The sequence below is a fragment of the Saccopteryx bilineata genome, chromosome 3, assembly GCF_036850765.1.
Source record: "Saccopteryx bilineata isolate mSacBil1 chromosome 3, mSacBil1_pri_phased_curated, whole genome shotgun sequence".
Classification (NCBI taxonomy): Eukaryota; Metazoa; Chordata; class Mammalia; order Chiroptera; family Emballonuridae; genus Saccopteryx; species Saccopteryx bilineata.
The window spans coordinates 304,654,398-304,914,907 of record NC_089492.1 but is presented as its reverse complement, the minus strand read 5'-3'; the positions used below and the strand labels follow the sequence as shown (position 1 = coordinate 304,914,907).

The 260,510-nt window shown below is 43.3% G+C and overlaps 4 protein-coding genes and 2 non-coding genes across 18 annotated transcripts; 5 read left to right on the top strand and 1 right to left on the bottom strand.

Moving 5' to 3' along the window:
- Positions 1 to 17,683: 17,683 nt before the first annotated feature.
- Positions 17,684 to 134,380, top strand: LOC136332033 (zinc finger protein 43-like). 4 transcript variants are annotated; one of them, XM_066271266.1, is made up of 6 exons: positions 117,591 to 117,615; positions 117,943 to 118,080; positions 118,437 to 118,518; positions 123,713 to 123,839; positions 131,536 to 131,606; positions 132,489 to 134,380. In XM_066271266.1, exons 3-6 carry the CDS (start codon positions 118,504 to 118,506, stop codon positions 133,863 to 133,865), a joined length of 1,590 nt encoding a protein of 529 aa, XP_066127363.1. In that variant the 5' UTR covers positions 117,591 to 117,615; positions 117,943 to 118,080; positions 118,437 to 118,503; the 3' UTR covers positions 133,866 to 134,380. The 4 variants fall into 4 exon arrangements, with proteins under 4 accessions (XP_066127360.1, XP_066127363.1, XP_066127361.1 ...); XM_066271263.1 differs by lacking the exons at positions 117,591 to 117,615; positions 117,943 to 118,080 and adding an exon at positions 17,684 to 17,773; XM_066271264.1 differs by lacking the exon at positions 117,591 to 117,615 and having other exon boundaries at positions 117,868 to 118,080.
- LOC136332032 (zinc finger protein 100-like) lies at positions 17,780 to 40,434 on the top strand. Its single transcript, XM_066271262.1, is given in 6 exon segments — positions 17,780 to 17,948; positions 24,961 to 25,041; positions 29,203 to 29,329; positions 37,955 to 38,025; positions 38,904 to 40,229; positions 40,232 to 40,434. Coding segments are annotated over 6 exon segments (1,725 nt in total). The 5' UTR covers positions 17,780 to 17,864; the 3' UTR covers positions 40,268 to 40,434.
- On the bottom strand, positions 84,294 to 84,369 carry TRNAA-UGC (transfer RNA alanine (anticodon UGC)). Its single transcript has one exon. It is a non-coding gene; the product is annotated as a tRNA-Ala (tRNA).
- A 27,451-nt stretch (positions 134,381 to 161,831) lies between the features above and the next one.
- LOC136332527 (U2 spliceosomal RNA) lies at positions 161,832 to 162,019 on the top strand. Its single transcript, XR_010730762.1, has one exon. It is a non-coding gene; the product is annotated as a U2 spliceosomal RNA (small nuclear RNA).
- A 26,617-nt stretch (positions 162,020 to 188,636) lies between these two features.
- Positions 188,637 to 208,336, top strand: LOC136332035 (zinc finger protein 85-like). 10 transcript variants are annotated; one of them, XM_066271274.1, is made up of 6 exons: positions 188,637 to 188,744; positions 191,667 to 191,772; positions 192,860 to 192,934; positions 202,968 to 203,041; positions 205,959 to 206,151; positions 206,338 to 208,336. In XM_066271274.1, exons 3-6 carry the CDS (start codon positions 192,883 to 192,885, stop codon positions 207,654 to 207,656), a joined length of 1,638 nt encoding a protein of 545 aa, XP_066127371.1. In that variant the 5' UTR covers positions 188,637 to 188,744; positions 191,667 to 191,772; positions 192,860 to 192,882; the 3' UTR covers positions 207,657 to 208,336. The 10 variants fall into 10 exon arrangements, with proteins under 10 accessions (XP_066127371.1, XP_066127369.1, XP_066127366.1 ...); XM_066271272.1 differs by having other exon boundaries at positions 192,856 to 192,934; positions 206,350 to 208,336; XM_066271269.1 differs by having other exon boundaries at positions 192,856 to 192,934.
- Positions 192,878 to 237,241, top strand: LOC136332024 (zinc finger protein 91-like). The gene is given in 9 exon segments (XM_066271243.1): positions 192,878 to 192,934; positions 202,968 to 203,041; positions 210,995 to 211,327; positions 217,314 to 217,464; positions 222,098 to 222,224; positions 222,574 to 222,669; positions 232,701 to 232,774; positions 233,396 to 233,522; positions 233,525 to 237,241. Coding segments are annotated over 6 exon segments (3,096 nt in total). The 5' UTR covers positions 192,878 to 192,934; positions 202,968 to 203,041; positions 210,995 to 211,327; positions 217,314 to 217,449; the 3' UTR covers positions 236,182 to 237,241.
- Positions 237,242 to 260,510: the final 23,269 nt, after the last annotated feature.

Genomic DNA, 260,510 nt, shown 5'->3' with positions numbered 1-260,510 from the left:
TACATGCAGGACCTCTCTGGCCAACTTCTTGATTTAGTTCTGCCTTTTCAGTGTTATTGCGCATGCCTGGCCTCAATGGGCCCAACCCTGCATCACTTTCTTGCAAGGACACCCTGCCCATACCTATATACTGGTTTTTTTTCTGCTTTCGAGATGTCCCAGTGCGCATGCCCAGCCTAACCAGGCCCCGCCTCCAGGACGTTCCCTCTTTCCTCAGAGCGCCATTTTCTGTGGACCAGAACTGGCAGCAAAGGTCATACTATGAAGCGTGAGTTCCCAATTTTCTAGGTTAAACCTTCATTTCACAGCCCCCTTTCTTCATACACACTCTGGATGTCGTCGTGAAACCTATAGTTCCCTCCGACGGTCCTGTTCTCCCTGGAAATTCAGGCATCCCCATGAGAGTCCGGAGCTTTCCTTGGAGTTTAAAATGGCTCCCAGACTGCTCCCTGCGATCAGCTTTTCTCTTTGTTACATAACTGCGTTTTTCCCGTTGTTTTTACTTTTAAAACCAAACGTGAGCTCTCACAAAAGTGTGGTTGGAATCCATAGAGTGACAGTGATGTTGCATGTTGTTTTGGCAGAGGCCACTTGGAGTGTTCCTGATGCTTTGGTGAAGCATATGTGAGCTTGAGTTACCCTGAGTTCTCCGTACGGAGCACTTTGAATTTCATTATAGTTTTATCATGCATTTAATTATTATTAATCATTTTTAAAAGATTTTTATTTATTTATATTTAGAGAGAGAGAGAGAGAAGGCAAGGTAGAGGAGGCACCATCAACTCTCATATGTGCCTTAAACAGTCAAGCCCAGGGTTTCAAACCAGATACCTCAGTGTTCTAGGTCACTTTATCCACGGTGGCACCAGAGGTCAGGTATCATTCTTACTAATCTTTACAGTTTATTTCGTTGTGCCTAACTAACTCTTTATCAACTAATCATATATTATTGACTCTTTATGTATGTTTCTTTTGCTTAATGTGAATGCGATGTGGTTTCTTTTTTCTTTCTTTTGTGTGTGTGTGTGTGTGTGTGTGTGTGCGTGCATGTGTGTAATGAATGTCAGGTAAAAATATTCTATAACGCTTATACAGTTAATAGTTTTGCAGTTGAAAGCCACAGAAGATCTTTCACATATGCTTCACAAAGGAAGATGTAGTGATATTTTGGCCTGACCAGGCTGTGCTGCAGTGGATGGATCATTGACCTGGGTCTGAGGACTCAGGTTTGAAACTCTGAGATTCCTGGCTTGAATGCAGGGTCAGGGTCACCGTCTTGAGTGTGGGATCATAGACATGACCACAATGTCCCTGGCTTGAGCCCAAAATCGCTGCCTTGAGCAAGGGGTCACTGGCTCAGCTGGAACCCCCTGGTCCAGACATATATGAGAATGCTATCAATGAACAAATCAAGTCCTTTAGCTATGAGTTCATTCTTCTCATCTCTCTTCCTTCCTGTCTTTTTGTCTATTTTTTGTCTCTCTATTTTAAAAAAGGTGTTTTTGTTTTACCATCCTTTAGAAATCTTAGAAGAGCCAAGGTTGTATTTTTCCCATACATGCCATGGTTGGAGTGCATGACAGGTGTTCCTGCTGATAACTGAACTTGTATTGTTTGCAGTCCAGATTGTTAGGACACAACTGCCATGGACATTCTTGGACTTGTCTTCTGTTTTAGCAATGCACTTTTTATGTGTGTGTGGGTGGGGTGGGGTGGGGGGTGTTGCATGGAAAAAAATACATAGTTTAGACATTTACCTCAGCATGAAAGTGCTATATCTTATTGTGTTTATAAGTTCAATCTATATAGATATCAAAATTTTTTCCATAGTAGTTTTACCTCTAAGGTATTTTTCCTGCTGAGGAAGAAGGAAGGGCGTAGCCACAAAGTGTAAAACAACAAAAGCTTTATTTAGTATAGCGCATCTTGGATGAGGTTTAGTGGCCTGGGGGACAAAGGCCAGAGAAGTCGCATGGATGAAACCACGTGGGGGAGATGTAAAGAATCCTTTAGGTTGGTTGAGGTAATATCACATGGCGAAATTTCACTGGCTGACAGACGGTCACTCTTTTCCAAAGGACTCCTGGGAAGTTTCTTTTGGCGCACATGGGGGTGGGCCGTTCCAGCCAAAGTTTCCGGGTCTGGTTCCTCACATGACCTTCCCCCATTGCCCACCAACCTTACATTACCCTTTACATTTTCTCCAGCTACATGTTATTAGTTTATAGTGTGGTTTATGCGCCCTGTTTATAATCTTTGCAAAACTTACCACATTGAGAAATTTTCTCATATATTTTTATTAATTTATATTTATTTTTTTTAATTTACTGATTTTGGAGAGAGAACACAGGAGAGAGAGAGAGAGGAAAGAAACATCATTCTGTTCCTGTATGTGCTCAAGCCTAGACAGTGACATTCTGCTCAAGACAGTGATCTTGGGCTCAAATCAGGGACCAGGGGCTTTAAGTTATCGACATTTAAGCTCAAGCAAGCAACCATAGGATTATTTTGATGATCTTATGCACAGGTTGGTCTCCCCACTGAACCTTGAAAGGGCACGCTCACACCAGTGACCTGAGAATTTTGAACCTGGATCCTCAGCATCCCAGGTTGAAGGTCTCTCCCTTGCGCTCCACCCTATTCAGGTATCTGAGTGATTTATTGGTTTTTCTTCATTAGGGTTTTATAATGATCTACAACAGGGGTCTCAAACTCGCGGCCCGCGGGCTGCATGCGGCCAGCTGAACAATTTTATGCGGCCCGCAGACTAATCCACGGGCTTACTTAATTTTATCCAAAATATTTTGAACTTCGTGGATTAGTCTGCGGCCACACAAAATTGTTCGGCGGGCCGCGAGTTTGAGACCCCTAATCTACAAAATATCGCCTCAGTTAATATGTAAAGTATTGAAATATATGTGTAATTTCTCCTTCACATTATAGAATCTTCTAATCAGATGAATGCATAGATGACATTGAACAATTGCACACTACAGACTGGGGCAAAACTGGGTTTACGGTTGTTAATACATGTAAAACAGAGTTTATTCTTCTATGACTCTTTATGATTGCTGAGACCAGCTTGCAAAGGGTGCACTCGAAAGAAAGGTGCTGCAGGACTTTAGAAGAACACAAGACACAGCATGGAGAAAAGATGGGTACAGGGGACTCCCAGCCTCTAGGACTGAAGCACACATCTTTGCAGCCTTGTTATATTTATTCGTTTCTTTACTCATCAAGGAAATTACAGGACCCGGGGTTAAAGTAGCAGAGCATGGATTCAGTCAGAGAGGACGATCAACTAAGGCATACATTCAGGTTTACAGTAAATGGTATAGGGATCAGTGCTTCCTTTAAACCAGGAGTCCCCAAACTATGGCCCGCGGGCCGCATGCGGCCCCCTGAGGCCATTTATCTGGCCTCTGTCATACTTCCTGAAGGGGCACCTCTTTCATTGGTGGTCAGTAAGAGGAGCATAGTTCCCATTGAAATACTGGTCAGTTTGTTGATTTAAATTTACTTGTTCTTTATTTTAAATATTGTATATGTTCCCATATTGGTTTTTTTACTTTAAAATAAGATATGTGCAGTGTGCATAGGATTTGTTCATAGTTTTTTTTTATAGTCCGGCCCTCCAACGATCTGTGGACAGTGAACTGGCCCCCTGTGTAAAAAGTATGGGGACCCCTGCTTTAAACAATCTTAAAATTATCGACTTAGAAATTATATGTTCTGGATATTAGTCTTTTATCAATAAAAAATTTTAAATAAATGTGTTGACATTCCATTTATTTCTGTATTTATTCATGAATCCCAGTGGTCCTCTTAAGTGTCCCACCATAATTTTTTGGAAAGCGTACCTTTCTACATTGAAGCATTTTACTTTTCTCCAACAGTGAAGTGTATATGATTTGTGCAGGTTTTATTGTGCAATCTCTATTTTGTTCTATTTATCAGCACATTTATGCTTTCACAAGTACGATCAATTCTAATACTATATATAAGTGTTGAAATCTTTTCATGTGGGCCCTGTACACTGGTTGTTTTTCATCAAAATTGTTCTATTTTTAGTGTAAAACCCTTCCAAATATTACCTTTACCAGGAGATCAGCTGTAAAACATTTTGATATTTTCTACTCCTAATTAATTGTCATAAAGACTTCAATATTGAGGTGTCTGTTCCAAAATGCAATACCACTCTTTAATTGGGCAAACTTTGAACAACCCAAAAGATTAATGTACAAAATACCTCATCAGTACTCCTGAAATTAATTGAGGACATCATTGAGAAATATGTGACAGACATATGGTAACAGAATAGAGAAAAATCATAGAAAACTGGTATCTAAATATAATATTGTAGGTTAAATAGTGCAACAGAAAATGGATGGTAGTGTAAAAACTTCTGAAATCAGAGTAGAACCTGTGATTTGGTTGCATATTATACCAATGTCCATTTCCCAATTTGACAAATGTACCGTAGTAATATAAAAAGTTCATGTGATGGGAAGCTAAATGAAGGTACAATATATGTGAAGTTTTCGTAGTAGTCCTTAATGACTTTCATATAAATAAAAAATTTTCCCAAGACAAAGTTTATTATGAATAGGTTTAACCTATGCAAATTATATCTGAATAAAATTGAAAAAGGAACCAGTTATGATCTAATTTTATTTTACCTTCTCATAAACATTTTCATATTACAATATGTTTACAGATAGCTGTATGTAATTAATACTAAATGGGTATAATAAAATTATGGGTGAATAGGTAGGAAGTTAACTAGAGTCACATAAAAGGTATGCATTAACAGAAGGTATGCATTAAAGTGGAGGAACACTTGGCGGTGCTCTCTGCAGTGTTCTGGTGCCTTTCCCCACCCCCTTATTCCTCTCAAGGTGTTTCTCTCTCTCTCTCTCTCTCTCTCTCTCTCTCTCTCTCTGTGTGTGTTTCTAAGCCTTAAGGTCCATGTTTTTTGCCTCTGTAACTTGTGTTCTGAAGTTCATTTCTTTGATGGTTCACTTTTACCTCCATTTTGCTCTAAATAAAATTTTTCTAGGTCCTGGACAGTTTACTCAGGCAGTTAATAGCATTGTTAAGAGAGTGAGTGCATCTGGCCCAGAGGAAATGTACCAGTCACTGAATTTTCTCCTCAATCCACAGGTCCTGACACCCTGGAGCAATAGAATCATGAGGATCAGGAAGACGTAGAATTGGATGTCAGCATCTCTGGCAACACTCCCAACTGAGGACAGTTTTCTGAGCTGAAATTTAGAGCTGACCCACAACATGCCAACACACCCTCTCCGTTGCCAGGTTTTTTCCAACAATAAAAGAAAATGATCCTGACTCAGGTGACTTTGGGTTTTTTCTTCTCATTTTCTTAATTGATTGTAATTTGCATTTACATACATTCTAATTTCACCCTGAGTGCATTCTCCCCTCCCCTACAATCCCCTCAACATCTCTCTTGTCCCCCTTTCAATAGCACCCTCCCCACTTCCCTTCAGGTTTATCCCATCCTATCATCCTTTCTTCTCTTGAGAGAGAGGGAGGGCACAAGATAGACAGGAAAGAAGAGATATGAGAAGCATCCACTTGTAGTTGAGACACTTTAGTTGTTCATTTATCCCTTCTCATAATTACCTTGTCCATAAGGTACATCTTAATCCAAGTTAATTACCTTCTGCTCAAGTCAGCAATCTTAAACTCAAGACAGGAACCTTGGGCTTTAAGCCAGCAACTCTTAGGCTGTAATCATTAGCCATGGGATCATTTCAGTGATCCTACTCACAGGTCGGTGACCTCAGACCAGAGCTGGTGAGCGAGGGTGCTGAAACCAGAGACCTGAAAGTTTTGAACCTGGATCCTCAGGTCTCAGGTTGATGTGCTCTCGACTCTGTCACTGCTTGAGTAGCCATTTGTGTTTATACTTTTTTTCTTTATTATGGATTTTTAGAAGAAGCCCTGGCTGGTTCGCTCAGTGGTAGAGCGTCGGCCTAGCTTGCGGAGGACCTGGGTTCGACTCCTGGCCAGGGCACACAGGAGAAGCGCCCATTTGCTTCTCCACCCCTCCGCCGCGCTTTCCTCTCTGTCTCTCTCTTCCCCTCCCACAGCCAAGACTCCATTGGAGCAAAGATGGCCCGAGCGCTGGGGATGGCTCTGTGGCCTCTGCCTCAGGTTCTAGAGTGGCTCTGGTCGCAACATGGTGACGCCCAGGATGGGCAGAGCATCACCCCCTGGTGGGCAGAGCGTCGCCCCTGGTGGGCGTGCCGGGTGGATCCCGGTCAGGCGCATGCGGGAGTCTATCTGACTGTCTCTCCCTGTTTCCAGCTTCAGAAAAATGAAAAAAAAAAAGAAAAGAAGTGTATGAAAAACTACCTCAGTTAATCTTAGACATAATGAAATATATCACTAGAATTTCTCCTTCACATTACACAGTCTTGTGATCAGATGAATTCATAGATGACTGAATGCACAATTGCAGACTACAGACTTGGGCAAAAATAGGTTTGCAGTTGCTATTATGTGTATAACAGAGTTTATTCTTGTATGATTTTTATGATTGTATTTTTGATACGCACAAATGTAAACCTACTTGTACTCCAACTTTTAATTTACTAGACATGTGATTATTCAGTTGTATACTAAAATGAAATTTCTTTCACTCTATAGATGCATCATATAAAGTAAAAACGGGAGAAAACCTAGCACTTATTTTACCTCATCAAAAGCACATTACAGGTAGAGATTCCAAGATGGCAGTGGAGTAGGCAGATGCACAGACTCCCAGCTCACACCACTAGACTGGATTACAAATTAATTTAGGGACAATCAGCATGAAAAATCAACTCTGGACTACAAGAACAGCTCTCAAAAACCAAGGAGCAAAGAAGAAGCCACTACAAGCCTGGTACGGAATGCCGAGGAGCAGTGGGTCTCTCCTGCTTACAGGAATGGAGGGGGGGGGGTGAGGGTGAGAGAACAGAAGGGCTCTTACTCCAAGGAAATGAGCAGAAAATATCACTCACAGCCACTTGCCTGGGGACCTGGGAACGAAGTGTGTTAAAAGGGCTGGTTTGTCTTCCAAAAGGAAAGGGGAGAGACAGACTGTGAGGGGCAGAGGAATGCATGGGATGACCTGAGAAGCTGACTCATCTAGTGCTGGAGGCAGCCATAGCTGGGGGAGGGGTTGGTCCTTCCACACAATACAAGACTAAAGTACTTCCAGTTGACCCATTTCCAGACATCTCTCCAGCTCCAATCAGTACAACAAGACACAGCTGAAAATAAGAAGTGGGGAGGAGAGGTAGTAACTCAGGTCTTCATGGAGATCTGAGATACAACTTCCACTACTGAAGCTGAAAAAATACCCTGACCACAGAGAGAGTAACTGGCAGATCAGGCTTTCAGAGTCTCAGGTTACACCCACTGTATTCCTGGATACAGTTTCAAATAAGCCCCCTGCTGAGATCAGTAAACAAGACTACCATGTGTTAAGGAAACAGAGAAGAAAACAAACAAATCAAGACTTCAAAGTGGCTCTACTAGAAAAGCCAAATCTGAAAGTGGATTACAAACAACAGCTGATGCCAATCCAAGAAGACCTAGAAATAACACAACTGAAAACTGGAGGCAGACAACACCAAGCCTAGATTCAACTAGCTCTACAAACAATACATCCAAACACACAGACATAATGAGAAAACAGAGAAGTGCAATCCAAATGAAACCACAGGAGAAACCAAACTTCTGGATGCAGTTTAAAATAATGATTGTAAGGATGCTTAGGAATCCTAGAACAAAAATGGATGGTCATTACAAACACCTAAATGAAGAAATAGCAAATATAATAAAAGGTCATTGAAATATTAAAAAAGAATCAGTCAGAGATGACAAATACAATATCAGAAATGAAGACCACAGTGGAAGGATTTAAAAACAGGATGGATGAAGCTGAGGATCGAATCAGCGAGTTGGAGGACAAGTTGAACAAAGGCATGGAAGCAGAGCAGAAAAAAAAGACTCAAAAAGTCTGAGGAAATTCTTAGAGAGCTCTATGAAAACATGAAGAGAAATAACATCCACGTCATAGGGGTTCCTGAAGAAGAAGAGAAAGAACAAGGGATAGAGACTTTGTTCAATCATATCATAGCTGAAAACTTCTGAAAATAATGCAGGAAAAACTCTCACAAGTTCAATAAGCACAGAGAACTCCATTAAAGAGAAAGCCAAAGAAACCTACACCAAGACACATCATAATTAAAATACTAAAGCTAAGCGATAAAGAGAAAATATTAAAAGCTGCTAGAGAAAAAAAGGGTATCACCTACAAAGGAGCCCCCATTCGGATGACTTCCAACTTCTCAACAGAAACACTAGAAGCCAGAAGAAAATGGCAAAAAATATTCAAAGTAATGCAGAACAAGAGCCTACAACCAAGACTACTTTATCCAGCTAGGCTATCATTTAAAATGGAAGGAGAAATAAAAAGCTTCCAAGACAGAAAAACACACAAAAACCTCAAGGAATTTATTAAAACCAAACCAATGCTGCAGGAAATGTTAAGGGGCCTGTTGTAAAGAGATCAAAGTGGGAAAAGAATATAGTAAAAGAGGAGTACAGCTTTAAAAATTAAAATGGAAATAAACAACTACATATCAATAATAACCTTAAATGTAAATGGATTAAATGATCCAATCAAAAGACATAGGGTAGCTGCATGGATAAGAAAACAGGACCTGTACATACGCTGTCTACAAGAGACACACCTTAAAAGATCCACATAGATTGAAGGTAAAAGAATGGAAAAAAAATATTTCATGCAAATGGAAAATCAAAAAAAGCTGGGGAAGCAATACTTATATCAGGCAAAATGGACTTTAAAACAAATCTATAGTAAGAGATAAAGAATGTTAAAGGGAGCAATCCAACAGGAAGATATAACCATTATAAATATCTACGCACCTAATATAGGAGCACATAATATATAAAGCAGACTTTGTTGGATATAACGGGCAAGATCAACAGCAATACTATAATAGTAGGAGATTGCAATACCCCACTAACATCACTAGATAGATCCTCAAGAAAGAAAATTAACAAAAAAACAGCAGACTTAAAGGGCACACTAGATCAACTGGATTTAATAGATATCTTCAGAATCTTTCACCCTAAAGCAGCAGAATATATATTCTTTTCAAGTGCTCATGGTACATTCTCTAGGATAGACCACATGTTAGGGCACAAAAATGGTATCACCAAATTTAAGAAGATTGAAATAATATGGAGCACTTTCTCTAATCACAATGACATGAAACTAGAAATCAACCACAACAGAAAAACTTAAAAATTCTCAAACACATGGAAACTAAATAGCAGATTGTTAAATAACAAATGGGTTAACAATGAGATCAAAGAAGAAATTTTTAAATTCCTAGAAACAAACGATAACGAGCATACATCAACTCAAAATTTATGGGACACAGCAAAAGCAGTACTGAGAAGGAAGTTCATAGCACTACAGGCATACTTTAAAAAGCTAGAAAAAGCTCAAATAAACAACTTAACCCTGCATCTAAAAGAACAAGAAAAAGAACAGGAAGTAAAGCCCAGGTATAGTAGAAGGAAGGAAATAATAAAGATCAGAGCAGAAATAAATGACATAGGGCTACAGAGGATCAATGAAATCAGGAGCTGGTTCTTTGAAAAGGTAAACAAGATCAATGAACCTTTAACTAGACTCACCAAGAAAAAAAGAGAGAAGACTCAAATAAATAAATTAGAAATGAGAGTGGAGAAATAACAACTGACACACTAGAAATACAAAATATTGTAAGAAAATACTATGAAGAACTTTATGCCAAAAAAAACAACTATACAACCTACATGAAATGGACAACTTCCTTGAAACATACAATCTTTCAAACATCAATCTGGAAGAATCAGAAAACCTAAACAGACCGATTACAACAAAAGAAATGGAAACAGTTATCAAAAAACTCCAACAAAAAAAGTTCTGGGCCTGATGGCTTCACAAGTGAATTCTACAGAATATTCAAAGAATTAGATCCTATCCTTCTCAAGCTATTTCAAAAAATTCAAGAGGAAGGAAGACTTTCAAGCTCCTTTTATGAGGCGAGCATAATTCTGATTCCAAAACCAGGCAAAGACAACACAAAGGAAGAAAATTATAGACCACTATCCCTGATGAATATAGATGCTAAAATCCTCAACAAAATATTAGTAAACCAGATCCAGCAATACATGAAGAAAATCATACATCATGATCAAGTGGAATTTATTCTGGGGAGGCAAGGCTGGTACAATATTTGCAAATCAATCAATTGATTCATCACATAAACAAAAAGAAGGAGAAAAACCACATGATAATTTCAATAGATGCAGAAAAAGTATTTGATAAAATCCAGCACCCATTAAAATAAAAACTCTCAGCAAAGTGGGAATACAGGGAACATACCTCAACATGATAAAGGCCATCTATGACTAACCCACAGCCAACATCATACTCAATGGGCAAAAATTAAAAGCAGTCCCTTTAGGTCAGGAACAAGGCAGGGGTGCCCACATTCACCACTCTTATTCAACATAGTCCTGGAAGTCCTAGCCACAGCAATCAGACAACAAGAATAAATAAATTGGAAAGAAGTAAAACTATCATTATTTGCTGATTATATGATATTGTATATAGAAAAATCCTAAAGTCTCAGTCAAAAAACTACTGGACCTGATAAATGAATTCAGCAAGGTGGCAGGATATAAAATCAATACACAAATTAGAGGCATTTTTATACATCAACAATGAACTGTCAGAAAAAAAAATTAAGGAAACAATCCCCTTCACTATTGCAACCAAAAAAATAAAGTACCTAGGAGTAAATTTAACCAAGGAGATTAAAGACTTGTACTTGGATAATTATAAAACATTGATAAAAGAAACCAAGAAAGATACAAACAAGTGGAAGCATATACCGTGCTCACGGTTAGGAAGAATACACATCATTAAAATGTCTATATTACCCAGAGCAATTTATAAATTCATTGCAATACCAATCAAGATACCAATGACATACTTCAAAGATATAGAACACATATTCCAAAAATTTATATGGAACCAAAAAAGAACACGAATAGCCTCAGCAATCTTGAAAAAGAAGAATAAAGTGGGAGGTATCACACTTCCTGATATCAAGTTATACTACAAGGCCATTGTACTCAGAACAGCCTGGTACTGGCATAAGAACAGGCATATAGATCAATGGAATAGAACAGAGAACCCAGAAATACACCCACAGCTTTATGGACAACTGATATTTGACAAAGGAGGTAAGAGCATACAATGGAGTAAAGACAGTCTCTTTAATAAATGGTTTTGGGAAAATTGGACAGCTACCTGCAAAAAAATGAAACTAGACCACCAACTTAACACTATTTACAAAAATAAACTCGAAGTGGATAAAAGACTTAAATGTAAGCCGTGAAACCATAAGCATCTTAGAAGAAGACATAGGCAGTAAGCTCTACAACATCTCTTGCAGCGATATATTTGCCAATTTATCTCCACAGGAAGTGTAATAAAAGACAGGATAAACAAATGGGACTATATCAAACTAAAAAGCTTTTGCACAGCTAAAGACAATAAGAACAGAATAAAAAGACAAACTACAGAAATGTAAGAACATATTTGACAATACATCTGATAAGGGGTTAATAAGCAAAACTTATAAATAACTTGTAAAACTCAACACCAGGAAGACAAACAATCCAATCCAAAAATGGGAAAAAGAAATGAATAGACACTTCTCCAAAGAGGACATACAGATGGCCAATAGGCATATGAAAAATGCTCAACATCACTAATCATTAGAGAAATGCAAATTAAAACCACGATGAAATATCACCTCACACCAGTCAGAATGGCGCTCATCAACAAAACAACACAGAATAAGTGCTGGCGAGGATGTGGAGAAAAGGGAACCCTCCTGCACTGCTGGTGGGAATGCAGACTGGTGCAGCTACTGTGGAAAACAGTATGGAGATTCCTCAAGAAATTAAAAATTGAACTGCCTTATGACCCAGCTATCCCACTTTTAGGAATATACCCTAAGAACACCACAGCACTGTTCCAAAAGTAGAAATGCACCCCCGTGTTTACGGCAGCCTTGTTCACAATAGCAAAGATCTGGAAACAGCCCAAGTGTCCATTAGTGGACGAGTGGACTAAAAAGGTTTGGTACATATGTACTACGGAATACTACTCAGCCATAAGAAATGATGACATTGGATCATTTACAATAACATGGATGGACCTTGATAATACTATACTGAGTGAAATAAGTAAATCAGAAAAAACTAAGAACTATATGATTCCATACATAGATGGGACATAGAAATGAGACTCAGAGACATGGACAAGAATGTGATGGTAACTAGACTGGGGGAGGGGTAGAGGACGGGCACAAAGAAAACCAGATAAAAGGTGACAGCAGAAGACAATTTGACTTTGAGTGAGGAGTATGCAACATAATCAAATGTTAAAATAAGCTGGAGATGTTTTCTCTGAACATATGTACCCTGATTTATCAATGTCACCCCATTAAAATAAAAAAAAAAAAGAAAGCACACTACACCATTAAACATCACAGTGTTGTTTCAGGAATGCCTGACATTTCACGATGTGACTGTGGACCTCACCTGGGAGGAGTGGCAGCTCCAGGACCCAGATCAGAAGGACCTGTTACGGGACGTGATGTTGGAGATCTACAGCCACCTAGTGTCAGTGGGTGAGGACAGCTCCCCTGTGTCATTTAGAAGGTGCCCTGTCAGTGGCTTTTTCCCCCTCAGTTGCTTAACTCTCCTGAATAACTACAATTCTCTGAAAAGGAAGAACGTCAGATCCTTCCATTACCTCAGACAAGAAGATATCACATTCTGCTTCCTGAGACAAAAGGCTTTGCTTTATAGATGTGAAGCATGTTCATTTCTCAAAATGTAACATTCTTACTCTTGACAGACAGCAGCCCAGTTCAGTACGTCTCACTCTTCCGTCTTTTCCCTCTGAGCAGGGCATCAACCCAGCAAACCAGATGCGCTTTCCAAGTTGGAGCGAGGGGAAGAACTGTGGACAGTAGGGGATGAACTCCACCATCTACTCTAGGTGACAACTAGCTGGGTATTTGGGGGGCAGAATGGTAGGAAGTCATATTCTAGTCAGAGAACACGTCAGACCTGCAACATTGGATAAAGAAACCATCCACCCCTTTATGTATGAGAACCCTTTTTATTTCTAGAAATTTAAAGGGAAAATACAGTGTGTTTGTAAAGTCATGGTTCACTTTGAACTGGTCACAGGAAAGCAACAAAAGACGATAGAAATGTGAAATCTGCACCAAATAAAAGAAAAACCCTCCCAGTTTCTGTACGATGATGTGGCAGCATGTGCGCATGCGCAGATGATGACGTAGCATCACGTATACAGCGGAGTAGCCCACGGCCATGCCAGTCTAGATGTGGATGGTACAGAGGAAAGTTCAGTATGTTCTGTGGCTCGCTAAATTCGAATCTGTGATCAAAGTACAACGTGAATATTGGCGCGTTTATAACAAAGCGCCACCACATAGGAATAACATTACTCAGTGGGATAAGCAGTTGAAGGAAACCAGCATTTGGTGGAGAAACCCCGTTCTGGTAGGCCATCAGTCAGTGACGAGTCTGTAGAGGCTATACGGGATAGCTACCCTAAGGAGCCCTAAATAGTCTGTGTGAGCCCACATCGAACTGCACTGAATAGGTATGAAACTGGGAGAGTTTTCCTTTTATTTGGTGCAGACTTCACATTTCTGTCATCTTTTGTTGCTTTCCTGTGACCGGTCAAAAGTGCACCATGACATTACGGACACACTGTACATCCCTTTTTATCTCATTGAGTAATGACACCTGTTGATTTAATCTACATCATAGTTTTGTTTGTGTGCTTTATTTTTTTTTAGCATTTTCTGAACAATTGCACACTATGGACTGGGGCAAAACTAGGTTTACCGTTGTTAATACATGTAAAACAGAGTTTATTCTTGTATGACTCTTTATGATTGCTGAGACCAGCTTGGCAAAGGGTGTGCTTGAAAGGAAGGTGCTGCAGGACTTTAGAAGAACACAAGACACAGCATGGAGAAAAGATGGGTACAGGGGACTCCCAGCCTCTAGGACTGAGGCACAGATCTCTGCAGCCTCATCATATTTATTTGTTTCTTTACTTACCATGAGTTAAATTAGCAGAGCATGGATTCAGGCACAAAGGACGATCAGCTAATACTTTCAGGTATGCAGGAAATGTTATAGGGATCAGTGCTTCCTTTAAACAATCTAAAAATTATTGGCTTTTAAGAATTCTACATTCTGGATACTATTCTCAATAAAAAATTTTGAATAAATGTGTTGACATTCCATTTATTTCTTTATTTATTCACACATGACAGTGGTCCGCTAAGTATCCCACCATCATATTTTGGAAAGCGTACCTTTCTAAATTGAAGCCTTTTACCTTCCTCAAACAGTTAAATGTATATGATATGTGAAGGCTTTTTTGTGGGATCTCTGTTCTGTTCTATTGGTCTGCACGTTTATGCTTTCACAAGTACTATCAATTCTGATACTACATATAAGTGTAGAAATCTTTTGATGTGGGTCTTGTACACTGGTTGTTTTTCACCAAAATTGTTCTTGCTATTTTCAGTGTAAAACCCTTCCAAATATTACCTTTACTAGGAGATCAGCTATAAGACATTTTGATATTTTCTACCCCTAGTTAATTGTGTGATAAAGACTTGAATTCTGAGATGTCTGTTCCAAAATGCATTACCACTGTTTAATTAGGCAAACTTTGTACAACCCAAAAGATAGATTAATGTACAAAATACCTCATCAGTACTCTTGGAATTAATTGAGGACATCATTGAGAAAAATGTGACAAAGAAATGATCCCAGAACCGCCTGACCTGTGGTGGCGCAGGGGGTAAAAGCATCGATCTGGAATGCCAAGGTTGTCGGTTCAAAACCCCAAGCTTGCACAATCAAGGCACATCTGGGAGTTGATGCTTTCTGCTCCTCCCCTCGTCTCTCTCTGTGTCTCCTCTCTCTAAAATGAATAAAATCTAAAAAAACTCCATAATATCCCAGAAATAAAAAAAAATCACAGAATAGAGAAAAATCACAGAAAAATGGTATCTAAATATAATATTGTACGTTAAATCGTGCAACAGAAAATGGATGGTAGTGTAAAAACTTCTAAAATCAGAGTAGAACCTGTGATTTGGCTGCATATTATACCAATGTTCATTTCTCAATTTGACAAATGTACCGTGGTGATATAAAAGGTTCATGTGATGGGAAGCTAAATGAAGGTACAATATATGTGAAGTTTTTGTAGTAGTCCTTAATGACTTTCATATAAATAAAAAATTTTCCCAAGACAGTTTATTATGAATAGGTTTAACCTATGCAAATTATATCTGAATAAAATTGAAAAAGGACCAGTTATGATCTAATTTTATTTTACCTTCTCATAAACATTTTCATATTAAAATATGTTATGGATAGCTGTATGTAATTAGTACTAAATGGGTATAATAAAATTATGGGTGAACTGGTTAGAAGTTAACTAGAGTCACATAAAGGTATGCGTTAACAGAAGGTGTGCATTAAAGTGGACGGACACTTGGCGGCACTCTCTGCAGCGTGCTGGTCCTTTCCCCACTCCTTATTCCTCTCAAGGTGTCTCTCTCTCCCTGTGTTCCTAAATTCCAAGGTCCCTTTCTTTGCCTTTGTAACTTGTTTCCTGAAGTCCATTGTTTTGTTGGCTGTTGGGCAGATAAAATGTATTATGCTCACTTTGTTAAAGATTACGCTGCCCACTAGGAGGCCGTTGCCCAGGTGATATTAATGTGTGTTGGGGGCAGACAGGATCCTTGTAGCCTGGGGCTTGGTTTTGGGATTAAGCCTTTCCTACCCTTTTTGATGTGGGGTGGTACAATCCAATCATGCCTCAGAGAAGTGACTCTACTAGAGACTTCCCTATTTTGTATATTGGATTAGAGGTTGTGAAGCTACAACATAAAATGGGGGCAGAACAGAGTTTGGGCTCTTGGTTCCTGAGATTAGCATGAGAGAACAGAGAGAGTAGAGCCAGCAGTGGAAGGAGGCCACGTGGAGGAGGCCAGGAAAAGCAGCCAAGATGGCGGAGTGCTGAATGAGATGCCAGTTTTTGCAGAGTTTGTATCTGGGATAAGGAAGGAGATGGGGAACTGAGGAGAATAAAACTGGTGAGCTAGAAACCTTTGATTCTAGGAAACTCTGATAAGTCAGTGGCTTTGTGAGCAATGAATGTGAGTGGGCCTTGGAGCCCAGTGTGTGTTTTTACTTGCCTGCCGGGTGCAAGCTAGGATTAAAGATGATAGCCCATCAGTTTTTGGCTCCGTTGTATCTTTACCGACTGTCCGAATCCAATGTGAACCTGCATGGGCCGGGCGGCTGTGATGCTGGCCCTGGCTGTGGCTTCTGGCTTTACAATGGCTCACTTCTACCTCCGTTTTGCTCTAAATAAAATTTTTCTAGGCACTGGCCAGTTTGCTCAGGCAGTTAATAGCATTGTTAAGAGGGTGAGTGCATCTGGGCCCAGAGGAAATGTACCAGTCACTGAATTTTCTCCTCAATCCACAGGTCCTGACTCCCCGGTGCTATAGAATCACGAGGAGCAGAAAGTTTGTCTCCCATATGCTTTTATGTGTTTCATATATTTACATCTTATACTTAAAACTGATCTATTCTAACTTAATTTTTCTTTATGGCTAGAATTAAGATTCTTAATTTACTTCCCTGCCACTAGGTATACAATTATCCCAGCATCTTCTGATGAAAGACTTATCCCGTTGGCTTATGTTTGGACCTTGGTGAAAAAGTTATTGATGCTAATATATTTCAATTCTCAATATTGGTCGTGTGTTTCTCATTGCTGCAGAGCAATGGAGCCTCATTTTAGTGGCCTTTCCCCAAGGCCCATTCCCAATGACAACTTTAGATCTTCGAGGCCGCTCTTTCTCTCTGGTGGGTGATGGCCAGCCTCACTCAGAAACCATTTCTCTAAATCTTTTTTTGGTCTTAAAAGTTTTAAGAAAGTTTTCGCTAGTGGTTTGCGGTTTGTGTTCCTTTACGTGATGTATGACCTCTTCCCTGTACAGTATCACTCTCTGTTGTTATACCCACACCTGAACTCTTGGTCATTTGAAAATTTTTTTAAATCTCCCTATTTTAAAATACAAACTTTATAAAAATTGCTGTGAAAATATGGTATTTCTGGTGAACCTCCCAATACAATTTGGCTCACTTCTTATTTTGGTCTGGAAGCTCCAGTTTCTGAAAATATACTGGCTTTCTGCAAAAGTCATATTTCAAAGAAATCAGACAATTTGAGGACCCACCCACCTTTCAGCCACCGCAGGCTCCAGGCTCCAATGTTACTGCTTTTCATATAGAATACAGGTTCAAGTTTCCCAACATGACACTCCCAAGCGTCACCACGGTGCGAGCGGTCACTGACGTTTCACCTTTCAGGGCAGTGCGGGAATCGCCTGTTTCTTTGAATGCTTCAGAGCCTCGTCGGCTGCCGTAGCCGGACTTTGTATCTGGGTAATACTTTCATGCGCCAAATCGTTTCGCGGAAGTGGAGAGTTTACATTCCTTTTGGGCTGCAGAAAGTCAGGTGTGTGTGCTCCTGTCCTTTCAAATTTTCCGAAATGTTTTGTGTCGTGGGAGGTTTGTCTCTCACATCGCAGATTAGCTGACAAAACAGAATGGAAGTGGTGCAGTGTGGACCCTGGAAGGATGGCGGTGGGAGGAGCCGTGTGGAAAGCTCCCTGGTATTTCGGAGGAAGCAGGTGACTGCCTGTGCTCTGGGTGCTGTTGGGCAAATAAGCTTTAACAAATGTTCTTAAAGTTTGCTTTCTTACATTTTGCATTGGCCTGGGTAGTAGTCTGTGTCAGTCTGCGCAGTTTGCCAGGAAGCGGCACATTGTAAATTGCGGATTGCCTTCCCGTAGGCGGGGTCACTGTATGGCTAATGTTTGCTGGAGAAGGGTTTTTCCCGCCTAGCAAACCTGGGTTTATGTTTATGATCCCATGCTCAAGGCAGTGACCTCAAGGTTTGGAACCTGGGTTCTCAGCATCCCAGGCTGATGCTCTATCCACTGCGCGACCGCCTGATCAGGCATTTTTTTTCAAGATTTTATTTATTTGTTTTAGAGGCAGGGGAGAGGAGTGGGAAGAATGAACTTGTAATTGCTCTTTATATTGCCTTGACTGGGCAAGCCTGGTCATAGCGTGCCCTATTCATAGTGTCACCACAGGTCAGGAATAATGTATAAGAAATTTACTGATGCATCTGTGAACAGATGGGCTGAGTCCAAAATGGCGTCAGCCTTGTGTGCCTGAAGATTTAACTTTTATAAGGTTAGTGAGCAAAGCTAGCAAGATTAATTGTGGTCGGGAATTTTGGGATTGGGAAAGGGTATCACTTAATGAGGAAATTGCCCCAGCCGGGATGTGGGTGGGGTAGTTAGGGGAAGTGGGATATCAATTTCTCTCAGGTGGAGAGTTAAGGAACTGCCATGGCCCCAAATCACTTGATACTGGCTAGTAAAGGAGTTTTGGTAAGGGGCCCTAGACCGCAATCTAACAGGTATACTTTTTGAAGGAAAAGGGAGAATCTAGGTTCTAGAAGCTCAGTTTTTTCTGAATTGTTAGAAAGATTTGTTTAAGATGCAGAACTTTTGTGCAAGAGGAAGAAACAAAGAGAAAGGACTGAGGAAGTAAAGAGAGGTAAAAAAAAAAGGGGGGGGGCTGCCCTAAGACCTCAAATAAGCAGGAAGAAGTTAGAGAAGATTGAGATGAGCGTCTTTGTACACCCCAAGAGAAAAAGAGAAAAAATAGGCCGCAATGTTAAGACACATCTGTCCTTCTACTACTACATTTCTGTCCATTCCTGTGGGACAAAATGTGCTTCTGCCTCTTACTCTTCAATAACTCATGCTGCTGGGTTGTTGTTTTTTTAAGTCACTGACCAAGGCCATAGACCTGGATGTGTTAATCTGTGCATACTAGATGCACCAACTCCCATGTCAGCAGATGCCTGGGGCTGTAGCCCCTAGTGCCTGGAGCTAATACTCCCTTCAGCTCAGTGCTGTTGAAGCTACTCTATCCATGACTACTCAGTTGCCTGGTCAGCCTTATAAAGCCATCCTTACCCTCTTCTCTGCAGAGGTTCCTGTACCATCAAGTCTCTATCTTTGCATGAATCTGCTGCTCATCAGCATTTTATTTTGTTCCTGTGGCTTATTTGTCGATTGTACTATTATTGTACTCCTATAATTAAAGTAACTTTAGGCTTCTTAACTGATAAAGCATATCTTTCCATTTTTTAAATTTAAACTGTATATAGCTATCAGATTTAGATATTGATTGGGATTTCATTGGGTTATATATACATTTGGGAGACAAGGTATTTGAAAATATGCGGACTTCTTAGACTCATGTTCACAGTCAACCTTTTTTTTTTTTTTTTTTTTTTTTTTTTTACAGAGGTAGAGATAGACAGGGACAGACAGACAGGAACGGAGAGAGATAGATGAGAAGCATCAATCATCAGTTTCTCGTTGCGCGTTGCGACTTCTTAGTTGTTCATTGATTGCTTTCTCACATGTGCCTTGACCGCGGGCCTTCAGCAGACCCAGTAACCCCCTGCTGGAGCCAGGGACCTTGGGTCTAAGCTGGTGAGCTCTTTGCTCAAGCCAGATGAGCCCGCGCTCAAGCTGGCGACCTCGGGGTCTCGAACCTGGGTCCTTCCACATCCCAGTCCGACGCTCTATCCACTGCGCCACCACCTGGTCAGGCCACATATTTCATGTACATATTTGTACATATTTGTATGTTAAAATTTCTGTCAACTGTTTTAAAAATAAAAATAGTCTTTAAATTTTAAAAAATTTGACCAGGCGGTTATATCTGGACTGTGAGGAAACAAACGTTTTGCCACACAATAGCCAAATTAAGGAGTCTTTAATTAATGCCAGCGACAACCAGTAGATTCACATCCTAAAGAACTCGCAGCCCCAAACGTACTTAAGGGTTTGCTTTTATAGGCCTAAAGCAGAGACGGGAGGAGGTGAGCACCTAGCCAAAGCAGTTTTACAGAAGCGAAACAGGCTTTTGGTTATTGTTGGAACAGTCTAGGACAGAGGTTGGGAACCTTTTTGGCTGAGAGAGCCATGAATGCCACATATTTTAAAATGTAATGCCGTGAGAGCCATACAACGACCCATGTACATTACGCATTATCCAATAAAAATTTGGTGTTGTCCCGGAGGACAGCTGTGATTGGCTCCAGCCACCCGCAACCATGAACATGAGCAGTAGGAAATGAATGGATTGTAATACATGAGAATGTTTTATATTTTTAACATTTTTTTTTTATTAAAGATTTGTCTGAGAGCCAGATACAGCATCAAAAAAGCCACATCTGGCTCGCAAGCCATAGGTTCCTGACCCCTGGTCTAGGGAGAGAGTGCTCAAGGAAGCATTTTACAAAAAGCAAAAGAATGTGCTTGATTGTCTTGGTCTTTTCCAGAGGTTGTTAAGGCAGCATCCTGAGGGCTTTCCGGAATCTCGACACTAGTGAACATTTATGGCCTGTTTAGAACTCTTTTCATTTACTCATCTGCAAATCTTGTAAAACTCATTCTGTGGTCAGGGCTATGGTATTTCCTCATTTCAGCAATGATGCAGTGAATAGAGTTTGGATTGAGACACAAAGAACCCAGGTTCTAAACCCTGAAGGAGCTGACTTCCGTGCAAGTTCATCTGATTTGAGTGTGACTTCACCAGCTTCAGTGCAGGGTTGCTGACTTGAGCCCAAGGTTTCTGGTTTGAACAACGGGTCACTTGCTCTGCTGTAGCCTTCCTGGTCAAGACATACATCACAAAGGGATAAAAAAATAAGTAAGGATCCTCAATGAAGAATTGATGCTTCTTACCTCTTTATCTTCCTCTCTGTTTGACTCTCTCTCTGCCTGTGTTTCTGTCACACACAAAATTTTTTAAAATTTATTTATTGATTTTAGACAAAGAGGATGGGAGCAAGAGACAGAAAGAAACATAGATTTTTTGTTCCAATTATTAACGCATTCATTAGATTATTTTATGTGCCTTTACTGGGGATGAAATCTGCATCATTGACATTTCTGTATGACACTCGAACAATCTACGTTGAGTTACCCGGCCAAGGCTCAACATTTCTTGCTCGATATGAAATATTTCCGTTGGTTTTCAAAATCCTCGGTTATAAATTCTGTTTTGTTTCTCAATGGCCTTTTTGTCTTCTGTTACAGGGGGAGGTATGTTGGAATCTTGTGCTATTTGTCTGGATTTATTTCTTCTTGTTTTGTGGTACATTTTGTCTATATATTTCAAGGCTGTGTTGTTAGGTGCATAGGAATGTCAAGGTTTTAATAATTTCTTTTTGTTTCGGGATTTTATAGATTGGTTTTAAAGAGAGAAAAGAGAGATATGGTGGTGGTGGAAAAGAGAGGGAAGCATCAGCTTATAATAATTGTGCCTTGACCAGGGAAGTCCAGGGTTTCAAACCAGTAACTTCAGCATTGCACCCCATGGGCCAGGCAGGAATTTCAGGCTTTTACAAGGTGGTGAATTGAAACTAATTGTAGTGAGCATTGCTTTTCTTTCTTGGGAATGACTTTTAAGTGTTCTAGTTTGTTCTGTGTAAGAGTATGGTTACAGGAGATTATTTTAGGTGAGTCTTTTCTTTCTTTCTTTCTTTCTTTCTTTCTTTCTTTCTTTCTTTCTTTCTTTCTTTCTTTCTTTTTTTAGAGAGACAGAGAGAAATGCAGGGACAAATAGGGACAGACCAACTACAAGGGAGAGAGATGAGAAACATCAACTTGTAATTTCAGCACCTTAGTTCATTGATTGCTTTCTCGTGCATGCTTTAAGGATGGGGTGCTTTAATCAAGCCACTGAACCCTTGATCTGGTCAGTGACCTTGAGTCCAGCCAGTGACCACAAAATGATGTCTGCGATCCAAAGTTGAAGCTGGTGAGCTGGTGCTTAAGCTCAGTGGGACAATTATCAAGGCTGATGAGCCCACACACAGGCAGGCGACCCTGAATTTTGAACCTTGGTCCTCAGCATCACAGGAAATGCTCTGTTCACTGCGCCACCTCCTGGACAGCCAGTTGTATATTTTCTAATCTTTTATTTCAAGCATTCCAGATCGTTATGTGACTTACATGTCACCTATAACAGGTTGTTATTTGATTTTAAATTTTATTTGAATGTGACAGTTTTGTGGAGTTTGTATTTGATATAACTAACAGGAATGCTTATTTTGTTTATACTTAATATAATTTTTCATGTGTTTTAAAACAGTAATCTAAGTTCATTTTAGTTGCTTATATTGTTTTTTTTTTCAGTTTTGTTTTTTATTTTATTTTTATTTCTTTTTGGTCTTGTTTTAAATAATTTTGTAAGTTGTACTGATTGATTTTTTTTTAGAGAGAGAGATAAACATAGATTAATTTGTTGTTTCACTTATTTATGCATTCATTGGTTGCTTTTCACATGTGCCCTGAGCGGTGATCAAACTTGGAAACTTTGTATATGGGGAAGACTCTCTTCACCAACTGAGCTACTGAACCAGGTCTCAGATGAGTTGTTTGTTTGTTTTTGTTTTCTTTTAATTTTTTTAAAATTTATTCATTTTAGATAGGGGGTAGAGAGAGGGGAGGAAGGGAAAGGGGGAGGAGCAGGAAGCATCAACTCCCATATGTGCTTTGACCCGGCAAGCCCAGTGTTTCGAGCCAGCAACCTCAGCGTTCCAGGTGAACGCTTTTACCCACTGCTCCACCACAGGTCAGGCTCAGATGAGTTGTTAAAATTATATTTTCCACATCTGTAAGCATAGAAATTAAGACAGTTGTTAGTTTTTATCCTGACAGTAGAGATTACATATAGCATGGAACTTTATTAAATCTTTGTGATCAATAGTATCTTTACACTCTTCTACAACAATATAGGGATCTCAAGGCATTTCAACTTCATTGACTACGTTCCAATTTTTTACATATTTGTGGACTTTTTTTTTTTATATGTGTTTCAAACCTTAGATGTTATAATTATTGCTTATGAGACAGTGCTACCTTGGTGGGGTGACACTTTTGATTGGAGTGTCCATCTAATATGTCAAGGTTGCAGGTTTGATTCTTGCTCAGGGCACAGTTGGAGTCAACTAATGAGTGCGTATGTGGGTTGAACAACAAATACATGGTCCTCTTTCTCTTCCTCATGCTCTCTCTCTCTTTTTCTCTCTTTCTCACTCTTTCTCTCTTCTCAAATTAATGATTTGATGCCAGACCAATGCTCTACAAATAAACAAACCAACCAGGGCTTTAGGGCTATAATTTTTCTATAACATTTACATAATAATTCTACAACTTACTGACATTTACTAAGTTTACAGTTGTGACATCATCAAGATTCAGTTTTAAAATAAATTTATGACCTCATACATAAAGGAATTGGATAATGGTATTATTATTGTTATGTTTTGCAAATCATTTGTATAATTTAAGTACAATTCTTCATTAGATAAATAATGTGATAATATTTTCTCACAGTCTCTGTCTCTAGCCTTCACTTTCTTAAGTGTAGATGCATCTCTCACTTCCTTTCTGTCTGTCCCTGTCTTTCTGTTTGTCTCCCTTTCACTAAAATAAAAAAAAGGAAATGAATTTAGTTACATGGCTGGATATACTTCTTTCTTGCTATATAAGTGAAAATGTGCTTACTTAATGCATTTTCTATTTAAATAAGTAATTCCTGAATATAACTTTAGTTATCTTTCTTACTTTGCAGTTTGCACTTTTACTTATCTCAAGCAGTGACTGCACTCTCCAATACACAATAGGAAAGTGGGTTTGTCATGGACATCTGTGTCCTTCCTGATGCCTCCTCATGTTATTCACCTGCCACAGTGTCTGCAGTTAACAGTTTCTAGGAGGGTAGGATCATAAAATGATTCATCTAGGATTACTAATTTAATTTCATAACAATATTTATTATATTTTTTAATGTTTAGAGAGAGAAAGGGGAGAGAGAGACAGAACCATGGACTCGTTTCTGTATGTACTGTGCCTGTGATCGAACAAACAATCTTTGTGAACCAGAAGACAGTCTAACCAACCCAGCTATCCCGATCAGTGCTATAGTATTGTTTAAGAGAAAAATCTCTGTTTAATGTGGTTTATTTCTCTCATTAATTCCTTTTTTTGTATGTGACAGAGACAGAAAGAAAGATAAAAATTATTTTAATTTACTGATTTTTAGTGAGAGACAAAGGGAGAATGAGAGACAGGCAGAAACGTTGGTCTGTTCCTGCACGAGTCCCGACCCGAGATTGAACCAGCAACCTCTGAGCTTCAGGAGGACTCTAAACAACCAAGACATCTGGCCAGGGCACATCAGGTGATTCTAACCTACATCCATCCTTGAGCAGCAAGGCTCTGGGGCCTGAGATCTGGGGTGAGGGTGAGGGGACTCTGCTGTGCGTGGGTTTGGTCTGGACGAGGCCTGCGACCTGCAGGGCAGGATCTGCTTAGTGGATGTCCCCACTGCTGAGGTGTGTGTGACCAGGTGGGCAGCGTGATCTGAGGACGGGTGTGAAAAACCACTTCTGTGTCTCTGAGAACAGTTTGCTGCTCCAGAAATCCTCCTGTCTGTGGGTAGCCGTCACCATCTTTGCCATACAGAGAGGGCATTCCTGTGTGTGGCTGTGGCACAGGAGGGGGTATGATGGTAAACAGCATATCTTCTACTTTCCAGACTGACTTCCGGAAACCCTGTTGCCTGAGGAAGAAGCCCGGAAGAGGAGGGAAGGAGGCTTCAGCTATGCCTCTTTCTCAGGTAAGATCATATTCTCTGTTCGTTGTTACATCTGTTTGTTCATTTTTTAAAAATTTTATTTATTAATTTTAGAGAAAAGAGAGAGACGGAAAAAGGGTGGATGAGTGGAAAGCATCAACTTGTGTTAGTTGCTCCATATGTGCCCTCACTGGGAATGCCTGGGGTTTCAAACCAGCAACCTCAGCGTTTCCATTTCCAGTCAGTGCCGATCCACTCAGTCACCAGAGGTCAGGCTTGTGTCTGTCCTTTTTGAAATGCCCTTTGACTCGCTATTTCTTTCTGACTCTGAATTGTGCTGCCTGATGTTTGTGTACACTGACCTGGGCCGTCCCTCGGTCCCACTCAGGTCTACTTAGAGTCCATCTCTGTGACCCAATGACAGGGGACTTGTAAAGAGACCCCCTGGGCATCATCCTGGGTAAGGCTTCAGCCCTTGGGTTGGAGCTAGGATTCGAGCACTGAAGTGTGGCTGAGGAGGGAGATCGTCCAGGCACCATGTTGGACGTCCTGTCACTCTGTGAATTAGGGGAAAAGAAAAAGCACATAGAGGTCATGGACTGATGTGCACAAGTCAGTTCTGGAAGAGGGGCCAATTAGGGGAAATCCTTCTGCTTTTGTAATACATTTGAAGCTACATGAGTGAGTTACTGAGTTGAACATCGAAATGATTTGGAATTGAGCAGATAGTTCACAGACAGACATTTGTGGTAGAAGGTGTTTCATTACATCATCCATTTGTGTAATCATCCCACTATCTGACAATTTGAGATTCTTTTTGTTTTTACCACATCCAGTTCTCGAAGGCTGCATTTTTCACCCTGCACACTGTATCCTCTGACACACTGACGCTGCTGTTCGGTGCAGGTAATAAGGTTCCAGCTGCATTCTTTTGAATGGAAATATCCACCTCCCCTCTCTACCCTACACACCCATTTGTTATAGAGACTGGCCTCTCTCCATGAAGTAGTTTTTCTTGTCAAAAATCATTTGGTATGACAGAGCTTTATTATATGCATTTCCATCTAAAAAAATCCAAAACGTCCACTTCTCCTTTATTAAGGGCATTTCCCTCCCCTGGATCCTTTAGCTTGATTTCACACTAAATCTGCCCTGGGTTTTGTTTTTTTTTTCCGTTTGTGCTGAAATTCCCTTTGGAATTTTGGTATAGATTTCATCCAGTCTGTAGAATGCTTGAGTAACATGCACGTTTCAACAATAGTAACTCATTTACAACCCATTATTAAGGGATGTCTTGTTTTTTATTTTTTCAGAGAGGGGCTGATAGAGACAGACAGACAGGAAGGGAGAGAAATGGGGAACATCAGTTCTTTGTTGTGGCACCTTAGTTGTTAATTGATTGCCTTCTCATGTGTGCCTTGGTGGGGGTACAGGGGCGCGATAGCAGAGTGAGGGACCCCTTCCTCAAGCCACTGACCTTCGGCTTCAAGCCATTGGCCATGGAGTCATGTCTATAATCCCTTGCTCAAGCCTGCAACCCTGCACTCAAGGTGGCAACCTCTGGGTTTTGATCCTGCATCCCAGTCTGATGCTCTGTCCCCCATGGCACTGCCTGATCAGGCTTAAGGGATGGCTTTCTGATGATTTGAATCTTTGATTTATTTTTGCAATGGTTTGTTTCCAGTGGGTATGTCATTCAGCTTGTTGACTGTTTTAAATTCCTGAGTATTTTATCCTTTTCAAAGCTGTGATAAATAGGACCGTTTTCCTTAGTATTTTAGATTGCTCATTGCAACTTTTGTATACTAGTTGTGTACAGCCTGCCTTGGCTGTTAGTTTTTGTCTTATACCCTGTATTGTCTCACAGAATGTAGCTGGTCCATCAGTCCATGTATCTGTATTTGTGAATTTTAACAATTCCAACTCTTTGAGTCTGTTTTATTATATTTCTTTCTCCATTTCCCTCCTCTGCTGACCTCTGTTTAAGTAGCCATGCTGGTCAGCCCTCTTTCTCCACTATAATTCAGTGTTTTCTAATAACCACAATAGAAGTACAGTTGATAACATTTTTCTTATTCCACTGGTGGTGAGATACACGTAAGAAAAACTGATAATAAATTATATTATCCAAAAAATATTTTTAGGGACAGCCTCTCTGCATCAGTTTATTAGTTTATTTTTATGTATGTGCATGAATGCATGCCTATGCATTTGCATGATTTTTATAAAAAAACATTACCATTTCATAACTTTTATATTTTTTGTAGTTTAAATGGTATTTTAAATATATTCCACAGTTGTGGGGTTTTTTTTACACAGTCATAATAATGTTTGGAGTGAATGTAAGGGCTTCACCACGTGATGGCACAGGGGATCGAGTGTCGGCTTTGAACACAGAGGACCGTGGTTTGAATCCCCAAGGCTGTGGATTGAGCACAGGCTCATTGGTTTGAGCCCAAGGATGCTGGCTTGAGTAAGGGGCACTTCCTCAGTTAGAGGCCTCTCCAATCATGGTACATTTGTACATGTGAGAAAAGAATCAATGAACGACAAAGGTGCTGCATTGAGGAATTGGTACTTCTCATCTATGTTTCTTCTTATCTGCATGTCCCTGTCTGTGTGTCTCTCAAAAGGACAAAAAAGAAAAATCAAGTGCATGGAAGAATAGTAATGTGTGTGTGAGCACAATGTGACAACCATTTATGCAATAAAATATAGATAGACTTGACCTCGTGTCAACCTGTTTCAGAGAACAGTTTGTCATTGTGATTTTAGGCTGTTTCCTAATTATTTCAATTATTTTAAAAATAATTTCAGCTGCCCTGTGGTGGTGGTGTACATAAAGCATTGAGCTGAATGCTGAGGTATCTGGTTTGAAACCCAGGGTTGCCCAGTGAAGGCCCATCTGAGAAGCTACTGCTCCTAGTTGATGCTTCTTGCTACTGGTTCTTCCCCTCCTCTATCTTAAAAAAAAAGTTAAAAAAGAAGAAAAAGAAAATATTTCCATTGATTTGAAGGAGGGAGTTAACGAGAAAGAGTGAAGGATCAATTCAGTATTTCATTTAGTTGTTGTGTTTAGTAACGTACTCACAGATTTTATCTCGTGGGTGCCCAAACCAGGGATCATACCTGAAAACTTGGTGCACAGGGACGATGCCCTATCCAATGAGTCACTCTTCCAGGGCATAATTTTTTTTTATTTTTTTTTATTTTTTGGGGAGGGGTGATGGAGACATAGAGAGGGACAGATAGAAGTAGACAGACAGGAAGGGAGACAGATGAGAAGCGTCAGTTGTTTGTTGCGGTCCCTTAGGTCTTCAGTGATTGCTTTCTCATATGTGCCTTGATGGGGCTACAGCAGACCGAGTTGCCCCTTGTTCAAACCAGGGACCTTGGCCTCAAACCAGCGACCATGGGGTCATGTCTATGGTCCCACACTCAAGCTAGTGACCTTACACTAAAGATCGTGAGTCCATGTTCAAGGTGACAACCTCAGGGTTTCTAACCTGGGACTTCTGAGTCCCAGTGCGATGCTGTGTCCACTGCATCACCAGCAGGTCAGGCCTGTCTGATTCTTTACCTTCAAGTCTAAAACACCACCTAAATTGAGGTTTTTGTTGCTTAGAACATCCGATTTTGATCTGAGGTGACTTTCTTAGAATACCTGTGACAGTTTCTCCTCGAAGATGGCGACAGAGCAGTCTCTAGTGAGCTACTGTATGGATAGTAAGTTAACATGTGGAAGCATCTGGACTAATGCTGGCGTATTGGACACGTACAAAGACTTCATCTCTGTTGTTGTCCTCATCACATTCAAGAGTCTGAAAGGTTTTATAGACCCTGTGGACTTTATTGTCTCTTAAAGACACCGCGCATAGTCTAGTTCATAGAGACAGTGAACATTACTCAATGTATAGAACATAGTTACAAACAGTCCTCTATACACAACCTGGGTTTGAATTTTAATTGTACATTTCATGTGTTCTCTTCCAACATGAGAAACCTTTCTTGATTTTCTGGCTGTCATAAACTATTATGAGAAAGTAATGTAAACCACCAAGTCCAAAACATCACTTGCTCAAATCTAGATGTGTATGTTTCAGATACTCATTTTAACCAAATCAATTTTTATATCTCCCTTCTCATTCTGTGTGAGGCTACTAACTGTCACCATTTCTCCTTGGTGAAATGTTTTTATTTCAGCGATGGTTGACCTTCAGGGATGTGGCCATAGAATTTTCCCAGGAGGAGTGGGAATACCTGAGCCCAGCTCAGAGGGCCTTGTACGTGCACGTGATGTGGGAGAACTACAGGAACCTGCTCTCACTGGGTGAGGATGACTTTGCTCCAGAAGTCACTGTCTGCCCTGTGTGTCTTTTTCTTGTGTGTGTGTGTTGGGAGTCCTCCTTGGGTGACTGAGATTGAAGCTCTGTGTACTCAGACAGGAAAGACTTCATAATGTGGCTTTAGGGCTTTCAACCTCCCTTCTCTTTGGATGTACTTCCCACTTCATAGTATTCAGGGGTTGTTCCAGAGCTTTAAGTGTTTATAATGCTCTATGGCAAACCTAAACTGAGTTTTTTTTGTTTTTTTTTTTTAAACTATTTTTTATTTATTTATTCATTTTAGAGAGGAGAGGGAGAGACAGAGGAGAGACAGAGAGAGAGAAGGGGGGAGGAGCTGGAAGCATCAACTTCCATATGTGCCTTGACCAGGCAAGCCCAGGGTTTCAAACTGGCGACCTCAGCATTTCCAGGTTGACGCTTTATCCACTGCGCCACCACAGGTCAGGCAAAACTGAGTTTTTGTTCTTTGTACTTGTACTATTGATTCAGTAGTTCTTGGAAGAGAGCTTGGCACCTGCATATTGACACTGGTCCCTATGCACAGAAGGTGACAAGCAGTGGGTTGATTAGTGAAAGGCTTCTCTCAATTTTGCTGTAATATTCTTTTTCCTTAATTGAATGAAGATCAGATATTCTGGAAAACTGAACATTTTCATGTTGATTTCTATATATATGCGGGAATTTTTGTTTCTGATGTGAATATTCATCTCCATGTTGGAGCCAGGTAAACAGGCTGGGACTCTGCTGAGAAAGAGGTGAAAATACTAAAAACAATAAAAAAATGAAGAAATTATTGCTGCACCTCATCTCTCCCTTTTCATGGGATGTACCCACCATGTGTGCCTGCTGCTCAGGGAGAAATGTTTTTCCCCTCCAGTCCCCGGGGCTGCTGAGAGCGAGTGCTGTGACCCCATACTGTCCCTGCCTCTGGGGCTCTGGGATTGTCAGTGGTGGCAGCTGCGTGTCTAGTTTGGTTTTCTGCTTGGTAATGTTGGCGGCTGGAGCGCAGCTGCCGTTCCTGTGTACCGTCTCTCGGGTCAGCTGCAGTTCATGCTGGCCACGCAGGAAGAATGTTGCTTCTACTTTCTGCCCTTTCTGGGTGCAGAGAGTGTGCCCTGGTAACCTGACTTCTCCCCTGCTACCGGTTCACTGGTGTCTTTCTGGCTGTGTGTGTGTCTCCCGTCTCTTTCATGCTCTTCCCTTGTTCTTTCAGGTAAGGGCACCTTTCGATGTGTCAGTGTGAGAGTTCCTCAGGTGATCTGTTGACCTCGTGCATGAGATCTTCTATCTGGGCTGCAAATTATGCTTAATTATTCTGTCTTTCTATACTATACCTTTTTAAAATTTATTTATTTATTTTTGAGAGAGAGAGAGACAGAGAGGAAGGGATAGAAAAGAAAAGCATCAGTTCTTTGTTGTGGCACCTTAGTTGTACATTGATTTCTTTCTCATATGTGCCTTGACCGGGAGCTACAGCAGAGTGAGTGACCCCTTGCTCAAGCCAGCGACCTTGCGCTCAAGACAGCAATGTTGGGCTCCGAGTCAGCAACCTTTGGGTTCAAGCTGATGAGTTCATGTATAAGCCAGAGACCTCCAAATTTCAAAGCTGGGTTTTCTGTGTCCAATCTGATGGTCTATGGACTGCACCACTACCAGGTCAGGCACTCTCATAAAACCTTAAAAAATTCAGTTGTCACCCTGGCCGGTTGGCTCAGTGGTAGAGCATTAGCCTGGCATGTAGAAGTCCCGGGTTCGATTCCCGGCCAGGGCACACAGGAGAAGCGCCCATCTGCTTCTCCACCCCTCCCCCTCTCCTTCATCTCTGTCTCTCTCTTCCTCTTCCGCAGCTGAGGCTCCATTGGAGCAAAGATGGCCCGGGCGCTGGGGATGGCTCCTTGGCCTCTGCCCCAGCCTCTGGAGTGGCTCTGGTTGCGACAGAGCGACGCCCTGGAGGGGCAGAGCATCACCCCCTGGTGGGCAGAGCGTTGCCCCCTGGTGGGCGTGCCGGGTGGATCCCGGTCGGGCTCATGCTAGAGTCTGTCTGACTGTCTCTCCCCGTTTCCAGCTTCAGAAAAATACAAAAAAAAAAAAAAAAATTGAGTTGTGGATGTTTTGACTTATGCGGTTTATATCATATATTTTCTACCTGGGCAAACTGATATGATTGTGTATAGCAGAAGTATGCTTGGTATTATTTTTCTGTGACATAATTGTGTTTTTATTTTTAATATTATGATCTTTTTTTTTTTTTTTTTAATTTTTTTATTTTATTTATTCATTTTAGAGAGGAGAGAGAGAGGGGGAGAGAGAGACAGACAGAGAGAGAGAGAGAGAGAGAGAGAGGAGAGAGAGACAGGGGGGAGGAGCAGGAAGCATCAACTTCCATATGTGCCTTGACCAGGCAAGCCCAGGGTTTCGAACCAGCGACCTCAGCATTTCCAGGTCGACGCTTTATCCACTGCGCCACCACAGGTCAGGCAATATTATGATCTTACAACTCTGTTAGGATAGGTAAGTGACATGCTAGAGTGTGTTTTGACTTACACCAAAATTTGGGTTATGTCACTGTTGTAGGAATTAAACTGTCATAATCTGAGGACCCCCTGTAATCTGATTTTGAATTCAGTCTGTTAATTTATTTATTTTTTACACAGTCAGAGAGGGAGATCGATAGGGACAGAGAGACAGGAACGGAGAGAGATGAGAAGCATCAATCATCAGTTTTTTGTTTCGACACCTTAGTTGTTCATTGATTGCTTTCTCATGTGTTTTTTTTTTTTTTTTTTTTTTTTTTCTTTTTTTTTTTTACAGAGACAGAGAGAGTCAGATATGGACAGACAGACAGGAACGGAGAGATGAGAAGCATCAATCATTAGTTTTTTGTTGCGACACCTTAGTTGTTCATTGATTGCTTTCTCATGTGTGCCTTGACCGTGGGCCTTCAGCAGAACGAGTAACACCTTGCTTGAGCCAGCGACCTGCGTCTAAGCTGGTGAGTTCTGCTCAAACCAGATGAGCCTGCGCTCAAGCTGGGGACTTTGGGGTCTCGAACCTGGGTCCTCCGCATCCCAGTCCGACGCTCTATCCACTGCGCCACCGCCTGGTCAGGCTGCTTTCTCATATGTTGCCTTGACTGTGGGGCTACAGCAGACGGTGTAACCCCTTGCTCAACTAGCGACCTTGGGTCCAAGCTAGCGAGCTTTTTGTTTTTGTTTTTGTTTTTGTTTTGTTTTGTTTTTTTTGCTCAAAGCAGATGAGCCTGCGCTCAAGTTGATGACTTTCGGGTCTCAAACCTGGGTCCTCCACATCTCAATCCGATGCTCTATCCACTGCTCTACTGCCTGGTCAGGCAGTCTATTAATGTTTTACTCATAACTTTTGCATCATAATTCATCACAGATTTTGGTTTGTGATTTTATTCTCAGTACTTTTGTTTGGGTTTGATATTGTATTAAGATAGTTTCTTAGAAAGTAATTTTACTCATTTTTAGTTTTTATTTATATATATTTTTATACAGAGAGACAGGAAGGGAGAGAGATTATAAGCATTGATTTGTAGTTGTTGCAATTTATTCACTGATTGCTTCTTGTGTGCCTTCAGTGGGGGCTTCGTCCGAGCCAGGGACCCCTGCTGAAGCCAGCAACCATGGAGTCATGTCTCTGATCTCATGCTGAAGCCAGCTACCCTGTACTCAAGCCAGATGAGCCCATGCTAAAGACAGTGACTTGGGTTTCTGAACCGTGTTCTTGGTCTACACACTATCCAGTGTGCCATCACCTGCTCAGCAGAAGTATTTTTATAATTCTTTTACTCTTTAATGTTTGGACATGTTCATGAAGATTAGTGTTATTTTTTTTTTTTTTTTTTAAAATGTATTAATTTTAGTGAGACAGTAAGGGAGGGAGAGAGAGACAGGAACATAGATCTGTTTGTGTACGTATCCTGACGGGTTGAACTGACAACCTTTGCGCTTCGGGTTCTTGCTCTGAGCAGCCGAGCTATCCGGCCCGGGCCTGTTAGTTTTCTTTAACTGTTGCTAGAATTACCAAGTTCATCAGTCCATGTGCTGCACAGCTTTCCTCTGCAGGGAGCGTTTGTTTTTTTTAAACTTATTATTACTCTTTTAACTATGTCCTGGTTTACTAGTGGATCTCCTTTGATTTTTCTTCTGCATTAATTTTTTAAGCTAAATTTTAAGAAGTGTGGCCTTATGGAACTTGACTCCCCATGTTTTGGTGTCCAGTGGTTTTGCAGGTAATTGTTCATAATAGTCTCTTACATTTTCTTTTTTGGCATTATTTATAAAATGTATGCTTCTTGTTTTGACTTCATTGTCTTACCTTTTAGTTTCAGTTAATTTCTTTATGGTTTCTCACTGTTTTAATTTTATACTATGTCATATCTATCTATCTATCTATCTATCTGTCATGTATTTATTTATTTATTTTGAGAAATCAGGAGGTTGAGAGACTCAGTGCATTTGCCGCAACAGGGATCCAGCTGGAAACCACTGTCTGAGGCCAATGCTCAAATCAATCAGGCTATTTTTAGCTGCTGAGGCTGAAGTTTGAGCCACTGGAGCCTTTGGCTGAGAAAGGAAAAAAGAGAAGGGGGAGCGGAAAGGGAAGAGAAGCAAGTGATCGCATCCTGATTGAAACGTGGGATTTCTGCATGCTGGGCCACCGATACCTGGTGAGCCTTCTGATATCTCGTGGGCATTAGTGGAAGAACCACCCATTATCCCAGGGTGTATGAACGTGCTTTGTGCAGGAGAACACAGACACCAGTCAGCTGTGCCAGAAGTTTCTCAGACCTAAGAGACCATTGCTGGGCTTGTGTGTGCTCTGTGTTACTTGTGTGTAATTCCCCAGTTTAAAATGTTTTCTGTAACTTGAGAGTATGGTACCTTCCTTTAGCTCATGTCAACCTTCAATACTGTTGTCTCCTTGTTGTAAGAACACTCTCCAATCCCCCACTGCCTTTTTTATTTTAATCAAGCACCACAGTGCATTCATTGTGTACTGTCAGTACCTGAGCGCTCTGTGTCACACAAAGGAGTAACCAGTTTAGGGGCAGCTGGAAACTGTCAGATCATTGGACACACAGTGCACTCATCTGTTTCTACCCAGAGAATGATTTTTTTAAAAACAATATTTCCATGGTGTGTCAGGGAGAATGGGCAGTTATTGGGGGCAAACATCAGCATCTTATCTTCTGTGATGTGACTTACCTGCCCTGCTCTCCTGAAGCTGTTGTGGTCTAATTGGTTTCTGGAGTCCTCAGAAAAGGCAGCTGTGCTAGTACTGGTTGCTAGTTCCCTTCTCCATGGAAGAGCAGCGTTTTGATGCTTCCTATTGTGCCATGTCGCTGAAGACCTGTAAACGGTACAGTGGTACTTTGAGATACGAGTTTCATTCATTCTGTAACCGAGCTTGTAAGTCAGTCAACTCGTTTATCAAACAAATTTCTCCCATTTAAAATAAGTGAAATAGATTTAATCCATTCCAGCCCTGTGAAACATCCCCAAACCATCCTAAATTATGAAAAAAGACGTTTTTAATTAAGAAACACACATGTATACTTTACCAATGCATAACAAATTATATAAAATAAGAGAAAATAATGTTATTTAGTACTGTATTCTTACCTTGGAGACAAGACGAGTGCGGCTAACTGGTGAATGGTGGAGGAGGGAGAGAGGGAGGAAGGGATGCAGACACTGTAGACATGTAAACTAAAACTGCACTTTCTTAACACTAAGTGTAAACTAAAACTGCATTTTCTTTAGTTAAAATGAAACCACAAAAACTTAATTTTAAAATAATGCACTTTCTCAACTTTAAACTTAACCTAAGTGGTAGAGCGTTGGCCTGGAGTGCAGAAGTCCCGGGTTCGATTCCTGGTCAGGGCACACAGGAGAAGCACCCATCTGCTTCTCCACCCCTCCCTCTCCTTCCTCTCTGTCTCTCTCTTCCCCTCCCGCAGCTGAGGCTCCATTGCAGCAAAGATGGCCCAGGCGCTGGGGATGGCTCCTTGGCCTCTGCCCCAGGCGCTGGAGTGGCTCTGGTCGCGGCAGAGCGATGCCTCAAAGGGGCAGAGCATCACCCCCTGGAGGGTGTGCCCGGTGGATCCCGGTCGGGCACATGCGGGAGTCTGTCTGACTGTCTCTCCCCGTTTCCAGCTTCAGAAAAATACAAAAAAAAAAAAAAAAAAAAATCTATCCAAAGAGGTTTGCTTTTGCCTGCCTTTTAAAATGTTACGGAAATGTGACAAACAAGTGTCATTAAAAAGTGCTGAAGCACCACCAGTTGAAACTTTTTCTGGTTGTTTCTTTTCAATGAAACTCATTGCCACCATGTCTTTAATTTCTCTTGTAGAAAAAACTTCCTCCGACTCTTCCTCCGACTCTACCTCCTCCTCACTACTGATCTCTTGGAGAAGTTCCGTATGTTGCATCATCTGTAGCTCCTTCAACTCCTCAGTTGAGAGTTTCTCCTCATGTTCCTCAATGAGCTTGTTTATGTCACCCTCATCCATCCCCAGACCCATTGACTTTTTGAGGGACAGTCTTCTTCAACGCTTTACCTTGGTCTCAGCCTCTGGTTTGAATCCTTCGAAATCCCTGTCTGCAACATCAGGCCATAACTTTTCCCATGCTGAGTTCAAGGTTCTTATAACCTCTTGCCATGCTAAGTCAATAATGCGTGAACATATCACGATGTTGTAGTGATCTTTCCAAAACTCTCCAAGGGTTAGAACTGTATTCTCAGTCACCTCAAAGCAGCGGCAGAACAGTACTTTGTGTAAAGCCTTTTTTTTTTTTTTTTTTTGTATTTTTCTGAAGCTGGAAACGGGGAGAGACAGTCAGACAGACTCCCGCATGCGCCCGACCAGGATCCACCTGGCATGCCCACCAGGGGGCAATGCTCTGCCCCTCTGGGGCGTCGCTCTGCCGCGGCCAGAGCCACTCTAGCGCCTGGGGCAGAGGCCAAGGAGCCATCCCCAGCGCCCGGGCCACCTTTGTTCCAATGGAGCCTTGACTGTGGGAGGGGAAGAGAGAGACAGAGAGGAAGGAGGGGGTGGGGGTGGAGAAGCAAATGGGCGCTTCTCCTATGTGCCCTGGCCGGGAATCAAACCCGGGTCCTCCGCACGCCAGGCCGACGCTCTACCGCTGAGCCAACCAGCCAGGGTATGTGTAAAGCTTTTTAAACTTGGAAATGACCTGCTGATTCATAGGTTGCAAGATTGAAGTCATGTTGGGTGGGAGGTAGAGGACTTTCACAAATTTGAACTCATCGAGAATGTCATCTTCAAGACCAGGTGGGTGGGCTGGAGCATTATCAAGGATTAATAATGATTTCATCGGGAGTTTATTTTCTTGAATATATTTCTTCACTGCAGGACCAAAGACGAGGTTTACCCATTCAATAAAAAACTGCCGCGTAATCCATGCCCTAGCATTGGCGCGCCACATAACCCTGCAGTTTTTCTTTAAGAATCTTGTGAGTCTTAAAGGCTCGAGAATTTTCAGAATGATACACTAGCAGTGGCTTTATTTTACAGTCACCGCTAGCATTTGCACACAATTCAAGGGTCAGACGTTCCTTCATATATTTAGAGCCTGGCAGCTTCTTCTCCTCTGTGGTGAAGAAATTCCTCCGGGGCATTTTTTTCCCCAAAAAAATCCTGTTTCGTCACAGTTGAACACTTGTTGGGGGATGTAGCCTTCCTTTGCGATAAGCACAGCAAAACTTGCTGTGTACTCCTCAGCTGCCTTAACGTCAGCACTCGCAGCTTCACCGTGCCTCACTACCAAGTGGATGCCAGATCTCTTCTTGAAATTTTCAAACTAGCCGTGACTTGCCTTAAATGTATCTTCTGCTGCCTCTTTTAAGGTTGAAGGTTCTTCATGTTGCTATAAATAATACATGCCTTTTCTCATATTACACTTCCTTCACTGTATCTCCTGCCAGCTCTTTCTCTTTCATCCACACCAGCAGAAGCTTCTCCATTTCTTCATGGATATTTACCCTTAACTGGGACAAAATTGTAGTTCCTTTCTCTGGATTTGGGCTTTTGATGGTGTCCTTTTGTTTAATGATGGTACAAATTGTAGATGTATTGCAGTCGTACAGACTTGCCAGTTCAATCACTCGTACACCACGCTCATGTTTTTCTGTTATTTCTTGCTTCTATCAACATCATTCTCTTCTTCTCACCACTGTCCTTTACACTCACTTTCTTCGGCCCCATAATAGCACACGAAAAAAGATAGTAAAAAATGCAAAAATGATGCAAGAACAAGTACAGGTCACGAGATTCGACTTGTTTCTGTGGGTAACCTGTGAGAAAGAAGGAGATGCTGGAGTAGTGCTGCTGATACTGGACCCGTGCGCCAACCAGCGGCAGCTTCTTGAATCATGACTTGTATGTCAGAATTTTGCTCAGATCTCGAACAAAATACATAACGAGTCGCAGCTCGTATCTTTAAAAAAAAAAAGTATGTTGGTCTGTTCGTATCTCAAGGTACCACTGTACTCAGTTTCTACATTAGAGTTCAAAGTATAGTTATGTAACTATAGCTTTTGATACCTTATTTATCTTACAGCTATTTTTTCAGAAGAAACCCAAGACTTGTTGCCAAAGCCAACCAAAGAATTATTCCAGAAAATGCTATTGGTAAGATATGGAAAGGGTGATATTTAGCACGTATTCCTCATGAAAGTGGAAATGTTATTAGGAGTATGAATGACAGAAAGGGTGTTAGGATGGACCTAACCCTAAAAGAGATCGAAGGTACCTTTGGTAAACCATTACTAATTTATTTGCATTTGCAGAATGATGTTTTGTTGTTTTATGGGGGTTTTCAGTTATGTGTCCTTTGTTTGTTTATATTATTAAACATGGAGCCAGTAAAGAAGAAAGGACTCAGGTTGGAATAAGCCACAGGTATCCTAGGCAGAACTGCTTTGGCTCAGTGAGAAGTCATAGGAAAGAGAGCCTTAGAAACAGACCCAAGGACTGAGCCCAGGACTAGCTGCTGCTGCCCATTGCTCCCTGGTTCCAAATCCTGTGGGGTCCCTTAGAGTTTAGAGCCTGCACAATGGAGATGGAACAAGAGGAGTAGAGCAGAGTGTGTTTGAATGGAAAGACCCAAATGAAATTTTAATACATTTCCTGAAACTATTTATAAACATGGGAGAAGATATTTGTAAAATTCATCACATTCTTAAGCCTGTGGTACAAATAATTTTTACCACAAAAAATGTATTAAACACTCAAACTCTTGAAAAAAAATTAGAGATTTTAAAATGAAGATAGAATTTCAAAGGCTGATCACATTAAGCATCCATTAAACAAGTGTTCATGGTTTTTCCACTCAGAAATCTTTCGGAGTCTATAGTTTTCATAAGTTTGGTTGGTTTTTTGTACAGTCATTAATTATATAATGTTCGTCATTCAGTAGGTGTGACATAGTAGTTTATTGAAACATCTTTACATGTTTACTGATTCTAGAGGCCTCACTAATGACCTGTCTATTTACATTGATTTACCAGAGTACGTTTAATGGAGAGAGAAGTGACCGATTCAATGACTGTTGGGAAAACTTTAGTCAAGGTTCAAATCCTAATAAACATCTGAGAACTGAATTTCTGAAGAACCATTCTAAATGCGGGAAGGACTTTGATCAAAGTTTAAAACTTACTCTGCACCAGAATATTCATATTGCTGAGGAGAAAAATAATGGTAGTGAGGTGGACAATTGCTTAAACCAACTGTTAAATCTCAGTGAACAGGAGACTACTCATACTGAGGAAGAAGCTCACAAATGTAGTAATGAGAGTGAAAGAGTTTCTATTCAGATTTTTAAAAACAAGAAATTTTATGCAAGAAAGACATCTTACAATTGTGAGAAATGTGGTAAAGCCTTTATTTCTCTTGCATATCTCTCTCAACATAAGATGGTTCATGCTGAGGATAAGGCTTACAAATGTAAACAGTGTGGTAAAGCCTTTAATTCAAGTTCAAACCTTACTGCACATGAGCGAATCCATACTGGAGAGAAGCCTTACAAATGTGAAGTATGTGGCAAAGGTTTTACTAGGCATTCGGGAGTTATTAGTCATCAGAGAATTCATACTGGAGAGAAGCCTTACAAATGTGAAATATGTGGCAAAGGTTTTACTTGGCATTCAGGTGTTATGAATCATGAGAGAGTTCATAGTGGAGAGAGGCCTTATAAGTGTCAAATATGTGGGAAGGATTTCAATCACCATTCACTTCTTACTCAACATGAGAAAATTCATACTGGAGAGAAGCCTTACAAATGCGAAATATGTGGCAAATGTTTTGGTCGGCTTTCACATATTACTAGACATAAGAAAACTCATACTGGAGTGAAGCCTTACAAATGTGAAATATGTGGCAAAGGTTTTGCTCGGCGATCATATATTACTGCACATAATAAAATCCATACTGGAGAGATGCCTTACAAATGTGAAGTATGTGGCAAAGCTTTTAATTGGCGTTCAAGTCTTACTCAACATGAAATAATTCATACTGGAGAGAAGCCTTACAAATGTGAAATATGTGGCAAAGTTTTTAATTGGCATTCAAGTCTTACTCAACATGAAATAATTCATACTGGAGAGAAGCGTTACAAATGTGAAATATGTGGCAAAGCTTTTAATTGGCGTTCAAGACTTACTCAACATGAAATAATTCATACTGGAGAGAAGCCTTACAAATGTGAAGTATGTGGCAAAGCTTTTAATTGGCGTTCAAGTCTTACTCAACATGAAATAATTCATACTGGAGAGAAGCCTTACAAATGTGAAATACGTGGCAAAGTTTTTAATTGGCATTCAAGTCTTACTCAACATGAAATAATTCATACTGGAGAGAAGCGTTACAAATGTGACATGTGACAAAGCTTTTAATTGGCGTTCAAGACTTACTCAACATGAAATAATTCACTCTGGCGAGAAGCCTTACAAATGTGAAATATTTGGCAAAGGTTTTGCTATTCATTCAAGTGCTATTCAACAGAAGAGAATTCACACCAGGGTGAAGACTGAACAATCATAACACTGCTCAAAAAAATTAGGGGACTTTTTGTTACTTCATATTTTGAAATATCCCCTAGTTTTTGTGAGCAGTATATAACGAATTCCATATTCAGAATTTTATTGACACATGAGAATTCATGATAGAAATCTTAAAAATAAAAACTGTGGAAACTCTTACAGCTGGATCATCAGCCTCACTCAGTATACGAGAATGCATATTGGGGAGAAATTTTCCATTCATACACTGTTCAAAATACACACTTCAGCAACACTACTCATGCTGGCAACTGAACTTACAGAAGTCAAAATAAAAGGGAAAGGAATTGAATCTGAGATGCCACTGAATATCAGTCAAAAATCATTTTTAGCCTGACCTGTGGTGGCGCATTGGACAAAGCATGCACCTGGAACGCTGAGAATGCTGGTTCAAAACCCTGCACTTGTCTGATCAAGTCATATGGGAGTTGATGCTTCCTGCTCCTCCCCTCTTTCTCTCTCTTTTTCTCACATACTCTCTCTTCTCTCTAAAATGAATAAAACACAATTTTCCAATATTTCATTAAATCATAATATTTATTATACAGAGTATAATCTAAGGTTTACACCCTTAGTTAACTTTTAAGTGTGTTACAAAATGGATGTCTCAACACTTACTTAAAATCGCTCCTTTGTTACCCTGACAGTATTTGAAATATTTTTTTAATACATTTTAATAATTTGGGTCTACAAAGCAGTGGCGCAGTGGATAGAACATCAGATTGGGATGTGGAGGACCCAGGTTCAAGACTTTGAGGTCGCCAGCTTGAGTGCGGGCTCATTGGGTTTGAGCAAGGCTCACCAGCTTGAGCCCAAGGTTGCTGGCTTGGGCAAGGGGTCACTCGGTCTGCTGTAGCCCCCCAGTCAAGGCACATATGAGGAATCAATCAATGAACTAAGGAACCACAGCAAAGAATTCATGTTTCTTATCTCTCTCCCTTTCTGTCCCTATCTGTTTCTCTCTCTGACACTCTCTCTACCACAAGAGGAGAAAGTAAATAAATTTTAAAAAATTAAAAATTAGGGCCTTTCTAAATACAAATATTCTATCCAGGAGTCTTACATTTATTGTTTAAATTTTAGAGGAGACGGGACAGAGACACAGACTCCCACTTGCGCGCCCCAACCAGAATACTCCCAGCAAGCCCCCTACAAGGCGATGCTCTGCCCATCTACATCTGTTGCTGTTGCTTTCAGAGCGAAGCCATTTTTTTGTAGTCATTGAATAGTCACAATGAGGTGAAGGACTTGGTAGGAAAGACAGTCAATATTGTAAAAACTGAGGTATTGTGTGAAAACACGGGCCCGTTCCCCAAATTTACTCCCTCTCCCACCTTCTGGGAATATAATGAAGGTCACAATGAGTGTGCTCTGGGATTTTGAAATTTTTACCAGTTCCTAGGTTGAGAGGGAGCCAAAAGGAAACTCTTCCAATGTGAGCCCAGTTGTAAGCAGTTAGTGTTTTGATCTAACACGACTTGTGCTCCAGCATGTTTTGATAAACTAATTTTTTTTTCTGGCCAGCCCTCACATTATGTATGTATCCCGTAAGTAGTTTTCTGAACCTGCCTCCACCTCAGGTCTTTGCATAACAATTTGAGGTAGGCAGCAGAATTCCAGAGACACTGCAGCGTCTACAGGCTGGTTGGGACGTGGTACAAATATAGTTGGAGGAAATTCCAGGTTGGAAAATGCCCGTATAATATGCTGTGGCAACCCTGATTGATAGTTGGGGAGTCACTGTGTGAGTATGGGAACACCCACAGGACTACTTTCTGTCCTGCAATCTCTGGTGCAGAAGCCCTTGCTCACAAATGAAAATGAACTTGGATCAGTTCCAGCGGTGGTCCTATGGCCGGTCCTCCAGGCTGTGTGTATCTAAGAAGGCAGAGCTAGAGGGCCAAAGTAGCTGTAGTCAACGTCCAAGGTTAACCTGGGCAGCAACTTGTGGCCAGTGCATGCAGACCCAAATGAAATTATGAAAAGGTTATGAAGAGACAGCTCTGAACAAGTATTAACTTATTGATATGCCACGTGAGCGCTAACCATCCTTGGGAACTGGAACCCTCGGGAGCAGGTGCACTAGCTGAGAGCTTTGTCCTCATATTATGAAGACACAGGAGGGGGAAGATGTATTGAAGGAAATTTATTTCAAGTAGGATAAAGAACATTTTTTTAAGTAATCTTTAATTACTATTAACTGTTATTTCTTTTTTTTTTTTTTTTTTGTTTTTTTTTTTTTACAGAGGCAGAAATAGACAGGGACAGACAGGAACAGAGAGAGATGAGAAGCATCAATCATCAGTTTCTCGTTGTGCGTTGCGACTTCTTAGTTGTTCATTGATTGCTTTCTCACATGTGCCTTGACCGTGGGCCTTCAGCAGACCGAGTAACCCCTTGCTGGAGCCAGCGACCTTGGGTCCAAGCTGGCGAGCTCTTTGCTCAAGCCAAATGAGCCCGCGCGGGACCTCGGAGTCTCGAACCTGGGTACTTCCGCATCCCAGTCCGACGCTCTATCCACTGCGCCACCGCTTGGTCAGGCTTAACTGTTATTTCTTAATAGCGATACTTATTGTACCAAATTATTACATGCTTTAATCCTCCACATCTCATATCCCTTGTCGTGTGTCTGAAACATTCTGGAACTTGGCACTATTGATTCTTGGTGTATGGGAATAGAAAATGAAACACCGCTTGGTTTTGGTATGAAACTGTTCTCCTGTCCAAGAGTTGTGTATTTCACATTAGTTCTTGGTTCTTACACAGACTCTCGCAGTTCTGGTTTAATCAAGCTGCTTTCCTTTGTTCTAATAGCAGAAACGTTTCAGGATCCAACTTTCTTCCCGCATCCATGCTGGCACCTCAATCCTAGCTCCTGCACAGGTGGATTTCAGTAACTGCAGTATTTGGCAAAAATAACTTTTTACAAACCTTTTCTGTCTCAGTCCAGCTGCGACAAGTCTATTCCGGTGTTTCAAGTGTGAAAAGGTATGAAATTAAGTGGACAGAGACTTAAAGATATATACATACAGATGGCTTTGGGAGGATGGCACGGCAAACTCTACTGTTCCTGAGCTGTAAGATGGCTGCTTTCAGAGAAGCATCCGTCTTTATTCATGGATAAACGTGGTTCATTAGCAATTCAATTAAGTTTCAAAGACAACCCCCACCATACCATACAAATGTAACTTTACACCAATAAGAAACTAGCTTCCAGCTACTTCCGGAAAACATGAGTGGGACCATCGAGAATCAAGCATAACCCTTTGTTAACTAGGCAGGTAAGTTGGGGGGGGGGGTCTGCACCCCTGTCCTCAAGATATATCCAAATTGCAAAATACCCTGTTCATATTCCAGTCCCCAACAGATCCCCCTTTTATCTTTTTTAAAACTTTAGTTCGTGTGCTGTGATTCATACTCATCTGAATTCCCATGTTCCGATTTGGAGGCAGACTGGAAAAATATAAACAACAAAATTAAAATAGCCATGCTAAGAGATACTATAACAAGTGTCCTAATACAATGAAGTGATTAAAGCCTATTAGATTATCAATTAAGCCTGACCAGGTGGTGGCGCAGTGGATGGAGCGTCGGACTGGGATGCAGAAGGACCCAGGTTCGAGACCCCGAGGTGGCCAGCTTGAGCGCGGGCTCATATGGCTTGAGCAAAGAGCTCACCAGCTTGGACCCAAGGTCGCTGGCTCCAGCAGGGGGTTACTCGGTCTGCTGAAGGCCCGCGGTCAAGGCACATGTGAGAAAGCAATCAATGAACAACTAAGAAGTCGCAACGCGCAACGAGAAACTGATGATTGATGCTTCTCATCTCTCTCCGTTCCTGTCTGTCTGTCCCTGTCTATCTCTGCCTCTGTAAAAATAAATAAATAAATAAATAAAAAATTAGATTATCAATTAAAATCTTAACGAATACAACAGGATCTAAAATTCTTACAGTCTCAAATGTCCTTAGCATGTTAATGTAATTTTACCTTGTCCATGTTGACACCATCACCACTTCATATTATTTGTAAATGTAACCCAACCCCACTTCAGTCTGAGAACTGTCCCAAGGAGCAGGAGTCACACATATTCAGGGAAAGTCCACAAGGCACTGGAGTAGTGGTCACATTTTCACACGTTGCAGCTAGAGTCCAAGTCCCAATGACCACTGCTTCTAGCTGGCAATGCTTCAGGTAAGACTGGAAGAGCCATCTGCAGCATGTATGGAGACAGAGCTTTTTTCTTTAAACTGGAGAGATGAACTCAGGGTGCCTTTCCCTGGAGCTTTGCAGCCTTGGGGTGGGGGAGAGAACCTTGGGATACACTATGCTGGGTGGCAGAGGTAAATTCTTATCAGAAGTTGATAAAAAGGAGAAAGAGGGCTCTAAATTAGAAGTAGGTCCCAGCCTAATATAGGCATCAGGCATTGAGGCAGGAGGAATAAGGGAGACACTATATATTAAAGCAGCAGAAAAGACTATCAACACCCACAACAGGTCTTCGAGGGATGAAAAAACCCTCAATATTCAGGCAAGGCATAGTAAGTGACCCTCTTGTATATAAGAAATGAGATCAGCCTACCTGGAACTTGGAAGAAATCACCTAGGTTTGCCCACAGTGACCTGAGATGGGTCCATGGACACCTTTAGCCTTCAGTTGGGCAAGTCCCAGCAGTTGGGCATGGTTAGGTCACAGGTAGCTGGAGCAGGGCTGGAAGAGATTGAACCCTCCCTTAGAGGAGTGAGGGGGCAGCCTACTTGCCAGTGTTCCTTTTTTCACACAGCAAAGGCATGTCCCTGGTGGGGGCAGAGAAGCCTAGCAGGTTTTACCTCAATGACCTTCCTTTCCATTCTTGAAGCAGGGCCCTGATGGGGTCCATTGAGGCCCCTTTGGGGTGTTGGAGCCTTTAAGGGTGTATGCCAAAAGCTGTTATTTTGCCTTATCTCTTCTGGGCTCTGTTTGCCTTTTTGTTCTTGGTTATTATAGACCTTAAAAGCCATGCTCAGAAGATCTCGATGAGGGTTTTGTGGGTCCTCATCTGCCTATAGAAACTTTTTCTGTATATTTGGAGCTATTTTGAAAAGACAAAACAGCATTATTAGCTGGATCAAATAAAAGAGGGTAGAAGTTGCAATAGAAAGAGGTTTGGTGTCTTGTAGGATTCCAGAGTCTCAGCTACTATACATCCACATTCAAAAGAAATTTTTTAAAGTAAAAAGCATGATATAGAAAATTTGTAAGATTTCCAGGATATGACTCCCCCCCCCCTTTTTTAATATTATTTACAATTGACCTTTAAGCATTTGTTGGGCACTCTTTATAATACCTTGACTTCAAAGATTGTAAGAAATACTTGTCTTTATGTTAACTTCTAACAATATATAATAACTATTTTCAAGCAATATTCTCATACTTTCCAAAACATTTCTACCGCATTAATTAACAGGCAATTTAAAGAGTATTTGTTAAGGCTGGAAAATACCAGTGTGACTTTCATTATTTTCTTATAGTAAAAAAAATCTACACTTTTATTATGCAAATCTATGCTGCTTTAAGCCTTGCAGCAGCTGCAGCTTTAGCCTAGAGCAGTCTGGCTAAATTAGCAAGTCTTTAGGATCTACATTCCATTTTATTTAAATTTAAATGAGCATGCTTTACTTATTTTAATTAAAATTAAAAATTTGTAGGAATGAAATTTTATTTTTTCAATATGAGAGCCAGCATTTCCAAATTTTTGCATACAAGAACTTAATTCATGCCTTAAAAACAATTACATTTAGACATTAAACAAATACTTCAAAAACAAGAATCACACAAATCAGTGAAACCCGGGATTTTAGAGATTAGAACGTGGCCTGCTTGATCTTGCTCAGGACTATTTTAATAGGAACATAATAAGGATAAAAACCAAACAGAATTCTCTCTCAAGAAATGTGCAAGCGGTCATGTGAAATTCTGTTTAGCTATACCCAAATAGGCGTTCCCTTTGCCCTCTTTCCAGGTATAGAATAGGAAAGAAATAAAGTGATACTTAAGAGGATTTTAGCTAAAACATTAAAGAGCTAAAACAAAGAAAGTGAGACAATAATAGAATGTTGGAAACCATGGGAGTCCAAAAAGACCAGAGTAACAGGCCTAGTGAAAGGAAGAAAGGAACCCTGCCAGGCACTTCTCCAAGGAGAAGGGCACCCATACAAACTAGGGGGCAAATTTTATTGGGTAAGAGAGAGTCGAGCAAGTGGGTGTTGAATCAATAGTCCTCGTATGTCCAGAATGCTCCTCCTTGGGCGGTTGACAAGCTTTTTGGAATTCCTCTGTCTCACGGGAGATAATCCACTGAGTAAGGGTGAGGTCTGACAGATAAGCAGAACATCAAAAGAGCAGTTTGGAATTCACATATCTATCATTTCTCAACTCTGTGGTATGATAAAAAATGAAAAGGGGGGAGAAGGAAAGTGTATGGGGTTCAGGAAGGCTTTTCTTGGACCGGCCATCTTCTGGAGCTACTTCCTGCTCATGACTATTGGGGTCCTCCATGAACCCCCCCCCTTTGGGGTTATTGGAGTAGGGGTTGTAAAAGCATTTAATTGTAAGTAATCCTGGAGATTTCGCTCATTTGAGCCTACAGAAACTTAAAGAAAAAGGCAAGAATTAAAATTAGGCACAGAATTATGATTGGTCCTATCATTGGTGCTAGCATTGAGAACAGGGTTGTTTTTTTTTACAATTTTCTGATTGGCAAAGGTCTGCATGCAGTTCTGTAAGAAACTAGTGAACAAATGTAAGAGGCAGGGTTCAAAAGTCAGAAAAATATGCCGTGGCCGGATAGCTGAATGGGAGAGCGGCGCCCTGGCGTTGCGTAAGTACCGGGTTTGATTTCTGGCCAGGGCACACAGGAGAGGCGCCCATCTGCTTCTCCACCCCTCTCCTTCACCTTCCTCTCTGTTTCTCTCTTCCCCTCCCGCAGCCGAGGCTCCATTGGAGCAAAAGATGGCCCAAGCGCTGGGGATGGCTCCTTGGCCTCTGCCCCAGGTGCTAGAGTGGCTCTGGTGGCGACAGAGCAACGAACGCCTCAGATGGGCAGAGCATCGCCCCCTGGTTGGCATGCTGGGTGGATCCCGGTCAGGCGCATGCGGGAGTCTGTCTGACTGCCTCCTGGTTTCCAGCTTCAGGAAAAAAAAAAAAAAGGTAGAAAAATAAATAGAGTGAGTGGACCAATGAAAGGCAATAGTCAAGACACCCAGTTTGTGTGAAGCCACTGATTCCATGTTTATGAATTCGCTGGACTTCAGAGAGACAGAGAGAGAGACTAGGTATAAGACAGGGCAGTGGCCAATCCCCCTGTCCCTAGACCCACATTTATACAAATTCTTAAAGCAACAAGAAGAGAAATTACCTGTATAACTCGTTTGGTCCTTAGATTGATGGGTAGTGTACTAGGAACTGAAAGAGGCTCGTGGGGTGGAATTAGGTTGATATTTGGAGTGAGATAGATTAGGGTCCAGTTTTCTGTGCAATTATTAGGGAGACACATGTAGGTGTTGGTCCCACATGTGTAGAAGGCAGGCTAGATTGGGTGAGGCAGGCTGAGAGGTGAGTAGAGAATAAAAGGACGAAGGGTTGGTTTCGTTTCTCTGTTTCTGAGCTCCAAATGGTCAGGGTGGAGGAAAGAGTCACCCTTAGCAGCAATGGGAGTGTGGATCTGTCCACGTGAAAGTCAGTCCTTGGGTGCTGTAATGCTGGAAGCGCCTCTTGGACAGTCTGAACAGTTTGCTGAGTAACCTGTAAATCCTGCAAGTACTTAAGGAAAGGGTGGTTACGTTTCTACAATTTGCAGCTAGAGTTTAAATTCTAGTGACCACTAAGTCTAGCTGGAATTAGCAGCAGGTCCAAGCCTACAATAGGCATGGGGCATTGAGATATAAGGAATAAAGGAGATACTACACATTAAATAAAGTCACAAAATTATACTGTCAATACCCACAGTAGAGATCTTTTAGGGAAAAATAAAATTCAAATATTTAGGCAAGGCATAGTAGATGGCCCTTGTGTTTACAAGAAATGAGATTAGCCTGACCTGTGGTGGTGCAGTGGATAAAGCGCCAACCTGGAAATGCTGAGATCACCGGTTTGAAACCCTGGGCTTGCCTGGTCAAGGCACATAGGGGAGTTGATGCTTCCAGCTCCTCTCCCCTTCTCTCTGTCTCTCTTCTCTCTCTCTCTCTCTCTCTCTCTTTCTCCTCTCTAAAAATGAATAAATAAAATAAAAATTAAAAAATAAAAATAAGAAATGAGATTAGCTTATCTGCTATTTGGAAGAAATACCTTAGGCTCTTGACGATGTCCTTGGGCCTTCAGTAGCAATTCCCAGCATGCTGGGCAAGGTCAGTTCACAGGTAGCTGGAACAGGGCTAGAAGAGACTGAACCCTCCCTCCATGGAGCAAGGGGGCATCTTACCTTCTCATGTCCCTCTTTCCACAGCAAAGACATGTCCCTTGATGGGGTCGGGAAGCCTGGCAGGCTTCAGTTCAATGACCTTTCTTTCCACTTTGGAGCAGGGCCCTGATGCAATTCTATGAAGCCCTTTAGGGCGCTGGAGCCTTTAAGAGCATATGCCAAAAGCTGGTATTTCCCTACTTCTTTTGGGCCTTATTTGCCTTTTCTGTTACTTCCTTGGCCATTATAGACCTTAAAAGCCATGCTCAGAAGATCTCACTGAGGGACTTGATGAATAGAGCAAAATTGGGAATTCAGTGTTTAAAGAAGCCTATTAGACTGAGGAGAGAAAGGAATTGATTTGTGCTGGTAGGTGGTTGAAGACTGTGGAGGGTCTGAGTTAGATCTAGGTTGAGACTTCAGGTGGTGGGGGTTAAGGTGATGCATAGATAGACTACGGACTGAGAATGAAGTTGAGCCTTAGCAGAGAAGACACAATATCCCTTTACAGTGAGGAAGTTAAGAATAGTGGTGGTGTGTCTCCTTGAGGCAGGCAGGGAGGGGTTGCAGAGGAGTAGGTTATCTACATATTGTAAAAGAGTATTAGTGTTGAGATTGCATGCTGCTAAATCCTGAGTTAATGCCTGCCCAAACAGGTGTGGGCTGATTTTGATCCCCTGTTGTAAAATAAATTGCTGGGCTGCATTAGTGTCCAGGTCAGTAAATAAAGGTAAATGCAAACAAAGTAAGAGTCAGGGTGTAGAGGAATGGTAAAGAAGGCATTCCTGAGGTCTAGGATTGTGAAGTGAGTGGTGTTTGAGGGAATGTGTTCCAGTAACTTGTAGAGATTATAGACTACTGGATGGACGGGAATTATTGCTTCATTGATTAGGCATAAGTCTTGTTCAATTATTAAGCCCCTGAAGATTTTCAAACTGGAAGGACGGGGATATTGCAGGGAGACTCCGTGGGGATGAGTAAGCCTTGATTTAAGAGGTGGGTGATTATTGGTTTAAGGTCTTAGAAACAGACACAGTTACACATTAAACAAAGACTTCAGATACACATTATGAATTAACATTTAAATGAGCACACTTTGCTTGTTCAATTCAAATTATACTAGAGATATTTTCTGACAAACAGACAACAGATTACTCACACAGCTCAATAGAAGAAGCCAGTGGGGTATGGGGAGGGGTCAAAGAAGAAAAAGAGACAGCTGCCAGTCTGTAAGGAGGGAGGAGGGATTTAAGAACACAGTGGAGAAGGGAGGGGCCCCTGGCCAGCAGGGTAGGAGAGAGACTGGCATTTGCATGTGAATGAAAAAGAGGATTCAGAGAAGAGAAGTGTCAAGCCAGTACACACTGCCACCATCACAGCAGCCTGGCTCATGCAGGTTTGCACTGGATTTGAACAGATGGTAATGAAACAATAGAGCCGCAAACTGTTGGGCCATTAGCTTTAATCCTAGCTTGCACCAGTGGGCAAGTAAAAACACACACTGGGCTCCAAAATGCACTCATGCAGTGCTCACAAAGCTACTGACTTATCTCCGTTTTCCTAGACTCAAAGGTTTCTAGCTCACCAGACTTATTCATCTCTATTCCCCATCACCTCTCTGCACAAACTGGCTTCTCCTTCAACACTCCACCATCTTGGCTGCCTTTCCTGGCCTCTTCCATGTGGCCTCTCTCTGCTCTTTTTGCTCTCTCCTCTACTGCTAATCTCAGGAACTGAGAGAGAGCAAGCTCCGGTCTGCCCCACTTTATACTGTAGAAATTCAAACATTTTATCCAATATGCAAAATAGGGAAGTCTCTGATACAAAGTTTAGCCCACATCAAAAAGGGTGGGAAAGGCTTAGTCATAAAACAAAGCCCCAGGTTACAAGGATCCTGCCTGCCCACATTCTGCCCCCCAACACACATCAATATCATCTTAACGATGGGTCTCCCCGTGGGCAGCACCATTTTTAACAAAGTGAGCATAATATATTTTATCTGTTCAACAAGAGGGGAGGGGGCTTTCAGGAGGGGAGAGACGAGTGGGAAAGATTTGTAGAGGGACCAGAGAGGGGTACCGAGAGAGGGGTGTCCCGGGGGTCAGGCAGGAGTTAGAGAGAGCTGGGAGTCAGCGGAGAAGGAAAGATTATGAGCAAAGGTTTTAGGTGAGGTTTCTTTGGCCAAAAACGACCTGCGTGTAGAACAGAAGGCACAGAAATTAAGGCCAGGAGTGAAAGTAAAAGGAAGCCTGCACGTAAGGGATTTCTGATGCCCTCCTCCTCTGGTGGCAAAAGTTTTCAAGATCTCTTAGGTTATTGTAATGGTAGTAGAAAGCAACCTGGCTAGGAGCCTAGACTTTTGAGGAAGTCTGTAGAAGCTAGCCACTCGGAGTAGAAACCTCCCAAACTGAACCTCAGAGAGTAGAGTGAGTCCTGAAGAATTAGAGGAGTCCTGAAGGAGTAGAGGAGTCCCAAAGGAGTAGAGGAGTCCTGTAGAGCCAGAAGCCACGGCCAGGGCCACTATCACAGCAGCTGCCTGGGCCATGCAGGTTCACATTGGATTCGGACAGTCGGTAAAGAAACAATGGAGCCAAAAACTGATAGGCCATTTTCTTTCATTCTAGCTTGCACCGGGTGGGCAAGTAAAAACACACACTGGGCTCAAAACCCACTCACATTCAGTGCTCACAAAACTACTGACTTATCCAAGTTTCCTAGAATCAAAGGTTTCTAGCTCACCAGCCTTATTCTCCTCAGTTCTCCATCTTCTTCCTTCTCTCTACACAAACTGGCATCTCACTCAGCACTCTGCCATCTTGGCTGCTTCTCCTGGCCACATGGCCTCCTTCCACTGCTCTCTGCTCTGCTCCCTCTGCTCTCTCATGCTAATCATCCCAGGAACCAAGAGAGCAAGCTCTCGTTCTGCCCCCATTTTATAGTGTAGAAATCCAAACCTTTAATCCAATATACAAAATAGGGAAGTCTCTAATACAAAGTCACTTATCTGGGGCATGATGGGATTGTACCAACCCACATCAAAAATGGGTGGGAAAGGCTTAATCCTAAAACCAAGCCCCAGGCTACAAGGATTCTCAACACACATTAATATCACCTGGGCACGGCCTCACATGGGCAGCGCCATTTTAACAAAGTGAGCATAATACATTTTATCTGCCCAACAAGTCCCAAAGGAGTAGTCTTGAAGAAGTAGAGAAGTAGTCTCTGAGGCCTGAGATTGGGAGGAGCCCATGTTACGAGAGGAGTCTGGTTGGACGGTTTAGACAGAGAAGAGCCCACAGTAGAGGAGACTGGTGAGAGAAGGGGGCATCCCCACCTTCATTCACAGTTCCGAGAGGAGACAATCTTCATAAAAACTGAGTCTAAGACAGGAGGTCATCACCCCAAGGCTGAGATCCCGGGATGTAGGAGAGGGGCTGTAAAGCCAGGAGGCAAGGCCAGGGCCACTATCACAGCAGCCGCCTGGCCCATGCAGGTTCGCATTGGATTCGGACAGTCGGCAAAGAAACAGCGGAGCCAAAAACTGGTGGGCCATAGTCTTTAATTCTAGCTTTGCACCCGGCGGGCAAGTAAAAATACACACTGGGCTCCAAAACCCACTCACATTCAGTGCTCACAAAGCCACTGACTTATCCGAGTTTCTTAGAATCAAAGGTTTCTAGCTCACCAGCCTTATTCACCTCTGTTCCCCGTCTCCTTCCTTATCCCAAATACAAACTCTACACAAACTGGCATCTCACTCAGCACTCCGCCATCTTGGCTGCTTTTCCTGGCCTCCTCCACGTGGCCTCCTTCTGCTTCTGGCTCTACTTTCTCTGCTCTCTCATGCTAACCTCAGGAACCAAGAGCCAAGCTCTCGTTCCGCCCCCCTTTTATAGTGTAGAAATCCAAACCCTTAATCCAATATACAAAATAGGGAAGTCTCTAATACAAAGTCACTTCTCTGAGGCATGATTGGATTGTACTGCCCTACATCAAAAAGGGTAGGAAAGGCTTAATCCCAAAACCAAGCCCCACGCTACAAGGATTCCGCCTGCCTTTAGCCCACCCCAACACACATTAATATCACCTGGGCAACGGCCTCTTTAACAAAGTGAGCATAATACATTTTATCTGCCCAACAGGGGCCTAGCTAGGCACACCTAGACTTTCGTGGAAGTCCATAAAGAGTACAGGCAGACCACTTGTAGATATAAGATCTGAGGTCAAATCCATCCTACCAGGAAAGGGTGTTATTGGAGGGAAATTTGGAGACCAACTGGGGAAGGGGAGGGAGAGACTCCTTACCTTTCTTGGGTCCAGCAGGGGTTAGGACAGGGTTAGACTGCCGGCCAAACAACCTACAATTACACGTCCAAACAGAATCAGGGAGTAAGCCCGGAACGAGCTGCCGCTGCCCATTGCTTCCCTGGTTGTAAGTTTGGATGGCAAATAGGGATTGTCCAGGCAGTTAGTAACCATTGACCTGGGTTTCGGCACCAAATGTTGGAATCCATGGTAGTTCGAAAAGACCAGAGTAACAGGCTTTTTTTTTTTTTTTTTTTTTAAGAATTTTATTTATTTATTTATTTTTGTGGCAGAGACAAAGCCAGAGAGAGGGACAGACAGACAGGAAGAGAGAGATGAGAAGCATCAATTCTTTGTTGCGGCTCCTTAGTTGTTCATTGATTGATTTCTCATATGTGCCTTGACTGGGGGACTACAGCAAACCGAGTGACTCCTTGCTCAATCCAGCAAAGTTGGACTCAAGATGGTGAGCCTTGCTCAAACCAGATGAGCCTGTGCTCAATCTGGCGACTGCGAGGTCTTGAACCTTTGTTCCTCCATATCCCAGTCCAATGCTCTATTCACTGTACCACCGCCTGGTCAGGCAACAGGCTTTATTGAAAGGAAGAAAGGAACCCTGCCAGGCACTTCTCCCGGAGAGAAGAGCGCTGGTTACAGATTAGGGATAATTTTTATAGTGTTTTGGAGAGCCTGAGGGGGTACTGAGTCAGAAGTCTTGGTATGTCTGGAATGCTCCTCCTTGGGGGGCTTGCCAGGTTCTTGGAATTCCTCTGCCTCAGGGGCAATAGTCCAGTAAAGGTGAGGTCTGACAAATAAGCAGAACATTGAGAGGGCAGTTTGTAATTCACTTATCTATCAGGTAGGAAGCCCCCTTCTTATCTAGACCACAGGGGTCTTACCCTGACATGATTCCAGTCCCTCGGCACATGTGAGAAATGAATCAATGCACAACAGATTTGCCAAAATGAAGAATTGATGCTTCTCATCACTCTCCCTTTTTGTCTTCTTATAAAGTACTGCACCCCAGATTCAGAAAGGCACTGTACCTCATTTCATCGAGTTCACGTAGAGATACAAAGTCCAGATAAGGTTTGAAGAGTTTTATTAAAGGAGGAAATTTATTAAATATGCTGGCCGATATAGCTTACACTGGGCAGCAGTCCCAAATCATGTGTGTCTATAATAGTCTAGGGGCAGGTTATATACCCTGAATTATACATGGGCGGGGGGAAAGTGACATCATGGCATAAGCTTATAATCTTTGTCTTTACCTACACAAGTTTGGGAAAAGGATGAAGTTAGCAAGTTTATAACATCTGTTTATAGGATTCATAATAGACGCTTCTACACATTAAAATTTGCAAGGCAACACAATGGTAAAAATGTTACTTTACATATTAAAAGACATTTCTATATTTTCTAGTGTTCAGTTGCTATTCCTTTGTCTAGACTCTAGAGATACATACATTAACTATATGCTTTCAGGATAGGAGGCCAAATGCCTGTAAATGATCCATTAACATAAAAAAGGTTTAATTTAATCTTCCTGTACCTGGATAGCTATTTACCTATTTCCTTATAGGTGTAGGGGAAGGTCAGAAAATCCAAATCTCCTCCCCCTCTGCATTTATAATACAATGCTATCAGCCATCTTGGTTTTATGCTAATCACACAAGTACAAAGATCATTTACAAAATCTCTGCACCCCTAGCCCAAATTAATAAAATGTTCTTTAAGCTTTCTAAAATATTAATATTAATTTTATAGCTTTTGGTACCTTACAACAGTCTGTCCATCTCTCTCTCTGTTTCTGCATCTGATGGGGAATTTTCACTGGATTCCAATCAAAGAGCATATGGGAATCTCTCTTCAGCTCTTCTCCTTTCACTAAAAAAACCAAAAGCAAAGAAAAAAAACCTCTTCTGAATGACAATTTCTAGTAAACACTAAAATATTTATGAAATGAACATACATTGAATAGTGAAGGAACCCTCTATGTCAGACAACTAAGCACATTCTACTTTTTTTTTTGTTGTTATTTTTCTGAAGCTGGAAACGGGGAGAGACAGTCAGACAGACTCCCGCATGCGCCCGACTGGGATCTACCCGGCACGCCCACCAGGGGCTATGCTCTGCCCACCAGGGGGCGATGCTCTGCCCCTCCGGGCAGTCGCTCTGCCGTGACCTGAGCCACTCTAGCGCCTGGGGCAGAGGCCAAGGAGCCATCCCCAGCGCCCGGGCCATCTTTGCTCCAATGGAGCCTCGGCTGCGGGAGAGGAAGAGAGAGACAGAGAGGAAGGAGGGAGTGGGGGTGGTGTTGGGCAGATAAAATGTATTATGCTCACTTTGTTAAAGATGGCGCCGCTGCCCATGTGGAGGCTGTCGCCCAGATGATATTAATGTGTGTTGAGAATCCTTGTAGCCTGGGGCTTGGTTTGGGGATTAAGCCTTTCCCACCCATTTTGATGTGGGGTGGTACAATCCAATCATGCCTCAGAGAAGTGACTTTGTATTAGAGACTTCCCTATTTTGTATATTGGATTAAGGGTTTGGATAGCTACAGTATAAAATAGGGGCAGAACGGGAGCTTGCTCTCTTGGTTCCTGGGATGATTAGCATGAGAGAGCAGAGGGAGCAGAGCAGAGAGCAGCGGAAGGAGGCCATGTGGCCAGGAGAAGCAGCCAAGATGGCGGAGTGCTGAGTGAGATGCCAGTTTGTGTAGTTTGTGTAGAGAGAAGGAAGGAGATGGGGAACTGAGGAGAATAAGGCTGGTGAGCTAGAAACCTTTGATTCTAGGAAACTTGGATAAGTCAGTAGCTTTGTGAGCACTGAATGTGAGTGGGTTTTGGAGCCCAGTGTGTATTTTTACTTGCCCGCCGGGTGCAAGCTAGAATGAAAGAAAATGGCCTATCAGTTTTTGGCTCCATTGTTTCTTTACCGACTGTCCGAATCCAGTGCGAACCTGCATGGGCCAGGCGGCTGCTGTGATGGTGGCCCTGGCCTTGTATACTGGCTTTACAGGTGGAGAAGCAAATGGGCGCTTCTCCTATGTGCCCTGGCCAGGAATCGAACCCGGGTCCCCTGCACGCCAGGCCGGCGCTTTACCGCTGAGCCAACCAGCCAGGGCACATTCTACATTTTAAAAATGAAATAAACTCTATTCCTTTTAAAACTGGACTTGAATATTTTGAGGTCACAATCACACTGACTTATTAACTTGAAATGCACTGATGACAGCAGGCAAAGAGGTTCCCTCTACCAGTCATTTTTTGCAGAAGTCTTGGGTTTGTGCACATTCATAATTCAAATTTACTACATAAGTGTCTCTCTTGTCCTAGACTGTGTACATCACAGAGTCATCCATATGTTTTTGCTGTGAACTAGTGCAGCTAGTAATTCCAGGGCCTGAGTGGACCGGCATCGAATTAAGAAAATAAGCTGGCCCTGGCCGGTTGGCTCAGCGGTAGAGCGTCGGCCTAGCGTGCGGAGGACCCGGGTTTGATTCCCGGCCAGGGCACATAGGAGAAGCGCCCATTTGCTTCTCCACCCCTCCGCCGCGCTTTCCTCTCTGTCTCTCTCTTCCCCTCCCACAGCCAAGGCTCCATTGGAGCAAAGATGGCCCGGGCGCTGGGCATGGCTCTGTGGCCTCTGCCTCAGGCGCTAGAGTGGCTCTGTTCCCAATATGGCGACGCCCAGGATGGGCAGAGCATCGCCCCCTGGGGGGCAGAGCACCGCCCCTGGTGGGCGTGCCGGGTGGATCCCGGTCTGGCGCATGCGGGAGTCTGTCTGACTGTCTCTCCCTGTTTCCAGCTTCAGAAAAATGAAAAAAAAAAAAAAAAAAAAAGAAAATAAGCTGAAAGAGCTTCAATGGAGCCTCTGCTGCGGGAGGGGAAGAGAGAGATAGAGAGAAAGTAGAGAGGGAAGGGTGGAGAAGCAGATGGGTGCTTCTTCTGTGTGCCCTGACCAGGAGTCGAACCCAGAACTTCGACACACCGGGCTGACACTCTACCGCTGAGCCTACTGGCCAGGGCGATCGGATTTGTTTTTCTAGGAATTTATTTTTTTGTAGATTGTCCAATATTTAGACATAGAAATGCTCATTCTATTTAGTAATCATGCTTGTGATTTTTGTAGATTCAGTTATAAACAGTTGTAATATGTCATTTTTTAATGATTTTGTCTTTTCTCTTTAGTTCTTAGCAATCTACTTAAAGGTTTGTCTACTTTGTTGAACTTTTCAAGGAAATGACTCTTAGTTCTGTGCAATGTGTGTGTATGTTTTCATGCTCTATATTGCTAATCTGTAACCTTTTTTTATTACTTGCATTGGCTTTCTCTTGTTTTTCTGAGATCTTTTTTTTTTTGCTTTTATTGTTTTTGATTATTTTTTAAAATTACGTTAGCCAAGATGTCTATCTGCACTCTTTTGTGTTTTTACTTTTTCCTAGCTGTATTATGTTTCTATTAATATAACATAGTGTAAATTTAGAGTACTCTGTGTTGATTCAATGCATGTCATATTGCTAAATCATTACTACAATGTGTTAATTCACATAGGTATTATTTCACATAATTAAAGTTTTTATTATAATGACAACGTTTAAGGTCAGTTGTTTTAACAACTTTGAAATATATATATATTATTCAAAATTGTTCATTATAGTAACCATAGTCTACATTAGCTCCCCATAATTTAGTTGTGTTCTATCTGGAAGATTATATGTACTTTCTGACTGTCATCTCCTCATCTTTGCCACCCACTGCCCAAGACATCCACTGTTTCTACTGTCCTTTTTTATCAAGTAGGTTTCTTTTTAGGTTGACATATGAGTTTTATAAATGTGATCATACACTGTATCTCTGACTTATTTCACTTAGTGTAATACACTCACAGTTTATATATATTGGTACACAAGGAAGAGTTTTCTTGTATTGTTAAATAATAAATCTCTTTTTGTTTATATGTTACATAATATTTAACCATTGATCTATTGTTGGACATTTTGGTTATTATTGATTTTTTTGGTCTTTTTCTGAAGTGAGAATCGGGGAGGCAGAAACAGATTCTCGCACGCATCCTACTAGGATCCACCCAGTGTACCATCGGAGGTGTTACTCCATTGTGACTAGAGCCATTCTAGCGCCTGAGGTGGAGGTCATGGAGCCATCCTCAGTGCCTGGGCCACCTTTGCTCCAGTGGAGCCTTGGCTGCTGGAGGGGAAGAGAGAGACAGAGAAAAAGTAGAGGAAGAAGGGTGGAGAAGCAGATGGGTGCTTTTCCTGTGTGCCCTGGCCAGGAATCAAACCCAGGACTTATACACGCTAAGTCAATGCTCTACCACTGAGCCAACTGGCCATTGCAGGTTGTTTTTTATGATTTAGTATTTGACATAGTGTAACTTTCTATCATATGATGACTGGCTATTTACTGCTGGTTTTTGTTATATCCCAGTGAGAGAGGCCACAGCAGACCCAAAGTAAATTTTATAAGTTTTATTGCAAACCTGCGCAGGGACTGCAGGCAACCCACACAAGGGAACACTGCATCCCCCCAAACCTGCACAGGGACTGCAGGTAACCCACACAGGGGAACACTGCAGCCCCCCAAACCTGCGCAGGGACTGCAGGCAACCCATGCCTCCGAAGAGACTGGAGCACTGCCGCCCCCCAAACCTGCACAGGGACTGCAGGCAACCCACGCCTCCGAAGAGACTGGAGCACTGCAGCCCCCCAAACCTGCACAGGGACTGCAGGCAACCCACGCCTCCGAAGAGACTGGAGCACTGCAGCCCCCCAAACCTGCGCAGGGACTGCAGGCAACCCACGCCTCCGAAGAGACTGGAGCACTGCAGCCACGAGCTTCTAACATGGCTCCTTTTTATAGGGTGGCTATCTAGGATGAGCAAGCATCATACAGAAGCTGATGTGGCTGTTAGTCATTGGCTAGGGAGGTCGTGCACAGTTACGGGGGGGGGTATTACTCAGTGGAGAATTTCAAACATAAACTTCTGATAAGGGTCTCTGACTCAATGCAGGATGTTGCTGAACTCTTTGTTCTCGGCGTCACAGGGACCTTGTACACTCTTGGCAGCCCCGAGCATATCAGTACTCCTTGAATCTAACATTCCCCCATCTCTTTTAGGCATAATCAAATCCTTGATTCTTCATCAGTGGGGAGAATGGTATAAGGCTGGGGCTCATGAGAATTTTCTACTTTAGCTGTAGCTATAAGCTAATTAGGTCAGGGGTCCTCCCTAGTATGTGCTGGAACACTGATAGTGTGCCCTTAGTACTACAAACTTTACGGACTAATTTCTTTCTGCCTTGCATTTTTCTTCTCTGTACTAACTTCTTACAACTTGCACAAACCTTCTGCAACTTACACAAACCTTCTGCAACTTACACAAACTTTCAACTTTTATGCACTTTCTTATCCAGGAATAACTGGCCTTCATAACAACTTGCTTTTCCTTTTCTTTTCAAAAGTACCTCTACACCTTATACCTTCTATTATCAAAACCATACAATTCCTTTCTAATTTATCAGAATTCTTAAGTCCTAAAAACCTTAACCTTCAGCAAGGACTAAGTTAGTACTAAGTAATCCTCTTTTAAAGATTGCTTTTTGGAGGTGTCCTTTTCATAAGTAGCCTATTGGACACATGACCAATATTCACAGATTATTTTATAGTGGTAGCTATGAGCACATACATAACTTTCATTTACCTTGTAGCTTCTCTCTCAGCCAAGGGACCTACACCCCTTTCTGTATGACTCATAGCAGTACATGTATCAAACCTTAAGATGACTTACTTGGGTTTCCTTTACCTTAGTTTCCCTCCCTCCCCAAAGTCTCCATGCGTGGACCAGTTAACTTCTGGTTTGTGGCTGAAGCAGGGCATGCTGTCCTTCTCAGGGTCAGCTTACAAGGGTTGGTGGGGTCAGTCTTTGCTGTCCACAAAGGTGTTTCTGCTGGGACTGCAAGCTTCAGCCTGCTGCGTTGGACCCAGGCGGGTATGCCTTCTACCTTGGCAGTAGTGGGAGTGGTCAGGATCATGATGTCTGGACCCGTCTACGTGGGAGTTAGTCCTTGGGTGATGTACTGCTAGAATTGCCTCTTGGACAGTCTTTGAACAGTTTTCTGAGTAACCTATAATACCTGTAAGTACCTAGGGAAAGGGTATTACATTTCTACACTTTGCAGTTAGAGTTTAAGTCCTAGTGACTACTGCTTCTAGCTGGAATTAGCAGCAGGTCCCAGCCTATAATAGGCATGGGGCATTGAGATAAGAGAAATAAAGGAGACACTAAACATTAAATAAAGCAATAAAATCAGACTGTCAATACCCACAGTAGAGATCTTTGAGGGATAAATAAAACTTAAATATTCAAGCAAGGCATAGTAGATGGCCCTTGTGTTATTAGCTTATCTGCTACTTGGAAGAAATACTTTATGCTCCTGAACGATGTCCTTAGGCCTTCAGTGGCAATTCCCAGCACGCTGGGCAAGGTCAGGTCACAGGTAGCTGGAGCAGGGCTAGAGGAGACTGAACCCTCCCTCCATGGAGCAAGGGGGCAGCTTACCTTCTCATGCCCCTCTTTCCACAGCACAGGTGTGTCAACCGGTGGGACCGGGAAGCCTGGCAGGCTTCAGTCCAATGACCTTTCTTTCCACTCTGGAGCAGGGCCTTGATGAAAGCTATGAAGCGCCTTAGGGCGCTGGAGCCAAAAGTTGGTATTTCCTGACTTCTTTTGGGCCTTATTTTGCCTTTTCTGTTATTTCCTTGGTCATTATAGACCTTAAAAGCCATGCTCAGAAGATCTCACTGAGGGGCTTGACTAAGAGAGCAAAATTGGGAATACAACAACAGATCCTTGGTACAAAAAGGAAGTCTTTGTACTTGACAGACTATACAATTCTATTATGGCTAAAGCAGTGGGCTTAGAAGGGGCCGTATTCCCTAAATCTTCTCCTCGGGTCTGGCTCCAGATAGGAGGCAGGGATTCCCCAGAGCCAAAGCAGAGGAGGGCAGAGGGCTGTAGCAAGGTGATGATAACCTCTAGCTTACTGAACTGTTATCTTTTGCCTGACTAAGCAGTGGCTCAGCCCTTGAGCCGGTGCCCAAGGGGGAGGGGCAAGTGCCTGAAACTGTGAGGGGAGCCTGCCGCTTCTTCTGCAGCCAGCTGCAGTCTGGCTGCCTTTTCTTTCTCTACCTCTGCTGCTGTACTGGCTGCATACTGACCGTGCCACCTGCCTGAAGGTGGGTGCTGGTGATAGTACGCTAAACTCTCTATGTTTTCTATAGCTCTAGCAATCCTTGGTTTGGCCAGTCTGCTCTTAACTTGGCCATTCTAGTAGCAGACAAACAAACCAAATATGCACACAAAACAAACAAAACTTCTAAACCAAAACCAAAGGGAGAAGGCAGCGTCCTGCGTTCCCCGACTGATCAGGTGGGGAGAAATCAGGTGGTGTCCCGCCTGCTCCTCTACACCCTTTTCTAACCAGAGCTCTGTTTCCAAATATTCAAAGAGGAAGCTTCCTTACCAAACAGTCTCAAGACTCCAAATGTTTCGAATCAGCCAAATTCAGTTTCCAAACGGCAAGTGCCGGAGACTGGCCAGCTACCAACATCTGCTGCAGCCCACTCCATGAGGAGGGGTCTTACACGGCCAATCTCGCTGGGGCCTCCATCTGTTACATCCCAGTGAGAGAGGCCACAGCAGACCCAAAGTAAATTTTATAAGTTTTATTGCAAACCTGCGCAGGGACTGCAGGCAACCCACGCAAGGGAAACACTGCAGCCCCCCAAACCTGCGCAGGGACTGCAGGTAACCCACACAGGGGAACACTGCAGCCCCCCAAACCTGCGCAGGGACTGCAGGCAACCCATGCCTCCGAAGAGACTGGAGCACTGCCGCCCCCCAAACCTGCACAGGGACTGCAGGCAACCCACGCCTCCGAAGAGACTGGAGCACTGCAGCCCCCCAAACCTGCGCAGGGACTGCAGGCAACCCACGTCTCCGAAGAGACTGGAGCACTGCAGCCACGAGCTTCTAACATGGCTCCTTTTTATAGGGTGGCTATCTAGGATGAGCAAGCATCATACAGAAGCTGATGTGGCTGTTAGTCATTGGCTAGGGAGGTCGTGCACAGTTACGGGGGGGGGGGTATTACTCAATGGAGAATTTCAAACATAAACTTCTGATAAGGGTCTCTGACTCAATGCAGGATGTTGCTGAACTCTTTGTTCTCGGCGTCACAGGGACCTTGTACACTCTTGGCAGCCCCGAGCATATCAGTACTCCTTGAATCTAACAGTTTTATCATGGGTTCCTACAATATTTCCTTTTCTTATTTTTTTTTAAGTGAGAGGTGGAGAGACACAGAGACCGACTCCCACATGTGCCCTGACAGGGATCCACTGGCCACTCCTGTCTGGGTTCTATGCTCTGCCCATCTGGAGCCATGCTCTCAACTGAGCTATTTTTAGAGCCTGAGGCAGAAGCTGGACAGAGCCATCATCAGCTCCCAGGGCTGATATGGTCCAACCAATCCATCCATGGCTGGGGAAGGGGAGTAATGGGGGAGGGGGTGCGGGGGAGAAGCAGCCTGTCGCCTCTCCTGTGTTCCTTGACTAGGAATTAATCCCAGGACTTGCACATGCTGGGTCAACACTCGACCAGTGAATCACCTGACCAGGGTCACAATATTATTTTCATTAACTTATAGTTTATTATATAGATGGTATTTCATCATGTCTTGTATGGTAAAATGAACTTGCACCACTTGATGATGTTCTAAAATGTTTGTATTTTGTGGGCACAGATCGTTTCATAACATATTTAGAACAGAGTTTTCTTTTAAAGAATATTTTACTGATTTTTTCATGTATTCAATGCTGTATTTCTTGTATAGTTTTAAAGTGACCATTATTTAGATTATTCCCCAGAGAATCTTGTTTTGGATTATCTGCCATAACAAGATATGGTCTGTTCAGCATTTACTTATGTCTATTATGTATATAAAGGTATATATATAATAAAGGGTGCAGCAAAGGCAGGTTTACATTCATTTGGATGGAAAATAATTCATTAATTAGTAAATAATAATACAAGAATAATCTTTGTTTTATGTACTGACAACTGTAAACCTACTTTCCCCCCACACTGTACATGTTTTCTTTTCAGTTTTGAGATTATTGTGGTTACTGCTCATGTATGGTCAAGGGGAGGGGGAGATATCCTTTCCTTGAAGGCTAACATAAGTTTTCACTACATGAAATGGAATTCTAGGGTGTTTTAAACCAGTCTCTCAAAGCCCTGGCCAGTGGCTCAGCGGATAGAGCATTGGCCTGGCATATGGACGACATGGGTACACTTTTCTTTCAGGGTACACAAGAGGAGTAACCAACTGCTTTTCCGCTCTTCCCCCTTCTCTCCCTCTTCCTCTCCCACAGCCAGTGACTCAATTGGTTCAAGTGTAGCCCCAGGCACTGAGGATGGCTCCACTGGAGTGTGTTAGCCTTAGGTGCTAAAAATAGCTCAGTGTTTGAGCATCTTCCTGTGATGGGCTTTCTGGATAGATTCCAGTGGGGCCACTAGGCTCTCAAGCCCTATAACCAATCAGTAGCTCAGTTGATTGTAGAGCTTTGTCCTGAAGCATAGAGGTTGCCAATTCAATCACCAGTCAGTGCACATATAAGAACAGATTGGCCTGACCTGTGGTGGCGCAGTGGATAAAGCATCGACCTGGAAATGCTGAGGTCGTCGGTTTGAAATTCTAGGCTTGCCTGGTCAAGGCACGTATGGGAGTTGATGCTTCCCGCTCCTCCCCCCTGTCTCTGTCTCTCTCTCCCTCTCTCTCCTCTCTAAAATGAATAAATAAAATAAAAATTAAAAAGAGGAACACATTGATGTTCTTTCTCTCTAAAACCAATAAATAAAAACATTTAAATAAATTTAGGTTTGGTTCTTGAAAATTTATTTGAACTGAATGTGACCAGTATTTCATTAGTAAATAATCCTCTTTTATTAGTATTTCTAGGAATTAGTGGCTCATTCTTAGGGAAGAGTCAAAACCATGCTCAGTACATTTTGACTTTGCTGTAGTGTTTCTTTTCAACATGAAACACTTATTTAGAAACTAATTAATAGGATATCTATGGTCCTTCATTGTATAAATACCTGTTTTTCAAATGTGATCAGAATATTAAAACCAACAAAACCAGTAATACTAGAGAAATCTAAACCATGATGTTTGGGAGACATGAGAGCCATGTAATCAAAGGTTTCTACTTTTAGGGAATCCAGGAAAATATGCCTGACTTTGCATGTGAGCAGACAGGTGATAAAAGAAATGACAAAAGAATGCCTGCAACTCATAAAACCCACCTTACTGATAGAAGAGAAAAATGGGGTTGAAGGCATGAAGGTCACAGGTTTATTAGAAACAGCCTTGGACTGAGGTGTCATTCCCATATGGATGTTGTAAAAAGATTTCAGATTGAAAGAAAATTTTATAAATGTAACCGAGTGAAGAAATCTGTCATCAATACTTTCTCAGTTTCACAACCTCAAAAAGTTTTTGCTATTGTCCAAGCCAACATTTTTCTTTTCTTATGACAGAGACAAAGAGACAGATAGGGACAGACAGACAGGAAAGGAGAGAGATAAGAAGCATCAATTTTTTTTTTTTTTTCTGAAGCTGGAAACAGGGAGAGACAGTCAGACAGACTCCTGCATGCACCCAGCGGGGATCCACCCGGCACGCCCACCAGGGGCGATGCTCTGCCCACCAGGGGGCGATGCTCTGCCCTTCCAGGGCGTCGCCCCGCCCTGACCAGAGCCACTCCAGCACCCAGGGCAGAGGCCAAGGAGCCATCCCCAGCGCCCGGGCCATCCCCGCTCAAACGGAGCCTTGGCTGCGGGAGGGGAAGTGAGAGACAGAGAGGAAGGAGGGGGGGGTGGAGAAGCAAATGGGCACCTCCCCTATGTGCCCTGGCCTGGAATCGAACCCGGGTCCCCCGCACGCCAGGCAGACGCTCCACCGCTGAGCCAACCAGCCAGGGCCAGCATCAATTCTTTGTTGCGGCACCTTAGTTCATTGACTGCTCTCTTATATGTACCTTGACTGGGAGCTCGATCGGAGGGAGTGAACCCTTCCTCACTTCTTTAGCAAGACAGGGAGAGGGAGACAGGAATGTCAAGCTGCTCCTGTATGTATCCTGATTGGAGAACCAAACTGGCAACCTTTGTGCTCCAGGGCAGTGTTCCAACCCAGCAAGCTAGCTGGCCAGGGCTTAATTTTTATTGATTTTTAGAAAGAGGGAGAGAGTACGGGAGGAGAATGGGAAGCATGTATTGGTCTACTTAGTCGTGCACATTTTGGTTGCTTCCTGTGAGTTCTCTGACTGGGATCAAACCTTCAACCTTGTTTTGGAACGTTGCTCCTAACCAACTGAGCTAACTGGCCACGCCCTAATTTTTTTTTTTTTTTTTTACTTTTTAAATTATTTTTATTTATTCATTTTAGAGGGGAGAGAGAGAGAGAGAGAGAAGGGTGGGGAGGAGCAGAAAGCATCAACTCTCATATGTGCCTTGACCAGGTAAGCCCAGGGTTTTGAACCAGCGACCTCAGCATTCCAGGTCGATGCTTGATCCACTGCGCCACCACAGGTCAGGCCTAAAATTTTTAAGTAAACATTTGCTTTTTGAACTTTTAAATTCATTTTATTTATTTATTTATTTATTTATTTATTTATTATTTTTGATGGGAGAGGGATGAATCAATTCTTTGTTGCAGCTCCTTAGGTGTTCAGTGATTGCTTCCTTATATGTACTTGACCGGGGGGGTGGGTGGGCTACAGCAGATTGAGTGACCATTTGCTCAAGCCAGTTACCTTTGGGCTCAAGCCAGTGACCACGGGGTCATGTCAATAATCCCATGCTCAAGCGAGTGGCCCCTCACTCAAGTTGGTGAGCCTGTGCTCAAGCTGGATGAGCTCGCACTTAAGCCGGCGACCTTGGGGTTTGGAACCTGGGTCCTCTGTGTCCCAGTTTGATGCCCTATCCAATGTAACATTACCTAGTCAGGCTGTCGTTTTTATTTCTTAAATTCAAATTGACCTCTCTGTTCATCAGTAACCAATAGTGTTCTAAGGGAATTTGTGTTATGACCTCCGACAGGTACAAACTTAAGAGTAGTAAAGTGACTGAGCTCTGGCCATGGAGTGTACCACAGATATATGTGCGAAGTGTTCTCTCCACCTGTGCATAGAAGCACTAATTGTGAGCTGCTGGATGTGTTAATTAACTTAATTGTGCTAATATTTCACAGATATTTGCATGTCAAAGGATCACAGTGGACTCCTTCAGTTTACATAATTCTTATCTGTCTGTTATGCCTCAGAAAAACCCGATTGGATAGAACAGGCTGCAGATGTGCTTGGCTTCCCTCCTCTGGGTGCTTGAACTCTGTGGCCATTCAGGTTCACATTGAATTCGGGCTGACCTTAAGGAAATGTGGAGTCAGAAAATCGTGAGCCATTTCATTTACTGGAGCAAGAAAGAAGCAATCAGCGATTTGCAATCTCTTATCCTGATGGCAAGTATCCACAGCCTTACATAGAATACACACACAGGTGGTGCCCTCTGCTAATGCACCAGTCAGGCAAAATAGAAGCATGAAGGACTAAACGCACTTGTTTACCCAATGCTCTCCCTCACATTGGATTGCTCAGGCATTTTGTAGATGTATCTTTTCTGCCTACCTCTTTTCCACCTGCCCCCCTTGAGAAGGTCTCATCCTAATATTTTGGGTGGGTGAGTCCAGCCTCACTAATATTTAAAGAGCTTTGGGTGATTCAAAAAATGTTTTGTTTTGTTTTTTAACTTATTGATTTTTAGTGAGAGAGGAAGGGAAAAAGACAGGCAGGCAGGAAAATTGCTCTGTTCCTGCATGTGTCCTGACCTGGGCTTGAACCAGCAACCTCTGAGCTTCAGGAGGACACTCTAAACAACCAAGACATGGCATGTCAGGTGATTCTAACCTGCATCCATCCTTGAGCAGCAAGGCTCTGGGGCCTGAGATTTGGGGTGAGGGTGAGAGGACTCAGCTGTGCGTGGGTTTGGTCTGGACGAGGCCTGTGACCTGCAGGGCAGCATCTACTTAGTGGAAGTCCCCACTGCTGAGGTGTGTGTGACCAGGTGGGCAGCGTGATCTGAGGACAGGAGTAAAAAACCACTTGTGTGTCTCTGAGAACAGTTTGCTATCCCAGAATCCCTCCTGTCTGTGGGTAGCAGTCACCATCTTTGCCATACAGAGAGGGCATTCCTGTGTGTGGCTGTGGCACAGGAAGTGGGTATAATGGTAAACAGCATATCTTCTACTTTCCAGACTGACTTCCGGAAACCCTTGTTGCCTGAGGAGGAAGCCCGGAAGAGGAGGGAAGGAGGCTTCAGCAATGGGTCTCAGGTAAAATCGTGTTCTCAGTTCATTATTATGTCTTTCTGTTTTATTGTTTATTTGTTTGTCTTTAAGATTTTATTTATTGATTTTAGAGAGAGAAGAGAGACAGAATGGGGGTGGATGAGTGGAAAGCATCAACCTGTGATAGTTGCTTTGTATGTGCCTTGACTGGGAATGCCTGGGGTTTCAAACCTGCAACCTCAGCATTTAAATTCAGTGCCGATCCACTGTGCCACCAGAGGTCAGAGTTGTGCCTGACCTTTTTCAAATGACCTTTAACGTGTTGTTCTTCTCTGACTCTGAGTTGTACTGCTGATGTTTGTTTACACTCAGCCTGGCCTTTCCCTCAATCCCACATGATAGATACGTGAATTACAACTGCCCTTTTGCTATTCTGCTTGGCTGCCTGATCCCACCCTTAATTACCGGACAATAGCCCCTTGGACAAAGGAATTCCAGGAAGCTGGTAAATCACTGCAAAGAGGAGTATTCCAGAAAGCCAAACATACCAGCACACCCTTGCTCGAGGCTATCCCCAGCCCTATAAAGTTTTACCTCAGTTTGTTTTTCCGGCCCTTATTTTGGAGAACTGCCCCGGCAGGTCTTTCTCGTCTAATAAAGCCTGCACATCCGGAGTTCGAGTGCCGTCTCATTCTTACATCTGGTGCTGAAACCCGGGACGGGGCACTGGCTGCCTGGACAATCCCCTTGCCAGCTGAACTTACAACCAGGGAAGCTGTGGACAGCAGCAGCTCGTCCGGGCTAACTCCCTGATTCTGTTCGGCTGTTTGAGCGCAGTTGAGTGACTGACAGTCCAACCCTGTCCTGAACCCTGCCCGACCAGGATGGTAAGGAGTTTCTCCCTCCCCTTCCCTGGTTGGTCTCCAAATTTCTCTCCAAAAACACCTGTAAGGCCAGGGGCCATGGCTGGCACTATCAAAGCAGCCGCCTGGCCCATGCAGGTTCCCATTGGATTCGGGCAGATGGTAAAGAAACGGAGGAGTCAGAGGATGGTGGGCCATCTTATTTATTGGTGTCTCAACAAGACAGGCAAACCACAAAAGAAGACAAGGGAAAAGCAGAAAACCAGCTCTTCCCATGAAGGGCAAGGGATCAGGGAAGCCCCTGCAATCGTGATAGCAGGAACTGTGTGAGCAAGCTCCTGGTCTGTCCCACTTTATAGTGTAGAAAACCAAAATCCCTTAATCCAATATACAAACAAGGAAGTCTCTGATACAAAGTCACTTATCCAAGGCATAATTGGATTCCTCATGAGAGTGCACCACCCAGATCATACAATCAGTCAAGGATGTGGGGAAAAGCTTAGTACTAAAACCAAACCTTAGGCTACAACGACCTGACCTGCTTATAGCCTGTCCCCCACACCCAATATAAGTCACAAGTGAGCAAACATATATATCATGTTTACAAAGTTATTTGACCAACATTCCACCCCTTTTGCTCGCTTTACAATCTAAACCACAGGCATCTTCCATGATGGTCACTGTGCAAGGAGTGGGATACATTGCATAAACAGAAATAGTACCAACTACAGCAATAGGATTAACAGATCAAAAACTATGGGCGAAATGAGAGAGCTGTCAGTGGCACCAAGAGAGGCAAATCCTTTCCCTCTGGCAGAATACAGGCCAGAGTTTTGTCTGCAGACAGCACCATAGCTGGCACCAGAGGCCGCCCTGAGCGGGCATACCAAACCTTATTGGCCAATACACCAGCATCTGCTGGTTCTATGTGTAGTAAAATAGGAGAACTCATTATTGGCCATAAAGAAATTACAAAGGTGCCCTTCAAAATGCTGTCCCCTTGAGCACTCAAGGGATAATACACTTCTACCTTAGGTGGCCAGGTGCTGGTTGCCCAAGGAGTTAACTGGAGGTCCACCTCTAGCCCCCAGCCCCATGGTGCCAACAAGGCCACCCATCTCAGATGGGGGGCCTGTACAGTCCAGGGCCAAGTCCATTGAAGCCGTTGTCCTTTAAGAAGGGCTGTTAGAGCAGGCAAGAGCACGTTGCCCTGTTGTCCGAAACCTGGCTTGAGTAAAATGTCCTTGGTTCGTATCTGCAACTGAATGGGGGCAGCTGTCCAATGCAGGAGGGCCTCTACTGGAGCTGGGCTCCCCCGTCGAGGTCGCTCATTCAAAATCCGGGGTACTGTCCATAAGCGGTGTTTCCATCCAGTAAGAGAGCCGGTGCCCCCCTCCTGTCGCAGTCCCTGCTTTAAGAGTCCATTATACCGCTCAATGATACCAGCAGCCTGGGGGTGGTAGGGAACATGGTACTTCCAGTCCACCCTCAGCTTTTGAGCCCATTGCCTCACCATTGAACCAGTGAAGTGGGTACCATTGTCACTTTCAAGGACCAGCGGTCGCCCGTATGCAGCACTCAGGTGGTCCAGAGCCTGTATGACTGCCCTCTGGTCAGGGTTACAAGCAGGGTAAGCAGCAAGCAGCCCGGTGGCAGTATCTACACAAGTGACTGCATACTGGTACCCTTCTGACTTTGGTAAGGGTCCAATGATGTCTATCTGCCATCGTGTCAGTGGATCATGACCCCTCTGAATCTGTCCAGGTGACACCAGTGGTCTCCGAGGGTGCTCCTTGGAACATACTGCACACTGCTCACAGGCTGCAAGTACCTCTGCATAGGACACAGGCAAGTTCCAAGCCTTAACCGTAGCCCACATAGTTTTCTGTCCTGCATGGAGCAGGCGCCGGTGGAGCCACTGCACCACATCACCTGCAGGGGCAGTCTCCAACCATCGCACCCTTGCCAACATATCTGCCTCATCATTCCCAGGATGGGCTAGAGGGGCACGCCCTGTGACATGATATACTGTCACCTGCTTCTGGTGTCCTATTTCCCATAAGTCCTGCCACATAGCCTGACCCCATAGTGGATGGTGCATTACCATCCACTGGTTAATGTGCCAAGTAGCAATCCAAAGGGTCAGTCCATGATAGATGGCCCAGCTGTCAGTACAGATTACCAGAGGTGAAGGTTCATTATGGGCAACTAGCCAAACAGCTCTTAATTCTGCCCATTGGCTGCTTTGGCCTATACCCGTGTCCATCCAAATAGTCTCAGTGGCCAGATGGAAGGCTATAGCTGTCCATTTGGCAGGTTGGCCCCTGCTGGAACCATCAGTATACCAGGCATCCTCGGGAATGGGCACCCGCCCCTCCTGGTAGGGACTGACTTCAGGTTCTGCCTCCTGAGCCCCAGTTGCACCTGACTCTAAGGTCACATAGGTGACTGGACCCAAGACTTCCTGTAGTTCTGCCCTCAATGGGCTGGTGCTAAGAGCACAGCGTTGCTGCAAGTAGGCACCCCACTTGGCCAGGGTGGACATTTGGGCCATACCACTGCGTGGTTTAGTTGCCCAATCTCTCACCCATCCAGCAATAGGATATGTTGTCTTGACTGTAACTGGTGTTGTGGTTGTAATACTCTCAGTTGCCAGGAGGGCAGCATACACAGCTGCCAGCTGCTTCTCCACTAATGAGTAACGAACTTCAGCACCTTTCCACAATTGGGACCAAAACCCAATAGGTTGCCGTAGGTGCTCTGTCCGCTGCCACAAGCCCCATCCAAACCCCTCTGAGGTTACATGAACATCCAGCTCACAGGGCCTGGCAGGATCAAACACATTCAAGGCCTGTGCCACCTTGACAGCTCTCTTAGCAGCTGCAAATGAACCTTGTGCCTGCTCAGTCCAATCCCAACTAACCCCCTTTCGAATAAGGTTGTACAGGGGGCGTAGTAACTGAGCCAAATGGGGCATAAATGCCCCAACAAACCTAAGAATTCCTGTAACTGTTTTACCGTAGTGGGCACAGGGTATGCTTGAATCTTATCTATAACTGCGTCAGGGATAACTTTTGTCTTACCCGACCAGACAACTCCCAAGAATTTAACAGATAACCCAGGTCCTTGTAATTTGTTCTCGTTGACTGCCCAGCCACATGCTTTCAAATGGGATAGCAGGGTAGGGACTGCTTTCTCCAATTCTGGAAGAGAATCACTAGTTAGCATAATATCATCAATATAATGGTACATGTGACTACCTCTGGCTGTTTCCATTTAGCCAGGTCAGCAGCCACCAGCCCATGACACAAGGTGGGGCTATGCAAATAGCCCTGGGGTAACACTGTGAAGGTCCATTGTCTCCCTTCCCAACTGAAGGCAAATTGGTCTTGACTCTCTGCAGCTTTATCAATAGAGAAAAAAGCATTGGCCAAGTCTGCCACAAAGTGGTATGTACCCAACTCATGGCTTAGCCGATCCATCATGTTAGCTATTGAGGGAACAGCAGCGTGCAAAGGGGGAACAACTTTATTAAGTTTCCTGTAATCTACTGTCATTCTCCAGGTTCCATCTGCTTTGCGCACAGGCCATACCGGGGAGTTGTAAGGACAGTGTGCTGGCCAGATGATCCCTACCTTTTCTAATTCGAGGATTGTCCCTGTGACTTCTTCATAACCACCTGGCAGGTGGTACTGCTTGGTGTTAGTCACACGCCGAGGGATGGGTAATAGCAAAGGGGAATGTGATGCGTGTCCCCGCAATACGGCCTTCATGACCCTGATCCACAGCTGAAACTCCCCAGCTGTAGTTTCCAACCACAGTCCTTGCAAGACATCTACCCCCAAAATATATTCAGGAATAGGAGATACATACACCTTATATGACTTAGGAGGCAGTCTTCCTATCCCCAATGGAATAGTTATTGGCTTCACTTGAACAGTTTGTCCCCCGTAACCGTCAATGGCCACTGGGGTCCAAGCAAACCGCTCTGGGTTCCCATAGAGGAGGGAACATTCTGCACCTGTATCCACCAAGGCCAACACCCATTGTACATTGGAAGGGGACCAGTGGATAGCCAGTTCCACGTGTGGCCTCTGGTCCTCGCCCACCCCCATTAGACGGGTCCCTCGGCCCTTTTCCTATTCAAACTGGTACAATGGGTCTTGGGAGTTCTCTCCCTCGGCCGTCTCTATCATATAATCTTGTAACCGAGCTGTGCGCGCACCAAACATTTTATTGGTAGCTGCTGGGGCCTTTCGTCTCAGTGGCTGGAACTTCTGTTCTGGTTTAAGCTGCCACCAAAGCTCCAAAAGAATTTTATTAGACTGGCCATCCAATTTCCCCTTATCTGCTCCAGCCGCAATCAAATCTACCCACATCTGCGTTCGGGTAACCTTTACAGGCCTGTTTCCCTTGCTAGTTGAGGGGGCAACATAGGCAGCAGCCTTCACTGCTTTATGATCCCGAGTGGCCTCCAGCTCTCCCAAATCTGCTACCATCTGTGTGACTGCATTGATGGGCTGCCCCACATAGGGGCCCAGTATAGCCACAAGTGACCCAAAAAGGGCTGACGGGGCACTAGCAAGGACAAATTCCCTCATTTTTGCCGTAAACACTTCCTCGTCTGGCCCACAGGACCCAGGATTGAAAACAGCATTCTTCATACCTAGTTCCCGAAGGACCTTTACTAACTCACTGTAGCACTGCCACCGACTCATTACCCCCGGCAATTCTCCAGCATTCTGCCAGCCCATACGAATGACAGCCATCACCCATTCTAATAGGGTATGGTCTCCTGGATTGCCATGGCAGTTCTGAAGACACTGTCTCAAGGAAGAGTGTGTGGTAATGGCGGCCAATTTCTCCATCTCTGTTCCGGAGAGCATGATGCCATCCACCCCTATATCCCATAATCGTAGTAACCAGGCTACCAGGGATTCAGTAGGTTTCTGTCTAAATTGTGCCCCCAACTCCATCAGCTCTGCCTGGGTACAGGACCAGACCACAGAGTGTTCCATTACGTGGGTAGAAGGCTGTGGCTGCCCCTGAGAGACACTTTGCTGCTGGGTTTTTACCTTTTTGGCGACCACTGGTCGGGCTCTCAGTGTGCGTATGGCAGCTTCATCCTGAGCCTTCTCATCCTCAGAAGAGGAGTCGCAAGCGCCTGCTCCCGCTGACTCAAAGCCAGTCCACCGGCACGGATGCTGCTGCTCCTTTGGTGACTGTTTAGGCTCCTGTGGCTGCTGGCTTTTGGCTGGAAGCTGAGACTCGAGCTCTTGAATCCGCAGTTGTTTCTCCAACAACTGCCGGTGAAAATGTTCAGCTTCCAGGGTAAACTGCAACTCGCGAACCCATAATTCCTTCTCCAGTGCTCGCTCCAATTCAGCCTTTTCTGCCGTTCTATTTGCAATTCACACTGAAGCTTTTGACCTCAGGCAGCTTCTCGCACAGAACTCCTGGTTTCCTCTTGAGTAAAAAACACGTAGCCCATGGCCCCTAAAAGGACAGCCATGGGGAACCAGAGCAGCAACCAGTACTCTATGCCACCCATCAAGGGTGGCGGCCCCATACCAATCTCTGAATCCTGCCACAAACTACACCAGTTGTAAGGCCAGGAGCCATGGCTGTCACTATCAAAGCAGCCGCCTGGCCCATGCAGGTTCCCATTGGATTCGGGCAGATGGTAAAGAAACGGAGGAGTCAGAGGATGGTGGGCCATCTTATTTATTGGTGTCTCAACAAGACAGGCAAACCACAAAAGAAGACAAGGGAAAAGCAGAAAACCAGCTCTTCCCATGAAGGGCAAGGGATCAGGGAAGCCCCTGCAATCGTGATAGCAGGAACTGTGTGAGCAAGCTCCTGGTCTGTCCCACTTTATAGTGTAGAAAACCAAAATCCCTTAATCCAATATACAAACAAGGAAGTCTCTGATACAAAGTCACTTATCCAAGGCATAATTGGATTCCTCATGAGAGTGCACCACCCAGATCATACAATCAGTCAAGGATGTGGGGAAAAGCTTAGTCCTAAAACCAAAACCTAGGATACAACGATCTGGCCTGCTTATAGCCTGTCCCCCACACCCAATATAAGTCATAAGCGAGCAAACATATATATCATATTTACAAACTTATTTGACCAAAACACCCCTTCCTGGTCAAACAGTTTTGACTTCGGACCCCATATCTACGGGTGGTCTGCCTCTACTCCTTTATGGACTTCTACGAAAGTCTAGGCACGCCTAGCCAGGCCCCTCTCCTACATCCCAGGATCTCAGCCTTGGGTTGACGACCTCTTATCTGAGACTTTCCTAGGGAGATTTTCTCCTCTCAAAACTGTGACTGAAGGTGGGGATGCTCCCTTCTCTCACCAGTCTCCTCTACTGTGGGCTCCTCTCAGTCCAAAGCATCCAACCAGACTCCTGTCAGAACATGGGCTCCTCCCAATCTCAGGCCTCAGAGACTACTCCTCTACTCCTTCAGGACTCCTCTACTCCTTTGGGACTACTCCTTCAGGACTCCTCTACTCCTTCGGGATGCTCGCTCTGCTTTCTGGGGTTCACAGTTTGGGAGGTTTCTACTCAGAGCGACCTGCTTCCACAGACTTCCTCAAAAGTCTAGGCGCCTAACTAGGTTGCTTTCTACTACTATTACAATATCCTAAGAGATTGTGACAATTTCTGCCACCGGACGGGGAAGGCATCAGAAATTCCCTACTTGCAAGCTTTCTTCTCCCTTCGCTCCTGTCTTTAATTTCTGTGCCACTTGTTCTACACGCAGGCTATTTTTGGCCAAAGAAACCTCACCTAAACCCTCCACCCCTAATGTTTCCTTCTTTGCAGATTCCCAACTCTCTCCCCATCCTACCTGACCCTTGGGGTACCCCTCTCTGGTCCCTCTGCAAATCTCTCATGCTCCAGAAAGCCCCTTCTCTTCTCTTCACCAGTTACAGACAGGCGGCTCTGTCTTTTTCTTCTTTGATCCATCCCCCAACCCCACCGGCCTTCCACTACCCCAAGTCCTCTCCCGTCTCCTCAGAGCTCTAAATCTTTTTGACTCCTCTGACCACGTGGTGCCACCACCAATCCTCCTCTTCCTCCTGCCGATTCTGACCCTTCTTTCCATCTAAACTGTTCACACTGTCCATCCATCCTTTCTCTCATCCTTAATTGTGTCTGTTTTTAAGGCCTTAAACCAATAATTACCTGCCTTTTAAACCATGCTTACTCATCCTGATGGACTCTCCCTGCAATACTCCATCCTTCCTGTTCAAAAACCTTCAGGGGCTTATCCCTTCATACAAGACTTACACCTAATCAATGAGGCAGGAGTTCCCCTGAATCCAGTAGCCCTAATCTCTATAAGTTACTGTCACACATTTCTTCAAACAACACTCCCTTCACAATCCTAAACCTCAAAAATGCCTTCTTTACCATTCCTCTATACCCTGACTCTTATTTTCTGTTTGCATTCACCCAGACTGATCCAGACACTAATGCAGCCCAGCAATTTACCTGGACTGACTTACCCCAGGGGATCAAAAACAGCCCATATGTGTTTGGGTAGGCACTAGCTCAGGATTTAGCAGCATGCAATCTTAAAACTAGTAGTCTCATAATATGTAGATGACGTACTCCTCTGCAGCCCCTCCCAGCCTGCCTCAAGGAGACACACCACCACCCTTCTTACCTTCCTTGCCATGAAGGGATATCTCAGTCTTCTCTACAGAGGCTCAACTTCACTCCTAGTCCATAGCCAATCTAGGCATTTCCTTAACCCTCACCACCTGAGGTTTCACCCTAGATCAAACTTAGACCTTCCGCAGTCTCCAACCACCTACCACTGCAGATCAAATCCTTTCTCTCCTCGGTCTAATAGGCTTCTTTAAACCCTGGATTCCCAATTTTGTTCTATTCATCAAGCCCCTCAGTGAGATCTTCTGAGCATGGCTTTTAAGGTCTATAATGGCCAAGGAAGTAACAAAAAAGGCAAATAAGGCCCAAAAGAAGTTAGGAAATACCAGTTTTTGGCATACGCTCTTAAAGGCTCCAGCACCCTAAAGGCCTTCATAGGATTCTATCAGGGCCCTGCTCCAGAGTGGAAAGAAAGTCATTGAAGTGAAGCCTGCCATGCTTCCTGGCCCCATTAAGGGACACATCATTGTTGTGAAAAAAGGGACAGAAGAAGGTAAGCTGCCCCCTTTCTCCATGGAGGGTGGGCTCAGTCTCTTTTAGCCCTGCTCCAGCTACCTGTGACCTGACCTTGCCCAGCATGCTGGGAATTGCCACTGAAGGCCCAAGGACATCCTTCACGAGCCTAAGGTATTTCTTCCAAGTAGCAGATAAGCTGATCTCATTTCTTGTAAACACAAGGGCCATCTACTATGCCTTGCCTGAATATTTGACTATTTATTCCTCAAAGATCTCTACTATGGGTATCTGATTTTGTTGCTTTATTTAATGAATAGCATCTCTTTTATTCCTCTTGCCTCAATGCCCCTTGCCTATTGTAGGCTGGGACCTGCTGCTAATTCCAGATAGAAGCAGTGGTCACTAGGAATTAAACTCTAACTACAAAGTATAGAAATGTAATCACCCTTACCCTAAGTACTTACAGGATTTTCAGGTTACTCAGCAAACTGTTCAAAGACTGTCCAAGAGGTGCTTCCAGCATTACATTACCCAAGGACTGACTTTCACGTGGATAGGTCCACACACTGTGATCCTGACAACTCCCACTGCTGCTAAGAGCGACTCTTTCCTCCACCCTGACCATCTGGAGCTCAGAAACTGAGAAACAAAGCCAACCCCTTGTCCTTCTATTCTCTATTCACCTCTCAGCCTGCCTCACCCAATCAGGGGCTTTCTACTCGTGTATGACCAACACCTATATGTGTCTCTCTACTAATTAGACAGAAACCTGTACCCTAGTCTAACTCACCCCAAATATCAACCTAATCCCACCCCATGAGCCTCTTCCAGTTCCTAGTACACTACCCGTCAATCTAAAGACCAAACGAGCTGTACAGGTAATCCCTCTTCTTGTCGCTTTAGGAATCTCTACAAAAGTGGGTCTGGGGCAGGGGGACTGGCCACTTCCTTGTCTTGTTCCTACTCTCTCTCTCTCTCTCTCTCTCTCTCTAGCCCAGCGAATTCATAAACATGGAATCAGTGGCTTCACACAAACTGGGTGTCTTGACTATTGCCTTTCATTGGTCCACTCACTCTCCTATTTATTTTTCTAACTTTTGGATCCTGCCTCCTATGTTTGTTCACAAGTTTCTTACAGAACCGCGTGCAGACCTTTGCCAATCAGAAAATTGAAAAAGTCTACCTAACCCTACACAGCAATCCTAAAACCTGCCTCGCAAAACAAAACAAAAAAATGTGGAACCCTATAAATACACCCCTACTCCAACTGCTGCAGGGAGAGGTTCACAAAGAAGGCCCTCAATAAGGATAACAGCAGGAAGTAGCTCCAGAAGATGGCTGATACGAGACAAACCTCCTTCCTGAACCTCATACCCGTTTTTCCCCTCACCTCTTTTTTTTTAATCATACCACAGAGTTGGGAAATGATAGATTCATGAATTCACCAGAACTTCCAACTGCCCTTTTGCTGTTTCACTTGTCTATATGACCCCACCCTTGCTTGCTTACTATCGCCCCTGAAGCAGAACAGTTCTAGGGAAGCTGGTCGACCGCCCCAAGGAGAAACTTTCCAGGAAGCTGAAATCATAGAACTGCAGAAGGGAGCATACCAGAAATGCTGACTCAACACACACTTGCTCAAAGCTCTCCTCACCTAATAAATTTTTGCCTCAGAGTCTGTTTCGGTGCTCTTCTTTCCAGAGAAGTGCCCGGCAGGGTTCCTTTCTTCCTTTCAATAAAGCCTGTTACTCTGGTCTTTTTGGACTCCCATGGATTCCAACATTATTAAAGCACAGTCATATTACCAAAGCCCAAGAATTCTCCCAAGTGCAGAAAACACTCCACCCTGCACTACAACTTCACAAAACAAAGGATATAAAGGAAACTGCCTCCAGTCTCTGAGAGACGTGGGTGGTAGGACAAGTAGAAACAATCCAGCATCACAGCTAATATGGATGTGTGTAAAACGTAGTGTTTAGCAACATCACTAAACAAGTGAGGTGGGGTTCTGGGATGAGGTAAATACTCAGCTCCATAGTCAATATGGAGGTGTGTGTGTGGGAGGGGGAACTTAGCCTTTTGCTAAGCCTCAAACTGCAATGGCTTTGCCATCTTGCAGTCTCCCACATGTTTTCCTAAACAATCCTCATTGAACATCCTTGCTTATCATAACCTACACCCCGTCTCTAATCTGCAGCTGAGTAGACACCCATTCACTGGATGATTACCACAGAAGAGCCTCTTTCCAAGTTCCGTGTCATGTTCTCATGCAGAAATGTGACAAGGATATCTATTGTTTCATGCAAACAAAGCAAAGAGTAACACTAATTCTCATCAGGTCTATCCTTAGTAATTTTTATTATTATTTCTTTTAGAGAGACTGGAAGGCAGAGAGCTAAGAAGCATCAACTTGTAGTTGAGACACTTCAGTTATTCATTGCTTTCTTCTCTTATGTGCCGTGACTGGGGGCCTCCAGGTGAGTCGGTGAACCCTTGCTGAAACCAGCATCCTTGTGCTTTAAGCCAGTGGACTTTTTGCTCAAGTCAGCAACCATTGGGTAATGTCTATGACCCTACATTCAAGCCAGTGTTCCCAAGCTCAAGCTGACAACCTCAAAGTATCTACCTGGGTCATCAACATCCCACAATGACACACTACCCACCGCACTACCAACTGGTCAGGATACTACTAGTAATTTTTAAAATGAAATATGAAAGTTAATATCTTTTATTTGCTGTAGAGATTCAGAAGATGGTGCTAGATGGAGTTTGGATCAACTGGATTGTAGCCTCCATGGTATAAAAGTTTTTTATTTTTTTTAATTTTCTGGATTTTACAGAGAAGAGAGGGAGAGGGACTTGGAGCGAGGAGTGTTGACACATCATTGCTTCACTTTTAGTTGTTCAATGATTGATTGCTTTTCATACATACCTTGACTGAGCAAGTACAGGGTCTCAAACCAGTGACCTCAGTATACTAGGTTGACACTCTATCCATTGCTCCACCTCCGACCTGGCCAGAATTTTCTAAAAGGTTATTTCTAATAAAAAGCACCCTCTGGTTTCCTCAGAATTAATACCAGTTTCTTAAGTCTTTTAGTGTTGCTCTTTAATATTCTAAGGAGGTATAATAGAATGAATAAGTGTCCCTTGACATCTAATAACATTGAAAAAGAACATGAAGTATACAATTATTGTTATGAAAATAATAAAATATTTGCATTGACTTGGAATGACAATAACTGTCAAAGTTTTGTCAAATTATTTAGGACTACAACCTTAAGAAAAAGAGAAGAGGCCCTGGCCGCTTGGCTCAGCGGTAGAGCGTCGGCCTGGTGTGCGGGGTACCCGGGTTTGGTTCCCGGCCAGGGCACATAGGAGAAGCGCCCATCTGCTTCTCCACCCCCACCCCCCTCCTTCCTCTCTGTCTCTCTCTTCCCCTCCCACAGCCAAGGCTCCATTGGAGCAAAGATGGCCCGGGCGCTGGGGATGGCTCCTTGGCCTCTGCCCCAGGCGCTAGAGTGGCTCTGGTCGCGGCACAGTGATGCCCCGGAGGGGCAGAGCATCGCCCCCTGGTGGGCAGAGCGTCGCCCCTGGTGGGCGTGCCAGGTGGATCCCGGTCGGGCGCATGTGGGAGTCTGTCTGACTGTCTCTCCCCGTTTCCAGCTTCAGAAAAGTACAAAAAAAGGAAGAAAAAAAAAAAAAGAAGAAGAAATTATAAGAAAGAAAAGAAAGAATGTTGAGTGGATAGACCAAACATTGTAGGGCAATATAGCAAATATATGGGTGGGGTTGACAAGCTGGACTGGAATGCTGAAAGTATCACATTAAATTTAGATGTAAGAAGTGGTATTTTTCACTTTTTACAAATGCCATTGATGTTGCTCTTGTTAACACCAGTGCTCTTTATACTGCTTCACATGAAAACATCTCATTATTAGACTTCAGACACAATATTGCAGAAACACATATGATAAAAGAATCCTTATCCAATCCTAAAGTCGCCGGAAGACCCAGTTCAAGCATAACAAGGAAAAGCCATGTAGCTGAAGGTGTTAGATTTGATCCCATTGGACGTGAATTGGAAAGGACCTGTTAAGAGAACAAAGGAAATGTGCTCTACGTGGTAAAAATGTGCACAAGCAGTGTAGGAAATGTAATATAGGACCACATGTCAATGCTTTTCTGTTTGGCATAGAACATGAGTTTTCCTGCACTTGTAAAACTTTCCTTTTTCTCCAAAAGTTTGTAACTGGAAATTCCATGAGCCCCAAATGGGAATCAATAAAAAATGTAAAAAATAATTTTTTTAATGCACCAGTTAAGTAACTTAAATTCCATTATCTAATTCCATTGTCTAACCAAATACACCAGAAGTATGAAAAATAAAAATTTGGCAGTTTTTATAAAGCAAAAGCTGCCAAATACACAAACACCTCCAATATCCTCTGCTGGATCCTGAACATAATGCTAAATATTAGGGTTTCTGAGTATGTGAATGACAGATGGAACACCGAAGACATCTCAAACACTATTACCTTTGGATATGTTCCATTAAGGTTTACTCTAATGATATATACAATCCATATGAAGTATTCAATCTGCCCATGATGTGTTTTGTGTTCGGGACTCTGACTTGGGCCCGGGGAACCATGGTTTCTATTCTGTACAGGCATAAGCAGGAGGTCCCACACCTTCATGTGACCAGTGTGTCCGCCAGACCATCCCCTGAGATCAGAGCTATCCAGAACATCCTCGTTCTGGTGACCATTATTCTTTTTTAGTATCATGTCTAAGGACTCTTTTTTTGTTGTTGTTGTTTAGTTTATTCATTTTACAGAGAGGAGACAGAGAAAGAGAGAGAGAAGAGGCAGAGGAGCAGAAAGCATCAACTCCCATATGTGCCTTGACCAGGCAAGCCCAGGGTTTCGAACCAGTGACCTCAGCATTCCAGGTCGACAGTTTACCCACTGCGCCACTGCAGGCCAGGCCATTATTCTTTTTTATACCTCCTCCTCCATTACCTACATTTATATTTTTATTTTTGGTAAGACCATTTGGTGGCTGGTGAACACTTCTGCCTATAATGCATGTTTCTCAACTGCCAGCATCTTTGAGCTCTTGAGTCGTAACCACCATGTAGTCAGTTTTTCCTTTGTGTGCACTGGGAGTGGTAAGCAGTTCCTGCATCTCATCAAAAGAATATGAATTATCTGCTTTTCACTCAGTTCTTTATTTACACATCCTGGAAGGAATTGTTAGTATAATTATACTCAGTCTCATTGCACATAGAGGCTTCAATAACGCAGAGATTCTGCTGCTACACTAAATAGTAAATAATGTTTGTTTTACTACATAATAGTAATTATTATGTAAGTAGTCAAGTGATTATGTTTTAATAATGGTTGCAGTGAAGATATTCAGAGTCCTGTGAACAATAAACACTCCTGAAATAATGTGGAGATACTGGAAATGTCCTTGAGTATGTAGTCTTTCATGCGAGATAGCAACATTTTCGATATTTACTGACCATCCAATAGAGAGGGTAGTGCCTTGAAAGGAATCCATATGGGATGTTCCTCCAAGAAGCTCATGGCAGAGCTTTCTGTGTGCCTGTATTTTAATGCAAGTGGCCTTAGTTGGAGCTGGAGGAAATATGAGGATTGAGTTATTATGGACAATGACTGCCAAGTGTGAATATGGTATCCTACATCCTCAGAGAATAACTTCAAAATAAAAAAATATGTGTAAGAAATATGAACAAATTTTAAAACAGTGTACATTAAATATTGCAGTAGTGGAACAAAAAAATGGTTATTGAAAAATACCTGCCTACGTAACATAGTTCCACATTCTAAATCTACATAAAGGTGTCTGAAGCTTTATGAAGAAAATGATATACTAAGTGTATGACAGGATATTTGCATAAAAGGAGATTGACATACACCCTTAGTGTAAAGGAGCATAAAAGTACCACTCTGCCAAAAGTAAGGAGTGATTCAATTAAATCCACTCATGTCTCAACAGATTCTCAGAATATTTAATTACCATACAAAAATTAACAGCACTGCTTTCCCGTGGCACAGATTATGGTTTGTTTTTGTTTTTGTATTTTTTCTAGAAATTTGTGGTTTGGATTTTGATTTTTTTGTTAATTCATTCATTATTTTAGTAGAATGTTGTTTACTTCTGTGTCTGTGTCTCTGCCAGATTTCGTTTTCTAAATTTTATCTAGTTTCATACCATTGTGATTAGAAAAAATGCTTTACATTATTTTGGCCTATTTTTTTTTCTTCTTTTTGGACCGTGACAGAGAGAGGGACTGATAGTGATAACAGACAGGAAGGGAGAGAGATAAGAAGCATCAATTCTTCATTGCAGCACCTTAGTTGTTCATTGATTGCTTTCTCATATGTGCCTTGACTAGGGCACTCCAGCAGAGGGAGTGACCCCTTGCTAAAGCTAGTGACCTTGGGCTTCACGCCAGAGACCTTTGGGCTCAAGCCAGCAATCATGGGGTCAAGCTGGATGACTCCGTGATAAAGTTGGCAGCCATGCAGTTTCGAACCTGGATCCTTGGCATCCTAGTCCAATGCTCTATTCACTGCACCACCACCTGGTCAGGCAAGACTCATTAGTTTTCATAGGTAATCTGTGAATATACTTGGAAGTCTCTACTTTGATAAGAAATTCTCAATTAGGCCCTGGCCAGTGGCTCAGTGGTAGAGTGTCAACCTGGCATGTGGATATCCTGGGTTTGATTCTTGGCCAGGGTACACAGGAGACACCACCACCTGCTTCCCCTCCCTGCACTCTTTTCTCTCTCTCTCTCTGTCATTCTCTCTCTCTCTCCCTCTCTTTGTTTTTTTTCCTTCTCCTTTTTCAACTGCCATGGCTTGATTGGTTTAGGCGCATAGGCCCTGAGCACTAAGAATGGCTCCCTGCAGCCTCTTTCTCAGGTGCTAAAAATAGCTCACTTACAATGATGGCCCCAGATGGGCAGAGCATCAAGTCCAGACGGGTTTCCAGGTAAATTCTGGTAGGTAGAGGTCCATGCAGGAGTCTGTCTCTCTGTCTCCCCTCTCACTTGAAAAAGATACCCCCCCCAAAAAAAATCCTTGATAACCTGCACCTGAGCTCCTTGCATTTCTGGGCCTTCACCTCACTCCAGGGGGTTCAGATTTGAATTGGTGGAGTGTGGCTTTGGTCTTACATTTGAAAAGACTACATTGTGGAAACTGCCTTACAGAGTTATACAAAGGCAAAGAGAGTGATATCATCCCTTTTCTTATAAATGTTTATTATATGTATTTTATTGTCTTTTTTTTTTTTTTTTTTTCTCGGAAGCTGGAAATGGGGAGAGACAGTCAGACAGACTCCCGCATGGCCAGACCAGGATCCACATGGCACGCCCACCAGGGGGCGAAGCTCTGCCCACCAGGGGGCGATGCTCTGCCCACCAGGGGGCGATGCTCTGCCCCTCCGGGGCGTCGCTGTGTTGCGACCAGAGCCACTCTAGCGCCTGGGGCAGAGGCCAAGGAGCCATCCCCAGCGCCCGGGTCATCTTTGCTCCAATGAAACCTCAGCTGCGGGAGGGGAAGAGAGAGACAGAGAGGAAGGAGAGGGGGAGGGGTGGTGAAGCAGATGGACGCTTCTCCTGTGTGCCCTGGCCGGAAATCAAACCCGGGACTTCTGCACGCAAGGCAGACGCTCTACCACTGAGCCAACCGGCCAGGGCCTTATTGTCTTTCTTTATGGCTAAAAATCTCAAATATTGCCCTGGCCGGTTGGCTCAGTGGTAGAGCATCGGCCTTGCGTGCAGGAGTCCTGGGTTCGATTTCCGGCCAGGGCACACAGGAGAAGCGCCCATCTGCTTCTCCACCCCTCCCCCTCTCCTTCCTCTCAGTCTTTCTCTTTCCCTCCCGCAGCCAAGGCTCCACTGGAGCAAAGTTGGCCCGAGCAAGCGCTGAGTATGGCTCCATGACCTCTGCCTCAGGCGCTAGAATGGCTCTGGTTGCAACAGAGCGACGCCCCAGATGGGCAGAGCATCGCCCCCTGGTGGGCATGCCGGGTGGATCCCGGTAGGGCGCATGCGGGAGGCTGTCTGACTGCCTCCCCGTTTTCAACTTCAGAAAAATACAAAAAAAAAATCTCAAATATTCCTTAATACACATGGAAATCCTAGGGATTGTTTCTTGACTTATTTGTGGATTTATGAAAATATTTCTATGAGAGCAGCAACATGAAAATTACAATTAGTTCTTAATTGAGATTACTCTGATGGTAACATGGAAAGCATATATATTTAAAAAATATGAACAAAGGGTTTAGTGTTTCTTTTTTATTTGTAATATGGTATAAAAATTTTGTGTTGGCCCTAGCCAGTTGGCTCAATGGTAGTGCATTGGGCTAGAGTGAATGTCCTGAGTTTGATTGTCGGTCAGGGCACACAGGGTAGGGGATCCTCTCTGGCTCCATTCCTCCTCCTTTTGTCTCTTTTTCCCTTTCACTCCTGCAGCCATGGCTTGATTGGCTGGAGCAAATTGGCCCCCAGAGTTGAGAATGACCCCATTGCCCCCTCCTCAGGTGCTAAAAATAGACTCCAGTTCTAATGGAGAAAAGGCCCCTGATGTGGAGAGCATCGGCCTCCTAATGGACTTGCCATGTGGATCCCAGTCAGGGCGCATGTGGCAGTCTGTCTTTCTGCCTCCCCTCCTCTCACTAAAATAAAAAGGATGTTTTCTATTAAAGTACATTCAAAAGTCTGTTATTCCTCAAACAAAAGTTATATGGTTATGTTGTCCTTTCTACTTACTCATTTTATATACAAAGTCATCAGTTATTGGTTCTTTTAAAAAGTTTCATATAGAGCATTCTGAATAAATATAGAAATAAATAAATAAATAAAACAGCCAGCCTGACCTGTGGTGGTGCCATGGACAGAGCATCGACCTGGAACGCTGATGCTGCCAGTTTGAGAGTGTGTTTGGAGATTCTAGGAGGGGAGCGCAGTTACTCGTGCACCCTTGACCTGAGAACGGTCCTTTCCTCTGTCGGGGAAGGTTGTCCTCTTCAACCAAGCTGCAGCTTCAGGAGAGACGCACGTGGACCGGTGAGGGAAGAAAGGGATACATACCTAGGCAGCCAGATCAGCCGAGTCAACCCTGGCAATCAATGGGGTGACAGATGTCACAGCCAGATCGCCCTCACACCCTAATGTTGCCAGTTTGAAACCCCAGGCTTGTCTGATTAGGCACATATGGAAATTAATGCTTCCTGCTCCTCCCCCCTTTCTGTCTCTGTCTCTCTCTCTCTCTAAAATGAATAATATCTTTTAAGTAAAAGAAAAAAAAAAGAAATTTTATTTATTTCTGCATAGTGTGCATTTATAATTATTAGGTCATAACCTGAGGCCAGCAGCCATGATGAGATTGACCCCATTCCTAGCTCCTGTCAGGCCTCATCACCTGGAATTCACCACAGGCCTTGACCGCGGGTGCCTTGTTCTTCCATTCAGAGTCCCCTTCCTCGCTGGGTTGTAAGCAGTGTACAGGTAACTACGTCCTTTCAGTCATTCCAAGTACTAACACAACTGGGTCAGGCGTATCAGAAGCACTTAATACAAATATGATTTTGACTCAAAATTGTACTTTCTGGAATGTATCTAAAAAGACAAACGACTGTAATACACACATATACACAAGTATATTCAGAAAATATTTTAGAGACTTTTTTTTTTAAGGTAAGTATAGATTCATGTGCAGTTATAAGAAATAATACAGCCTGACCTGTGGTGGCACAGTGGATAGAGTATGAATCTGAATGCTGAAGTCACCAGTTCAAAACCCTGTGCTTACCTGGTCAAGGCACATATGGCATTTGATGCTGCCTGTTCATTCCCCTTTCTCTCTCTCTCTCCTCTTTAAAATAAACAAATAAATTATTTTTAAAAAAGTAATACAAAAGGAATCCTTTGTACCTTTACCCAGTTTACCCCGATGGTTCCACAAGCAAAATTATAGTGCAGTATCACAAACAGGACATTGAGATAGTATCTGTCAATTTAATTCAGATTCTAGAGAATTATATTTAAAAATGAAAAACTAGAAATACAAATATTTCACAGAAGTAGGTAAATTAAATAAATTATGGTCTGCTATAACGCATATATTTATTCATGATGGTATTGATTTGTATAAACTGAGGAAGAAATTTAGGATGAATTACCAAGCCAAGAAGGTAGGTTTTTTGTTGTTGTTTTGTTTGTTTGTTTTGTATTTTTCTGACATTGGAAGCGGGGAGCTAGTCAGTCAGACTCCCCCATGCACCTGGCCAGTATCCACCCAGCATGCCAACCAGGGGGCGATGCTCTGCCCATCTGGGGCCTTGCTCTGTTGTGACCAGAGCCATTCTAGCGCCTGAGGCAGAGGCCATGGAGCCATCCTCAGCGCCCGGGCCAACTTTGCTCCAGTGGAGCCTTGGCTGCGGGAGGGGAAGAGAGAGACAGAGAGGAAGGAGAGGGGAAGGGGTGGAGAAGCAGGTGGCCGCTTCTCCTGTGTGCCCTGGCTGGGAATCAAACCTGGGACTCCTGCACACCAGGCTGACACTCTACCACTGAAGAAGGTAGGTTTTAAAAGGTATGTATAATGTGGGAGCAGAGACTTGGTGAAATTAAGAACCCAGGCTCTGCCTGACCTGTGGAGGCGCAGTTGATAAAGTGTTGACTTGGAACACTGAGGAAGCTGGTTCAAAGTCCTGAGCTTGCCAGGTCAAGAACATATAACAAGCAATCAATGAATAACTGAAATGAAGCCACCATTAGTTAATAATTCTCGTTCCCATCTCTTCTCCCTGTAAAATTAATAAAGAAAATATTAAACAAACAAACAAACAAAAAGGAACACAGGCTCTGTGGTCTGACTTCCTGGATATGATTTTTAGCTCTGACAGATACTAACCTTAAAAGTGTCTGTTCCCTACAGGTAAGATTGGAATAAAATTAGCACCTACCAGGTATGACTATCTCAATTCTTAAGAAAAGAATCTACATAAAACACAGAAACATGTTATTACTGAAGATCAATAGGATCACTTTTTTGTGTGTGACAGAGAAAGAAATGGCTAGGGACAGACAGGCAGGAAGAGAGATGAGAAGCATCAATTCCTAGTTGCAGCTCTTTTGTTGCTCATTGATTGCTTTCTCATATGTGCCTTGACTGGGGGGCCACAGCAAAGCAGAGTGACCCCTTACTCAAGCCTGCGACCTTGGGCTTCAAGCCAGTGACCTTGGGGTTTCGAACCTGGATCCTCTTTCAGTCCAGCACTCTATCGGCTGTGCCATCACCTGGTCAGGTATGCCACTCCACGTTTTTATGAAAATAAAACACACTGGTCCTTTTTCTTTAAAAAAAAATATTATTTATTGATTTTTAGAGAGAGGAGAAAGGGGGGAGAGAAGCGGGAAACCTCATCTGGTAGATGATTCTTGTACCTTGACCAGGCAATCCCAGGATTTCACACTGGTGACCTCAGCATTCCAGGTTGATGCTTTATTGACTCCGCCACCACAGGCCAGCCTGTGTCCCTTTTATTCTTTTTTTTTTTAGAGACAGAGAGAGAGAGTTCGAGAGAGGGATAGACAGGGAGAGACAGACAGGAACTGAGAGATGAGAAGCATCAATCATTAGTTTCTTGTTGCACGTTGCAACACCTTACTTGTTCATTGATTGCTTTCTCATATGTGCCTTGACTGCAGGCCTTCAGCAGACCAAATAACCCCTTGCTCGAGCCAGCGACCTTGAGATCAAGCTGGTGAGCTTTTGCTCAAATCAGATGAGCCTGCACTCATGCTGGCAACCTCGGGGTCTTTTTTTTTTTTTTTTTTTAGTTTTTTGTTTTTTTGTGTTTTTCTGAAGTTGGAAACGCGGAGGCAGTCAGACAGACTCCCGCATGTGCCCGACCGGGATCCACCTGGCACACCCACCAGGGGGCAATGCTCTGCCCATCTGGGGCGTTGCTCTGTCGCAACCAGAGTCATTCTAGCGCCTGAGGCAGAGGCCATGGAGCCATCCTCAGTGCCCGGGCCAACCTTGCTCCAATGGAGCCTTGGCTGCAGGAGGGGAAGAGAGAGACAGAGAGGAAGGAGAGGGGGAGGGTTGGAGAAGCAGATGGGTGCTTCTCCTGTGTGCCCTGGCCAGGAATTGAACCCGGGACTCCTGCATGCCAGGCCGATGCTCTACCACTGAGCCAACTGGCCAGGGCCTGACCTCAGGTTCTTGAACCTGGGTCTTCCGCATCCCAGTCCAATGCTCTATCCACTGTGCCACAGGCCCTTTTATTCTTATGCAAAAATATATGATTCTCAAATGTACTGTCAATATAATCAATGGTAACTGAAAAATTTCAGAGCCTTTTACAAATGAAATTCTTTGGCACTCTCTCCTGGAAGCACACCTCTGTCTCCCCCGCCCCCCCCCCCCCTGTGTCTACCTTCCAACTAAACTGCTCTTTTGGCTCTGTAACTTGTTTCCTAAAGACAATCTCTTCTACCTCTGTGTCTTTCTAGGTAAACATTCTCTTATATTTTGGAAAAAAATATCTTTTTAAAAAATTTTAAGTATTTTTTAATTTTATATTTTATTTTGTGTATGTTCCTGAACTGAAAACCAGGGAGGCAGAGAGGCAGACTCCTCTATGCTCCTGACAAGGATCAAAACGACATGCCCACCAGGGGGCGATGCTCGGCCCCTCTGGGGCATTCCTCCATTGCAACCTAAGCCATTCTATTGCCTGAAGTGGAGGCCATGGACATATCTTCAGCGCCCGGGCCAGTTTTGTTTCAATGGACCCTTGGCTGCGGGAAAGGAAGAGAGAGACAGAGGGAAAGAAGAGGAGGAAAGATGGAGAAGACCATGGATGCTTGTCCTGTATGCCCTGGCCGGCAATTGAACTCGGGTCTTCTACACGCTAGGCCAGTGCACTACTACTGAGCCAACCGACCAGGGCTAATTTATTTATTTATTTTTTTGTTATGTTTTTGAAGGGAGAAGCATGAAGGCAAAGAGACTCCCTATGTCTTCGATGGGGATCCATCTGGAATGCCCATGAGGGTCAATTTTCTGCCTGTCTGGAGCCATTCTACTGCCTGAGCAGGAGGCCATGGAGCCACCAAAGGCTCCTAGGTCAACTTTGCTCCAATGGAGCTAGGTCTGCGGGAGGGGAAGAGACAGAGAGAAAGAAGAGGAGGAAGAATGGAAGAGTTAAAAGGCTCTTCTCCTGTGTGCCCTGGGCAAGAATTGAAGATTTATTTATTTTTGGTGTCAGACACAGAGAGAGACAGAAGAGGGGACAGATAGGGACAGACAGATGGGAAGGGAGAGAGATAAGAAGCATCATTCTTTGTTGCACACTTTAGGTGTTCAATGATTGCTTTCTCATGTGCCTTGACCAGAGCTTCCAGCAGAACAAGTGATCTTTACTTAAGCCAGTGAGCTTGGCTTCAAGACAGTGATCTCTGGTGACTGAGGCCAGCAGGTTCACATTGGTACTAATGCAGTGGAGACAGTAGTGGAGGTGCAGAGCCGTAAAGCATTGGGCTATGATCTTACATTCTTGCAGTGGTGGACAAGCACACTGGCAAGGGAAAACAGGTTCTCACAACAGCAGGCAAACAAACAGCAAAGCAACTGCTCACAGTGGCAGGCATACAATTTGCAATCTCCAAACACTACCCTGAGTCCAACTACTTGTACTCTTATATATACATAGGCTATGCTCATGGGGCTCTGCCATGTGCTCACACACTAATCATGCAAAGTGCAAGCGAGCAAGCCTAGCACAGCTGTTTTCCCAAGGGTCTAGAATAGAAGAAGGTACAGGCAAGAGCCTAGGCCAGGCTGCCTTGGCTCTCTAGAAAACTTACAAGAAAGAAATGACCCTGCACTGGAACAGTAGCAAAAAGGGGACCTTGGAGACAGGTTTAGGCAATTACCCTGGGATGCGCTGCCGCTGCCCATTGCTCTTCTGGCTGCAAGTCTCTTGGGAACACTTAGAGTTTAGGAGATGCAAGCCTGTTGGGGAAAAGGAGTGTGCTAGCAGGAGAAAGAGAGTGCTCTCAGCCTTTTGTTTTGAGGGTTTGTAAAGACTGAGTTAGGAGAAGATCTCAATAGAATATTCATTAACTTTTCCAGGTGGGTTCTTTATGGTTTGTAGTCTCTACTGATTAGTCAGCACCAGAGTGTTATTAGTCAATGCAGCTGGTCCTGGTATAGCCCACCTGGTTTTGTTGCTTTATTTGGGCTGGAGCTCTAATTCAGCTGAGGCCTAGATGTTATATCTAGGGAGGGGACCTTTGGTATATGGCTGTAAATTGCTTGGCCAGTTCAGTTATCAGTCTCAGTTTCCCAATTCTACTTGCAAAGGAATTTTCCTAGCTTCTTTGTAACCTGCCTCATCACTATGCTGTAAGCAGATTTATCACAAAAGTATTTGAAGTTAATTGATTTCAAGTGTGGAATGGAACAATTAATATTTAAAAATTTTTAAAATTCATTTTAGAGTGCAAGAAAGGGAGAGAATTCACTGGCAGTTTCTTCTTTATGTCCCATGCAGGGATGGAACCCACAACCTTGGCATATCAGATGACGCCCTAACAACCTGAAGAACCAGGGCCCACATTCTAATGCTTAATCCAGGGGTAGTCAACTTTTTTATACCTACTGCCCACTTTTGTATCTCTGTTAGTAGTAAAATTTTCTAACTGCCCACCGGTTTCACAGTAATGGTGATTCATAAAGTAGGGAAGTAACTTTACTTTATAAAATTTATAAAGCAGAGTTTCAGCAAGTTAAAGCATATAATAGTAATTACTTACCAAGTACTTTATGTCGAATTTTCATGATTTGGCAGAATAAATCTTTATAAAACAACTTACTATAGTTAAATCTACCTTTTTATTTATACTTTGGTTGCTTCGTTACCGCCCACCATAAAAGATGGAATGCCCACTAGTTGGTGGTAGGGACCAGGTTGACTACCATTGGCTTAATCAGTGCACATACAACTGTGAAAGACATAGGGATATTCCTAACCCTAGAAAACAACCTTTGGCTGTACTGTAAAGCTCAGGTACACGCAGGACCTCTCCGCCACCTTCTTGATTTAGTTCTGCCTTTTCAGTGTTATTGCGCATGCCTGGCCTCAACGGGCCAAACCCTGCATCACTTTCTTGCAAGGACACCCCGCCCATACACTGTCTTTTTTTTCTGCTTTCGAGATGTCCCAGTGCGCATGCCCAGTCTAACCAGGCCCCGCCTCCAGGATGTTCCCTCTTTTCTCTGAGCGCCATTTTCTGTGGACCAGAACTGGCAGCAAAGGTCATAGTATGAAGCGTGAGTCCCCAATTTTCTACGTTAAACCTTCATTTCACAGCCCCCTTTCTTCATACACACTCTGGATGTCGTCGTGAAACCAATAGTTCCCTCAGACGGTGCTGTTCTCCGTGGAAATTCAGGCGTCCCCATGGAAGTCCAGAGCTTTCCTTGGAGTTTAAAATGGCTCCCAGGCTGCTCCCTGCGATCAGCTCTTCTCTTTGTTACATAACTGCGTTTTTTCCGTCATTTTTCCTTTTAAAACCAAAAGTGAGCTCTCCGTTCGTCAGTAGCCAATAGTGTTCTAAAGTAGTTTGCATTATGTCCTCCTAGGGGTGCCGAGGAAGAAGGAAGGGGCATAGCTACGAAGTGTGGATAAGCAAAAGCTTTATTGAGTACAGAGCGCTCCCCTGGCCTGTGGTCCCCGAGCCAGGGAACATCATACAGGAACTTTGGCTAGAACCACCCACAACCATGTGCACCAAAACAAACTTCCCAGGAGCCCTTGGATAAAGAGTGACTTTACATCAGCCAGTGAGATTTGGCCACATCATATTAGCTTGACCACCCTAGATGAGACCTTTTAAATATCCCACACATGGTTTCATCTGTGTAACTTCCCTGGCCCATGTCCCCCAGACCAGGGAACATTGTCCAGGAAGCACTGTGTACTCAATAAAGCTTTTGCTCATCCACACTTCATGGCTACGCCCCTTCCTTCTTCCTTGGTGGGGAAAAATACTTTACATTTGGTGCCAAAACTCAAGAGGAGTCAGAAGTCCACAAGGACTGCTCCTCTCTCCTTTCCCTCTGAGAAAGAACTAGGACCTCTGATTTTTCCCCACTACAGCACATGGTGTGGTAAGTCCCCTGCTTCCAGCCTCCCCTCAGTTCTTTCCGCCGAGACTCTGTCTGAAACCACAGCTGCATCAGGGACCTCTTTTCCGTTCCGTTCCTAGTGCGTGTGTGCCCGTGGAGACGTCCCGGTCACATCCACTTTACTTAACCGACCAGTAGCCAGAAATTAAGGTGTGGGACACCCATTCTCAACTCTGACCACTCCGAGAACTGAGGGTGGCCATAGAAGCACAGGAATCTAAACCTAATCCAAAAGCACTCCTGGAGTTGCCTTATCCAAAATCTCTCCCTCCCTAAAAAAGAAGAAACTGTTCTTCTCTGCTGTGGCCAGGCCACAGAACACACTGGATAATTGGACCAGGAAGCCTCCTGAAAAGACTTTCAGTTTTAACACCCTCACCAATTTATTGCCAAAAAAGCTGGGAACTGGTTGGAGATCCCCTACATTCAGGACTTCTAGTTATTTGCACTCCTGTCCTAATCTCTGTGCCACCTGTTCTACATCCAGGCCTTTTTTTTGGCCAGAGAAACCTCACCTAAAATCTCCACTCCTGATCTTTCCTTCTCTGCCAAACCCCAACTCTCTCTACCTCCTGCCTGACCCCCAGGGGCACCCCTCTCTTTGGACCCCACTTTGGTACTTCTGTGGACCTCTTTGGCTCAGGTCTTTTCCCTCCAAGAGCCCCCTCCCCACCCTACACAGGATCCTGTTTCTCATTCACCTGCAAATACCAGTCTCTCTTTCTCCTCCCCTGCCAGCCAGGGGACCCTCCCTTCTCCACTGTGTTCTTAAGCCCCTCCTCCATTAGGCCATTCTCAGCCTGTCATTAGCCCTTACACCGGTTTTCAGGACCCCATGGCCAACCCCAATTTTCTTGCAGGAAGTTCTGGCCCTGTCCTGCCTCTGGCTCCAGTGTTTCTAGCTGGATCTGGGTGCTGGGCTCCCTAGGAGACCCCCTTCTTTTATTCTCAACCCCCAAGCCCCTACTTGAGACCTGTGAACATGCCATTTAAAGTTTTCAATGGTCCCAAATAGTAGAAACAGGCTGAGGCTACTCACCAGGACCGCATGCAGCAGAAAGCGACACTCCAAACCCAGGCTCTTGTGGCAGTCCTGAGGCCAGCAGAGCAACAGGGGCAAGGCACAGGAGATGCCCGACCCAAATCTAGGCTGCAAAGAGGATTCCCCACCAGGAGCTTGCTTTAAATATGGCAAGCAGGGTCACTTGTCCGGCAGGGCCCCTACCCATGGCTGCCCACTGAGCCCTGCCCTGACTGCAAGCACCCCGGTCATTGGTGGAGCTATTGCATCCTGGGCAGCAAGCTTTTCCTCAGCGCCTCTATATGGAGGACAAGCCACCCAAATAAAAGGCCAAGCCAGCCAGCCAGGCCCATTGCTCAAACTCCTAGGACATGGCCTGTACTCAAAGACCCCCATCATCCTCACCCATGCTGAACCCAGGGTAATGCTGCAGAAACGGGTAAGTCCATTTCACTTCTTGTGGATACAGGGGCTACCTTCTCTGGTTTGCCATCACACTCTGGACCTTTAGTTCCCTCACAGTCCTTGGTTATGGGAATGGATGGGACTCCTTCCTTTTTTCTTCACACACCACTCCTGACATGCAGTTTTGCCTCAAGTTTCCCCCATGCAGGACCGCTGGCAGTCAGAACCACTGGGCCTTACCCATCTCTGGCTCACCAAAAGGCTGGACCCTGCCTGACCAGATGGTGGTGCAGTGGATAGAACATCAAACTGGGATGTGGAGGACCCAGGTTCGAGACCCCGAGGTTGCCAGCTCGAGTGTGGGCTCATCTGGTTTGAGCAAGGCTCACCACCTTGAGCCCCAGGTCACTGGCTCGAGCAGGGAGTTACTTGGTCTGCTGTAGCCACCTGTTCAGACACATATGAGAAAGCTATCAATGAACAACTAAGGAACCACAATGAAGAATTGATATTTCTCATCTCTCTCCCTTCCTGCCTGTCTCTTCCTATCTATCCCTCTCTCTGACTCTCTGTCTCTGCAAAAAAAAAAAAAAAAGGCTGGACCCTGCAAATTCTCCTATTGCTCCTCTTTTTTTTTTTTTTTTTTTAAATCCTTACAGGATGGCATCGGGAAATTTCTCAAATCACGGTCAAACAGATGTTTCTCCTGACTCCCCTCAAAACCACCACCTGCCAATATCCCCTTCTCCATGATGCCCCTAACCAGGATGAATAGCAGTGCCCGTATTTAACACAAAAAGTCAGAATCTAAGGTCAGTTGATAATGAGGGAAAGGTCACATGAGAAACCAGACCCGGGAACTTTGGCTAGAACCGCCCACAACCATGCGCTCCAAATGAAACTTCCCAGCAGTCCTTGGAAAAAGAGTGACTGTCCATCAGTGAGATTTTGCCATGTCATATTAGCTTGACCACCCTAGATGAGACCTTTTAAATATCCCACACGCGGTTTCATTCCCTGGTCTGTGTCCCCTGGACCAGGTAACATTGTCTGGGAAGCGCTCTGTACTTGATAAAACTTTTGCTTATTCACACTTCGTGGCTACGCCCCTTCCTTCTTCCTTGGCAGGGAAAAACACCTTACAGGTACAAACTTTTACTCGTAAGGTTCTGGCCGTGAGATGTACCGCAGATCCACGTGCCGAGTGTTCTCCCTACATGTACATAGAAGAACTGATTGTGAGCTGTGGGATGTGTTAATTAACTTGATTGTGCTAATATTTCAGCCTATGTGTATTTCAGTGGGTCACATAAATTCCTTTGGTGTACATAATTTTCATTTGTCAATAATGGCTCAGTAAAGCCCCAACGGATAACTCAGTCGGTCAGTATGCTTGGCTTGCCTCCTCTGAGTGGTTAAATTCTGCTTCACATTGGATTGCTCAGGTATTTTGCAAATACATTTTTTTGTACCTCCCTCTTTTCCACCCCACCCCCCTTGAGAAGGTCTCATTGTGATACAGTATTTGTGGTAAGTGAAGCAGCAGCCTGCAAGAATGAACACTTCAGTGAGAATTATAAGGGAGGTTAGGACAGAGGTGGCTGGTCCACCTGAACCTGTCCCAACTCCCGAAGTTATTTTGAGGGTTACCAAGAGAGGGGTGAGCTGCACTGCCTTTCTGTGCTGGAGTTGCTGAATCCCTGGAATGGGTAGAGACTGGTTGTTGAGGGCTACATCACCATTGGGAGAGAGGTATGTTAAAGCACAGGCTCCTGCCCAGGTAGTAGGAAGGCCAAGGTAGCATCCTCATCGCAGAGGAGCAACATTCCCTGTTGTGTCAGGCAGAGAGTGAGATGAATTGAGAAGAGGTGAGAAAGAGGATAGGGATGTGTGCTCCTTTCTTGGGGTTCTGCTGTCCAGATTGATAATGTAGACGCTATTCCTGCTCCAATAAGGGGAGAGAGATGGGTAGTTGCTTGTTGGGTGCAGTGAAAATGAGGGCAAACACTGGAGGGGGAAGTGATTTAAGGGAAAAGGAACAGGGAGATAAGAGGAATTTTTAAAAAGGGGCTTGTAATGTAGGAAAGGAGGGAAACCGAACTGGATGGAGTAAGCAGCTGTTTTCTTAGGAGGGACCTGGTGTCTATTTGCTGAGACAAAAGTGTGGTTGGAGTTCATAGAGTGACAGTGATGTTGCATGTTGTGTTGGCAGAGGCCACCTGGAGTGTTCCTGATGCTTTGGTGAAGCATAAGTGAACTTCACATATGCTGAGCTCTCCATACGGAGCACTTTGAATTTCATTATACTTTTATCATACATTTAATTATTATTAATCATTTTTAAAAGATTTTTATTTATTTATATTTAGAGAGAGAGAGAGAGAAGGCAAGGTAGAGGAGGCACCATCAACTCTCATATGTGCCTTAAACAGTCAAGCCCAAGGTTTCAAACCAGATACCTCAGTGTTCTAGGTCACTTTATCCACGGTGGCACCAGCGGTCAGGCATCATTCTTACTAATCTTTACAGTTTATTTCGTTGTGCCTAACTAACTCTTTATCAACTAATCATATATCATTGACTCTTTATGTATGTTTCTTTTGCTTAATGTGAATGCGATGCGGTTTCTTTTTTCTTCTTTCTTTTGTGTGTGTGTGTGTGTCTGTGTGTAATGAATGTCAGGTAAAAGTATTCTATAATGCTTATACAGTTAATAGTTTTGCAGTTGTAAGCCACAGAAGACCTTTCACATGTGCTTCACAAAGGAAGATGTATTTTGGCCTGACCAGGCTGTGCTGCAGTGGATGGATCATTGACCTGGGGCTGAGGACTCAGGTTTGAAACTCTGAGATTCCTGGCTTGAATGTAGGGTCACGGTTACCGTCTTGAGTGTAGGATCATAGACATGACCACAATGTCCCTGGCTTGAGCCCAAAATCGCTGCCTTGAGCAAGGGGTCACTGGCTCAGCTGGAACCCCCTGGTCCAGACATATATGAGAATGCTACCAATGAACAAATCAAGTCCTTTAGCTATGAGTTCATTCTTCTCATCTCTCTTCCTTCCTGTCTTTTTGTCTATTTTTTGTCTCTCTATTTTAAAAAAGGTGTTTTTGTTTTACTATCCTTTAGAAATCTTAGAAGAGCCAAGGTTGTATTTTTCCCATACATGCCATGGTTGGAGTGCATGGCAGGTGTTCCTGCTGATAACTGAACTTGTATTGTTTGCAGTCCAGATTGTTAGGATACAACCACCATGGACAGTCTTGGACTTGTCTTCTGTTTTAGCAATGCACTTTTTATGCGTGTGTGTGTGGGGGGGGGGGGGCGTTGCATGGAAAAAAAAATACATAGTTTAGACATTTACCTCAGCATGAAAGTGCTGTATCTTATTGTGTTTATAAGTTCAGTCTATATAGATATCAAAATTTTTTCCATAGTAGTTTTACCTGTAAAGTATTTTTCCTGCTGAGGAATAAGGAAGGGCATAGCCACAAAGTGTAAAACATCAAAAGCTTTATTGGGTATAGCGCATCTTGGATGTGGTTTAGTGGCCTGGGGGACAGAGGCCAGAGAAGTCGCATGGATGAAACCACGTGGGGGAGATGTAAAGAATCCTTTAGGTTGGTTGAGATAATATCACATGGCGAAATTTCACTGGCTGACAGACGGTCACTCTTTTCCAAAGGACTCCTGGGAAGTTTCTTTTGGCGCACAAGGGGGTGGGCGGTTCCAGCCAAAGTTCCTGGGTCTGGTTCCTCACATGAGCTTCCCCCATTGCCCACCAACCTTACATTACCCTTTACATTTTCTCCAGCTACATGTTATTAGTTTATAGTGTGGTTTATGTACCCTGTTTATAATCTTTGCAAAACTTACCACATTGAGAAATTTTCTCATATATTTTTATTAATTTATATTTATTTTTTTAAATTTACTGATTTTGGAGAGAAAACACAGGAGAGAGAGAGAGAGAAAGAAACATCATTCTGTTCCTGTGTGTGCTCAAGCCTAGACAGTGACATTCTGCTCAAGACGGTGATCTTGGGCTCAAATCAGGGACCAGGGGCTTTAAGTTATCAACATTTAAGCTCAAGCAAGCAACCATAGGATTATTTTGATGATCTTATGCACAGGTTGGTCTCCCCACTAAACCTGGAAAGTGCACGCTCACACCAGCGACCTGAGAATTTTGAACCTGGATCCTCAGCATCCCAGGTTGAAGGTCTCTCTGCTGCGCTCCACCCTATTCAGGTATCTGAGTAATTTATCGGTTTTTGTTCATTATGGTTTTATAATGGTCTACAAAATACCGCCTCAGTTAATATGTAAAGTATTGAAATATATAAGTGTAATTTCTCCTTCACATTATAGAATCTTCTAATCAGATGAATGCATAGATGACATTGAACAATTGCACACTACGGACTGGGGCAAAACTAGGTTTACGGTTGTTAATACATGTAAAACAGAGTTTATTCTTGTATGACTATGATTGCTGAGACCAGCTTGGCAAAGGGTGTGCTTGAAAGGAAGGTGCTGCAGGACTTTAGAAGAACACAAGACACAGCATGGAGAAAAGATGGGTACAGGGGACTCCCAGCCTCTAGGACTGAAGCACTGATCTCTGTAGCCTCATCGTATTTATTTGTTTCTTTACTCATCAAGGAAATTACAGGACCCGGAGTTAAAGTAGCAGAGCATGGATTAAGGCAGAGAGGATGATCAACTAAGATGTACTTTCAGGTATACAGTAAATGGTATAGGGATCAGTGCTTCCTTTAAACCAGGAGTCCCCAAACTACGGCCCCCGGGCCGCATGCGGCCCCCTGAGGCCATTTATCTGGCCCCTGTCATACTTCCAGAAGGGGCACCTCTTTCATTGGTGGTGAGAGGAGCATAGTTCCCATTGAAATACTGGTCAGTTTGTTGATTTAAATTTACTTGTTCTTTATTTTAAATATTGTATTTGTTCCCGTATTGGTTTTTTTACTTTAAAATAAGATATGTGCAGTGTGCATAGGATTTGTTCAGTTTTTTTTTTATAGTCCGGCCCTCCAACAATCTGAGGGACAGTGAACTGGCCCTCGGTGTAAAAAGTATGGGGACCCCTGCTTTAAACAATCTTAAAATTATCGACTTAGAAATTCCATGTTCTGGATATTAGTCTTTTATCAATAAAAAATTTAAAATAAATGTGTTGAAATTCCATTTATTTCTGCATTTATTCACGCATCCCAGTGGTCCTCTTAAGTGTCCCACCATAATTTTTTGGAAAGCGTACCTTTCTAAATTGAAGCATTTTACTTTTCCCCAACAGTGAATTGTATATGATTTGTGCAGGTTTTATTGTGCAATCTCTATTTTGTTCTATTTATCAGCACATTTATGCTTTCACAAGTACGATCAATTCTGATACTATATATAAGTGTTGAAATCTTTTCATGTGGGCCCTGTACACTGGTTGTTTTTCATCAAAATTGTTCTATTTTTAGTGTAAAACCCTTCCAAATACTACCTTTACCAGGAGATCAGCTGTAAAACATTTTGATATTTTCTACTCCTAATTAATTGTGTCATAAAGACTTCAATATTGAGGTGTCTGTTCCAAAATGCAATGCCACTCTTTAATTGGGCAAACTTTGAACAACCCAAAAGATTAATGTACAAAATACCTCATCAGTTCTCCTGAAATTAATTGAGGACATCATTGAGAAACATGTGACAGACATATGGTCACAGAATAGAGAAAAATCACAGAAAACTGGTATCTAAATATAATATTGTAGGTTAAATCGTGCAACAGAAAATGGATGGTAGTGTAAAAACTTCTGAAATCAGAGTAGAACCTGTGATTTGGTTGCATATTATACCAATGTTCATTTCTCAATTTGACAAATGTACCGTAGTAATATAAAAAGTTCATGTGATGGGAAGCTAAATGAAGGTACAATATATGTGAAGTTTTCATAGTAGTCCTTAATGACTTTCATATAAATAAAAAATTTTCCCAAGACAAAGTTTTTATGAATAGGTTTAACCTATGCAAATTATATCTGAATAAAATTGAAAAAGGAACCAGTTATGATCTAATTTTATTTTACCTTCTCATAAACATTTTCATATTACAATATGTTTATGGATAGCTGTATGTAATTAATACTAAATGGGTATAATAAAATTATGGATGAATAGGTAGGAAGTTAACTAGAGTCTCATAAAAGGTATGCATTAAGAGAAGGTATGCATTAAAGTGGAGGAACACTTGGCGGTGCTCTCTGCAGTGTTCTGGTGCCTTTCCCCACCCCCTTACTCCTCTCAAGGTGTCTCTCTCTCTCTCTTTCTCTCTCTGTGTGTGTGTTTCTAAGCCTCAAGGTCCTTTTTTTTTTGCCTCTGTAACTTGTTTCCTGAAGTTCATTTCTTTGATGGCTCACTTCTACCTCCGTTTTGCTCTAAATAAAATTTTTCTAGGCCCTGACCAGTTCGCTCAGGCAGTTAATAGCATTGTTAAGAGAGTGAGTGCATCTGGCCCAGAGGAAATGTACCAGTCACTGGATTTTCTCCTCAATCCACAGGTCCTGACACCCTGGAGCAATAGAATCATGAGGATCAGGAAGACGTAGAATTGCGTGTCAGCATCTCTGGCAACACTCCCAACTGAGGACAGTTTTCTGAGCTGAAATTTAGAGCTGACCCACAACATGCCAACACACCCTCTCTGTTGCCAGGTTTTTTCCAACAATAGAAGAAAATGATCCTGGCTCAGGTGACTATGGGTTTTTCCTTCTCATTTTCTTGATTGATTTTAATTTGCATTTACATACATTCTAATTTCACCCTGAGTGCATTCTCCCCTCCCCTATAATCCCCTCAACATCTCTCTTGTCCTCCTTTCAATAGCACCCTCCCCACTTCCCTTCAGGTTTATCACATCCTATCATCCTTTCTTCTCTTGAGAGAGAGGGAGGGCAAAAGACAGACAGGAAAGAAGAGAGATGAGAAGCATCCACTTGTAGGTGAGACACTTTAGGTGTTCATTGATCCCTTCTCATAATTACCTTGTCCATAAGGTAGGTCTCAATCCAAGCCAATTACCTTCTGCTCAAGTCAGCAATCTTAAACTCAAGACAGGAACCTTGGGCTTTAAGCCAGCAACCTTTAGGCTGTAATCATTAGCCATGGGATCATTTCAGTGATCCTACTCACAGATCGGTGACCTCAGACCAGAGCTGGTGAGCGAGGGTGCTGAAAGCAGAGACCTGAAAGTTTCGAACCTGGATCCTCAGGTCTCAGGTTGATGTTCTCTCGACTCCGTCACTGCTTGAGTAGCCATTTGTGTTTATACTTTTTTTCTTTATTATGGATTTTTAGAAGTGTATGAGAAACTACCTCAGTTAATCTTAGACATAATGAAATATATCACTAGAATTTCTCTTTCACATTACACAGTCTTGTGATCAGATGAATTCATAGATGACTGAATGCACAATTGCAGACTAAAGACTTGGGCAAAAATAGGTTTGCAGTTGCTATTATGTGTAAAACAGAGTTTATTCTTGTATGATTTTTATGATTGTATTTTTGATACGCACAAATGTAAACCTACTTGTACTCCAACTTTTAATTTACTAGACATGTGATTATTCAGTTGTATACTAAAATGAAATTTCTTTCACTCTATAGATGCATCATATAAAGTGAAAATGGGAGAAAACCTAACATTTATTTTACCTCATCAAAAGCACATTACAGGTAGAGATTCCAAGATGGCAGTGGAGTAGGCAGATGCACAGACTCCCAGATCACACCACCAAACTGGATTAGAAATTAATTTAGGAACAATCAGCATGAAAAACCAACTCTGGACTACAAAAACAGCTCTCAAAAACCAAGGAGCAAAGAAGAAGCCACTACAAGCCTGGTACGGAACGCCAAGGAGCAGCGGGTCTCTCCTGCTTACAGGAATGGAGGGGGGGGTGAGGGTGAGAGAACAGAAGGGCTCTTACTCCAAGAAAATGAGCAGAAAATATCGCTCACAGCCACTTGCCTGGGGACCTGGGAACGAAGTGTGTTAAAAGGGCTGGCTTGTCTTCCAAAAGAAAAGGGGAGAGAGAGACAGACTGTGAGGGGCAGAGGAATGCATGGGATGACCTGAGAAGCTGACTCATCTAGTGCTGGAGGCAGCCATAGCTGGGGGAGGGGATGGTCCTTCCACACAATACAAGACTAAAGTACTTCCAGGTGACCCATTTACAGACATCTCTCCAGCTCCAATCAGTGCAACAAGACACAGCTGAAAACAAGAAGTGGGGAGGACAGACAGTAACTCAGGTCTTCATGGAGATCTGAGATACACCTCCCGCTACTGAAGCTGAGAAAATACCCTGCCCCCAGAGAGAGTAACTGGCAGATCAGGCCTTCAGAGTCTCAGGCTACACCCACTATACTCCTGGATACAGTTTCAAATAAACCCCCCTGCTGAGATCAGTAAACAAGACTACCATGTGTTAAGGAAACAGAAGAAAACAAACAAATCAAGACTTCAAAGCGGCTCTACTAGAAAAGCCAAATCCGAAAGTGGATTACAAACAACAGCTGATGCCAATCCAAGAAGACCTAGAAATAACACAACTGAAAACTGGAGGCAGACAACACCAAGCCTAGATTCAACTAACTCTACAAACAATACATCCAAACACACAGACATAATGAGAAAACAGAGAAGTGCAATCCAAATGAAACCACAGGAGAAACCAAACTTCTGGATGCAGTTTAAAATAATGATTGTAAGGATGCTTAGGAATCCTAGAACAAAAATGGATGGTCGTTACAAACACCTAAATAAAGAAATAGCAAGTATGAAAAAAGGTCATTGAAATATTAAAAAAGAATCAGTCAGAGATGACAAATACAATATCAGAAATTAAGACCACAGTGAAAGGAATTAAAAACAGGATGGATGAAGCTGAGGATCGAATCAGCAAGTTGGAGGACAAGTTGAACGAAGGCATGGAAGCAGAGCAGAAAAAAGAAAAGAGACTCAAAAAGTCTGAGGAAATTCTTAGAGAGCTCTGTGAAAACATGAAGAGAAATAACATCCACATCATAGGGGTTCCCGAAGAAGAAGAGAAAGAACAAGGGATAGAGACTTTGTTCAATCATATCATAGCTGAAAACTTCCCTAAATTAATGCAGGAAAAACTCTCACAAGTTCAATAAGCACAGAGAACTCCATTAAAGACAAACCCAAAGAAACCTATATAAAGACACATCATAATTAAAATACTAAAGCTAAGCGATAAAGAGAAAATATTAAAAGCTGCTAGAGAAAAAAAGGGTATCACCTACAAAGGAGCCCCCACTAGGATAACTTCAGACTTCTCAACAGAAACACTTGAGGCCAGAAGGGAATGGCAAAAAATATTCAAAGTAATGCAGAACAAGAGCCTACAACCAAGACTACTTTATCCAGCAAGGCTATCATTTAAAATTGAAGGAGAAATAAAAAGCTTCCAAGACAGAAAAACACACAAAAACCTCAAGGAATTTATTACAACCAAACCAATGCTGCAGGAAATGTTAAGGGCCCTGTTGTAAAGAGATCAAAGTGGGCAAAGAATATAGTAAAAGAGGAGTACAGCTTTAAAAATTAAAATGGAAATAAACAACTACATATCAATAATAACCTTAAATGTAAATGGATTAAATGATCCAATCAAAAGACATAGAGTAGCTGCATGGATAAGAAAACAGGACCCATACATATGCTGTCTACAAGAGACACACCTTAAAACAAAAGATGCACATACATTGAAGGTAAAAGAGTGGAAAAAAATATTTCATGCAAATGGAAAATCAAAAAAAGCTGGGGTAGCAATACTTATATCAGGCAAAATGGACTTTAAAACAAAGGCTATAGGCCTGACCTGTGGTGGCGCAGTGGATAAAGCGTCGACCTGAAAATGCTGAGGTCGCTGGTTCGAAACCCTGGGCTTGCCTGGTCAAGGCACATATGGGAGTTGATGCTTCCTGCTCCTCCCCCCTTCTCTTTCTTCTCTCTCTCTCTCCCCCTCTCTCTCTCCTTTCTAAAATGAATAAAAAAACAACAACAAAAAAACACAAAGGCTATAGTAAGAGATAAAGAATGTTAAAGGGAGCAATCCAACAAGAAGATATAACCATTATAAATATCTATGCACCTAATATAGGAGCACATAATATATAAAGCAGACTTTGTTGGATATAATGGGCAAGATCAACAGCAATACTATAATAGTAGGGGATTTCAATACCCCACTAACATCACTAGATAGATCCTCAAGAAAGAAAATTAACAAAAAAACAGCAGACTTAAAGGACACACTAGATCAATTGGATTTAATAGATCTCTTCAGAACCTTTCACCCTAAAGCAGCAGAATATATATTCTTTTCAAGTGCTCATGGTACATTCTCTAGGATAGACCACATGTTAGGGCACAAAAATGGTCTCAACAAATTTAAGAAGATTGAAATAATATCGAGCACTTTCTCTGATCACAATGGCTTGAAACTAGAAATCAACCACAACAGAAACTTAAAAATTCTCAAACACATGGAAACTAAATAGCAGACTGTTAAATAACGAATGGGTTAACAATGAGATCAAAGAAGAAATTTTAAAATTCCTAGAAATGAACAATAACGAGCATACATCAACTCAAAATTTATGGGACACAGCAAAAGCAGTACTGAGAAGGAAGTTCATAGCACTACAGGCATACTTTAAAAAGCTAGAAAAAGCACAAATAAACAACTTAACCCTGCATCTAAAAGAACAAGATAAAACAGGAAGTAAAGCCCAGGTATAGTAGAAGGAAGGAAATAATAAAGATCAGAGCAGAAATAAATGACATAGGGCTACAGAGGATCAATGAAATCAGGAGCTGGTTCTTTGAAAAGGTAAACAAGATCAATGAACCTTTAACTAGACTCACCAAGAAAAAAAGAGGACTCAAATAAATAAATTAGAAATAAGAGTGGAGAAATAACAACTGACAAAACAGAAATACAAAATATTGTAAGAAAATACTATGAAGAACTTTATGCCAAAAAAAAAACTATACAACCTAAATGAAATGGACAAATTCCTTGAAACATACAATCTTTCAAATATCAATCTGGAAGAATCAGAAAACCTAAACAGACCGATTACAACAAAAAAAATGGAAACAGTTATCAAAAAAAACTCCAACAAAATAAGTTCTGGGCCTGATGGCTTCACAAGTGAATTCTACAGAATATTCAAAGAATTAGCTCCTATCCTTCTCAAGCTATTTCAAAAAATTCAAGAGGAAGGAAGACTTTCAAGTTCCTTTTATGAGGCGAGCATAATTCTGATTCCAAAACCAGGCAAAGACAACACAAAGGAAGAAAATTATAGACCAATATCCCTGATGAATATAGATGCTAAAATCCTCAACAAAATATTAGTAAACCAGATCCAGCAATATATGAAAAAAATCATATATCATGATCAAGTGGGATTTATTCTGGGGAGGCAAGGCTGGTACAATATTTGCAAATCAATCAGTTAATTCATTACATAAACAAAAAGAAGGAGAAAAACTACATGATAATTTCAATAGATGCAGAAAAAGTATTTGATAAAATCCAGCACCCATTAAAGTAAAAACTCTCAGCAAAGTGGGAATACAGGGAACATACCTCAACATGATAAAGGCCATCAATGACTAACCCACAGCCAACATCATACTCAATGGGCAAAAATTAAAAGCAGTCCCTTTAGGTCAGGAACAAGGCAGGGGTGCCCCCTTTCACCACTCTTATTCAACATAGTCCTGGAAGTCAGACAACAAGAATAAATAAATTGGAAAGAAGTAAAACTATCATTATTTGCTGATTATATGATAATGTCTATAGAAAAACCCTAAAGTCTCAGTCAAAAAACTACTGGACCTGATAAATGAATTCAGCAAGGTGGCAGGATATAAAATCAATACACAGAAATTAGAGGCATTTTTATACACCAACAATGAACTGTCAGAAAAAAAATTAAGGAAACAATCCCCTTCACTATTGCAACCAAAAAAATAAAGTACCTAGGAGTAAATTTAACCAAGGAGAGTAAAGACTTGTACTTGGATAATGATAAAACATTGATAAAAGAAATCAAGAAAGATACAAACAAGTGGAAGCATGTACCATGCTCATGGTTAGGAAGAATACACATCATTAAAATGTCTATATTACCCAAAGCAATTTATAAATTCATTGCAATACCAATCAAGATACCAATGACATACTTCAAAGATATAGAACACATATTCCAAAAATTTATATGGAACCAAAAAGAACACGAATAGCCTCAGCAATCTTGAAAAAGAAGAATAAAGTGGGAGGTATCACACTTCCTGATATCAAGTTATACTACAAGGCCATTGTACTCAGAACAGCCTGGTACTGGCATAAGAACAGGCATATAGATCAATGGAATAGAACAGAGAACCCAGAAATACACCCACAGCTTTATGGACAACTGATATTTGACAAAGGAGGTAAGAGCATACAATGGAGTAAAGACAGTCTCTTTAATACATTGTTTTGGGAAAATTGGACAGCTACCTGCAAAAAAATGAAACTAGACCACCAACTTACACTATTCACAAAAATAAACTCAAAATGGATAAAAGACTTAAATGTAAGCCATGAAACCATAAGCATCTTAGAAGAAGACATAGAGAGTAAGCTCTACAACATCTCTTGCAGCGATATATTTGCCGATTTATCTCCACAGGAAGTGTAATAAAAGACAGGATAAACAAATGGGACTGTAGCATCCACCAGGTACGAGAACAAATGTTGGAGACTTTCAGGAGTTAAGATGTTACTTTATTGGCCAGTTTAACCTGCGCAGGGGCGAACTCCCGAGATGTCCGGAGACACCTTGCCCACAAGGAGCTGCAAATGGGAGCCGCCCCTAGCGCTCACAGCTAAATCTTTTTATAAGCTAAGCAAGCAAGCCTCATACAGAAGCAGATGTGGCGGTAACCTATTTGCTAAGGGGACTGCACATAGCATAGCAACAGGGGCTGGGGTCTAGCTCATTGGCGAATTCCAAACCTAAACTTCTGATAAGGGTCTTTTAACCAATAGAATGCAAACCTTTGTCTCTTTTTCCTTTTTTTTTTTTTTCTCTCTCAGCTTCCCAGAGTCCCTATCTGTCTCTGCTTCTTGAACGACCTTGGGCATGTTACTCCTAACAGAACAGGAGCAGGACCTGCCTGTAACCCTTAAGTTCCCTGTTCCATTAGTGCCCTGCTTATTTTCTGATCTTCTCTTGGTCCTTACATTCCCTACTCCTTTTAGGGCATAAATCAAATCCTTGATTCTTCATCAGTGGGGAGAATGGTATAAAGTCTGGGGCTTATGAGAATTTTCTACTTTAGCTGTAGCTATAAGCTAATTAGGTCAGGGGTTCTCCCTAGTATGTGCTGGCACGCTGATAGTGTGCCCTTAGTACTACAAGCTTTACAGACTAATTTCTTTCTGCCTTGTATTTTTCTTTTCTGTACTAATTTCTTACAACTTGCACAAACCTTCTGCAACTTACACAAACCTTCTGCAACTTACACAAACTTTCAACTTTTATGCACTTTCTTATCCAGGAATAACTGGCCTTCATAATAACTTACTTTTTTCTTTCTTTTCAAAAGTACCTCTACACCTTATACCTTCTATTATCAAAACCATACAATTCCTTTCTAATTTATCAGAATTCTTAATTCCTAAAAACCTTAACCTTCAGCAAAGACTAAGTTAGTACTAAGTAATCCTCTTTTAAAGATTGCTTTTTGGAGGTGTCCTTTTCATAAGTAGCCTATTGGACACATGACCAATATTCACAGGTTATTCTATAGTGGTAGCTATGAGCACATACATAACTTTCATTTACCTTAGTTTCCCTCCCTCCCCAAAGTCTCCATGCGTGGACCAGTTAACTTCTGGTTTGTGGCTGAAGCAGGGCATGCTGTCCTTCTCAGGGTCAGCTTACAAGGGTTGGTGGGGTCAGTCTTCGCTGTCCACAAAGGTGTTTCTGCTGGGACTGCAAGCTTCAGCCGGCTGCGGTGGACCCAGGCGAGTATGCCTTCTACCTTGGCAGTAGTGGGAGTTGTCAGGATCATGGTGTCTGGACCCGTCTAGGTGGGAGTCAGTCCTTGGGTGGTGTACTGCTAGAAGTGCCTCTTGGACAGTCTTTGAACAGTTTGCTGAGTAACCTATAAAACCTGCAAGTACTTAGGGAAAGGGTGTTACATTTCTACACTTTGCAGTTAGAGTTTAAGTCCTAGTGACTTCTGCTTCTACCTGGAATTAGCAGCAGGTCCCAGCCTATAATAGGCATGGGGCATTGAGATAGGAGGATCAAAGGAGATACTAAACATAAAGCAATAAAACCAGACTGTCAATACCCACAGTAGAGATCTTTGAGGGATAAATAAAACTTAAATATTCAAGCAAGGCATAGTAGATGGCCCTTGTGTTATTAGCTTATCTGTTATTACTTGGAAGAAATACCTTAGGCTCCTGAACGATGTCCTTAGGCCTTCAGTGGCAATTCCCAGCACGCTGGGCAAGGTCAGGTCACAGGTAGCTGGAGCAGGACTAGAAGAGACTGAACCCTCCCTCCATGGAGCAAGGGGGCAGCTTACCTTCTCATGTCCCTCTTTCCACAGCACAGACGTGTCCCTTGATGGGGCCGGGAAGCCTGGCAGGCTTCAGTTCAATGACCTTTCTTTCCACTCTGGAGCAGGGCCTTGATGAAAGCTATGAAGCCCCTTAGGGCGCTGGAGCCAAAAGTTGGTATTTCCTGACTTCTTTTGGGCCTTATTTGCCTTTTCTGTTACTTCCTTGGTCACTATAGACCTTAAAAGCCGTGCTCAGAAGATCTCACTGAGGGGCTTGACTAAGAGAGCAAAATTGGGAATCCTGTATTTAAAGAAGCCTAAAGCAGTGGATTTAGAAGGGGCCATAATTCCCTAAATCTTCTCCTCAGGTCTGGCTCCAGATAGGAGGTGGGGATTCCCCGGAGCCAAAGCAGAGGAGGGCAGAGGGCTGTAGCAAGGTGATGATAACCTCTAGCTTACAGCACTGTTATCTTTTGCCTCAGGATCTAGAGGGGTATATACTCTATAAGCCCCTATGAGTCTCTCTAGAAAGGCTGCTGGGAATTCCTCTCTTCCCTGGATGACTTCACTTACTTTACTAAAGTTGGTTGACTTTCTAGCTGCTGCCTTGAGCCCTCTCAACAGAGCCCGGCGATACTGGAGGAGCACGTCCCTTCCCCCAGCGGTATTAGGGTCCCAGGTAGGAGGTTGAGACGGGAGAACGTCTTCTATTTCCCTTCTTCCCTCCTAAGTTTCCCTTTCTTCTCCTAATACTGCCCTAGCTGCTTCTCTCATTATTCTGTCCCTTTCTTCAGAAGTGAAGAGGGTTTGTAAAATCTGCTGACAATCATCCCATGTGGGCTGATGGGTCCTAAAAATGGTCTCAAGGAGAGATATTAGTCCCTGAGGTTTCTCGGAAAATGGGGGATTCTGATGTTTCCAATTGTATAAATCACTAGTGGAAAAAGGCACATAGATGAGGCGAGAAGGTGCCCGTGGGCCAGCATCTGGTGCCAGTGGCACCTCCCGAAGGAGGAGGCAAAATGGCTGCCCTCCCAGAGGAGGAGGCAAAATGGCTGTATCTACCCACACATCTATATACAGGTATTGGTCTGGGTGGGGAGCCCTATAGACCATGGCTCTGACAGCAAACAAAATTGGAAGGTCAAAAGTGCCCTCTGTGGGCCGTCCTACATTAAATGCAGGCTATTCCAGCTGGCTCAAGGTCGGGAGGAAACCTGGACTTGGCTGCGGACCTCCGTACCCCCGAGCCCTCTTCTGGAAATCAGAAAAATTCTTCAACAGGCACTCCAGTGGGGATCCCGGCACAGACTCCTGTTGTCCCATCCTAGATGACTCAGGAATAATGAGAAAGGGTAGGATACAGGCAACACACACTATTAACACAAGGAACACACTTGTCTCTCTCACACTCAACTCAGTCATTTGAGCTCAGACAAAACTCAGCGCAGCGCAAAACGGATTCCTAATGTGACCGGTCACTCCCAAAGTTAACAAATCCAAATATCCAAATTTCAGAGAGCGGCGTCCCGCTTCTGAAAGCCCTGGGTAGGTTACCAGCAGCGTCTCACCTACTACCTCAGGTTTATATGCTCCGGAGCCCAAAACCAAACCAAATGAGGATCCTCCGTGAATACTTACTCAGCTCGAGCTGTCCTTCCGGTCTCCAACCCAAAACTCCGCCAAGGGAGAATCCCGGACGAGCCCCCAAAATGTAGCATCCACCGGGTACGAGAACAAATGTTGGAGACTTTCAGGAGTTAAGATGTTACTTTATTGGCCAGTTTAACCTGCGCAGGGGCGAACTCCCGAGATGTCCGGAGACACCTTGCCCACAAGGAGCTGCAAATGGGAGCCGCCCCTAGCGCTCACAGCTAAATCTTTTTATAAGCTAAGCAAGCAAGCCTCATACAGAAGCAGATGTGGCGGTAACCTATTTGCTAAGGGGACTGCACATAGCATAGCAACAGGGGCTGGGGTCTAGCTCATTGGCGAATTCCAAACCTAAACTTCTGATAAGGGTCTTTTAACCAATAGAATGCAAACCTTTGTCTCTTTTTCCTTTTTTTTTTTTTTCTCTCTCAGCTTCCCAGAGTCCCTATCTGTCTCTGCTTCTTGAACGACCTTGGGCATGTTACTCCTAACAGAACAGGAGCAGGACCTGCCTGTAACCCTTAAGTTCCCTGTTCCATTAGTGCCCTGCTTATTTTCTGATCTTCTCTTGGTCCTTACAGGGACTATATCAAACTAAAAAGCTTTTGCACAGCTAAAGACAATAAGAACAGAATAAAGAGAGAAACTACAGAAATGTAAGAACATATTTGACAATACATCTGATAAGGGGTTAATAACCAAAATTTATAAAGAACTTGTAAAACTCAACACCAGGAAGACAAACAATCCAATCCAAAAATGGGGAAAAAAATGAATAGACACTTCTCCAAAGAGGACAAACAGGTGGCCAATAGGCATATGAAAAAATGCTCAACATCACTAATCATTAGAGAAATGCAAATTAAAACCACAATGAAGTATCACCTCACACCAGTCAGAATGGCACTCATCAACAAAACAACACAGAATAAGTGCTGGCGAGGATGTGGAGAAAAGGGGACCCTCTTGCACTGCTGGTGGGAATGCAGACTGGTGCAGCCACTGTGGAAAACAGTATGGAGATTCCTCAAGAAATTAAAAATTGAACTGCCTTTTGACCCAGCTATCCCACTTTTAGGACTATACCCTAAGAACACCACAGCACTGTTCCAAAAGTAGAAATGCACCCCCGTGTTTATGGCAGCCTTGTTCACAATAGCAAAGATCTGGAAACAGCCCAAGTGTCCATCAGTGGACGAGTGGACTAAAAAGGTTTGGTACAGCCTGACCTGTGGTGGCGCAGTGGGTAAAGCGTCAACCTGGAAACGCTGAGGTTGCTGGTTCAAAGCCCTGGGCTTGCCTGGTCAAGGCACATATGGGAGTTGATTCTTCCAGCTCCTCCCCCTTCTCTCTGTCTCTCTATCCTCTCTAAAAATAAATAAATAAATAAATAAATAAATAAATAAATAAATAAATAAAATTTAAAAAAAAAAAGGTTTGGTACATATGTACTATGGAATACTACTCAGCCATAAGAAATGATGACATTGGATCATTTACAATAATATGGATGGACCTTGATAATATTATACTGAGAGAAATAAATAAATCAGAAAAAACTAAGAACTATATGATTCCATACATGGATGGGACATAGAAATGAGACTCAGAGACATGGACAAGAATGTGATGGTAACTAGAGGGGGGGGAGTGGACGGGCACAAAGAAAACCAGATAGAAGGTGACAGAAGACAATTTGACTTCGAGTGAGGAGTATGCAACATAATCAAATGTTAAAATAAGCTGGAGATATTTTCTCTGAACATATGTACCCTGATTTATCAATGTCACCCCATTAAAATTAAAAAAAAAAAAAAGCACATTACACCATTAAACATCACAGTGTTGTTTCAGGAATGCCTGACATTTCACGATGTGGCAGTGGACTTCACCTGGGAGGAGTGGCAGCTACTGGACCCAGATCAGAAGGACCTGTTACGGGACGTGATGTTGGAGAACTACAGCCACCTAGTGTGAGTGGGTGGGGACAGCTCCCCTGTGTCATTTAGAAGGTGCCCTGTCAGTGGCTTTTTTCCCCTCAGTTGCTTAACTCTCCTGAATAACTACAATTCTCTGAAAAGGAAGAACGTCAGATCCTTCCATTACCTCAGACAAGAAGATATCACATTCTGCTTCCTGAGACAAAAGGCTTTGCTTTATAGATGTGAAGCATGTTCATTTCTCAAAATGTAACATTCTTACTCTTGACAGACCCCAGCCCAGTTCAGTACGTCTCACTCTTCAGTCTTTTCCCTCTGAGCAGGGCATCAACCCAGCAAACCAGATGCGCTTTCCAAGGTGAAGCGAGGGGAAGAACCGTGGACAGTAGGTGATGAACCCCCATCTGCTCTGTCTAGGTGGATGGGTGACAACTAGCTGGGAAGCTGGGGGGCAGAATGGCAGGAAGTCATATTCTAGTCAGAGAACCTGTCAGACCTGCAACATTGGATAAAGAAACCATCCACCCCTTTTTGTATGAGAACCCTTTTTATTTCTAGAAATTTAAAGGGAAAATACAGTGTGTTCGTAAAGTCATGATTCACTTTTGACCGGTCACAGGAAAGCAACAAAAGACGATAGAAATGTGAAATCTGCACCGAATAAAAGGAAAACCCTCCCAGTTTCTGTAGGATGATGTGGCAGCATGTGCACATGCGCAGATGATGACGTAGCACCACGTATACAGCGGAGTAGCCCACAGCCATGCCAGTCTAGATGTGGATGGTACAGAGGAAAGTTCAGTATGTTCTGTGGCTCGCTAAATTCGAATCCATGATCAAAGTGCAACATGAATATCGGCGCGTTTATAACAAAGCGCCACCACATAGGAATAACATTACTTGGTGGGATAAGCAGTTGAAGGAAACCGGCAGTCTGGTGGAGAAACCCCTTTCTGGTAAGCCATCAGTCAGTGACGAGTCTGTAAAGGCTATACGGGATAGCTACCCTAAGGAGCCCTAAAAAATCTGTGTGTGAGCCCACATCGAACTGCACTGAATAGGTATGAAACTGGGAGAGTTTCCCTTTTATTTGGTGCAGATTTCACATTTCTGTTGTCTTTTGTTGCTTTCCTGTGACCGGTCAAAAGTGAATCATGACTTTACGAACACACTGTATTTTCCCTTTAAATTTCTAGAAATAAAAAGGGTTCTCATGAATAGAGTTGCATGAATAGAGTTTGGATTGAGACACAAAGAACCCAGGTTCTAAACCCTGAAGGAACTGACTTCTGTGCAAGTTCATCTGATTTGAGTGTGACTTCACCAGCTTCAGTGCAGGGTTGCTGACTTGAGCCCAAGGTTTCTGGTTTGAACAATGGGTCACTTGCTTTGCTGTAGCCTTCCTGGTCAAGACGTATATCACAAAGGGATAAAAAAATAAGTAAGGATCCTCAATGAAGAATTGATGCTTCTTACCTCTTTATCTTCCTCTCTGTTTGTCTCTCTCTCTGCCTGTGTTTCTGTCACACACAAAATTTTTTAAAATTTATTTATTGATTTTAGACAAAGAGGATGGGAGCAAGAGACAGAAAGAAACATGGATTTTTTGTTCCAATTATTAACGCACTCATTAGATTATTTTATGTGCCTTTACTGGGGATGAAATCTGCATCATTGACATTTCTGGATGACACTCGAACCATCTACGTTGAGTTACTCGGCCAAGGCTCAACATTTCTTGCTCGATATGAAATATTTCCGTTGGTTTTCAAAATGCTCGGTTATAAATTCTGTTTTGTTTCTCGATGGCCTTTTTGTCTTCAGTTACTGGGGGAGGTATGTTGGAATCTTGTGCTATTTATCTGGATTTATTTCTTCTTGTTTTGTGGTACATTTTGTCTATATATTTCAAGGCTGTGTTGTTAGGTGCATAGGAATGTCAGGGTTTTAATAATTTCTTTTTGTTTCGGGATTTTATAGATTGATTTTAAAGATGGAAATGGTGGTGGTGGAAAAGAGAGGGAAACATCAGCTTATAGTAATTGCTTTTCACTTGTGCTTTGACCAGGCAAGTCCAGGGTTTCAAATCAGTAACTTTAGCATTGCACCCCATGGGCCAGGCAGGAATTTCAGGCTTTTACAAGGTGGTGAATTGAAACTAATTGTAGTGATCATTGCTTTTCTTTCTTGGGAATGACTTTTAAGTGTTCTAGTTTGTTTTGTGTAAGAGTATGGTTATAGCAGATTATTTCAGGTGAGTCTTTCCTTCCCTCCTTCCTTCCTTCCCTCCTTCCTTCCTTCTTTCCCTCCTTCCTTCCTTCTTTCCCTCCTTCCTTCCTTCCTCCCTCCCTCCCTTCCTTCCTTCCTTCCTTCCTTCCTTCCTTCCTTCCTTCCTTCCTTCCTTCCTTCCTTCCTTCCTTCCTTCCTTCCTTCTGACAGAAATGCAGGGACAGATAGGGAAGACCAACTACAAGGGAGAGAGATGAGAAACATCAACTTGTAATTTCAGCACCTTAGTTGTTCATTGATTGCTTTCTCGTGCATGCTTTAAAGATGGGGTGCTTCAGTCAAGGCACTGAACCTTTGATCTGGTCAGTGACCTTGGGTCAAGCCATTGACTACAAAATGATGTCTGCAATCCAAAGTTGAAGCTGGTGAGCTGGTGCTTAAGCTCAATCAGACAATTATCAAGGCTGATGAGCCCACACACAGGCAGGCGACCCTGGAATTTCGAACCTGGGTCCTCAGCATCACAGGAAATGCTCTGTTCACTGCGCCACCTCCTGGACAGCCAGTTGTATATTTTTCTAATCTTTTATTTCAAGCATTCCAGATTGTTATGTGACTTACATGTCACCTATAACAGGTTGTTATTTGATTTTAAATTTTATTTGAATGTGACAGTTTTGTGGACTTTGTATTTGATGTAACTAACAGGAATGCTTATTTTGTTTATACTTAATATAATTTTTCATGTGTTTTAAAACAGTAATCTAAGTTCATTGTAGTTGCTTATATTGTGTTTTTTTTTTCAGTTTCGTTTTATTTATTTTATTTATTTTATTTTTATTTTTTTTGCATTTTTCTGAAGCTGGAAACGGGGAGAGACAGTCAGACAGAGTCCCGCATGCGCCCGACCGGGATCCACCCGGCACGCCCACCAGGGGCGATGCTCTGCCCCTCCGGGGCATCGCTCTGCCACAACGAGAGCCACTCTAGCGCCTGGGGCAGAGGCCAAGGAGCCATCCCCAGCACCTGGGCCATCTTTGCTCCAATGGAGCCTTGGCTGCGGGAGGGGAAGAGAGAGACAGAGAGGAAGGAGGAGTGGGGGGAGGAGAAGCAAATGGGCGCTTCTCCTATGTGCCCTGGCCGGGAATCGAACCCGGGTCCCCCGCACGCCAGGCCGACGCTCTACCGCTGAGCAAACCGGCCAGGGCCTTCAGTTTCCTTTTTTATTTTATTTTTATTTCTTTTTGGTCTTGTTTTAAATAATTTTGTAGGTTGTACTGACTGATTTTCTTTAGAGAGAGAGATAAACATAGATTAATTTGTTGTTTCACTTATTTATGCATTCATTGGTTGCTTCTCACATGTGCCCTGAGCGGTGATCAAACTTGGAAACTTTGTATATGGGGAAGACTCTCTTCACCAACTGAGCTACTGAACCAGGTCTCAGATGAGTTGTTTGTTTGTTTTTGTTTTCTTTTAATTTTTTTAAAATTTATTCATTTTAGATAGGGGGTAGAGAGAGGGGAGGAAGGGAAAGGGGGAGGAGCAGGAATCATCAACTCTCATATGTGCTTTGACCGGGAAAGCCCAGTGTTTCAAACCAGCAACCTTAGTGTTCCAGGTGAACGCTTTTACCCACTGCTCCACCACAGGTCAGGCTCAGATGCGTTGTTAAAATTATATTTTCCACATCTGTAAGTATAGAAATTAAGACAGCTGCAGTTTTTATCCTGACAGTAGAGATTACATATAGCATGGAACTTTATTAAATCTTTGTGATCAATAGTATCTTTACACTCTTCTACAACAATATAGGGATCTCAAGGCATTTCAACTTCATTGACCACGTTCCAATTTTTTAACATATTTGTGGACTTTTGTTTTTCATATGTGTTTCAAACCTTAGATGTTATAATTATTGCTTATGAGACAGTGCTACCCTGGTGGGGTAACACTTTTGATGGGAGTGTCCATCTAATATGTCAAGGTTGCAGGTTTGATCCTTGCTCAGGGCACAGTTGGAGTCAATTAATGAGTGCGTATGTGGGTTGAACAACAAATACATGGTCCTCTTTCTCTTCCTCATGCTCTCTCTCTCTTTTTCTCTCTTTCTCACTCTTTCTCTCTTCTCAAATTAATGATTTGATGCCAGACCAATGCTCTACAAATGAACAAACCAACCAGGGCTTTAGGGCTATAATTTTTCTATAACATTTACATAATAATTCTACAACTTACTGACATTTACTAAGTTTACAGTTGTGACATCATCAAGATTCAGTTTTAAAATAAATTTATGACCTCATACCTAAAGGAATTGGATAATGGTATTATTATTGTTATGTTTTGCAAATCATTTGTATAATTTAAGTACAATTCTTCATTAGATAAATAATGTGAAAATATTTTCTCACAGTCTCTGTCTCTAGCCTTCACTTTCTTAAATGTGGATGCATCTCTCACTTTCTTTCTGTCTGTCCCTGTCTTTCTGCCTTTCTGTTTGTCTCCCTTTCAATAAAATAAAAAAAAGGAAATGAATTTAGTTACATGGCTGGATATACTTCTTTCTTGCTATATAAGTGAAAATGTGCTTACTGAATGCATTTTCTATTTAAATAAGTAATTCCTGAATATAACTTTAGTTATCTTTCTTTCTTTGCAGTTTACACTTTTTCTTATCTCAAGCAGTGACTGCACTCTCCAATACACAATAGGAAAGTGGGTTTGTCATGGACATCTGTGTCCTTCCTGATGCCTCCTCATATTACTCACCTGCCACAGTGTCTGCAGTTAACAGTTTCTAGGAGGGTAGGATCATAAAATATGATTCATCTAGGATTACTAATTTAATTTCATAACAATATTTATTATATTTTTTAATGTTTAGAGAGAGAAAGGGGAGAGAGAGACAGAACCATGGACTCGTTTCTGTATGTAATGTGCCTGTGATCGAACAAACAATCTTTGTGAACCAGAAGACAGTCTAACCAACCCAGCTATCCCGATCAGTGCTATAGTATTGTTTAAGAGAAAAATCTCTGTTTAATGTGGTTTATTTCTCTGATTAATTCCTTTTTTTGTATGTGACAGAGATAGAAAGAAAGATAAAAATTATTTTAATTTACTGATTTTTAGTGAGAGACAAAGGGAGGAAGAGAGACAGGCAGGGACATTGGTCTGTTCCTGCACGTGCCCCAACCCGAGATTGAACCAGCAACCTCTGAGCTTCAGGAGGACTCTAAACAACCAAGACATCTGGCCAGGGCACTTCAGGTGATTCTAACCTGCATCCATCCTTGAGCAGCAAGGCTCTGGGGCCTGAGATCTGGGGTGAGGGTGAGGGGACTCTGCTGTGCGTGGGTTTGGTCTGGACGAGGCCTGTGACCTGCAGGGCAGCATCTGCTTAGTGGAGGCCCCACTGCTGAGGTGTGTGTGACCAGGTGGGCAGCGTGATCTGAGGACGGGTGTGAAAAACCACTTCTGTGTCTCTGAGAACAGTTTGCTGCCCCAGAAATCCTCCTGTCTGTGGGTAGCTGTCACCATCTTTGCCATACAGAGAGGGAATTCCTGTGTGTGGCTGTGGCACAGGAGGGGGTATGATGGTAAACAGCGTATCTTCTACTTTCCAGACTGACTTCCGGAAACCCTTATTGCCTGAGGAAGAAGCCCGGAAGAGGAGGGAAGGAGGCTTCAGCTATGCCTCTTTCTCAGGTAAGATTATATTCTCTGTTCGTTGTTACATCTGTTTGTTTGTTCATTTTTTTAAAGATTTTATTTATTGATTTTAGAGAAAGGAGAGAGAAAAAGGGTGGATGAGTGGAAAGCATCAACTTGTGTTAGTTGCTCCATATGTGCCCTCACTGGGAATGCCTGGGGTTTCGAACCAGCAACCTCAGCGTTTCCATTTCCAGTCAGTGCCGATCCACTGAGTCACCAGAGGTCAGGCTTGTGTCTGTCCTTTTTGAAATGCCCTTTGACTCGCTATTTCTTTCTGACTCTGAATTGTGCTGCCTGATGTTTGTGTACACTGACCTGGGCCGTCCTCGGTCCCACTCAGGTCTACTTAGAGTCCATCTCTGTGACCCAATGACAGGGGACTTGTAAAGAGACCCCCTGGGCATCATCCTGGGTAAGGCTTCAGCCCTTGGGTTGGAGCTAGGATGCGAGCACTGAAGTGTGGCTAAGGAGGGAGATCGTCCAGGCACCATGTTGGACGTCCTGTCACTCTGTCAATTACGGGAAAAGAAAAAGCACATAGAGGTCATGGACTGATGTGCACAAATACCTGATCAGTTCTGGAAGAGGGGCCAATTAGGGGAAATCCTTCTGCTTTTGTAATACCTTTGAAGCTACGTGAGTGAGTTACTGAGTTGAACATCGAAATGATTTGGAATTGAGCGGATAATTCACAGACAGACATTTGTGGTAGAAGGTGTTTCATTACATCATCCATTTGTGTAGTCATCCCTCTGTCTGACAATTCGAGATTCTTTTTGTTTTTACCACTTCCAGTCTTGAAGGCTGCATTTTTCACCCTGCACACTGTATCCTCTGACACACTGATGCTGCTGTTCAGTGCAGGTAATAAGGTTCCAGCTGCATTCTTTTGAATGGAAATATCCACCTCCCCTCTCTACCCCACACACACCCATTTGTTACAGAGACTGGCCTCTTCATGAAGTAGTTTTTCTTGTCAAAAATCATTTGGTATGACAGAGCTTTATTATATGCATTTCCATCTAAAAAAATCCAAAAAGTCTACTTCTCCTTTATTAAGGGCATTTCCCTCCCCTGGATCTTTTTAATTTAATTGTTTTTTAGTTTATTCATTTTTAGAGAGAAGAGAGAGAGGAAAGAGAGAGACAGGGGGGAGGAGCTGGAAGCATCAACTCCCATATGTGCCTTGACCAGGCAAGCCCAGGGTTTTGAACCGGCGACCTCAGCATTTCCAGGTCGACGCTTTATCCACTGCGCCACCACAGGTCAGGCCCCTCCCCTGGATCTTTTAGCTTGATTTCACACTAAATCTGCCTTGGGTTTTGTTTTTTTTTCCGTTTGTGCTGAAATTCCCTTTGGAATTTTGGTATAGATTTCATCCAGTCTGTGGAATGCTTGAGTAACATGCACATTTCAACAATAGTAACTCATTTACAACCCATTATTAAGGGATGTCTTGTTTTTTATTTTTTCAGAGAGGGGCTGATAGAGACAGATAGACAGGAAGGGAGAGAAATGGGGAACATCAGTTCTTTGTTGTGGCACCTTAGTTGTTAATTGATTGCCTTCTCGTGTGTGCCTTGGCGGGGGTGCAGGGGCGCGATAGCAGAGTGAGGGACCCCTTCCTCAAGCCACTGACCTTCGGCTTCAAGCCATTGGCCATGGAGTCATGTCTATAATCCCACGCTCAAGCCTGCAACCCTGCACTCAAGGTGGCAACCTCTGGGTTTTGATCCTGCATCCTCAGCATCTCAGTCTGATGCTCTGTCGCCCGTGGCACCGCCTCATCAGGCTTAAGGGATGGCTTTCTGATGATTTGAATCTTTGATTTATTTTTGCAATGGTTTGTTTCCAGTGGGTATGTCATTCAGCTTGTTGACTGTTTTTAATTCCTGAGTATTTTATCCTTTTCAAAGCTGTGATAAATAGGACCGTTTTCCTTAGTATTTTAGATAGCTCATTGCAACTTTTGTATACTAGTTGTGTACAGCCCACCTTGGCTGTTAGTTTTTGTCTTATACCCTGTATTGTCTCACAGAATGTAACTGGTCCATCAGTCCATATATCTGTATTTGTGAATTTTAACAATTCCAACTCTTTGAGTCTGTTTTATTATATTTCTTTCTCCATTTCCCTCCTCTGCTGACCTCTGTTTAAGTAGCCATGCTGGTCAGCCCTCTTTCTCCACTATAATTCAGAGTTTTCTAATAACCACAATAGAAGTACAGTTGATAACATTTTTCTTATTCCACTGGTGGTGAGATACACGTAAGAAAAACTGATAATAAGTTATATTATCCAAAAAATATTTTTAGGGACAGCCTCTCTGCATCAGTTTATTAGTTTATTTTTATGTATGTGCATGAATGCATGCCTATGCATTTGCATGATTTTTATAAAAAACATCAGCATTTCATAACTTTTATATTTTTTGTAGTTTAAATGGTATTTTAAATATATTTCACAGTTGTGGTTTTTTTTTTACACAGTCATAATAATGTTTGGAGTGAATGTAAGGGCTTCGCCATGTGGTGGCAGAGGGGATCGAGTGTCGGCTTTGAACACAGAGGACCGTGGTTTGAATCCCCAAGGCTGTGGATTGAGCACAGGCTTACTGGTTTGAGCCCAAGGATGCTGGCTTGAGTAAGGGGCACTTCCTCAGTTAGAGGCCCATCCAATCATGGTACATTTGTACATGTGAGAAAAGAATCAATGAACGACAAAGGTGCTGCATTGAGGAATTGGTACTTCTCATCTATGTTTCTTCTTATCTGCATGTCCCTGTCTGTGTCTCTCAAAAGGACAAAAAAGAAAAATCAAGTGGATGGAAGAATAGTAATGTGTGTGTGAGCACAATGTGACGACCATTTATGCAATAAAATATAGATAGACTTGACCTCGTGTCAACCTGTTTCAGAGAACAGTTTGTCATTGTGATTTTAGGCTGTTTCCTAATTATTTCAATTATTTTAAAAATAATTTCAGCTGCCCTGTGGTGGTGGTGTGCATAAAGCATTGAGTTGGATGCTGAGGTATCTGGTTTGAAACCCGGGGTTGCCCAGTGAAGGCCCATCTGAGAAGCTACTGCTCCTAGTTGATGCTTCTTGCTACTGGTTCTTCCCCTCCTCTATCTTAAAAAAAGAAGTTAAAAAAGAAGAAAAAATATTTCCATTGATTTGAAGGAGAGAGTCAACGAGAAAGAGTGAAGCATCAATTCAGTATTTCATTTAGTTGTTGTGTTTAGTAACATACTCACAGATTTTATCTCGTGGGTGCCCTAACCAGGGATCATACCTGAAAACTTGGTGCACAGGGACGATGCCCTATCCAATGAGTCACTCTTCCAGGGCATAATTTTTTATTCTTTTTTTATCTTTTTTTGGGGAGGGGTGATGGAGACATAGAGAGGGACAGATAGAAGTAGACAGACAGGAAGGGAGACAGATGAGAAGCGTCAGTTGTTTGTTGCGGTCCCTTAGGTCTTCAGTGATTGCTTTCTCATATGTGCCTTGATGGGGGGCTACAGCAGACTGAGTGGCCCCTTGTTCAAACCAGGGACCTTGGCCTCAAACCAGCGACCATGGGGTCATGTCTATGGACCCACACTCAAGCTAGTGACCTTACACTAAAGATCGTGAGTCCATGTTCAAGGTGACAACCTCAGGGTTTCTAACCTGGGACTTCTGAGTCCCAGTGCGATGCTGTGTCCACTGCATCACCAGCAGGTCAGGCCTGTCTGATTCTTTACCTTCAAGTCTAAAACACCAGCTAAGTTGAGGTTTTTGTTGCTTAGAACATCCGATTTTGATCTGAGGTGACTTTCTTAGAATACCTGTGACAGTTTCTCCTCGAAGATGGCGACAGAGCAGTCTCTAGTGAGCTACTGTATGGATAGTAAGTTAACATGTGGAAGCATCTGGACTAATGCTGGCGTATTGGCCACGTACAAAGACTTCATCTCTGTTGTTGTCCTCATCACATTCAAGAGTCTGAAAGGTTTTATAGACCCTGTGGACTTCATTGTCTCTTAAAGACACCGCGCATAGTCTAGTTCATAGAGACAGTGAACATTACTCAATGTATAGAACATAGTTACAAACAGTCCTCTATACACAACCTGGGTTTGAATTTTAATTGTACATTTCATGTGTTCTCTTCCAACATGAGAAACCTTTCTTGATTTTCTGGCTGTCATAAACTATTATGAGAAAGTAATGTAAACCACCAAGTCCGAAACATCACTTGCTCAAATCTAGATGTGTATGTTTCAGATAGTCATTTTAACCAAATCGATTTTTAATTTTTTTCTTTTTTTTCTGTATTTTTCTGAAGCCGGAAACAGGGAGAGACAGTCAGACAGACTCCCGCATGCGCTCAACCAGGATCCACCCGGCATGCCCACCAAGGGGCGATGCTCTGCCCCTCGGGGGGTCGCTCTGTCACAACCAGAGCCACTCTAGCGCCTGGGGCAGAGGCCAAGGAGCCGCCCCAGCACCCCGGCCATCTTTGCTCCAGTGGAGCCTCAGCTGCGGGAGGGGAAGAGAGAGACAGAGAGGAAGGGGAGGGGAAGGGGCGGAGAAGCAGATGAGCGCCTTTCCTGTGTGCCCTGGCCGGGAATCGAACCCCGGACTTCCGCACGCCAGGCCAACGCTCTACCACTGAGCCAACCGGCCAGGGCTAACCAAATCGATTTTTTTATTTATTTATTTTTTTTTTTTTTCTGAAGCTGGAAACGGGGAGAGACAGTCAGACAGACTCCCGCATGCGCCCGAGCCGGGATCCACCCGGCACGCTACCAGAGGCTATGCTCTGCCCACCAGGGGGCAATGCTCTGCCGCCCCCCCTCCCCCCGGGGGGCGTCGCTCTGCCGAGACCAGAGCCACTGTAGCGCCTGGGGCAGAGGCCAAGGAGCCATCCCCGGAGCCCGGTCCATCTTTACTCCAATGGAGCCTTGGCTGCGGGAGGGGAAGAGAGAGACAGAGAGGAAGGAGGGGGGTGGAGAAGCAAATGGGCGCTTCTCCTATGTGCCCTGGCCAGGAATCGAACCCAGGTCCCCCGCACACCAGGCCGACGCTCTACCGCTGAGCCAACCGGCCAGGGCCCAAATCGATTTTTATATCTCCCTTCTCATTCAGTGTGAGGCTACTAACTGTCACCATTTCTCCTTGGTGAAATGTTTTCATTTCAGCGATGGTTGAGCTTCAGGGATGTGGCCATAGAATTTTCCCAGGAGGAGTGGGAATACCTGAGCCCAGCTCAGAGGGCCTTGTACGTGCACGTGATGTGGGAGAACTACAGGAACCTGCTCTCGCTGGGTGAGGATGACTTTGCTCCAGAAGTCACTGTCTGCCCTTGTGTGTCTTTTCCCTTGGGTGTGTGTGTTGGGAGCCCCTGATTGGGTGACTGAGATTGAAGCTCTGTGTACTCAGACAGGAAAGACTTCATAATGTGCCTTTAGGACTTTAAACTTCCCTTCTCTTTGGATGTACTTCCCACTTTATAGTATTCAGGGGTTTTTTCCAGAACTTTAAGTGTTTATAATGCTCTATGGCAAACCTAAACTATCTGAATTTTTGTTCTTTGTACTTGTACTATTGATTCAGTAGTTCTTGGAAGAGAGCTTGGCACCTGCATATTGACACTGGTCCCTATGCACAGAAGGTGACAAGCAGTGGATTGATTAGTGAAAGGCTACTCTCAATTTTGCTGTAATATTCTTTTTCCTTAATTGAATGAAGATCAGATATTCTGGAAAACTGAACATCTTCATGTTGATTTCTATATATATGCGGGAATTTTTGTTTCTGATGTGAATATTAATCTCCATGTTGGAGCAAGGTAAACAGGCTGGGACTCTGCTGAGAGAGAGGTGAAAATCCTTTTAAAAGCAATAAAAAAATGAAGAAATTATTGCTGCACCTCATCTCTCCCTTTTCATGGGATGTACCCACCATGTGTGCCTGCTGCTCAGGGAGAAATGTTTTTCCCCTCCAGTCCCCGGGGCTGCTGAGAGGGAGTGCTGTGACCCCATACTGTCCCTGCCTCTGGGGCTCTGGGATTGTCAGTGGTGGCAGCTGCGTGTCTAGTTTGGTTTTCTGCTTGGTAATGTTGGCGGCTGGAGCGCAGCTTCCGTTCCTGTGTACCGTCTCTCGGGTCAGCTGCAGTTCATGCTGGCCACGCAGGAAGAATGTTGCTTCTACTTTCTGCCCTTTCTGGGTGCAGAGAGTGTGCCCTGGTAACCTGACTTCTCCCCTGCTACCGGTTCACTGGTGTCTTTCTGGCTGTGTGTGTGTCTCCCGTCTCTTTCATGCTCTTCCCTTGTTCTTTCAGGTAAGGGCACCTTCCGATGTGTCAGTGTGAGAGTTCCTCAGGTGATCTGTTGACCTCGTGCATGAGATCTTCTATCTGGGCTGCAAATTATGCTTAATTATTCTTTCTATACTGTACCTTTTTTAAATTTATTTTTTTATTTTTGAGAGAGAGAGACAGACAGGAAGGGATAGAAAAGAAAAGCATCAGTTCTTTGTTGTGGCACCTTAGTTGTACATTGATTTATTTCTCATATGTGCCTTGACCAGGAGCTACAGCAGAGTGAGTGACCCCTTGCTCAAGCCAGTGACCTTGCACTCAAGACAGCAATGTTGGGCTTCGAGCCAGCAACCTTTGGGTTCAAGCTGATGAGTTCATGTACAATCCGGAGACCTCCAAATTTCAAAGCTGGGTTTTCTGTGTCCAATCTGATGGTCTATGGACTGCACCACTACCAGGTCAGGCACTCTCATAAAACCTTAAAAAATTGAGTTTTCGCCCTGGCCGGTTGGCTCAGTGGTAGAGCGTTGGCCTGGCGTGTAGAAGTCCCGGGTTCGATTCCTGGCCAGGGCACACAAGAGAAGCGCCCATCTGCTTCTCCACCCCTCCCCCTCTCCTTCATCTCTGTCTCTCTCTTCCCCTTCCGCAGCTGAGGCTCCATTGGAGCAAAGATGGCCCGGGCACTGGGGATGGCTCCTTGGCCTCTGCCCCAGGCTCTGGAGTGGCTCTGGTCGCGACAGAGCGACGCCCTGGAGGGGCAAAGCATCACCCCCTGGTGGGCAGAGCATCGCCCCCGGGTGGGTGTGCCGGGTGGATCCCGGTCGGGCGCATGCGGGAGTCTGTCTGACTGTCTCTCCCCATTTCCAGCTTCAGAAAAATACAAAAAAAAAAAAAAAATTGAGTTGTGGATGTTTCGGCTTATGCGGTTTATATCATATATTTACTACCTGGGCAAACTGATATGATTGTGTATAGCAGAAGTATGCTTGGTATTATTTTTCTGTGACATAATTGTGTTTTTATTTTTAATATTATGATCTTACAACTCTATTAGGATAGGTAAGTGACATGCTAGAGTGTGTTTTGACTTACACCAAAATTTGGGTTATGTCACTGTTGTAGGAATCAAACTGTCATAATCTGAGGACCCCCTGTAATCTGATTTTGAATTCAGTCTATTAATTTATTTTTTACATAGAGAGATCCATAGGGACAGACAGACAGGAACGGAGAGAGATGAGGAGCATCAATCATCAGTTTTTTGTTTCGACACCTTAGTTGTTCATTGATTGCCTTCTCATATGTTGCCTTGACTGTGGGGCTACAGCAGACAGTGTAACCCCTTGCTCAACCAGCAACCTTGGGTCCAAGCTAGCGAGCTTTTTGTTTTTGTTTTGTTTTTTTTTTGCTCAAACCAGATGAGCCTGCACTCAAGCTGACGACCTTGGGGTCTCGAACCTGGGTCCTCCGCATCTCAATCCGATGCTCTATCCACTGCTCTACTGCCTGGTCAGGCAGTCTATTAATGTTTTACTCATAACTTTTGCATCATAATTCATCGCAGATTTTGGTTTGTGGTTTTATTCTCAGTACTTTTGTTTCGGTTTGATATTGCATAAAGATAGCTTCCTAGAAAGTATTTTTTTACTCATTTTTAGTTTTTATTTATATATATTTTTATAGAGAGAGACAGGAAGGGAGAGAGATTATAAGCATTGATTTGTAGTTGTTGCAATTTATTCACTGATTGCTTCTTGTGTGCCTTCAGTGGGGGCTTCGTCCGAGCCAGGGACCCCTGCTGAAGCCAGCAACCATGGAGTCATGTCTCTGATCTCATGCTGAAGCCAGCTACCCTGTACTCAGCCAGATGAGCCCATGCTAAAGACAGTGACTTGGGTTTCTGAACCGTGTTCTTGGTCTACACACTATCCAGTGTGCCATCACCTGCTCAGCAGAAGCATTTCTATAATTCCTTTACTCTTTAATGTTTGGACATGTTCATGAAGATTAGTGTTATTTTATTTTATTTTTTTAAATGTATTAATTTTAGTGAGACAGTAAGGGAGGGAGAGAGAGACAGGAACATAGATCTGTTTGTGTACGTATCCTGACGGGTTGAACTGACAACCTTTGCGCTTCGGGTTCTTGCTCTGAGCAGCCGAGCTATCCGGCCCGGGCCTGTTAGTTTTCTTTAACTGTTGCTAGAATTACCAAGTTCATCAGTCCATGTGCTGCACAGCTTTCCTCTGCAGGGAGCGTTTGTTTTGAACTTATTATTACTCTTTTATCTATGTCCTGGTTTACTAGTGGATCTCCTTTGATTTTTCTTCCGCATTAATTTTTTAAGCTAAATTTTAAGAAGTGTGGCCTTATGGAACTTGACTCCCCATGTTTTGGTGTCCAGTGGTTTTGCAGGTAATTGTTCATAATAGTCTCTTACATTTTCTTTTTTGGCATTATTTATAAAATGTATGCTTCTTGTTTTGACTTCATTGTCTTACCTTTTAGTTTCAGTTAATTTCCTTATGGTTTCTCACTGTTTTAATTTTATAATATGTCATATATCTATCTATCTATCTATCTGTCATGTATTTATTTATTTATTTATTTTGAGAAATCAGGAGGTAGAGAGACTCGATGCATTTGCCGCAACAGGGATCCAGCTGGAAACCACTGTCTGAGGCCAATGCTCAAATCAATCAGGCTATTTTTAGCTGCTGAGGCTGAAGGTTGAGCCACTGGCGCCTTTGGCTGAGAAAGGAAAAAAGAGAAGGGGCAGTGGAAAGGGAAGAGAAGCAGGTGATCGCACCCTGACCTGCGTTGAAACGTGGGATTTCTGCATGCTGGGCCACCGATACCTGGTGAGCCTTCTGATCTCTCGTGGGCATTAGTGGAAGAACCACCCATTATCCCAGGGAGTATGAACGTGCTTTGTGCAGGAGAACACAGACACCAGTCAGCTGTGCCAGAAGTTTCTCGGGCCTAAGAGACCATTGCTGGGCATGAGTGTGCTCTGTGTTACTTGTGTGTAATTCCCCAGTTTAAAATGTTTTCTCTAACTTGAGAGTATGGTACCTTCCTTTAGCTCATGTCAACCTTCAATACTGTTGTCTCCTTGTTGTAAGAACACTCTCCAACCCCCCACTGCCTTTTTTATTTTAATCAAGCACCACAGTGCATTCATTGTGTACTGTCAGTACCTGAGCGCTCTGTGTCACACAAAGGAGTAACCAGTTTAGGGGCAGCTGGAAACTGTCAGATCATTGGACACACAGTGCACTCATCTGTTTCTACCCAGAGAATGATTTTTTTAAAAACAATATTTCCATGGTGTGTCAGGGAGAATGGGCAGTTATCGGGGGCAAACATCAGCATCTTATCTTCTCTGATGTGACTTACCTGCCCTGCTCTCCTGAAGCTGTTGTGGTCTAATTGGTTTCTGGAGTCCTCAGAAAAGGCAGCTGTGCTAGTACTGGTTGCTAGTTCCCTTCTCCATGGAAGAGCAGTGTTTTGATGCTTCCTATTGTGCAATGTCGCTGAAGACCTGTAAACGGTACAGTGGTACTTTGAGATACGAGTTTCATTCATTCTGTAACCAAGCTTGTAAGTCAGTCAACTCGTTTATCAAACAAATTTCTCCCATTTAAAATAAGTGAAATAGATTTAATCCATTCCAGCCCTGTGAAACATCCCCAAACCATCCTAAATTATGAAAAAAGACGTTTTTAACTAAGAAACACACATGTATACTTTACCAATGCATAACAAATTATATAAAATAAGAGAAAATAATGTTATTTAGTACTGTATTCTTACCTTGGAGACAAGCTGAGTGCGGCTAACACTGGTGAATGGTGGAGGAAGGAGGGAGGGAGGGAGGGAGGAAGGGATGCAGGCACTGTAGACACATAAACTAAAACAGCACTTTCTTAATACTAAATGTAAACTAAAACTGCATTTTCTTTAATTAAAATGAAACCACAAAAACTTAATTTTAAAATAATGCACTTTCTCAACTTTAAACTTAACCTAAGCTTAACATTACATATTTTTCATTTAATCATCACCTGTTTTTGCCCTTTTGGCTGCACTTTCGGCACTTTCATTTGCAGGACTTTTTTTTTTTTATTCATTATAGAGAAGGGAGAGAGAGACAGAAGGGGGAGGAACAGGAAGCATCAACTCCCATATGTGCCTTGACCAGGCAAGCCCAGGGTTTTGAACCGGCAACCTCAGTGTTTCCAGGTTGACGCTTTATCCACTGCGCCACCACAGGTCAGGCTCATTTGCAGGACTTTTGAATAAAAATCTATCCAAAGAGGTTTGCTTTTGCCTGCCCTTTAAAATGTTACGGAAATGTGACAAGTGTCATTAAAAAGTGCTGAAGCACGGCCAGTTGAAACTTTTTCTGGGTGTTTCTTTTCAATGAAACTTGAAAGCTTCTCCCACATTGCCAGCATGTCTTTAATTTCTCTTGTAGAAATCACTTCCTCCAACTCTACCTCCTCCTCACTACTAATCTCTTGCAGAAGCTCCGTATGTTGCATCATCTGTAGCTCCTTCAACCCTCAGTTGAGAGTTTCTCCTCATGTTCCTCAATGAGCTCGTTTATGTCACCCTCATCCATCCCCAGACCCATTGACGTTTTGAGGGACAGTCTCCTTTAACGCTTTACCTTGGTCTCAAGTCTCTGGTTCGAATCCTTCGAAGTCCCTGTCTGCAACATCAGGCCATAACTTTTCCCATGCCAAGTTCAAGGTTCTTATAACCTCTTGCCATGCCAAGTCAATAATGCATGAACATATCATGATGTTGTAGTGATCTTTCCAAAACTCTCCAAGGGTTAGAACTGTATTCTCAGTCACCTCAAAGCAGCGGCGGAACAAGTACTTTGTGTACAGCTTTTTAAAGTTGGAAATGACCTGCTGATTCATAGGTTGCAAGTCATGTTGGGTGGGAGGTAGAGGACTTTCACAAATTTGAACTCATCGAGAATGTCATCTTCAAGACCAGGTGGGTGGGCTGGAGCATTATCAAGGATTAATAATGATTTCATCGGGAGTTTATTTTCTTGAATATATTTCTTCACTGCAGGACCAAAGACGAGATTTATCCACTAAATAAAAAACTGCCGCGTAATCCATGCCCTAGCATTGGCGCGCCACATAACCCTGCAGTTTTTCTTTAAGAATCTTGTGAGTCTTAAAGGCTCGAGAATTTTCAGAGTGATACACTAGCAGTGGCTTTATTTTACAGTCACCGCTAGCATTTGCACACAATTCAAGGGTCAGACGTTCCTTCATATGTTTAGAGCCTGGCAGCTTCTTCTCTGTGGTGAAGAAAGTCCTCCGGGGCATTTTTTCCCCCAAAAAATCCTGTTTCATCACAGTTGAACACTTGTTGGGGGATGTAGCCTTCCTTTGCGATAAGCACAGCAAAACTTGCTGTGTACTCCTCAGCTGCCTTAATGTCAGCACTCGCAGCTTCACCGTGCCTCACTACCAAGTGGATGCCAGATCTCTTCTTGAAATTTTCAAACTAGCCGTGACTTGCCTTAAATGTATCTTCTGCTGCCTCTTTTAAGGTTGATGGTTCTTCATGTTGCTGTAAATAATACATGCCTTTTCTCATATTACACTCTCCGTCACTGTGTCTCCTGCCAGCTCTTTCTCTTTCACCCACACCAGCAGAAGTTTCTCCATTTCTTCATGGATATTTACCCTTAAATGGGACAGAATTGTAGTTCCTTTTGCTGGATTTGCGTTTTTGTTGTTGTTGTTGTTGTGTTTTTGTATTTTTCTGAAGCTGGAAACGGGGAGAGATAGTCAGACAGACTCCCACGTGCGCCCGACCGGGATCCACCCGCACGCCCACCAGGGGCAACGCTCTGCCTACCAGGGGGCGATACTCTGCCCTTCCGGGGCGTCGCTCTGCTGTGACCAGAGCCACTCTAGTGCCTGGGGCAAGGAGCCATCCCCAGCGCCCGGGCCATCTTTGCTCCAATGGAGCCTTGGCTGCGGGAGGGGAAGAGAGAGACAGAGAGGAAGGGGGAGGTGGAGAAGCAAATGGGCGCTTCTCCTATGTGCCCTGGCCAGGAATCGAACCCGGGTCCCCTGCACACCAGGCCAACTCTCTACCGCTGAGCCAACTGGCCAGGGCCGGATTTGCGTTTTTGATGGTATCCTTTTGTTAATGATGGTACAAATTGTAGATGTATTGCAGTCGTACAGACTTGCCAGTTCAATCACTCGTACACCACGCTCATGTTTTTCTATTATTTCTTGCTTCTATCAACATCATTCTCTTCTTCTCACCACTGTCCTTTACACTCACTTTCTTCGGCCCCATAATAGCACACAAAAAAAGATAGTAAAAAATGCAAAAATGATGCAAGAACAAGTACAGCTCACAAGATTCTACTTGTTTCTGTGGGTAACATGTGAGAAAGAACGAGATGCTGGAGTAGTGCTGCTGATACTGGACCCGTGCGCCAACCAGCGGCAGCTTCTCGAATCACGACTTGTATGTCAGAATTTTACTCAGATCTCGAACAAAATACATACCGAGTCGCAGCTCGTATCTTTAAAAAAAAAAGTATGTTGGTCTGCTCGTATCTCAAGGTACCACTGTACTCAGTTTCTACATTAGAGTTCAAAGTATAGTTATGTAACTATAGGTTTTGATACCTTATTTATCTTACAGCTATTTTTTCAGAAGAAACCCAAGACTTGTTGCCAAAGCCAACCAAAGAATTATTCCAGAAAATGCTATTGGTAAGATATGGAAGGGTGATATTTAGCACATATTCCTCGTGAAAGTGGAAATGTTATTAGGAGTAGGAATGACAGAAAGGGTGTTAGGATGGACCTAACCCTAAAAGAGATCTAAAGTCTAAAATACCTTTCGTAAACCATTACTAATTTATTTGCATTTGCAGAATGATATTTTGTTTTTTTATGGGGTTTTCAGTTATGTGTCCTTTGTTTGTTTATATTATTAAACATGGAGCCAGTAAAGAAGAAAGGACTCAGGTTGGAATAAGCCACAGGTATCCTAGGCAGAACTGCTTTGGCTCAGTGAGAAGTCATAGGAAAGAGAGCCTTAGAAACGGACCCAAGGACTGAGCCCAGGACTAGCTGCTGCTTCCCGTTGCTCCCTGGTTCAAGTCCTGTGGGGTCCCTTAGAGTTTAGAGCCTGCACAATGGAGATGGAACAAGAGGAGTAGAGCAGAGTGTGTTTGAATGGAAAGACCCAAATGAAATTTTAATACATTTCCTGAGACTATTTATAAACATGGGAGAAGATATTTGTAAAATTCATCACATTCTTAAGCCTGTGGTACAAATAATTTTTACCATAAAAAATGTATTAAACACTCAAACTCTTGAAAAAAAATTAGAGATTTTAAAATGAAGATAGACTTTCAAAGGCTGATCACATTAAGCATCCATTAAACAAGTGTTCATGGTTTTTCCACTCAGAAATCTTTCGGAGTCTATAGTTTTCATAAGTTTGGTTGGTTTTTTGTACAGTCATTAATTATATAATGTTCGTCATTCAGTAGGTGTGACATAGTAGTTTATTGGAACATCTTTACATGTTTACTGATTCTAGAGGCCTCACTAATGACCTATCTATTTACATTGATTTACCAGAGTATGTTTAATGGAGAGAGAAGTGACCGATTCAATGACTGTTGGGAAAACTTTAGTCAAGGTTCAAATCCTAATAAACATCTGAGAACTGAATTTCTGAAGAACCATTCTAAATGCGGGAAGGACTTTGATCAAAGTTTAAAACTTACTCTGCACCAGAATATTCATATTGCTGAGGAGAAAAATAATTGTAGTGAGGTGAACAATTGCTTAAACCAACTGTTAAATCTCAGTGAACAGGAGACTACTCATACTGAGGAAGAAGCTAATAAATGTAATAATGAGAGTGAAAGAGTTTCTATTCAGATTTTTAAACACACTAAACGCAAGAAATTTTATGCAAGAAAGACACCTTACAATTGTGAGAAATGTGGTAAAGCCTTTATTTCTCTTGCATATCTCTCTCAACATAAGATGGTTCATGCTGAAGATAAGGCTTACAAATGTAAACAGTGTGGTAAAGCCTTTAATTCAAGTTCATACCTTACTGTACATGAGCGAATCCATACTGGAGAGAAGCCTTACAAATGTGAAGTATGTGGCAAAGCCTTTAAGCAGCGTTCACATATTAGTAGACATAAGAAAACTCATACTGGAGATAAGCCTTACAAATGTGAAGTATGTGGCAAAGGTTTTACTAGGCATTCAGGAGTTATTAGTCATCAGAGAATTCATACTGGAGAGAAGCCTTACAAATGTGAAATATGTGGCAAAGGTTTTACTTGGCATTCAGGTGTTATTAATCATGAGACAGTTCATAGTGGAGAGAGGCCTTATAAATGTCAAATATGTGGGAAGGATTTCAATCACCATTCACTTCTTATTCAACATGAAAAAATTCATACTGGAGAGAAGCCTTACAAATGCGAAATATGTGGCAAATGTTTTGGTCGGCTTTCACATATTACTAGACATAAGAAAACTCATACTGGAGTGAAGCCTTACAAATGTGAAATATGTGGCAAAGGTTTTGCTCGGCGATCATATATTACTGCACATAATAAAATCCATACTGCAGAGATGCCTTACAAATGTGAAGTATGTGGCAAAGCTTTTAATTGGCGTTCAAGTCTTACTCAACATGAAATAATTCATACTGGAGAGAAGCCTTACAAATGTGAAATATGTGGCAAAGTTTTTAATTGGCATTCAAGTCTTACTCAACATGAAATAATTCATACTGGAGAGAAGCGTTACAAATGTGAAATATGTGGCAAAGCTTTTAATTGGCGTTCAAGACTTACTCAACATGAAATAATTCACTCTGGCGAGAAGCCTTACAAATGTGAAATATTTAGCAAAGGTTTTGCTATTCATTCAAGTGCTATTCAACATAAGAGAATTCACACCAGGGTGAAGACTCCTCAAAAAAATTAGGGGACATTTTATTACTTCATATTTTGAAATATCCCCTAGTTTTTGTGAGCAGTATATAACGAATTCCATATTCAGAATTTTATCGACACATGAGAATTCATGATAGAAACTTTAAAAATAAAAACTGTGGAAACTCTTAAAGCTGGATCATCAGCCTCACTCAGTATACGAGAATGCATGTTGGGGAGAAATTTTCCATTCATACACTATTCAAAATACACACTTCAGCAACACTACTCACGCTGGCAACTGAACTTAAAGAAGTAAAAAATAAAAGGGAAAGGAATTGAATCTGAGATGCCACTGAATATCAGTCAAAAATCATTTTTAGCCTGACCTGTGGTGGCGCATTGGACAAAGCATGCACCTGGAACGCTGAGAATGCTGGTTCAAAACCCTGCACTTGTCTGATCAAGTCATATGGGAGTTGATGATTCCTACTCCTCCCCTCTTTCTCTCTTTTTCTTTCTCTCACATACTCTCTCTTCTCTCTAAAATGAATAAAACACAATTTTCCAATATTTCATTAAATCGTAATATTTATTATACAGAGTATAATCTAAGGTTTACACCCTTAGTTAACTTTTAAGTGTGTTACAAAATGGATGTCTCAATATGTACACTTACTTAAAATCGCTCCTTTGTTACCCTGACAGTATTTGAAATATTTTTTTAATACATTTTAATAATTTGGGCCTGCAAAGCAGTGGCGCAGTGGATAGAACATCAGATTGGGATGTGGAGGACCCAGGTTCGAGACTTTGAGGTCGCCAGCTTGAGCGCAGGCTCATTGGGTTTGAGCAAGACTCACCAGCTTGAGCCCAAGGTTGCTGGCTCGGGCAAGGGGTCACTCGGTCTGCTGTAGTCCCCCAGTCAAGGCACATATGAGGAATCAATCAATGAACTAAGGAACCACAGCAAAGAATTCATGTTTCTTATCTCTCTCCCTTTCTGTCCCTATCTGTCCCTCTCTCTGACACTCTGTCTCTACCACAAGAGGAGAAAGTAAATAAATTTTAAAAAATTAAAAATTAGGGCCTTTCTAAATACAAATATTTTTTCTATCCAGGAGTCTTACATTTATTGTTTAAATTTTAGAGGAGACGGGACAGAGACACAGACTCCCACATGCACGCCCCAACCAGAATACTCCCAGCAAGCCCCCTACAAGGCGATGCTCTGTCCATCTACATTGTTGCTGTTGCTTTCAGAGCGAAGCCATTTTTTGGTAGTCATTGAATAGTCACAAGGAGGTGAAGGACTTGGTAGGAAAGACAGTCAATATTGTAAAAACTGAGGTATTGTGTGAAAACACAGGCCCGTTCCCCAAATTTACTCCCTCTCCCACCTGGGAATATAATGAAGGTCGCTGATGAGTGTGCTCTGGGATTTTGAAATTTTTACCAGTTCCTTGGTTGAGAGGGATCCAAAAGGAAACTCTTCCAATGTGAGCCCAGTTGTAAGCAGCTAGTGTTTTGATCTAACACGACTTGTGCTCCAGCATGTTTTGATAAACTAATTTTTTTTCTGGCCAGCCCTCACGTTATGTCTGTATTCCGTAAGTAGTTTTCTGAACCTGCCTCCACCTCAGGTCTTTGCATAACAATTTGAGGTAGGCAGCAGAATTCCAGAGACAATGCACCGTCTACAGGCTAGATGGGAAATGGTACAAATATAGTTCGGGGAAATCCCAGGTTGGAAAATGCCCCATATAATATGCTGTGGCAACCTTGATTGATAGTTGGGGAGTCACTGTGTGAGTATGGGAACACCCACAGGACTACTCTCTGTCCTGCAATCTCTGGTGCAGAAGCCCTTGCTCACAAATGAAAAGGAACTTGGATCAGTTCCAGCGGTGGTCCTATGGCCAGTCCTCCAGGCTGTGTGTATCTAAGAAGGCAGAGCTAGAGGGCCAAAGTAGCTCTAGGCAACATCCAAGGTTAACCTGGACAGCGACATGTGGCCAGTGCATGCAGACCCAAATGAAATTATGAAAAGTTACGAAGAGACAGCTCTGAACAAGTATTAACTTATTGATATGTCACATGAGCGCTAACCATCCTTGGGAACTGGAACCCTTGGGAGCAGGTGCGCTAGCTGAGAGCTTTGTCCTCATATTATGAAGACACAGGAGGGGGAAGATGTATTGAAGGAAATTTATTTCAAGTATGATAACATTTTTAAAAGTAATCTTTAATTACTATTATTTCTTTATAGCGATACTTATTGTACCAAATTATCACATGTTTTAATCCTCCACATCTCATATCCCTTGTCGTGTCTCTCTGAAACATTCTGGAACTTGGCACTATTGATTCTTGGTGTATGGGAATAGAAAATGAAACACTGCTTGGTTTTGGTATGAAACTGTTCTCCTGTCCAAGAGTTGTGTATTTCACATTAGTTCTTGGTTCTTACACAGACTCTTGCAGTTCTGGTTTAATCACGCTGCTTTCCTTTGTTCTAATAGCAGAAACGTTTCAGGATCCAACTTTCTTCCCGCATCCATGCTGGCACCTCAATCCTAGTTCCTGCACAGGTGGATTTCAGTAACCACAGTATTTGGCAAAAATAACTTTTTACAAACCTTTTCTGTCTCAGTCCAGCTGCAACAAGTCTATTCCGGTGTTTCAAGTGTGAAAAGGTATGAAATTAAGTGGACAGAGACTTAAAGATATATACATACAGATGGCTTTGGGAGGATGGCACGGCAAACTCTACTGTTCCTGAGCTGTAAGGTGGCTGCTTTCAGAGAAGCATCCGTCTTTATTCATGGATAAATGTGGTTCATTAGCAATTCAATTAAGTTTCAAAGTCAACCCCTACCATACCATACAAATGTAACTTTACACCAATAAGAAACTAGGTTCCAGCTTCTTCCGGAAGACATGAGTAGGACGATCAAGAATCAAGCATAACTCTTTGTTAACTAGGCAGGTAAGTTGGGGGGGTTTGTCCACACCTCTGTCTTCAAGATATATCCAAATTGCAAAATACCCTGTTTATATTCCAGTCCCCAACAGATCCCCCTTTTATACTTTTTAAAACTTCACTTTGTGTGCTGTGATTCATACTCATCTGTATTTCCATGTTCCAATTTGGAGGCAGACTGGAAAAATATAAAATAAACAACAAAATTAAAATAGCCATGCTAAGAGATACTATAGCAAGTGTCCTAATACAATGAAGTGATTAAAGCCTATTAGATTATCAATTAGAATCAACTAATACAACGGGATCTAAAATTCTTACAGTCTCAAATGTCCTTAACATGTTAATGTAATTTTACCTCGTCCATGTTGACACCATCACTGCTTCATATTATTTTTAACTGTAACCCAACCCCACTTCAGTCTGAGAGCTGTCCCAAGGAGCAGGAGTCACATTCAGGAAAAGTCCACACGGCACTGGAGTAGTGGTCACATTTCCACACGTTGCAGCTAGAGTCCAAGTCCCAATGACCACTGATTCTAGCTGGCAATGATCAGGTAAGACTGGAAGAGCCATCTGCAGCGTGTATGGAGACAGATTTTTTTTTTTAACTGGAGAGATGAACTCAGGGTGCCTTTCCCTGGAGCTTTGCAGCCATGGGGTGGGGGAGAGAACCTTGGGATACACTATGCTGGGTGGCAGAGGTAAATTCGTAACAGAAGTGGCAAAAAGGAGAAAGGGCTCTAAATTAGAAGGAGGTCCCAGCCTAATATAAGCATCAGGCATTGAGGCAGGAGGAATAAAGGAGACACTATATTAAAGCAGCAGAAAATAAGACTATCAATACCCACAACAGGTCTTCGAGGGATGAATAAAAACCTCAATATTCAGGCAAGGCATAGTAAGTGACCCTTGTGTCTATAAGAAATGAGATCAGCTTACCTGAAACTTGGAAGAAATCCCCTAGGTTTGCCCACAGTGACCTGAAATGGGTCCAACGGCCATGGACACCTTTAGCCTTCATTGGCAAGTCCCAGCAGGTTGGGCATAGTTAGGTCACAGGTGGCTGGAGCAGGGCTGGAAAAGACTGAACCTTCCCGTAAAGGAGTGAGGGGACAGCCTACCTTCCAGTGTCCCTTTTATCACACAGCAAAGGCATGTCCCTGGTGGCGGCAGAGAAGCCTGGCAGGCTTTACCTCAATGACCTTCCTTTCCACTCTTGAAGCAGGGCCCTGATGGGGTCTATTGAGGCCCTTTTGAGGCATTGGAGCCTTTAAGGATGTATGCTAAAAGCTGGTATTTTGCTTGATCTCTTTTGGGCTCTGTCTGCCTTTTCATTCTTGGTCATTATAGACCTTAAAAGCCATGCTGGGCTTCAGAGAGAAAGAGACAGACTAGGAATAAGACAGGGCAGTGGCCAATCCCCCTGTCCCTAGACCCACATTTATACAAATTCTTAAAGCAACAAGAAGACAAATTACCTGTATAACTTGTTTGGTCCTTAGATTGATGGGTAGTATACTAGGAACTGGAAGAGGCTCATGGGGTGGGATTAGGTTGATATTTGGGATGAGATAGATTAAGGGACAGGTTTCTGTCCAATTAGGGAGATACATATAGGTGTTGGTCCCACATGAGTAGAAAGCCCCTGATTGGGTGAGGCAGGCTGAGAGGTGAATAGAGAATAGAAGGACAAGGAGTTGGTTTCGTTTCTCTGTTTCTGAGCTCCAAGTGGTCAGGGTGGAGGAAAGAGTTGCCCTTAGCAGCAATGGGAGTTGTCAGGATCACGGTGTGTGGACCTGTCCACGTGAAAGTCAGTCCTTGGATGATGTAATGCTGGAAGCTCCTCTTGGACAGTCTTTAAACAGTTTGCTGAGTAACCTGTAAATCCTGCAAGTACTTAGGGAAAGGGTGGTTACACTTCTATATTTTGCAGCTAGAGTTTAAATGTTAGTGAACACTAATTCTAGCTGGAATTAGCAGCAGGTCCAAGCCTACAATACGCATGGGGCATTGAGATAAGAGGAATAAAGGAGATACTATACATTAAATAAAGTAATAAAATCAGACTGTCAATACCCACAGTAGAGATCTTTTAGGGAAAAATAAAATTCAAATATTTAGGCAAGGCATAGTAGATGGCCCTTGTGTTTACAAGAAATAAGATTAGCTTATCTGCTATTTGGAAGAAATACCTTAGGCTTGATGATGTCCTTGGGCCTTCAGTAGCAATTCCCAGCATGCTGGGCAAGGTCAGGTCATAGGTAGCTGGAGCAGGGCTAGAAGAGACTGAACCCTCTCTCCATGGAGCAAAGAGGCAGCTTACCTTCTCATGTCCCTCTTTCCACAGCAAAGACATGTCCCTTGATGGGGCTGGGAAGCCTGGCAGGCTTCAGTTCAATGACCTTTCCACTTTGGAGCAGGGCCCTGATGCAATTTTATGAAGCCCTTAAGGGCGCTGGAGCCTTTAAGAGTGTATGCCAAGGCCCTGGCTGGTTGGCTCTGGTAGAGCGTCGGCCTGGCATGTAGAGGTCCTGGGTTTGATTCCCGGCCAGGGCACACAGGAGAGGCGCCCATCTGCTTCTCCACCCCTCCCCCTCTCCTTCCTCTCTGTCTTTCTCTTCCCCTCCCACAGCCGAGGCTCCATTGGAGCAAAAGATAGCCCGGGCGCTGGGGATGGCTCCTTGGCCTCTGCCCCAGGCACTAGAGTGGCTTTGGTCACGACAGAGCAATGCTCCAGATGGGCAGAGCATCACCCCCTGGTGGGCGTGCCGGGTGGATCCCGGTCGGGCGCATGCGGGAGTCTGTCTGACTGCCTCCCCATTTCCAGCTTCAGAAAAGTACAAAAAAAAAAAAAAAAAAAGTGTATGCCCAAAGCTGGTATTTTCTGACTTCTTTTGGGCCTTATTTGCCTTTTTTGTTACTTCCTTGGCCATTATAGACCTTAAAAGCCATGCTCAGAAGATCTCACTGAGGGGCTTGACTAAGCAAAATTGGGAATTCAGTGTTTAAGGAAGCCTATTAGACTGAGGAAAGAAAGGATTTGATTTGCGGTGGTAGGTTGTTGGAGACTGCAGAGGGTCTGAGTTAGATCTAGGTTGAGAGTTCAGGTAGTGGGGGTTAAGGTGATGCCTAGATAGACTAGGGACTGAGAATGAAGTTGAGCCTTAGCAGAGAAGACATGATATCCCTTTACAGCAAGGAAGTTAAGAATAGTGGTGGTGTGTCTCCTTGAGGCAGGCAGGGAGGGGTTGCAGAGGAGTAGGTTATCTACATATTGTAAGAGAGTATTAGTTTTGAGATTGCATGCTGCTAAATCCTGAGTTAATGCCTGCCCAAACAGGTGTGGGCTGATTTGATCCCTTGGTAAAATAAATTGCTGGGATGCATTAGTGTCTGGGTCAGTAAATAAAGGTAAATTCAAACAGAAAGTAAGAGTCAGGGTATAGAGGAATGGTGAAGGCATTCTTGAGATCTAGGATTGTGAAGTGAGTGGTGTTTCAGGGAATGTGTTACGGTAACTTGTAGAGATTAGAAATTACTGGATGGAGGGGAATTATCTCCTCATTGATTAGGCCTAAGTCTTATACAATTGTTAAGCCCCTGAAGATTTTCGAACAGGAAGGATGGGGGTCTTGCAGGGAGAGTCCATGGGGAAGAGTAAGCCTTGATTTAAGAGGTGGGTGATTATTGGTTTAAGGCCTTAGAAACGGACACAGTTACACATTAAACAAAGACTTCAGATACACATTATGAATGAACGAATTTAAATGAGCACACTTTGCTTGTGTCAATTCAAATTGTACTAGAGATATTTTCTGACAAACGGAGACAACAGATTACTCACACAGCTCAATAGAAGGAGCCAGTGGGGTGTGGGGGAGGGGTCGAAGAAGAAAAAGAGACAGCTGCCAGTCTGTTAGGAGGGAGGAGGGGTTTAAGAACACAGTGGAGAAGGGAGGGGCCCCTGGCCAGCAGGGGAGAAGAGAGACTGGTATTTGCATGTTAATGAGAAAGGATTTAGCAAAGAGAGGTGTCAAGCCAGTACACACTGCCACCATTACAGCAGCCTGGCCCATGCAGGTTCGCATTGCATTCAAACAGATGGTAATGAAACAACAGAGCCACAAACTGGTGGGCCATTAGCTTTAATCCTAGCTTGCACCAGTGGGCAAGTAAAAACACACACTGGGCTTCAAAACACACTCATTCAGTGTTCACAAAGCTACTGACTTATCTCAGTTTTTTTTAGACTCAAAGGTTTCTAGCTCACCAGCCTTATTCACCTCTGTTTCCCATCTCCTCTCTGCACAAATTGGCTTCTCCTTCAACAATCCACCACCTTGGCTGCCTTTCCTGGCCTCTTTCATGTGGCCTCTCTGCTCTTTTTGCTCTCTCCTCTGATGCTAATCTCAGGAACTGAGAGAGAGCAAGCTCCCAGTCTGCCCCACTTTATAGTGTAGAAATTCAAACCTTTTATCCAATATACAAAATAGGGAAGTCTCTAATACAAAGTTTAGCCCACATCAAAAAGGGTGGGAAAGGCTCAGTCCTAAAACAAAGCCCCAGGTTACAAGGATCCTGCCTGCCCACAGTCTGCCCCCAACACACATATCATCTGAGCGATGGGTCTCCCCGTGGGCAGCACCATTTTTAACAAAGTGAGCATAATATATTTTATCTGTCCAACAAGAGGGGAGGGGGCTTTCAGGAGGGGAGAGACGAGTGGGAAAGATTTGTAGAGGGACCAGAGAGGGGTGCCCGGGGATCAGGCAGGAGTTAGAGTTGGGAGTCAGTGGAGAAGGAATGATTAGGAGCGAAGGTTTTAGGTGAGGTTTCTTTGGCCAAAAACAGCCTGCGAGTAGAACAGAAGGTACAGAAATTTAGGACAGAAGCGAAAGTAAAAGGAAGCCTGCACGTAAGGGATTTCTGATGCCCTCCTCCTCTGGTGGCAAAAGTTTTCAAGATCTCTTAGGATATTGTAATGGTAGTAGAAAGCAACCTGGCTAGGTGCCTAGACTTTTGAGGAAGTCTGTAGAAGCTAGCCACTCGGAGTAGAAACCTCCCAAACTGTGAACTTCAGAGAGTAGAGTGAGTCCGAAGGAATAGAGGAGTCCCGGAGGAGTAGAGGAGTCCCAAAGGAGTAGAGGGGTAGTCTCTGAGGCCTGAGATTGGGAGGAACCCATGTTCCTAGGGGAGTCTGGTTGGACAGTTTGGACTGAGAGGAGCCCACAGTAGAGGAGACTGGTGAGAGAAGGGGGCATCCTGCATTCAGTCACAGTTTTGAGAGGAGAAAATCTCCATAGAGAGTCTAAGGAGGTCATCACCCCAAGGCTGAGATCCCAGGATGTAGGAGAGGGGCCTGGCTAGATGTGCCTAGACTTTTATAGAAGTCCATAAAGGAGTACAGGCAGACCACTTGTAGATATGAGGTCTGAAGTCAAATCCATCCAACCAGGAAAGGGTGTGTTTGGAGGGAAATTTGGAGACCAACTGGGGAAGGGGAGGGAGAGACTCCTTACCTTTCTCTGGTCCAGCAGGGGTTCAGGACAGGGTTAGACTGCCGGCCAATCAACCTACAATTACACATCCAAACAGAATCAGGGAGTAAGCCTGGGACCAGCTGCCGCTGCCCATTGCTTCCCTGGTTGTAAGTTTGGATGGCAAAGAGGGATCGTCCAGGCAGTTAGTACCCTGACCCGGGTTTTGGCACCAAATGTTGGAATCCATGAAAGTTCAAAAAGACCAGAGTAACAGGCTTTTTTTTTTTTTTTTTTTAAGAATTTTATTTTTCTGGCAGAGAAAGAGAGAGGGACAGGTAGGAACAGACAGACAGGAAGGGAGAGAGATGAGAAGCATCAATTCTTTGTTGCGGCTCCTTAGTTGTTCATTGATTGATTTCTCATATGTGCCTTGACTGGGGGGCTACAGCAAACCGAGTGACCCCTTGCTCGAGCCAGCAACCTTGGACTCAAGATGGTGAGCCTTGCTCAAACTGTAACCGTGAGTGGAAAAATTCTGCTTGACCTTTTGTCTAAAATTAAAGAAAGCAGGAATTGACCGCTCCCTACCATAAACCACTGAAAAATTTGCTTAGAGCTAGTGTAACAGTAAAAATAGAAAATTCCTTCTGTCCTTTGCTTGGCTAATTTTGGCTTGCCGAACAAGAACTGGCCCGCCTCGCCCCGATGTAATCATAGGTGATTGCTCTTCTGCAAGAACCTGGGGCAATCACCCTGAGAGCCCTTGCAACTTCCCTATCTCATGACTCCTGAATTCCTGACCTGAGATAATGTATAAAACTTGCTTGCTGAAGATTGTTCGGGGCTCCTGGCCACCTCCTTGCCTTGAGCCCGCTCACGAGTGTAATAAACTTTTTCTTCTGTTTTACCCACACACTTGGGTCTAGAGTCTTCGTGGTGCGCCCTCGGTCAACAAAACCAGATGAGCCTGTGCTCAATCTGGCGACCGCGGGGTCTTGAACCTTTGTTCCTCCACATCCCAGTCCAACGCTCTATTCACTGTGCCACCGCCTGGTCAGGCAACAAGCTTTACTGAAAGGAAGAAAGGAACCCTGCCAGGCACTTCTCCCAGAGAGAAGAGCACTGGTTACAGATTAGGGGTAATTTTTATAGTGTTTTGGAGAGCCAGAGGGGGTACTGAGTCAGAAGTCCTGGTATGTCCGGAATGCTCCTCATTGGGGGGCTTGCCAGTTTTTTGGAATTCCTCTGCCTCAGGGGCAATAGTCCAGAAAGGGTGAGGTCTGACAGATAAACAGAACATCAAGAGTGCAGTTTGGAATTCACGTATCAGGTAGGAAGCCCCTTTCTTATCTAGACCACAGGGGTCTTACCCTGACTTGATTCCAGTCCCTCGGCACATATGAGAAATGAATCAATGCACAACAGATTTGCCAAAATGAAGAATTGATGCTTCTCATCACTCTCCCTTTTTGTCTTGTTATAAAGTACTGCACCCCAGATTCGGAAAGGCACTGTACCTCATTTCATCGAGTTCAATTAGAGATACCCAGTTCAGATAAGTTTTGAAGAGTTTTATTAAAGGAGGACATTTATTAAATATGCTGGCCGATATAGCTTACACTGGGCAGCAGTCCCAAATCGTGTGTGTCTATAATATTCTAGGTGCAGGTTATATACCCTGAATTATACATGGGAGGGGGAAAAGTGACATCATGGCATAAGCTTACAACCTTTGTCTTTACCTACAAAAGTTTGGGAAAAGGATGAAGGGGGGATGGGACACAATTCATTAGCAAGTTTATAACATCTGTCTATAAGATTCATAATAGCTGCTTCTACACATTAAAATTTGCAAGGCAACACAATGGTAAAAATATCACTTTACATATTAAAAGACATTTCTATATTTTCTAGTGTTCATTTGCTATTCCTTTGTCCAGAGATACATACATTAACTACATGCTTTCAGGATAGGAGAGGTAGTTTCCATAGGGACAAATGCCTGTGAATGGGCCATTAACATAACATAAGAAAAGGTTTAGCCCTGGCTGGTTGGCTCAGCAGTAGAGTCGGCCTAGTGTGTGTAGGATCCGGGTTCAGTTCCCAGCCAGGGCACATAAGAGAAGCACCCATTTGCTTCTCCACCCTCCGCCGCGCCTTCCTCTCTGTCTCTTCCCCGCCCGCAGCCAAGGCTCCATTGGAGCAAAGATGGCCTGGGCGCTGGGGATGGCTCCTTGGCCTCTGCCCCAGCCGCTAGAGTGGCTCTGGTTGCAACATGGCGACACCCAGGATGGGCAGAGCATCGCCCCCTGGTGGGCACAGCGTCGCCCCTTGTGGGCGTGCTGGGTGGATCCCGGTCGGGCGCATGCGGGAGTCTGTCTGACTGTCTCTCCCTGTTTCCAGCTTCAGAAAAATGCAAAAAAAAAAAAAAAAAAAAGAAAGAAAAGGTTTAATTTAATGTAAATAGCTGGATAGCTATTTACCTATTTTTTTATAGGTGTAGGGGAAGGTCAGAGAATCCAAATCTCCTCCCCCTCTGCATTTACAATACAATGCTATCAGCCATCTTGGTCTTATGCTAATCACACAAGTACAAAGATCATTTACAAAATCTCTGCACCCCTAGCCCAAATTAATAAAATGTTCTTTAAGCTTCCTAAAATATTAATATTAATTTTGTAGCTTTTGGTACCTTACAACAGTCTGTCCATCTCTGTCTCTGTTTCTGCATCTGATGGGGATTTCTCACTGGATTCCAGTCAAAGAGCATATGGGAATCTCTCTTCATCTCCCCTCCTTTCACTTAAAAAAAATAAAGAAAAAAACCCTTCTGAATGAAAATTTCTGATAAACACTAAAATATTTATGAAATGAACATACATTGAATAGTGAAGAAACCCTCTATGTCAGACAACTAAGTACATTTTACATTTTAAAACTGAAATAAACTCTATCCCTTTTAAAACTGGACTTGAATATTTTGAGGTTACAATCACACTGATTTATTAACTTGAAATGCACTGATGACAGCAGGCAAAGAGGTTCCCTCTACCAGTCATTTTTTGCAGAAGTCTTGGGTTTGTGCACATTCATAATTCAAATTTACTACATAAGTGTCTCTCTTGTCCTAGACTGTGTACATCACAGAGGCATCCATATGTTTTTGCTGTGAACTAGCGCAGCTAGTAATTCCAGGGCCTGAGTCGACTGGCACCGAATTAAGAAAATAAGCTGAAAGAGCTTCAGCGGAGCCTTTGCTGTGGGAGGTGAAGAGAGAGATAGGGAGAAAGTAGAGAGGGAAGGGTGGAGAAGCAGATGGGTGCTTCTCCTGTGTGCCCTGACCAGGAGTCGAACCCAGAACTTCCACACGCCGGGCTGACACTCTACCGCTGAGCCAACTGGCCAGGGACATCGGACGTGTTTTTCTAGGAATTTACTTCTTGTAGATTGTCCAATATTTAGACATAGAAATGCTCATTCTATTTAGTAATCATGCTTGTGATTTCTGTAGGTTCAGTTATAAACAGTTGTAATATGTCATTTTTTAATGATTTTGTGTCTTTTTTCTTTAGTTCTTAGCAATCTACTTAAAGGTTTGTCTGCTTTGTTGAACTTTTCAAGGAAATGACTTAGTTCTGTGCAATGTGTGTGTATGTTTTCATGCTCTATATTGCTAATCTGTAACCTTTATTTTTATTACTTGCATTGGCTTTCTCTTGTTTTTCTGAGATCTTTTTTTTTTGCTTTTATTGTTTTTGATTATTTTTTAAAATTACGTTAGCCAAGATGTCTATCTGCACTCTTTTGTGTTTTTACTTTTTCCTAGCTGTATTATGTTTCTATTAATATAACATAGTGTAAATTTAGAGTACTCTGTGTTGATTCAATGCATGTGCATATTGCTAAATCATTACTACAATGTGTTAAATCACATAGGTATCATTTCACACAGTTAAAGTTTTTATTATAGTGACAACATTTAAGGTCAGTTGTTTTAACAACTTTGAAATATATATGTTATTCAAAATTGTTAATTATAGTATCCATAGTCTACATTAGCTCCCCATAATTTAGTTGTGTTCTATCTGGAAGATTATATGTACTTTCTTACTGTCATCTCCTCATCTTTGCCACCCACTGCCCAAGACATCCACTGTTTCTACTGTTCTTTTTTATCAAGTAGGTTTCTTTTTAGGTTGACATATGAGTTTTATAAATGTGATCATACACTGTATCTCTGACTTATTTCACTTAGTGTAATACACTCACAGTTTATATATATTGGTACACAAGGCAGAGTTTCTTGTATTGTTAAATAATAAATCTCTTTTTGTTTATATGTTACATAATATTTAACTATTGATCTATTGTTGGACATTTAGGTTATTATTGATTTTTTTGGTCTTTTTCTGAAGTGAGAATCGGGGAGGCAGAACAGATTCTCGCACGCATCCTACTAGGATCCACCCAGTGTACCATCGGAGGTGTTGCTCCATTGTGACTAGAGCCATTCTAGCGCCTGAGGTGGAGGCCATAGAGCCATCCTCAGTGCCTGGGCCACATTTGCTCCAGTGGAGCCTTGGCTGCTGGAGGGGAAGAGAGAGACAGAAAAAGTAGAGGAGGAAGGGTGGAGAAGCAGATGAGTGCTTTTCCTGTGTGCCCTGGCTGGGAATCAAACCCAGGACTTACACACACTGGGTCAATGCTCTACCACTGAGCCAACTGGCCATGGCAGGTTGTTTTTTATGATTTAGAATTTGACATAGTGTAACTTTCTATCATATGATGACTGGCTATTTACTGCTGGTTTTATCATGGGTTCCTATAATATTTTCTTTTTTTTTTTTTTTTTTTTTTTTTTTTTTTTTTTTTTTTTTTTTTTCATTTTTCTGAAGCTGGAAACGGGGAGAGACAGTCAGACAGACTCCCGCATGCGCCCGACCGGGATCCACCCGGCACGCCCACCAGGGGCGGTGCTCTGCCCCCCAGGGGGCGATGCTCTGCCCATCCTGGGCGTCGCCATGTTGCGACCAGAGCCACTCTAGCGCCTGAGGTAGAGGCCACAGAGCCATCCCCAGCGCCCGGGCCATCTTTGCTCCAATGGAGCCTTGGCTGCGGGAGGGGAAGAGAGAGACAGAGAGGAAAGCGCGGCGGAGGGGTGGAGAAGCAAATGGGCGCTTCTCCTGTGTGCCCTGGCCGGGAATCGAACCCGGGTCCTCCGCACGCTAGGCCGACGCTCTACCGCTGAGCCAACCGGCCAGGGCTCTTTTTTTTTTTTTTTTAAGTGAGAGGTGGAGAGACACAGAGACAGACTCCCACATGTGCCCTGACAGGGATCTACTGGCCACTCCTGTCTGAGGCCTATGCTCTACCCATCTGGAGCCATGCTCCCAACTGAGCTATTTTTAGAGCCTGAGGCAGAAGCTGGACAGAGCCATCAGCAGCTCCCAGGGCTGATATGGTCCAACCAATCCATCCATGGCTGGGGAAGGGGAGTAGCGGGGGAGGGGGTGCGGGGGAGAAGCAGCCTGTCGCCTCTCCTGTGTTCCTTGACTAGGAATTAATCCCAGGACTTGCACATGCGGGGTCAACACTCAACCAGTGAATCACCTGACCAGGGTCACAATATTATTTTCATTAACTTATAGTTTATTATATAGATGGTATTTCATCATGTCTTGTATGGTAAAATGAACTTGCACCACTTGATGTTCTAAAATGTTTGTATTTTGTGGGCACAGATAATTTCATAACATATTTAGAACAGAGTTTTGTTTTAAAGAATATTTTACTGATTTTTTTCATGTATTCAATGCTGTATTTCTTGTATAGTTTTAAAGTGACCATTATTTAGATTATTGCCCAGAGAATCTTGTTTTGGATTATCTGTCATAACAAGATATGGTCTGTTCAGCATTTACTTATGTCTATTATGTATATAAAGGTATATATATAATAAAGGGTGCGACAAAGGCAGGTTTACATTCATTTGGATGGAAAAGAATTCATTAGTAAATAATAATACAAGAATAATCTTTGTTTTATGTACTGTCAACTGTAAACCTACTTTCCCCCTACACTGTACATGTTTTATTTTCAGTTTTGAGATTATTGTGGTTACTGCTCATTTGGTTTGGTTGTATGGTCAAGGGGAGGGGGAGATATCCTTTCCTTGAAGGCTAACATAAGTTTTCACTACATGAAATGGAATTCTAGGGTGTTTTAAACCAGTCTCTCAAAGCCCTGGCCAGTGGCTCAGCGGATAGAGCATTGGCCTGGCATATGGATGTCATGGGTACACTTTTCCTTCAGGATACACAAGAGGAGCAACCAACTGCTTTTCCTGTCTTCCCCCTTCTCTCCCTCTTCCTCTCCCACAGCCAGTGACTCAATTGGTTCAAGTGTAGCCCCAGGCACTGAGGATGGCTCCATTGGAGTGTGTTAGCCTCAGGTGCTAAAAATAGCTCAGTATTTGAGCATCTTCCTGTGACGGGAGGGGAATGGGAAGCATGTATTGGTCTACTTAGTCGTGCACATTTTGGTTGCTTCCTGTGAGTTCTCTGACTGAGGATCAAACCTTCAACCTTGTTTTGGAACGTTGTTCCTAACCAACTGAGCTAACTGGCCACACCCTAAAATTTTAAGTAAACATTTGCTTTTTAAACTTTTAAATTCATTTTATTTATTTATTTATTATTTTTGATGGGAGAGGGGTGAATCTGTTCTTTGTTGCAGCTCCTTAGGTGTTCAGTGATTGCTTTCTCATATGTGTCTTGATCGGGGGGCTACAGCAGAGTGAGTGACGATTTGCTCAAGCCAGTTACCTTTGGGCTCAAGCCAGTGACCCTGGGGTCATGTCAATGATCCCATGCTCAAGCGAGTGGCCCCTCACTCAAGTTGGTAAGCCTCTGTTCAAGCTGGATGAGCTCGCACTTAAGCCGGCGACCTTGGGTTTTCGATTCTGGGTCCTCTGGGTCCCAGTTTGATGCTCTATCCAATGTAACATCACCTAGTCAGGCTGTCGTTTTTATTTCTTAAACTCAAATTGACCTCTCTGTTCATCAGTAACCAATAGTGTTCTAAGGGAATTTGTGTTATGACCTCCGACAGGTACAAACTTAAGAGTAGTAAAGTGACTGAGCTCTGTCCATAGAGTGTACCACAGGTATATGTGCAAAGTGTTCTCTCCACCCGTGCATAGAAGCACTAATTGTGAGCTGCTGGATGTGTTAATTAACTTGATTGTGCTAATATTTCATGTAACATCCACCAGGTGCAAGAACAAACGTCGGAGACTTTCAGGAATATAGATGTAACTTTATTGGCCAGTTTAACCTGTGCAGGGGCGAATTCCCTGATGTCCAGAGACACCGTACTCACAAGGAGCTGCAATGGGAATCGCGCCTAGTGCTTACAGCTAAATCTTTTTATAAGCTCAGCAAGCAAAGCAGTTCATAGAAGCAAATGTAGCAGTTAGCTATTGGCTAATTCATAATTATGTAGCATAACAACCCAAATATGGAATGGAATTTTTCAAAATTCTGCAAGTCTCAACACGTATACTGTTATTCTGTGGTCAGTGAGTCAGTATCTTGAACAACCTTGGTCATGGCATTCCTAACGGTCAGAGAAAGGACCTGCCTGTACACTTAAGTTCCCTGTTCTGTTAGTGCCTTGCCTACATCCTGTTATTTTAAACATTCTGATCTTTTCTTGGTCTTTACATTTCACAGACATTTGCATGTCAAAGGATCATAGAGGACTCCTTCAGTTTACATAATTCTTATCTGTCAATTATGCCTCAGGAAAATCCAATTGGATAGAACAGCCTGCAGATGTGCTTGGCTTCCCTCCTCTGGGTGGTTGAACTCTGTGGCCATTCAGGTTCACATTGAATTCGGGCTGACCTTAAGGAAATGTGGAGTCAGAAAATCGTGAGCCATTTCATTTATTAGAGCAAGAAAGAAGCAATCAGCGATTTGCAATTTCTTGTGCTGAGGGCAAGTATCCACAGCCTTATATAGAATGCACACACAGGTGGTGCCCTCTGCTAATGCACCAGTCAGGCAAAATACAAGCGTGAAGGACTAAATGCACTTGTTTACCCAATGCTCTGCTTCACATTGGATTGCTCAGGCATTTTGTAGATACATCTTTTCTGCCTACCTCTTTTCCACCTGCCCCCCTTGAGAAGGTCTCATCCTAATATTTTGGGTGGGTGAGTCCAGCCTCACTAATATTTAAAGAGCTTTGGGTGATTCAAAAAATGTTTTGTTTTGTTTTGTTTTTTTAACATTGATTTTTAGTGAGAGAGGAAGGGAAAAAGTCAGGCAGGAAAATTGCTCTGTTCCTGCATGTGTCCTGACCTGGGCTTGAACCAGCAACCTCTGAGCTTCAGGAGGACACTCTAAAGCTATCGAGCCACAGCACATCAGATGATTCTAACCTGCATCCATCCTTGAGCAGCGAGGCTCTGGGGCCTGAGATCTGCGGTGAGGGTGAGGGGACTCTGCTGTGCGTGGGTTTGGTCTGGACGAGGCCTGTGACCTGCAGGGCAGCATCTGCTTAGTGGAGGCCCCACTGCTGAGGTGTGTGTGACCAGGTGGGCAGCGTGATCTGAGGACGGGTGTGAAAAACCACTTGTGTGTCTCTGAGAACAGTTTGCTATCCCAGAATCCCTCCTGTCTGTGGGTAGCAGTCACCATCTTTGCCATACAGAGAGGGCATTCCTGTGTGTGACTGTGGACAGGAAGGGACTTTGCTGGTAAACAGCATATCTTCTACTTTCCAGACTGACTTCCGGAAACCCTTGTTGCCTGAGGAAGAAGCCCGGAAGAGGAGAGAAGGAGGCTTCAGCTATGCCTCTTTCTCAGGTAAAATCATATTCTTGGTTCATTATTACGTCTGTCTGTTTTATTGTTTGTTTGTTTGTCTTTAAGATTTTATTTATTGATTTTAGAGAGAGAAGAGAGACAGAAAGGGGGTGGATGAGTGGAAAGCATCAACCTGTGATAATTGCTTCATATGTGCCTTGACTGGGAATGCCTGGGGTTTCAAACCAGCAACCTCAGCATTTAAATTCAGTGCCGATCCACTGTGCCACCAGAGGTCAGAGTTGTGCCTGACCTTTTTCAAATGACCTTTAACTTGCTGTTCTTCTCTGACTCTGAGTTGTGCTGCTGATGTTTGTTTACACTTAGCCTGGGCTTTCCCTCAATCCCACTTGAGAGATACGTGAATTACAACTGCCCTTTTGCTGTTCCACTTGGCTGCCTGATCCCACCCTTAATTACCGGACAATCGCCCCTTGGACAAAGGAATTCCAGGAAGTTGTTCAATCACTGCTAAGAGGAGTATTCCAGAAAGCCAAACGTACCAGCACACCCTTGCTCAAGGCTATCCTCAACCCTATAAAATTTTACCTCAGTCTGTTTTTCGGACCCTTATTTTGGAGAACTGCCCCGGCAGGTCTTTCTCTTCTAATAAAGCCTGCACACCTGGAGTTCGAGTGCCGTCTCATTCTTACATCTGGTGCTGAAACCCGGGACGGGGCACTGGCTGCCTGGACAATCCCCTTGCCAGCCAAACTTACAACCAGGGAAGCTGTGGACAGCAGCAGCTCGTCCGGGCTAACTCCCTGATTCTGTTCGGCTGTTTGAGCGCAGTTGAGTGACTGACAGTCCAACCCTGTCCTGAACCCTGCCCCACCAGGATGGTAAGGAGTTTCTCCCTCCCCTTCCCTGGTTTGCCTCCAAATTTCTCTCCAAAAACACCCCTTCCTGGTCGGACGGTTTTGACTTTGGACCCCTGGTCTGCCTCTACTCCTTTACTGGACTTCTACGAAAGTCTAGGTGCGCCTAGTCAGGCCCCTCTCCTACATCCTGGGATCTCAGCCTTGGGGTAATGACCTCTTGTCTGAGACTCTCTTTCTATGGAGATTTTCTCCTCTCAAAACTGACTGAAGGCAGGATGCCCCCTTCTTTCACCAGTTTCCTCTACTGTGGGTTACTCTCAATCCAAAGCGTCCAACCAGACTCCCCTCAGAACATGGGCTCCTCCCAGTCTCAGGCCTCAGACAACTCCTCTACTCCTTTGGGACTACTCCTCGGGACTCCTCTACTCCTTCGGGATGCTCACTCTTCTCTCCTGGGGTTCACAGTTTGGGAGGTTTCTACTTAGAGTGGCCTGCTTCTATGGACTTCCTCGAAAGTCTGGGTGCCTAACCAGGTTGCTTTCTACTACATTGCAATATCCTAAGAGATCTTGACAACTTTTGCCACCGACGGGGAGGACATCAAAGATTCCTTATGTGCAGGCCTCTCTTCTCCCTTCACTCCTGTCCTTAATTTCTGTACTGCCTATTTTACATGCAGGCCGTTTTTGGCCAGAGAAACCTCACCTAAAACCTCCACTCCTAATCTTTCCTTATTTTTGGACTCCCAACTCTCTCTCCCTCCTGCCTGACCCCCAGGGGCACCCCTTTCTCAGGACCCTCTCTAGTCCCTCTGCAAATCTCTCTTGCTCCAGTCTCTTTCCTCCAGAAAACCCCCTACCCTCTCTTCACTGAATCCTCTTTCATATTCACTTACAAATACCAGTCTCTCTTTCTCCTCCCTTTTCCACTGTGTCCTTAAATCCCCCCTCCCTCCTCAAAATCTGTGGCTCCTGCTGCAGTGCCTGTCTCTCTTCTTCAACCCCTCCCCACTGACTTCGGCTGTATTTTACCCATTTCCCTCTCCCCACTAGCTTCCGCTACAGCTATGCCCTTCTCCTCCTTGTCCTCTCCCCTCTCTTCAGAGCTCTAGCACTTTAACCTCCTCCTCCTGCAGATTCTGACCCTCCTTCTTTCCATCCAGGTGTTCACACTGTCCATCCATCTGCTTTCTCTCTTCCTCCCCTCTATGCTGGCAACTCCCTGCCATCTCAAAAAACTAAACAAAAAAAAAAAAATTAGAATTGTCTATTAAGCTATGTGAGTATTAATCCGTCTTGTCTCTTTGTTTGTCAGAAAATATCTCTAATATAATTTAAATTGAAACAAGTAAAGCACACTCATTTAAATTCCTTAATTCATAATTTATATATAAAATCTTTGATTACTGTGTAACTATGTCTGTTTCCAAGGCCTTAAACCAATAATTATCCACCTCTTAAATCAAGGCTTACTCATCCCCATGGACTACCTGCAATACCTCCATCCTTCCTGTTCAAAAACCTTCAGGGGCTTATTACCTTATATAAGCCTTACACCTAATCAATGAGGCAATAGTTCTCCTCCATGCAGTAGACCCTAATCTCTCCAAGTTACTGTCACGTATTCCCTCAAACACCACTCAGTTCATAGTCCTAGACCTCAAGAATGCCTTCTTTACCATTCCTCTACACCCTGACTCTTACTTTCTGTTTACCTTTATTTAAACTGACCCGGACACTAATGCAGCCCAGCAACTTACATGGACTGTCTTACCCCAGGAGATCAAAAACAACCCACACCTGTTTGGGCATGCACTAGCTCAGGATTTAACAACATGCAATCTCAAAACTAATACTCTCTTACAATATATAAATAATCTACTCCTCTCCAGCCTCTCCCTGCCTGCCTCAAGGAGACACACCGCCACCCTTCTTAACTTCCTCGCTATGAAGGGGTATCGTGTCTTCTCTGCTAAGGCTCAATTTCATTCTCAGTCCCTAGTCTATCTAGGCATCATCTTAACCCCCATGACCTGAAGTCTCACCCTAAATCAAACTCAGACCCTCGACAGTCTCCAGCCACCTACCACCACATATCAAATCCTTTCTCTCCTCAGTCTAATAGACTTCTTTAAACACTGAATTCCCAATTTTGCTCTCTTAGTCAAGCCCCTCAGTGAGATATTCTGATCATGGCTTTTAAGGTCTATAATGACCAAGGAAGTAACAGAAAAGGCAAGTAAGGCCCAAATGAAGTCAGGAAATACCAGCTTTAGGCTCCAGTGCCCTATAAGGCTTCATAGGACTCTATCAGGGCCCTACTTCAAGAGTGGAAAGAAAGGCCATTGAACTGAAGCCTGCCAGGCTTCCTGGCCCCACCGGTTGACACATCTGTGTTGTAGAAAGAGGGACACAAGAAGGTAAGCTGCCCCCTTGCTCCATGGAGAGAGGGTTCAGTCTCTTCTAGCCCTGCTCCAGCTACCTGTGACCTAATCTTGCCTAGCATGCTGGGAATTGCCACCAAAGACCCAAGGACATTGTTCACGAGCCGAAGGTGTATCTTCCAAGTAGCAGATAAGCTGATCTCCTTTGTTGTAAACACAAGGGCCATCTACTGTGCCTTGCCTGAATATTTGAGTTTTATTTATCCATCGAAGATCTCTACTGTGGGTATTGACAGTCTGAGTTTTGTTACTTTATTTAATGTATAGTATCTCCTTTATTCCTCTTGTCTCAATGCCCTATGACTATTGTAGGCTGGGACCTGCTGCTAATTTCAGCTAGAAGCAGTGGTCACTAGGACTTAAACTCTAACTGCAAAGTGTAAAAATGTAACCACCCTTCCCCTAAGCACATGCAGGATTTATAGGTTATTCAGATAACTGTTCAAAGACTAAGAGTCGATTCCAGCATTACATCACCCAAGGACTGATTTTCACATGGACAAGTCCACACACACCATAATCCTGACAACTCCCACTGCTGCTAAAATAGAAAAACGGCATGTCTTACTCCAACCACAAACCTGAAGCTGGTTGGTCTATGTATGGCGAATATATAAAAACTAAGGACTCTTTTACTTTTACTTAGACTTTGGGAAAAGGGAAACTAAGGTAAAAAGAAAGTCAACTTAATTGTCACTAAAGGTTAAAAATGTTTAAATCAGGAGTTCTGACTAGAAAAGGATTGTATGGTTTTGGTAGTAGAAGGTATAAGGTATGGAAATATTTTTGAAAGAAAAGGAAAAGCAAGTTGTTATGAAGGCCAGTTATTTCTGGACAAGACAGTTTATGAAAGTTGAAGGTTTATAAGGTTTGTGCAGATTGTAGGAGGTTCATACCGAGAAAAAAGAATTTGAACAATTAGAAAACGGGATTTTCAAAGAATGTTTAATTAGTCACCCTAACTAACAATCCTCTACTCTCCCCACTTATTGGGATGACTTTTTCCTCCACACTGACCATCTGAAGCTCGGAAACAGAGACACAAAACCGACCCCCTGTCCTTCAATTCTTTTTTTTTTTTTTAACAGAGGCAGAGATAGACAGGGACAGACAGACAGGAACGGAGAGAGATGAGAAGCATCAATCATCAGTTTCTTGTTGCACGTTGCGACTTCTTAGTTGTTCATTGATTGCTTTCTCACATGTGCCTTGACCGTGGGCCTTCAGCAGACCGAGTAACCCCCTGCTGGAGCCAGCGACCTTGGGTCTAAGCTGGTGAGCTCTTTGCTCAAGCCAGATGAGCCCGCGCTCAAGCTGGCGACCTCGGGGTCTCGAACCTGGGTCCTTCCGCATCCCAGTTTGACGCTCTATCCACTGCGCCACCACCTGGTCAGGCCTGTCCTTCAATTCTCTATCCATCGCTCATCTGGTATCAACCAATCAGGGGCTTTCTACTGGTGTGAGACCAACACCTATATGTGTCTCCCTACTAATTGGACAGAAACCTGTACCCTAATCTATCTCACCCCTAATATCAACCTAATCCCACCCCATGAGCCTCTTTTAATTCCTAGTACATTACCCGTCAATCTAAGGACCAAACGAGCTGTATAGGTAATCCCTCTTCGTATTGCTTTAGAAATCTCTATAAAAGTAGGTCTAGGGGCAGGGGGACTGGCCACTTCTCTGTCTCATTCCTACTCTCTCTCTCTCTCTCTAAAGGCCAGCGAATTTGTATACATGGAATCAGTGGTTTCACACAAACTGGGTGTCTTGACTATTGCCTTTCATTGGTCCACTCACTCTCCTATTTATTTTTCTAACTTTTGGACCCTGCCTCTTATATGTGTTCACTAGTTTCTTACAGAACCACATGTAGACCTTCACCAATCAGAAAATTGGAAAAATCTACCTAACCCTACACACCAACCCTGAAACCTGCCCTTGCGAAACAGAAAAAATCTAAAACTCTATAAATACACCCCTACTCCTGACCTTTCTCATGGCTAGGACTCATCAAGCAGGGCATCCAAGTTCTCAACCTCACTTCTGTATACAACACTTCTCACTGCTTTCTCTGTGCCTTTTTAAACAAGCATCCTATCACCGCAGTTCCTTTACCCTACCTACTTAACAGCACCAAAAATCCAGACCCTTTTTCTCTTTCTGGGTTTTCTCTCTTCCAACCTCAACCCTCTTTTCTCACCTCAACCCTCTCAACTTGCTACACCAATCGGCCTACCCCGTTATGTAATAAGACTATCCCCATCAAAACTTCTCTAACCAGCCCTAATGGAACTCATTTCTGGTGTAATGGAACCATTCTAAAAACCCTAAACACCACCACCACCCCCCTTTGTGTCCCAGTAATAGTTGCACCACAACTAATATATTATGGAGAGAAAAAGTTTTCAAACCAGCTGAGAACAAGCAAGAATAAATGGGCTGCCTTCCTCCCGGTCTTCCTTGGCCTTACCCTTGCCACCTCTATAGTGGCTATAGGAATAGGCGGGGCTGGCTTAGGCCATAGTGTATGGACTACTAACCAACTAAAGGCAGACCTGGAACAGGCCCTTGATAATTCAGCCACCTCTCTAGCCTCCCTCCAGAGACAACTGACCTCTCTAGCTCAGGTCACCCTACAAAACCGGAGAGCTTTAGATCTCCTAACAGCAGAGAAGGGCGGTACTTGCCTCTTTTTACAGGAACAGTGTTGCTACTACATTAACGAGTCGGGCCTGGTCGAGGAGAATATCAACTCTTTCCAAAAACTTCAAGAACAAATCCACAGTGGCCAGGCCTGTACTGACACCTACTCCAAACAACGATGGAAAAGCCCCTTGTTCTCCATGCTAGCACCAATTATAGGACCAATCCTAATTCTGTGCCTAATTTTAATGCTTGCCCCCTTCTTTACCCGAATGAGAGAAAGCTCTAGGATTACCTACAATCAAATGTTCCTACACTCCTATCTCCAATACCCCAAGGAGACCTTCACGAGGGAAATATCAAATAGGTAGGGATGACAGCAGGAAGAAGCCGCCCCTCAGCCTGAGAATGTTCCCTCCTGAATGTTCTCCAAACCCCCTTCCTTTTCAACCACACATATTCAGTCCTTCTAAAAATTACACCAACAGGTTCCCTGTCTCTAAAAATCTCCACATGTACTCCCATTCAAGAGGAACCAGATCAGCACGTCTCATGAGGCTCATCCAGGAGACCATGTATCACCATGTCACTCTGTCCACTCGGCACTCACAGCAAGCAACTAACAATTATTACCTCGCAAAATTTTTTTACTTCCTCACTCAGGTTTTTGAAGTCATCACCTAGTTCAGACCTCACAGCACGGAATTTGATGACCTCCTTCACTGGATGAGGAACTTGGCTTGGCAAGGTTTTTTCTTGAGTTCTCTCCAGAAGAAACAATAATTTTCCAAATTTTTTTCCTCTTTCTCCTCATCACCCCTCACCATATATTATAAAATTAATAACTGCCTTTCTTTTATATGTAACCACAGAGTTGAGAAGTGATAGATACATGAATTACAACTGCTCTTTTGCTGTTCCGCTTGGCTGCCTGACCCCACCCTTAATTACCGGACAATCGCCCCTGGGACAAAGGAATTCCAGGAAGCTGGTCAGTCACCCTAAAGAGGAGTATTCCAGAAAGCCAAACATACCAGCACACTCTTGCTCGAGGCTATCCCCAACCCTATAAAGTTTTACCTCAGTCTGTTTTGGGGGCCCTTCTTTCGGAGAAGTGCCCCGGCAGGTCTTTCTCCTCTAATAAAGCCTGCACACCTGGAGTTCGAGTGCCGACTCATCCTTACACTACTCAACTCCGACTCCATCTCAGTGTGACCCAATGACAGGGGACTTGTAAAGAGACTCCCTTGGGCATCATCCTGGATAAGGCTACTGCTCTGGGATTGGAAGTGGCGTGTGAGCACTGTAGTGTGGTTGAGGAAGGGAGATTGTCCAGGCACCATGTTGGATGTCCTGTCGCTCCCTGTGAATTAGGACAAAAAGCACAGAGGTCATGGACTAATGTGCACAAGTACCTGGTAAGTTCTTGAAAAGGGGCCAATTGGGGGAAATCTTTCTGCTTTTGTAATACATTTGAAGCTACATGAGTGAGTTACTGACTTGAAAATCGAAATGATTAGGAATGGAGCAAATAGTTCACAGACAGACATTTGTGGTAGACAGTGTTTCATTACATCATCCATTTGTGTAATCAACCCACTGCCTGACATTATGAGATTCTTAAGGTTTTTACCACTTCCAGTTCTCAAAGGTTGCATTTTTCACCCTGCACACTGTACCTTTGACACACTGAAGTTTCTGTTCGGTGCAGGTAATAAGGTTCCAGCTGCATTCTTTTGAATAGAAACATTTACCTCCCCTCTCTTCCCCACACACCCATTTCTTATAGAGACTGGCCTCTCTCCATGAAGTAGGTTTTCTTGTCAAAAATTGTTTGGCATATGTACACGGCCTTATTATATGCATTTCCATGTATAAAAATTCAAAATGTTCAGCTTTCTCCTATTTTAAGAATGTTTTGCCTCCCCTGGATTCCTGTAGCTTGATTTTGCACAATACCTTCCCTGGGTTTTTCTTTCTTTTCTTTCTGTGCCGAGATTCCCTTTTCAATTTTGCTATTGATTTCATCCAGTCTGTAGAATGCCTGTCAACCTTCACATTTCAACAATAATAACTCATTTACAACCCTTTATTAAGGGATGCCTTTTTTTCTTTAGTTTTACAGAGAAAGGGGCTGATAGAGACAGACAGACAGGAAGGGAGAGAAATGAGTATCAATTCTTTGTTGCGGCACTCTAGTTGTTAATTGATGGTCATCTCATGTGTGCCTTGGTGGGGGTGAGGGGTCGTGTCAGAAGAGTGAGTGACCCCTTGCTTAAGCCACAGATCTTGAGCTTCAAGCCATTGGCCATGGGGTCATGTCTGTAATCCCACGCTGAAGCTTGTAACCTCACACTCAAGCTGACAACCTCTGGTTTTGATCCTGCATCCTCAGCATCTCAGTTTGATGCTCTGTCCCCTGTGGCACCACCTGACAGGCTTAAGGGATGTCCTTCTGTTGATTTGAAATTTTGATTTTTTTTTTGCAGTGGTTTGTTTTCAGTGTATAAGTCTTTCAGCTTGTTGGCTGTTTTTAATTCCTGTGTATTTTATTCTTTTCAAATCTATGATAAATAGAACCATCTTCCTTAGTATTTTAGATTGCTCATTGCAACTTTTATATACTAGTTGTATACAGCCCACCTTGGCTGTTAGTCCTTGTCTATACTGCGTATTGTCTCACAGAATATAGCCGGTCCATCGGTCCATATCTCTGTATTTGTGAATTTTAGCAATTCCAATTCTTTGAGTCTGTTTCATTCTATTTTTTACTTCGTTTCCCTTCTCTGTTGTCTTCTGCTTAAGTAGCCATGTTGGTCAGCCCTCTTTCTCCACTGTAATTCGGTGTTTTCTAATAACCACAATGTAAATACAGTGGATACATTTTTGTTGTCCCACAGATGGTGAGATACATGTGAGTGAAAATGATAATAAATTAAAGTATCCAAAAGTATTTGAAAGGATGGCCTCTCTGATTTCAGTTTACTCATTTATTTTTATGTGTGTGCATGAATACATACCTATGCAATTGCATGGTTTTTTATAAAAAATGTTACCATTTCATAAGTTTTGTACTTTTTGTAGTTGAAATGCTTTTTAAAATATATTCCGTAGTTGTGATTTTGTTTTTACAATCACATTAATGTTTTGTGTGGATGTAAAGGCCTCGCCATGTGGTGGCGCAGTGGATTGAGTGTTGGCCTTGAATGCAGAGGACCATGGTTTTAAACCCTGAGGATGCTGTCTTGAGGACAGGGTCACTGGCTTGAGCCCAAGGTCACTTGCTTGAGTAAAGGTCCCTGTCTCAGCTAGAGACACATCCCATCAAAGTACATTTGTACATATGAGAAAAGAATCAATGAACAATGAAGGTGCTTCAACGAAGAATTGATACTTTTCGCCTGAGCAGGTGGTGGCACACTGGATAGATCTTCGGACTGGGATGCAGAAGACCCAGGTTTGAGACCTCGATGTTGCCAGCTTGAGCGTGGGCTCATCTGGTTTGAGAAAAAAAATCTCACTAACTTGGACCCAAGGTTGCTGACTTGAACAAGGGGTTACTCAGTCTGCTGTAGCCCCCTGGTCAAGGCACATATGAGAAAGCAATCAATGAACAACTAAAGTGCCACAACAAAAAAAATGATGATTGATACTTCTCATCTCTGTCCATTTCTATCCCTCTGTTCCTATTCGTGTCTCTCAACAAGAGAAAAATCAAAATCAGGTAGATGGAAGAATAGTAATGCATGTGTGTTGTAGTAATAGCCACGATGAGTCTATTATGGGGTCTTTGAATGGGAAAAATTATGGAATTGAATAAATGATAGACAGAGACTTAAAGATATATACATACAGATAGTTCAAGAGGATGGTGTTGCAAACAGTCTCTACTGCTCCTAAGCTGATGCAATGGCTGCTCCACAAAGTGCATCAGTTTTTATTCAGGAAAAGACATGGTCCATTAGCAATTCAATTCTTTCCAAGACAACTCAAAGACAACCCTCACCATACCATTTAAATCTAACTTTACACCAATAAGAAATTAGCTTCCAGCCTCTTCCAGAGAACATGGGTGGGATAAGGGACAATCAGGTATAGCTCTTTGTTAATTAGGAGGTGAGGTGTGGGGTTAGCCCCAACACCTCTGTCCCCAAGATATCCAGATTTTAAAAACACCCTGTTTATATTTCGGTCTCCAACAGGTCCCCCTTCTGTATTTTTTAAAACTTTAATTCGTGTGCTGTGATTCATGCTCATCTGAATTCCCATGTTCCAATTTGGAGGCAGACTGGAAAAATATAAAATAAACAACAAAATTAAAATAGTCAATGCTAAGAGATACTATAACAAGTGTCCTAATACAATGAAGCGATTAAAGCCTATTAGATTATCAATTAAAATCTTAACTAATACAACAGTATCTAAAATTTTTACAGTCTCAAATGTCCTTAACATGTTAATGTAATTTCACCTAGTCCATGTTGACACCATCACCGCTTCATATTACTTGTAAATGTAACCCAACCCCATTTCAGTCTGAGAACTGTCCCAAGGAGCAGGAGTCACACACATTTAGGAAAAGTCCACAACAATTTACGTGGACTGTCTTACCTCAGGGGATCAAAAACAGCCCACACCTGTTTGGGCAGGCACTAGCTCAGGATTTAGCAGCATGCAATTTCAAAACTAGTACTCTCTTACAATATGTAAATAAAAAAAAATTTAAAAAAATGAAGATAAACTTTCTTATTACTCCAAAGAAATATATATAATCAGTTTATGGCTGAGATCAAGTGTAGTATCTGTTCATATTAGTTTAATATCTGCTAAGTCCTTTATTACAGTACAATATATTGAATGTAGTTTTGAAATGAATAAATGAAATAAAAACTTGCTCTGTCAACTCCATGCATTTACCTGGTATTGTAGTATTTATGGGAATAATGAAGGGAGAAAAAAAGGAAAGAAGGAACACATAATACATTGAAGATTGCATTATATTCAGATATTATTGACCTAATAAGTGGTTACAAGAAAGGGGATCTGGCCCTTCAGGGCTGCTCTCAGCTTGAATTTGTATAGAAAAAAATTCAAAACATGAGTCCAGGTGATTTTGAGGGGTTGGGGGGTGATAGAAACAGAGAGACAGAAAAAGGGGCAGATAGGGACAGACAGAGAGAAAGGGAGAGAGATAAGACGCATCATTCTTCATTGCACACCTTAGTTGTTCATTGATTGCTTCTCATATGTGCCTTAACGGGGTGGGGAGCTACAGCAAAACGAGTGACCCCTTACTCAAGCCAGCGACCTTGGGCTTCAAGCCAGCAGCTACCTTTGGTGGCTGAGGCCAGGGAGCTTTACATTGGTACCAAGCAGACAGTAGTGGAACTGCAGAGCCATAAAGCATTGGGCTATTACCATTTCTTACATTCTTGTAATGACAAGTGAGCACAAAGGCAGGGGAAAGCCAGTTCACATGGCAGCAGGCAAACAAGCTCCACAATGGCCCCTCACACTGGAGGGCAAGAAGTCTGCAATCCCCCAACCACTGCACTGAGTGCAAGCACCCATAGCCTTACATAGGCTATGCACATGTGCCTCTGCCCTGTGCTCACACACTGATCATGCAAAGTGCAAGTGAGCAAGTTGAACAAAGTGGTTTTCCCAACAGCCTGCAATAAAAGAAGCTACTGGCGGGAGCCTTGACTAGGCTGCCTTGGCTCTCTAGAAAATTTATGGGAAAGAAATGACCATGCCCTGGAACGGAAGCAAAAAGGGGACCTTGGAGACAGGTTTAGGCAATTAGCTGTGTATGAGCTGCCGCTGCTCATTGCTGTTTTGGTTGCAAGTCCCTTTGGAACCCTTATAGTTTAGAACAGGGGTCTCAAACTCGCGGCCGTGCGGCCCGCCCACCAATTTTGTGCGGCCCGCAGACTAATCAAACTTCGTGGATTAATCTGCGGGCCGCACAAAATTGGTGGACGAGCCGCGAGTTTGAGACCCCTGGTTTAGAAGATTCAAGCCTGTGGGGGAAAAGGGGTGTGGTAGCTGGAGGAAAAGAGTACTCTCAGACTTCTGTCTTGAGGGTTTTTAAAGACTGAGTTAGGAGAAGATCTCAATAGAATATTCATCAACTTTTCTAGGTGGGTTCTTTTCGGTCCTGGTTTCCACTGAATAGTCAGTGCTAGGGTGTTATTAGTCAGTACAGCTGTTCCTGGCATAAACCACATCATTTTGCTCCTTTTTTGGGGTTGGATATCAAATACAGCTGAGACCTAGATGTTATATCTAGGGAGGTGACCTTTTGTATTTGGCTGTAAATGGCTCGACCACTTCAGTTATCCGTCTCAGTTTCCACATTCCACTTGCAAAGGAATTTTCCTAGGTTCTTGGCAACTCCCTCAACAGTATGATGTGAACAGGTTATCACAAATGTATTTGACGGTTAATAGATTTCAAGTGTGGAATTGAAATATTAATACTTTTAAAGAATTTTGATTCATTTTAAAAAGCAAGGAAGGGTCTGACCAGGCGGTGGAGCAGTGGATAATGTCGGACTGGGATGCGGAGGACTCAGGTTCCAGACCTCGAGGTCGCCAGCTTCAGTGCGGGCTCATCTGGTTTAAGCAAAAAGCTCACCCGCTTGGACCCAAGGTCGCTGGCTAGAGCAAGGGGTTACTTGGTCTGCTGAAGACCCGCGGTCAAGCAACATATGAGAAAGCAATCAATGAACAACTAAGGTGTCGCAATGAAAAACTGTTAATTGATGCTTCTCATCTCTCTCCATTCCTGTCTGTCTGTCCCTATCTATCCCTCTCTCTGACTCTGTCCCTGTAAAAATAAAAATAAAAAAATAAGCGAGGAAAGGAAAGAGAGAAAGAGAAAATTCACTGGTGGTTTCTTGTTTATGCCCCGTGCAGGGATGGAACATGCAACCTTGGAATATCAGACGACGCCCTAACAAACTGAAGAACCAGAACCCACATTCTAATGCTTAAGCAGTGCACATACAACTGTAAAAGGCATAGTATTCCTAACCCTAGAAAACAGCCTTTCAGTGTACTGTAAAGCTCAGGTACATTCAGGATCTCTCCCACCACCACCGACTTGATTTAGTTCTACCTTTTCAGCGTTATTGCGCATGCCTGGCCTCAACGGGCCCCGCCCTCTGCCGCTCTCTCCCTGGAACACCCCGCCCATACACAGAGGTTTTTTTCCAGCTTTCGGGATGTCCTGGTGCGCATGCCCAGTCTAACCAGGCTCCGCCTCTAGGTCGTCCCCTCCATCCGCCGAGCGCCGTTCTCTGCAAACCGAGAACTGGTAGCGAAGGTCGTGGTACGAAGTGTGAGTTCTCGTTTTTTTAGGTTAAACCTTCCTTTCACAGCCTCCTTTCTTCATACACAGTCTGGATGTCGTCGTGGAAATTATCGTTCCCTCAGGCGTCCTATCCTCCGTGGAAATTCAGGCGTCCCCGCGAGAGTCTGGCGCTTTCCTTGGGGTTAGGGTTTAAAGTGGCCCCTAGGCTGCTCCCTGCGCTCGGCTCTTCTCTTCGTTACGTAACCGCGTCTTCTCCGTCGTTTTTACTTTTAAAACCAAAAGTGAGGTCTCTGTTCGTCAGTAGCCAAGGTGTTCTGAAGGAGTTTGTGTTCTGTCCTCCCAGGGGTACAAACTTTCACTCGTAAAGTTCTGGCCGCGGGATGTACCGCAGATCCACGTGCCGAGTGTTCTCCCCACACGTACGTAGAACTGATTGTGAGCTGCGGGATGTGTTAATTAACATGATTGTGCTAATATTTCCGTCTATGTGTATTTCAAAGGATCTCATGGATTCCTTCAGTGTACATAATTTTTATTTGTCAGTAATGTCTCAGTAAAGCCCCAACGGATAACTCAGGCGGTCGGTGTGCTTGGCTTGCCGCCTCCGGGTGGTTAAATTCTGCTTCACATTGGATTGCTCAGGAATTCTGCAGATACATTTTTTTGTGCCTCCCCTCCCCCCCCCCAAGGTCTCACTGTGATATTTGTGGTAAGTGAAGCAGCAGCCTGCAAGAATGAACACTTCAGTGACAATTATAAGGGAGGTTAGGACAGAGGTGGCTGGTCCTCCTGAACCTGTCCCAACACCCGAAGTTATTTTGAGGGTTAACGAGAGAGGGGTGAGCTGCACTGCCCTTCTGTGCTGGAGTTGCTGAATCCCTGGAATGGGTACAGCGTGGTTGTTGAGGGCTACATCACCATTGGGAGAGAGGAATGTTAAAGCGCAGGTTCCCGCCCAGGTAGTAGGAAGGCCAAGGTAGCGTCCTCCCCGCAGAGGAACAACATTCCCTGTTGTGTCAGGCAGGGAGGGAGATGAATTGAGAAGAGGTGAGAAAGAGGGCAGGGAGGTGTGCTCCTTTCTTGGAGTTCTGCTGTCCAGACTGATAATGTAGATGCTATTCCTGCTCCAATAAGGGGAGAGAGATGGGTAGTTGCTTGTTGGGTGCAGTGAAAATGAGGGGGACAGCAGGGTGGGAGGTGACCCAGGGGAAAAGGGAGAGGGAGGGATAAGAGGAATTATCCCTGGAGTTTCAAACCTGGGACTTCAGCATCACAGGAAATGCTCTGTCCACTGCGCCCCCTTGTGGTCAGCCAGTTATATCTTTTTCTAACTTTTTATTTCAAGCATTCCAGATTGTTATGTTACTTAGATATCACCTATAATAGGATATTATTTATTTTAAATTTTATTTGAATGTGACATTTTTCTGGAGTTTGTATTTAATGTAACTAACAGGAATGCTTATTTTGTTTATACTTAATATAATTTTTCATGTGTTTTAAAACAGTAATCTAAGTTCATTGTATGTAGTTGCTTATCTTTTTTTTCTGTATTTTGTTTTTTATTCTATATTTATTTCTTGGTCTTGTTTTAAATAATTTTGTAGATTGCACTGATTGATTTTTTTAGAGAGAGCAGGAAACATAGATTACTTTGTTGTTTCACTTATTTATGCATTCATTGGTTGCTTCTCACATGTGCCCTGAGCGGTGATCAAACTTGGAAACTTTGTATATGGGGAAGACTCTCTTCACCAACTGAGCTACTGAACCAGGTCTCAGATGAGTTGTGTTTTTTTATTTTTTGTTTTTTAAAATTTATTATTTATTTATTCATTGTAGATAGGGGGTACAAAGAGAAAAAGAAGAGAGAGAGAGAGTGAGAGGGGAGAAAGGGAAGGGGGGAGGAGCAGGAAGCATCAACTCCCATATGTGCCTTGACCAGGCAAGCCCAGGGTTTCCAACTGGCGACCTCAGCATTCCAGGTCAATGCTTTTACGCACTGTGCCACCACAGGTCAGGCTCGGATGAGTTTTCAGAATTATATTTCCCACATCTGTAAGCATAGAAATTTAAGACAGCTGTTAGTTTTCACATGACAGTAGAGATTATGTATAGTGTGAAACTTTATTAAATCTTTGTGAGGGATGGTATCTTTACACTCTTCTATGATAATATAGGGATCTAAAGGCACTTCAACTTCATTGACCACGTTACAGTTTTTAAAAATTTTTGTGGACTTTTGTTTTCTATATATGTTTTAAACCTTAGATGTTATAATTATTGCTTATGAGACAGTGCTACCCTGGTGCGGTGACACCTTTGATGGGGGTGTTCATCTAATATGTCAAGATTGCTGGTTTGATCCTTGCTCAGGGCACAATTGGAGTCAACTAATGAGTGTGTAAATGGGTTGAAGAACAAATACATGGTCCTCTTTCTCTTCTCCATGCTCTCTCTCTCTCTTTCTCACTCTTTCTCTCTCATTCTCAAATTAATAAATCGATGCCAGACTGATGCTGATGAACAAACCAACAAGGGCTTTAGGGCTGTAATTTCTATATAACATTTACATAGTCATTCTACAACTTACTGACATTTAGTAAGTTTTCAGTAGTGACATCATCAAGATTCAGTTTTTTAAAAATTTTATGACCTCATAGATAAAGGAATTGGATAATGGTATTATTATTGTTATATTTTGCAAATCATTTGTGTAATTTAAGTACAATTCTTTATTAGATACATTATGTGAAAATATTTTCTCACAATCTCTGTCTCTAGTCTTCACTTCCTTAAATGTTGGTGCATCTCTGTCCCTTCCTTTCTGTCTGTCCCTGGCTGTCTTTCTGTTTGTTTCCTTTCTTTCACTAAAATAAAAAAGGAAATAAATTTAGTTACATGGATGGATGTACTTTTTTCTCACTATATAAGTGAAAATGTGCTTACTGAATACATTTTCTCTTTTAAATAAGTAATTCCTGAATATAACTTTAGTTATCTTTCTTACTTTGTAGTTTACACTTTATCTCAAGCAGTGACTGCACATCCGACCAGGGGCATGTCAGGTGATTCTAACCTGCAGCCATCCTTGAGCAGCAAGGCTCTGGGGCCTGAGATCTGGGGTGAGGATGAGGGGACTCGGCTGTGCGTGGGTTTGGTCTGGACGAGGCCTGTGACCTGCAGGGCAGCATCTGCTTAGTGGAGGTCCCCACTGCTGAGGTGTGTGTGACCAGGAGGGCAGCGTGATCTGAGGACGGGTGTGAAAAACCACTTGTGTGTCTCTGAGAACAGTTTGCTGTCCCAGAATCCCTCCTGTCTGTGGGTAGCTGCCACCATCTTTGCCATACAGAGAGGGCATTCCTGTGTGTGGCTGTGACACAGGAGGGGGTATGATGGTAAACAGTGTATCTTCTACTTTCCAGACTTACTTCCGGAAACCCTGTTGCCTGAGGAAGAAGCCCGGAAGAGGAGGGAAGGAGGCTTCAGCTATGCCTCTTTCTCAGGTAAGATCATATTCTCTGTTCGTTGTTACATCTGTTTGTTTGTTCATTTTTTTTAAAGATTTTATTTATTTATTTTAGAGAAAGGAGAGAGACAGAAAGGGGGTGGATGAGTAGAAAGCATCAACTTGTGTTAGTTGCTCCATATGTGCCCTCTCTGGGAATGCCCGGGGTTTCGAACCAGCAACCTCAGCGTTTCCATTTCCAGTCAGTGCCGATCCACTGAGTCACCAGAGGTCAGACTTGTGTCTGTCGTTTTTGAAATGCCCTTTGACTTGCTGTTCTCTGACTCTGAATTGTGCTGCCTGATGTTTGTGTACACTGACCTGGGCCGTCCCTCGGTCCCACTCAGGTCTACTTAGAGTCCATCTCAGTGTGACCCAATGACAGAGGACTTGTAAAGAGGCCCCCCGGGCATCATCCTGGGTAAGGCTTCAACCCTTGGGTTGGAGCTAGGATGCGAGCACTGAAGTGTGGCTGAGGAGGGAGATTGTCCAGGCACCACGTTGGACATCCTGTCACTCTGTCAATTAGAGGAAAAGAAAAAGCACATAGAGGTCATGGACTGATGTGCACAAATTCCTGATCAGTTCTGGAAAAGGGGCCAATTAGGGAAATCCTTCTGCTTTTATAATACATTTGAAGCTACATGAGTGAGTTACTGACTTGAAAGTCAAAATGATTTGGAATTGAGCAGATAATTCACAGACAGACATTTGTGGTAGAGGGTGTTTCATTACATCATCCATTTGTGTAATCAACCCACTGTCTGAGAATTCAAGATTCTTTAGGTTGTTTTTACCATTTCCAGTTCTCGAAGGTTGCATTTTTCACACTGTAGACTATCCTTTGACGTTTTTGTTTGGTGCAGGTAATAAGGTTCCAGCTACATTCTTTTTAATGGAAATATCCACCCCCCTTCTCCTTGCCACGCACCCATTTGTTATAGAGACTGGCCTCTGTTCATTAAGTATTCTTTCTTGTCAAAAGTCATTTGGCATGTATACAGGAGTTTTGTTACTTGTTTTTCCATCTAAAATAAATCTGAGGCATCCAGCTTTCTCCTATTTCAAGTGTTTTGCCTCTTCTGGATCCCTTTAGCTTGATTTTACATGAAATCTACCTGGCTTGTTTTTTGTTTTATTTTTTCTGTTTGTGCCTAAATTCCCTTTGGAATTTTATAGGGATTTCATCCAATTTGTAGAACGCTTGGGTAGCATGAACATTTGAACAGTAGTAACTCATTTGCAACCCATTATTAAGGGATATCTTTTTTTTTTACAGAGAGAGAGAGGGACAGATAAGGACAGACAGATAGAAAATGATAGAAATGAGGAGCATCAACTCTTCGTTGCAGTACCCTAGTTATTAATTGTCTTCTCATATGTGCCTTGACCAAGGGGCTACCTCAGTGAGTGTCCCCTTGCTCAAGCCAGCGACCTTGGGCTCAAGCCAGCATCCACAAGGTCATGTCTGTGATCCCATGTTCAATCTGGTGATCCCGTGCTCAATCTGGTGAGCTTGCTCTGAAGCTGGATGAGCCCGTGCTCAATCAGGCAACCTCTGGGTTTCGATCCTGGGTTCTGCGTCCTAGTCCTACGTTCTGTCCCCTGCACCACCATTTAATCAGGCTTAAGGGATGTCTTTCTGTTGATTTAAATCTTAGCTTTATTTTTGCAGTGGTTTGTTTTTGTTGTATAAGTCGTTCAGCTTGTTGGCTGTGTTAGTTTTGCTGAGGCCCTCTTTCATTTCTAATTTCAGTTATTTGAATCCTTTCTCTTAATGTTGGTTAGGATTTATAGATTTGTTAATCTGTTCAAAAAACCAGGTCTTAGTTTGTTGACTTTATGTTTGTTTGGTTTCTATATTTTACTTACCTTTAGCTCTGCTCTAATCTTTCTTTCCCTCTGCTAAAATTTGGGCAGTATTTTTTTTTTCATTTTTTTTTTTTTTTGTATTTTTTCTGAAGCTGGAAATGGGGAGAGACAGTCAGACAGACTCCCGCATGCGCCCTACCGGGATCCACCCGGCACACCCACCAGGGGCGACGCTCTGCCCACCAGGGGGCGATGCTCTGCTCCTCTGGGGCGTCGCTCTGCCGCGACTAGAGCCACTCTAGCGCCTGGGGCTGAGGCCAAGGAGCCATCCCCAGCGCCCGGGCCATGGAGCCTTGGCTGTGGAAGGGGAAGAGAGAGACAGAGAGGAAGGAGGGGGTGGGAGTGGAGAAGCAAATGGGCGCTTCTCCTATGTGCCCTGGCTGGGAATCGAACCCGGGTCCCCCGCACGCCAGGCCGACGCTCTACCGCTGAGCCAACCGGCCAGGGCCTATTTGGGCAGTATTTTGAAGTGTAAAAGTTGATTTCTGATATAACTTTTTCTTTTTTTTTTTTATTAAAACACTTTTTTTTTTAATTTATTCATTTTTTAGAGAGGAGAGGGAGAGAGAGAGAGAAGGGGGGAGGAGCTGGAAGCATCAACTCCCATATGTGCCTTGACCAGGCAAGCCCAGGGTTTCGAACCGGTGAGCTCAGCATTTCCAGGTCGACGCTTTATCCACTGTGCCACCACAGGTCAGGCAACTTTTTCTTTTTCTAATGTGTTTACAACTTAGCACCTGTTAGTACTGTAATCGCTGCATCCCATGTATTTTGTTGTACTTTCACTTTTTAAAATTTTAATTATTTTGGTGTAATTTTTTAATTTTTGAAGTATTGTGATATTTTTCCTTGGTTTTCAGAAAAGTTCTTTATGTTTTACATTTTGTGTGTGCTTATGTTTTTGTTCTGCTATTTGTTTTTAGTTTCATTTCACTGTGGTTAGAGAACATACTTTTATGATTTCAAGTTGTAAACTTTCTTGTTTTGTGGCTTCCGCATGGTTTATAATGGAAAATGTTCTGTGTGTTCTTGAAAAGAATATTCTGCTTGTGTTGGGTGCTGTGTTCTGTATGCATGTTAGGTTCCATGGGTCTGTGGTCTTGCTTAGATGTTCTGTTTCCTTATTGATCTTGTGTTTGGTTTTATCTCTAAGTAAAACTAGAGAAATAAAGTCTTATATGATTTCAGTGCTGGTGCCTATTTCTGCCTGCCTTTCTCTCAGTGTTTACCTCGGATGTTTGGGAGTCCTAGTGTGACACATGTATATATTTACAATTGTTACTACTTCCTGGGGAATGGACCCTTTTATCATTTTAAAGTCCTTTGTCTCTTGTGGAATTTTGTTTGTTTGTTTGTTTGTAGTGAGAGGAGGGGAGGCAGAGAGAGACTCCCACATGTGCCCCAACTAAGATCCAACCAACAAGCCCACTTAGGGGACAATGCTCTACCCATCTGGGACCTTTGCTTCTCATGGAAACAGGAGCCATTTTTTAGCACCTGAGGCAGAGGCCATGGAGCCAACCTCAGTGCCCAGGGCTAACTTGTTCTAATCAAGTCATGGCTACAGGAGGGGAGGAAAAGAGAGAGAGATAAGCGGAAAGGGGAGGGTTGGAGAACCAGATGGGCACTTCTCCTTTGTGCCCTCACCGGGAGTCCAACCCGACACCCACATGCCAGGCTGATGCTCTGCCCCTTAGCCGACCGGCCAGGGCCTGCGGTTTTTGCCTTACAGTCTGTGTCGCCTCACAGAATGTAGCCAGGCCATCACTCCTTATTCTTGTATTGAATTTAGTGAGAGGAGGGGAGGCAGAGAGAGACTCCCACGTGTGCCTCAACTAGAATTTTTTTTTTTTTTGGTATTTTTCTGAAGTTGGAAATGGGGAGGCAGTCAGACAGACTCTGGCATGTGCCCGACCGGGATCCACCCGGCATGCCCACCAGGGGGCAATGCTCTGCCCATCTGGGGTGTTGCTCTGCCACAACCAGGGCCATTCTAGCGCCTGAGGCAGAGGCCACAGAGCCATCTTCATCGCCCGGGCCAACTTTGCTCCAATGGAGCCTTGGCTGTGGGAGGGGAAGAGAGAGACAGAGAGGAAGGAGAGGGGGAGGGGTGGAGAAGCAGATGGGCACCTCTCCTGTGTGCCCTGGCCGGGAATCAAACCCGGGACTTCCGCACGCCAGGCCGACGCTCTACCGCTGAGCCAACCGGCCAGGGCTCAACTAGAGTTTTAACAGTTCCAGCTCTTTGAGTCTGTTTCACTCTATTTGTTTCTTCTTTTCCCTCCTCTGCTGATCTCTGCTGAAGTAGCCACGTTTGTCAGCCCCATTTCTCCACTGTAATTCAGTGTTTTCTGATAAACACAGTGGAAGTATAATTGATAATGTTTTGTTGTCCAGAGATAGTGAAATACACATGAATAAAAATGATAATGAATGAAATTATCCAAAAAATTTAAAGAGGCAGCCCCTCTGATTTCAGTTAATTAGTTTATTGGTATGTGTGTGCATGAATGCATGCCTATTCAAGTGCATGGCTTTTATAAAAGATGTGACTATTTCATAAGTTTTATGTTTTTCACAGTTGACAACTAATTATATATATTTTAAATATATTCCACAGTCGTGATTTTTTTTAACTATCATGTTAATGTTTTGAGTGGATGTAAGAGCCTCTGCAGAAGGGGGCACAGTGGATAGAGCATCAGCCTTGGACGCAGAGGACCGAGATTTGAAACCCCAAGGGCCCTGGCTTGAGGGCAGGCTCATCTGGCTTGAGCCCGGGGTCACTGGCTTGATCCCAAGGTTGCTGGCCTGAGCAAGAGGTCAGTGCTTCAGCTGGAGGCCCCGTGCCCTAGTCAAGATACATATGTACCTATGAGAAAACAGTCAATAAACAACTAAGGTGCTGCAATGAATAGATGCTTCTCATCTCTGCCCTTTAATGTCTATCTGTACCTGTCTTTCTCTCGCAAAAAATAATAAAAATCAAGTGGGTGGAAGAATAGTAATGTGTGTGTGAGCACAATGTGATGACCATTTATGCAGTAAAATATAGATAGACTTGACCTTGTGACCTTGTGTCACAATATATAGTTGACCTTGTGTCAACTTGTTTCAGAGAACAGTTTGTTATTGTGTTTTTAAAGCTGTTTCCTAAATGTTTTGATTCGATAAAAAAATTCCAGCCTGCCCTGTGGTGGCGCAATGGATAAAGCATTGATCTGGAACGCTAAGGCTGCTCATTCGAAACCTGGGCTAGCCCAGTCAAGGCATATATGAGAAACTACTATGCGTTGATGGCTTCTTGCTACTCACATCCCCTTCTCTGTCTTAAAAATAGAAAAAAGAAATTAAAAAATTTCTGTTCATTTGAGGGCGGGAGGCAAGAAGATAGAAGCATCAATTAGTTGTTCCATTGAATAGTGTACTCATTGATTGCTTCTCGTGGGTATTCTGACCAAGGATCCTACCTGTACCCTTTGTGCACAGGGACGATACCCAATCCACTGAGTCACCCTTCCAGGGCATAACTGTTTGATTCTTTAGCTTCCAGTCTAAACACCACCTAAGTTGAGGTTTTTGTTGCTTAAAATCTCAGATTTTGACCTGAGCTGACTTTCTTAGAATGCCCATGATAGTTTCTCCTCTGTAAGATGGCGACAGAGCAGTCTCTAGTGAGCTGCTGTACAGATAATAAGTTAACGTATGTGCAGCATCTGGACTAATGCTGGCATATCGGACATGTTCCAAGACATCATCTCTGTTGTTGTCCTCATTGCTTTCAAGAGTCTGAAAGGTTTTATAGACCCTGTGGACTTTGTAGTCTCTTGAAGACAACACTGATAGTCTAGTTCATTGAGACATTGAACATTACTCAATGTATACAACATAGTTTCTTATAGTTTTCTATAGACAACTTGGGTTTGAATTTTAATTGTACATTTCATGTGTTCTCTTCCAACATGAAAACCTTTCTTGATTTCCTGGCTATAATAAACTATTATGAGAAAGTAATGTAAACCAACATGTCAGAAACATCACTTGCTCAAGACTAGACGTGGATGTGTCAGATACTCATTTTAACCAAATCAATTTTTATATCTCCCTTCTCATTCTGTGTGAGGCTAATAAATGTCACCATTTCCCCTTGGTGAAATGTTTCCATTTCGGCAATGGTTGACCTTCAGGGATGTGGCCATAGAATTTTCCCAGGAGGAGTGGGAATACCTGAGCCCAGCTCAGCGGGCCTTGTACGTGCACGTGATGTGGGAGAACTACAGGAACCTGCTCTCGCTGGGTGAGGATGACTTTGCTCCAGAAGTCACTGACTGCCCTGTGTGTCTTTTCCCTTGGGTGTGTGTTGGGAGCCCCTGCTTGGGTGACTGAGATTGAAGCTCTGTGTACTCAGACAGGAAAGACTTCATAATGTGGCTTTAGGGCTTTAAACTTCCCTTCTCTTTGGATGTACTTCCCACTTCATAGTATTCAGGGGTTGTTCCAGAGCTTTAAGTGTTTATAATGCTCTATGGCAAACCTAAACTATCTGAGTTTTGTTCCCTGTACTTGTACTATTGATTTAGTAGTTCTTGGAAGAGAGCATGGGACCTGCATATTGACACTGGTCCCTATGCACAGAAGGTGACAAGCAGTGGGTTGATTTGTGAAACCTTTCTCTTAATCCCTATGTAATACTCTCTTTCCTTAATTGACAGGAGATCAGATGTTCTGGGAAAACTGAACATCTTCATGTTGCTTTCTGTGTATATGCGGGAATTTTTGTTTGTGAGGTGAACATTAATCTCCATGTTGGAATAAGGGAAAGAGCCGGGGACTCGAGAGAAAGAGTTGAAAATACTAAAAATAATTTTTAAAAAAATCAGTGAGAATGTACCAAAGGTATAAAGATTCGTAAGAGCTCAGAATGTAGAGATAAAACTGCAGCATTACTACTATTTGCAAAACTCTCCCTAATTGAGAATTTAATGGCTAAACAGGTTGATTTCTTATGAACCCTCAAGGGAAATTTTTTCTTCACAAATTACTACTCTGTCCTTCAGTGTTTAGAATTGATCCTTTCAACCCTGGCTGGATGCATTGACTGGGTAGAGCATTATCCCAGTGTGCAGAGGTTGCAGATTTGATTCCTGTACAGGGTATATACAAAAACAGGCGATGTTTGTGTCTGTCTCTCTCCCTTCCTCTCTCTCTGAAATCAATCTTTTAAAGTTATTTTTTCACCCTCCAGTCATGTTACAATTCCATGAAAGACAAAGGCAGAGTCTTTATCGTGCTGTCAGCACTGTTATCTGGCCTCTGTGATGCCCTTGAGGATTATGGGGAGGGCAGTTGCAAAATGGTCTCTTTCTCTTTTGATCTTTCTGGATTTGATTTACGTGATGCTCAGATCCTTTTCTGAACAGATCAGAGCTGAGGACATTTTAGTGATGTCTGCCAGTCTAATCCTGTTCATTGACATTTCTTTAGTGGAATGGCTTACCAGAACATTGTAATACACTGTTCTTTATTTCATCTGTTGCACCAGAAACTATTTGGAGCTGTGTCTAGATCTTTCTGCCTGTTTGTGCCTTACAGCCATTTCTTCTGTTCTGCTTTTTCTACAGTCTTCTTTTATGTGATTCTTGTGCTTTGCTCTCCGGAAGCTGGTGTAGTTTAATTGGTTTCTGGAGTCCTCAAAAAAGGCAGCTGTGGCCCTGGCCGGTTGGCTCAGCGGTAGAGCGTTGGCCTGGTGTGCAGGGGACCCAGGTTCGATTCCCAGCCAGGGCACATAGGAGAAGTGCCCATTTGCTTCTCCACCCCCACCGCCTCCTTCCTCTCTGTCTCTCTCTTCCCCTCCCGCAGCCAAGGCTCCATTGGAGCAAAGATGGCCTGGGCGCTGGGGATGGCTCCTTGGCCTCTGCCCCAGGCGCTAGAGTGGCTCTGGTCTCGGCAGAGCGACGCCCGGAGGAGCAGAGCATCGCCCCCTGGTGGGTGTGCCGGGTGGATCCCGGTCGGGCGCATGCGGGAGTCTGTCTGACTGTCTCTCCCCGTTTCCAGCTTCAGGGAAAAAAAAAAGAAAAACAAAAAAGGCAGTTGTGTCAGTAATTGTTGCTCAGTTTCCTTCTTCATGAAAGAGCAAAGTTTTGATGCTTCCTATTCTGCCAAGTCACTGAAGACCTGTAAACAGTACTAATTTGGTACTTTAGAGTTTAAAGTATAGTTACATAAGCGTAGCACGTGATAATTTATTTATCTTATAGCAATTTTTTCTGAAGACATCCAAGACATGTTGCCAAAGCCAACCAAAGGATCATTCCAGAAAATGCTATTGGTAAGATACGGAAAGATGATTTTTAGAATGGATTCCTTGTGAAAGACTGGGAATGTGAGTAGGAGTGTGAATAGCAGAAAGGGTGTTAGGGTGGACATAACCAAACTGGAGTGTTTACTCATAATAAAACCCTTTCCCTAAAAGAAACCAAAGGTCTAAATTACCTTTGGAAAACCATCACTAATGTATTTGCATTTGCAGAATGATGTTTTGTTGTTTTATGGGGTTTTTGTTTGTTTCCTTATTAGTTTAGAATAAATTATTAAACATGGCACCAGTGGAAGAAGAAAGGGCTCAGGATGGAAGAAGGGCCCGGGAGAGCCTAGGCAGGACTGCTTTGGCTCAGTGGGAAGTCACTGGAAAGAGAGCCTTGGAAACAGACCCAGGGGCTGAGCCCAGGACGAGCTGCTGCTGCCTGTTGCTCCCTGGTTCCAAGTCCTGTGGGGTCCCTTAGAGTTTAGGGCCTGCACACTGGAGATGGAATAAGAGGAGTAGAGCAGTGTTTTCTCAATGGAAAGACCCAAATGAAATTTTAACACATTTTCCGAGAACTTCTATAAACATGGGAAAGGATATTTGGAAAATTCAAGTTTTTTAGCCTGTGGTACAAATAATTTTCCCCACTTAAAATGTATAAAATACTCAAAACTATTGAGAAAAAAGAGTTAAAAATGAAGATAGAATTTCTAAAGGTGATCACATTCAGAATCCGTCAAAGAGGTGTTCATAATTTTTTTACTCAGAAATAATCTTGTTTCCCAGTCTATAATTTTAATAACATTGGGTGTTTTTCTTTTCAGTCATTCTTTATACAATGATTGTCATTCAGTAGGTATGGCATAATAGTTTATAGGATCATTTTTACATGTTTACTTATATTAGAGGCCTCACTAATGACCTATTTATTTTCAATGATTTCCCAGAGTACCTATAATAGAGAAAGAAATTACTGATACAATAACTATGGGCAATACTTTAGTCAAGGTTCAAATCCTAATAAATACCTGAGAACTGAATTTCCAGAGAACTATTATAAATGTGGGAAAGACTTTGATCAAAGTTTAACACTCACTATGGACCCGAATATTCATATTGAAGAGGAGACAAATAAATGTAGTGGGAGGAACAATTGTTTAAACCATCCATTAAATCTCAGTGAACCGAAGACTACTCATACTGGGGAAGAAGCTAACAAATGTAGTAATGAGAGTGAAAGAATCCTTAGTCAGTTTTTTAAACTATCTAGAAAGAAGAAATTTTATGCTAGAGAGATGCCTTACAATTGTGAAGAATGCGGTAAAGCTTTTATTTTTTTCATATCTTTCTCAACATGAGATACTTCATGCTGTAGAGAAGCCTTGCAAATGTGAAATATGTGGAAAAGCCTTTAGACAGATTTCACACATTACTACACACAAGAAAACTCATACTGGAGAGAAGCCTTTGAAATGTGTGATATGTGGGAAAGCCTTTAATAAGCAGTCAAACCTTACTGCACATGGGTGAATTCATACTGGAGAAAAGCCTTATATATGTGAAATATGTGAAAAAGCTTTGCTATTAATTCAAATATTATTCAACATAAGAGAATTCATACTGGAGAGAAGCCTTACACGTGTGAAATATGTGGCAGAGGCTTTACTGACTGTTCATCTCTTATTACACATGAAAAAATTCATACCGGAGAGAAACCTTACGAATGTCAAATATGTGGCAAAGGTTTTACTCAGCGTTCAACTATTATTAAACATGAGCGAATTCAAATATGTGACAAAGCCTTTAGACAGAGTTCACATGTTACCAATCATGAGAGAATTCATTCCAAGGAGAAGAAGCCTGAACAAATATACACTGCTCACAAAAATTAGGGAATATTTGTTTGCTCATATTTTGAAATATCCCCCATTTTTGAGCAGTCCATAAATCTGTTTTCAGAATTTTGTTGACACATGAGAATTCATGATAGAAACATTAAAAAGGAAAATTGTGGGAAATCTTACAGCTGGAACATCAGCCTTACTCAATATAAGAAAATGCATATGGGAGAGAAAAACTACATTCTTACACTGGGGGAGACAGGCTGTAATCTGACAAGTTCTTACAGCCTAGGGTTTAGTGTAAGACTAAACTATTCCCTACACCCTTTTAAGAATAAATTCTTCCCCACACCCTTGGCTGTTGCATGGTGGGCGGTGGTCCACTCTTAAGAGGATTCCTGTTTATACCTTAGATATGTGACTTTGTATCAGAAACTTCCTTGTTTTACAAATGTCTTTTGTTCTTCACTATATAATAAAGCTGACCAAGAGATTTCCACCCCCCTATTCTTTTATGCCATCAGTTTACAGGAGGCTTTCCGATCCCATTCTTTTTCTCTCTGTGTTTATTTCCTAATCCTACACCATTTCCACTCAAGACCTGAAGGATTATGAGTCGCACTGGGTTTGCGGCTGTACTCAGGTCAAATTATACACTTCAGAAACACTATTCAACAGAGGATAATCTCTAAGCTTTATACCCTTAGTTAACTTAAGTATGTTACTAAATGGATGTTTGGACATGTAGTTATTTAAAATCACTTCTTTGTCATGTTGATAGTATTTGAAACGTTTTTTTAAATACCTGTATTTTTAAAATTTGGTCCTGGTTTGCACTGCCACCCCCCCCCCCAAGTCAACAACAGCGTTGTAGCATAGGCACGCTCTGCAGCCAGGGTGCCTGGCCCAGTCCTCACCATCTGGCCCAGTCCCCACACCTGCTGCCAGAGGGGCCAGCTGTCATCAGTTCCAGCATCAGTGGCTGACATTCCTCAATTGAAGGTGCCTCTTTGGGCCTGTGGGTCCAGGAGTCAGACCAGTCACAGAGACACTGGAAGGCATACCTGAGCTCCAGGCTCTGTCCCTCTCTGGGCCCTGTTGGCACCCAGACAGTGCTGTGTAAGATGTGCTTTGTGCCACCGTATCTTGCAAGGTGGAGCATACTGTGGTTGTGGATATGGCCAAATGTATGAACACCTGTGTTTCTGTTTGGCCGTGTTGACCAGGCTTGGGGGAGGGCTAGGAGATTAGCAACGCAAAAGCCTCAAGCTCCAACACCAGAACACATTGTTGGACATTTCCATCCTGTTGGGGACCGAAATATAAACAGGGTATTTTTGCAATCTGGATATATCTTGAGGACAGAGGAGCTGGGCCCAACCCCCCACCTCACCTGCCTAGTTAACAAAGAATATACCTGATTGTCACTTGTCCTACCCATGTTCTCCAGAAGAGACTGGAAGCTAGTTTCTTACTGGTGTAAAGTTAGACTTGAATGGTATGGTGGGGGTTGTCTTTGAGTTGTCTAAGAAACAACTGAATTGCTAATGGACCATATTTTTTCCCTGAATAAAGACGGATGCGCTTCTGGGGGCAACCACTGCAACAGCTTAGGAGCAGTTGAGACTGTTGGCCGTGCCATCCTCCCAAACTCATCTGTCTATACCTTTAAGTCTCTATCATTTGTTCAATTTCATACCTTTTCCCATTCGAAGACCCTGTAATAGACTTGTAGCAGTTGGACCACTACACCATCCTGTTGATACTGCGCTAAACGTTGTTCCCAGTTGCCAGTTTCAGTTAAAATCATGAAAACAACTGACCCTAAAAAAACCACAATAGTCTAGCCCCAAGCCAGTTTCAGTCAAGTTGTAAAAATAACTTACTAGACACTGACAGTGTATGTTCTAACTTAAGGCTCAAAGGAAACTTACATCCCCAAGGACACATAGGAAATCCGGTGAGAATGTCCGTCAGACTGACGGAAGAGCCTAACCAGATGCCAGAAACCTTCACCAACCATTCCCCTATATCAGGGGTCGGGAACCTATGGCTCTCGAGCCAGATGTGCCTCTTGTGATGGCTGCATCTGGCTCACAGACAAATCTTTAATAAAAAAAAAATAACGTTAAAAATATAAAACATTCTCATGTATTACAACCTATTCATTTCCTACCGCTCATGTTCACAGTTGCGGGTGGCTGGAACCAATTACAGCTGTCCTCTGGGACAACACCAAATTTTTATTGGATAATGTGTAACGTACATGGGTCATTGTGAGATCAGGAAGTAAACTTTCCTCCTTTTAATGAAGTAGTCAGCTAGCTAATTGCAGAAACCCTTTTGACGAAGAAGATGGCTAAAAGAAAAAAAGATGAGGAGTATCTGTACTTTTCAGCAGGAATGGACAGAGGAATTCGCCTTTGTGGAGAGAGCAGGTTCTGCAGTGTGTCTAATATGCAATGATAAAATTGCATCGATGAAACGGTCAAATATAAAGCAGTGCTTCAACACATGCCATACTACATTTGCATTGAAATATCCAGTGTGGATATTTCAGGAAGAAAGCATTTCAAGAGATACTGTGCAGAGTGCAAGCTAGTCAGCAGCAACTCTGTGTTTGGACCCAACAAGGTTACTGGAATTCAGCTAGCTTTGCTGGTGCTTTAGCAATTGTGAGAAACGAAAAGCCATTCACAAATGGGGAGTATGCCAAAACAGTCATGCTTGATGTTGCCAATGAACTTTTTGACGACTTTTCAGATAAAGACAAGATAATCAAGTGAATAAAAGACATGCCTTGCCTGACCTGTGGTGGCGCAGTGGATAAAGCGTTGACCTGGAAATGCTGGGGTCGCCAGTTCGAAACCCTGGGCTTGCCTGGTCAAGGCACATATGGGAGTTGATGCTTCCTGCTCCTCCCCGTGTCTGTCTGTCTCTCTCTCTCTCTCTCTGTCTATCTATCTCCTCTCTAAAATGAATAAATAAAATTAAAAAAAAAAAGACATGCCTCTGTTGGCAAGAACTGTTCACGATCGTACCATCATGATGGCAAATCAAATTGAGGCAACACAAGTGAAGGACATAAATGCAGCACCATTCTTTACTCTCGCTTTGGATGAGTCAACAGACATAAGCCATTTATCCCAGTTCAGCGTGATTGCAAGGTATGCTGTCGGTGACACACTACGTGAGGAAAGTCCTGCTGTTTTGCCTATAAAAGAGACAACAAGAGGAGAGGATTTATTCAAGTCTTTCAGTGAGTTTACTTAAGAAAATATCTGCCAATGGATAAACTTATTTCGGTGTGTACTGATGGTGCTCCATCCGTGGTGGGGAAAAACAGAGGATTTGTAGCGCTTCTTGGTGAACATGAAAAGAGACCCATCCTAAGTTTTCACTGCATCCTACCTTCATCAGGAGGCGCTTTGTGCTCAGATGTGTGGCGAGCAGCTTGGTGAGGTGATGTCGCTGGTCATTCAGGTGGTCAACTTTATTGTTGCCCGAGCTTTAAATGATGGCCAGTTTAAAACACTGCTGGATGAAGTTGGGTATAATTATTCTGGTCTGCTTCTGCACAGAAATGTGCATTGGTTGTCAAGAAGGATGGTGCTCAACCATTTCATGGCTTGTCTGAGTGAAATCCAGACTTTTCTTGAAATGAAAAACGTCGAGCATCCTGAGTTAGCTAACACTGAGTGGCTCCTGAAGTTCTACTATCGTGGACATGACTGAACATCTGAACCAGCTCATTTTGAAAATGCAAGGTATTGGAAATACAGTCTTATCCTTTCAAGAAGCATTGTTTGCATTTGAAAACAAGCTGGAACGCTTCATCCCTGACATTGAAACAGGTTGTTTACTAGACTTTGAAAAACTGGGAGAGTTTAAAGATGCATGCACAGCAAGTGACCCTGCTCAACATCTTGATCTCCAGCAGCTAGCGGGCTTCACATCTAATCTCCTGCAGTCATTCAAAGCACGCTTTGGAGAATTTTGTGAGCGCACTCCTCTTTTTAAGTTCATCACCCATCCACATGAGTGTGCAGTGGACAGTGCCGACCTGAGTTACATCCCCGGTGTCTCCATCAGATTTTGAGCTACAAGCTCCAGACATGTGGGTGAATAAGTTCAAGTCACTGAATGAAGATTTGGAAAGACATGCACGACAGCAAGCAGAGTTGGCGAGCAAACACAAGGGGAGAAATGAAAAAACTTCAACCCGTGGACCAGCTGATGGTCAAAACTTGGAACGTGCTTCTCGTCACATACCACACACTGCAGCGTGTGAGTATTGCTGTACTGACAATTTTTGGCTCTACGTATGCATGTGAGCAGTCTTTCTCACATCTAAAGAACGTTAAGACCAACCTACAATCATATTTAATGGATGGAAGTCTCAACGCCTGCATGAAGCTTAACCTCACCATGTATCAACCAGACTACAAAGCCATCAGCAAAACCATGCAGCACCAGAAGTCTCATTAATGGTAAGAAGTACTTTATTCATCATTGGTTAGCAACAGCATAACAACGTTATTAAAAAGAATTCAGAGACTTAATGTACTTTAAGTGTTGGTCTTACATAAAATGCACACATTTACCTGTATTTAGTGTGAAACATATTGTATGGCTCTCATGGAATTACATTTTAAAATATGTGGCGATCATGGCTCTCTCAGCCAAAAATGTTCCCGACCCCTGCCCTATATAATCTCCCTATGTTTGCTCGAAGAGGCCCTTAAAACGACCTCCTGCTGCTCAAACAAACCTGAAATTATTCCTTTTGATCCATTTTCATCCTCTGCAACGTTCCAGCTGTACCTAACATACCCCACGTTCTACTTCAATAGCAGCCTCCATGTCTAGGCTGCTGGGCCAAGGAATCGGCTCCGGACTCCCAAATTCCAGATCTCGACCCCATCCGCCAGCACTACGCTGGAGCTCTCTCTACTCCTGTTTTGGTGTCTCAAGGACGTTCCCACCCAACCCCCCAAAAAACGAAAACAGCTTGGTTTCCAAAACAAGTAGCTAGTGTAACTCTAAGTTTTTACCTTTAAAATGTTAGACATAATAACAAAATGTGCAGGAAGCAGCCATGGCCAGTTAGATCATTTGGTTAGAATACTGACCAGACATGCTGAGGTTGTGGGTTTCATCCCTGGTGGGGGCAGATACAAGAAGAAACCAGTGGTGGAATCGAATTAATGTTTCTTCTGTCTCTGTCTCTACTCTAAAAATCAAAGAGAAATAAAGCCATTAGATATGCACGAAAGAACGCTGCTACACAGATGCAGAAAGCAAGAACATTTCTTTTTTATAAATTTCTTTTGCCTGACAAGGCAGTGGCTCAGTGGATAGAGCATTGGACTAGGACACAGAGGACCCAGGTTTGAAACCTTGAGGTCAGTGGCTTGAGTGTGAGATCATAGGTAAGACTTCATGGTTGCTGGCTTGACACCCAAAGTTGCTGGCTTGAGCAAGGGGTCACTCACTTTGCTGGAGACCTGCGGTCAAGGCACATATGAAAAAGGAATCAATGAACTAAGGTGTCGCAACAAAGAATTGATGCTTCTCATCTCTCTCCCTTCCTGTCTCTTACTATCAGTCCCTCTCTGTCCAAAAGGGGGGAAATTTTCAATTACTGCATACATTCAATATTATTTTGTATTTCTTTGTATTGGTACACCGATCGTTATTAGACAGCCATATATTTAGAAACTATTCTCATTGATATTTTCAGTACTCAGCATACATAATCATTACAATATTATTGCTTCTACCTGTGCTGTGTATTACATGCATGTGACTTCTGTAACCACCATTTTGTAATTTCTAATTCCTTTACCTTCTCTCTGACACTAAACACCCTCTCCCATAGCAACCCTCTCTCTCTTCTATTACAGATCGTATATTAATTTTGGTTTTCTATTTTGTTCCTTTTCAGATATAAGTAAAACCGTCTATTCAATATTAATAGTATTTGTCTTTTCTGATTCATTTTGCCATTGCCTGGTCAGGCACCATCCATTGTTGATTACTGTTTCCATATTAGAAACCTCAGATCATGTGGGGTGATTTTAACCAGTTTATTATTTTTTAGATAGTTTTGCTCTTCAAATTCTTTTCATTCCCATAAGTATTTTAGAAAAATATTGTTTGTATATCAAAATCATCTTCATAAGATGCTTTTAAACTTGTATGTCAAATTGTGGTGTTTGCCATTATTTTTACATTGTGCCTCCCAATCAATGAATATGTCATGCTTCCCAGTTTATATAGGGCATTAAAAAATTTTTTTTTCAGCCTGACCTGTGGTGGCGCAGTGGATAAAGCGTTGACCTGGAAATGCTGAGGTTGCCGGTTCAAAACCCTGGGCTTGCCCTGGCCGGTTGGCTCAGCGGTAGAGCGTCGGCCTAGCGTGCGGAGGACCCGGGTTCGATTCCCGGCCAGGGCACACAGGAGAAGCGCCCATTTGCTTCTCCACCCCTCCGCCGCGCTTTCCTCTCTGTCTCTCTCTTCCCCTCCCGCAGCCGAGGCTCCATTGGAGCAGAGATGGCCCGGGCGCTGGGGATGGCTCTGTGGCCTCTGCCTCAGGCGCTAGAGTGGCTCTGGTCGCAATATGGCGACGCCCAGGATGGGCAGAGCATCGCCCCCTGGTGGGCAGAGCGTCGCCCCTGGTGGGCATGCCGGGTGGATCCCGGTCGGGCGCATGCGGGAGTCTGTCTGACTGTCTCTCCCTGTTTCCAGCTTCAGAAAAATGAAAAAAAAAGAAAAAAAAAAAAACCCTGGGCTTGCCTGGTCAAGGTACATATGGGAGTTGATGCTTCCTGCTCCTCCCCCTTTCTCTCTCTCTGTCTCTCTCTCCCTCTTTGCCTCTCTCTCTCCCTCTCTCTCTCTCTCCTCTCTAAAAATGAATAAATTTAAAAAAATAAATAAGTAAAAAATTTAGAAAAAAAATTTTTTTCCAGCATTTTGCTTTTTAGCATAAAATCCCTGTGTTTTGTTAGCTTTACATATACTTTTCTACTTTTTCTTTCTTGAGTAGTCATACATGGTATTATCTATTTCAATTTTTATGAGTAAATTGCTAAAATATAGACTGCAATATATTTTGTGTGTTGTTTTGAAATCTTGACATTGTAAATTTTACTTTTTAAAAGAATTTTTTTTTTATTTTCTACATACACAATTTCATTAATTTCTATTGCTGCTAATAGAAATTAGCACCAGCTGAGTGTATTAGACTAACAAACTATTCTCTTACAGTTTTGGTGGCCAGAACAGCAATATGGGTCCCAGCAATGTGGTCCTTCTGGACACTGCACATAATTTCAGTCCCTCCCACATTCCAGAGGACCACGCCCATCCTTTGTTCATGGTTCTCTTCTGTCATCTTTGTTCACGGTTCTCTTCAGAGCTAGCATATTAAAATCTTGTTATTTCAGCCTTCTGCTCCATTATATCACCAACTTATACATGTCCCCATACTTACCTCCGTCCTCCCTAGCATCTTAGTATAAGCTCCCACATATGATCCAGGGAAATTTTATACCAATCTTAACTAGATCAAATTGGAAAACTCCCTTTCAACATTGAAAATAACACTATCAGCTGACCAGTGGTGGCACAATGGATAGAGCACAGACCTGGGACACAGTGATTGCCAGTTCAAAACCCCAAGGTGGCCAGCTTAAGCTAGGATTCTTCTCTCTCCTTCTTGTCTGTTCTGTCTGTCCTTTCTCTCTCTCTCTCTCCCTCTCTCTCTCTCTCTCTCTCTCTCTCTCGTACACATGTGTGCACATGCTAAAAAGCAAACATGTAATACCTGACTATAGTCAAGAGCACTAACATCTTTCCTTTTTTTTTAAAGATTTTAAGAAAAATTTTTTTTAAATGTTAGGCCTTTTTAAAAAATTATTTTTATTTATTTATTTCATTTTAGAGGAGAGAGAGAGAGAGAGAGAGAAGGGGGGAGGAGCGGGAAGTTTCAACTCCCATATGTGCCTTGACCAGGCAAGCCCAGGGTTTTGAACCAGCAACCTCAGCATTCCAGGTCGACGCTTTATCCACTGCACCACCACAGGTCAGGCAGAAACTTTTGATTTAATGATTTTTAGAGAGAAAATGGGAGAGAGAGAAACATTGTTTATCCACTTATTTATGCATTCATTGGTTGATTCTTTTTGTGCGTGTGTGAGAAAGAGACACACAGAGACAGGAGAGACGAGAAGCATGAACTCGTAGTTGTGGCACTTTGGTTGTTCATTGATTGCTTCTCATATGTGACTTGAGCTGGGAGCTACACCTGAGCCAGTGACCCCTTGCTCAAGACAGCGACCTTGATCTTCAAGCCAGCGACCTTTGGCCTCAATCCAATGACAATGTGGTCATATCTATGATCCCATGATCAAGTGGGTAACCCCACACTCAAGCTTTTAATCCTGCACTCAATCCAGCTAAGCTCGTGCTCAGGCAGGCAACCTTGTGGTTTTGAACCTGGGTTCTCTTTGTCCTGGGTCAATGTTCTATCTACTGCACCACCACTGGTCAGGCCATCAATTGATTCTTGTATGTGCTCAGATTTGGGATTGAATCTGCAACCTTGGTATTTTGGACAAGAACTCTGTAACTATAACTGAGCTACTTGGCCAGAGTCAAGCTCGTCTCTTTTAGATTATCAAATATAAAATAACAATTATTAACATTAATAGCCATCTGGTGTGAATGTATCACAGTTATGTGTTTGTTCTGATTGGGAAAAATATAGTTTTGACGTGCCGAAGAAATTTACTAGTTTGTGCCGCGAGATTAAAAAAAATGGTTGAAAATTGCTGTTCTAATACCATGACATTTAGTATTTGAAGGCGTACACATTCTTTTTTTTTTTTCAATAACTTATTTATTGACTTTTAGAGAGAGTAAGGGTGGTGGTGAAGAGCAGGAAGCATCAACTCCTAGTAGTTGCTTCCCTAATATGCCTTAACCGGGCAAGCCCAGGGTTTCAAACCAGCAACCTCAGGATTCCAAGTTGATGCGTTACCCACTGCGCCACCACAGCTCAAGCAACTCTACAATAAATTTGTGGTGTTAATAATAAAATAATTTGCAGCAGTTTTATAATGATATTACAGGGAGACATGTCAGAACTTTCTACTAATTGGGAAGATAGTCTTTTTTTTCTTGTTAATATGTTCATTTTACTTCCTTGTAAATTGTAAAGCCACCAGAGATTTTCAAATACCACATGAACTCTTAGCTTTTGCCTATTATTTGCCAATTCCCAAGTGTTTTGAATTTGATAAAAAATTCCACCAGCCATGTATTTATTTGCTTGTGAAAATGGGTATCCACTTTGAATCACATTTATCCCAACATGATTAATTTCAGTATTATATAACAATGTATATTCTCCATAATCTACCTTCTAAATATACTCAAACATTCCCAACGTTGTACCAAGAAAAAAAAAAAGTTCCAGAAATAAATGCAAGGAATGATTTGATAAAAGAATTTAATTATGCTTCAGTACATTTGTGGAAAGTAAAATTGAGGATACATAAATGTAACCAAGTTAAGAAATCTAGCAAAATGATTATTTTTATAAATAGAAAGACTATTTCTTGGTGTGAAAAGGAAATTTTACAATAAAAGGGACAGTTAAAAATCATTGCTTATCAATGAACAACTAAGAAGTCGCAACGCTCAACGAGAAACTGATGATTGATGCTTCTCATCTCTCTCCGTTCCTGTCTGTCCCTATCTCTACCTCTGTAAAAAAAAAAAAAATAAATAAATCATTGCTTATAGATAAACAAATATCACAGTTATACTATTACAAAAAACCTAGAAATCAAATAAATTTAGAAGGAATTTAGCAGGATGAGTTTTCAACGAGCATCAGAAATTCAAAGTGTCAGAGATGTTAAAATATACTGGGTTGGGTAATGAATTTAACTGAGAGTCAAACATTAATAAACTTCAGTCAATACACATGTCTCAGAGAAATCTTAAAAATATAAGCCTGACCTGTGGTGTCACAATGGATAGAGCATCGACCTGGAATGCTTCGGGGACTGGCTTGAGCCCTGGCTCATCTGTCTTAAGCACATGACACCCCCCCCCCCCAGCCTGAGTGTAGATAGCCGGTTTGAGCATGGGATCTCCATCGCTGGCTTGAAGTCCAAGGTTGCTGGCTTGAGCAAGAGGTCACTAGCCAGCTGGAGCCCCGGTCAAAGCACATATGAGAAAGCAATTTAGGAACAACTAAAAGTGCTGCCATCTACAAGTTGATGCTTCTCATCTCTCTTCCTGTCAGTCTGTTTCTGCCTTTGTCTCTTTACCTAAAAAACAAAAGAAAAACAAAAACCACCTGGGTTTGCTGGGTGAAAGCTCAAAGGACAACCAATCGAACAACTAAAAAGAAGCAACTGAGTTGCTATTCTTATCTCAGCCGTCAACCCTCTCTGTAAAATCAATAAATAAAATCTTTGAAATATATACGTATAACGTGTGGCAAAGACCTTATCCAAAACTAAATCCTTGAAATTTGGACAGAATTCTTTCAAATTTCAGTAATAATAATGTGGGTAAGTCGAACCAATAACCAGAAAGACTATAACCAATAAGAGGAGGTGGAGGGGATTGCCCCTAGACCCCGCCCCTCCACCGGGCCCCTCCACTCCGCTATCAGGGCACGGACCAGCCTCTAGTTACGCCCCGCCCATTGCGGAAGCACCCAACTGGATTATCTCGCCACACCGCCTGCTCAGCTCTTGAGGCAATGCGCAAGCGCAGCTCCTAGACCTTGAAGCGGCCGTGGAGCCTGGAAGGTCAGGTGAGTCTGAGGAAGGGCTCCCCGGTTTAAATCTGACCCTCCGCGTCCTCATTCCTGCACGCGGGGAGCCTGAGGGTCGCTGCGGACGCCGAGAGCCCCGCTCCCGAGCCCCCGGCGGTGAGTGCGGAGTCCCGGTGAGAGGCCCTGAGCCTGCCCGCTTCGTTGCCAGGTGGGGGCTCTGCGTCGGTTTCCGGGGAAACTCTGAGGCCGCCCCGCTGTCGGGCGTGGGACACCCCCTGCCGCGGGGTCTCCTGCCTCAGTCCCGAGGGGGCAGCCCCCCGTTCCGCGCGCTGTTTAAAGTTCGGAGAGAAGGACAGTGTGCGCCCCTCCCCCGCCCGGTCTCTCTCGGCCCGAAGAGCCCGGACTGCCCACCCCCCACCCCCCGTCCTGGGGACCTGCGGACCCCCTCCTGAGACCCAACCCATTTAATAAGAGGCCTGGGTCCAGGAGGAGCACACCTTTCTTTTTTACTTTTTTTTTTTTTTTTAAGTTCGAGGAGGGGAAATAGACAAACTCCCGCTGGCTCAGTACACCCCGCACCCCCCCTTCTGGAGCCCGGGCTCCAATAGAGCTATTTTTAGTGTCTGAGGCTAACGCGCTTGCACCAACCAGCTCTTCTCAGCGCCCGCGGGGGGACGGACAGATGGAGAGAGGGAGCACAGGGAGGGGGAGAGAAGCAGATGGTCTCCCTGACTAGGATCCAACTCTAGATATCCGGGCTGCCCAGCTCGCGCTTATTCACAGAGCCAGCTGCCAGGCCTGGAAGAGCACACTCTGTGGGGCGGGGATTCGGGACCCCCAGAAGAGCCCCCGGCCCCCGCGGGGAGGCTGTGTGGGAGCGCGACAGCGAAGGGGCCCCGGGGACGCTCAGAGCGGGGCTGGGAGGGGTCAGGGGGCGGAGAGAGACACGGGAGGGGAGGGGAGGTCAGTGAGGGGCCATGAAGAGACGGCAACGTGGGGGTGCGGGGGGACGGGACCGCGACGGGGAGAGTGACAGTAACCGGGGAGAGGAGCGCGAGGGGAAGAAAGGGGAGAAACCCCGAGGAGAGGGAGGGGCCCGGTGAGAAGGGCGCAGGGAGGGGGCTGGGGAGCAGAAGTGGGGGCGCAGGACCGGGCACTTCAGAAGGAGGGAGTGGCTCAGAGGAGGAGAGCTGGGGGGGCGAGGAGGGACAGAAAGGGCCTTCAGGGATGAGGGAGCAGAGGGAGAAACAGCTCTGAGTCAGCCTGCGGGATGGGGGTAGGGGGGTAGTAGGAGAAATTAATGGGCAGCGGGGAATACAGGCACGGGGAGAGGAGAAAGACATTTATGGAGATAGGAGCACTCAGAAAGATCAATGAGAAAGCATGTTCAGTTGAAATAGGTTTCAGGAGTTTCTTTTCCCTGACCAGGCGGTTTGCGCAGTGGATAGCGCATCGGACTGGGACGATGAAGACTCAGGTTCGAAACGCCGAGGTGGCCGGCTTAAGGCCCCTGGCTTGAGCCAAGTGGTCACTCGCTTTGCTGTAATCCTAGGTTCAAGGCACATATGAGAAAACAATCAATGAACAACTAAGGAGCTGCAACAAAGAATTGAGGCTTCTCACCTGTACCTTCCTGTCTGTCTGTCTTGTCTCTCTGTGTCTCTGTCTCACACACATACACACACACACAAAAGAGTTTCAGGGAACAAATGTAGGGACGGAATATAGAGAAAAGGGGAGGAAGAGCAGTGGAGGAGAGAGGGAAACACAGGAAAGGACGACAGTGCAGAGAAGCAGGTTGGAGAGAGAAACAGATATATAGACAGACAGATAGAGAAGCAGAACCAAGGGAACCCTGGTTCAGAATGCAGGGTGAGCCCATGGGATGTACATGATTAAGTTGTGATACATGGGCTTGTGGGTTTATAATCTATTTAACAGTTGTGAATTGTTTTAGTTAAAAGGATAAAAATTACCAACCTTCAGTTTCCAAAGCTTGTGCATTTTAAGATTATTTTCTTCCAGTTGCATCCCTTGTAATAATGGGTCTCATTTTCTGGAATGTCCAGAGGTCAGGGATATGGGACAAGAAATGAGTGAGTCTGCCAACATGTGATGTTTTTTCTTTCTGTTTATAATTTGAAATTGAATTTAATGGGATGAACTTGGTTAATAAAATTACATAAGTTTTAGCTTTTTGTGTGTGTCGCAGAGACAATCAGAAAGAGGGACAGATAGGGACAGACAGGAAGGGAGAGAGATAAGAAACATCAAGTCTTTGTTGCAGTTCCTTAGTTGATCATTGATTTCTCACATATGCTTTGACTGGAGGGCTCCTGCAGACCGAGTGACCCCTTACTCGAGCCAGTGACCTTGGGCTCACACTAGTGAGCTTTGCTCAAACCAGATGAGCCCGCGCTCAAGCTGGCGACCTTGGGGTCTTGAACCTGGGTCCTCCACATCCCAGTCCGATGCTCTATCCACTGTGCGACTGCCTCATCAGGCAGTTTTAGCTTTTTCAAGGAATATTAAAAGCATTATGTCTTCTTTGTTTCTGTCCACCGGATTTGCTTTTTTCATTAAACATCTCACATTTAAATCCCTTTTCAAAATTTTTTGTTTTTGTGACAGAGACAAAGAGAGGGACAGGTAGGGAAAGACTGACAGGAAGGAAGAGAAATAAGAAGCATCAGTTCTTCGCTGAAGCACATTAGTTGTTCATTGGTTGCTTTCTCATATGTGCTTTGACTGGGGGCTTCAGCAGACCAAGTGACCCCTTGCTCAAGCCAGCGACCTTGGGCTCAAGCTGGTGAGCCTTGGTCAAACTATATGAGCCTGCGCTCAAGTCTGCGACCTCTGGGTTTCAAACCTGGGTCCTCCACCTCCACAACTTAGAGTGGAGCCCTTATTCCCAAGGGATCTTGCATGTTCATTAAAGCTGAACTGTCCCCACCTGTTTAGGTTACATCACTTCAGGAGTTTTAAGAGTTTTACATGAGCCCTCCCCCTCAGACTTTGAGAGCTGCTCCAGGTGATTATCCAGCATGAGCCTGGGAATTAAATGAAGGTAGGGTTTTAAATGCATTTGTTTTGCTTTGTTGCTTTTTTTTTTTTTTTTTTTTTTAAATTTTTTTTAACTTTTATTAACTTTTAGAGAGGAGAGAGAATGAGAGAGAGAGAGAGAGAGAGAGAAAGAGGGAGAAGGGGGAGGGAGGAGCAGGAAGCATCAACTCCCATATGTGCCTTGACCAGGCAAGCCCAGGGTTTTGAACCGGCAACCTCAGCATTCCAGGTCGATGCTTTATCCACTGCGCCACCACAGGTCAGGCCGCTTTTTTTTTTTTAAGAAGGCGAGAGAGAGTTCCATTTACTCCTGTACTCATTGATTGACCTATGGTGCACCTGGTTGGTGTTTTACCCACACAGCCACTCAGCCATGGCCATGAAAGAAATTTTATTTAGAAGTCACAGAGGTAGAAGCAGTGGACTAGGAATAAGTTTCAGAAGCAAAAAAGGGGCCCTCAGAGCTTAGGAGAGAGACAGGCAAAGGTGAGTGGGAGGCACAGACATGCCCAGAGAGGAGAGCGCCCGGGATGCATTAGTGAGAGTGGGGAGCAGGGATGGTCAGGGGAGGTGACAGGGTGTTGTGTTGGGTTTGGGTGTTCAGGAGAGCAGCGCCCGTTCTCATTGCTGTGGGAATGTGTGGACGTCTGAGGGAGGACAGACAGGTGAAGACAGGAAAGAAAAAACTCATGGTGTGGTCCTGATGTACATTGAATAGGAATTCAGTGTCTTAAAATTTACATGTTGCCTAGAATAAATGAGGTGCTAACAGACACTGTATTTTATATACACTGCTTACAAAAATTAAGGGATATTTTATCGCTACATATTCATTTTGAAATATCTTCTAACTCTGCTCACAAAAATCAGGAAATACTTAAAAATAAATATGAAATGATAAAATATTCCCTAATTTTTGTGGGCAGTATATAGATAGTAATATATAATAAGTATATTATAATATATATTTATATAACAAAATATTATAATCCACCATGTCTACTTACCTGAGCACAAACTGGATTGAAACTCAAAAATTAGGGGGATTTCTTTTTCATTCTAATGAACAGGTCTTTCTGTCTCTAAGCCAGTCCCGGTCATCTATTTGGAGCAAATGAAGGAGCGCTGGGATGTGACGGAAAGAAAGACACTACCCTTCCAGCCAGGTAGGTGGGATGAGGAGGCAGGTGACACAGGTGAGAGATCTAAAGGTCAGGGAGGAGGGCAGACCTTACAGTGTGGTTGGGAAGCTGCTGCAGTGGAAAGGGCTGTGAGAGGCCCAGGTGTATCCCTGTTGTCATAGAGCAGGGGTCTCAAACTTGCGGCCCTCCGAACAATTTTGTGCGTCCCGCAGACTAATCCACGAAGTTCAAAATATTTTGGATAAAATTAAGTAAGCCTAGGGGCCTACTTGTATTTTTCATTTCTCTAGCATCCTAGCTAGATATTAGCTTAGTTAACAGCAGTTGTGATGCAAACTACAGTTTCTGGTCATTTTGTGACACTGAGTAAACTGCATGTACGATTGTGCTTGTTGTACTGATTTTTTTTTGTTTTCAACTGCAGTGAGAAAAGTGTTGCATAACAGTTGCCTTTTGTAGACCTAGTGTGGCCCGCCGAACGGCTGTGATCTTGCTCTGCGGCCCACATGCTGAGTTGAGTTTGAGACCCCTGTCATAGAGGCACAGCTGGTCTCCAGCACGTCCCGTGCTCCTGTGTCCTCTCAGGACTCTGCTTTTGCTCCAGTGACCTCCGTCATCACATTAGCAGTGGGGGTCAAAGTCCTTCCCTTGACTGTGAGGGTCACCGTGGTCTGGTTCTTTTTATTTATTTATTTAAAAAATTTTAATTTGTTCTGTACTTTTCTTTTTTCTTTTTTTTTTTTTTCATTTTTCTGAAGCTGGAAACAGGGAGAGACAGTCAGACAGACTCCCGCATGCGCCCGACCGGGATCCACACGGCACGCCCACCAGGGGCACGCCCACCAGGGGCGACGCTCTGCCCACCAGGGGGCAATGCTCTGCCCATCCTGGGCGTCGCCATATTGCGACCAGAGCCACTCTAGCGCCTGAGGCAGAGGCCACAGAGCCATCCCCAGCGCCCGGGCCATCTTTGCTCCAATGGAGCCTCGGCTGCGGGAGGGGAAGAGAGAGACAGAGAGGAAAGCGCGGCAGAGGGGTGGAGAAGCAAATGGGCGCTTCTCCTGTGTGCCCTGGCCGGGAATCGAACCCGGGTCCTCCGCACGCTAGGCCGACGCTCTACCGCTGAGCCAACCGGCCAGGGCCTGTTCTGTACTTTTCTAAAGTGAGAAGCAGAGAGGCAGAGACAGACTCTTGCATGCGCCTGACCAGGATCTACCCAGCATGCCCACTGGTGGTGGGGGTGGTGGTGGTGATACTCTGCCCATCTTGGGTGTTGCTCCTTTGCAACTGGAGTCATTCTAGTTCCTGAGGAGGGGGCCATGGGGCCGTCCTCAGCTCCTGGGGCAACCTTGCTCCAGTGGAGCCTTGGCTGCAGGAGGGGAGGAGAGAGACGGAGAGGGGGAGGGGTGGAGAAGCTGATGGGCACTTCTCCTGTGTGACCTGGGGAGGAATCGAACCCGGGACTTCCACACGTCAGGACAGACACTCTAAATTGCTTTAGAGTCTTGGGGAAATCTATATGTTGTATGTTAAGTCTTTTTTACTTTTTAGTTTTTTGTCTCATGTAAAGAGTGTATGAAGAAAAATGGTTGAAATCTTGGAATATGTTGGAGAAATCCCGGGCACATCCGTGATGGGTCTCATGTTTTCAGGTTTATAATTTCTAATCCTGTGGAGGTTTCCAACAAAACCCTACTGCATTTAAACTCAGTGATTCCATCACAGCACAATGCACCTGCCCAAAGTGAGAAACTCTAACTTTGTTTTACTTTAAAATGTCCTTTTACTTTGTATGAAATAACAAAGAAATTTCTAGTCTGTATTCCATAATTCCTCTATGTTAGAATAATGTGTCTATTTACCTCATAGAGCTCTTCAGTAAGTTACTGCCATAGGCGACCCTAGAGTGTTGCCCAGCAGGTAGGAAAGTGTCCACTGTACCTGCTTTCGTCATCACTGTCATTCTGTAATCTCTCCTGTCCAGTCCAGAGCTGGCCGGGACTGTCCTGTGTGTTTTCACTTTCTCATTAGGTCTTTGTCATAGTTTTCCTTGGGATTCACAGGTGCTGATACAGCGTGCTGGAATGTGGGAAGAAGTGGGTTACAGAATTAATAAGCACTTCCTCTCCAGGAAAATGTCTTGTTTTTGAATTGAAGTTTACTTCAGCCTTGGCCGGATAGCTCTGTTGGTTGGAGCGTCTCTGTAGAACATGGAGGTTGCCAGTTGGATTCCCAGTTGAGGGCATATTCAGGGGCAGCTCGATGTACCTGTCTCCCTGCCTCTTAAAAAAAAAAAGTTAACTTCAGACAAAGCAATGATTAGGTTTTTTCTTATTTTAGGATTTTATTTTTTTATTTCAGAGAGAGGACGGAGCGATAGAAAGGTGGGGGCGGGGAGGAACGGGAAGCGTAAACTCTTCGCAGTTGCTTCTGTTGTGTGCCTTGACCCGACAAGACCGGTTTATAACCTGCAACCCCAGAATTCCAGGTCGAGGCTTCAGCCACTGCACCACCGCAGGTGTGGCAGGGTTTTTTCTGTGAGGGTGATTACAGGTTTTGTGTAAGAAAAGCTGAAATATATTAAATCTGATTTTTTTTTTCTTTACAGGAACAGAGAGAGGGATAGATAGGAACAGACAGACAGGAATGGAGAGAGATGAGACGCATCAATCATCAGTTTCTCGTTGCGACACCTTAGTTGTTCATTGATTGCTTTCTCATATGTGCCTTGACTGTGGGCCTTCAGCAGATCGAGTAGCCCCTTGCTCGAGCCAGAGACCTTGGGTCCAAGCTGGTGAGCTTTGCTGAAGCCAGATGAGCCCGTGCTCAAGCTGGTGACCTCGGGGTCTCGAACCTCTGCATCCTAGTCCAACACTCCATCCACTGCGCCACCGCCTGGTCAGGCTGAAAATTTTTCTTATGTCATGTGAATTAAAATTACACTTGCCTGACCTGTGGTGGAGCAGCAACCTGGAATGCTCAGGTCACTGGTTCAAAACCTCCAGCTTCTCTGGTCAGGGCACAGAGGAAAATAACCAATGAACAACCGACGTGAAGCCTCTATGAGTTGATGCTTCTCCTGTAAGCTCTTGCTCTCTCTTGATCTCTCTCTCTCTCAAATTAAGTAAATAAATAAAATCTTCACATAGAAAATAATAAAATTATACTTTAGGCTTATTTTGAACAATTTGAATGCATTTTTCTGTGACATTTTCTTGCTATGTAATACCTGTCCTTTTGCGCAATATCTGCTTTTTGTGGGGCACGCTCACACTTAGAATTTATGGTTATATATTGTGCAAGGTTTCCTTTAAATAGTATTTGTATGTAGTACTTAGGATTCTGGGGATAAATTTTTTGTTCATGTTTTCCATTTTCTTTCCTTTTTTGTTTTTTCTATTCAGTATTATTTGGTGTTAGTTTACGCTGTTCAGCATAGTGGTTATACAATCATAAACTTTACAAAGTCTTTTTTTTTTTTTTTTTAATTGATTGATGTTTAGCGAGAGAAGAAAGGGGAGAGAAAGAGACAGGATCATTGATCTGTTCCTGGATGTGCCCTGGCTGGGGTTGAACTGGCAACCTCTATGCTTCTAGACGATGCTCCAACCAACAGAGCTCTCCAGTCAGAACTACTTTACCAAGTCTTAAAGAGCTCCCTGTGATATTTAAGTACATAACTGATACCATACATAATTAATACAATATTATTTAATTTATTTTAATTTTTTTTTTTATTAAGTGAGAGGCAGGGAGGCAAAGACAGACTTTCACATGCACCCAGACCAGCATCCACTTCGCAAGCCCCCTTCAGGGTGATGCTCTGCACATCTGGGGCTGCTGCTCCATTGCTCGACACGAGCTGTTTTGGGCCATGGAGCCATCCTCAACTCCCAGAGCTAGCTTGCTCAAACCCTTTGAGCTGTGGCTGCAGGAGGGTAAGAGAGAGAGAGGAGGGGGAATGGATAATCAGATGGGCGCTTCTCCTGTGTGCCCTGACCTGGAATCGAACTCAGGACTTCCACATGCCTGGCTGACACTCTACCACTGAGCTTATTGGCCAGGGCCATTTACTTTATTTCTTAGGCTGTACTTGACATCCCATGACTATAGTACATGCCAGTGTGTATTTCTCAGTGGCTTCACCTTTACCGGCCAGTCCTTCAGCCCCTCCCTCTGGCCACCATTAGTCTGTTCTCTGTGCCTGTGAGTGTGTTTCTGGTTTGTTGGTTGGTTTGGTATTATTCTGTAGATGCCACGTATGAGTGAGATCATATGGTCTGTGTCTTTCTCTGTTTCACTTAGCAGAACACATTTTGGTGCATCCTTATGACAAATGGTAAAATTTCATTCTTTTTCACAGCTGTTTATTATTCATATTCTTGATTTTGTTTCTTCTTAAAGAAGACCCTGCCTATGAGTTGATGCTTCCTGCTCCTCTCCTATCTTCTTTCTTTCCTCTCTCTAAAATCAGTAACTAAAATCTTCAGAATCAATAAAGGAGACCCTATTAAATTTCCTGCAATTCTGGTTTGCTCATATTTAACTCTTTTAGGTTCTTTTTCTATGAGAAACTAGCTGGTTTCTGATTCTAAATGATTTGCTGAGTAAAGTTATTTTGGTTTTAGTTCTCTGCTTTATGTTTTTCTTTTTCTTTTTGCTAGAGAGACAGTCAGAGAGGACAGACAGGAGGGAGAGAGATGAGAAGCATCAACTGGTAGTTGCGTGCTTTAGTTCATTGATTGCTTTCTCATACTTTCCTTGATAGGCAGGGTCTCCAGCTGAGCCAATGACTCCTTGCTCAAGCCCACGACCTGTCTTTTGGAACTGGGTCCTCAGCATCCCAGGTTGACACTATCAATTGTGCCACCTCCTGGTCCCATTGTAGTTCTTTGTTTTACATCATGTTGAATATATTGTACCGATCTCTTCTGGCCTGTAAAGTTTCTCTTCAAAAATCAGATGGCAGTTCTATGGGAGCTCTTTTGTAGGTAAGTTACTGCTTTTCTCTCTCTTTAAGTGATGGATTTTAGCCTGATCTGTGGTGGCGCAGTGGATAAAGCGTCGACCTGGAATGCTGAGGTCACGAGTTCGAAACCCCAGGCTTGTCAAGTCAAGGAACATATAGGAGTTGATGCTTCCTGCTCCTCCCCACATTCTCTCTCTCTCTCTCTCTCTCTCTTTCTCTCTCTCTCTCTCTCCCTCCCCTCTTTAAAATGAATAAATGAAATCTAAATATATCTAAAAATTAATAGATTTTAGCCTGGCGGTGGCGCAGTGGATAGAGTGTTGGACTGGGATGCAGAAGCCCCAGGTTTGAGACCCCGAGGTCACCAGCTTGAGCGCGGGCTCATCTGGTTTGAGCAAAGCTCGCCAGCTTGGACCCAAGGTCACTGACTCAAGGAGTTACTCCGTCTGCTGAAGGCCTGCAGTCAAGGCACATAAGAGAAAGCAATCAATGAAAAACTGAGGTGTCGCAACGAAAAACTGATGATTGATGCTTCTTATGTCTCTCCATTCCTGTCTTCCAGTCTCTGTCTATCTCTCTCTGACTCTGTAAAAAAAAAAAAAAAAAAAAAAAAGAGAGAGAGATTTTAGAGAAAGAGAGGAAAGAATAGAACAGAAGGAGAGAAAGAGTAAGAGAAAATAGCATTCATTCATTGTTCTGCATATTTGTGCATTCATTGGTTGCTGCTCCTGTGGGCATTAACTGGGATCCATCTGCGACCTTGGTGTTTCCGGACAATCCTCCACCCGACTGAGCTACCCACACAGGGCTGAACACCTCTCTTCTGCATTTGTGATTCTCTCTTTGTCTGTAACCTTTGCCACTTAAATCATTATGTTTATTGGTGTGGGCCTCTGTTGGTTGATCTGGTTTGGGAGTCTCTGAGCTTCCTGGACTTTTTTATATAGTATTTCCTTCATCAGCTTGGGAAGTTTGCCATTATTATATTTTCAAAACTGTTATCAGTTTCTGGGTTTCTCTTTTTCTTTTGGCGCCTCCAGGATGTGAATGAAATGATTTTGTGCTTGGAATTGTCCTAAGCTTCTTCCACTATTTTCATGTTTTTGGATTCTTTTCCTTTTTGCTGTTTTGATTGGGTTTTTTTTTTTTTTTTTTTTTTTTGCTTCCTTATATTCCACATCACTGATTTAAATCTTGGTTTCATCTACTCTACTATAGAGATCTTGTAAATAGTCTTCATTTTGCTTAGTGTATCTTTCATTTCTGACTGGTCCTTTTTCATGCTGTTGAGATTCTCACTAAGTTCATTGAGTATCCTCATAACTCATTGTGGTTTTTTTGTTTTTTTTTACAGGGGTAGAAAGAGAGTCAGAGAGAGGTATAGGTAGGGGCAGACAAACAGGAATGGAGAGAGATGAAAAGCATCAATCAGTTTTTCGTTGCAACAACTTAGTTGTTCATTGATTGCTTTCTCATATATGCCTTGACCGCGGGCCTTCAGCAGCCCGAGTGACCCCTTGCTCAAGCCAGCGACCTTGGGTCTTGGGCTCAAGCTGGTGAGCTTCTTGCTTAAGCCAGATAAGCCTGCGCTCCAGCTGGTGACCTTGGGGTTTTGAACTTGGATCCTCCACATCCCAGTCCGACGCTCTATCCACTGCTCCACCGCCTGGTCAGGCACTCTATAGTGTTTTGAACTCTGTATTAGTAGATTGCTTTTCTCCATTGTGTTTAGTTTTTTTTTTCCTAGAGTTTTGTTCTGTTCTTTCATTTGGGACTTGTTTCTTTCTCTCCTCATTTTGTCAGCCTCTCAGTGTTTGTTTCTGTGTATTAGGCAGAGCTGCTTGTCTCCCAGGCTTGACAGAGTGGCCTAATGTAGTAGGTGTTCTGTGGGGTCCAGTGGCAGTCTCCCCAGTCACCCAGGATGGGCACTTGTGCTGTGCCCCTTGTGTGGTCACTGTATACCCTTTTGTAGTTGGCCCATACTTGCTGTTGGCACATCAATGGGGAGGATGTACCTTCAGGCCATTGAGCTGAAAGCACTGACTAGCTGTCACCCCTGAGCCCTGTGGCATTCACCAGTGAAGGCGCCCACCCCACAGAGCAGGGATGAGGACAGCAGCGCTCTGGTGCCCACTGAGTCAGCCCCTTGAGTGTGTGGCTTGTGGAAGGGGTTGGTGGTGGTGCTTTGAGGTGCTTTCATGCTGTCCACTGGAGGAGCTGCTCTGGGGGTTCCTGGCTGAAGGTACCAAGGAACTGAACGTGGTGCCCACTGATAGTCTTGGAGGAGCTGTCTTTGCCATGACAAGTTATTATTTTATGCTGTTATGATAGTTGGTGTCTGGTACTCATGTTATTTTGATTATAATACGTCCTTCTATTGACATTTTCATACTCATGTTACTTAAAATTCACTGATCTGCTTGAATTTGTCTTTTTCTATGTCTAAATATTGGCATTTCAGACTCTTAATTTTTCATGTAAGCTATTTTCTTTTTAGTAATCTGGTTTTTATGGTGCCTGCTTAATGTACTAAGTGGTCAGTTTAATGGTGTCCCATGAGTCCATTAGGCCAGTGGTCCCCACCCTTTTTTGGGCCTCGGACCAGTTTTTTTGGGCCTCAGAAAATATTTTCACTGACCAGCCTTTAGGGTGGGCCGGATAAATGTACCACGTGACCGAGACAAGCGTCAAGAGTGAGTCTTAGATGTAACAGAGAGAATCTGGTCATTCAAAAAAAATAAAACATCGTTCAGACTTAAATATAAATTAAACAGAAATAATGTAAGTTATTTATTCTTTCTCTGCAGACCGTTACCAAATGGCCCACGGATCGGTACTGGTCGCGGCCGGGGGGTTGGGGACCACTGCTTTAGGCTGTCTTCACTTTTACACATTTTTCTTGAATTCCCTGTATTGAAATTTTTTTTAAAGCTTTTTTTATTTTTTAATTTTTTTAATTTTTAATTTTATTTATTCATTTTTAGAGAAGAGAAAGACAGAGAGGGAGAGAGACAGAGAGAGAGAAGGGGGGAGGAGCTGGAAGCATCAACTCCCATATGTGCCTTGATCAGGCAAGCCCAGGGTTTCAAACCAGAGACCTCATCATTTCCAGGTTGACGCTTTATCCACTGCACCTCCACAGGTCAGGCCCTGTATTGAAATTTTAACTGAACTATTCAACTTTATGTATTCTTTCTAAAGCTTGGTCACATCTTTCGCTGATGCTGCTACTGTATTTTCTGCTCTAGTATTGTTATTTTCAGCTTCCCTTTATTGTTTGGTCTATTTTTTTTTAAAGATTTTATTTGTTCATTTTAGTGAGGGAGAGAGAGAGAGAGAAAGGGGGAGGAGGAGCAGGAAGCATCAACTCCCACATGTGCCTTGACCGGGCAAACCCAGGGTTTCAAATTGGCAACCTCAGCATTCCAGGTAGACTCTTTATCCACTGCGCCACCGCAGGTTAGGCTATTTTATTTTTAAATTGTTTATACATTCACATTTTGGTCATGCACCATTTTCCTGATATTATGTAGTTGTCAGTTTTGTCTACTTTTCCATTTTAAGATGAATGTTTTTAATTCTTTTTCAGGTAATTGTGTTTTTAGTAATGTAATGCCACAATCTGGAGATTTGTTTTGTTCTTCAGATTGGTCTGTTTTCCTAATTCTCTGTATGTCTTCATGTCGAGTCGAGGTTTGGAATTGTAAACAACCAGGCTCTATGAACTTGCTTCTTTTTTTTTTTTTTTTTTTTTTTTTTTTGTATTTTTTTTTTCCGAAGCTGGAAACGGGAAGAGACAGTCAGACAGACTCCCGCATGTGCCCGACCAGGATCCACCCGGCACGATGCTCTGCCCACCAGGGGGTGATGCTCTGCCCTTCCGGGGCATCACTTTGCCGTGACCAGAGCCACTCTAGCGCCTGGGGCAGAGGCCAAGGAGCCATCCCCAGCGCCCGGGCCATCTCCGCTCCAACGGAGCCTCGGCTGCAGGAGGGGAAGAGAGAGACAGAGAGGAAGGGGGGGGTGGAGAAGCAAATGGGCGCTTCCCCTATGTGCCCTGGCCGGGAATCGAACCTGGGTCCCCCGCATGCCAGGCCGACGCTCTACCGCTGAGCCAACCGGCCAGGGCCTGAACTTGCTTTTTATAGTAGAAAAATAATTTGTTGTGGGAGAAATTCTAATTTCTGTTAAAAAAAATTTTATGTTGCTCAGTTGGTTAGAATATTCATGCTACGCCAAGGTTTTCAGTTTCTTCCCTGGTCAGGGAGCACACAAGAATCGGCTAAAGGATGCATAAATATGTGGAACAACTACTCTTTTTTTCTTTTCTTTTTTTTTTATTTATTTATTTATTTTTATTCTTTTTTTTTTTTTTTTTTTTTTTTTAGAGAGGAGAGAGAGACAGAGAGGGAGAGAGAGGAGAGAGAGACAGAGAGAGAGAGAAGGGGGGAGGAGCAGGAAGCATCAACTCCCATATGTGCCTTGACCAGGCAAGCCCAGGGTTTTGAACCAGCCACCTCAGCATTTCCAGGTCGACGCTTTATCCATCACACCACCACAGGTCAGGCCTCTTTGTTTTTAAGTGAGAGGAGGAGAGGCAGAGACAGACTCCTGCATGCGCCAAACCAGATCCACCCAGCAAGCCCACTAGGGGGTGATGCTCTGCCCATCTGGGGCGTTGCTCTGTTGCAACTGGAGCCATTCTAGTGCCTGAGGCAGAGGCCATGGAGCCATCCTCAGCACCCGAGGCCAGCTCGCTCAAGCCAATGGAGCTGTGGCTGTGAGATGGAAAGAGAGAGCGATAAGGGGAAGGGTGACAAGTAGATAGATGGTCACTTCTCCTGTGTGCCCTGATCGGGAATCAAACCTGAGACTTCCACACGCCAGCCCTGCACTCTACTGCTGAGCCAGCCAGCCAGGGCATTTTTTGTCTCACTCTGATAGGACTTTTCCTCATTGTTACCTTTCTTAGGCTTGCTTTGAGCTCTTCTTAATTTTAGACTCCTCAGAAATTTAATTTGGTCAGTACCTTTTGGTAAGATCATTCACCTGAGTGTCATGCTGTGAAAATTATTTTGTCTCTTTCAGCTATGACATCTGAAGACAACCAGACCTTGTTTCAAAAGCCAAAAATAGAAGATTTATCATCTAGAATAATGCTGGTAAGCCATGGAAGGTGTGGCTTTGATAATGTACACTTAATGAGAGGCTTGGTGTTTTGGGAAGAGTGACGAGAAGAAAGGACATTAATATGGAAAGAGCCAACCTGGTGCAATTATTCATGATAAAACCTTTGTTACTTAAAGAGGTTAAAGACATTATATATTGGGAAAAAGTCACTTTAGGTTAATTTCATTTGTAGATTAATGTGTTTCTACTTTTTGTGAATTTTTTTTTTTTTTTTTTTTGAAGCTGGAAACGGGGAGAGATAGACTCCTGCATGCGCCCGACCGGGATCCACCCGGCACGCCCACCAGGGGGCGACGCTCTGCCCACCAGGGGGCGATGCTCTGCCCCTCTGGGGCGGTCGCTCTGCCGCGACCAGAGCCACTCTAGCGCCTGGGGCAGAGGCCAAGGAGCCATCCCCAGCACCCGGGCCATCTTTGCTCCAATGGAGCCTTGGCTGCGGGAGGGGAAGAGAGAGACAGAGAGGAAGGAGGGGGGGGTGGAGAAGCAAATGGGCGCTTCTCCTATGTGCCCTGGCCGGGAATCGAACCCGGGTCCCCCGCACGCCAGGCCGATGCTCTACCACTGAGCCAACCAGCCAGGGCCGATTAATGTGTTTCTAAATGTGAAGACTGGCCTGATCAGGAGATGGCTTAGAGCAGTGGTAGTCAACCTGGTCCCTACAGCCCACTAGTGGGCGTTCTACCTTTCATGGTGGGCGGTAGCAGAGCAACCAAAGTATAAATAAAAAGACAGATTTAACTATAGTAAGTTGTTTTATAAAGATTTATTCTGCCAAACTTAGCAAAAATCCTACATAAAGTACTTGGTAAGTAATTATTATTATATGCTTTAAATTGCTGTAACTCTGCTTTACAAATTTTATAAAGTAAAGTTACTTCCTACTTTATAAATCACCATTACTGTGGAACCGGTGGGCGGTTAGAAAATTTTACTACTAACAGAGACACAAAAGTGTGTGGTAGGTACAAAAAGGTTGACTACTCCTGGCTTAGTTGATAGAGCGACGTACTGGGACTCAGAGGACCCAGATTCGAAACCCTGAGATCGCCATTTTGAGTGTGGGCTCATCTGGTTTGAGCAAGGCTCACCAGTTTGAGCCCAAGGTGGCTGGCTTGAGCAAGGGGTTACTCGGTCTGCTGTAGTTCCCCGGTCAGGGCACATATGAGAAAGCAATCAGTGAACAACTAAGGTGCCCCAACAAAGAATTGATGCTTCTCATCCCTCCCTTCTTGTCTATCTGTCCCTATCTGTCTCCCTCTCTGTCTCTCTCTCTGTCACTGTCACTAAAAAATAAAATAAAAATAAATGTGAAGGTGGAAAACTTTTTTTTTTTTTTTTAGTGAAAGTTAGAGGGAGAGGGATGGACAAATGGGAAGGGAGAAAGATGAGAAACATCGTATCATAGTTGTGGCACCTTCGTTTTTTTATTGATTACTTTCTTATATGTGTTTTGAGTGGGGGGCTGCAGCCAAGCCAGTGACCTCTTGCTCAAGCCAGTGAGCGACCTTGGGCTTCAAGCCAATCACTTTTGGACTCAAGCCAGTGACCATGGGGTCATGTCTATGATCTCTCAATCAAGCTGGTGACCACCACACTCAAGCTAGTGAGGCCGTGTCTGAGCTGGATGTGCCCATGTTCAGGCCAGCATCTCAGGGTTTCGAACCTGGGCCTGCAGCCTCCCAAGCCAACACTATCCACTATGCCACCCAGTGGTTGGGCTGAAAACAATTTTTTAATGTTACACATTGTTGGAAAAGAAATCTGAAAATCAAAAAACTCACATAATCCATTGTGTGAATAATCATTTGAATTGTTTCAATGTAGAATGGGACCCAGTCTTGACTAAGTTGGATAGAGGATTGTTCCAACACTACAAGATTACTGGGTTGAACCCCAGCAGGGCCCATACAAGACTCAACCAATAAATGCATTAATAAGTAAAAGAACAATTCGGTATCTCACTCTTGTCTTTTTTTTTCTTTCTCTATGTATAAAACCAAATTTAAAAAAAATTTTTTAAGAAAAATTGAATGGAATTAAGTTTTTAATCATTTCTAAAATTTAGAGATTTTATATTGCACATATGTTTTGTTTTAGCTTTTTTTTTTTTTTTTAAGAGAGACAGGGGATAAAGGGATGAGAGAAATGAGAAATACTAACTGATAGTTGTGTTACTTTAGTTGTTTATTGATTGTTTCTCACATGTGCCTTGACCTGGGGCCTCAAGCCAGCATCCTTGATCGGCAGCCAGCTACCTTTTGGACTTAAGTCAGTGTTGTTGGGATCATGTTGATGATCCCACTCTCAAGTCACTGGCCCCACACTCAAGCTGACAAGCCCATACTCCAAGCCAGTGACCTCAGGGTTTCAAACTGGGGCCCTCAGCTTCCCAGATCATTGGTCTGTCCACTTTGTTAGCACTGGTCAGGCTGTACATACAAAGTTTAAATATCAATTTGCCTATTTTTTCAACAGGTGATCATTATTCTTTCACCGAGAAATGTTTTCTTTTGTTTTGATGTTTATAATTTTCATGAACATGGGAGTATTTTTTATACAGCCATCATGGTTTAATAGGTATCATGGAATAGTTATGGAAGAATAACTGTACAGGTTTAATGAATTTTATCTGTCACATGTCCTGGCCTGTGGTGGTGCAGCAGATAAACCGTTGACCTAGAACACTGAAGTCACTGGTTTAAAACCCTTCGCTTGCCTGGTCAAGGCACTCGTGACAGGCAAGCAATGAACAGCTAAAGTGAAACAAGTACTGGTATGTCTTCATACTTCTTTCTACCCCTGTCTTCTCTGTAAAATCAATAAATCTAAAAGCATACACACACAAATTCATCTGTCACTGAAAACCTTTCTATCTTCAATGACTAACAGAGTACAGATAATGGAGACAGAGATTATCAGTGGAAAATACATTGGGAAAACTTTGACCAAGTGTCAAATCCTAATGAAGATCAGAGAACTGAGCTTCCAGAGAACTGTGACAGAGATGGAAAAGATTTTGATCAAGTGTTAAATGAGACTGTACATCACAACATGCATATTGTGGAGGAGACAAAGAAACAAGGTAAATGTGTCAAATATTTTAAGTCATATTTAAATCATACTGAACAAGAGAACGTTCAGACTGGCAAGGAAGCTTACAAGTGTAATACGGGTGGGAGAGCCTTTTGTCAGATATGTAATCTAGATTTAGGAAAATCCATTCTAGACAAAACCCTTACACCTGTAAAAAATGTGTTAAAACATTTAGTTTGTTTTTCAGGTCTTAGTCAGCATCAGAAGAGTCACACTGAAGAGAAGCCTTACAAATGTAAAACGTGTGGGAAACAGTTTAAGTGGCCTTCAGGTCTAGTGGAACACGAGAAAATTCATACTGGGGAGAGACCTTACAAATGTGGAGAATGTGGCAAAGCCTTTTATTGCTCCTCAAAACTTGTTAAACATCAGGTCACTCATAGCGGAGAGAGAATTTACAGATGTAAGGAGTGTGGGAAAGGCTTTCCTTTTCAGTCATTCCTTACTGAACATGAAATGAGTCATTCTGGAGAGAGGCCTTACAAATGTGGAAAATGTGGCAAAACTTTTTATTACCGTTCGAGTCTCACACAACATGAGAAAAATCATAGTGAAGAAAAGCCTTACAAATGTCAAGTATGTGGCAAAGCCTTTAAATGGCGTTCCGTTCTTACTGACCATGAGAATATTCATACTGGGAAGAAGCCTTACAAGTGTAACGAGTGTGGCAAAGCATTTAAGCAGTCCTCAACATTTACTTTACATCGAAGAACTCACACTGGGGAGAAACCTTATAAATGTGGAGAATGTGGCAAAGCCTTTAATAGCTCCTCAAAACTTACTCAGCATCAGATCACTCATAGTGTAGAGAAACCTTACAGTTGTAAGGAGTGTGGGAAGGCCTTTTCTTTGCATTTGTACCTTACTCAACATCAAATTACTCATTCTGAAGAGAAGCCTTACAAATGTGGAGAATGTGACAAAACTTTTGATTACCGTTCAAGTCTCACTCAACATGAGAAACGTCATACTGAAGAAAAGCCTTACATATGTAAAGCATGTGGCAAAGCCTTCAAATGGCGTTCATATCTTACTAAACATGAGAGAAGAGTTCATACGGGAGAGAAACCTTTCCAATGCAGAGAGTGTGGGAAAGCTTTCTATGCACAAACGGAACTGACTCATCATCACAGAGTTCACACTGGAGAGAAGCCTTATGAATGTGGAAAATGTGGCAAAGCCTTTAAAACTTCTTCACATTGTACCGTACACGAGAGAATTCACAGTGGAGAGAGACCTTACAAATGTGGAGAATGTGGCAAAACTTTTAAAACCTCTTCCCATTGTACTGCGCATGAGAGAATCCACAGTGGAGAGAGACCTTACAAATGTGGAGAATGTGGCAGAGCCTTTCTGCAGAACTCAAAACTTACTAAACATTACAGGATTCATACTGGAGAGAAGCCTTATAAATGTGGTTTATGTGACAAAACCTTCAGATGTTCCTCAAACCTTACTGACCATCAGAAAATTCATACTGGAAAGAAAGCTTAGAAATGTACTGTTGGTACTACTATATTTCTATTTTGGGGGGGTGTCTGTGTGAACTCATGAGGATGAATGTTGCTTCTTTAAATATCTGTGAGTCCTTGTATGTTAGGTGGGTTTCACTCATACAAACTTTTCCATGGAAGACTGAGGTCATTGCAAATCACAGTGAATGAAGAATATCTAACTGGAGGTGCTGTTTGTCATTGACTTAGAAATTTGTTCTTTTTCACCCTGAAGGGCATCTTTGTTTTTTTAATTAACGTGAAACAGAAATATTATGAGTTTTAACTACTTTTCTCAGATATTCTGTAAGGAAAATATGGTGGCAGATTATTAAAAATCTTGAAGTATCATCATAGTAGCCATAGATTGAAGTGATGAACGTTAATTGAAGTGCTTGAAATAAATAAAGTGATCAGGGGTATCTGAGAAAGTGTAGATAAATTATCTCTAAATTTATAAAATTATTGTACATCTATGTATTGTGTGCTTCCTAAATTTTTCGCCTCTATTCTCTCAGAGAAACCACAATTCTCAAATTGTTACTTCAGAAGAACAGAAACAATTCTTCAATATTTGTAATGTATATTTTTTACAAATATTTACCAAGAGTGTTTGTCATACTCTATCTAGAGTACATGTAACTTAATATTGTTTTTATTAGTAAACTTGAATGAATTTGAGTGTGTTCGTAAATATGTTAAGGTTGTAGGTAATGATACTCTTTAATAATGTGAAATATTTCATTTTTATTTCAATGTTTATTGATTTTAGAGAGAGGAAGTGAGAGAGTAAGAAAGAGACAGGAACATCTGTTACTGTATGTACCCTAAGTGAGGATTGAAGCTACATGCTCTGCACTTTGGGTTGGTGCTCTAACCAACTGAGCCATCCGACCATGGCCGAAATTTCTTCATTAGCAATCACTTTCCTAAGTGGCATTAAACATTACAAATGTGAGCCGATTTCTCCATAATGTATATTTTTCTTATTATTGTACTTACTGGGACATTCTGACAGTGACAGTGGAGATGACCTGAGGGTTTTGGAGAGTTTAGCTAAGCTGCTTCATGATATTGCCGCCGTGGCATTTGTTTTCTGGAGCGAGCCACCTGACCGGCCCCTGCCCTCTCCCACAAGTGGGTGCGCTAGGCAAGAGCGCACAGACTCACAGCTAATGTCAGCTTCTCACGTTAGGCTTTGGCAGCCCCTGGGGGTCACTTTCTCCCTTGCACCTCACGGAGTTCATTATATGTGGCCCTTCGAGAAGCTTTCAACCTAGCTCAGGAAAGCCTTGTTCTGTTTGGTTCGTTTTGAGCAATATAAACTTAGCTCGAGATTCCCGAAGGACTCTGCAGATGAACACTAATAAAGTCACGTGTTCTGCGTTGTGCTGCTCTGCTGATAGGCTGGGGCCTCCAGGAGTAGACTGCAGACGTGCTGTGTAGTTCCTCCAGGGCTTCTTGTGAGGTATAAACTTGTCTGCTTCAATTTCTCTCCTTTTTTGTGGGGGAGAAGGGGTGCAATACATAGAGAAACATCGAGCTGCTCTTTTATATGCCTGTCCAGGGAACGAACCGGCCATCTCCACGCTCTGGGATGACACTCCAACCAACAAAGCTATCTGGCCATGGCTTAATTTTTATTGGTTTTTAGGGACACGGAGATGGAGGGGAGGAGAAAGGGAAGAATTTTTTCTTCCACTCAGTCGTGTATTTTGTTTTTGCTTTCCCTCTGTGCCCCAACAAAGAGTTGATGCTTTTCATCTTCCTCCCTTTCCTTTTCTCTGTCCCTGTCTCTGTCAGTAAATAAATAAATAGCCTGACCAGGCAGTGGTGCAGTTGATAGAGCATCAGACTGGGACACAGAGGACTGAGGTTCGAAGCCCCAAGGTCACTGGCTTGAAGCTCAAGGTCGCTGGCTTGAACCTGGGATCACTTGCTCTGCTGTAGTGCTCCTGCCCCCCCCCCCACCGCCCTCGTCAAGGAACATACCAGAAGCAATCAATGAACAACTAAGGAGCCGAAACAAAGACTTGATGCTTCTCATCTCCCTTGCTGTGTGTCTGTCCCTATCTGTCTCTCTGTCTCTGTCACAAAATAAAATTTAATATTGGAAGAAATCACTTACATTTTAGGAATAATGGCCCTGGTCATTTGGATCAGTAAATAGTGTTAACTGGGAGTATGGACTTACTGGATTTGGTTCCCAGGCAGGGCACACACAAAAGAAGCAACCATATGCTTCTCTCCTTCCTTTCTCCCTTCTATCCCTCTTCTGTAGGCAGTGGCTTTATTGTCTCCATCATGGCTCCAGGTGCTGAGGACAGCTAGGTTGCTCTGTGCACCATCAGCCTCAGGTGCTAAAAATAGCTCAGTTGATTCCATCATGGGCTCAGGACATAGGATGCTCAGTGTATGGATGACTCCTCTGTGTGTGTCGGGGGGGAGGGTACCCTATCTCCTCTGCTCCTCTCACTTAAAAAAATTTAGGCCTGACCTGTGTTTGCACACTGTATAAAGCAGGGGTCCCCAAACTTTTACACAGGGGGCCAGTTCACTGTCCCTCAGACTGTTGGAGGGCCAGACTATAAAGAAAACTATGAACAAATCCCTATGCACACTGCACATATCTTATTTTAAAGTAAAACAAAACGGGAACAAATACAATATTTAAAAGAACAAGTACATTTAAATGAACAAACTGACCAGGATTTCAATAGGAACTATGGGCCTGCTTTTGGCTAATGATTTGGTCAATGTGCTCCTCTCACTGACCACCAATGAAAGAGGTGCCCCTTCCGTAACTGCAGCCGGGCAGGATAAATGGCCTCAGAGGGCCGTAGTTTGGGGACCCCTGATATAAAGCATTGACCTGATAATACTGAGGTAACCAGTTCAAAACCCAGGGCTTGCCAGGTCAAGTCACATGAGAATCTATTACTATGAGTTGATGCTTCAACTTTGCTTTTCTCTCTTCTCTCTAAAATAAATAAATAAAACCTTTTAGAAAATTTAGGAATGATGTGGGTAAGACAAACCAATACACTGGAAAAACCTATCACTACCATATTCTCTCATGTATAAGACGCACCTTTTTCCGAAAATTTGGGGGCCTAAAACTGGGTGCATGTAATACAGTGGCTGGAGATTTTTTTAACTTGCATTTCCCACTTTTTTCATTCTTGTTTTTGTGCTCACTGTTGAAAACACTGATCTGTTATCAGACATAGATCAGGACAAGCTAATGGATGGGAGTTTTGACAGTGATGAGGAGTTGCATGAATTTCACAATGAATAGAGTTGAGTAACTTTATGTAATACATTTTTTTCAAATTTCAGGCCCCACAAATAAGATACGTCTTACACGTGGGGAAATACGGTAATGTGAGAAGGTGGAAGAGAACCCGGCCCCTGTCCCTACCCCGGCTCCTCCCAATTCAGCTGTCAGCACAGACTCGCCTCCTGTCATTCCCCGCCAATTGCAGAAGCGCAGAGTCGGCGATTCCCTTTCCAGCAGCTTGAGGCAATGCGCAAGCGCAGCTGCTAAGAGGCCGTGAAGCGGGTATGGAATTTCGCGGAGGGCGGCAGACCGTCTTCCGGGTTTAAACCCGGTCGTCCCCGTCCCCATTCCTGCACGCGGTGAGCCTGAGGGTCGCTGCGGACGGAGTCCCGGTGAGAGGCCCCGAGCCTGCCCGCTTCGCTGCCGGGTGGGGGCTCCGCGTCGGTTTCCGGGGAAACTATGAGGCCGCCCCTCCCCCCGCCGTTGGGCATGGGACACCCCCCCCCCCCGCCGCGGGGTTTACTGCCTCGGTTCCGAGGGGGCAGCCCCCTGCCCCTCCTGCGCGTTTAAAGTCCCAGGAGGCCTGACCTGTGGTGGCGCAGTGGATAAAGTGTCGACCTGGGAACGCTGAGGTCGCCGGTTCAAAACCCTGGACTTGCCTGGCCAAGGCACATATGAGAGTTGATGCTTCCTGCTCCTCTCCCTTCTCCTCTCTCTCTCTCTCTCTCTCTCTGTCTCTCTATAAAAAAAACAACTGAATAAAGTTAAAAATAAAATATTTAAAAAAAAATAAAGTCCCAGGAGACGGAGGCGAGCGCTGGAGATGGACAGTGTGCGCCCCTCCCCCCGCCCCTCTCGGCCCGTGGAGCCCGGACTGCCCCCCCCCAGGCCTGGGGACCTGCGGACCCCCTCCTGAGACCCCACCCCGTTTAATAAGAGGCCCGGGTCCAGGACAGCGCACTCCGTGGGGCGGGGATCGGGGCGAGAACGCGGGGTCCCAGAAGAGCCCCCGGCCCCGCGCGGGGAGGCTGTGTGGGAGCAGCGACAGCGAAGGGGCCCCGGGGACGCGCAGAGCGGGGCTGGGAGGGGTCAGGGGACGGAGAGAGACACGGGAGGGGAGGAGAGGTCAGTGAGGGGCCATGAAGAGACGGCCACGTGGGGGTGCGGGGGGACGGGACCGCAACGGGGAGAGTGACAGTAACCGGGGAGAGGAGCGCGAGGGGAAGAAAGGGGAGACACCCCGAGGAGAGGGAGGGGCCCGGAGAGAAGGGCGCAGGGAGGGGGCTGGGGAGCAGTAGTGGGGGCGCAGGACGGGGCACTTCAGAAGGAGGGAGTGGCTCAGAGGAGGAGAGCTGGGGGGGCGAGTAGGGACAGAAAGGGGGTTTAGGGATGAGAGAGTCGAGGGAGAAACAGCTCTTAGTCGGCCTGCGGGGGGCAGGGGGACGACAAAGACAAACGGGCAGTGGGAGACATTGGCGTGGGGGGTGGAGAATGACGCGGACATGCGTGGAGATGGGAGCACTCAGAAAGATCAGGGAGAAAGAGCACGTTCAGGTGAAATAGGTTTCAGGAGTTTCAGGGAACAGGTGTAGGGACAGGAATAGAGAAAAGGGGAGAAAGAGCAGGGGAAGGGGGAGGGAAACACAGGAAAAGGACGACGGTGCAGAGAAGCAGGGAGACAGAAACAGATCCACAGACAGAAATACGTAGAAGCAGGAAGAAGGGGAACCCGGACCTGCTGAATGGTGAGCCATAGGATGTGCGTGGTTAAGTTGTGATACATGAGCTTGTGGCTTTATAATCTACTTAACAGTTGCTGAATTGTTTTAATTAAAAAGACTTGAATGAGAATTACCAATACCGTTTCTAAGGCTTGTGAATTTTATTATTTGCTTCCAGTTGCAGTCCATGTAAACTCTGAGGGGTGAGACGTGTCTGTGAGTCATGGGTCTCTTCTCATTTCCTGGAATGGCCAGAGGGAGGGGATCTTGGATCAGACATAGGACTGAGTATCAACATTTGACGTTTTCTGTCTTTTTAATTTTAAAATGAATGCATTGGAGTGACATTGATTAATAGAATTATGTAAATTTTAGCTTTCTCAAGGAACATTAAAAGCATTGAGTCTCTTTATTACTTTTATTTTTTATTTATTAATTTTAGAGAGAGAGGAAGGGAGAGACAGAAACATTTCTGTATGTGGCCTGTCCCAGGATCAAATCAGCAACCTTTTCAAATCAGGACTGTGCACCAAACAACTGATCTATCTGACCAGGCACAACATTGGGTGTTCTTTGTTCCTGTTGGTAGGATTTGCTTTTATCCTTAAATGTCTCACATTTAATTCTTTTCCTTTTTGGGGGGGGGGGGATGGGACAGATAGAGGCAGGCAGACAGGTAGGGAGAGAGATGAGAAACATCAGTTCTTCGTTGCAGCTCCTTGGTTGTTCACTGATTGCTTTCTCATGTGTGCCTTGGCCAGGGGACTACAGCAGAGCGCGTGACCCCTTGCTCAAGCCAGTGATTTCGGGCTTCAAGCCAGGGACCTTGGTCTTAAGTGAGTGACTATGGAGTTGTGTCTATGATTCCACCCTCAAGCCAGCGACCCTGCACTCAAACCGAAGACCTTGGGGTTTCGAACCTGCGTCCTCTCCGTTCCAGTCTGATGCTCTATCCACTACGCCATTGCCTGGTCAGGCTAACTCATTTTTTAAAAAAAACTTTTTGATATAAATTTAGTCTGTTGAATATCTGCTTTTCTGTAAACAGTCATTAACTTCTGAAATAAACATTGGTGAGATGTCGTAACCAGAGCTTTCCATTCTTCTCTATATATGAGGCAGTCTCAACTTTATAAAACTTGGACCATAGACGTCATGACATTAAAAAAGATTTTAGGTCCTGACCTGTGGTGGCGCAGTGGATGCTGAGGTCCCCTGTTTGAAAGTCCCCGGCTTGACTGGTCAAGGCGCATGTGAGAAGCTGATGCTTCCAGCTCCTCCCCCCTGCCCTTCTCTCGCTCCTACCTCTAAAATCAGTAAGTAAAGTCTTTAAAAAAGAAAAAATATTAAGAAAAAGTTATTAAAAAACAAACAAAAAATATTCCAACCCTGGCCAATTTGCTCAGTGGTTAGAGTATCAGCCCAGCGTGTAGAAGTGCCGGTTTTGTTCCCAGTCAGGGCATATCTGAGAAGCGACCATCTGCTTCTCTTCCCCTCCCTCTCCCTTTCCTCGCTCTCTCTTCCCTTCTCATAGCCAGTGATTAAGCGTCTACGGCCATACCATCCTGAACACACCAGATCATAGCCAGTGATTCAGTGACTCCATTAGGTCCAGGTTAGTTCAAGCGTTGGCCTCAGGCGCTGAGGTGTGATACCTAGATTAGCCTGAATATCCACAGACCAGGGTTGTCATGTGGAGTACATGCAGGAGTCTGTCTCTTTATCTCACCACCTCTCACTTAAAAAAAAAAAAAAAAAGATTGCTAATTGTTTCATTTTAGATATCTTGCATCTATTTAAATTGTGAACCTTGTACCTTTTACTGTTTATGATATATTGAAACATCTATTGGTACTTAGTAAACAATATTAGGCTTTTAAGTGTGCACTTTCTAAGGCTATCAGTGTCAGTGATCTTACCTGGCAGCACCTACTACAGGTATTGTGAGTTCATCTAATGTTAACCAGCATTTTTTTAAAGATTTTATTTATTGAGTGGGACACTTGAATCTATGTTAACACAATAAATTAAAATTAGTAAAAAAATTTAAAATATATATTTTATTTATTGCCTGACTAGGTGGTGGCACGATGAATAGAGCGTCGCACTGGGACATGGAGAGCCCAGGTTTGAAACCTCGAGGTCGCCAACTTGAGCGCCGGTTCATCTGGTTTGAGCAAGGCTCACCAGCTTGAGCCCAAGGTTGCTGGCCACAAAGAATTGATGCTTCTCATCTATCTCCCTTCCTGTCTGTCTCTCCCTATCTGTACCTTTCTCTGTCTCTCTGTCACACACACAAAAAAAAGTTTATTTTTTTATTTTTTATTTTTTCTATTTTTATGAAGTATGATGAGGGGGGCAGACAGACAGACTCCTGCATGCTCTGGACTAGGATCCACCTGGTATGCCCACCAGGAGGCAATGCTCTGCCCATCTGGAGCGTTGCTCCGCTGCAATTGAGCCCTTTTAGTGCCTGAGGCAGAGGTGATGGAGCCATCCTCAGCTCCTGGGCCAACTCCGCTCCAGTGGAGCCTTGGCTGAAGGAAGGGAAGAGAGAGATAGAGAGAAAGGAGAGAGAGAAGGGTGGAGAAGCAGATGGGCACTTCTCCTGTGTGCCCTGACCAGGAATCAAACCCGGGACTTCCACACATGGGGCTGACACTACCGCTGAGCCAACCAGCCAGGGCCTTATATGTTGATATTTTAGAGAGAGGGGAGAGAGAGAGAGAGAGAGAGAGAGAGAGAGAGAGAGAAAGGGAGAGAGGAAGGAGGGAGAAGCGGGAAGCAACTTGTAGTTGCTTCTCATATGTGCCTTGAAGCCGCAACCTCAGCATTCCAGTGCAATGCTCTATCCACGGTGCTGCCATAGGCGAGGCAGCTTTTTCTTTTGTTTTTTGTGATTTAGTGATTGTGAGCCTCCAAGGAGCTGTTCTCCTTAAGTCCCTCTTGTCCATTCTGTGAAAATATTGAAGGACAGCCGGAACCGACCTGAAACTTGGTTCTTACAGAGTCTGTCTATTCATTATCTTATTTGATGTGCATATTTTCACAGCTAATATTTTTTCCATGTTTTCAGAGTCGAAACCTGTGTTCATCATTTTATGTTTTAAAAATAATTCTCTTTGATTTTCTAAAAAAGAAGAATTCTTCTTAGGAAGCAGGTCCTTCTAGAAGTTTTAGCTCCAAGCCCTCACAATATCCAGAAGTGTGAAGAGTGCTATGTCTGATCCCCGTCAGACAGTGCCGCTGAAAACAGCTCTGAGGGAGCAGTGCAGGCCCCACGGGGACCTAGATAAAGGTGCCGTATCCTGGGCCCCACTGCAGACCTGCAGAACCACAGCTCAGAGTGGAGCCCTCATCCCCAAGGGACCTGCATGCTTATTAAAGCCGAACCGTTCTCCACAAGGTTTCTATTACATTACTTAGTGAGTTTTAAGAAGAAACATAACCTCTGCCCTTCCCCATAGATAACTAACTGCTCTGGGCAGAGCTGCATTTTTTTAAATGAGGTGTTCCATGTGATTATAAGGTGAGCCCTGGGAATTAGCAGGAAGGTTCCTGGATATGTTTGTTTTCCTTTGTTTCTTTCTTCTTTCATTTTTTTTTAAAGATTTTATTTATTCATTATAGAGAGGGGAGAGAGAGAGAGAAAGGGGAGGAGCAAGAAGCATCAACTCCCATATGTGCCTTGACCAGGCAAGCCCAGGGTTTTGAACCGGCAACCTCAGCATTTCCAGGTTGATGCTTTATCCACTGCGCCATCACAGGTTAGGCCTCTTCTTTCATTTTTTCTTTTATTGATTTGAGAGAGAGGGGGGAAGAACTTGGTTCCATTTAGTCGTGTACTCATTGATTGATTGACCTACGGTGCACCAGCATGGTGCGTTATCCATGTAACCAACGGCCAGGTCTGTGAAAGAAATTTTATTGAGAAGTCACAGAGGTAGAACAGGTGAACTGATGGAATAAGTTCAGAGACAAAAGAGGGGCCCTAGGATCTTAGGACAGAGAAAAGCAAAGGTAGGTGGGGAGGCGCAGACATGCCCCAGAGAGGAGAGCGCCTGGGAGTGGGGAGCAGGGACGGTCAGGGGAGGTGACAGGGTGTTGTGTTGGGTTTGGGTGTTCAGGAGAGCAGCCCCGTTCTCATTGCTGTGGGAATGTGTGGACGTCTAAGGGAGGACAGACAGGTGAAGACAGGAAAATAATACAGTGTGGTCTCCCTGTAGGAGCTCATTTATCCTGTCTGTCCAGTGAGGAAGGACAGGAGAGTGATCTTTTTTGCCACAGGAGAAAGCTCGAATCCAGAGAGGCTCGTCCCTCTTTGATTCTTGTCATGTTTGATGGAAAGAATTCAGGCAAGGGGCAGGAGCAGCATTCAAGCAAAGCAAGCGGTTTATTAAGCACAGCTATGCACTTGGCAGAAGGCACAAGAGAGCAAACTCAGCTAGCCTGAGTGCCACTACTTTTTAGAGGTTTAGACATTTTATGTTTTTCAGCTGTAAATTTCAAGGCCATGTGAACATCTGGTGATTTTCTTTGGCAGACCTTAAACTGCTGACTCCCTCCTTTAGTGGGTGAATTAAGCCCCCTTTTTTCACACACCCCTTTTTCTGCCCTAATCACTGTCTATCCTACCTAACATTTTTAGTGTTTCCAGGTCCTTCTGTCTGAGTGTGGTGGAAGTGGATAGAGGGGCTGTGTGGACACCTGTGGAGGCACAGTCTCCAAATGCAGACTTGACTCCTCAACATACTGTCTCCTGAGAGAACAAGCAGGAGCAGGACCAGGACAGAATGGCTGCTTCTCAGGTAAGCGATGTGTCCTGGGCAGAGGCTGTGTTTGCTTTTCCTCCTAACTTCAATGGGTTTAGGACCTGCAACCTGTAATTCTCTACTTTTGATGTTCTTGCCAATGGAGGTTGCTCCCATTTCCTTATTTTTTTCTTTTTCTTATGATTGTCCGGATCAGCAGCTTGTATTCTTCCCTCCTTTGTCCCAGAGCCTTCTGTGCATTCTCTCCATCCAGGCTCCCTGAGGGCGTGAACAATTCCAACCATGAATTAATGCCCTTCAACCTCTGTGACAGATCAACCTGGGAGGGCACCGTGTCCACCATCCCTGTGGGGATGGTCAGAGGCTCGGGCATCAGTGAAGAAGGGACTGTAGGCTCTAGGTTCGTGTGGCTGCAGCGTCAGGTCTGGGGGTCAGGATTAAGGAAATGCACCTTCTCCGGGTCAGAATAGCTGAGGAATTTCTGACAGGAAGTAGCGGCTGGAAGAGACGTGCTCACTAGATGCTGAGAAAGACTTGCTGTTAGGAACTATGGAGAACCAAACGTGGACGGTACATGTGAATTGACATTCTCAGGGATATAATTATTTTTGTGTCATTTTCAAATAATGATTACTTATTTATATATTTTTCCAGTAAAGTCACAACAGTGAATATGTGTTTATCCATGTGCCTCACATACCTGACACTCAGATGGCTGAGGAGCCCAATTCACTGCAGAGTTAATAGTTCCCCTCCGTGAGTAACAAGGGTCTAGTAGGGATCTGTGAGGGATGTGCAAAACCATCTCGTGCCATCTGGAAACTCCCCTCTTCTCCTTAGTTTCTGTTGTTTTGAAAAAGAACGCTAGCCTGAGCAAGAGGTGGCGCAGTGGACAGAGCATCGGACTGGCACACAGAGGACCCAGGTTCAAAACCCCGAGGTCGACAGCTTGACTGTGGGCTCATCTGGTTTGAGCCCAAGGTCGCTGGCTTGAGCAAGGGGTCACTCGATCTGCTGTAGCCCCCCCAGTCAAGGTACATATGAGAAAGCAATCAGTGAATAACTAAGGTGCCACAGCAAAGAATTGATGCTTCTCATCTCTCTCCTTTTCTTTCTGTCTGTCCCTATCTGTCCCTCTCTCTCTGTCTCTGTTACAAAAAAAGAAAAAGAAGGCTCTACTTTTATTTCCTGAAGATCATTGGCTTTTGATGTGGAAGCTTTAACCAGTCAGGCCTTACATAAATTTTATGATACTCCACAGTCATGCCGCAGATAAACTCTGCATGGTCACTTTTGGATTTTCCAAGAAAGTTTAGAAATCATATTGTTAATATAAAATATATGTTTAATTCAGTTAAATTTCAAAGATGCAGCTCCCCACTAATGATACACAAAAATTTTCAAAGAAATAGAAGAGTGATAAACAGTAGCTCTAATTTTTAAAAAATTGTCATTGGTGTTTCTCTTCGTACTGTGTTTATAAAACACAAAGGATGTCACCCACACAAAGATTCATGAGATTTACAGAACTGCAAAATAGTCTTTGATTTCATTGACATGATAATTCTATTTTCTGTCACTTTTCAACAGTATCTGGTTCTTGTATGTATGTCTGTGTGTGTATAAAATGTTGTAGTTATTTGAGCTATTTTTTCTTACTTGCTTAAGATGTTTTTGTTTTTCTTTGTTGTCCTGTATGTCTTTCAAAAAGTTGTAGATCAAGTTTGGAGTAAAACTTAAAGTTTATACTGTATGTTTCACAAGATATTCTCATAACAGAAAGAATTTTGCTCTAAGATTATTTATAGTAAATTCTCTCTTTTTTTTTTAGAGAGAGTGGGAGGGACAGACAGGAGTGTAAAGAGATAAGTACCAACTCATAGTTGTGGCACCTTAGTTGTTGCTGGCTTGAAGCCATTGTAGGATTCAGCTGATTTGCACCAGTTTGGCAGAATCAATATTTAATTTTTTGTTGAGTTCGGCAAAAACGGTTGTTAAAATGGCACTTGTAATTAGGGTTCTCTGTAAGGTGGGTGCCTGGGCAGCCGCCCAATGTGGAAATCAGAAATTCATATTCCTTACTATTTATTTATTTATTTTATTGTATTGTATTTTTCTGAAGTGAGAAGCAGGGAGGCAGTCAGACAGACTCCCGCATGCACCTGACCAGGATCCACCTGGCATGCCCACTAGGGGGCGATTCTCTGCCTTTCTGGGGCATTGCTCCATTGCAGCTGGAGCCATTTTAGCATCTGAGGTGAAGCCATGGTGCTATCCTCAGCGCCCAGGCCAACTTTGCTCCAATAGAGCCTTGGCTACAGGAGGGGATAAGAAGGGTAGAAAGAAGGCAAAGGGAGAAGGGTGGAGAAGCAGATGGTCGCTTTTCTTGTGTGCCCTGGCCAGGAATTGAACCCAGGACATCCACAGGCCTGGCCGATGCTCTACCACTGAGCCAGCTGTCCTGGGCCTCGTTGTTCATTGATTGCTTTCTTATATGTGCCTTGGCAGGAAGGCTGCAACAGAGTGCATGACCCCTTGCTCAAACCAGCGACCTTGGGCTCAAGCCAGTGACCTTGGGCTTCAAGCCAGTGACCATGGGTTATGTCTATGATCTCACACTTAAGCTGATGAGCCTGTGCTCAAGCCGGTGACCTTGGGGTTTCGAACCTGGGTCCTCTGTGTCCCAGTTTACACTCTATCTACTGTGTCACTGCCTGGTCAGGCTAAATTACCTTTCGATATTTTTTTTATTCTTAAAATGATCATTAGGGCAGAAAACTGGTTGCTAACCTATTTGAATCCCTTCACTGCTTGAAGCCGAAGATCACTGTCTTTTTTTTTTTTTTTTTTTTTTCATTTTAGAAAGGAGAGAGAGAGAGAAGGTGGGGAGGAGCAGGAAGCATCAACTCCCATATGTACCTTGACCAGGCAAGCCCAGGGTTTCGAACCGGCGACCTCAGCATTTCCAGGTCGACACTTTATCCACTGCGCCATCACAGGTCAGGCCAAGATCACTGTCTTGAGCAAGGTGTCACTGGCTCGTCTGGAGACCCACCTCCCCCGCTCTTGTCAAGGCACTTATAAGAAAATAATCAATGAACAGCTACAGTTCTTCAACTACGAGTTGATGCTTCTCATTTCTCCCTTTCTATCTGGAGCATGTTCTTTTTCTCTGTATATCTCTCCCTCTCCCTCCCTCTCTCTCACTAAATACATTAAAAAATAAAAATTACAGAAAAGAAATATACACAATTGATCCTGAATAATAAAATTAGAACACTCAAACATCCATAAGCCTGCACCCAGGCCTTAATTTTAATTTTTTAATTTTATTTATTCATTTTAGAGAGGAGAGGGAGAGAGAGATAGATAGAGAGAGAGAGAGAGAGAGGAGAGGAGAGACAGAGAGAGAGAAGTGGGGGAGGAGCTGGAAGCATCAACTTCCATATGTGCCTTGACTAGGCAAGGCCAGGGTTTCGAACTGGCAACCTCAGCATTTCCAGGTCGACACTTTTATCCACTGCGCCACCACAGGTCAGGCGAGGCCTTAATTTTAAAGGTTGTTTTCCTAAAAAGTAAAGTGTGGGCCCTGGCTGGTTGGCTCAGTGGTAGAGTGCAGGCCTGGCTTGTGGAAGTCCTGGTTTTGATTCCTGTCTAGGCTCACAGCAGAAGCACCCATCCACTTCTCCACCCCTCCCCCTCTCACTTCTGTCATGTGCTCTCTCTCTCTCTCTCTCTCTTCTCCCCTCCTGCAGCCAAGGCTCGATTAGTGTGAGTTGGCCCCGGGTGCTGATGATGGCTCTTGTGGCCTCCGCCTCAGGTGCTAGAATGTTTCCAGTTGCAACAGAGCAACAGCCCAGATGGGCAGAGCATCACCCCCTAGTGGGCATGCCTGGTGGATCTTGTTCTGGGTGCATGCAGGAGTCTGTCTCTCTGCCTCTTCTCCTCTCACTAAATTAAAAAAGAAAAAGAAAGTCTGTGCAGTACATTTTGGACATGTGTCATCCTCGTTTCTCAGTGTTAGAAAATAGGGAATATTCCTGTTTGAAAATGAACTGAGGGGTAAAACTCAGAATGTTCTTCTACGTGGAAACCACTTTTAACACTACTTTTTTTTTTTTTTTTTTTTTGACAGAGAGTCAGAGAGAGGGACAAATAGAGACAGACAGATAAGAAGGGAGAGAGATGAGAAGCATCAATTCTTCACTGCAGCATCAGCATCTTAGTTATTCAGTGATTGCTTTCTCATATGTACCTTGACCGTGTGGCTACAGCAGAGTGAATGACCCCTTGTTCAAACCCGCAACCTTTGGACTCAAGCCAGCAACCATGGGTCATGTCTATGATCCCACACTCAGGCCAGCAACCCCTCACTCAAGCTGCTGAGCCCGCACTCAAGCAGGCAACCTTTGGGTTTCAAACCTGGGTCCTCCGCATCCCAGTCTGACACTCTATCCACTGCGCCACCGCCTGGTCACGCTCTAACACTACTTTCATGTTGGATAACATGATCTTGGTGAATGTCCCTTTTTTAAAAATTTTAATTAATTGATTTTAGTGAAAAACAGTAGGATTGAACCAAAAACCTTTTTACTTCAGAACTATATTCTAACCAACTGAGCTCTCCAGCTAGGGCATGAATGTCTCTCTTTTTTTTTTTTTTTTTCAGAAATGATTGACCTTCAGGGATGTGGCCGTGGATTTCTCTCAGGAGGAGTGGGAATGCCTGGACCCAGCTCAGCGGAAACTGTACACAGATGTGATATTGGAGAACTGCAGGAACGTTGTCTCCCTGGGTGAGGATGACTTCCTTCCAGAGCTTCTCCTCCACCCACAGGGTTTGTTTCCTTCATTAGGAGAACGTCCCTGGGGGGACACTTTGGATAGTAGACTTTCAGATTCTCGTTCTGAAGAAACAACCTGGGGGTTTGCTGAAAAAGAAAGGTTTCTTGATGTACGTGAAGTACGAAGTCAGTGTCTGAACACTTGATATGTTGTCTGGAATAATTAAGGTGCTATCAAAAAACAGAATTTTGGAGAATCATTTTCTAAAATGTAATATTCCAGCATGTCTTCACACCTGAACACAAACTGGATTGGAGAAGGGAGACTATCAAAATTCAGGTTGTTTTTTCTAATGAACAGGCTTTGCTGTCCCTAAGCCAGTCCTGGTCACCATTTCAGAGAAAATGAAGGAGCGCTGGGATGTGACGGGAAGAAAGACACTACCTTTCCACCCGGGTAGGTGGGATGAGGGGGCAGGTGACACAGGTGAGAGATCTAAAGGTCAGGAGGAGGGCAGACCTTACAGTGTGGTTGGGAAGCTGCTGCAGTGGGAAGGGCTGTGAGAGGCCCAGGTGTATCCCTGTTGTCATAGAGGGACACTGGTCTCCAACATGTCCCGTGCTCCTGCGTCCTCTCAGGACTCTGCTTTTGCTCCAGTGACCTCCGTCATCACGTTAGCAGTGGGGGCGGGGTCCTCCCCATGGACTGTGAGGGCCACCATGGTCTGACTCCTCTTCCATTGCTTTGGGGACCTGGGGAAACCTGTGTTTGTTGTATGTTAAGCCCTTTTTTTAAAGTTTTGTTTTTGTTTCATGTAATGAATTTATGAAAAAAATGCTTCCTACCCTGGAATTTATTGCAGAAATCTCAGAAACATTGGTGATGAGTGTTACATTTTCTGGTTTATAATTTCTAATTCTGTGGAGGTTTCCAACAGGACCTTGCAGAGTTTAGACTCAGTGATTTCATCACAGCACAATTCACCTCCCCAAAGTGAGAAAACCTGGTTTTCTGTTTCACTTCCAGATGTCCTTTTGCTTTGTATAAACTAACAAAGAAATTTTTACCCTGTATTCCACTATTTCTCTGTGTCAGCATAGTTCAGTGTATCTATTTACCTCATATAGTCCTTCAATAAATTACTGCCGTAGGGGACCTTAGAGTGTTGCCCAGCAGGTAGGAAAGTGTCTACTGTTACCTGCTTTCCTCATCACTGTCATTCTGTAATTCTCTCCTGTCCAGTCCAGAGCTGCCCGGAAGTATGTTTTACGTGTTTTTACTTTCTGATTAGATCTTTGTCTTAGTTTTGCTTTGGGATTCGCAAATGCTGATAAAACATGCTGAATATTATTCTTTGGTAAGAAGTAGGTTACAGAATTGTTAGGCACATCATATTCACGAAAGTGTTTTGCATTTTTTCTTTCTCTTTTTTTACAGAAGGAGACAGGGACAGACAGAAAGGGAAAGAGATGAGATGTATCAGTTCCTTGTTGTGGCATTTTAGTTGTTCAATGATTGCCTTCTCTTATGTGCCTTGACTGGGAGGCTCCAGCTGAGCCAGTGACCCCTTTTTTCAAGCCAAAGACCCTGGGCTCAAGCTAGTGAGCTTGGGGTCATGTCTGTGATCCTGCTCTCAAGCTGGCAACCACAGGGGTTTTTGTTTTGTTTTGTTTTGTTTTTTACAGGGACAGAGAGAGTCAGAGAGAGGGATAGACAGGGACAGACAGACTGGAACGGAGAGAGATGAGAAGCATCAATTATCAGTTTTTCATTGCAACACCTTAGTTGTTCATTGATTGCTTTCTCATATGTACCATGACTGCAAGCCCTCAGCAGACTGAGTAACCCCTTGCTCAAGCCAGCGACCTTGGGTCCAAGCTGGTGAGCTTTTTGCGCAAACCAGATGAGCCCGCGCTCAAGCTGGCGACCTCGGGGTCTCGAACCTGGGTCCTTCCGCATCCCAGTCCAACGCTCTATCCACTGCACCACCGGCTGGTCAGGCAACTACAGGGTTTTGAACCCAGGTCCTCAGCATCTCAGTCTAATGCTCTAACCCCTGCACCACCACCTGGTTAGGCGTGTTTTGTTTTTCAGTTTTACCTAACGTCAGGCAAAAGCAATGATTAAGTTTTACACTTCCTTTCTTGGCATGTTCCTTAATCATGGTATCTTTCATCTGAAATTTTCAGTTTAATGATCAGTTTTTCTCTTTATATTTCACAACTTGCCTGGCCTGTCGTGGCACAGTGGATAAAGCGTCATCCTGGAACGCTGAGGTTGCCAGTTCGAAACCCTGGGCTTGCGGGTCAAGGGATATACAGGAAGCAGCTACTATGAGTGGATACTTCCCATTTTTTCCACCTCTTTCTCTCTGTCTAAACCAAACCAAAACAAAAATAAAAATATTTCACAACTTTCTAATGGTTTATTTAAAAACAAAGATTTTTTTTTCTTTAAGGTGGATTACAGCCTACATGTTTTGTGTAAGAGTAGCTGAAATATATTGAACCTGAACAAAATCATTTCATTTAAATTTATTTCTTTATTAAACTATACTCATATGTTTATTAAAATTACACATTTGGGCTATTTTTGAATGCAATTTCCATGAAATCCTCTTGCCATATAACACATGCCCTGATGCAGAATGTGTGCTGTTTATGAGGCACGCGCGCAGTCAGAACTTACACACAAGGGCTCTTTCTCAGTAGTACTTGCAGGTAGTTTCAGAATCCTGGGAATTAATTTTGTTTTGTTTTCAACATTTTTTAAATCAATATTATTTTGTATTATTTTCAGCTGTACAGCATAGTGGTTAGACCAGGGGTCTCAAACTTGCGGCCCGCGGGCCGCATGCGGCCCGCCGAACAATTTTGTGCAGCCCATAGACTAATCCACGAAGTTCAAAATATTTTGGATAAAATTAAGTAAGCCCAGGGGCTTACTTGTTGTTTTCTTTTGTTTTTACAGAGACAGAGAGAGAGTCAGAGAGAGGGATAGACAGGGACAGACAGACAGGAACGGAGAGATGAGAAGCATCAAACATTAGTTTTTCGTTGCGCATTGCGACACCTTAGTTGTTCATTGATTGCTTTCTCATATGTGCCTTGACCGTGGGGCTACAGCAGACCGAGTAACCCCTTGCTCGAGCCAGCGACCTTGGGCCCAAGCTGGTGAGCTTTTCCTCAAACCAGATGAGCCCGTGCTCAAGCTGGTGACCTCAGGGTCTCGAACCTGGGTCCTTGGCATCCCAGTCTGACGCTCTATCCACTGCGCCACCGCCTGGTTAGGCTCAGGGGCTTACTTGTATTTGTCATTTCTCTAGCATCCTAGCTAGATATTAGCTTAGTTAACAGCAGTTATGATGCGAACTACAGTTTCTGGTCGTTTTGTGACACTGAGTAAACTGCATGTACGATTGTGCTTGTTGTACTGATTTTTTCTTGTTTTCAACTGCAGTGAGAAAAGTGTTGCATAACAGTTGCCTTTTGTACACCTAGTGCGGCCCGCCAAACGGCTGTGATCTTGCTCTGCGGCCCACATGCTGAGTTGAGTTTGAGACCCCTGGGTTAGACGATCATATACTTTAGAAAGACTTAAAAAGTGTTCCCTCTGTTTCCAGTATCACCTGGACCATACATAGTTAATACAACATTATTCACTATATTCCTTATGCTGTACTTTACATCCCGTTACTGTTTTATGGCTACCAATGTGTATTAGTGGCTTCACCTTTTTGAACCAGTCCTCATTGATTGCCTTCGGCCCTCTTCCGCTCTGATAGCCATTAGTCTGTTCTCTGTACCTCACTGTTTCTGGTTTGTTTCTTTGTTTTGTGTTGTTTAGATTCCATATATAAGTGAGATCATATGGTCTATGTATTTTTCTGCCTGACTTTCTTCACTTAGCAGAGTATATCCTTGTTGCAAATAGTAAGATTTTGTTCTTTGTCGTGGCCGTTTCTTATTCATATTGATTTTTTTCCTTCCTCCTCTTTTTCGAGGAGACCCTATACTGGTTTGGTGATAGTTAACTCCTCTAGCTTCTTTTTCTATGGGAAATTCTTTATGTCTTTTTTTTTTTAACTTTTTTAGACAGAGAGACAGAGATAGACAATAAGAAAAATGAGAAGCAACAACTCATATTTGTGGCACTATAGTGGTTCATTGATTGCTTTCTCATACATGTCTTGATCTGGGGGCTCCAGCTGATCTAGTGACCTTTTGCTCAAGCCAGTGACCTTGGGTTCAAGCCAGCGACCATGGGGTCATGTCTATGATTGCATGCTCAAACCAGCAACCCCGCATTCAAGCTGGATGAGCCTGCACTCAAGACGGCAACCTCAGGGTTTTGAACCTGGGTCCTTAGTGTTCCAGGTTGATGCACTATTCACTGTGCCACTGCCTGGTCAGGCTGTTTTTGATTCTATCTGATAGCTTCGCGGGGTAGAGTAATCTAGGTTGTAGTTATTTGCTTTTCTATACTTTGAATATTCTGTGCTGATCCCTTCTGGCCTGTAAAGTTTCTTTTGAAAAATCAACTGATAGTCTTATGGGAGCTTTTTTTGTAGATAAGTAACTGATTTTTTCTGTTTTATTTTCAATTGATTGGTTTTAGAGAAACAGAGAAAGTGATAGAGAGAAATGGAAAGTGAGAGACAAAGTAGCAGTCATTCATTGTTCCACTCATTAGTGCATTCACTGGTTGCTCCTTTATGTGCGTTGACTTGGGATCCATTGTGCGACATAGTGTATCTGGATAATTTGCTAACTGAGCAACCTCCAGAGCCTACTGTATTATCCCATGTATAAGACACACCTTTCACCCCACAAAATAAATTTTGGTCTGACACTGAGTGTGTCTTAGACATGGTTGTAGAGGTGTGCCATTTCAAATGCCATAGATGGAACTGAGGAGGAGGCAGGATATGAAGAAAGTCATTTGTCATCAGACACAAATGAGGACAAACTAATGGAAGGGAGTTTTGACAGTGATGAGTTGTATGAATTTTATGAGGAATAAAATTTGAGTTCAATAACTTTATGTAATACATTCTTTTTCCAGTTTTGGGCCCCCAAATTAAGGTATACATGGGGAAATACAGTAACTACTTTCCTCTTTCTGCATTTAGGATTTTCTCTTTGTCTTTAATCTTTGACACTTAAATTATTATGAGTGTTGGAGGAGGCCTCTTTTGGTTCATCTGGTTTGGGAGTCTCTGAGCTTCCTGGACTTTTTTTCATATTTCCTTTATTATGCTAGGGAAGTTTTTCACCATTATTTTTTCTTAATGTTTTGAGTTTCTGGCTCTCTCTCTTCTCCTTGAGGCGCCGCCCAGGTATGATTCTTCTCTTGAAATTGTCCCAGAGCATTCTTACACCATTCTCATATTTTTGGATTCTGTTTTCTTTTTGCTGTTCTAATTTGGGGCTTTTTGCTTCCTTATATTCCAAATCACTGATTTGATTCTTTGCTTTGTCTAATCTACAGTAGATTTTTATTCTTCATTTTGGTTAGTATACCCTTCATTTCTGACTGGTCCTTTTTTACACTATTGATGTTTTCACAAAGTTCGCTGAGCATCCTCAGAACTAGTGTTTTGAACTCTGCGTCTAGTAGATCATTTTGTTGAATTATTTGTCTGGAGTTTGGTTTTGTTCTTTCATCTGGGACATGTTTCTCTTTCTCCTCATTTTGGCAGGTTCCCTATGTTTGTTTCTGTGTATTTGGAAGAGCAGCTATGTTTCCCAGGCTTGACAGACTGGCATTATGTAGTAGGTGTTCTGTAGAGTTCAGTGGCCCAGTTTCCACAATCACCCTAGATGGGCACTGGTGTTGTACCCCTCGTATGGTCCGTGTACATCCTTCTATTTTAGTTGAGCCTTCATTGCTGTTGGCACTTCAGTGGGTAAGGTGTGTCCCCAGGCTGTTGAGTTAAAAGTACTAGCTGTGACCAATGACCACCATGGAAAATTTACCACAACTATGAGTTGATGCTTATCATCTCTCTTTCTTCCTGTCTGTCTGTCTGTCCCTGTCTCCCTCCCCCCCCCCTCGTAAAAACAACAACAAAAAATAGAATCAACTAAAGGATAAATAAATAATAATAAGTCATTGTTTTGGGGGATTTGTATTCTTTGTTCTTTTCTGTGTGTAAGCCCCAAATTTAAATGTTTTTTCCTTAGATCCTATAGTATCTTTCTTATTGGGGAGGATTGAGAGGCAGAGAGAGACAGGCAGGAAAGGATAGAGATAAGAAGCATCAACTCATAGTTGTGGCACTTTTCGTTGTTCATTGAACCACTCCAGGTGGCCCCTTGTGGTGTGAGTTTACTTGGTCACAGAAAATCTTGCTCTGGAATACTTTCACTGCTGAGTTTCAGTATAACCCTGCTCCAGGCAGGCGCCGCACTTGTAGGTGTGTTTCCAGAGTTTCTATGTCATATTCTCATTCTAATTTCTCTCTATGTATCTTTTATTCTCATTAATTTTTGGAGTTTGTCATTTATTATTTATTATTACTTATTAAGATTTTATTTATTGATTTTACAGAGAGAGGAGAGTGAGGAGACAAGAACTAGTTGCTTAACTCTACCTGTTCATTAGTTCCTTGTCCTTTATGCCTCGACCAGGCAAGCCAGGAGTTTCCAACCAGCGACCTCAGTGTTCCAGTCAGTGCTATATCCACTATGCACCACAGGCCAGGAGGATCTTGTCGTTATTTTATAGCATATTGCTTAATATTCACATATGTGTGGCTTTTGCCTTTTTTTTTGTCATTGATTTCTAATTTTCAAATACTGGTGTGATTTTAGTTTTTTTTTAATTTGTTGAGGCTAGTTTTTTCTCTCGATATGTAGTCTATACTTGAGCATTTTCCATGTGTGCTAGAGAAGAAACTATAATGTAGTGTCTGGGATAATAAGTTCTATAACTAAAGCCTATGTCCATTGGGTCTAATGGGTCTTTTGGGGGTTATATTTATTTATATATTTATATATTTTCTGTTTGCTCTATAGCTGTCAGTGGGGTGTTTAGGTTGTCTACTGGAATTGTGTTTTGTGTTTTTCCCTTTATTTCTGTTACTATTTGCTTTGCGTATTTGGATGCACCCAGCCTGGGTGCATACATATTAATAAGTTATATGTCGTCTTCATGTATTGTTTCTTTTATCTTTATAAAATGTTCATCCTTGCCTCTTGCTACCTTTGCTTAATCCTGAAATCTATTTTGTCAGATATAAGAATGGCTACAGTTACTTTTCTTCTCATGTCATTTGTTTGACTGCCATTCTCCACGCCTTTACTTGGAATCTTTGTTGGTCCTGGCTGCTGAGTTGTGTTTTTTGATAGCCGCATTTCATTGAGTTTTAGTGTTTGAGCCAACCTGCTACTCTGTGCCTTTGAATTTGTGAGTTCAATCTTTTTATATTTAGCATGGTAGTGTGGTTGTTGATATATGAGGATATTCTTTTTTAAATTGCATTTATTGGGGTTATGGTAGTTAACAGAATTATATAGGATTAATTCTATACAATTTCAATACATATAGAATTTGAATACAATTCTATATCATCTGCATATAATACTTTTGTGTTCACCACCAAAAAAGGATGTCTTGATGTCACTGTTCATCCCCCTTTACCTTCTTCTACTTTCCTCGACCCCTCCATTCTTTCTGGTAGTCACCATACTGATGTCTGTGAGTTTTCTGGGCATTTGTCTGGTTTAGTACAGCCACCATGCCCTTTATTGGTTACCATTTTCATGAATACCTCTCTTCAAACTTTTAATTATAGACTATGGTGTCCTCATGTGTAAAGTGAGACTCTTATAGACAGAAGGTTGTTGCATTTTATATTTTAATCCATTTAGCCAACTCTTGTCTTGCACAGGAAGGACCATTTGCTTACATTTGAAATCATTGCTGGCCCTGGCCATTTGGCTCAGTGGATAGAGCATCAGCCCAGCATGTGGATGTCCCAGTCTCGATTCCCAGTCAGTACACAAAGGAGAAATGACCAACCATATGCTTCTTTTCCCCTCCCCCTTTCCCTTTTCTTTCTCTTCCCTTCCTACAGCCAGTGGCTCAGCTGGTTTGAGGGTCGGCCTGAGGCACTAAGCATAGCTTGTTTGATTGGAGCATTGTTCCCAGACAGGGCTCACTGGGTGGATCCTGGTAAGGGCTCCTGTGAGAGTCTGTTCACTATCGCCCCTCCTCTCACTTAAAAAGAAAAAAGTAAATAAATAAATTCTGACTCACTCCCCTCCTCTCACTAAATAAGCAAATAAAATAAATGAAATAAAGTAATTACTGGACATGATGAACTACAATAACAATTTAAGAATTATTTTGTTTACTTTTTGAAACTATACTGACTTTTTAAATTTTGATTTATTTATTTTAATTTAGATTTATTTTGGGGGCATATGTGATGCTTTGTTTTTGATTTTTTTTGGTATGTCTGCTGTGGGTATTTAATCCGGTTGCATCAGCATAACTAAAGATGTTAATTTTATAAGAATATATTTTGAAATCTTGGTCAGGTAATTAATAGATCTCTATTATTTTTATTTATTTATTTTTTTTTTACAGAGGCAGAGATAGACAGGGACAGACAGACAGGAACGGAGAGAGATGAGAAGCATCAATCATCAGTTTCTCGTTGCGCGTTGCGACTTCTTAGTTGTTCATTGATTGCTTTCTCACATGTGCCTTGACCGCGGGCCTTCAGCGGACCGAGTAACCCCCTGCTGGAGCTAGCGACCTTGGGTCCAAGCTGGTGAGCTCTTTGCTCAAGCCAGATGAGCCTGCGCTCAAGCTGGCGACCTTGGGGTCTCGAACCTGGGTCCTTCCGCATCCCAGTCCGATGCTCTATCCACTGCGCCACCACCTGGTCAGGCAGATCTCTATTATTTTAAGGCAAATTTTGGGAGATTCATTCCATTCCTCTGGTTGGACAATGTGTTTTTGTTTATTAGTATGCCTTGTCATCTTCTGCTGAGATTTGGGAGAAGAAACGGCCACCGTCCCAGTCTTTGTGAACTTCCTGTGGGCAGGAGAACATGATTAACAGTCAGCTGTGGTAGAAGTTCTTAGGACTGGCACACTGGTTCTGAGGATGTGTGTGCTCTGTGTTTTCTGTATATAATTTCCCAGTTAAAAATGTTCTCCCGCCCTGGCCTGTTGGGTCAGTGGTAGAGCATCGGCCTGGCATGCAGGAGTCCGGGGTTCGATTCCTGGCCAGGGCACACAGGAGAAGCGCCCATCTGCTTCTCCACCCTTCCCCTCTCCTTCCTCTCTGTCTCTCTCTTCCCCTCCCACAGCCAAGGCTCCATTGGAATAAAGTTTGCCTGGGCTCTGAGGATGGCTCTGTGGCCTCTGCCTCAGGCGCTAGAATGGCTCTGATTGCGGCAGAGCAAAGCCCCAAGATGGGCAGAGCATCGCCCCCTGGTGGGCATCCGGGTGGATCCCGGTCGGGTGCATGCTGGAGTCTGTCTGACTGCCTCCCCGTTTCCAACTTCAGAAAAATACAAAAAAAAATAAATAAATAAAAAATTAAAAATTAAAAATTTAAAAAAAAAAAGTTCTCCCTTCTTTAGAGGTATGGTACCTGTCTTTTCTCCTTGTCTATTTTCATTACTGCAGTCTTTTTTGGTGCTTCAACAGTTTTATCAGCCACTTCAGTGAATTCACATTGTAATTTCATCCCTTAGTGCTCTGTGTTTCACAAATGAGAAAACAGTCCCTCAGGCAGCTGTCACAGTGCCAGGCCATTGGACACCCAGTACACTCATATTTCTCTCCAGAGAAGGGCTTTGAACTGGGAGTTTTCTCACACTATTGCCATGTGTGTCAGGGAGAGTGAGTGAGCAGTTATTGCAGGTAAATGTAAGCAACATCTTTTTGTTTTTCAAATGAAATGAGGGAAGATAGACAGAGTACTGCATGTGCCCGACCAGGATCCACCTGACAATCCAGTTTTGGGCTGGTGCTTGAATCAGCCTAGATATTTATAGCGCCTTAGGCTGATGCTTGAACTAATGAGCAATTGTCGGTACCCATGGGTGATACTTGAACCTATCGAGCCACTGGCTGTGGGAATGGCAAGGGGGAGTTGGGGGAGAGATGGGTGGAGAGAAGCAGATGGTTGCTTCTTTTGTGTGCTCTGACTAGGGATCAAACCTGGGACGTCCATATGCGGGGCTGACACTCTATCCCCTGAGCCAGTCAGCCTTATCTTTCTTTTTTGATATGAGTCTTCTTTACTGAGGCTGCTGTGGTCTAACTGCCTTCTGGAATCCTCAAAAAAGGCAGTTGTTTCAGCAGTTGTTTCTAAGTTCACCTCCAGTAAGGAGTGAAGGTTAACACATCTTCCTATTGTACCATGTTGCTGAAGTCCTATACTCAGTACTAATTGTGTACATTAAACTTTAAGGTATATTTGCCTCAGTATAATGTATAACAATTTATATGGTATCTTTCAGCTATGTCTTCTAAAGGCCTCAAGGGTTTGTTGCCAAAGTCAGACATAGAAGATTCATTGCAGAAAATGCTACTGGTAAGATATGGAAGGTGTGGCCTGAGAATGTATACTGAATAAAAGTTTCAGAATGTTAGTTCGAGTGTGAGAGCAGAGGATGTTAGATGGACATAGCCAAACTAGAGCATTTACTTATAATAATACCTTTTTTTTGCAAAAGTAATCAAAGATATAAAGCATTGGAAGACTACCTCTTTAAATGCATTATGTTTAGAGAACAGTGTCCTTCTAAACGCAAAGACTCAAAACAATTTTTTAAACATACGTATTATCTGAAAGGAAATTGGCAAAATCTGAAGAGTTATCTAGTTGGTGCTACAAATAACTACTCATTTGGACCACTTAAAATACAGTATTGGGTTAAACAATGAGTCAGACATTTCTGAAAATCAGAGATTAAAAATGCAAATAGAAATTCTAAAGGTTATCATTTTGAGAATCTCTTAAACAGGGTTTCATTATGCTTTTACCTAAAAATAATTCCTTCTAGATCTAAAATCTATAATAAAGTTAGGAAAGTTTTTATACAATCATCATGGTTCAGTAGGTTTCATAGAATAGTTAATTGGGAAAAACTTTTACATGTTTGATTTAATTAGAGCCAACACTAATGGCTTTTATGTTTTTAATGATTACCAGAGTACATGTACTGGAGAGAGAAGTAATCAATTTAATGAATCTTTAAACAACTTTTACCAGTGGTCAAATCCTAATAGCCATTCAAGAACTAAGTTTTCAGAAAACCATCATAAAAGTAAGAAACTTTTTGATCAAATCTCAATACACATCAGAATAGTTATATGGTAAAGAAGACAAACCAATATAGTAAATGTAACAAATCTTTGAGCCAGTATTTCAATATTAGTCAACATGAGAATATTGATACTGGTGAAGAATCTTACAAATGCAATCAGTGTGGGAAATTCTTTAGTCAATTATTCAGTTTAAATAAACATAAGAAAATCCATACTGCAGACAAATGTTACAAATGTAAAGAATGTGACAAAACTTTTAATTTTCATTCACAACTTACTGATCATGAGAGAATTCATACCAGAAAGAATCCTTACAAATCTGAGGAATGTGATGAAGCCTTTTTCGACCATTCAAAACTTAATGAACATGAGAGAATTCATAGCAGAGAGATACCTTACAAATGTGAGCTATGTGGGAAAGCTTTTAATCAGCGTTCAGGTCTTAATCAACATGAAATAATTCATATTGGAGAGAAGCCTTACAAATGTGAAATGTGTGGCAAAGCCTTTAATCACCGTTCAGTTCTTATTCAACATGAAAAAATTTATACAGGAGAGAAGACTTACAAAAATGAAATATGTAGCAAAGCCTTTACTAGAAGGTCAAACCTGACAGAATATGAGAGAATTCATACCGGAGAGAATCCTTTCAAATGTAAAATATGTGGAAAAGCCTTTAGTCAGCAGTTGAAACTTACTCAACACATGAGAAATCATACTGGAGAGAAGCCTTACAAATGTCAAAAATATGACAAAACTTTTAATCAATGTTCAGTTCTTATTCGACATGAAAGAATTCATACTGAAGAGAAGCCTTACCAATGGGAAATATGTGGCAAAGCTTTTAGTCATCATTCAGTTCTTATTCCACATGTGAGAATTCATACCGGGGAGAAGCCTTACAAATGTGAAGTATGTGATAAAGCCTTTAGTAAGGGGTCAGAACTTACTGAACATAAAAAAGTTCATACCAGAGAGAAGCCTTACAAATGTGAAAACTGTGACAAAGCCTTTATCAACCATTCAGAACTTTCCGAACATAAGACAATTCATAGTAGAGAGATGCTTTACAAATGTGAAATATGTGGAAATGTCTTTAATCAGCAGTCAAAACTTACTCAACATATGAGAAATCATACTGGAGAGAAGCCTTACAAATGTGAAGTATGTGGCAAAGCCTTTAATCATCGTTCAGTTCTTATTCGACATCAAAGAATTCATACTGGAGAGAAGCCTTACCAATGTGAAACATGTGGCAAAGCCTTTAATTATCGTACAGTTTTTACTCAACTTGTGAGAATTCATACTGGCGAGAAGCCGTACAAATGTACAATATGTGGTAAAACCTTTAATTGGTGTTCACTTCTTACTGAACATGAGAAAATTCATACCAGAGAGAAATCTTACAAATGTGAAATATGCAGCAAAGCCTTTAATAGGCAGTCACACCTTACTGAACATAAGAGAATTCATATAGGACAGAAGCCTTACAAATGTGAAATATGTGGGAAAGCTTTTATTCAGCGTTCACATCTTACTCAACATGAGAAAATTCATACCAGTGAGAAGCCTTACAAATGTGAAGAATGCGACAAATCTTTTAGAGACAATTCAAGACTAACTGAACATGAAAGAATTCACACTGGAGAGAAGCCTTACAAATGTGACATATGTACAAAAGCCTTTAATCAGCGGTCAAAACTTAGTCAACATGTCAGAAATCATACTGGAGAGAAGCCTTACAAATGTGACATATGTACAAAAGCCTTTAATCAGCGGTCAAAACTTAGTCAACATGTCAGAAATCATACTGGAGAGAAGCCTTACAAATGTGACATATGTACAAAAGCCTTTAATCAGCGGTCAAAACTTAGTCAACATGTCAGAAATCATACTGGAGAGAAGCCTTACAAATGTGAAATATGTGGCAAAGCCTTTATTCTGCGTTCAAAACTTACTCAACATGAGAAAATTCATACCGGAGAGAAACGTTACAAATGTGATGAATGTGATAAAGCTTTTATTGACCTCTCAAAACTTACAGAACATGAAAGAATTCATAACGGAGAGAAGCCTTACAAATGTGAAATATGTGGAAAAGCCTTTAGGCATCATTCAGTTTTTACTCAACATGTGAGAATTCATACCGGTGAGAAGCCTTACAAATGTGAAATATGTGGCAAAGCCTTTAATTGGCGTTCAGTTTTTACTCAACATGTAAGAAGTCATACCACTGAGAAACCTTATAAATGTGAAATATGTGGCAACACCTTTCATCGGCAGGTATCACTTACTGAACATGAGAGAATTCATACTGGAGAGAAGCCTTACACATGTGAAATATGTGCAAAAGCCTTTAGGAAGCGGTCAATACTTACTCGACATATGGGAATTCATACTGGAGAGACTTACAAGTGTGAAATATGTGGCAAAGCCTTTAATCAGCGATCATATGTTATTGAACATGAGAAAATTCATAGTGATCAAAAGCCTTACAAATGTGTAACATGTGGCAAAGGCTTTAATCAGCGATCATACCTTACTGAACATGAAAGAATTCATTCCAGGGAGAAGGCTTACAATTGTAAACAGTGTTGCAAAACTTTTATTCTGCATTCTAAACTTAGTAAACGCATGAGAATTCATACCAGACAGAAACCTTCAAAATGAAGAATGTAGGAACCCATATATCTGAAACTACAGCCTCACTCTATACCAGAGAATAACACAGAATCAATTCCACCTGTGTAATATATGATGAAGGCCTTAGATCAAAATGTATATTTCAAGCCCTGACCAGTGGCTCAGTGGATAGAGCATCTGCCTCGCATATGGACATCCCTGGTTCAATTCCCAGTCAGGAAGCACAGGAGGAGCCACCATCTGCTTCTCCCCTTTCCCTCGTTCCTACCCGCAGACAGTGGCTCAATTTGTTCGCTGAGAATAGCTCGGTTGAGCCTAGCATGCATTGCCCTAGGTGCTAATATTAGCTTGGTACGCAAGCCATCAGCCCCATACAGTGTTGCCAGGTGGAGCCCAGTTAGGGCTCATTTGGGAGTCTGCTTCACTATCAAATATCAGTCAGTCAGTGGCTATTTTCATATATCACTGTAAATTAGAATGTTTATTATAGAGAGTAATCCAATTTTAAAAAGTTAGTTAATTTGCCTGACCTCTGGTGGCGCAGTGGATAAAGCGTCGACCTGGGAACACTGAGGTCGCCGGTTCAAAACCCTGCACTTGTCTGGTCAAGGCATATATGGGAGTTGATGGTTCCTGCTCCTCCCTCCTCTCTCTCTCTCTCTCTCCCTCTCTAAAAAAAATGAATAAAAAAAAAAGTTAACTTTATTTTGAGTATGCCTCACCATATCAAAGGTTCAGTGCTTGGATATGTATAATTACTTACAACCAATTTTCTGTTTTGTTGACACTATTTGAGATATTATGACACAATATATTAATGTGATTCTACTCTCAGTTGACTTGATGTTATGTTTTTATTTCCGGTGTGTATGCAGAATCATGGGTTGTTGAATCAGAGGTCTGTGAGCTCTTTCTGTAAGGTCGGTTTCAGTCATATATCCTTGTCATTGAAGATCAAGGACATTGTAATGTACAGTGTCTGAAGAAAACCTAAATGCTGATGTTTCTCATTCACTAGCAATGTTGATTTATATCACCATGAAGGAAGTGTCACAGCATGATTAATGTAATACAGTGAAACGTTAAAAAAAAAGGCACATTGCCCTGGCCGGTTGGCTCAGCGGTAGAGCGTCGGCCTAGCGTGTGGAGGACCCGGGTTCGATTCCCGGCCAGGGCACATAGGAGAAGCGCCCATTTGCTTCTCCACCCCTCCGCCGCGCTTTCCTCTCTGTCTCTCTCTTCCCCTCCCGCAGCCAAGGCTCCATTGGAGCAGGGATGGTCCGGGCGCTGGGGATGGCTCTGTGGCCTCTGCCTCAGGCGCTAGAGTGGCTCTGGTCGCAACATGGCGACGCCCAGGATGGGCAGAGCATCGCCCCCTGGTGGGCAGAGCGTCGCCCCTGGTGGGCGTGCCGGGTGGATCCCGGTCGGGCGCATGCGGGAGTCTGTCTGACTGTCTCTCCCTGTTTCCAGCTTCAGAAAAATGGGAAAAAAAAAAAAAAAAGGCACATTGCCTGACCTGTGGTAGTGTAAGGATAAAGCATCGACTGGGAGTACTGAGGTCGCCAGTTCAAAAACCCTGACCTTGCCTAGTTAAGGCACATTTGAGAAGCAACTACTATAAGTTGATGCTTCCCGCTCCTCCCCTCCCCTTTCTCTCTTTCAATCTCTCTAAAATCAATAAATCTAAAAAGAAAAAAGGACACATGAACACTATGAATTTTAAATTGTTACTAGTTGCTCTTGAACGAAAATAAGGTGGCAGAGTTTAATTCTAATATATATATATATATATATATATATATATATATATATATATATATATTCGTAGTACCCATGGAGAGGTATGAATATTAGTAGGTGTACTTTAAATAAAAATATCTTTAGAGATACACCTGAAAATGTATGAACAACTCATTCCTAAGTGCATGATATTGTACATGTATGTTTAGTAAACGATTTGCCTCTGTTCTGAAAACCAAGAAAGCACAGCTCTCAGATCATTACATGAGAAAAATAAGAATGCAGGTTGAATGTTTGTCATGTGTATTTTGACAAATGATTACACAGTGGTTTTGTCATTCTTTATATAGGCTATATTCCAACTTAGCATTGTTTTAATTAATAAAGCTTAAAGAATTTGAATGTCTTCACTATCCCTCCTTATTCAAGGTCACAGTTAACTGAATACTGCTTGCTAATGCATTGGAATCACTTCATTGGCAGTCCATTTCCCAGCAGATGTTAGCCTTCAATTAAATGGAAATATTTCCCCATAGATTTTGTAATATATTTTTTATTGTACCTACTTGGACACTATGATGTTTACAATAAAGAGAATATGAAATTTTGAGAATCCAGCTAAATCACTTCAGAATATTGCTGTCTTGGCATTTATTTTTTGACACTTTCACAACTGCTCACACTAGACAACAGCTCAGAGAGGTACAAGTTAAATGATAGTTTCAGACATGACTCTCCAGCAGCCCCTGTGAGCAACAGTCCTTCTTGAACCTCAGGACTCTTACTGTGTATGTGTGGCCCGCAGAGAAGGTCTCTACTTGGCTTACCAAAACGTTATTCTTTTTGTTTTGATCTGAACATTCCACAGTTAACTCAAGAACCTTAACGCACTCGGCCCATGGAACCTAATATAGGCACATGCACTGGGTGGGTCCTGCTACTCTCCATCTGTGTACTTACTGGCTTGGCCTTCCTTTGTAGACCCTCTGGGAGTGAGGTGTATTTTATCAATCATCTGTGAGGAGTAAATCATGTGTTTCATTTTCCCTTGTAATCTTTAATGTAACTGCTGTTAAGCATCCAATATCGTGGGCTCTGTTTAACAAATGCCACGTTAACAAAGTCCAAGTAAGTGTAACTAGGAAGCCACAGTTTTTGAATTCTGAATCACTATAATAGTTGACCCTACTGAATCATTACCAGCTAGAAGCAGCGGTCATTGGGACTTGGACATGAGCTGCAAAGTATAGAATGGTGACAACAACTCCAGTGCCATGCGGACTTTTCCTGTGGGGAACTTTGCTGGACTCCTGCTCCCTGTGACAGCTCCTAACAGACTGAACTGTGGTTGGGTTGCATTTTTCAGGGATTTGGCATGGTGATGGGGCCAACTTGGACTTGGTGAACATGTTAAGGACACTACTCTTTTAGGGATTCTTGCTGTATTGGCCAAGAGTTTGCTTAAAGGCTTTTAATCACTGTAAAAAAAATAGAGGACTGGATGAAGAAGATGGGGCACATATACACCATGGTATATTATTCAGCTAGGAGAAATGGTGACATCAGATCACTTATAGAGGAATGGTGGAGTCTTGGTAGCATTGTGCGGGGTGAAATAAGCGAATCAGAAAAAAACAGGAACTGCAGGATTCCACACATTGGTGGGACATAAAAGTGAGACTAAGAGGCATGGACAGGAGTGTGGTGGCTATGGGGGGTGGGGGGAGGGAAGGAGGGAGAGGGGGAGGGGGAGGGCTACAGAGAGAACTGGATGGAGGGTGGCGGAGGACGATCTCTCTTTGGGTGATGGGTATGCAACAGAACTAAATGACAAGATAACCTGGAAATGTTTTCTTTGAATGTATGTACCCTGATTTATTGATGTCACCCCATTAAAATAAAAATTTATTTATAAAAAAAACAAGTACCATATAATTTCACTTATATGTAGAATTTAATGAACAAAATAAACAAAATAAAAATGAAGGGATATGAAAAAAAAAAAGTTGACCCTATAAGTTTTTTTGCACATCTCTTTTTGAGGCTGCATAAAAAACTGTTTACGTGGTTTGCTACAGAGTAAATGCAATGTGTTCATCAAGTAACCTAAAGATGTAATGGAGGAGTAAGAGGACTCATGAGGAAGAACTGTGTGCATATTATGTGTACACATATCTTCAGAAGGAGAGGGAAATGATGAGTTAATATATGTAATTTAAAGATATGTGATGATTGACTAGTAATCAAAATCTTAAGATTCATGTGAGTTATTTTCTTTCCATTTATTTTTTCCAGATCTCAGGACCCTTAGATTTAGAATCAAACATTTTAGTTGCTCATTTACTTCCCTGTGTCTTGTATAAAAGCTACAGTAGGGCCCTATCCGATTGGCCCAGTTTGTGGAAGTCCCGGGTTCTATTCTTGGTCAGTACACACAGGAGAAGCGCCCATCTGCTTCTCCACCCCTTCCCCTCTCCTCTGTCTCTCTTCTCTCCCCCTCCTGCAGCCATGGCTTAATTAGAGTGAGTTGGTCCCAGGTGCCAAGGATGGCTCCATGGCCTCTGCCTCAGGTGCTAAAAAGTAGCTCTGGTTGCAGAGCAAGGGCCCCAGATGTGCAGAGCATCGCCCCCTAGTGGGCTTGCAAGGTGGGTTCTGGTGAGGCACATGTGGGAGTCTGTCTCTATCTCCCCTCCTCTCACTGAATTAAAAAAAAAAAAACGACGATAAAATATTCCTTCTTTGTGGGTTATGAAATATTTTTAATAAGTTCTATACAGGGAATTTAAGAACAGTTCATTGAAATTAGTGGTATACATAATAAATGAACTTGAAAATGGAAATAATTGCACAGGGATCATAATACATTGCAGTTTGGTACATTTCATTTTATATCTCTAGTAGAGAAAAACACTATTAACATTTCTTTAGGTATTCTCTTTAGAAGTATATTCTGCCAACACTTATTTGTTTATTGTTTTAGATTTTATTTATTAACTTCTAGAGGGGGAGAGAGAGAAGGGAGGAGGAGCAGGAAATATCAACTCCCATATGTGCCTTGATCAGGCAAGCCTAGGGTTTTGAACCAGCGACCTCAGTGTTCGAAGTCAAGGCTTTATTCACTGCACCACCACAGGTCAGGCCTCTTCTCTGCCATCTTGTTTTAGCTAAAAGCTTGGTGATGTCCTAAGTCAGTGTGTTTTGATGTCTACAGGAAGTAAACAAACACGCAGGACAGTGTTGTCTCATCCTCCATGACTCAGAAGCGCATTCTCATCACAGTGATGTAGTACCAGGTAGGAGGTAGAAAAACCCAAGATGGCTCAGTCAGAGAAAGGCAAATCCATATCATTTCAGTTACATGTGCAATCTAAAGAACAAAATTAATAAAAATAAAATTGAAAGACAGTGAGTGGACTGGTGGCTGCTACAGGGGAAGGAGCTCAGAGGACTGGAAGAGGGAGGTGAATGGACTAAGTACAAATGGTATTGAGAATAGTCACAGGGAATGGAAGCACAGTTTAGGGAGTATAGTCAGTAATACTGTAATAACTTGGCATGGTGGGTACTGGAGATAATCTAAGGGTCACTCTGTAAAGTATATGATTGTCTTACACTGTGTGGTACACCAGAAATGATAACAAAACAATAATAAAAGTAAAGAAATTTAGAAGTCAAGAAAGCCCGACCACTGGCGGCACAGTAGATAAAGCATCGATCTAGAATGCTAATTAGGGTCATTGGTTCGAAACCCACAGCTTACCTGGTTAAGGCACATACTAGAAGCAACTATATGAGTTGATGCTTCCCATTTGTCACCCCCTTCTCTCTTTCCCTTCTCTCTAACAAAAATAAAAGTAAAAAAAATTAGAAAAGAAAATATCTATGATGAAAAAGTTGCATTAACACTGCATACAGAGTTATCCTGTCCTGGCCCCTTACTCCATGGCTAGAGTGTCAGCCCGGTGTACGGGAATCCCAGGTTTGATCACAGGGCACACATGAGAAGCAACCATCTGATTATCACTGGGGAACAAAATTTTTGTTGCATCGACAAAAACACTTGTTCTTACCTAATTCAAGTGTGCTGATCTCAAATCTGACATTAGTTTTTCTCTGTAAGCTACTGTTTTTTGCAATTCAAGATTTTAGGTTTTCATCTTATTGTAAGATTTTCAACATTTATTTTAACATAATGAAGTAGAATGTCTTCTTGGGCATCATTGTGAAAATAGAATAATTTATATAATGCAGTAAAAGATATGATTACATCAGAATTTGTCTACAATTTCAAAGTAGAACATATTAAAACATTTTAATCATAAAATTTGCGCAAAACTTATTTAAATTCTAGTCACAAAAAATTTGCATTTGTAGCTCTTATGTTTGTGTACTTGTTGAGGACAGTCTCGTTTGATGCTCCAGCAGTAGTCTGCCGTCATATTTCTGTCCCATCACTCCTGATTAACGCTCTTCCACCGTCTTCAGATCTTGATGAAAGCATTCTCCCTGCTCATCACATCGGGTTGTCTAAACTGCTGAGGGTAGCCCTGGCCGGTTGGCTCAGCGGTAGAGCGTCGGCCTAGCGTGCGGAGGACCCGGGTTCGATTCCCGGCCAGGGCACATAGGAGAAGCGCCCATTTGCTTCTCCACCCCTCCGCCGCGCCTTCCTCTCTGTCTCTCTCTTCCCCTCCCGCAGCCAAGGCTCCATTGGAGCAAAGATGGCCCGGGCGCTGGGGTTGGCTCTGTGGCCTCTGCCTCAGACGCTAGAGTGGCTCTGGTCGCAACATGGCGACGCCCAGGGTGGGCAGAGCATCACCCCCTGGTGGGCAGAGCGTCGCCCCCTGGTGGGCGTGCCGGGTGGATCCCAGTCGGGCGCATGTGGGAGTCTGTCTGACTGTCTCTCCCTGTTTCCAGCTTCAGAAAAATGCAAAAAAAAAAAACAACAAAAAACTGCTGAGGGGTTAATGACTGCTTGGCATCAGAAGAAGACCCTTCAGATTCTACAACCATTTCCTCATGTATCTTATCAAAATACACTTGGTCACCATGTTCACTTTCTTCATCCTTAGAAGAAATAAAACCATTGAAAACTGGAACCAGGAGTGTCTCAGAGTATGGGATAGGTCATATTGCTGAAGGAATATTAGGATATGCGATCATATGCTGTTTTTTCTTGCCAATGCCCTTTGTATGGATCAGACAAAAATAACAGTCACTGCTGTGGTCCTTAGGTTCACGCCAAACCATGGGAATACCAAAAGGCATTCCTTTGTGTTTTCCTTTTGTCCAGTCACAAAGCATTTCCTCACAATTATGACACACAATATGAGGAGCCCAATTCTTGTCTTGATCGCCAAGGGGAACTTGAAAATAGGCAATATATGCACATGTCACAAATGATGAAATATTGCGCCTTTGACGTTGAAGTGTGTAACAGCCACATATATAAAGGTGTCAGGACTATTCTTACATTTACGCCTACTCGAAGAAGCCATGATTCAATCTTAAAAAAAAATAAGAGGGTGTTTTTATCAGATAATAGTTTTTTTACATTTAAAAACAACTACAATTATGTAAAAGTGATGTTTGTAAAACAATTGCCTTGTGGTTATGTTCAATCCAAGAGTCATTGCCCTTTAACTCCAATTTAAAAACCAATGCATGCTGTAACAATACTTTACAAAACCATACATACAATACATACATTAGAAAAACCAATACATTAATTGTAACAAAAAAAATTAAAATCGCATAAAAATTAGAGCATGCACCAAAAAACAGATTTCATATTTGGAATCAGCAATGCAGAAATATATAGAAAAAGTTCTAAAACCTCATGCAACAGAAAATGAAAAAAATTTGTTCCCCAGTGTTATCTTCCCCTCCCTCTTCCCCTCTCTCTTTTCCCCTCTCCCAGCCAATGGTTCAATTTTGTTGAACATCCGGGTTGGAATGCACGCGGGAACTGGTCTCTATCTCACCAGCTCTCACTTAAAAAAAAAACCCAAACCTGACCAGGAGGTGGCGCAGTTGATAGAGAATCGGCCTAGGTGCTGAGGACCCAGGTTTAAATATTTAGGTGGCCACCTTGATCGCAAACTCATCCGGTTTGAGCGTGGGGTCACTGGCTTGAGTGTGGGATCATAGATATGACCCCATAGTCACTTACTTGAGACTCAAGGTCGCTGGCTTGAGCAAGGGGTTACTAGTCTGTTGCAGCCCCCCTTTAAGGCACATACATATGAGAAAGGAATCAATGAATAACTAAGGTGCTATAAGAAAGAATTGATGCTTCTCATCTCTTCCCCTTCCTGTCCCTCCCTGTCTCTCTGTTACAAATAAAAGAAAAAGAATAATGATGTGGATAAATTAAACCGATAAATTTAAAAAAAGGCCATAACTAGCCCTGGCCGGTTGGCTCAGTTGGTAGAGCGTCGGCCTGGCATGCAAGGGGTCCCGGGTTCGATTCCCGGCCAGGGCACACAGGAGAAGCGCCCATCTGCTTTTCCTCCCCTCCCCCTCTCCTTCCTCTCTGTCTCTCTCTTCCCCTCCCGCAGCCAAGGCTCCATTGGAGCAAGGATGGCCCGGGCGCTGGGGATGGCTCTGTGGCCTCTGCCCCAGGCGCTGGAGTGGCTGGCTCTGGTCGCAACAGAGCGACGCCCCATCGCCCCCTGGTGGGCAGAGCGTCGCCCCCTGGTGGGCGTGCCGGGTGGATCCCCGCCGGGCGCATGCGGGAGTCTGTCTGAGTGTCTCTCCCCGTTTCCAGCTTCGGAAAAATACAAAAAACAAAAAACAAAAAACAAAACAAAAAAAAAGCCATAACCAATGAGAGCAGGTGGAGGGGAGGCCAGACCCTGCCCCTAGCCCGCCCCTGTCCAATCCGCTGTCTAGTCACAGGCTGCCTTTAGTCACACCCGCCCATTTCGGAAGCGCTCAGTCAACCTGTTATTTCCGGTAATGCGCACGACAGACTATGAACCCGCTTTGGAGTGCCCAAGATCATGGGATCTGAAGACGGTCTTCCTGGTTTAAACCTGTTGTAGTAATATAATGTTATAGTAATTAAATATTTAGAAATGTAAAAAACAAATATGGAAGACATAAAAGTAATTAAAATATTAAAAATAATTATTTACCCTGGCCGGTTGGCTCAGTGGTAGAGCGTCGGCCTGGCGTGCAAGGGGTCCCGGGTTTGATTCCAGGGCAAGGCACACAGGAGAAGCGCCCATCTGCTTCTCCACCCCTCCCCCTCTCCTTCCTCTCTGTCTCTCTCTTCCCCTCCCACAGCGAGGCTCCATTGGAGCAAAGACGGCCCAGGCGCTGGGGATGGCTCCTTGGCCTCTGCCCCAGGCGCTAGAGTGGCTCTGGTCGCAGCAGAGTGATGCCCTGGAGGGGCAGAGCATCGCCCCCTGGTGGGCAGAGTGTCGCCCCCTGCTGGGCATGTCGGGTGGATCCCGGTTGGGCGCATGCGGGAGTCTGTCTATGACTGTCTCTCCCCGTTTCCAGCTTCAGAAAAATAAAAAATAAAATTATTAAAATTAAAGTTATGCCATTTGGATAGGAATTAATATAGTGGGTGCAGATGTGATCAACAGACTAACTTTCAGTTAGTATGTGTGTGAAGTTATACCTAGATAAGAAGTGGCTTGGTGTTCTTTACATTAACTTTTTAAATTGATATAAATAAGAACATCTTAAAAAGTGGTTGAATGTAAACATTTCAGAAGATTAACATAAAAGGGGATTCCCCGTGGCAAACTCCCAAAAAGGTGGTTTGAGGTGATAATCCTGTAGATTGACACCTGTTAGAAGGCGCTGGCCAGAAAGGGTATGATGAGCTTGGGCTCTACTAGAGCAAAACCTGACCTTCCCGTTCCCATTCCTGCACGCGCGGGGAGCCTGAGGGTCGCTGCTGACGCCCAGAGCCCCGCAAGCCCCCAGCGGTGAGTGCAGAATCCCAGTGAGAGGCCCCGAGCCTGCCCGCTTGGCTACCGGGTGGGGGCTCCGCGTTGGTTTCTGGGGAAACTGAGGCCACCCCGCCCGTGTCCCCCCCCCCCCGCCGCGGGGTTTCCTGCCTCTGTCCCGAGAGGGCAGCCTCCCTACCCGGGCTTGGGGACCTGCGGACCCCCTCCTGAGATCCCACCCCATTTAATAAGAGGCCCGGGTCCAGGAAGAGCACACTCTCCATGGGGCGGGGATTCAGGGCCAGAACGCGGGGTCCCCAGAAGAGCCCCCGGCCCGCGCGGGGAGGGCTGTGTGGAAGCGGCGACAGCGAAGGGGCCCCGGGGACGCGCAGAGCGGGGCTGGGAGGGGTCAGGGGACGGAGAGAGACACGGGAGGGGAGGAGAGGTCAGTGAAGGGCCATGAAGAGATGGCCACGTGGGGGTGCGGGGTGGGGGGGGACGGGACTGCGACGGGGAGAGTGACAGTAACCGGGGAGAGGAGCGCGAGGGGAAGAAAGGGGAGAAACCCCGAGGAGAGGGAGGGGCCCGGAGACAAGGGCGCAGGGAGGGGGCTGGGGAGCAGAAGGGGGGGCGCAGGACGGGGCACTTCAGAAGGAGGGAGTGGCTCAGAGGAGGAGAGCTGGGGTGCGAGTAGGGACAGAAAGGGGGTTTAAGGATGAGGGAGCCGGGGAAGAAATAGCTCTGAGTCAGCCTGAGGGGTGCGGGGGTGACAGGAAGGACTTACAAGGGAAAGAGGAGACAGGCTTAGGGAGAAGGAGAAAGACTCGGACATGTGTGGAGATGGCAGCATGTAAAGCCAGGAGCCACGGCCAGGGCCACTATCACAGCAGCCCGGCCCATGCAGGTTCGCATTGGATTCGGACAGTCGGTAAAGAAACAGCGGAGCCAAAAACTGATGGGCCATAGTCTTTAATTCTAGCGTGCACCCGGCGGGCAAGTAAAAATACACACTGGGCTCCAAAACCCACTCACATTCAGTGGTAACAAAGCCATTGACTTATCCGAGTTTCCTAGAATCAAAGGTTTCTAGCTCACCAGCCTTCTTCTCCTCAGTTCCCCATCTCCTTCCTTATCCCAGATACAAACACTACACAAACTGGCATCTCACTCAGCACTCTGCCATCTTGGCTGCTTCTCCTGGCCACATGGCCTCTTTCTGCTCTCTGCTCTGCTCTCTCAAGCTAATCATCCCAGGAACCAAGAGCCTAAGCTCTTGTTCTACCCCCATTTTATATTGTAGCTTCACAACCTCTAATCCAATATACAAAATAGGGATGTCTCTAGTAGAGTCACTTCTCTGAGGCATGATTGGATTTTACCACCCCACATCAAAAAGGGTGGGAAAGGCTTAATCCCAAAACCAAGCCCCAGGCTACAAGGATTCTCAACACACATTAATATCACCTGGGCGATGGCCTCACGTGGGCAGCGTAATCTTTAACAAAGTGAGCATAATACATTTCATCTGCCCAACACAGCACTCAGAAAAATCAAGGCGAAAGAGCACGTTCAGGTGAAATAGGTTTCAGGAGTTTCAGGGAACAGGTGTGGGGACAGGAATAGAGAAAAGGGGAGAAAGAGCGGGGGAGGGAGGAGGGAATCACAGAAAAGGATGACGGTGAAGAGAAACAGGGAGGAGAAACAGATCCACAGACAGAAGCACACAGAAGCAGGAAGAAGGGGAACCCCAACTTGCTGAATGGTGAGCCTATGGGATGCATGATTAAGTTGTGATACATGGGCTTGTGGCTTTATAATCTATTTAATAGTTGCTGAATGGTTTAACTTAAAAAGATATGAATGAGAATTACAAATATTTTTATAAGGCTTGTGCATTTTATGATCATTTGCTTCCAGTCGCAGCCCTTGTAAACTTGTCAGTCAGGGAAGGGACTCGTTTTCGGGATGGCTAGATTTCAGGGATCTGGGACAAGAAATGACTAAGTCAACACATGATGCTTTTTTCTTTCTGTTTATAATTTTAAATTAAATTTGTTGGGATGGACTTGTTTAATAAAATTAGGTAAATTCTAGCTTTTTTCAAGGAATATTAAAAGCATTGGGTCTTTTAGTTTCTATCCACTGGATTTGCTTTTTTCATTAAACTCATATTTAATGCATTATTTAAAAAACTTTTTGAGATAAAAATTAGTCTGTTGAATATCTGATTTTCTGTAAACAGTCATTAACTTCTGAAATGAACATTGCTGAGATCACATAACCAGAGCTTTACATTCTTTTCTAAATGTGAGGCAGACTCAACTTTTTAAAACTTTGACCATAGAAGTCAGGCCATTATAACAGATCCCAGGACCTGACCTGTGGTGGCGCAGTGGATAAAGCATTGAACTGGAATGCTGAGGTCACCTGTTTGAAGCCTCGAGCTTGACCGGTCAAGGCAAGTGAGAGAAGCTGATGCTGCCAGCTCCTCCTCTCGCCCTTTCTTCTCTATGTCCTCCTTCTAAAATCAATAAATAAAAAATTTTAAAAACTTTAAGAAAATGTTAACAAAACAACCAAAAATGATTCCAGGCCCTGTCCAGTTGGCTCAGTGGATTGAGTGTCAGCCTGGCATGTGGAAGTGCTGGGTTCTATCCCCGGTCAGGTCACACCTGAGAAGCGACCATCTGTTTCTCTTTTTGTTGGGCAGATAAAATGTATTATGCTCACTTTGTTAAAGAGGCTGTTGCCCAGGTGATATTAATGTGTGTTGAGAATTGTAGCCTGGGGCTTGGTTTTGGGATTAAGCCTTTCCCACCCTTTTTTGATGTAAGGTGGTACAATCCAATCATGCCTCAGAGGTGACTTTGTATTAGAGACTTCCCTACTTTGTATATTGGATTAGAGGTTGTGAAGCTACAGTATAAAGTGGGGGCAAAACCGGAGTTTGCGCTCTTGGTTCCTGAGATTATCATTAGAAGAGAGAGCAGAGGAGAGCAGAGAAAGGCCACGTGGAGGAGGCCAGGAGAAGCAGCCAAGATGGTGGAGTGCTGAGTGAGATGTCAGTTTGTGTAGAGTTTGTATCTGGGATAAGGAAGGAGATGGGGAACTGAGGAGAATAAGGCTGGTGAGCTAGAAACCTTTGATTCTAGGAAACTCGGATAAGTCAGTGGCTTTGTGAGCACTGAATGTGACTGGGTTTTGGAGCCCAGTGTGTATTTTTACTTGCCCGCCGGGTGCAAGCTAGGATTAAAGGCTATGGCCCACCAGTTTTTGGCTCCATGGTTTCTTTACCGACTGTCCGAATCCAATGCGAACCTGCATGGGCCGGGCTGCTGTGATAGTGGCCCTGGCCGTGGCTTCTGGCTTTACACTTTTCCTCAGTCTTCCCCTTCTCTCTCTCTCTTCCCTTCCTACGTCAGGTGCTGAGAATAGCTGTGTTGGTCTGAATGGCCCAGACTGGGGTTGGCAGGTAGAGCACATGCGGGAGTCTCTTTATCTCTCCTCTCATTTAGAAAAAAAAGGATTCCTAATTGTTTTCCTTTTAAATGTATTGCATCTAGTTTAAATTCTGAACTTTCACCCTTCTACTGTTTGTCATGTGTTGGAAAAGCCATTGGTACTTAGCAAACAATATCAGGCTTTTCAGTGTGCACTCCGTAAGGATGTCTGTGATTCTAAGGAAGAAGCTTGTGTTGTGAGTTTGTGTAATGTTCAGCATTTTCTTTCTTTTATATGATTTGTAGAATTGGAGACTGTTGGGCAGATAAAATATATTATGCTCACTTTGTTAAAGATGGCACTGCCCACGTGGAGGCCGTTGCCCAGGTGATATTAATGTGTTGGGGGTGGGCTGTGGGCAGGCAGAATCCTTGTAGCCTGGGGCTTGGTTTTGGGATTAAGCCTTTCCCACCCTTTTTGATGTGGGGTGGTACAATTCCATCATGCCCCAGATAAGTGACTTTGTATTAGCGACTTTCCTATTTTGTATATCGGATTAAGGGTTTTGATTTCTACACTATAAAATGGGGGCAAAATGAGAGCTCGCGCTCTTGGTTCCTGAGATTAACATTAGAGGAGACAGCAGAGAGCAGAGAAAGGCCACGTGGAGGAGGCCAGGAGAGGCAGCCAAGATGGCGGAGTGTTGAGTGAGAAGCCAGTTAGTGCAGAGTTTGTGCAGGGAGAAGGAAGGAGATGGGGAACAGAGGTGAATAAGTCTGGTGAGCTAGAAACCTTTGATTCTAGGAAACTCGGATAAGTCAGTAGCTTTGTGAGCACTGAATGTGAGTGGGTTTTGGAGCCCAGTGTGTGTTTTTTACTTGCCCGCCAGGTGCAAGCTAGGATTAAAGATGATGGCCCACCAGTTTTTGGCTCCATTGTTTCTTTTACCGACTGTCCAAATCCAATGCGAACCTGCATGGATTTTTTCATGCAGCACAGGCTGCTGTGATGGTGGCCCTGGCTACTGGCTTTACAGAGACTATGAGCCATCAATGAGCTGTTCCCCTCAAGTCCTCTTTTTTTTTTTTTTTTTAAGATTTATTTCTTCAGTTTAGAAGAGAGAGAGAGAAGGGGGAGGAGCAGGAAGCATCAACTCCCATATGTGCCTTGATTGGGCAAACCCAGGGTTTGTAACCAGGGACCTCAGCGTTCCAGGTTGATGCTTTATCCACTGTGCCACCACAGGTCCCCTCAAGTCCCTCTTGTCCACTCTCTGGAAACACTGAAGGATGACCTGGGTTGACCTGAAACATGGTTCTTACAGAGCCCGTCTATTCATTGTGTTATGATTCTCATGTTTTCACAGCTAACATTTTTTCCATGTTTTCAGCTTCTAAACCTTGTTCATCATTTTATGTTTTTAAAATATTTTTTTTGTGATTTTCTGGAAGAGAAAAAGGAATTCTGCCAAAGGAACAGGTCCTTCTAGAAGTTTTAGCCCCAAGCCCTCTCAGTACCCAGAGATCTGAGGGTGCTGGGTCTGAAACCCTTCAGCCAGTGCTGCTGAAAACAGCTCTGAGGGAACAATGCAGGCAGCACAGGGACTGAGATAAAGATGCCGTATCCTGGGTCCCACTGCAGACCCGCAGAACCACAGCTCAGAGTGGAGCCCTCATCCCCAAGGGATCTGCATGCTTATTAAAACTGAACCGTTCCCCACAAGGTTTCTATTAGATTACTTAGTGAATTTTAAGTAGGAACATAACCTCTGCCCTTCCCCACAGAGTTGGATAACTGCTCTGGGAAGAGCTGCATTTTTTAATGAGGTGTTCTGATGATTCTAAGATGAGAGAGTTGTGTTGGGTTTGGGTGTTCAGGAGAGCAGCGCCCGTTCTCATTGCTGTGGGAATGTGTGGACGTCTGAGGGAGGACAGACAGGTGAAGACAGGAAAATAATACAGTGTGGTCTCCCTGTAGGAGCTCATTTTCCTGTCTCTCCTGTGAAGGAGGGTGGTCTTTTTGTCACAGGAGAAAGGCCAAGTCCAAACAGGGTTGTCCATTCTCTATTTTGTCATGCTTGCAAGAAAGAATTCAAGCCAGGAACACGGTCCAGTGTTCAAGAAAAGCAACCAGTTTATTAACTAAGGGTGTGCTCTTGGCACAAGGCTCAAGTGGGCAAGTGCAGCTAGCCTGAGTGCCACTACTTGTTGGGGTTTTAGAGATTATATGCTTTTCAGCTGTAAATTTCATGGCTCCCCTCCCCTGATACTAGGACCAATATACAGGGTTTCAAGGCCGTGTGAACACCTGGTGATTTTGTTTGACCTTAAACTGCTGACTCCCTCCTTTAATGGGTGACGTAAATCCCCATTTTTCACTCTCCCCTTTTCCTGCCCTGATAGCTGTCTATCCTACCGAACATTTTCAGTGTTTCCAGGTCCTTCTGTCTGAGTGTGGTGGAAGTGGATAGAGGGGCTGTGTGGACACCTGTGGAGGCACAGTCTCCAAATGCAGACTTGACTCCTCAATGTACTGTCTCCTGAGAGAACAAGCAGGAGCTGGACCAGGACAGAATGGCTGCTTCTCAGGTAAGCGATGTGTCCTGGGCAGAGGCTGTGTTTGCTTTTCCTCCTAACTTCAGTGGGTTTAGTATCTGCAACCTTTAATTCTCTACTTTTGATGTTCTTGCCAATGGAGGTTGCTCCCATTTCCTTATTTTTTTCTTTTTCTTATGATTGTCCGGATCAGCAGCTTATATACTTCCCTCCTTTGTCCCAGAGCTTTCTATGCATTCTCTCTATCCAGGCTCCCTGAGGGCATAAATAATTTCCACCATGAATTAATGCCCTTCAACTACTGGAAACATCCCCTCTGTGACAGATCAACCTGGGAGGGCACTGTGTCCACCATCCCTGTGGGGATGGTCAGAGGCTCGGGCATCAGTGAAGAAGGGAGTGTAGCCCTGGCCGGTTGGCTCAGTGGTAGAGCGTCGACCTGGCGTGCAGAAGTCCCGGGTTCGATTCCCGGCCAGGGCACACAGGAGAAGCGCCCATCTGCTTCTCCACCCCTCCCCCTCTCCTTTCTCTCTGTCCCTCTCTTCCCCTCCCGCAGCGAGGCTCCATTGGAGCAAGGATGGCCCGGGTGCTGGGGATGGCTCCTTGGCCTCTGCCCCAGGTGCTGGAGTGGCTCTGGTCATGACAGAGCGACGCCCCGGAGGGGTGGAGCGTCGCCCCCTGGTGGGCGTGCCGGGTGGATCCCGGTCGGGCGCATGCGGGAGTCTGTCTGACTGTCTATCCCTGTTTCCAGCTTCAGAAAAATACAAAAAAAAACAAAAAACAAAAAAAAGAAGGGAGTGTACGCTTTAGGTTCATGTGGCTGCAGCGTCAGCTCTGGGGGTCAGGATTAAGGAAATGCACCTTCTCCGGGTCAGAATAGCTGAGGAAGTTCTGACAGGAAGGAGCAGCTGGAAGAGACGTGCTCACTAGATGCTGAGAAAGACTTGCTATTAGGAACTATGGAGAACCAAACGTGGACGGTACATGTGAATTGACATTTGCAGGAAAATAATTATTTTTGTGTCATTTTTAAATAATGATTACTTATTTATGTATTTTTTCAGTAAAGTCACAACAGTGAATATGTGTTTATCCATGTGCCTCAGTCACCTGACACTCACATGGCTGAGGAGCCCAGTTCACTGCAGAGTTAATAGTTCCCCTTTGTGAGTAACAAGGGTCCAGTAGGGATCTGTGAGGGATGTGCAAAACCATCTCGTGTCATCTGCAAACTCCCCTCTTCTCCTTGGTTTCTGTTTTGAAAATGAAGGCTCTACTTTTATTTCCTGGAGAGCATTGGCTTTTGACGTGGAAGCTTTAACCACTCAGGCCTTGTTCCTGTAAATTTCATACTCCACAGTCATGTCACAGGCATACTCTGCGTTATCACTTTTAAGATTTTCAAGAAAACTTAAGAATCATATTAATGTATGTTCAATTCAGTTAACTTTCTAAGATATAGCTGTCTACAATGATACGCAGAATTTTTCAAAGAAATAAGAGTGATAAACAATAACTGTAATTAAAAAAAATTGTTATGTGTGTTTCTGTCAGCACTCTGTTTATAAAGCAAAAAGGATATCATACACACAAAGATTCATGAGATTTACAGAACTGAAAAAAGTCTTGATTTCATTGACATGAAAATTTTATTTTCTGTCACTTTTCCATTGTATCTGGTTCCCGTATGTATGTCTGTGCACGCATAAAATGTTATCGTTATGTGAGTTATTTTTTCTTCTTACTTGCTTAAGATTTTTTTTTAAGATTTTATTTATTGATTTTAGAGAGAGGAAGAGAGAAAGGGGGGAAGTTTCTTCTTGTGTGTGCCTTGGCCAGGCAAGCCCAAGAATTCAAACTGAGACCTCAGCGTTGCAGGTTGATGCTGTATCCACTGTGCCACCACAGGTCAGGCCCTTAAGATATTTTTGTTTTTCATCTAAGTTCTAGAAACTACTATGAACATTCATTAAGTTTATTTATGCTTAATGGCCTCTATGTCTTTTGAAAAATTGAAGATCTATTGGCCATCTGTATGTTGTCTTTGGAGAAGTGTCTATTCATTTCTTTTGCCCATTTTTGGATTGGATTGTTTGTCTTCCTGGTATTAAGTTTTACAAGTTCTTTATAAATTTTGGTTATTAGCCCCTTATCAGACACATTGTCAAATATATTCTCCCATTGTGTAGTTTGTCTTTTTAATATTTTATTTATTGATTTTTAGAGAGTGAGAGAGAGAAAGGGGAGGAGCAGGAAGCATCAACTCCCATATGTGCCTTGACCAGGCAAGCCCAAGGTTTTGAACCAGCAACCGCAGTGTTCCAGGGCGACGCTTTAGCTCACTGCGCCACCACAGGTCAGGCTGTAGTTTGTCTTTTTATTCTGTTCTTATTGTTTTTAGCTGTGCAGAAGTTTTTAGTTTGATATAGTCCCATTTGTTTATCCTGTCTTTTATTTCACTTGCCTTTGGAGACAAATCAGCAAATATATTGCTGCGAGAAATGTCAGAGAGCTTACTGCCTATGTTTTCTTCTAAGATGCTTATGGTTTCACGGCTTACATTTAAGTCTTTTATCCATTTTGAGTTTATTTTTATGAATGGTGTAAGTTGGTGGTCTAGTTTCATTTTTTTGCAGGTAGCTGTCCAATTTTCCCAACACCATTTGTTGAAGAGGCTGTCTTTACTCCAATGTATGCTCTTACCTCCTTTATCAAATATCAGTTGTCCATAAAGGTGTGGGTTTATTTCTGGGTTCTCAGTTCTGTTCCATTGATCTATATGCCTGTTCTTATGCCAGTACCAGGCCGTTTTGAGTACAATGGCCTTATAACTTGATATCCGGAAGTGTGATACCTCCCGCTTTATTCTTCCTTTTCAAGATTGCTGAGGTTATTCGTGTTCTCTTTTGGTTCCATATAAATTTTTGGAATATGTGTTCTATATCTTTGAAGTAAGTCATTGGTATTTTAATCGGTATTACATTGAAGTTATAAATTGCTTTGGGTAATATAGACATTTTAATGATGTTTATTCTTCCTAACCATTAGCATGGTATATGCTTCCACTTGTTTGTATCTTCCCTGATTTCTTTTATCAATGTTTTATAATTTTCCGAGTACAAGTCTTTAATCTCCCTGGTTAAATTTATTCCTAGGTACTTTATTTTTTTGCTTGCAATGGTAAAGGGGATTGATTCCTTAATTTCTCTTTCTGACAGTTCATTGTTAGTGTATAAAAATGCCTCTGGGGAAAAAAATGCCTCTGATTTCTGAGTATTAATTTTATATCCTGCCACCTTGCTGAATTCATTTATCAGGTCTAGTAGTTTTTTGACTGCGACTTTATGGTTTTCTATATACAATATCATATCATCTGCAAATAATGGTAGCTTTACTTCTTTTCCAATTTGGATGCCTTTTATTTCTTTTTTTTTTTTCTTTTTTGTCTGATTGCTGTGGCTAGGACTTCCAGAACTATGTAGAATAAAAGTGGTGAAAGGGGGCACCCCTGCCTTGTTCCTGATCTTAAGGGGATTGCTTTTAATTTTTGCCCATTGAGGATGATATTGGCTGTGGGTTTGTCATAGATGGCCTTTATCATGTTGAGGTATGTTCCCTGTATTCCCACTTTGCTGAGAGTTTTGATCATGAATGGGTGCTGGATTTTATCAAATGCTTTTTCTGCATCTGTTAAAATTATCATGTGGTTTTTCTCCTTCCTTTTGTTTATGTGATGAATCACATTGATTGATTTGCGAATATTGTACCAGCCTTGCCTCCCCAGAATAAATCCCACTTGATCATGGTGTATGATTTTTTTCATATATTGCTGGATCTGGTTTGCTAATATTTTTTTTGAGGATTTTAGCATCTAAATTCATCAGGGATATTGGCCTATAATTTTCTTTCTTTGTGTTGTCTTTGCCTGGTTTTGGAATCAGAATTATGCTCGCCTCATAAAAGGAGCTTGGAAGTCTTCCTTCCTCTTGAATTTTTTGAAATAGCTTGAGAAGGATAGGAGTTAGTTCTTCTTTGAATATTTGGTAGAATTCACTTGTGAAGCCATCAGGCCCAGGACTTTTCTTTTTGGGGAGCTTCTTGATAACTGTTTCAATCTCATTTGTTGTAATTGGTCTGTTTAGGTTTTCTGATTCTTCCAGATTAATTTTTGGAAGATTATATGTTTCAAGGAATTTGTCCATTTCATCTAGGTTGTCTAGTTTTTTAGTGTACAGTTCTTCATAGTATTTTCTTACAATATTTTGTATTTCTGTTGTGTCAGTTGTTATTTCTCCACTCTCATTTCTAATTTTATTTATTTGAGTCCTCTCTCTTTTTTTCTTGGTGAGTCTGGTTAAAGGTTCATCGATCTTGTTTACCTTTTCAAAGAACCAGCTCCTGGTTTCATTGATCCTCTGTATTGTTTCTTTAGCCTCTATGTCATTTATTTCTGCTCTGATCTTTATTATTTCCTTCCTTCTACTAGCTCTGGGCTTTACTTGCTGTTCTTTTACTAGTTCTTTTAGATGTAGGGTGAAGTTGTTTATTTGAGCCTTTTCTAGCTTCTTGAGGTATGCCTGTAATGCTATGAACTTCCCTCTCAAGACTGCTTTTGCTGTGTCCCATAAATTTTGAGTTGATATATGCTCATTATCGTTCGTTTCTAGAAAAATTTTTTTTGTATTTTTTGTATTTTTCTGAAGTTGGAAACGGGGAGGCAGTCAGACTCCCACATGCGACCGACCGGGATCCACCCAGCATGCCCACCGTGGGGTGATGCTCTGCCCATCTTGGGGCGTCACTCTGCTGCAATCAGAGCCATTCTAGTGCCTGAGGTAGAGGCCACAGAGCCATCCTCAGTGCCCGGGCAAACTTTGCTCCAATGGAGCCTTGGCTGCGGGAGGGGAAGAGAGAGACAGAGAGGAAAGAGAGGGGGAGGGGTGGAGGAGCAGATGGGCACTTCTCCTGTGTGCCCTGGCCGGGAATCGAACCCAGCACTCCTGCACGCCAGGCCGATGCTCTACCACTGAGCCAACCGGCCAGGGCCCGTTTCCAGAAATTTTTTAATTTCTTCTTTGATCTCATTGTTTACCCATTCATTATTTAATAATGTGCTGTTTAGTTTCCAAGTGTTTGAGTATTTTTTCAGTTTTTCTGTTGTGGTTGATTTCTAGTTTTATGCCATTGTGATCAGAGAACGTGCTCGATATGATTTCAATCTTCTTAAATTTGTTGGGACCGCTTTTGTGCCCTAACATGTGCTCTATTCTAGAGAATGTACCATGAGCACTTGAAAAGAATGTATATTCTGCTGCTTTAGGGTGAAAGGTTCTGAAGATATCTATTAAATCAAGTTGATCTAGTATGTCCTTTAAGTCTGCTGTTTCTTTGTTAATTTTCTTTCTTGAGGATCTATCTAGTGATGTTAGTAGGGTATTGAAATCCCCTACTATTATAGTATTGCTGTTGATCTTGCCCTTTAAATCCATCAAAGTCTGCTTTATATATTTAGGTGCTCCTATATTAGGTGCGTAGATATTTATAATGGTTATATCTTCCTGTTGGATTGCTCCCTTTATCATTATGTAGTGACCTTCTTTATCTCTTATTATAGTCTTTGTTTTAAAGTCCATTTTGTCTGATATAAGTATTGCTACCCCAGCTTTTTTTTCATTTCCATTTGCATGAAATATTTTTTTCCATCCATTTATCTTCAGTCTATGTGCATCTTTTTTTTAAAGATGTGTCTCTTGTAGACAGCATATATATGGATCCTGTTTTCTTATCCACGCAGCTACCCTATGTCTTTTTTTTTTTTTTTTTGTATTTTTCTGAAGCTGGAAACGGGGAGAGACAGTCAGACAGACTCCCACATGCGCCCGACCGGGATCCACCTGGCACGCCCACCGGGGGGCGATGCTCTGCCCACCAGGGGGTGATGCTCTGCCCTTCCGGGGCGTCGCTCTGTTGCAACCAGAGCCACTCTAGCGCCTGGGGCAGAGGCCAAGGAGCCATCCCCAGCGCCCGGGCCATCTTTGCTCCAGTGGAGCCTTGCTGCAGGAGGGGAAGAGAGAGACAGAGAGGAAGGAGAGGGGGAGGGGTGGAGAAGCAGATGGGCGCCTCTCCTGTGTGCCCTGGCCGGGAATCAAATCTGGTACTTCCGCACGCCAGGCTAACGCTCTACCACTGAGCCAACCAGCCAGGGCCTACCCTATGTCTTTTGCTCAGCTCATTTAATCCATTTACATTTAAGGTTATTATTGATATGTAATTGATTATTGCCATTTTGTTCTTTAAAATTGTATTCCTCCTTTGCTATATTCTTTTTCTCCTTTGATCTGTTTACAACAGGCCCCTTAGCATTTCTTGCAGCCTTGGTTTAGTTGCAGTGAATTCCTTAATTTTTTTTTTTTTGGTCTGGAAAGCTTTTTATTTCTCCTTCAATTTTAAACAATATCCTTGCTGGATAAAGTAGTCTTGGTTGTAGGCTCTTGTTCTGCATTACTTTGAATATTTCTTGCCATTCCCTTCTGGCCTCAAGTGTTTCTGTTGAGAGGTCAGAAGTCATCCTTATGGGGGCTCCTTTGTAGGTGATAGTCTATTTTTCTCTAGCAGCTTTTAATATTTTCTCTTTATCACTTAGCTTTGGTATTTTAATTATGATGTGTCTTGGTGTTGATTTCTTTGGGTTTCTCCTTAATGGAGTTCTCTGTGCTTCCTGAACATGTGAGATGTTTTTTTGCCTTAATGGAAGGAAGTTTTCAGCTATGATATGCTTGAACAGAGTCTCTATCCCTTGTTCTTTCTCTTCTTCTTCAGGAACCCCTATGATGTGGATGTTATTTCTCTTCATGTTGTCACAGAGCTCTCTTAGAGTTTCCTCAGACTTTTTGAGTCTCTTTTCTTTTTTCTGCTCTGCTTCTGTGCCTTCATTTATCTTGTCCTCTAACTCGCTGATTCGATTCTCAGCTTCATCCATCCTGCTTTTAATTCCTTCCATTGTGTTCTTCATATCTGATACTGTATTTGTCATTTCTGACTGATTCTTTTTTATTATTTCAATGTCCGTTTTTATATCTGCTATCTCTTTATTTAGGTGTTCATAATGACCATCTATTGTTGTTCTAATATCTTTGAGCATCCTAATAATTGTTATTTTAAACTCTGCATCTGGTAATTTGGTTATATCTGATTAATTCAGGTTCTTTTCTGGGGATTTCTCTTGACTCATTTGTGTTGCATTTCTCTGCCTTCTGATCTTGTCTGTGTAAAAGAAGGTCTTGGCCACTGGAGTCCACTGGGTGTGGCCTCTGTTCCCTAGGTGTGGTCTGTCTGCAGGCCCGCCACCTCCTCTGCTGTTGCTGCCTAGGGAGTTTGGGTATGGGCGTTTCCAGTGCCTTCCCACTGGGGCTGTTGCTCTGGTTTCTGGTGTTCCTTCACGGGGTGGCTGTGATCACTTGCTCAGGTATACAAGCCTTGGTGGCCTTGGCCTTTGCCCCGCTCCCATGGGTGGCATTATGTTCAGCCCTGAGGGCAGTGGCAGCACCTTTGCTCAGTTGTGGGTCTCTGCCTGTTTCCGGGCTTCTGCCTCGCCCTTGCAGGAGGAGCCTGCTTGTGGGAGGGCTGCAAGCCTTGGCTCCACAGGCCAGGCAGGACTGCGTGCCCACATTCAGTAGCGGGACTCTGCCTGTTCTGGGCTTTTGGCTCCACCCCCGTGGGAGGAGCTGGCTCCCAAGTCAGGCCACAAGCCTTGGTTCCACGGGCGGGGCACGGCTGTGCTACTGCGCCCTTGCTCAAGGGCAGGTGTCCACCCCTTCTGGGGTTCCCACCCTTCTCCCCGCAGGCTAGATTGCAGGCTGCCTGCAGCTGGGCTTGACTACTTTTGTACACCCCCTCCTCCCCAGCCGGGCAAGACTGAGCTCATACCTGGGCCCAGTGGTGGCCACCCGACTTCTGCCCTTGTCGACAGAACCACGCTTCCATGTCCCACTGCCGCCGTCTGCCCTCCAGCGAACCCTCAGCCATGTGGGTGCGGGTGCTGCAGCTCAAACCCTAAGACTCACTACTGTCTTCCTGCTACTCTGATCCTCTCCTCTCTCCCTGTCCCCTGGAGCCCTGGGTGGCTGGTTGTCAGAAAGGTGTTCTGCGCAGTCCCTTTAAGAAGAATCTTGGGTCTGAGAAATCAGTCTCTTTCTCACAAACAGTATCCTGACTTGTTTCCAGCTAAATACTGTCCATACACCTCTTCTAGGCTCTGGGGCTGCAGGCTGGGGCTTTGTTCCTGGGATTCAGGACCCTCCCCTCTATGCTAAACTCACTTTCCGCCACGTGAGTCTCTCGCGGCTGCCGTTAGCTCCGGGGAGCTGGGCAGCCCTCTCTGCGTTTCCGCTTTTCCTACCAGTCTCGGTGTGGCTTATTCAGTGTTCCTTGTTGAAGAGTCCTCTTAGTTTAGTCCAAAGTTGGTTTTTCCAGATGTTAGTTCTTAAAATTAGTTTGTAATCCACTTTGGTTCTAGGAGGTGGGAGTTGGAAAGTCCGCCTACTCCATCGCCATCTTGTCTTCCTAAGAACAAGTAAATTTAAATGAACAAACTGACCAGTATTTCAATGGGATCTATGGGCCTGCTTTTGGCTAATGAGATGGTCAATGTGCTCCTCTCACTGACCACCAATGAAAGAGGTGCCCCTTCTGGAAGTGTGGCGGGGGCCGGATAAAT

What these genes read in the sequence shown, in the direction of transcription:
- LOC136332033 (XM_066271263.1), top strand. Translation starts at nt 17,712, where the DNA reads ATGCGCCAAATCGTTTCGCGGAAGTGGAGAGTTTACATTCCTTTTGGG. An exon ending in TTTGGGCTGCAGAAAGTCAG is followed by an intron (nt 17,774 to 118,436) that starts GTGTGTGTGCTC and finishes TCTACTTTCCAG; the next exon opens with ACTGACTTCCGGAAACCCTT. An exon ending in TATTCCAGAAAATGCTATTG is followed by an intron (nt 131,607 to 132,488) that starts GTAAGATATGGA and finishes TTGATTTACCAG; the next exon opens with AGTATGTTTAATGGAGAGAG.
- LOC136332035 (XM_066271269.1), top strand. An exon ending in TATCATCTAGAATAATGCTG is followed by an intron (nt 203,042 to 205,958) that starts GTAAGCCATGGA and finishes AATGACTAACAG; the next exon opens with AGTACAGATAATGGAGACAG. An exon ending in GGAGGAGACAAAGAAACAAG is followed by an intron (nt 206,152 to 206,337) that starts GTAAATGTGTCA and finishes TAAAACATTTAG; the next exon opens with TTTGTTTTTCAGGTCTTAGT.